This window comes from Neofelis nebulosa, chromosome 11, assembly GCF_028018385.1.
Source record: "Neofelis nebulosa isolate mNeoNeb1 chromosome 11, mNeoNeb1.pri, whole genome shotgun sequence".
NCBI lineage: Eukaryota > Metazoa > Chordata > Mammalia > Carnivora > Felidae > Neofelis > Neofelis nebulosa.
The window spans coordinates 59669792-59878403 of NC_080792.1; the positions used below are offsets into that span (position 1 = coordinate 59669792).

The 208612-nt window shown below is 41.4% G+C and overlaps 3 protein-coding genes, 2 long non-coding RNA genes and 1 pseudogene across 15 annotated transcripts; 4 read left to right on the plus strand and 2 right to left on the minus strand.

Annotated features, from left to right (window-relative positions):
* The first annotated feature begins 6466 nt into the window (after positions 1-6466).
* On the plus strand, positions 6467-55659 carry RALBP1 (ralA binding protein 1). Of its 2 annotated transcripts, XM_058692707.1 has the most exons (10): positions 6472-6640; positions 33850-34148; positions 36095-36553; positions 40508-40857; positions 42372-42533; positions 43535-43666; positions 48201-48308; positions 53078-53199; positions 53444-53567; positions 55314-55659. In XM_058692707.1, the coding sequence occupies exons 2-10, from the start codon at positions 33905-33907 to the stop codon at positions 55554-55556; spliced, it is 1944 nt and encodes a 647-aa protein (XP_058548690.1). In that variant the 5' UTR covers positions 6472-6640; positions 33850-33904; the 3' UTR covers positions 55557-55659. The 2 variants fall into 2 exon arrangements, with proteins under 2 accessions (XP_058548691.1, XP_058548690.1); XM_058692708.1 differs by lacking the exon at positions 42372-42533 and having other exon boundaries at positions 6467-6640.
* Positions 55660-69427: 13768 nt separating this feature from the next.
* Positions 69428-135726, minus strand: PPP4R1 (protein phosphatase 4 regulatory subunit 1). 5 transcript variants are annotated; one of them, XM_058692704.1, is made up of 20 exons: positions 135681-135726; positions 134873-134917; positions 115521-115605; positions 114622-114728; positions 109870-110012; positions 107275-107421; positions 104229-104336; positions 104026-104091; positions 103192-103350; positions 98954-99081; positions 90788-91311; positions 84345-84517; positions 82932-83027; positions 80214-80399; positions 78372-78533; positions 75277-75377; positions 72374-72494; positions 72142-72276; positions 71538-71679; positions 69428-70577 (listed from the first exon to the last, which is right to left on the minus strand). In XM_058692704.1, the coding sequence occupies exons 3-20, from the start codon at positions 115577-115579 to the stop codon at positions 70414-70416; spliced, it is 2721 nt and encodes a 906-aa protein (XP_058548687.1). In that variant the 5' UTR covers positions 115580-115605; positions 134873-134917; positions 135681-135726; the 3' UTR covers positions 69428-70413. The 5 variants fall into 5 exon arrangements, with proteins under 5 accessions (XP_058548687.1, XP_058548686.1, XP_058548685.1 ...); XM_058692703.1 differs by lacking the exon at positions 135681-135726 and adding an exon at positions 135120-135248; XM_058692702.1 differs by lacking the exon at positions 135681-135726 and adding an exon at positions 135120-135248 and having other exon boundaries at positions 115521-115656.
* On the plus strand, positions 107880-108979 carry LOC131490392 (transmembrane protein 69-like). The gene is given in 1 exon segment (XM_058692709.1): positions 107880-108979. A coding segment is annotated over 1 exon segment (750 nt). The 5' UTR covers positions 107880-108034; the 3' UTR covers positions 108785-108979.
* Positions 134674-157145, plus strand: LOC131490394 (uncharacterized). The gene is made up of 4 exons (XR_009251078.1): positions 134674-134946; positions 137020-138785; positions 151495-151543; positions 156713-157145. It is a non-coding gene; the product is annotated as an uncharacterized LOC131490394 (long non-coding RNA).
* LOC131490393 (uncharacterized) lies at positions 136348-161394 on the minus strand. 6 transcript variants are annotated; one of them, XR_009251073.1, is made up of 8 exons: positions 161054-161394; positions 146067-146161; positions 141083-141174; positions 139631-139767; positions 138747-138976; positions 138416-138516; positions 137749-137855; positions 136348-136588 (listed from the first exon to the last, which is right to left on the minus strand). It is a non-coding gene; the product is annotated as an uncharacterized LOC131490393 (long non-coding RNA). The 6 variants fall into 6 exon arrangements; XR_009251077.1 differs by lacking the exon at positions 146067-146161 and having other exon boundaries at positions 161054-161389; XR_009251072.1 differs by lacking the exons at positions 141083-141174; positions 146067-146161 and having other exon boundaries at positions 161054-161381.
* An 8312-nt stretch (positions 161395-169706) lies between these two features.
* LOC131489799 (ubiquitin-ribosomal protein eS31 fusion protein-like) lies at positions 169707-170233 on the plus strand (annotated as a pseudogene).
* Positions 170234-208612: the final 38379 nt, after the last annotated feature.

A 208612-nucleotide genomic window follows, 5' to 3' on the forward strand; every position in this document is an offset into this window, starting at 1 on the left:
ATTAGGGAGGACTGGTGGGAGGACACCGGAATGCAGTTTATACCTACATTTGACTTATGATTGTTTCAACCAAAAGGTGTCAGTTCACACTAATTTACAGACTTTGGAGGTTATAAAATCATTCCTTCAGGAGCCAAGGAGATTCAAGAGTTTCTTGTCATAGACTGCAAATAAATGGCCACAAATTCTTTTCAGTGCTTATACAGTTCTGACACCTGTTGTTGTCATGAGTTCTAAATATTATATCTTTATATGACATGTAAAACTATAACATTTATTATATTATTAAATATATATATTATATAAGTATATATAACATTTATTGCATTATTAAATATTTGTTTACACATATATAATTATATATACATTATATTTAATAACATAAAAATAGGAAATTTCGGGGCGCCTGGGTGGCTTGGTCGGTTAAGCATCCGACTTTGGCTCAGGTCATGATCTCACGGTCCGTGAGTTTGAGCCCCGCGTCGGGCTCTGTGCTGACAGCTCAGAGCCTGGAGCCTGCTTCCGATTCTGTGTCTCCCTCTCTCTCTGACCCTCCCCCATTCATGCTCTGTCTCTCTCTGTCTCAAAAATAAATAAACGTTAAAAAAAAAAATTAAAAAAAAAAAATAGGAAATTTCAACCATATAACAGTGCTATGACCCAATGAACTGTTTAGGTGCCAGTCCTAAGGATACAGGCAACAGGAGTTGATTTTTCTTTTTTCTCTTTTTAAAAAATATTTATTTATTTTTGAGAGAAAGAGACAGAGTACACGCAGGGGAGGGGCAGAGAGAGAGGGAGACACAGAATCTGAAGCAGGCTCCAGGCTCTGATCTGTTAGCACAGAGCCTGATGCAGGGCTTGAACCCACGAACCGTGAGATCATGACCTGAGCTGAAGTCGGACACTTAATCAACTGAGCCACCCAGGCACCCCGGCATTGGATTTTTCTACTTTGCTCATCCAAGGGTGGGGTTGCCTTTAGAATATTTAATTCAATTCTCATATCTTAAAAAAATAACAGCATTATTGAGATATAATTCATGTACCATAAAACTAACCCTTTTATTTTTTTTTAAGTTTATTTATTTTTTTAGTAATCTCTACACACAATGTAGGGCTTAAAGTCAACCCCAAGATCAAGAGTCACATGCTTTTATAACTGAGCCAGCCAGATGCCCCTTGACCCTTTAAAAAAAATTTTTTTTGTAACGTTTATTTATTTTTGAGACAGAGAGAGACAGAGCATGAATGGGGGAGGGGCAGAGAGAGGGAGACACAGAATCTGATACAGGCTCCAGGCTCTGAGCCATCAGCCCACACAGGGCTCGAACTCACGGGACCGTGAGATCGTGACCTGAGCTGAAGTCGGACGCTCAACCGACTGAGCCACCCAGGTGCCCCGCCTTGACCCTTTTAAAGTGTATAATTTATGAAGGATATTCTACTTTTTTGTGTTGCTGTTCGGTTTTGGTACCAGGGTGATACTGGCCTCATAAAATGAATTGAGGAGTGTTCCTTACTCATCTATTTTCTAAAATGGTATTAATAGATTTGGTAGTATTTATTCCCTTAAAATATTTGATATATTTCACCAGTGAAGACATTTGGCATGGGCTTTTCCTTGTGGGAAGAATTGTATTTACCGATTCAAGATTTTTACCCTGATATATGTCTATTCATATTTTTTTACTTCATTTTATTTTATTTTATTTTATTTTATTTTATTTTATTTAGTTTTGGTAATTTGTTCCCTCTAGGAATGCCTCTGTTTTCAACTATTTTTAAAATTATTGGAATTATGATGTTCGTAAGTATTCCCTTATAGTACTTTTCATTTTTGTAAGGTCTATAGTTTTGTCCCTCTTTTCATTTCTCATTTTGGTAATTTATACCCTTCTTTTCTTCTTAGTCTAGCTAAAGATTTATCAATTTAATTTTTTCAAAGAATGTGCTTTTGGGTCTTTTTCTCTATTTCCTTTTGGTTTTGATTCATCGATTTCTATTTTTATCCTATTTCCTTATTTCTACTTAATTCAGGCTTTTTCACTCCTCTTTTTCTACCTTCTTGAGACGGAAGCTTAAATTATGGTCTTCCTTCTAATGTAAGCACTTAATGCTATTAATTTCCCTCTAAGCACAGCTTTGGTTGCTTCCCTTAAACTTGATATGTTGTATTTTTGTTTCCATACAGTTCCAGATATTTTCTAATTTTCCTTATGATTTCGCCTTTGGCCCATGGGTTATTTATTTATTTATTTATTAAAAAAAATTAATATTGATTTTTGAGAGAGAGACAGAGCACAAGGAGAGGAAAGGCAGCAAGAGAAGGAGAGACACAGAATCTGAAGCAGGCTCCAGGCTCTGAGCTGTCAGCACAGAGCCTGACGTGGGGCTTCAACTCAAAAACCATGAGACCATGACCTGAGCCAAAGTCAGACACTTCACTGACTGAACTGCCCGGGCACCCCTAGAAATGTGTTAATTTCCAGATATTTGGGGGGTTCTTATATTTGTTTTTGCTAATTTAATTCCATTGTAGAAAGAGAACATATCTTGGACATTTTAGTGCTTTCAAATTTATAGAGGCTTGTTTTGTGACTTGCTATGTATAATCTATTCTGGATGGTGTTTCATTTGTTTGAAAAGAATGTGTATTCTGCTGTTGGAGTTTTCTACATGTCAAATATTTCAAGTTGGTTGATATTGTAATGCAGGTCTTCTATGTCCGTGTTGACTTTCTGTCTTCATTGCTGAGAGAAGAGTTTGAGATCTATAACCACAAGTGAATTGTAAATTTATCCTTTCAGTTCTCATGATTTTTGTTTTACCTGTATTAGAATTTCCTTCCTTTTGAAAGCTAGTTAATGTTCCTTTGTGTGTGTTTGTGTGTGCATATATGTGTGTGTGTGTGTGTGTGTGTGTGTATATATATATATATATATATATATATATGTAGATATATATGCCACATTTTGTTTACCCATTCATCCATCAATAAACACTTGGGTTGCTTCCACTACCACAAACATGGATGTTCAAATAGCTCTTTGAGTCCTTGATTTTGATTCTTTTGGGTATTTAAGAAGTGGAATTGCTGGATCAAATGGTAATTGTATGTTTAATATTTTGAGAAGCCACCATACTGTCTTCCACAGCAGGTGCACCATTTTATATTTCCTCCAGCTGGCAAGCCATGGGTTTTTTACCTCCCAGCAGGAATGAAGTCCATCCCCTCTGGCAGAAAAGTAGCTAGTTTTCTTAGCTAGCCCAGTCCACACTAGTAAAAACTAGAGTTCTGTGGCAACAGGTGGGGCAGGACAGAAGCAGCCTCAGGCATGTCTTGCCTGAGTAGATGTCACAGACATCTACTATCTCTATTAGAATTTCTAGCAGTTTTTCAAGAATTGATAGTTCTCAAATTGTTGTCTGTGTTTGGTTTCAAGAGCCTTGAAATGGCTGTTTTTGACAATTTTGTCCAGTTATGTACTTGTTTTGTGTGCAGAGGAATTGTTGACCACGTCACATAGCTGCTGCTGAAAGATTCTTCCACAGTTTCTTTTTTCTTTAAATTTTTTTTTAATGTTTATTTATTTTTAAGAGAGAAAGACAGACAGAGTAAGAGCTGGGGAGGAGCAGAGAGAGAGGGAGACATGGAATCTGAAGCAGGCTCCAGGCTCTGAGTTATCAGCACAGAGCCCAATGTGGGCTTGAACTCATGAACCTTGAGATCATGACCTGGGCCAAAGTTGGTCACTTAACTGACTGAGCCACCCAGGTGCCCCGTTCCACAGTTTCTTTTTATTTTTTTTTTATTATTATTATTTTTTAATTTTACGTGTTTTTTTTTTTAACGTTTATTTATTTTTGAGACAGAGAGAGACAGAGCATGAACAGGGGAGGGGCAGAGAGAGAGGGAGACACAGAATCTGAAACAGGCTCCAGGCTCTGAGCTGTCAGCACAGAGCCCGACGCGGGGCTCGAACTCAAGACCGCGAGATTGTGACCTGAGCCGAAGTCAGCTGCTTAACCGACTGAGCCACCCAGGCACCCCAACACAGCTTCTTTTTAAGTGGGGACCTGTATTAGTCATGTAAAAGAAATCCAACTAAATTAGTTAGGACTTTAAGAATTTTGAGTCACAGAACTTCCCCTTCTCCCAAACTGGCTGAAACAATATAGAAAATTGATGGCTCACAATTTTTTAAACAATTATTTTTTAATTTATTTTTATTTTTGAGAGAAAGAGAAGGCTCAAGAGGGGCGGAGAGAGAAGGGGAGAGAGAGAATCCCACACACCCGAGATGGGGCTCAAGCTCACCAGCGGATTATGACCTGAGCCAGATGCTTAACCGACCGAGCCACCCAGGCATCCCTATGGCTCACAATTCTAAACAGTCTATAGGATAGTTTATAAGTTAAGTCAGACAGGTGAGGTTTGATAGTGCAGCTCTAACGATGCCACTACACGCCTAGTTCTCCTTTCCAGCACTCATTTGACGGTACTGACTTCATCTTCAGGCTTTATTGGTGCCTTTTCCCTAGATGCTATCCCTTCAGGCTTTCCCCTTGAAGGAACAAAACACTTGCCCCACTTTCAGACCTCATATACTCAACACCATACCAGAAGAGCAAGGAGGCTGCAGTTTATTAGAAGATCCATCTTAGGTCTCTGTGGAACTCACTGGTTCTGACTGGTTTCCATGACCATCTCAGAAGCTGCCAGAAGGAATGGTTATGCTGGACGGCTTAAATGGGAGGAATGAATGCTCAGGAGGCAACCAACAAATGTTATACAACCACACAAATTAGCCCTAAATAAGAATAAATAAACAACTGTATCGGCTCCCCCAGCGAGGCTCATATGCTCAAAGCACTTAAAGAAGAATTGGCCTTTGAAACTAAAACCAGAGTCTTCATGCTGTCAGCAATTGATTTCTCGTTCCAACCCACCCTCCCCTCCTGTTTTGGCCTCATTCATGGCTACTGCAGAAAAGGCTCACCTTATGAAGGATATGGCCATCAGCAGTTACCCCAATAAGCGGCTTTTCCCCCCTCCCTTTTCTTTGTCCATGTAGCAATTTCAAGCAAGGGCTCAATAATGCCCAACTCAGGTCAGTGCCTATCCCTTGGCCCAAATAGTGCTGCCAGAAGCAAAGAGTATTGTAACTGACGTTGTAACATGCCCATCTCAGTGGTCAGAGGACACTCTTCTGTTGCCAGAAGGGCAAGCAGTCGGGAAACAACAGGTACCAAAGACCCTGCTGGGATCTAATTGTGGGAGGCTCTTGAAAGTCAGGCTGAGGGGGCTGAACTTTACTGAGTAGAAAACACGTGTACAAGGGAGAGACCTATTGTCAACTTGTCGGTTTATCTGGGAGGTACAGGGCAGGGCAGATCCCACGGATTCATCTACATAATACAATGAAGTTCTGAAGACAGTATTGCACGTAGGTATGTAAATGATCAGGAAGGCCATTTATCCCAAAGCATATCTTTCCCCTGATTAGCCACCCAACTTTTATAAAACAAGAACACTTCAAAAGACCCGGTTTCCAGCCACGCATTAGCAGAATAATTCTTCAAGCCTAGGAGTCTTGGGGGGAAATTTAGTTATTGTCAGCCTTCCCCAGGATTGTTATTTCTCCTTGCAACCTAAGCGTGCGGCCGGGCAGTGCTAATTCAGGTCTTCCTTTGCCAATGTTGAACCAAGGAGGGCGGTGGAAGACGGCAGTCCCACAGCACGGCACGCACCAAGGGCTGGCCCTTGTCAACACCTATTGTAGGAATTCTTAGAGGGGTCCCGACACAGAGCTTTAGGCCAAGTTTCGCCTCAGAGGCCCACGGAGCTTCCTTTAAAGAAAGCCCACAGCAAGAGTCCCCACCCAAGCAAAAGATTCCCCACCCAGTCCAAGGCCGGGAAGATGCCCCACCCAGCGGCAGGCTGGGCCGGCCTCCTAGGCTGGTTTAACTGGTTGGGACGACCGAAGCCTGCTGGAACAAAAGGTCTGCACTTCGGGAGCTGAGGAGCAGCCAGCCAGAGGGTGGAGAGGAAAGCTCTTTCCTTTCTCAAGACCACCGCAGCCGCTGCCCCAAAACCTCCTTCACTGATACTCGCTGGAGGTAGGTGTTACATCCCACCCAGTCCCCCAAGACCCGGGACTGCGCAGGCGCTCGCTGAGCACCCGCGCGGCGCGTTCTCTCGCGCGCTCCCTCAGCTTCCTTAGCGAGCCCCTGGGCCGAAGGAGGCGCGGTGCTTCCAGGGTGTTGTAGTGTGCTTCCTCGACGAAGGGCCCTCACGTAAACTGGGCGCTGGGCGACGGAGAACTACGCCTCCCAGCGTGCCCCGCGCGAGGGCACAAGGCGTTTGCCCTTGACGGCTTTAGCCGTCAGCGCAGGGAGGAGGACCCGGGAAGCCGGCAGCGGCAGTAGGAGGGAATGCGCGTGCGCGCTGGGCCGGCTAGTCCCGTTCTGTCCCAATCATTGTAAACAGGCGGAGGCTGGGGCGGGGTGGGAATGGGGCGCCCGAGGCCGGCCAGGGGCGCAGCGCAGGAGGCGCCTACGGTGGCTGCGGCGGCACGGTGAGCGCGAGGAGGCGGCGGCTGCGGCGGGGCGGGCGGTCGCGCGGCGTTAGGCACAGGTCAGTGGCGGCCAGCGGTGGCGTGCGAGGGTCGTGGCGGTGCCCCTCGCCTGCCCGCGGGGCGCTCTCCGCACCCACCTCGCAGCGACGTCTGTCAGGCAGCGTGCGGGGCTGGGAGCTCGCCGCGCGCGGGGTTGGAGTTGGGGGTGGGGGGCGTGGCTGCCCCGAGTGCGGGTTCATCCCGGGCAGGCTTCTCCCCAGTTCTCGCCCCCTTGCCGGCCGTTCCTCCCATTTGCCGGCCGGGCCTCCCTCGTGGCACCCGCGTTTGTGATTTGGTGCTCTCGGGGTCCGGAGGAGGAGGGTCGGGAACCGGGCCCCTCCCCCCTTGAGTCTCCAGGCCTCAGGGCAGCTCTTGGGCACCGGAACGGAGGAGAGGGGACTCTGTCTTTTATATAATCACTGTTTTTTCATCGCACCCGGAGTATTGACCCGTCTCCGGGACTTGCCCAGTGGGCTAGGAAAAGGCTCTTGATGTTTCCCACCGCTGGCATGGAAGCAGTGGAGCTCCTTTGAGTGCTTCGGTCTTTCGTTCAGGTTTCAGTGCGAATGGGGACAGATCTGGAGTTGAGAATCCTTCTTACAACTCATTCTCAAGTATGCTTGTGCCAAAAGGCTCTTCTTGAGGTCGCACCCCCCTCCCCCTTTTAAAATTTATCCTTAGCAGAGTGGAACAGGTTTTACACAATATTCCACACCTCAGTCTTAACCTGAAATAATTAGGCTGTTTCGAGTTTTGCGATTCATTACTTCCGAGCCTCCCTCTTACCTAAGCAGCTTGTTACTTCTAAGGCCTAGTAGAGTTCTTGACAGTAATTAAAATGTGAAGTCGAGATACTTTGAATGTGCATGGTAAGAGAAGTGCAGTCGTTTGGACATGGAGTTCACACACCATCTAGCCTGATTAGAAAAGCTTTCGCTGAATTTTTTTAGTGGAGTGGGCATGTTCGAAGGCTGCTGCAACTTTAGGTAGCATTCCATCATACTTGGGAGTTATTCATAAAATATTTAAGTGGTGATAAGGAGCAAGCTCGCTTTTGGTTTGGTGATTATGGAGGCAGCACTTCCAAATGAAAAAATGGGACTGCGAATAAGAAAGGTAACCTCACTTGACACGTTTCCAGTTATCTTGGTGATTTGATAGTTCCTTTCTGAGTGTCTTCCCGAAAATGAGTAATTGCTGTAAACTGTATTGGCAGTAGGAGAGGTAGGAAGGAAGTTAGTTAGTAGAGTGGTTCCCACTTTTCAAAGTGACCCATAGATTTAAGTGGAGTAGGCTAGTTTAACAGTAACCATAGGGCGGTAATTCTTTGAACAAAGAATCTTGAGGCCATGTACCATAACTTAATTTGCTCTCTCTTCAAAATAATCTCTCATTTTAGGTCTTTCTAATTTAGAAAACCAGAAGTGTCAGAAAATGAATATTTAATTTGTATCGTTGTGTTTGCACAGCTGTTTGCTTGGCAAGGAGAGATTGGGCCTGAATGTAACCCCCAAATATGTCCTTTTTGAAAGAAAATTCCTGATCGAAACCTAAGTTAGTATATGTGGGAGGAATAAGGAAGAATGCAGGTCATTTAGTATGGGAGAATTACTAGTAATAATTCCATAGCAGCAGGTACTGTCCCAGGTGAAGAAGACTTCCAGATGGATAAGGCACTGCCCCTGCTTTCAGAATGGTCAGATTCTATCTCTGACTTGAACCGTTACCAAGTACAGTACGTTTTTGAGATTATTTTGACTGGACAAAGCGTGGGCGTATACAGGGTGTACAAAGGAGTTAGTGGCCAGTTTCCTAAGGGAAGAGAAGAAGAGATTGAGAAAGGTGGCAGCGGTAAGGAAAACGTTACGTATAGGAGGGGATGAAAAGAGTAAGGATGGGCATTTAGGTAGAAGGAGTGTGAGCAAAAGCACAGGGGTCTAAGCTGCCATAGTGAGTTGGCAGAGGCGAAATTATGGATAGTCTTATACACAGTTGAAGTAATGCCAGCTTTTATCTTGTGAGCAAATAGGAGTCACTGAGACAGGATAAAGAAAAGAGAAGCCTAGGCCAGCTCAACCCATTAGCTCCCTGCTGTGTGTTAGGTGTTGTGTTAGGTACTTCATGCTTTAAATTCTTAAACTTGAAGGTTTAGGCATGACTGAGGCAGAAAATGAGAGAAAGGAACTTAAGGCAGAAGGAAAGCTGGACATGATTAGAGAGAGCATAGAACACTTTTAAAAATTAGAAGTCGTTCTCTACAACTATAGCATTGGGTTTATGGTGGGAAGTAGAAGATGAGGCTGCCTAGATAGATCCTTGAGCATTGCATGCCATTCTAGGGATTCTAGAGGTTTTTTTTCCTATAGATAATAATAGAGTTCATGGATTTTAATCAGGAAAGATTCTTGAAAGGTTTTCATTTTAGAAAGATCATTCTGGTATTACAGAATGCAGATTTCAGTAGGGAGGGAGGGGAGGTAAGGCAGGGTGCACAGAGACTGGTTAGGAGTTTTTGTCATAATTGAGGTGACAAGTAAGACCCTACGTTTAAGGTAGCAGCAGTGGAGATACACAGGAGTAAGTTCCTAGCACAAACATTTAGAAAGTAGAATTCATAGGATTCAGTTACAGTTGGATTTTAACTTGGGTGATTGAATAGACAATGGTAAAGTACATTTGACCCTTGAACAATGCAGGGGGTAGGGGTGCTGACCCCCTTGCAGTCTAAAATTCATGTATAACTTTTGACCCCCTCAGAACTTAACCACTAATAGCCTGCTGTTGACTGGAAGCCCTACTGATAACAAAAAGTCAATTAACACATATTTTATATGTCATGTGTGTTATATACTGTATTCTTACGGTAAAGTTAGAGAAAAAAAAGTGTTATTAAGAAAATTATAAGGAAGAGAAATACGTTTACAGTACAGTACTGTATTTATGGAAAAAGACCACATATGAGTGGACCTGCACAGCTCAAACTCATGTTGTTCAAGGGTCAACTCTGTACTGAGACAGGGACTTCAGGAAGAGGAGCAAACTTGGGGAGGAACAGTATTTTAGCTTTTGGATATACTGAATAGGGAGTTAATCTATGAAACATTCAACTGGAAACATTGGCTGCAGAGTCGGGTGTGTGGATTTGGAGTCTCCGAGAAGTCTTACTGTGCAAGTCAGCAGGCTGTATTCTAGGTGGTAGCTGAAACCTTTGATTTAGGTAATACCATGTAGGAAGAATTTACCAATGGAGAATAGTCCTGGAAATAGACAATGGAGAATAACATTTAAAGCCAGATAGAGGAATAAGACCTGGAAAGGGAAATTCCTGTGTTTAGAGATGCAGAGAAATCATGAGAAAATGTCATAGAAGCCAAAATGGAATCATTTCAAAAGGAAGTTATACTTCAAAACCAACTCTCCAGGAAAAAAAAAAAAAATTAAAAAAACCTATGCTCTAACTGCTTTGAGAACTTGAGTTAAACAAGGATTGTTAGGAGTCTATTGAATTTAATAACTAAGATCAGTTGTAACATTCTACTTAATGCTTAACTTAAATTCTACTTAATACAATTAACTTTTGGGGAAGGAACTAGGTTTTATTGAATTGAGGAGTTAATAGAAGGTCAGAGAGTAAAGAAAATAAATGGAGATTATTTCAAGAATAAATAAGTCTTAGCTGTGAAGAATGGAAAGAGGTGTTAGCAGAAGGCAGAAAGGGTTAAGGGAGTGATTTTTAACATGGCAAAGATTTAAGCCTGCTTTTTTCAAGTGTACAATTTAGTGGTTTTTAGTATATTCATACAGTTGTGCAGCCATCTCCACAGTCAACTAGAACATTTTTATTATCCCGAGGAAGAAACCTTTTATGCATTGTCAGTCACTCACCATTCCCCCTACTCCCACCCATTAGCAACCACTAACCTACTTGCTCTCTCTGGATTTGCCTACTCTGGACATTTTGTATAAATGGAATCATATATATTATCATTTGTGACTGACTTCCTTTACTCAGTATAATGTTTTCGATGTTTATCATATTGTAGCATATATCAGGACTTAATTCCTTTTTATTGCCAAATAATCTTCCATTGCCTGGTTGCACCATGTTTTGTTTATCCAGTGATCAGTTGGTGACTGAGTTTTTTCTACTTTATGGCTATTGTGAATAATGTTGGTGTGAATATTCATGTGCAAGTTTTGGTGTGGATGTATGTTCCTCCTGGGTATATACCTAGGAATAGAATTGCTGGATTGTATAGCGACTCTTACGTTTAACATTTTGAGGAAGTGCCAAACTGTTTCCCAAAGCAGCTGTACCATTTCATCATGCAGTGTAGGGATTCTGGTATCTCCATATCCTCACCAACACTTGTTATGTTCTGGGTTTTAAAATTTTAGTTATCATTGTGGGTGTGAATTGGTATCTCATTGTGGTTTTGATTTGATGATATTGACCATCTTTTCAATGGCTTTTGTAGGTCATCTTTGGAAAAATACCTACTCAAGTCCTTTGCCCACTTTAAATTGGGTTGTCTCTATGTTTTTGCCTTGTAAGAGTTCTTTTTGTTTATTCTGGATGCTAGACCCTTATCAAATAGATGATGTGCAAATATTTTCTTCCGTTCTTTAGGTTGTCCTTTTACTTTCTTGATAACATCTTCTGATAGTAAAAGTTTTTAATTTTGATGAAGTACAGTCTGTCCATTTTTTCCTTTTTGTTACTCATGATTTTGTTGTCATATTTAAGAATCCATTGTCAAATCCAAGGATGTAAAAATTTAGGCTAGTAGTCTTTTAAGAGTTTTATGGTTTTAGCTTTTATGTTTCGGTGTTGATTCATTTTGAGTGAATTTTTATGTGTGGTCTGAGATATGGGTCCGTTTTTTTGCATGTGGAAATCCAGTTGTTTCATACCCATCTGTTGAAGAGACCATTCTTTTCCCATTGAATAGTCTTGGCACCCTTGTTGGTAACCAGTTGACCATAGATGTTTGGGTTTATTTCTGGACTCAAATCAATTCTGTAGGTCTGTATGTTTATACTAATGCCAGTACTACATTGTTTTGGCTATTCTATAGTTTTGTAGTACCTTTTGAAATCGGGAAGTGTAAGTCTTCCACCTTCTTCTGTTTCATTATTTTTTGTGGCTTGATTCAGGGCCCATTGTAATTCCATGTTAAACGAAGATCAGCTTTTCCATTTCTGCAAAAGAGATTGTTGAAATTTTTTTTTTTTTTTTTTTTTTTTTTTTTTTATTTATTTTTTTGGGACAGAGAGAGACAGAGCATGAACGGGGGAGGGGCAGAGAGAGAGGGAGACACAGAATCGGAAACAGGCTCCAGGCTCCGAGCCATCAGCCCAAGCCCGACGCGGGGCTCGAACTCACGGACCGCGAGATCGTGACCTGGCTGAAGTCGGACGCTTAACCGACTGCGCCACCCAGGCGCCCCGAGATTGTTGAAATTTTGATAGAGTTTGCATTGAATCTATATATCCCTTTGAGTTAGGGCATTATTATTTTGTCTTAACATTGTTGAGTCCTCCGGTCAGAAAAGTCTACATTCCCTATGTTGTACCTTTTACCTCCACAAATGGAATTTTTTTAAAATTTCATTTTTGGACTGTATCATCATACACAGTTAATTTTCTATCTTCATCTTGTATCCTATAACGTTGTTAAACTCATTTATTGGCTCTAATAATTTTCTAGTATATTCTTTAGGGTTTTCTATGTAAGATTCTGTCATCTGTGAATGGAGACAGTTTTACTTCTTCCTTTGCAATGTGAATGCCTTTTTTTTTTTTTTTTTTTTTTTTTTTTTTTTTTTTTTTTTTTTTGCCTGGTTGTCCTGGCTAGAACTTCCAGTTCAATGTTGAATAGAAGTGGCAAGGACAAATCTCCTTGTCCTCTTCCTGGTCTTAGGAGGAAAGCTTCCAGTCTTTCACCATTAATTGTAATGTTAACTATGGGTTTTTCACTGATGCCCTTGATCAGTTTGACAAAGTTCCCTTCTATTCTTAGTCTGTCAGATGTTCTGTTAAATGTTGGTTAAGGTTCCTACATATTTTTTAATTTAAAAATTATTTTTCAAATTATTGATTTTCATTGTTATTTCATTGTGGTCAGAGAATATACTTTACGTGCTTTCAGTCTTATAAAATTTATTCAGGTTTGTTCATGGCCTAACATATGATCTTTCTTTAAGAATGTTCCAGGTGCACTTGGGATGAATCTGTATTCTGCTATTGTTGAGTGGAGTGTTCTGTGGATTTCTGTTAGGTTTAGTTTAAAGTATTGTTCAAGTCTTCTCTTTTTCTTATTGATGTTTTGTCTAGTTAGTCTATACGTTTTGAAGTCTTCAACTATTGTTGAACTGTTTTTCCTTTCTTTTTTTAAAAAAAAATTTTTTTTTTTAACGTTTATTTATTTTTGAGATAGCATGAACGGGGGAGGACCAGAGAGAGAGGGAGACACGCAGAATCTGAAACAGGCTCCAGGCTCTGAGCTGTCAGCACAGAGCCCGACGCGGGGCTTGAACTCACAGACCGCGAGATCATGACCTGAGCCGAAGTCGGATGCTTAACCGACTGAGCCACCCAGGCGCCCCTGTTTTTCCTTTCAATTTAGTTAGTTTTTTTGTTCCATGTCTTTTAGGGTTCTGTTATTAGGTGCATATATGTTTGTAATTGTTATCTTACCGTTTTATCATTAAATATTTTTCTTTGTCTCTTAGAATATATTTTTGTTTTAAAATTTATTTTGTTACTAGTATAGCCAGTCCTCCCAGCACTCTTTTGGTTACTGGTTGTATGAAATATCTTTTTATTTTCAACTTGTGTCTTAGAACCTAAAGTGAGTGTCTTATGGGCAATAGATAGTTGTATCTTTAAAAAAAAAAAAAAAATCTGTTTTGCTAGTGTCTGCCTTTTAATTTTGGGAATTCAACCAATTTATATTTGAAGTAATTATTCATTAATAAGAACTCCTGCCCTATTACTGTTTGTTTTCTATATATTTAAAAAAAAAATTTTGTTTTCAACGTTTATTTATTTTTGGGACAGAGAGAGACAGAGCATGAACGGGGGAGGGGCAGAGAGAGAGGGAGACACAGAATCGGAAACAGGCTCCAGGCTCTGAGCCATCAGCCCAGAGCCTGACGCGGGGCTCGAACTCACGGACCACGAGATCGTGACCTGGCTGAAGTCGGACACTTAACCGACTGCGCCACCCAGGCGCCCCTGTTTTCTATATATTTAAAATTTTTTTTTATTCATTTCTTCCATTATTGCCTTTTCTGTTTCTTTGCAGTGTACTATTTTAATTCCTATATTTTGTTTACTACATAGTTTTGAGTTAGCTCTTAGTGGTTAACCTGGGGTTATGATTAACATTTTAATTTGTATTAGTCTAGTTCAGATTAATAACAGGTTAATTTCAACAGTGTACTCCTATAGCTCCACTCCCCTTTATAGTGCTGTTGTCACAAGTTGTATCTTTATACCTTGTATGTCCATCTGATTTAAAACTGTTGCTTTATGCAGAGAAAATAGATACAAATGAAAAATACATTTATGCTATCTTTTACATTTACCTATGTAGTTACTTTTACTGCCGTTCTTTATTTCTTCATGTGGATTCAAATTACTGTCTAGTGTCCTTTCATTTCAGCATGAAGGACTCCCTTTAGCATTTCTTGTAGGATAAGCCAATTAGCAATGAATTTTTTCAGATTTTTTTCTTCTGAGAATGTATTATTTTTTTCTTTCAATTCTGAAGGATAATTATACAAGATGAAGATTCTCGGTTGACAGTTTTTTCCTTCCAGTACTTTGATTATGTCATCCCACTGCCTTCTGGCCTGTATGGTTTCTGATGAGAAGTCAGCTGTTAATGAATGAAGATGCCTTGTATGTGATGAGTCACTTCCGTGGGCTTCTTTCAAGATTCTCTCTTTGTTTTTATAACTATTTGATGAAGATGTGCCTCAGTGTGAATTTCATTGAATTTCTCCTGCTTGGAGTTTAGTGAGCTTCTTTGATATATAGATTAATATTTCATTAAATTCGAGAAGTTTTTAGCCACAGTTTCTTCAGATATTATTTCTTCACTTTTCTCTCTCTTCTTTTGGGACTGCCACTGCCAGATGGTGTACCACAGATCTCTTAGGTTTTGTTATATTTTCTTCATTAATTTTTCTTTCTGATCCCCAGACTGATTATATCAATTGACCTGTCTTTTTTTTTTTTTTTTTTTTTTTTTTTTTTTTATTTTTGGGACAGAGAGAGACAGAGCATGAACGGGGGAGGGACAGAGAGAGAGGGAGACACAGAATTGGAAACAGGCTCCAGGCTCCGAGCCATCAGCCCAGAGCCCGACGCGGGGCTCAAACTCACGGACCGCGAGATTGTGACCTGGCTGAAGTCGGACGCTTAACCGACTGCGCCACCCAGGCGCCCCTCAATTGACCTGTCTTTAAGATCACTGGTCTTTGTCCTGCCTTCTCAAATCTGATGTTGAGTCTGTATAGTGAATTTTTCATATCAGTTGTTATACTTTTTAATTCCAGAATTTCTATTTGATTCTTTAAAAAATAATTTTTTAATTTTTATTTATTTATTTTTAGTGTTTATTGACTTTGAGAGAGAGAGAGTGCACACGTAAGCAGGGGAGGGGTGGAGGGAAAGGGAGAGAGAGGATCCCAAGCAGACTCTGTGCCATTAGCACAGAGTTCGATGCAGAGCTTGAACCCGTGAACGATGAGATCATGACCTGAGCCAAAATCAAGAGTTGGATGCTTAAATGACTGAGCCACCCAGGTGCCCCTAAAAGTAATTTCTATCTTTTTATTAATGTTCTCTACCTGGTGAGACAGAATTCTTACGCTTTCTTTTAGTTTTTTAGGCATCATTTCCTTCAGCTTTTGAACATACTTAAATCAGATCTTAAAGTCTTTGTCTAGTAAGTCTGATATCTCGGATTCCTTAGGGAGTTTCCGGTGATTGCTTTTTTTTTTCCTGTGTGTGTGGGCCATTCCTTCTTGTTTCTTTACATGTGCGTAATTTTTTGTTGAAATTGGACATTTTGAGTATTATAAAATGGCAGTTCTGGAAATTAGGTTCTCCTCTTTCCCCAGGGTTGTTGCTACTTGTAACTGTTGTTAGTTGTTTAGAAACTTTTCTGAACTAATTTTCTAAAGTATATATATTCTTTATTATGTGTGCCCATTGAAGTCTGTGTTCTGTTAGCTTATTGGTCAGCTAATGATTGGACAGGTATTTCCTTAAAACATTTCATACCAAAAATATCTCCCAGTATGTTCAGAGGGGTGTTGTGCTACTGTTGAAGTATTCCTTGAGCACTCGGCCACTTTACAGCTCTGGTTAGTCTTAATTTCCTGTTTGTATAAAGGTCAGGGTCATCCAGAGTGAGCCTTCTTGGTACAGTAAACTCAGTGAGATTCACACTGAGACTCTTAATCAAACAGTTGAAAAACAAAGAGAGAATCTTGAAAGAAGCAAGACAGAAGTGACTCCCCACATACAAGAATCCTCAATATCACTTAACAGCCAACTGCTCTGACTTCTTAGCAGAAACCATAGAGGCCAGGAAGTGGTGGGATGACATAGTCCAAGTACTGGAAGAAAAAAAAAAGTCAAGAGCTGGCAAAATTCCTGAGCATGTGCACAGCCCTGGGCATACACATTGCGTCCTAGATTTCCCAGGAATCTGTTCAAGGTCTTTATTTCCCAAAACATCTCATCGCCCAGCCTTACCACTCAAGGTTTTTTGGTCAGTTTGTTTGCCCCAGCTTTTACTCATTGCATCAGGCAGCAGCGCTGAAAACATCTGCCTGTAAATGTTTTTGGCAAATACCCTTTGTGTCCTGTAGTGGCTTTAGCTTTGGGGAAAGTCTGAGGTAGCAATATTAGGTGAGATAAAGCTCGACTTTTCAGAAAGTCTTCCAGGGAGCCCTTAGGTAGGTCAAAACAAATAGTTTCAGTTTGTTTGTGAATGAGGTTTGTTCTGCCGGCCAGTGCTGGGAACGTGTGCTGCTGTTTTCATGGCTGCCACTGATCTGCGGAGCTCAGGGTAGGACGAGAGTAAGTTAAATGCCACAAAGCTCTGTGTTTTTACCAAGATTTAGCGGAGTCTTGAATAAGTAATCCTGGGATTGCTGCAAGCTTTGGGTTAGTTTCTGCTGTTCTGGAAAAGTTGATTCTCACAGTTTTTAGTTGCTTTTATGGAGGGGTGGACTTTTGCTGTTTCTTATGCCAGCATTTTGCCAACATTCCATCTATTACACTACACTTAACTTTTAGGCTACCTGGTATTCGTATAGTTCAAGTGAATTTCATGTAGCATACAGTAAGCCAGCATATTCTTCTTCTCAGTGCTTTATTTTTAAAGGATTTTAGATGTGTATAGAGATGCAATGTAAATAAAGGTTTCTTGGCTGTTATAAATGTGATGTTAAGTATCCTTTTACTTATATTCTTGCTTACTTTTGTGTGTTTGAGGATAAGGTTTTAATAGTGGAATTGCTAGGTGAGAATATTAATTTTTGATAGGTTTTGTTAAATTGCCCTTTTAAATGTATCAGTTTACGCTTTTACTACTAATGTATTAGGGTGTCTCTTTCTACACACCCTTCCATTATTGGGTATCAGACCTGTTCATCTTCAGAAGATTTGCAGTTAAAAAAGAACATGTCTTTAATTTCCTATTCCTTAATTTTTAAAATCTCTTTTTTGTGTGTTTTGTGTTTATACCCTCTACCATTTTTTTCTTTTTTAAAAAATTTTTAATGTTTTTTTAGATTTTATTTTGTGATATAATTTATTGTCAAATTGGCTAACATACAGTATGTAAAGTATGCATGTTTATTTTTTCTGAGAGAGAAAATCCCAAGCAGGCTCCATGCTTTCAGTGCAGAGCCTGATGTGCGGCTCTTTCCCACAAACCCTGAGATCATGACCTTAGCCAAAATCAAGAGTCAGATGCTTAACCAACTGAGCCACCCAGGTACCCCTTGTTTTTCTTTTTTTTACTTTTTTTTTTTTTTTAATGTTTATTTTTGAAGGAGGGAGAGACAGAGTGTGAGTGGGGGCGGGGGCAGAGAGAGGGAGACACAGAATTCGAAGCAGGCTCCAGGCTCTGAGCTGTCAGCACAGAGCCCGATGTGGGGCTCGAACCCACAAACTGTGAGATCATGACCTGAGCCAAAGTCAGACACTCAACCGACTGAGCCACCCAGGCGCCCCTTTTTTTTCTTTTTAAAACATTTTATAAAATATTTGCCACATGCAGTGTCAGTATTTTTTTCCACGTTTCTTCTTGGCTTATTATTTTTTTAAAGTTTAAGTTTTTTTAAAGTTCATTTAATTATTTTTGAGAGCATGCAGACGCTCAGGGGGCAGGGGCAGAGAGAAAGGGAAAGAGGGAGAATTCCAAACAGGCTGCACACTGTCAGCGCTAAGCCTGACACGGGGCTTGAACTCAAGAACCGTGAGATCATGCCCTGAGCTGAAACCAAGAGCTGGATGCTTAACTGACTGAAACACCCAGGTCCCCCTCTTCTTGGCTTTTTAAATGTGTTTACGATGTTTTTAAAATTTTTTGAGGGGTTTTCAAAGGGACAATCACAAAGAAAAGGCAGGAAAAACCTCATTTTTCAGAGTGTTAGATGGGGGAGAAATATAGTTTAGAAAATTTCAAGTTTTGTCCAGACATTTTTTTTTTTTTTTTTTAAAGTTAGTGAAAGCTCGAGCGCCAGCATGAGCAGGGGAGGGGCAGAGAGAGAGGGAAAGAGAAAATCCTAAGTAGGCATCGGGCCTGTACAGAGCCTAATGCAGGGCTTGATCTCAGAGGGTGAGACCACGACCTGAGCTGAAATTAAGAGTCAGACGTTTAATCGACTAAGCCACCCAGGTGCTCTGTCCAGACATCTTTATACTCTTGCTTTTTTTTATAGTTAATAGCACAAGTAAATATTGGCTAATCTTCTTATTGCTTACTGAGTGCCTACTATATATGAGGGATTCCATTCTACTTAATCTTGCCAATGCCTTGCCAGATGTCAGTATTCTTTTGTACAGATAAGGAAATTTGGTCTCTGAAAGGTGATGGTACTTAGTCAAAACCCATAGTTGTGTTCCAGACAGAGTTAAGATTCGAGCCCAGATCATCAAACTCCAGAGCCCAATATACTTCCTATTTACCAAATTAGCTCTCTGTCGGGATATTTCCCAGTTTCCTTACAGAGGGAAGGGAGTCTGCATGAGACAAGTTTGATTGTGTTTTTCTCAGCCATTAAAGATGCTGCCAAAGGAAGAACAACTTAATTTCTTGTATGTTCTTGCAGAGATATTTTATACACATACAAAGATACATGTATATCTTTAAACATGTATATCTTCCATTCTAAACAGTTGTAGTACATGGAGTGAGGGAATCAATATTTGTTGAGCGCTTGCTGCGTACCAGGCACTAGGCCTATTTCTTTTTTTTTTTTTTTTTTTAATTTTTTTAATGTTTATTCATCTTTGAGAGACAGAGAGAGAGAGCATGAGTGGAGAAGGGGTAGAGAGAGGGAGACACAGAATCCGAAGCAGGCTCCAGGCTCCAACGAGCTGTTAGCACAGAGCCCGACGCGGGGCTGGAACTCACAAACCGTGAGATCATGACCCGAGCCGAAGTGGGCCGCTTAACTGACCGAGCCACCCAGGCGCCCCAACTAGGCCTATTTCTTTGAGTGAAGTCCTTAAAACTGATTGCCTTAGAAAGTTGTACAAATATTTAGATACGAAGCTTCTGCATAAAAAATTGTTAAAAACAAAAGTACTAGTAAAACATTTGGAATTGCTTTCAGAGCCACCCAGGTGCCCCCAGTTTGGATACAGAAATACTGAAGAGAAAAAAGAGAGGGAAGATGAGGAAGAAAGCTCCCCTCTCCTATACTAGAAAGAAGACTTTGTAAGGAAAATTTGTAAATTGTAGCAATTTTAAGATGTTGGCAATTTTAAGTAGTTTCTTCGGAAGTTAAAATAATAAATCAAGACCTTTGACGTTCCACTTAGGAAAATCATGGGAAACAAAAGTGTGGATGTAAAACTGGAGACGAGGCTCGTTGAAGTCTATATTGTTAACCCCCTAGTGTGGTAACACAATTGGAAAGCAGCAGATACCATCCAAGTTTTTCAACTTAAGTTTAGTGTTTTAAGAAAATGAGCATATTATGACATTAAATTTAGCTTCCTTAGGTTTTCCTTAGGTTACTTTTTCTTTTTTTAAATTCACAGACTTTTTTAAAGCAGTTTTAGGTTCACAGGAAAATTGAGCAGAAGATAGAGATTTCCCATATGCCCCCTGCCCCCACATATGCATAGCCTACCCCATTATCAGCACCCCCTTCACCCCTTGCCGGAGTGGTACGTTTGTTATGCTTGATGACCCTACAGTGACACTTCATAATCACCCAGAGTCCACAGTCCACATTAAAGTTCACTTTGGTGTTGTACATTCTGTGGGTTTGGACAAATACGCGACATGTACCTACCATTGTGTTATCACACAGTGTTTTCACTGCACTAAAAATCCTTTGTGCTCTGTCTGTTCTTTCTTCCCTGCCTCCTTCCACAGCCACAGCAACCATTGATCTTTTAGCAGTCTCCAGAGTTTTGCCTTTTCCAGAATGTCATATAATGGGAGTCAGTATAGTATGTAGCCTTTAAATTTTTTTTTGTTTTTATTTATTATTATGTTAAAATATTTATATATTTATTTATTTTGAGAGAGAGAAAGAGAGAGATGGAATCCCAAGCAAGCTCTGTGCTGTGAGCACAGAGCCCATCTCAGGGCTTGAACTCTGCTTAACTGACTCAGCCACCCATGCGCCCCAGTATGTACCTTTTTAGATTGGCTTCTTTCACTTAGTAACAGGCACTTAAAATTCTTCCTCCATTTAAGATTCCACTCATTTATTTTTATCACTGAATAATATTCTGGTGTCTGAATATATCACAGCTTATTTATCCGTTCCCTTATGAAAGGGCATCTTGGTTGCTTTTAAGTTTTGGCAATTATGAATAAATGTAATTCTCTAAGCCGCCATGAACATCTTATGTGCAGGTTTTTGTGTGTACATAAGTTCTCTCAACTCATTTGGGTAAATACCAAAACACCAAGGAGTGTGATTGCTGCATTGTATGTTGTATGAGGATGTTTAGTTTTATAAGAAACTGCTAACCTGTTTTCCAAAGTGACTTTGCCATTTTGCATTTCCACCAGCACTGAATAATAGTTCCACATCTTCATCAGCATTTGGTTTTGTCAGCATTTTGGATTTTGGCTATTCTAATAGGTATACAGTATTTTCTTGTTTTGTTTTTTTTAACTGAGGCATAACTGACATTTATTTTAGGTGTACAATGTTATGATTCCATATTTGTATATATTGCAAAATGATCACAAGAAGTCTAGTTAACATCCTTTGCCATACGTAGTTACAAAAACATTTTTTTTAATGTTTATTTTTGAGAGAGACAGAGTGTGAGTGGGGGGAGGGCCAGAGAGAGAGAGTTCCCTCTCTCCCAGAATCTGAAGCAGGCTCCAAGCTCTGAGCTGTTAGCACAGAGCCAGATGCGGGGTTCAAACTCATGAACCGTGAAATCATGACCTGAGCCGAAGTCAGACGTTTAACTGACTGAGCCACCCAGGTGCCCCAACAATTTTAAAAATAGATATATCATTTTTTTTTAATCTAGATTTTTTTAATCAGGTTCATTGTTTTAATTAGAAATGTTCCCTAATGATATGGAGCATTTTTCATATGTTTACTTGCCATTTGTATATTTTCTTTGGTGTCTGTTCTGCTCTTTTACCCATTTTTAAATGGATTTGTTTTCTTATTGTTAAGTTTCGAGAGTTCTTAGTACATTTTGGATAACAGTCCTTTGTTACTTTATAGTCTTTTATGAATATTTTCATCCAGGGTGGCTTGTCTTCTCATTCTTGGTCTTAAGTCTCTTAATTTTTATGTTTACCCTGCCCACTCTCTTTTTCTTACAAAATATTAACTAAAGAAACTAAATTCCATACCCTATAGATTTTGAAGCTTAATCAGATTAAGATTTTATTTGCTTATTTTTGCAAGGCTGATGTGTGTGTCCATCAGAGAGCACATTAAGGTGTTTCTTTTTTGTGTAAGATATTAGCAGCCATTGATAATCATTACCAGTACCCATTTTTAACTCGCTTATTAAGTGGTGATAGTCTTTCATTTCTTTGTTTATTAGGTGGAAGATTTTGATCAAAATAAATTTGCTGCATCAACACTTTGTAATGGAAGTTCAGGATAAATGCCTTTTTCCCCCTTTATTTGCCAGCTATTGCAAATAATGAGATGGTTCTCTAGCATTCTGCAAAGTGACCAGTGAATTTTATTTTTGAGTCTATTATGAACTCATGGATTTAAATATACTTGATACATTTTAGTTCATTGCAATTATTTTATTAATTTGTGACCAGTGGGATCATCTTCTAGTTGCCTTCTGAGTCATTTGGACTTGATTTCAAGCATCTTTTGTAACTTTATTTTTTTTTAATGACATGATATTTCAGCCTTGTCTTGTACATATCCTGCTCTGAGATCTGGTGTCAGCCTAATGGAAATGTCTAATAGTTGCATGTTATGTTGTTACGTTCACACAACTTAATGTATATTTATGTCATGACAATTTAGTTCATATTTGAAAAAAAATACACATAATTGAAAGAGAAGATAATATTTTTAATTCACTCTTAAATAACTAAATGGTTTGCCTGTGCCTGCTGGATACTGTACATATTAATAACTTTGTAATCAGATTGGACATTACCACTGTCATTTCTTATCCCATGTTGATTTTCACATGGTACTTAAAAAAAAATTATAGCTACTATCCCCAAAATCTCACTTCACAAAAATATGCCATTGACAGGAATGTAGCTCAACCTAATGTTGAAATTGAACTTCTTTTAGCTGGTAGTTTGTACAGTGTCTGACAGATGTTGAGCACGGCTCTTTGTCTCAAATTGAAGATGCCCCATGGCTCTTTTATGACTTGGCTTATGATGCTCTGGGTGCCTCAGTGCACTGTTTGGGAACCATCGACTAGGTATTTCTGCCCAGTTTCTGTTGCAGCCAGTGGTGTGCATTTTCAGTTTGTTTGTTTGTTTGTTTGTTTGTTTATTTGTTAGTAATCTCTACACCCAACATAGGGCTTGAACTCATAACCCCAAGATCAAGAGTGGCATGCTCTTCCTATTGAGCCAACCAGGTACCTCCTTTGGTGTGTGTCTTAAAAGTTATTGTTAAATAAAGTTTGTTTGTCCTTATACTCTCCAGTTAAATTCTCATGTAAGATTTCCTTGAGAATAGATTATCTGATTATGAAATGTGGCAGGAAGGAGGCCTGTCTTCTCACCCCTCAAAAGGGTATACCATACCTCTAAAAATGTTCTGTTTCACTGATAAGTACCAAATGATATGTATTATGATTTTTTTTAATTAATAAGAAAACTTTTTTTGTCCTGTGTATAGAATGACTGCTAGTGATACCACTTTGATTTTGTTTAAAGGCAAGAGTCCACTGTGGGTTTTCCCCTGATACTTAATATACATCTCTACTTTTTGATTTGGGCAGCTGCACATAGGACTGAACTGTGTCCTTTCCAGCCTACCTTGTAGACAGAAGGTGGAATTATTTTCTGTATGTTTTGGCTGCTCATTTTCCAACACTTGACATTCGAATCCTTAGAGTCTGAACTTTCACTTTAAATAAAAGACATAAGCTATGCTCTTTTATATTATTTTTTTTTTTTTTAATTTTTTTTTTTCAACGTTTTTTATTTATTTTTGGGACAGAGAGAGACAGAGCATGAACGGGGGAGGGGCAGAGAGAGAGGGAGACACAGAATCGGAAACAGGCTCCAGGCTCCGAGCCATCAGCCCAGAGCCTGACGCGGGGCTCGAACTCACGGACCGCGAGATCGTGACCTGGCTGAAGTCGGACGCTTAACCGACTGCGCCACCCAGGCGCCCCTCTTTTATATTATTTTTTACCTTGAAGCATAGTTGACACACATTGTTATGTTACTTTCAGGTGTACAAGGTAATGATTCCACAAGTCTATACATTATGCATTGTTCATCACAAGCCTAGCTACCATCTGTCACTACACAACCCTATTACAATGCCATTGACTATATTCCCCATGCTGTATCTTTCATCCCTGTGATTTATTCACTCCATAACTGCAAGCCTGCACCTCCCACTACCCTTTACCCATTTTGCTTAACTGCCCTCCCCTCTCCCTTCTGGCAACCATTAGTTTTGCTTTCTGTATTTATGAGTCTATTTCTTTTTTTAAATTTTTTTTTTTTTTCAACGTTTTTTTTTAATTTATTTTTGGGACAGAGAGAGACAGAGCATGAACGGGGAAGGGGCAGAGAGAGAGGGAGACACAGAATCAGAAACAGGCTCCAGGCTCCGAGCCATCAGCCCAGAGCCTGACGCGGGGCTCGAACTCACGGACCGCGAGATCGTGACCTGGCTGAAGTTGGACGCTTAACCGACTGCGCCACCCACGCGCCCCTATGAGTCTATTTCTTATGCTCTTCAGATTTCATTCTCATCTGGAGGTTGATTTTACAGATTGCATTATGTTAATTTCCTGAACTAACTTGTTAGTTTTTCTGTTTTCTTGTCATTAATTGTATAGTAGTTGTCAGCATTGAAAATGCATTCATTTTCATTATAATGAACTTCAGAATTTAAAATTTTTAAATTTTCTTTTACATGAATATCTTGGGCATATTGTTTCTTTCTTCTTTTTTTTTTTTTTAGTTTATTTATTTTGAGAGAGAGGGAGAGGGACAGAGAGAGAAGGGGAGAGAGATTTACAAGCAGGCTCTGAACTGTCAGCATGGAGCCCTGTGTGGGGCTCAGACTCACATGAGATCATGACCTGAGCTGAAATCAAGAGTCAGGCAACACTTAACCCACTGAGCCACCCAGGCACCCGTAGGCATATTATTTTAATCAGTGACACTGATAATGTTAGAAAGCTGAGTAGAAAACATGAAATCACTGTGTCATTCAGTGAATTTCTGTGAGTGGCATGTGGGACTCTAATTAAATGTTTGTTTGTTTGGATAGACACCTGGGGGTAGGGGAGAAACTAAAGGTGAAGTCTTAGAATATATAAGAAGGGTATAGAAAAGAAACAATAACTTCACATAAAGAGTAAAATCTCTATTAAGGTACAGCCCTAAATAGTTGTTAGTAGATTTGAAAGGACTAATTATGTAACAAGGGCAATTGATCTGTGGGGATGTGCATGAGAAATTGTCGTCAAGCTTGTAAATGTGAATACTCGTGTGCATTTACTGGGCATAGGTCATAAACCTCAAGCATACTATCATGGGGATAATCTCACTGCTGATGTTTTGAACCCCTCTAAACCCTATCTGCTTCATCTGAAGGATTATATAGGTCCCATTTTGTTTATAAACTTAAAACATTTTTTTTCTTGGACGGTAACATTCATATTTTAAGAGAAATCCCTTTTTCTCTTTTATTTGGTTTTAAAATGAGATTGCCAGCATCCTTCTTTGTGTGTGTGAGACATGATTTTTTTAAGTTTTAAAATTGTATCAGAATAATTCTGAAGATAGTTTAAGGTATCCAGTAGTGCTCGTGTAGAGTGACTACCGCTGGCTGAGACTGCTGTCCATCGAAAGGCCTGCCTGCAAAGTCAGTCCCGGCTGACACAGGAAAACTTGATGTTATGTTTTGCACAGTACATTCAGCTTTTCCTAGATGAGAAGAGTGGCTTACTGTGTCTCAACTGTTGGTAAAAACAGTGCGGTTTCTGCTGAATAACCTGCTTTCTTTTTGGGAGTCTGGAGTCCTGTACGTGCTAGGCTCCACAAAGACCTTGTACTCAGTCTAAGGAGCTGCCTGGCAGACAGCACTTCACACGTTACTGTTGAAAGAATTCAGCCTGTCTCTGTGAGCCCACTGCAGGAGGGCTCTTGGAAGCTTGAGCCTGGTTTCCTCTGGACTTCTCTCCATGTGCCTTTTCTTCTGCTTTTTTTGCCAACCTTTCATAGTAATAAATCTCAGCCTTGGGTATGACTATATGCGGAGTTATGTGGGTCATGGGATGATCTTGGGGACCCCCCCAACATAGTACTGAACGACTTACAATGGAAAACGCTATTCCCTGCCGCATTCTTGCACCCCCCTCAGTCTTATTTCTTTTGTTATTTCCTTATTTCTAAATAATATATTTACACTGCTGTTTTTTTAAGATACCAGTTGTAGGTGTTGTCAAATAACTGGGTGTTGTGGTAGATGAGGATTTAGGTCTCATACCTTTTCCAGAATTCCCTCCCTTAAGCCCTCTGATGCAATCCTGCCTGTCACAGAGCTTGATTGAGTCCGTGTTCATTGTTTTCATTATGATGACTGGACAAATGTGTAATGCTGAGCTAGGCGATAGACTACAATTTCATTTTCTCATCTGCCTTTTTCTTTTCTTTATAGTTAATGGTTGGTTACCTTCTGTTTTTATTTGTTTTTCTATTCTGTTCTTAGACCAATTTATTCCAAAAGCCCCAGCAGCTCTTCACCAGATTTCACTGTTCTTTTCCACATGGTCAGAGGTCTGTACATCCCACTGTCCTTGGGAACTCTTCCTCCTGTGTCACTGTGGACTGCGTCAGTAGTTGGTCACAGGCCTGCTTTTCCTGGGGCTTCCTTTGCTGCTTTCCGGGGTTGCACTCAGGTCTTTGGAACTCAAGAGAAAGTGTATGGGAAGTACATTCCTTGATGCTGTGTGTCTAAAAATGTCTATGTTCTACCTGTACACTTGAATGGTTGTTGGAACTAATTTTCTTTTAGAGTTTTGAAGATATTTCTTCATTGTCTTTAAATTTCCAGTGTTCCTGTTGACATATTGGTCCTGATCTTTGTAAGCATTTTTCCTGGAGGAATCTCTTAGTAATCTCATTCTGTCCCCTTACACTCTGAAACTTCGTAATGTGCTTCAGTGCGGGTCTCTTCAGTTACTATGTGGGGTGCTTAGTGGTCTCTTGTGATCTGAACTTCAATTCTGAGAAGGTTTCTTTCCACATCATTTGAAGAACAAGAATGTGTTGTGTGTCCAGATACTATTTGCAAAATTTGGCATTCCCAAATAGTAGGTTAATGCTAGTTAGAGGTTCAGTAGGTAATGTATTAATGAGCCCGTATTTGGATTCTCTTGTGGAGATTTAGATTGGAGACTCTTAGTTTACAGCTTATTTTTTAAAACTATAAAAACAAGGAAGACCTGCTTCTACTGAGTTTTAGCCTGGTATTTATTAATAAAGAACGTTTATAAAATGCTGAATTTGTTTGACTTATAAACTAGTTAAGCAAGTTATTGGTTTTCTGGCATAGGTCTTTTTCTGTGTAGATATTATCAAGTATAATAAAACATTAGAGTTCTCAGAAGCTCATTTTGGGAGACTTTAATTTAGTAATCTTTCTTTCTTCCCTACTTATATTACTTTGTCCTTCTGCATGGATGATTCTTATTACATGAGCTGATTAATACAGGTACCAGAGCAGAAAAGACTGTTTTAAGAATAATGTATATCGGGGCACCTAGGTGGTTCAGTCGGTTAAGTATCTGACTTGGCTTAGGTCATGATATCATGGCTTGTGAGTTCGAGCTTCGTATCAGGCTGTATGCTGACAGCTCAGGGCCTGGAGCCTGCTTCTGGATTCTGTGTCTCCCTCTCTCTCTGCCCCTCCCCCACTCATACTCTGTCTCTCTCACCTTCAAAAATAAATGAATGTTAAAAAAAAGAATAATTTTATTCTCTTAGTTCTTTGGAGAAAAGGTATATGTTTTTATTTTTATTTATTATTATTTTTTAAATTTTGGAGAGAGCAGGGTAGAGGAATGGGGTGGGGAGAGAGAGAAAGAGAGAGAGGGAGGGAGGGAGAGAAAATCCCAAGCAGGCTCCATGCTGAGCGCAGAGCCCTATGAGGCTTGATCCCATGACCTGGGATCGTGACTTGAGCTAAAATCAAGAGTTAGACACTCAACCAACTGAGTCACCCAGGTGCCCCTTTTATTTTTATTTTATTTCATTTTATTATTTTATTTTATTTTATTTTTCTATTCTATTCTACTTTATTTTATTTTTTATTTTATTTTTTAGGAAAAGTGAATGTTTTTAAACCATTGAGTCTAGTTTTATGAAACTTTTTCTTTGCTTTACCTCAGCGGTAACTGTCATAAAAGTGCTTTATACTTTTAGTACTTTTTGTCAGATACTGCAGAGGTAACACTTTTTACCTTTAGTATAGTGCAACTCCTGGTTCTGTACTGTATTTTATATGCAACATATAATCTTTAGTATTTTAATGTTTGTGCATTAATATTTTCAATTTGTTTAATGATTTTGCTGCTAAGATTTTGCCATCCCATTCCCATTTTTTCCTTTACAATTTTATCTTATTTTAAAGTTTATTTATTTATTTTGAGAGAGAGAAAAAGCATGAGTGGGGAAGGGGCAGAGAGAGAAGGAGATTGAGTCCCAAGCAGACTCCACAGGGTCGGTGCAGATCCCAATCGGGTTGAACTCGCAGACGATGAGATCATGACCTGAGAGAAAGATGCTTAACTGACTGAGCCACCCAGGCTCCCCTCCTTTACAGTTTTAATTTTTTTTTAATGTTTTATTTTTATTTTTGAGAGAGAGTGCGACTAAGGGAGGGGCAGAGAGAGAGGGAGACACAGAATCTGAAGCAGGCTTCAGGTTTTGAGCTGTCAGCACAGAGCCCAGTGTGGGGCTTGAACTCACGAACCGTGAGGTCATGACCTGAGCCAAAAAACCTGCTGAGCCACCCAGGCGCCCCGTGTGTAATAATTATTTTTAAAGTGGACCTGTTGTAAAAAGCATACAGTTGGATCTGCTTTTTGTGCAGTCTGATTATCTCTGTCTTTTTAAAAAATGTTTATTTATTTATTTTGAGAGAGAGAGAGAGGTGTGCGTGGATGGGGGAGGGGCAGAGAGAGGGGGAGAGAGAATCCCAAGCTCGATGTGGGGCTCAAACTCATGAACTGTGAGATGACCTGAGCCAAAATCAAGAGTCAAGCACTTAACCTACTGAGGCACCCAGGCGCCCCATCCCTGCCTTTTTATTGGAATGCTTAGTCCATTGCATGTGATGTAATTACTGGTTTTAATTCTACGTGTTGTGATTTGCTTTCTGTACAATTAACCTTTTCTTTGGAGAATTAATTTTTTTCTCTTTTGCTTTTATTTTCCCATGTGGTCTCCATTGACACTCAGGTGGGGTGGCATCACTACCACTGGGTGAGGTGAAAAATTCTGACTCTTCTCTAGGTGTCCTGTGAGACTACCCAGCAGCAATGGAGCAGGGAGCTTAGTTACTTAGAGTTTGGGGGTGTGGGGTGGAGGTCCAGATTCTTCACCTGGTCTCCATAGACACTCCTGTAGGAGCAGAGCACTCTTAACCAGCTGGCAGGTGTGAAAGGCCCCAGCTCCCTACTTGTCCTTTTTTGACAACCCCCAGCAGGGGTGCTGGGCCACCACCTGAGGGCACAAATCTAATCTCCCTCTTACTGGTGCAGATAGGGGCAGAACTTCAGGTTTTTTGGTGTTTGCCTAGGGTAGACCATTATTATCTGGAAGTTTTCGTCTTGCAAGGCAGCCCCTTTCCTGGTCCTTTGGCTAGAGAGAGCAGGTTTTTGTTGTTTTATCTGTGCCCGTCTGGGATTCTGGGTTTCGGGCTTCTTGAGAAGCACATCTGAGATGTAGAGGCAAAAAGAAAATGCAGGGAACTCACAGCTCTGTTGTTGTTAGAATCCTGAAGTCCCTAACCCACCAGCCTTCTTCTCTGCCTTTTGTCTTTTGTCTGTTTTTTGTTTATTTTTAACTCTATTATCCAGGATTTCTAGTTGTGCTTACCAGGAGGAATAGTGATAGGTGTTCTTTCTTCAAATGTTTACAAATTTAGAAGTAGGAATTTCTAATTTTTGTTTTCTTATCTTTGGCTATTTATACTTAAACAAATTGGACCATTTGAGGCCTGTTCTGCCCTTTGATTTGGTGAAGTTTAGGCTTGCTGCGGCTCCCCAGTTCTCAAAACAGTGTGCCCTAATGGAAACACCAGTTGTTGTTGCCTTTAAATCATCCTGTTTTCAGGCCTTCACCCCTTCATATGCTGCTACTTGCTGCCCTTCCTTTCACTCATTCCCAACTATAGGGAAGCAAGTCAACAAATATTTCTCTAAAGTAGTTTTTGCAAGATAATCTATTAAGCACTTTATGAACAAACGTGTCTTCTTCATCAGTCTAGTATGGAAACTAAGTAATGATAGTAAGGAGCTGGGAAAATGTGTGTGAGTGTGCGCATAGACGTAAGTTACAAAACGCCGCAGGAACACGGGAGAGAATGACCACATGCCTGTGTGGCATTTGATTGTGCACGTTCCTGCTCTGACTCCTTTCAGTGTCAGTTTTGTCACTACTGGCTTTGGAATTGGTGATGAGTCAGCTCCCACATCAAGGCTGAAGTTCTCAGCTTGGCATTTGGTTGGTTTTCAGTTCAGAGTCCATCTTGTCCTTCCGAACCTTCCCTATCCTCCTTCCCAGGAACTGCTCCCGTCAGACCAGGCTTGCAGCCATCCTGCAAATAAGCCCCGTGTTTCCTGCTTGTGCCTTTAACTGTGCTGTTCTGGCATGGATGTCCTCTCTTCTGGGTGTTACATGCAAAGGGCAGCGTAGTGGAAAGAAGATCCCAGTTTTACTTCTTCCTTGCTGTGTGACTAATGTAAGTTACTGCGGCCCTCTGAGCCTTGGTTCCCCTGTTTGTGAACACGAAAAAGTACTTCTTTTCTAACACTATGTACTAAGGTTAGTTAATGTATATGAACATGGCTGAAACCACAGGAGCTCAAATAAAATTCAGGCTCCATTGCTTTGTTTCCTTAACTAAAATGTACGGCTAAAGGTCAGGTTCATTCCTTCTAGTCTTCGTCTCATCAGCAGACATAATATGTTGAGAACATGGAAAAAACTAAGTAGTTCATTAAGTAAATGTTTGAGTACTTCCCATAATGCTCTGTGTTGTGTTAAATGCTGGAGCTCACACATTTGCTGGACAGGACAAGTGGGTGTGCAGGCAGTGAAAACACAGGACGGTGCATGCAGTGCTGGAGGTGTTGGAGGTGTGTTCCAGAGATTTGGGGGGCACAGAAAAGGAGTGATGAGGAAGGATTCCTGGAGAAAGAGTTGCTGGTAATTGACCTTTTTTTTTTTTTAAACAGCTTTATTTAGGTGTGATTTACATATACATCAGATCCATCTACTCTAAGTGTATAATTCAGTGATTTTTTAGCAAATTAACCAGTGTGTGTAACCATCACCACAATCCAAATCTAGGCTGTTTCTGTCACTTCAAAAAGATTCCTCATGCCCATTTTCAGGCGCCATGTCGAAGGAGGGGTAGCAGTTGGCCATGCAAAAGTGCTGGAAGGAGGGCTGGACTCCCGGGAGTGAAGACAGCCTTGGCAAAGCCAGGGGAGCACGAGACCGAGTGGTGGAGTGTGGGTGGGATGGATGCCTGTAAGGGGTTTTATTTCTGTGCTGTACGGCTGTGTTCTCGGGGGCTGTCTTCTGGCTCCTCCGTCTTTGGAGCTCAGTTTGCTCACCTGTAATGTGTAACTGTTATGCTGTTGGGCCCCAGCTCCACCTAAATCCTGTGAGTGTCAAAACTTATGATGCCTTCGATTGAAGAGAGAATAGAATGTACTTTTAAAAAACAATAGCCAAAAGAAAAACAGAAGAATTAGAGTGATGCTTACAGATCCTCTAATGGAACTCTCTCCTCTTTTTATGCAATAATGCATAATGGGTACAAAATTTATGAAATGTAGAAGGGTAGGAAGAAAACTTACGTCACTTATGATCTTTCAACTCAGAGAAAATTGTTAACATTCTCGTTCTTATGATTTGTTTTGCATAAATGTTTATGTACTTAAATATTGATATTGTGCTGTAAATAAAGTTGTTTTTCCCCACATTATTAAATAGTACTAAAAGCTTGATTTTAAATGCTGCATGATTTTTATGAAATTAAAAACATGCTTTGTTCATTTTTTCAATTTTTTACAATAATAGTAATAAAAGCACATGGTAAGTTTCAAACTACATAGAAGGAATAAAAATCTTTCTCCCATTTTACCACTTCCAAGAGTTAATAATTGTTAACTTTTTCTTTTCTTAATGTTTATTTATTTTGAGAGAGAGGGAGAGAGAGAGACAGAGTGTGAGCAGGGGAGGGGCAGAGAGAGACAGAGACACAGAATCTGAAGCACACTCTAGGCTCTGAGCTGTCAGCACAGAGCCCAACACGGGGCTCAAACCCACGAACCGTGAGATGACCTGAACCAAAGTTGGATGCTTAACCGACTGAGTCACGCAGGCGCCCCAATAGTTAACTATTTCTTACATGCTTTCAGAAACTGTGTGTTAATTTATATTCCATTATGTGGATAAATCATAATTGAATTGATCTATTGATAGCCTACGTAGATGATCGTGTTTTTGCTTTTACAGTGCTAAAATGAATATTTTCATGTGCACATCTTTGATTTCTTACAAAAATGTATGTGAAGGATAAATTCCTGAAAGAGGAATGCCTGGATCAGAGAGTACATTTTATATTTTGATATTGCCAAATTGCTTTTCAGAAAAGATTGTGCTAATTTATACTTCTGTCATTAGTAGAGAGTCTCACGAGTCCTTCTTTGCTTATATCTTTATCAACATTGGGTATTATACACTTTTTTGTTCTTTGCCAGTCTGATATTAGAAAAGTAACTTATAGTTTTAGTTTATACTTTAAAAATTAGAACTGTATCTGAACATTATTTTTGCATGGATATTAGTCATTTTTCTGTGAATTATATCATGTCCTTTGTGTAGGTGTCTTGATTTGTTCATATTTTTACTGATTTGTAAGAGCTCTTAGCTCTTTAAAGAACTTAGCTATTGCAAAATTTTTTTTTTATTTTTATTTTTTTTACAGTTTATTTATTTTGAGAGAGAGCTTGCAGGGGAGGGACAGAAAAAGAGGGAGAGAGAGAATCACACGCTGTCAGCACTGAGTCCAATGAAGGCCTTGAACCCACAAACCGTGAGATCATGACCTGAACTGAAACCAAGAGTCGGATGCTTAACCAACTGAGTCACCCAGGCGCCCTGCAGAATTTTTTTTTTTTTTTACATTTTCTTTTGAGTGTGTTCATGGTCAGATTTATTAGTCTTGTCATTTAGGGCTCTTGGATTTATTAAATTGCAAAATAACCTTAAAAGTGAATGCAAAGAGAAACAAGTGATTCTAATAGTTTTCCAAAGGAGTATCATAAAGATATTAAAGTGGAATAAGAACTAATAATCCAAGTAACTTTTGAATAATGTACATAGACTGTGTTACCTCTGTCTAAAGAGGAAGAAAAAGTGACCAAATCTTGAACTCTTATTGCATTTGTCCTGTATAGTGTCCATTCTAGTGAATCTATTTAGTGTCTTTTCGGATTGAACAAATAAGGGTTCCCTTGTTTCTTTTAACATAACTGCAATACAAAATAAGTTGTTATCAACACATGAACTACCTAATATCATGCACTGTAGAACTATAATGAACTATAATTGTGTGAATCATCAAATACATCGCTATAAATATTGTAAATTTTAATTCTGATTCTGAACTATTCATGTGTAGTTGTATTAAGCTGTCTGTGTAATTTATTATTCATGGTTGTTTTTTCATGACTTAAAGAAAAATAGATTGCATGTTGGATAAAACAGTCAAAATGAAACCCCTTCTTTTTAAGAGGAACTCTGTATTCGACTTTGAGAACTCCCATTTTCATTTGGTTCATTTTTCTAATACTTAAAGGTGCCAGTGCTTTCTGCCTCTTTGAGAACTGAAATGTGTGATGAATGGAATGTAACTTGAGATGTTAAAATGAATGAGTATTTTCAAAAGGGTTGTAAAGAAAAATATTTTTGATTTGTAAATGCAAGGTTAATCGCCGTGTTTTGTGCGGTGCTTTTGTGTTCTGGTTGGTGTTGATGATCTTTTCTCCCTCTGTGCAGGTGTAATGGATAGGTAACAGAGAAACCCTCCTCACTGTCTCATCAGGGAGGCAGAATGACTGAGTGCTTCCTGCCCCCCACCAGCAGCCCTAGTGAGCACCGCAGGGTGGAGCATGGCAGTGGTCTTACCCGAACCCCCAGCTCTGAGGAGATCAGCCCTACCAAGTTTCCCGGATTGTACCGCACTGGCGAGCCCTCGCCTCCCCATGACAGCCTTCATGAGCCTCCTGACATAGTGTCTGATGATGAGAAAGACCATGGGAAGAAAAAAGGAAAGTTTAAGAAAAAAGAAAAAAGGAGTAAGTGCCATTTTTCTCTACGCTTTTGGTATATTTTGGGTAAACTTTTACTCTAATCACTGTGCCTGCTGTCTGCAAAGGTTCTTGTTTGGCATTTTCTGTTCTTTACTTTTCTGGGTCTCAATTTTTGTATACTAGAGTTGTATCTTAGGGTCTTAGTCTTGCGAACAAAATTACTGAATTTCCAGAAGTGGTAAAGGTTTCGTAAATGGGTCATTTTAAATAATGTATAAAAAGTAGATATTGAAATTTTACCCTTACAGAATATTACTTTCTTGGCTGGGTTGTGTAGGCCAGTTGGGGTACAACTTTACTGGAACTGTGAAAAAGGTAGTTATTTGTTTGTCTTAAGCAGATGCCACAATGCATTCTCTCTATAGGTCCTATTCTGTAGGAAAGCCAAATTGTTTAAGCATAGCTCTTTCGTATGCTAAAAGCAAATGAGGTGATTTATTTTGAGTTTCATGTTATACTTAAGTCAATTTGTTTTTGAAGCATAGCATTGAGATAGAATGCACAAATTGTGTGCCACTTGAATGAGCTGTCACAAAATGGACATGCGTCCTTGTAATTACAAGCATCTGGAAATAGAGCATTATCAGCACGCTTAGAAATTCCCTCCCATTACCCCTGCAGAGGGAATCCCCCACACTTCCCAAAGGTAAGCTTCTTTCAGTATAGCTTGAAACTGCCTGATTTTGAATTTATGTAAATGAAAGCATATTTCCTTTCGTGTCTAGTTTCTTTTGCCCAAAGTTGTATTTGTTAGATTCATCCGTGTTATTCCACGTGGCAGTAATTTGTCGTTTTTATTACTGGATTTTGTTTCATTGCATTAATATGCTAGAATGTATCTATTCTGTTATTGGTCATTTGGGTTGTTTTCAGTTTTTGACTTGTGAATAGTGCTTCTGTGAATGTCGTTGTACGTGGTTATACATTTCTGTTGTGGGATTGCTCTCTTAAAAGGCCATGCTTATTTTAGCATTAGTAGATCCTGCAAAACGATTTTTCAGAGTGGTCGTACCAGATTGCACTCACACCAGCAGCGTCTGAGAGCTGCAGCTGCTCTGTATCGTGGTATTCTCGCCCTTAAGATTTCTGCTCTTCTGGTTGCTGTGGTGTTTGTGGTATTTTAAGTAGAGGGTAATTTGTGAAATTTTTAAATTTAATCTTCGTTATGAAATGGCTTATTAAGGTAGCTGGCTAAAGAAAAGAACAGGAAAATCATATTTTAAAATAACAACCAAACCAAAGTAGGATAACTGATAGGATATAAAACAAGTGTCAGTGTGTGAAAACCAGGGCTCAAGATGCAGAGAAGTGGGCTGATGCATTCGGCCACCATCCAGAGATTAGGGAACTTTCCTGGTTCTGCCCTCTACCCAGTTGAGACTTCAGCCTCTGCTGGTCTCCAGAAAGAACTTCACAGCTAGTGACAGGAGGGCAAAGTGTGACAGGGGAACGGCCGGAGCATCTGAACGGCAGGGCCATTTGTGTCGTGGTGTCACATTGCTTCAACAACAGGGACCAGATATATGAAAAAAAAATCTAAATAAGAGGCCATTATTCAGATGATGATTTTTCATCATATATTATAGAAGGACTCCTTGCATTAGCCCTCTCTGCAGATCCTTTGTTGTGTGTTTACAATATTTGGTTTGGTTTGCCAAAATTCCACGGGCACACACATGAACCCGGTTACAAAGGTGCCTGGCACGCCGCATTCGCCCTCTTGTGGTCAGGAGATGTCAGTGCAGCATCTCATGTTAGCTGAGAAGAAACCCCTTTCATGACTGGCAGCACCCAGGAGGGATTGGCCATGAAGTGAAAAGCAAGGTAGCCAGTCCCAGGTGGCACTGTTTTTGGTCCTGTTTTCCAAAAGTTCATGGACGGTTTGACATGAAACAGGTGTATGACTTATATTCCCTGCATTTCTTTGGCAGCTGAAGGCTATGCTGCCTTTCAGGAAGATAGCTCTGGAGATGAGGCTGAAAGTCCTTCCAAAATGAAGAGGTCCAAGGGAATCCATGTTTTCAAGAAGCCCAGCTTTTCTAAAAAGAAAGAGAAGGATTTTAAAATAAAAGAGAAACCCAAAGAGGAAAAACATAAAGAAGAAAAGCACAAAGAAGAGAAACATAAAGAGAAGAAGTCAAAAGACTTGACAGCAGCTGATGTTGTTAAACAGTGGAAGGAAAAGAAGAAAAAGAAGAAGCCAATTCAGGAACCAGAGGTGCCTCAGGTTGACGTTCCGAATCTCAAACCCATTTTTGGAGTTCCTTTGGCCGATGCAGTAGAGAGGACCATGATGTACGACGGCATCCGGCTGCCGGCGGTTTTCCGTGAATGTGTAGATTATGTAGAGAAGTATGGCATGAAGTGTGAAGGCATCTACAGAGTTTCAGGTATTGGGCACACGCGCTTCTCTTAGGGGTTTTTAAAAATTCACTTCCATTTTTCAAAGGAAGGGAAAAGAAGAACTTGTGAGGAAAATTGTGGCATGGTTCCTAATAAGTCTTACTCATTTCCTCAGTCCTTCCAGTTGCACAGAAATCCCCCACACTGTGTGTGTGTGTGTGTGTGTGTGTGTGTGTGTGTGTGTTTTAGCAGTTTGCTTTTTTTGTGATATTCTCTTCTATCAGGAGCCTTGATACACGAGTTGTTCACAGTTTTCAGGAGCCCGGATGAGTCTAAACAAAGTATATGAGTCATGTCCCTTCACTTGGGTGCCCTCAGACTATGCTTTATTCTTCTCACCTCCTTCCCTCTGAGCAGGGCTCAGTGTTGTGAGGGAGATCAGTAGGACAAGGAAAGCTATCTTGGTTAAGGGACACTTCTTGGCCAGGAGACACTTTTATTGACCTAATCATAGAATGTATTTCCTGAGTTCGGCTGAAAGAACGTGAAATGTTACTTGCTAAGTGTTTAGGCCCCAAATGTCAATGTTTTTGTCAGCCATGTGCAGCTATTACATATATTAGTGAAATTGATTTTCTGTTTGTTTTCCATACATGTGAAAGTTCAGATTTCTTATTTGGCAAGAATGTAATTCATATTGGATGTCTAAAATCCAGCTAAATGTATGCTACTTAAAGAAAAAAGATTTTATTTCTTTCTTTTGTACTGTACAGGATGGAAGTCCTGACCTGTGGCAACATCGGTGTTCTAAATCATTACTTTCCCATGATTTAGTTCTTGATACTGGAAATCTATTTATTTATTATTATTTTTTTAATTATTATTATTTTTCTAATGTTTTATTTATTCTTGAGACAGAGAGAGACAGAGCATGAGCAGGGGAGGGGCAGAGAGAGAGCGAGACACAGAATCTGAAGCAGGCTCCAGGCTCTGAGCTGTCAGCACAGAGCCTGACGCGGGGCTCAAACCCACGAACTGCGAGGTCGTGACCTGAGCCAAAGTTGGACGCTTAACTGACTGAGCCCCTATTATTATTATTTTTTTAACACATTTATTTCGAGAGAGAAAGACAGTGTGCATGTAAGTGGGGGAAGGGCACAGAGAGTTAGAGAGGGAATCCCAAGCAGGCTTTGCACTGTCAATGCAGAGCCCGATGTGGGGGTTCCATCTCACGACCGTGGGATCATGACCAGAGCCGAGATCAAGAGTTGGACACATAACTGATTGAGCCACCCAGCTGCCTCTGGAGATCTATTTTATAAAACTTGTTGTTGGTCACACATTTTCATGGTGAGTCAGATCATACACATTTAGAATATAGAGACATTACACTTAGTTTTTCCATTGATTTGGTTCACACAATCAATTTTTAGAGGGCAGATTTGATATATTTGGCTTTTGGGGAAAGGACAGGCATCTCTGATAATTTAGGAACCCTTAACATAGTACCCCTTAGCGTATCATCGTTAAGAATATTTTGGCTAACATGCTACCATTTTATAGAAAATATAATCCACAGATAGGGCATTGCATTTGAATTTATAATTCTTTAGTAACATGAAAATAAACACATTTAAATGAACTTGAAAGGGGCGCCTGGGTGGCGCAGTCGGTTAAGCGTCCGACTTCAGCCAGGTCACGATCTCGCGGTCCGTGAGTTCGAGCCCCGCGTCAGGCTCTGGGCTGATGGCTCGGAGCCTGGAGCCTGTTTCCGATTCTGTGTCTCCCTCTCTCTCTGCCCCTCCCCCGTTCATGCTCTGTCTCTCTCTGTCCCAAAAATAAATAAAAAACGTTGAAAAAAAAATTAAAAAAAAAAAAAATGAACTTGAAAATTTGACTTTTAAAATTAATGATGAATCGATTTTTAAAGATTTAAATAATACCAACATAGCTGCTTCTCTCACTTGAGTCTGATAGGAAGGAATTTTGTTTTAGGTGAAAGTTTCTCTGAAGAGTTTCTACAGCTTTGTTCAAAGGATTCTTTTGTCTTTGACCTATTTTTGATGTTTGCATTCTTTTGGAGTTGGAGTTGCAGAACTCTGTTTGTGTGTCAGAGCACTCAAAGGGAGCTGTTCCCCTGATCATTGATTCCTGGAGGCTGAGCTCCTGCTTTGATCAATTTTTTATCATTTTTTAAGCTCTGACAGTGTGCTATATTCAGGATACCGTGGATTAGAGTTAATGGCTGTGACTTTTTTTTCTTTCTTTGAATGCTCATAAGACTGTTTTCTGCTGGAGAGTTTTTGGTTCTTATTCCTATTATAAGTGCTAGTTTTATTTTTTATTTTGTTTTTTTAAGTTTATCTATTTTGAGAGAGAGTGTGCATGTGCATGTGCACGCACATGTGTGTGAGTGGGGAAGGGGCAGAGAGAGAGAATCCCAAGCAGGCTCTAATTGTCACTGCGGAGCCTGATGCAGGGCTCGAACTGTCGAGCCATGAGGTTATGACCTGAGCATAAAACAAAAGTTGGACACTTAACCGACTGAGCCACCCATGTGCCCCTATAAGTTCCAGTTTTAAAACATACATATCATTTTGTGTACGCTCTCTCTCTACCTGAGATGTTTTTTTAAGCATCCAGTCTTTAAAAAGAAAACAATTTTGATAACTTCAGAGTAACAACAAACCAAAGACATTCTAATTGTTTACTTGTGCAGTTTTCTGGGTAGGCACTATTGGAGAGAAAAATTAGATGCATATAAATACATGTGAGAGAGAGAAGAGGTCTTTGCTAAGAGATTCAATTAAAGTTATCACTCACCATGTTTTAGTCATGTCATAAAAGTAAGAAAATGGGGATTATTTTCTAACTTTTATGTCAAAATGAAGATTATACAGAAATAAGCTTTATTTTGTTACTTTCATATTTAGAGTTATTGATTTTATTTTGTCAGCACTGGATAAGTGACACATTTTTTGTAATGCCTTTGGAAGGTTTTCACATAAGATAAGAAGCCCAGATGTAATAAGCACTATTGATTATAAAATGCTCTTCAGGTTAGATGACACTTAAGCATTTGCACCTGGACCATTACAGTCTCTCAGCCTTAATCTTGTTTCAGGTAATTGGCCTAGAATTTCAAGTGTTAAACACAACAGAAAGCTTCCTTGTGCTTTTATGAGCATTTGCTGGCACTGAATCCATATCACTTAAATTCAGATTGGACCGAGGGCTTCAAAACTTATAAAATGTTTGAAAAACAGCCATTTTGTGTGTCAGTGTTTCTGTGCAGTAAGAAAAACAAAACAACTGGATTTGAGAAACCCAAGTTTCGCTTTTTTTTGTGGTGGTTCCAGCTGTGTTCCAGATTAAGAAAATATACAAAAATTCAAATTTAAAAATAGAAATTAGATGGGGATCATTTAATGGACACTGTTTTTTTTACAGAGTGTGTTTAGATAGCAAAGCCACCTTTTGTATTTATGATACAACGTTTGCTTATCAAAAGTAATGACCTACAACTTGTTGGAACATGCTTATAAATACCGAGTTGTGCTGTATGTTGTCAGTCTTGTGACTTGTTAGAAAAGGCCATTGGCCCTTTTTTGGGGAGCAAGACTTATGCTTGGATTGTAGTTGAATTTTTGCCTGAATTTTTACCTACCTAGCTTTATATAAAATAAAAAAAAATGTCCCTTGAATCACTTGGCATGTTTTAAAACTTAAAACATTCCCTGATTGCTCTGACTTTTGTTCTGAATATTGAGTTTTCCTGGTATCATTTAGCTTTTGGTTGAATTCACCCTCACAGTGTAGTCTTTTATGTTATCGTCCTTACGGAGGAATTGTACGAACCTCGAGCAGGTCATTGCTTCATAACTAGAGGTTTGGCTCTCCTCAGATCTCTTCCCACAGCAGTGGGTGTCATGGTGAAAAAAGTTGTGTGTTTGATTATTTTCTTGATACCCTCTTTCCCTTCGGAATTTGGATGTTTTTAGGAATTAAATCAAAGGTGGACGAGCTGAAAGCAGCCTATGACAGAGAGGAGTCTCCAAATTTGGAAGAATACGAGCCTAACACCGTGGCCAGTTTGTTGAAGCAGTATTTGCGAGACCTTCCCGAGAATCTGCTTACCAAAGAGCTGATGCCTCGCTTTGAAGAGGCTTGTGGGCGGAGCACAGAGAGCGAGAAGGTGCAGGAATTCCAGCGCTTGCTCAAAGAGCTGCCAGAATGTAACCATCTTCTGATTTCTTGGCTGGTCGTGCACATGGACCATGTTATCGCGAAGGAACTGGAAACAAAAATGAATATACAGAACATTTCTATAGTGCTCAGCCCAACTGTTCAGGTACATGGCCTTCCCTGCACACGTGCCCTCTGATGCTGACCCTGGGGAGTCATTTTCTATTGCTAAATCGCACACCAAGCAGTTAACCAGCAAAAGTAGATACTAGAGTATTGGTCTTGTTCTCTCGGAACACGGACGGTGTCATGACTAGTATGTAGCTGTGCAATTTGAGTGTTGTACGGTCTTTGGTGTGGTTCTCCAAACCAGTTCCTGATGACAGTGATCCCTCATGAGTAGAGGAGGAGCCCGTGGTACCCACAGTTACAAAGTTCATCTGTAGACTTTGGGAGATTTCATTTATTTCTTCAAATAGCTTCATTAAGCTTCATTGCTTAATTATATTACACCCTATATCAGACTCCAGCACAGAGGGACCTGACCTCATTTGTTTGGTCAGGGATTTATCCTGATGATTTCATTCATAAAGATAGATCCTAGAGAAGGATTTTATAGAATTTTAATCTGAGGAGGCATTTCAGGGAATTGGTAGTATGTTAATTGGTGTCTCTTTACAGCATAAATACTTGGCCTTTGTTTATTGCTGTTGACTGGGTGATGGCACAGAGCGTTTATTGTCATTTAATTAGAGTTATACGGTATGCTCCATATTTTATTCAGGCCAGACACAAAAGGCAAAAAAAATGAAGTGATGATGTTTGTATTATTTTAAGCTCTCTTTTTGACCAGTATACTAGGTTATTATCAGCCATTGTTACAATGCACTGTTGTTGTAAGGGTGTATTTTCTTGTATTCAAGATTCTTTCATCGCTCATTGACTGTATTTTGGAAGCAAAATGTTTCTCAAATTTCAGTTTCATCGTTCAGACTAGTCAGAATTTCAGAATTTGGTAAATATTATATTGTTACTTAATATTACTATAGTAGGGATGATAGTTTCATAGAAGGTTCAAGTGTGTTGTTAAGTTTTAGGTAGAAAGTAATTGATGTCCTGATCTCCTAGCATATGAACGTGATATTTAAACACTGGTTGTGCATATGTGCCTGCAAAGCATTGATTTCCAGAGTAATGGCTCTCATGTCAAGCCCAGCTTGACAACTCCCGGTACTCTTCCTTGCCCTGTCCCTCGCTACATACACTGGTATGTGTTGAAGGTCTCAGAATAACTCGAGAGTAAAGAACATAAGATTTTTAAGATCAGTATTGCTAAAAAAAAAAAAAAAAAAGAGAAAATTGATGATCATTGAGTTCTGCATCCTTTTTCCTGTCCTTTTGTTTATTTATTTTTTCAAATTCCTTATGGTGCTTGAATACATGCTTAAATATATGCTGTCTTTCCATTCTCTTAAGTTGGTCAGTAATTTAGCAGAGCATGTCCAGTCACTGCCTTGGAAAAAAGTCACTCCCATGTCTACGATTAAAGGATGTACTATGCAGCAGACACAAATTAAATGAAATAAAATGATAATTTGAATAGGTTTTTGGGGTTTTTTTGGTTGGTTTTTTTTTTTTTTTTTTTTTTTTTTGCAAATCTTTTTATTTATTTTTTCTTAGATTAGCAATCGTGTCCTATATGTGTTTTTCACACATGTGCAAGAGCTCTTTGGAAATGTGATACTAAAGCAAGTGACCAAACCTCTTCGATGGTCTAACATGGCCACTATGCCTACACTGCCAGAGACCCAGGAGAACATCAAGGAGGAGATCAGAAGACAGGTGTGTGTGTGCTCAGCCCCACCTTCAACCCTAAAGAGCCTACCTTTGCTCTGACCCTTTTGGATGATTATGATGATCAACAGGGATGGTTCGGAGGAGGAGCTCTTGTTCACTGAGCACTTTCTGTGGGTCTGGAAATTGTTGGGCATGTTGTTCGTGGCACTCTGAGGGCAGAAATCTCTGCCTGGCCCTATTTCATGCCGGTGAAGTCAGAATATTGTGGTAGAAAGAATACAGATTTTGAAACCCAAAAGACCTGGCTTTAAATTCTTGCTGTGGTTAAAGTTAACTGATTTTTAGGCATACTGCTTAACCTCTGTTAACCTTGATGATCCCGTTTTAAAATGGGTCATCTTGTGGTTTGGCATGAAGATTACTACCATAAATGAGATAATGGTGCCAGACATGTTGTAAGGAGTCCAAAAGTGTTAACTTATCTGGACAGGGTTGCTGTTATCAGCCATGTTTTCCAGATAGAAATAAACTTGTGGAAATTAACTCACTGTGTCACGTGGCTTTAGTAAACTGTAGAACCAGAATTTGACCCCAAATCCAGTGCTTTTCCACCATTCTGTTTTGACAGAAAATACCGTTCATTTGATGTGTGTGTGTTTAGCAAAACTGATTACGAAATTCAGGGCCAAGAAATCTACCTATATTTGATTATTGTTATACTTTTTATTTGCATACATATTATCAAATTTTTGCTTGGTTTTCTTTCCTTTTATCTGCTCTGAGCTCCCATCATTAGTTGTTGATGTGTTGTGGGAAAGGGATGTGAATGAACTGTTACTGAACCAATGTAAATTAATGATGAGAACCTAATGCCCAGGCAAAAAAGGATTTTCAGTGATAGCCTCGAAAAAAATAGTTCACGCCATTATATCATTCCCTTACTAATAATTGAAAAATGGTTGTACATCTTTAGAAATTTCATATGGTTTTATTTTACAATGATGAGACATGGGATACCACTCAGTGTGTGGTATATTGTTTTCTAGGAGTTTCTTTTAAATTGTTTACATCGAGATTTGCAGGCTGGGATAAAGGATTTATCTAAAGAAGAAAGATTATGGGAAGTACAAAGAATTTTGACAGCCCTCAAAAGGAAACTGAGAGAAGCTAAGAGACAAGTGAGTAAATTTGGCATTTTGGTACGTCATGTCGATAATAGAATATAAACAGAATGCGCTGGAATTTTTAAAGTTAAGTTTCTCTTAAAACACAATATGTACATGTCTCCTGAAGTAAAGTTCCCTGAGTGTTCCCAGTTCTGGATTATTGATCCTTCATTTTGGTATCAGGGAAATGATTATTTAGGAAGTTGGTTTTTTGGTTTTTGTTTTTTTTAAGTCAAACAGATGATTTTACTAAAAGCTGTTTTGTCATTTCCTGCTTGGTTGTACTTGTAAACAGAAGCAATTGGATAGTGATACATTTCAGAGACTGCTGGGGAATTTGAAGCCTTTGAGTCAGCTCTTGGGAAACATGAGGAGGCAGTTTTATTCACCTCATAAAAGGAAGAGTAGCCTGTGACTCCTGCTAAGTTTGGGGCACACGAATCAGACTTTTCATCTCCTCTCATGTATGTTTCTTGGTTCTGGGGCCGTGGGTTGCCTCTCGTGTATGTTGCTTGGTTCTGGGGCCGTGGGTTGCCTAGCCAAAAGGCTGAGATCTCAGATCTCTGGACCCTCTTACAGCCTGTGTTCAGATTCAATGGCGGGCCCCACAGTACTTCCAGGGAACGTTAGTCAGCATCCATCAGACTGCTAGAGCATGATCAGTGGTGGGTCACCATTGTGGTTGTGCTAACAGACAAAGACAGCTCATGTATTTATGTTGCTCTGAGATTAGAGATTTGCATTTATGTGGAACTTAGCTTTGTCAGAGAGGAAACATGAGATGTTTGCACATGCCTTCTAGGACTGGCAGACTGGCAAAAGCCCTTTGTGTGTTTTTCTTCCTTCTTTTCTCCTGCTTACCAGATTATCTGTCTTTTTTTTTTTTTCCCTATGCCTGTTGTCGTTGTTCTCTTCATGCTTCAGTCTGGAACCAGTGACTGACCGATTAGCCCTCATGGTTGTAATTGTTACCCACGTGGCATTGCCTCTCAGACTTGAAGTGAAGGGTCTCTGACCTGTGACAGGGATAACGTATGTTTGGTTTTCATTACTCTTGCTTCTCCTTTCTCTTGGTTAAAAGAATTGTGACAGAGCAAACCAGAGGCACTTTAGAAAGGATGGATTACTTTTACTCTACCAATTTTCTTTATGCTAACTCTTTATAGCTGCTCGTTCATTTATAAAATTCTCAAAAGGTTTTGTCAAGTTGATTTCAACCTTGAGAAATAAATTATTTATTTTTTAAAGTTTATTTGACAGAGAACAAGCAGGGGCAGAGAGAGAGAAGATAGGATCCAAAGCAGCCTCTGTGATAGCCAAGAGCCCGATGTGGGGCTTGAACTCACAAACCGTGAGATCATGACCTGAGCTGAAGTCCGACGTTTAACCAGCTGAGCCACCCAGGCGCCCCAAAAATCCTTCATATGTAGACAACATGACTGTCTACATACAAAATCTATAAAAAAACTGATAAGTGAATTTAGCACAATTGTGGGATACAAGACTAGATACACAGAAGTCTGCTGTATTTCTGTATATTAGCAATGAGCAATCAGATATTGGACCTAAAAAGAAGAACAAAGACCGAAATAGGTGGAGTGATATATCTTAATATTGTTAAAATGTTAGGTTTTCTCAAATTTATCTGTGGATTTAATCCCAATCAAAATCTAAACAGGTGGGCTTGTAGAAATTAATAAGCTCTTCTAAAATTTATGTGAAAATACAAATGATGTAAACAATTGTAGAAAAAGAACAACATTGGAGGACTTGTACTACCTGATATTAAGACTTGCTCTGAAATTACAGTAACCAAGATAGTAGATGTTGGATAAAGACAAGCATATAGAGGAGAAAGTCCAGAAATAGACCCACCAATATATGGGCAGTTAATTTTCCACAAAGATGATAAGACAATTCAATGGGGAAGGATTTTCTTTTCAACAAATGGTGTTGGAACAATTGAATATCTGTATGCAAAAAAAGAATGACCAAAACAAAATCCTTGACTCTTTCTACACAGCATATGCAAAAACTAAGTCAAAGTGAATCTAAGACCTGAAAAGAACTTCCAGAAGAAAGGATAGAAGATCTTACTGACTCTGACTCAGGTCAGGCAGTAATTTCTTAAATAGGACACAATACCCATGAACTGTTAAAAAAAAAAAAAAAAAAAAATTGTTAGATTACATCTCATCAGCATTCTAAAACCTGCTCTTCAGGGGCACCTGGGTGGCTCAGTCAGTTGAGCACCTGACTCTTGGTTTCAGCCCAGGTCATGATTTCACAGTTCGTGAGATCGAGCCCTGCGTCGGGCTCTACGCTGATGGCACAGAACCTGCTTGGAATTCTCTCTCTCCCTCTCTCTCTGCCCCTCCCCTGTTCACACATGCACATGCTCTCTGTTCTCTCTCAAAATAAATAAACATTAAAAATAAATAAAAATAAATCGCTTCTCGGCCTTTTGGCTAAGATCAAGTGTAAAAATAAATAAAAATAAAACATGCTCTTCAAAAGACACTGAAGAAAATGAGTATACAAGGCAGAGGCTGTGACAAAATATTTGCGAAAACACATACCTGATAAAGGACTCAAATATATAAAAAACTTAAGACAACAAAATTTTCTTTTTAGAGTTTATTTTTTTTAAGCAGATTTAGGTTCATAGCAAAATTGAGAGGAAGATACAGAGATTTCCCATATACCCTCTGCTCTCCCACCAGAGTATGGTACATTTGTTATAATAAGAATTCAGTTTTTAAAAGGGCAAAAAAGCTGGGGTGACTGGGTGGCTCAGTTAAGCGTCTGACTCTTGATTTTGGCTCAGGTCGTGATCTCATGGTTCATGGAATTGAGCCCTCCCGTTGGGCTCTGCGCTCACAGTGAGGAGCCTGCTTAGGATTCTCTGTCTTCCCCTCTCTGCCCCCCTTCCCCCTTGTGTGTGTGCACACGCTCTTAAACATTTTTTTTTTTAAAAGGCAAAAAAGTCGGGGCGCCTGGGTGGCGCAGTCGGTTAAGCGTCCGACTTCGGCCAGGTCACGATCTCGCGGTCCGTGAGTTCGAGCCCCGCGTCAGGCTCTGGGCTGACGGCTCGGAGCCTGGAGCCTGTTTCCGATTCTGTGTCTCCCTCTCTCTCTGCCCCTCCCCCGTTCATGCTCTCTCTCTGTCCCAAAAATAAATTAAAAACGTTAAAAAATAAATAAATAAATAAAAGGCAAAAAAGTTGAACAGGCACTTTACCAAAGATCATGTACAGATGACAAATAAGCACATGCAAATAAACAGTGCTCAACATCGTTTATCATAAAGGAAATACATATTGAAACCACAGTGAGATACCACTACACGCCAACAAGAATGATTAAAAATAAAAATACCAGGTGTTGCCAAGAATGTGGGGCAACGGGAATGCTCATTGTTGCTCTTGGTAATGCAAAATGGTACAGTAATTTTGGAAAACAGTTTGGCAGTTTCTTATAAAGTTAAACATATGGTTACCATATGACCAAGCAATACCACTTTTAAGTATTTAAAAGAAGGAAGCATATGTACCCACTCGAAGCATATATGTACGAAATGTACATAAACAGCTCTGGTTATAATAGTTCAAAACCAGGAAGGATCCAAATGTCCATCAGCTGGTGAATGGATAAACAACTTGATGTACATTTATGTTGTGGCATATTACTCAGCAAACTACCAATACAAACAACAAAATAGATGAATAGTAAAAGCTTTATGCTGAGGGCACCTGGGTGGCTCAGCCAGTTAAGCATCTGACTCTTGCTTTTTTGGCTCAAGTCATGATCTCATGGTTTGTGGGTTGGAGCCCACTGTTGGGCTCTGTATTGCCAGGGTGAAGCCTGCTTGGGATATTCATTATCTCTCTCTCTCTCTCACTCTCACTCTCACTTTCACTCTCTCACTCTGTCTCCCTCCTTCCCTCCCTCCCCTTCTTTCCCCCTCCCTCTCTCTCAAAATAAACTTAAAAAAAAAAAAAGCATAATGCTAAGTGAAAGAAGCTACATAAAAAAAGATATTCTTACTGACTGATTCAATTTATATGACACTCAAGAAAAGGCAAAACTATAGCAATGGAAAACAGGTCAGTGGTTGCCAGAGGCCAGCAGATGGTGGAAGAACCCAAGGGTACTTTGTGTGGTGATGGAAATGTTCTGTAATGTGATTATTGTGCTGGTTACTTAACTGTATTCATTTGCCAAACTAATTGAATTGTATACTTAAAATTGACAACATCCAAACAAACAAAAAGATCACAGACGGTCATTTATATGGATGGGTTCCAGAAATGGTGAGCACGTTAACCAGAATTAAACATTTTTCATAGTGCGACCACAGACTAAGATGCACACCTTACTTTGGAAGCACAGTTAACAAATGCTCATCTATCCAGTGGGTCACCTGACTGTTACTGCTACTTTTACAATTCTGGGAAGTGAGAAGGAAGTTTGGTGATGGTGTGGAATTGTTGAATACGTGTTACATAGGGGCTGAGCAGTTCTTTTTCATTTGTCTTACCCAATAGGAGTGTGAAACCAAGATTGCACAAGAGATTGCCAGTCTTTCAAAAGAGGATGTTTCCAAAGAAGAAATGAATGAAAATGAAGAAGTTATAAATATTCTCCTTGCTCAGGTAAGCTAAACTTTGGCTTCAGGTAAGCTCTCTACTTTGCAAGATCCTTTCTTAAAAATAAAAATTGTACATAATTAAGGTATACAGCGTAATGGTTGATACACCTATACACAGTGAAGCGATTACTATGGTGAAGCTAATTAACATTGTTTCCTCATACAGTTACCTTTTTCTTTTGTGATGGGAACACCTGAAATCTATTCTTTTAGTACATTTCCACTAATTAATACAATGTTATTAACTATAGTCCTCATGCCTGTATACTAGATCTCTAGACTTACTTATCCTTTTGTAATTGCAACTTTGTATCTTTTGACCAACATCTCGCCATTTTCCCCATCCCTTAGCCTCTGGTAACCACTGTTCTACTCTCTACTTCTAGGAGTTCTACTTTTTTTTTTTTTTTTTTTTTTTTAACATTCCACATAGAAGTGAGATCATACAGTATTTGTCTTTTGTATGGCTTGTTTCACTTAGCATAGTGTCCTCCAGGTTCATTGTCATAAATGGCAAGATTTCCTTCTTTCTCATGGCTGAATAAGATTCCTGTGTCTGTGTGTGTTCATACACACCCCGCATCTATCCATTCATGCATTGACCATGAAGCTGTTTTCATATTTTGACTCTTGTGAATAATGCTGCAGTAAACGTGGCAGGGCAGGTATCTCTTCAGTCTTCTTTTCATTTCCTTTGGGTATATGCCCAGAGGTGGAATTGCTGGATCGTATGGTAGTTCTTCTGTTCTGTTTTTTCATAACGGCTGGGCTCGGTTTACATTCCTACCAACAGTGTGCTCTGTGAATGTGGTATATCACATTTATTGACTTGCATATGTTGGACCATCCTTACGCCCCAGAGATCAATCCTTCTTTCAACGTTTTTTATTTATTTTTGGGACAGAGAGAGACAGAGCATGAACGGGGGAGGGGCAGACAGAGAGGGAGACACAGAATCGGAAACAGGCTCCAGGCTCCGAGCCGTCAGCCCAGAGCCTGACGCGGGGCTCGAACTCACGGACCGTGAGATCGTGACCTGGCTGAAGTCGGACGCTTAACCGACTGCGCCACCCAGGCGCCCCGAGATCAATCCTTCTTGATCATGGTGTATGATCTCTTTGCTTCTGTGTTCATCAAGGATATTGACCTGTAATTTTCTTTTCTTGTAGTGTCTTTGTCTGGCTCTGGTAATCATAGTGCTGGCCTTATAAAAGGAAGTTTGAGAGCATTCCTTTTTCCGTTTTCTTGGAAGAGTTTGAAAAGGATTGGCATTACTTCTTTAAATGTTTGGTAGAATTTATCTGTGAAGCCATCTGGTTGTGGTTTTTGCTTGGTTGGGTGATTTTTGAGAACTGATTCAGTGTTTGTACTACTCTGTTCAGATTTGCTGTGCCATCATGGGTCAGTCTTGGTAGGTACTGTGTTTCTAAGAGCATACCCATTTCTTCTAGGTTATCCAGTTTGTTGGTGTATAAATGTTGATAGTAGCCTCTCATGATGCTTTGTATTCCTGTGGTATCAGTTGTAGTTTTTCCTCTTTCATGTATAGTTTTGAGTCCTTTTATTGTAGCTAAAGGTTTGTCAATTTTGTCTTTTCAAAAGACGAACTCTTGGAGTGCCTGGGTGGCTCAGTCGTTTGAGTGTCTGACTCTTGATTTTGGTTCAGGTCTTGATCTTTGTGGGTTCAAGTCCCACATTGGGCTTTGCACTGAAAGCTCAGAGCCTGCTTGGGATTCTCTCTCCCTCTCTCTCTCTGCCCCTCTGTGCATGCTACTGTGCACGTGTGTGCTCTCTCAAAAATAAACATTTACAAAAATAAAAAAACCCAACTCTTAGTTTCATTAATCTTTTGTATTGTTTTTCTAGTCTCTATTTCATTTATTTCTGCTCTGATCTGTATTATTTCCTCCCTTTTGCTAATTTTAAGTTTAGTTTGTTCTTTTTCTAGTTCCTTCAGCTGTAAAGATACGTTGTTTGAGATCTTTCTTTTTTCTTAATGAAGGCATTTATCACCATAAACTTCCCTCTTCGAGTTGCTCTTACTTCATCCTGTAGTTTTGACACGTTGTGTTTCTACTTTCATTCATCTCTAGATATTTGATTTCTTCTTTGACCCGTTGGTCCTTCAAGAGTGTGTTGCAAGACTCTAAATGGTCCTCATATATTATAGGTGTGAGTCTTTTAAAGAAACTCGAAAGATGATTAAGTGGCTTTAATGGGATCATGCCTGTTGTATTTGTTGGTTTTAACTTTTATGTGGTGTTTGCTGAAGTGTTCAGGAGAAACTATCCTCTACTGACTGCCACTTCCTGGACACTGTTCTAGATGCTTGATCTCATTTTATCCACACACAGGTCTGAGTTATAATGTTTTCCATAACTTACAGGGGAGTTGTAATTAATTTGTTTCATGTTAATGAGATGGCACTTTAATTTTTTTTCTTTTTTCAACGTTTTTTATTTATTTTTGGGACAGAGAGAGACAGAGCATGAACGGGGGAGGGGCAGAGAGAGAGGGAGACACAGAATCGGAAACAGGCTCCAGGCTCCGAGCCATCAGCCCAGAGCCTGACGCGGGGCTCGAACTCACGGACCGCAAGATCGTGACCTGGCCAAAGTCGGACGCTTAACCGACTGCGCCACCCAGGCGCCCCGAGATGGCACTTTAAAAAAAATGAAAGTTTATTCTTTCATTTTGAGAGAGAAAGAGTGTGTGAGTGAGCGGGGGAGGGGGAGAGAGAGAATCCCAAGCAGGCTCTGCCCTGCCAGCACAGAGCCCAACGCGGGGCTTGAGCCCATGAACCATGTGATCATGGGCTGAAACCAAGAGTCAGACACTTAACCGATTGAGCCACGGAAGCGCCCAGACTTTTAATATTTTAAAATGTGTTTTTCCTGACCACAAAGTTTGGGATCCTTGAAATGTAACAGTATAGATTTTATCTGATTGTTGTTGCTGATAACACCTGTTTAGATATTTTCATTTTATTCTTTGTGGGTGAACTCATTTGTTGGAGATGAATTGCTTTATTATTCATTCATTGATTTGATAAATAGCTCTTGAGTACCTACTGTATTCCAGGCATAGAGTTGGAAATGAGCTCCTTTCTTTCTCTCTGCATTTCTCAAGTCAGCCTCACTCTGTTCTGGAAATTCCTAGAGGTTAACCAGAAATGAAGTCCTAGGTTCTGATGGCAGTCCGTGTATTTCCAGAAATTCACATGTGTGGGGTACCTAAAGCTTTACAAGTTCCATTCCTTTTCTGTCACTTTTTTTTTTTAATGTTTATTCATTTCTGGGAGAGAAAGTGAGAGTGCTAGTGGGGGGAGGGGCAGAGAGAGAGGAAGACACGGAATCTGAAGCAGGCTCTGAGCTGTCAACACAGAGCCCGATGTGGGGCTCGAACCCATGAACTGCAGGATCATGACCTGAGCTGAAGTTGGGCGTTTAACTGAGCCACCCAGGCGTCCCCCTTTTCTTTCACTTCTGAGAAGGACATTGTTTTACCTAGCAGGAATACAGCTCTTCCCCTGAAGACAGGATAAAGTCCCAGATTATGTCTTTAGTTCAGAGTTTTTCAGTCTGACATTTTTCAGAACATGAGCTTTTTTTTTTTTTTTTTTTTAATTTTTTTTCAACGTTTTTTATTTATTTTTGGGACAGAGAGAGACTGAGCATGAACGGGGGAGGGGCAGAGAGAGAGGGAGACACAGAATCGGAAACAGGCTCCAGGCTCCGAGCCATCAGCCCAGAGCCTGACGCGGGGCTCGAACTCACAGACCGCGAGATCGTGACCTGGCTGAAGTCGGACGCTTAACCGACTGCGCCACCCAGGCGCCCCCAGAACATGAGCTTTAATGGGTCCCCTGGGTAAAGGGAAAGCATCTGTGTTTAGAAACACATGGGGAGGGAACGCTGCATATTACATCTCTGAGAGCTTGCTTGTGCCTGCTGGAGGCTTTGAGTACTTCCCTCTAGAATTTGACCCCAGTGGCATTCAGGTTCAAACACAGGTGCTTATCCTTTCAATACCTAGAAGTTGAGAAGGAAATGCTGTAGACCCTTGCCTCCGACTCCTTGTTTTCCATAGCCTGACATTTCTGCCTCTGAAATTTTGTCTGCTTTGGTTCTTTTCTAGACTCATTTCTAGACTCATAGGTTGGAGGGGTTAGCTTCCCTTTGGTGATCCAGTTTTAGAAATGTATATCTGTGAAAGCAGAATATTGACTGTTTATCATCTCTGGGGACGTGGGTTGAGGAGGACGGTGGATTTTGGTGAGGAGGAAAGATTTCATCTGGAATGTTTTCCCTTTACCAGGATTTGCTTTAGGGTGATACACCAGCTGCGCATCTCCTGGGTCCTTCTTTTCCTAGTTCTATCTTGACCCCGAAATAGATAAGAGAGGTCCTTACTGAGAAGTAGAAAGGCATTCAGGAGGGACTGGGAATCAAAAACAGACAGTCACTTGACCTTTGTGCCCAGGGTACTGGTTCATCGGGAGCCTTTGCAAATTGAGGACAGGGGATTCTGAGGTGGCATTTTTTGTCTTGGGAAAAATCTAGATATTCCTCCCAAATAACTTAGTCTACTTTTTCTCAGCCTTTCCGTGACATTAGTTAGGGAAACAGGATTATAAGCTTTGTAGTACAAGCTTTCCCATAACTTGTGTTACGTATGGGGCTAAAGAATTTAAGGCAACATAGGAGACCCCAAAAAGGTGACATTCCCTAGACTCATACTCTCGAAGGTGCTCACCAGTGGTCATTATTTCAGGAGAACGAGATCCTGACTGAACAGGAGGAGCTTCTAGCCATGGAGCAGTTTCTGCGCCGACAGATCGCCTCCGAAAAAGAAGAGATCGAACGCCTCAGAGCTGAGATTGCTGAAATTCAGAGGTAGAGGAAAGCAGAGGGTCTTAGTTTTAAGTTCGCAGGAATGTTTACTGGAAAACGCACGTAGTTGTTTCAGCTCTCAGACTTCCACGCAAAAGAACTGGGCATCCGAACCAGTCAGCTTTACCGTTTCTTCCTAAGTGGCTCCACTGAGTGGACCCGTGGAGCGCTGGTGAAGGGGAAGGAAGGGCGGGAGGGCAGCAGCGCGCTCCTCTGCTCACCGGCTCTCTCGGCCTCCCGCCCGCAGCCGCCAGCAGCACGGCCGCAGCGAGACCGAGGAGTACTCCTCCGACAGCGAGAGCGAGAGCGAGGACGAGGAGGAGCTGCAGATCATCCTGGAGGACCTCCAGAGGCAGAACGAGGAGCTAGAAGTGAGCACCGGCTTCCAGAAAGTTTCCCTTAGCAGCGGTCTTCCTTTCTGTGGGAACGAGCGGGAGGCTGAGGAGAGAGTTGAGGGGACGTCTCACCGGAGCCGGCCGGGCGCGCCGCACAGTGTGGCCTCAGCGGGCGTCCTTGGGCTGTGGCGGCTGCCCCGACTGCCCTCGAACCGCTGCGAAAGATCTGGGCTCAGTTCCCAGAGATGAGCAGAAAGAGCAATGCTGGTGGAAGAGGTCGAAAAGCCTCCTGACTCTCCTGTGGGTAAAATGGGGACAGAGCTTTCTCTTGTCCCTTAACCCTCGGAGCAGCCAGTGTGTCGGCCCCAGGGATCGGGGAGGCAACCGCGTGGTGAAAAGCAAGAGATTTCTGTGGTCGCGATCGGAGTTCCCCTGCTTACCCCAGATTAATCATTGTCTCCAGATGTACCTCAGGGGTTGAGAGAGGAGAGCCCTTCTCGTCTTGCTCTAAGAACAGGGCGACGGCTTGCTTTCCCTCGTCCCGGTGCACTCAGCCTCCCACTGCATAGAAAATAGAATCCCGCACAAAACTGCCGCCCACAGAAGTCCCGTGGACAGAGTTCCGAGGGGCTGCCCACCAAGGTCCACGTCCCAGGACACTGGCTACGGCCACGGGTGTGTCGTGGGAGAAGCAGAGCAGCGGTTGAGGCCTGGGCCACCAGGTGGCTTCCCTTCTTTACAAGGGCCTCCCGTTGGCACTTTAGTTTGCTTTCCTAACATTTGGCAGACCACATGAAAATCCTAAGTAGGAAGATCTATTCCAGAATTGTAGTACTTGGGATCTAGGTGTAGCCGCTGTAAGAGAGGATACTCTCGCGGTTTGAACAAGACGGTTCTGTCCCTCCCCTGGCAGACATGCACGTCTGCCACCCTCCACACGGGAAGCCCTCCCCCCACGTGGAAAACATTTGGGGTCCAGAGTGGCCTTAGGTCTTGCCCACTCTCAGCAGGAAGGGGGAAGGAATCCAAGGATGCCTGGTGGTTAAGGGCCTCCGCTCATACCTTGTTAGCAGAGGCACAGTCACGTGGCTGTAGGTAGCCGCAAGGGAGCCTGGGAAACGCAGGCTGCGTAGAAATGCCACAGCACAGAGAGGAGAGGGTGCGCCGTGCAGCCAGTAAGTAGCCTGCTACCGAGGGAGGTTTCTAGGGTTCTGGGATTAGCTACTGTCTGGCTACCTCGACTTTGCTGAATGCACACGGATCATTTAGAACTGATAGTTTTCTGTAGTTTTTGCTTCAGTAGCACAGCTCAGCTGTAAAGTAATGCCATTCACAAAAGACAAAGGACGTTCACTTTGGAGATAAATCTGGGATTTGATCCTGTCTCTGACGTCCCCCTCTAGTGGCTGGTCGAGTCCCTCTCATCTTCTGCTTACTTAAGGGCTAGTCAGGAGCCAGTTCAAAACATACACCTACTTGAAACACTGAAATATTTATTATTATTAAGCGAACTGTTTTCTCTTGGTACATTTATGTTTTCCAGATGTGTTCACTCTTCTGTAATTAGCAGCAGTTTTGTTCTTGAATTTTGTGCATTCGGGGTCGAGGTGTTGATGTGTCTCATTTGCACATCCGTGTTCCTGTCTCCAGTCTCACAACTGAGTTGACTAAAACAGAATAGATTGCTGTGTAGCACACCCTTGCTAACTGTTCTCTATTCCTGAATCTGTTCCTTTGGACCTTCTTGCTTAAGTGACGACTGTTCTTTTGTCGTTCCTCAAGATAAAGAACAATCATTTGAATCAAGCAATTCACGAAGAGCGAGAGGCCATCGTCGAGCTGCGGGTGCAGCTCCGCCTGCTTCAGCTGCAGCGAGCCAAGCCCGAGCCGCCAGGGCAGGACGACGAGGAGCCCGAGAGGCGCGGGGCCGGCCAGCCGCCCAGAGACGGCGCCCCGGAGACGAAAGCGGCTAAGGAGCAGGCCAAGCCGTCGCCGAGCAGAGACAGGAAGGAGACGCCCATCTGAGCAGCCCAGACCCAACGAGACCCGTGCATCTTACTGTAATCCCGAGAGTCAGAGTGCACAACTCTGTGCTGTACATTCTGTAAAGATGTCTTTTCTCCTCAGACTCTTTCTTCTCTCACACGTATGACTTCTCCGCGTCAGGCTCAGGTTACACGGGAGGACAAAGCAGTGCACGCATTGTGGGCTTGTAGGGGACAGATGAGTTTTCCAGATAGTGTCAGCTTATTTGAAGATTAATTTTCCTTGTTAACTTAAAACTATTTTAACCCTTGAGTGGCTTCTTTTTAAACCAAAAATCGTCTTTCTTTGCTTTTTTATTACAGCAGAATCAGGATCTCTTTCTCTCGGTGGTGGGGGGGGGGGGGGGGGGGGTGGAGCCAAACAAGGTAAATCCTGTTCCTGCCTTGTGGATTGCCCCGTAGTGTCACCCTCCGGGATCTCTGCTTACTAGTCACTCTTGCTTGTGCCTTTTACACCTTCTCGGTGCAGATTCTATAATGGGGAGCTGCCTCAGATTTCCTGACTGGCCAGAATGGCTGTTACTGAGGTTACCTTTGCCCACCCTTGTCACCCTCTCCTTTGACGGCCCTAAACCAGTCCATGAACCTGAGTCACCGGATGGCCTGACCTGTCACAGAGCTGCCAGTGGAGCCCGCCCGCTGGCCCCGGGGCAGCGTGGCCCCCGTGTAGGAGCAGCCGCTAGGCTCCTGCGGGCTCCTCGCTGCCGGTGATCACATGCTTTTCAGTGGGTTGGTCGGAGGTAGCCGCCTGACCTGAGGCCTCCACACAGAGGACCGGTTCCTTAACCCGGAGATCTTCTCATGTGACTGATCTTCCATTAAACACAGGATGACTTAGATTGCTTGCTTGGGCTGGAATGTAAAAGTCTCTTTGCCTGAATAAGCCATATATGCTCTTAAACAAAAGTGTTCAATTACCCGTATCCTATGATCTCAGTGAACCTGCTGACGGACTCCCAATTGACAAGATTGAGCAATAGAAAAAAACTTTTCCTTTAAATGATAGCTGTGATTCCCCGACCCCGTTTTCTTGCTTCTGTAACTTCTCCGGTGACTGAGGCATCTGGGAGGTCAGCTCTCGGGCACCTTTGTTCAGTGACGCTCTGTCTGAATAAATGGCACCCGTGAGGTAGGTCAGCTCTCATGGCTGTGAAGATAAACCCCACGCACTCAAGGTGATGGAAACAAACCCCCCACGAGGGCTCTGTCCTCTCCTAGTTACTATTTATTTTCAGCACCTGTTCGATGCGGTTTTTTATTCTCTACCTATTGCACTGTTGTGACTTGTTGGCCATTGTTTGATTTTTGTACGAAAAAAAGCTTTGTTATAGAAATCAGCATACTATTTTTTTAAATCTGGAGAGAAGATATTATGGTGACTGAAAATATGGTCAGGTGTCAAATATAAACGTATAAAAGCCTTCTTGCTGTCCTGTCGGTCATATTACACTTATTTTATATTTGCTGGCAATATCGAAGGTTTCTTTTTTGTTTGTGTAAACTCTAATTTCTATCAAGGTGTCATGGATTTTTAAAATTAGTATTTCATTACAACTGTCTCCGCATTCGTTAACTAATTTTTGCCAGGACCATTATTGATCAAGCAAATAAATTCAACAGCCATTTGAGGAAAAACAAACCAACAAACAAAAGCATCTTGTTTTTTTGTGCACCTTCTTTCTTTGAAGTAGCGTCCTGTGGCTGACAAGGAGTTGGTCTGATACTGCTTCCAAGAGTGAACTAACCTTCTGTTCGGACTCTCCGTGTGTTCCTCGCCCCGGTGGACTTGGTGCCCCTTGCTGGTTTCTAGGGTTTACTGTGCTCCTTCCCAATAGGTGCTTACCTGCTGAGGGAGCACGTCTGCACAGCCAGCTGACCGGGATCGGGTCTGCGGCTTCTTCTGTGAGCGACGTCCTGTGGACAGTGGAACGTGCCCTTCGAAAATGTCGCGCAGGTCAGTCGGCCCAACGTGGCAGGAGGGCACGTCGGTTATTGCGAAGTCCCTTTCCTTTAGGGGCTGACATTCCTGGTTAAGATTCCATCGCCGGGAGAGCTGAACCTGTAATTCGGTGGTGGTTTGCTGACATGGGACTTAGCATAAGCGACTGTTTTGGGCCTCTTGTCTGGTTTCTGATAATTCCCCCCACTCGAGACTCTCAGCCGTGAGAGATGTGATTAAAATATAAGGCATTAGTGCTTCTCTCTATCACTCTGAGGGTCTTGCAGTTTTTGCCAAATCTCTGTAGCATTTTGCAGATCATGGTGTTGGGTTCACAGTCTTTAAGTTGGTCATTCTCTGTCCCTTTTCTCATGTTCTATCTTAAGGAGTTTGCATGGTGCTTAGTGGCTGCAGACACGCAGTTAAAGCTTTTGAGAGATTCCGCGCACCGTGGAGCTACTGTGATCGTAAGCAGGATAATGCTGAGCGCACTTATCCGGAGTGCACTTCGGCGCCCTTGTTCCCAAGACCCAAGTCAGTCAACAAAGATTTCCCTGTCGAAGGAGTCACGTAAGGGCTGCCTGGGTGGCTCATTCGGTCAAACGGCCGACTCTTGATCTCCGCTCGGGTCATGATCTCATGGTTTGTGGGTTCGAGCCCCGCATTGGGCTCTGCACTGACAGCGTGGAGCCTGCTTGGGATTCTCTCTCTCTACCCTCCCCCCAGAAAAAAATAAAAATTTTAAAAAATTTTGTTTTGAAGGAGTCACTTAAGCCAGTTGGCTTGTACACAGACCTCATGTAGCTGGAGTGTCAACCTTCACATGAGTGTCGATCCAAGTGCAGGGAGCACAGACACCGCCTTGCTCAGCTGCCGGATAACTGAGGGCTTTCCTATCATGGAGCTCATCTTTGGCGAGAGAGCTGAGGGTTTTTTGTTGTCATTGGGCAGCTAATTGCTTTAGCGGCAGATTCTTCAGTATCTTCAGAGTTCAGGAGAGGTTCCTGATCATAGCTTCATTTGCACTTAGCACAGTGAGTAGGGGAATCTGTTGAAGGACGTAAATTTGGAATCGATTACGCCTCCTGGAAATTCTGGTTTGAGTCTGTGGCTCGGGACTGGACAGCTGACAGCCATGAAGGCCAGTCTAATTTCTGGATCTGTAGGCTGCTCAGGTGGTTTTATTCTAGTCAACATCTTGTGTCTGTTTCTTTGTCTAGAGCATGGAGGCAAGGTCCCCCGGGTTTGGGGTTAACTGGAGACAGGGAGATGGAGCCTGAGGGTTAGGGAGCCTGACAGGATTGAGGGGGCTGAGCTTGTTCCAGAGAAACTGAGGCATCGGGAATCAGAGAGACATTTGTGATGGACAGAACTATAGGCTCACCAGCATCGTGGCAAATCCCACAGTTGTTTGGATGCGATTACCCGCTTGAGAGAACTTTCTGGGCCAGAGGCAAGGCAAAAAAGGCCGAAGAAAAGAATCCTAAAGACCTTCATGATGTAAGAATTGGGAAAAGGATGGCCAGAGAGGGAAGGGGGAGTAGAAGGAAACACTCTTGGCCCTGTGTCTTGGGATGATGTTGGCTCGATGACGGCTACTTGCCTTCCTGGTCAGTTTTATCTTGAGGTCTCCAGCATTTGCACAGGACTGGATGTCAGGTGGGGCCATCTTGTGAAATAAACACCCAGGGTTCAACGCCTTGTAGTTTGGCAGCACAGAGTATCTGGCGGGGCCTGTCCACGAATCTCACTGTTACAGAAGCATCGGAGTAGAGCAACTGTTTGTAAATGACAGAAGACTTCAACGGGCCCGTGCTTAAGGAGCCGACGGGTTCACCGGAGAAGGAAGTGGAGTTAATTCTGTGGCATACGATCATTTAGGGTAATAACTGGACATTGAGAGCTTTGACAGATCTCTAGAAACTTCGGTTTCCTGGTACATCCACGCACATATAACCTGAGGTTTACTATACACACAAACCCAAAGCATTTGACAGCGCTTCCTACATATTTGAACATGTTAAATTAATGAGAGACAGCCTTTGAAATCTTCCAGGAGCCCTCTGGGATAAATCTCAAGCTAGTTTAAAGTTAAAAAGACTATTGAGAATTTTAAGAAAATGTTAAAAGATTTGAACAGTTGATTAAACAGGGTAACAGATAATTATGAAATAATTGTATAACAAAAGTGGCAATAAAAGACATTAAGGTAGGGGCGCCTGGCCTGGGTGGCTCAGTCAGTGGAGCATCCAACTTTGGCTGAGGTCATGATCTCATGTTCGTGGGTTCGAGACCCACGTCGGATCCTGTGCTGACAGCTCAGCCTGGAGCTGTCTTTGGATTCTGTGTCTCCCTCTCTCTGCTCCTCCCCTGCTTATGCTCTCTGTCTCTCAAAAAATAAAACTTTATAATTAAAAAAAAAATGTTACGGTAAATATAGAAAAGGTAAATACAGGTGAACAAAAGTTAGCTTTCTCAGTATGACAAAGACTGGATTTTCTTAAGTAATCAAAGACCTGATATAAGACTGTAGAAAGCACAGTAATGTATTTGGGAAAGAAAACAATCTTTGCTATCCAAAGGTTAAAAAAAGAACCACAAAACAACCTTTGCAGCAGTTGCTGAGGTTATTAGTAGCAGACCAATAATCTAAGAAAACTTTGTCCTTTTAACGGAGAGAAAACCAAATTCTAATTTTGTACCAGTGTACTTTTGATATTAAAATTCATTTTTTAAAAAACGTTAACAAGTCTATTCCAATCTTAGCCAGCTTGACCACATGTAAAATCCTGCCAAGATTCTCTTTCCACAAACCTTCTACAACTTTTTTCTATCCATTCAGATTTTGTCCTAGGTTTTCTCTTTTAATTCTGGAAAATTCAACCAATCATTTTACTTTCCTTACCTATTTTCCATACACAGATGTTTCCTTCTGCCCTTACAATTTCTAAGTAGCTTTAATTACACACATTGAGAAGAACTTGGAAGCCTTAGATCTTTCATTCCTAGTGAAAACTAAGTAGTAAGCAAATGTGGACCGTAAAGCCTGCATTCTGTGGACTGGCAAATTTATAAATACATTTTCAAAGTTGCTAAAAGCATATTCTTTCTCTTGGTAAAATTTCCAATGCAGCACAAAAACGGGTTTACTGATAGATCCGAATGTCTTCACCAACTCTGTAAAAGGAAGCCAAAGTGGTTAAAACCTTTGTTGAGTCAATGTTTTGGTATTTTTATCTTATTTGGAAAGTGATCTAGATACTCCATGAATATCCATTATCCTCAGTATAACTTTAAGGCTTCAAGTTACCAAAAAGATTTTGAAAACTACTTTTAAGTAGACATACCAAAAAGCACAATTGTTGAAAAGTTCATTTATAAAGTTTTATCTTGCATCTATTTTAATTCATTTGCCCTTAACAATTTAGACCAGTCATTGAAATTTTCCTGATATTAAGCAGCTAACCACCATCTTTTCTTTCTTGCTGACAAAATCGGTAACAGAGATAATGTGAGCTTATTTGATGTTTAAGTAAACTAAGGTAGAATAAAAGTTACACGTACACATTATATTTAATGTTAGTAACTCTAAAGACATGCCTTTTGAGTTAAACCAGCAAACTTAAACTAGCTTTTATTTACTGAAGATTATCCTAGATCACATGAACTAGAAAATCATTTGGGTTAGTTCCTGTATTTCTGAGAGGATACTTGATTTACATAATATTTGTCTGTCTTTAAGCCAATTAAATAGGGCTCTTTACAAATTAATTTTGGCAACACCTTTTGGAGCTAAAAAAGAAATCACGTTTATAACATACATTGACATACATAAACCTACAGATGCAAACAGATCTTGTAGCTTTCATTTTAAGATTTAAGCCCAGATAGCTAAATAATACAAAACTCACTAGTTTACAAAAGAACCAGATTTTGTTTCTGGCAGAATGGAGTAAGTTAAGGTTACCTGCTCAGATGGCTTAAGCTTTTCACTAATATCTGTGCAGAAGATGTTAAAATAGTTTTCTTTCCTGACAAGCATTACATCGGGGAGACCAGGTAGAGAACTCTTCCATCTCAAAGGCACAGAGAATGAATGCAAGTTCCGCTGAGAAGGACTTTTGTTCCCTAAGTCCGCATCTTTCACAATACCTGCAGGACTTCTGAGGTGAAGGGGGGCGGTTTTAGGGTTCATGAAAATGACAGGTGAGCTTTAGACTGCTTCAGAGCCACGTTTCTAGTCTTGTGAAGGCTCAATCTGTAAGGCAAACATGTTTTTATTTATTTTTTAAAGTTTGGTTTTAGCAATCTCTACACCCAGTGTGGGGCTTGAACCCATGACGCTGAGATTGAGCCGCTCACTTTTCTGAGCCAGCCAGGCACCAGAAGTACGGTTGTTTTGAATTCCTTAAAGAATTGGGTTGCAATCAGAATGATACCAAGAGGCTGCCCCACCCATCCAACTACATTATCTTTTTAAAAAAAATTGTTTTTAGAGTGTGAGTGGCGGGTGGGATGGGGTGGGGGCAGAGAGAGAGGATTCCAAGCAGGCTCCATGATCAGCTGGAGAGCCTGATTCAGGGCTTGCTCCCACGACCCTGGGATGTGACCTGAGCTGAAATCAAGTGTTGGATGTTCGACTGAGCCACCCAGGTGCCCCCAACTATATTATCTTCAATTTGCCTTTTTTTTTTTTTTCCCTTAGAGACAGAGACTACAAGTGGGGAGAGGGGCAGAGGGAGACAGAATCTTAAGCAGTCTCCATGCTCAGCATGTGGGGCTTGATCCCACAACCCTGACATCATGACCTGAGCCAAAATCTAAAGCCAGACACTCAAACGACTGAGCCACCCGGGTGCCTACAATTTTCTCCTTTTACATCAGGGAGAAGATCTTCAATTAAGATGGAAATCAAGATTCCTACTTTCTAGTTTTAGAGCTCTGTGTCTTTGGAATGTTTTAGTAAACACTTCCACAGACTTCAGAATATTTTTCTTTCCTTCAGGACCTATAGTTTCAGGTTAACTTTGGGGAGAAGGCCTAAACAAGTTCCTATCAGGCTCTGAATATCAGCTTCCAGTTTGGCCAACTTCTGGCCATTTAGCTAATTAAAAGAATTCTTTCAGATAGCTTGTCGGGTTTTAGCTGAGACAATAAATATTCCTGTCAGTATTGAACAACCCCATGGACACAAGAGGTATCCCCAAAGAAGGTGCAAAAGATATTACCGTCTGATTATCCTAAAGACAGCCAGAAGAGACAATTCCCCTGAGAGTTGGCAACAGAGGTTGAGGTTTGGACCCTAGCCCCAAAGGGAGAGTGTAACCCACATTTTTGTCCAGCCATACTTTTGGGGTCCCCATCCTGAAAGTCGACAAGCTAAGTTCTGTGGATACAAAATGAGACAATGAGGCAACTTAACTGTCCATGGGAGAGAAAGGATCGATAACCAATGGGTAGTGGAAAGCAAATTCCAAGTTACAGTTCAAAGACCTATTTTTTAATGTTTATTTTGAGAGAGAAAACACAAGCAGGGGAGGGGTGGAGAGAAGGGGTGGGGGGAAAGGACAGAACCCCAAACAGACTCTATGCTGTCAGCACTGAGCCTGACGTGGGGCTCGATCTCATGAACTGTGAGATGGTGACCTGAGCGGAAATCGAGAGTCAGATGCTTAACCATCTGAGCCACCCAGGCGCCCCAGAAGGTCTAATTCTTACAAATGCTTCTTGCCTGCCGGTCTGAATTTGGGAAGAAAGGGAGGGAGGGACACAGTAACATTTTACCTTCCTCTCTGGACCAGGCACCACAGAGACACGGGAGCGCTGACTGGTAAGAATTCTCACAGCTCGCTGGCTTCTGCCAGTTTCCCCAGGATCCTGGCTGCAGTAAGTGCGTTGTTCCACCAGGTCTCTTCCTGCTCACCAGAAACCGTAGACGAGGAAAAATAATTTTCCTCTACTTTTAATGGTGAGCGCTTGGCTGAGACCCATTTTTCTCTAGGCATGCCATAAATGGGTAAGCTTAGCTAGGTTAAAAGTCCACTGTGGCCACTATGTAACTCGAGATTATCCTTGGTAAGGTAAACCTGTTTGTTCGGCCTCACAGCAGATTTTATTCCTCTGAGGCCTCACACGACCCAGTCCCGCTAAATTAGACTTAGTCCGACCCCAGACCCAGTCCGGTTTCCAACTTGGACCTAGTCTGACCTTGGATACAATCCAGTTTTCAGCCTGGACCTAGTTAAATCTGGATCCATTCTGGTTAAGTCAAACCCAATCTGGGTGGGGGGGATGGGGGGGGGAGAGGCTCAAAGTCTGAAAGCTCACGAAGCAAAAACTGCAAGGGCCGGAGCTAAGAAAGACTTACCCACCATCTCCAAGGCAACCAGAAAGCAGCAAGCTCAAGGGGCTCGATGGGTACCTATGCCTGGTTCCTCACTGGTCCTGGGGGCTGATGGGTGTCTCCTTCAGATCCCACATCTGACACCAGAACGGTTACAAACTGAGGCTTGTTAAAAATTTTGGGGGGCAAAAACTGATTTGAATCAGGCAATACCCCGTCTAGTAGACAGAAGGGAGTTTAAGGAACTGTACGAAGTGAGATTTTATAGGCTGCAGCGAACAGGGACAAAGAAGTTGTAACGGGCCAAAAAAGCAGGTCAGTTACTGCAAAGTTGTCTTCCCAGGATGGCCTGGGTCCACTACCTTACAATTCCATTTCTGGGAGAAGCTGAAACTTTAAGCCGAGTCTCGGTTTGGTGATGTGGGGGTTAACGTAAGTGACTCCACAGCGTGCGTGTGCCGTCACCACACACCCGTGAGAGGGAATGAAGTAGCCTCTGTGAAGGCATCCTGGGCCCAGTTCCGATGGCCTCAAAATAGACCCGGGGGGAGGGAGAGACGGGCTCAATTCTCTGGAGTGCCCAGCTCCCACAGGCCGGAAACTGCTGAGGATTCCAATTAGAGCAAGCAAGAGCTGCCTCTTCAGGAGCATGTCTGTAGCCTCGGGATAAAGGCCGCACCGAAAATTCTACCATTTGCTGCTGTTAAGATGGTCTCGGTGACATCTGCTGTCTGCTTCCTTAGCAGGGAGCAGCAGCACGGAAGGAGTGGCGAGTTCTCTGGAATGAAACGTGAACTGGCAGGTGGGGCCACCCAGGCACGTCTGTCCGAGGGCAGCTCCTCGGGCGGAAGAGCCCCGTGAGGAGTGATGCCGTCTCGCTCCCGGGCCTCCGGTCTTTTGACTTAGGCTGACCTTCTGGTGAGGTTGCCGTTGAAGTGCAGACGTCCTGGTTCCGTTTTACTTTCATATCAACAGTGACAGATATTTGAATAAGGGTGTCCTGGCTTTTCTCTCCTCTCCTGTATTTTTATTTTTTGTCTGGTCAGCCCACCTCAGTGCGCTAACTAGCGACGGGGCTGCTCACGCCTCTGCGGAAGGTAACAGAGACCCTGAGTGCTGCACAGGCCAGGGCCGTTCTGGCTTGAGGGGAACAGAGGGGCCTCGGTGTACTGAAGAAACGTGGAGAAAATGCGGAAGTGCTGACGCTACCAAGTAGGTGGAACTGGGGAGGGAAGGACGGTTTCAGGACTGACCACGTTTGGCTCTTTGCCTTCAATGTAAGATAGCGGGCAGCCCCGCCGAGCAAGCTCACGGTCTGACCACCAGGGGGCGGACTTATGTACAGAAGGAGGCAGCAGACGGGAAGACGGTGGGTGAGGCGAGCGGAACAGTCTGGGGCCACTGGAGGACACAGCCTCCCCGTCCCGCCATCCTGCCCCTGGCTGACCCTCGCCGATCCCGGTCACCTGCAGGAGGGCTGGCTCTTCCTGGGCTTCAGGCTTGCCTACCAGCTGTGTCTGGTGCTGCCGTTGCAGCCACTGTGGCCGTGATGCCTGCCTGATGGCCAGGCACCCCGTGGGCACCGCCACACACATGAATGCGCTGGTTGGCAACTGAGGAAACGGACTAAGTATCAAATACTCAACCCTTTTCTTTTTAATGTTTGAAGGCGGAAGGCGGGGGGGGGGGTGCAGAGAGGGAGACAGAGATTCCCAAGCAGGCTCCATGCTCCGTGCAGAGCCCGACGTGGGGCTCGATCCCACAAACCGTGAGATCACGACCTGAGCCAGAGTCGGACTTGAACCAACCGGGCCACCCAGGCGCCCCTACCAGCCATATTTAGAAGCCAGAACCAAACAAAACCGCCAGAAAAATCTCAGAATAAATGGCTGTCCAAAACAAGCCAGCTGGCGGCCTTACGATACACACACACGGACCACACCGCACTGAGAATTTTCCCGCCAGGGGGAGGGTGGGTGTCCCGCCGAGGGGGCAAATCCCTGCTGTGGCGGCACCAGAGGTTAAATGGCAGCGGGCATGGCCTCCCTGGAACGGAGAAGAAAGAGCCAAGTGAGACTGTGCCCCGGGAGAAGCTGGCCCGCTTTCCTCCTGTCCGTCACTGAGTAGGTAACGTTCCTGTCCTCCGATACTTTCCTTCCCAAACTCGTACCTCCCCAGGGCACTGGGCTACTGGTGAGCTCCAGGCTCCGCCATCTCTCAGGGACAAGAGCGGTGACAGTTTCCTCGGCCACCCGACAAGAACCGCTCACGGCTTCCTCACGGAACACCGACAGGCATGACCCAATACGTGCATTGTGTCCAGTCAGTAACTGCTGGCATCGTGACACGAAGTACAGCTGGTCAGGCTGAGAGATTCAGAGGCTAAACTCTCTGACTAGAAACTCCAAGTATCCGATCTTGCCACGTTTATATCGGGAAAATTTGACTTGAATAAGCCTTGGAAATAAACCTGTGACAGCGGTGTAAAACGCTGCGTGGAATAAAATCTGATCCCTGAACGGGACGCTCGCCGTCCGACTTTCCAAGAAAAGGATGCTTAAGGAAAACAGTTTCTGTAAGATTAAAACTAGTTTCTTCTCTATAGAAAACAGATGAAAGAATTCATGTGGCCTTGATGCAGTTCACTGCAGAAATTCCTTCACCAAAACGTATCACTGTTCGAATTTTTGTGTTCACGAACGGGCAGATGTTCTCAAGGCCAACACCTACCCTGGGTCAAAACATCCATTCGCAAAGGATCACACGGCCTCAGATTTGGGGTTTCTGGTGGGAGAATCGGAGAACTGGGCTTCTTTCCCCTACCCTACCCTCACCTAAACCACCACCTGGTTTCCTAGGGAGCAGCAGGCACGCAAACTCTGCCGGCTCGGACTCATCCAGGTCACTTAACTGTCAGGAACACCAAGAGGGAAGGGCCTGGCCTCCATCCACGCAGGGTCCCCACCCTGCTGGCCGCAGGTCCCAGTGCCGGGTGCAGCCGGGCCCCCTTCCTTCCCGGCCATCCTCCTCCAGCGACCGACCCCTCCAGGTGGCCCTGCTCTTGACCTTCTCCATCTGGTATGAGGACTTTAGAAAGGCTCAAGAGGGAATTCACAAATACAATAGAACCACAGAGTCCTGCTTACTCACATGATTTCCAGACTCACCTTCTTTTCCTCTGGTTTGAGTCAGAAGATTATTAATCGTAAAGAGGCCGCTTGCATGGTTTCAAGTTGCTGGGAATTTCTTTTCCTCCCATCACTCATTCCTTCTGTCTCCTGGAATCTTGCACGGAAACATTACCATACAAGGAAACAATCGCGAGCGTCCCAGAGCCTGAGCTGCGCTTTTTCCTATAGATGGTCACTTTCAAACCCCGCTGCCCCCTCTCGAAACCCCCTCCTTGGAGCTGTCTCTGTGAAGTATTGCTCCTTGAGGCTTCCCAAATATGCCACGCCTGCCGTTTCAGACACCCGTGTTCCCCTGACGCCGGAGAGGGCAGATTCTCGACTTGCTTCCTTGGGTGTATTCAGCTGCCAGTCTGCCAGGAAACAGATTCACCCAGTGTGAAGTGGGGCACGGACCCAACAGGTGTGGGAAGGATCAGTAACACACCGTGCACCCGACTGCCTGCCCGGCAAACTAAGAATCGCCTGGACGGACGTTCCGTGACAGGGTGCCGGCAGCGTGGGCAGCTCACAGGACATGTGCATGGTAAACGATCTCAGGAACTCAGCACTTGCCAACTCAGCTAGAGGGTTCTAGAAAAATGAGCGGTCTGGCATCACAGAAATACCTCCAAGACCTAAGGACAAAGATCACAGCCAAAATTCCACTATGCAAATAAGTCTGGTGACCTGGGGGCCGGGTAAAGGGATGCTCTGAAAACTCACAGAAGCTCGCCCACTGATTTCTCCCAGACGAGGGGCGGGGCAGCCAAGGTCAGGTGCGGCACCATGACGCTGAGCACCAGGCAGAGGCTGAAGAAGGGGATGCTGCACGCTCCCAGCCTGCCTGGTGGGGGAGGCGAGGGCCGAGGACGGGAGACGCGCCTGGCAATGACCAACTGTACTGGCTGAGTAACGAGCTCTAGTTTTTGAAAAACACAATTTTCCTCTTCACCTTGTCGACCTACCTCAAAAGTCCTAGGATCACAGAATATCTTCTAAGATTGGCCACCCCACGTTAAATACCTAGGAGGACGTGATTATTACTATTTTATTCATTTTTCTCTTACGAAATTAGTTGGAGTATTAACTGGTTTGTAGTTTTTGCCTCCTCAAGGATTTCAAAGAACTGCTGAGTCGTCAACTTTACTCATTTGCTTGGTTTTGTGCTGCCTTTGGAAGCCCACTCTTCTCCCTTAGGAGATCCTGTCAGCCGAGAGGGCGCCCTTGCTGTCCTGGGGACCCGGCCACCACTCTCCATCATGCCCCAAAGCAGGACCAGCCACGCCTCGGCCAGCCCGCTGCAGGGGCTAAATACGGTTGAGAGCCGAAGAGGTGACACCTGCAGCCTTTTCCTTATCTTGAATGATTATCCACACCGGGTTGCTTTCATTGTCATCACTGCTCAACAGTGCAGGTGGCTTCTGTACGCACTGCCATGGACGTGAGTGGAATCCCAGCGTGGCCCCGGGGCACCTGGAGACCCCCAGGGCACCTGCTGCTGTTCCTCAGCGCGGCACCGGGCAGCAGCAGGAAGGCTCACGAGGAAGAACTGGCTGCTGCATTTGTCAGCTTACCCTGGGTTCAAGTTCTTTACCCCAAAACATGCTGTTACTGCCACTGCTTAAAAGAAAACGCTGCTGTTTGTGTAGAACTGCAGTTGTACACTTGCAGCAGTTGTACAATTTCAGGTGTAGTTTGTGCACCGGAAAGTTTAGGGGGCCAAGTGTATGACCAGAACTTAGCATCAGGGAACACGCACCCCAGAGATTCGGCTGCATCAAACGAGGCCACACCCTCCTCCGATCTCTGCTCCGATCGCCCTCCAGGCCCCACGGACCCCTCATCACCTTCCTGTTCTCCACAGCCCTGCCCTCGGCACCCGCTTCACATGCCACCCGCGTACTTCCTGCCTCCTCTGTCCCAGTGGAACTCGCTCACATTTACGTTCCTGGGCTGTTAACGCGAGAGTGAAGGAACACAAGGCTTCTTTGTAATGATCTGTACAGAAAGCGGCCCACACATTCCCAGATCCACGCACAAGGTTCAAGGGAGCCTGTCCTGCTTCCGCAACCCTGAGGAGTCCCTGGCAGCTGAGTCACCAAAACCAAAGCTCACCCACGCAGGCACTGCAGGGACTCGGGCCGAGGGTCTTTCAACCTGGGCCCATCAGAGCGACAGACATGTCTACAAGGCACTTCCATGCTCTCATCGGAGCGCAAGACCACTCTGCCCCGGGACGAGCGGGTTTCACTATCCTGTTCCGCGGAAACACAGAGGCTCCGAATGTTCTCCCGGAAACAGAGCTTCAGCACTAAGTGCCCGGTGCACGACGCTGTCTGCCGAGAGCAGAGCCCGGCCCTGGGTGGCAGGTGTGGATGGCAAAGAAATTACTAAACTACTTAAAAGACAAATATTTTAATCTAGTTTCCCCACTTTATACTAAATCATTGCTACAGGTCACAGATTGGATTTGCAGACACCTAGAAAACAATCGGAAGTGTATACATCTTTCTCTATAGATCTCATTAATAAATTTTATTTGGACAAGAGAACTTGTGCCACAACAGGTTAAACAGCATGATTAAAGACGGCAGCACTCCCCAGAGTGGTTACAGGCGTGTGCAGCGCGTGAAGGAAAGCCGCACCTCACAGCCGGTCGTGATCAAGGTAAAAACACCTGACACACAGCACACGTGCCAATAAACTCCTTCAGGTCATGACCAGCATGAAGAGAATCAGGACACAGATACTTGGCCAACGTTCTGTAAATGTGCACAGCAATATGCTGCATTTAAGAGTTAAAATCGGATTCTACTTTAGTGTTAGCATCAAGCCCTTAGGAGAAACCCCCGAAAATCTCCTTTCCCATTTACACACGTCAAAAACTATTCACACTTAGGGCGGACTGGGCAGAGGGCCACAGAACCGACAGGTCCTTGCCTGCGTGGACACAGGGCTAATACTGAAGGTCTCTTTCGCATCCCGGCTCACAGCCGCCTTCTGGCTGCCACTCCACCTATTTAAATAAAACCAGGAGAAAGCAATGCAGGTCTCTGGGAATCTCCTCCCTTCCATAAGGAAAATGCTCTGCCAATTCAAGTTTCATTCAGTCAGGAAGACGGAAGGATTTAAGGCTTCGGTGACAATTATAATCCTCTGAGAAATTATTTTCCCTTAAAGTCAAGATAAGATAATAGTGTTTACTGTACTTTCTCTTGACTCTTAAAATCCCTGGCATCAGTGTAGGCAACTTGCACCTGCAATTAAGTCTGCAAGAGAGGAAGGTCTCTCCTCCTCCCAGAGGCTGTCCCAGATCACACACGTGTGGAGTGCCTGTCAGCCTGTGGCTCCCTAGGAAGCAGGAGGACACCGAGGTTCAAGCTTTCTAGTAGGTTGAGGAAGCGGTGCTCATGGCATCTTCAGAGATTTTGGTGCTGGCGGGATGGATGCTTGCGAAATACTTGACGTCACTGTCATGATCCATCTGAAGAGCCATGATGGTTTGTTCTACGGCCTCCTGATGACAGCTGGCAGAGGTTAAGAAATATTCTGGAAATGCAAAGGGCAGATTACAAATGAAATCGGTTTTATGGACATGTCAGTTTTATCAAGTACAAGTACACTGTAAGTTCTTCGTCAAAACCCTAACTTCTCCGAGTATAAACACAAGCCATGCTGAATTATACGCAGTAATCCAAACCGATTCGCGTGATATGAAAAGACTCCCCAAACGTTAGAGAGTCAGAAGGTTCATCTTGATTGTTTTTAGAATGGACTAACAGGCTGAGCGGTGCTAAGCTAATATGTTAAAACTTACACTTGTGACAGCTATTCACCCGCTCAGGAAAAACACCCCAAATACCAATCATACATGCAGACTGAAAGCCAGTCTTCTCTAGCCATTTCCCTATAATTGCTCCTAAAACAATTGAACTGGATTCTAAAGGACAAAAAAGAAACAGTATTCATTTACCCGTATTCTTATAAACCTATTACAAACCTCTTTCTGTGCTTCATTCATGAGTTCATGCGTTTAAATGATATTTATTAGGTATTTTAGGAGGATTACAATAAAACAAGTGAAATCCTGAGCAGCTTATTAGGATTTGCAGCAAAGCAACTCCTAGGGGGCATCTGTCTTTTGTCTAATGAAGAGGAGGGGGAAACACAAACATGCCTCCTAGCCCCAAACACAGTAACAGATGTCAATTGGGGCCGACTAAAGACGGTAATTTTTCATAATGTCTTAAGTGACTATCCAATTTTTCAAACAGTAAGTTTGCAATTATAAAATAAATGCAACTAGAGCAGAAAGGCCAAAAGTCCCTGTCCTCTAATCTAGGTCCTTTCTAGGGGGAACCTCCATTAACAACTTACAAATATATTCTTTTATTAGACTCTGCCTATGAACATACACTATTCCTGCTTAGCGACTTATCTACCCATGTTGTCTACGAACCTCCTCCCTGCCACGTACGGTTTTCCTAACACAGTCACCTACCCACCCACCTTTCTCTAGTAGGGTCTGTCTTAATGTCTTTGCAAGTAGCACTCGAACGTTTGGAACCCTATCATTTGCCAAGGTTAGCAAATGTGGCATCAGATGCACAGCGAACTGGTCCATGGGAAGGCAATCATCCTCAATGACAGTCTAGGGAAGAGAAACAGCTGCTTTAGATTTGCCAAGTTAGTCTATCAAACCATAATACCAGCTAGCGTTATCTTTTAGTGACAACTTAAGTGCTACAGATTTTAGTTACTTCCTTTCAAACCAATAGTCCAGGTACCTGGGAACTCAAAACAAAAATGACAAAATTTTAAGTCCCTGCAGACACACAGCTTTTAAGTGGCTCCACGCAGACCTGGAGTGTGCAGTCACATTCATCTGCACACATGCGCCATGGGCCGTGGACCCCGAGCGCCCTCTAGTGGATGGCTGTGGGATGGGCATGGCAGACACCCAACTCCGAGGAACAGGTGATCCTGTGAAAAGCCACCTGGCAAAACTCTGTTCCGCAGGGATAAGAAACAAGGTGTTGAGAGGCCAAGAGTGAAAGAAGAAACATAGCTTTAGATAGAGAAAGGGGTCACAAATGGGTAAGTCTTCACTTACCTGGCAGACAAAGACAAAGGCTTGCCGACCAGACCACTTGGGACATCTACCAAAGTTTTCTACAAGCTCATTGATGAGGTCCACTCCAAATGTGGGTGGCGTGGCCACGTGCAGCTTCTTCACCATCTCGCTGACCTAAGAGGGTGAACACACACAAGTGAGGAATGTCTTCTGTTCTAAGATCTTATTAAATAGTTAGCTGTTCTAAAATTATAAAAATTTTAACACATACCAACTTGTAGGAAATCCAACGAACAGAAGAAACTTTATCTGCACATAGATTCAGAGCAATGGGACGTAAATAGTCATAAACATCTCTGGGACTATATAATTCTAGAAGTAAAATCAGCTGTCTATAAAAATGAATTATAAAAATAAAAATATAATTACAATTTTAAAATAAATAAATGAAAACAGGTTAATCATGTAAATCATCTGTCCCACTGGACACTTGTCTGTAAGACAAGTGCATGCAAAGACTCATGATTAGTGTGGTCTCTCGTGCATAGAGTTATTTCCAGTCTCCGTGTATCTGGAAATGCATCTAAACGCTTTGCGAGTTCAAGAAGTAGCTCTTGCCTTCTGAACGTAAGGGAGACAAATGTGGCATTCTGTGTCCGCAGGGACTGACACAGAGCAAAGCATTTCCTAGTAGGTTCAACTGGGACACGGAACATGTTTTTTTCCACAGGTATTGTCCAGATACTGAGATACTTCCACCTACAAATCAGTTTTCTAAATAAGAAGTTCTGGCAGCATCAGGTAGCCTGGTGTGGAACTGCCAAGGCTCTGAGCAGCTTTGAAGGGAATGGCAGGCTTACGAGGGATAAGAGAAGTGAAGAGGTCCTCTACCTCTAGCGAGTGTTCCTATTATGTCTCGCGAGACCTGAAGACTGACAGTGTCCATGACGCTACTCTGAGTGGACGCAACAATGCCCTTCAAGAAATACCTCAGATACGAATGAGACTTTTGCCTTTCAGGTTTTATGGTTAAGATTATTGACATTTGTAGTCGGCAGGGAATAAGCTAGAGGCATGAATATACATAACGCAGCGATGACCAATGTACCTGTGTATACACACAAACATAAATCCTTAGAGACAGGGGCACACTTATCAACTCTTATTTTGTGACACTGCAAACTTTCTTGTTGGCCTCCCTTCCCTGGGCGCACACCACATGAGCCAGTCTGGCATCAGGTAAGCAAAGTGGAGAGGCCCCTTAGCAGGCAGGAAATGACTGACACATGTTGGGGGACAGGCATCAAACCCCGCGCACTCCCCTCCTGGGTCCTTCTCTTTACCCAGCTCGAGCCTTAAGGCGCTGACGGAGGGGCGGCAGAGCCTGTCCACGCCTGGGTGCAGGCAGACACTGCAGCTGGGGGCAGAGGAGAAGAGCAAACTCTATTCCAGGGAAAGGGGTAGAGAACCTTCTGAGCTGAGACCCTGCACTGATAACAGGCACAAGTCTCCTTCTGCTGAGGAGGGGCAGGAGCCTCTGCCCAACACTGACCACAGACACAAGGCAGAAACTGGATGTTACAGGGAGAGGGCAGAATTCTGAGAAAGCCCAGGCACACAGGGCCTCCCCAAATAACCAAGATTCTCCCCTTTTCCAGCACGAGCCAACCACGTCCTCACAGCAGCCTACAGCCAGGGGAAGGGAAGAGACCCACCCGTTTTGCAGGGGTGCACGAGAGCTGAGGGAGGAATGCTAACACGTGAAAAGGCCCCCTGGCACCCCAGTCCCCACCCTCAGCAGAAGGCACTGGCAGGCCCCGGCGAGAAGAATCAAAGCATATCCTGCACCGAAGGCAATCACAGCAACAACAAGCCCAAACCCAGCTTGCTCCTGAGTAGATGGACCCAACCCTCCACACTAGGGGCAGAAGAGGTGTGCCTATTTACAGTCCAAACCTGGCAAGCCAGAACTCAGTGGACTGACACCTTTAAGGTATGAAGAAAACAACAAACAACAACCCAACCTGGCAGTCCCGATTCTATATCCGGCAAAGATATCTTTTAAAAATGCAAGTGAAGTCTGGAATCCGGAACATATACAGAACTCCTACAACTTAACCCAACTTCAGATAAACCCAATTAAAAACCGGGCAATGGATCTGAATAGACATTTCTTTAGATTATATACGAATGGTCAACAAGCATATGAAAAGGTGTTAAACACCACCGGTCATTAAGGAAATACAAATGAAGATGACCATAAACACTGCTTCACACCCACTATAATAATGTCTATAATCTTTTTAAAAAAGGCAAATACCAAGTGTTGGGGAGGATGTGGTAAAACTAAAGCCTTGTACATTACTCATAGGAATGTAAAATGGTACAGCTGTTGTGGCAAACAGTTTGGTGGCTCCTCAGCAAATGAAACGGAATTATCAAATAACCCAGCAAATCCACCACAAAATAACTGAAGATAGGTGTTCACAGAAAAACTTGTATTTGAATATTACGAGCAGTACCAGTCACTTCAGCCAAAAAAGTAGAAACAACCCAAACGTGTATCAATTGAATGGATTTTAAAAAGTGGTACACAATGCAGTATTATTCAGTCACAAAAAGTAATAACGTTCTGACACCTGCTACAACACGAATGAATCTTGAAAATATTATGCTAAGTGGAGAAATCAGACACAAAAGGCCACATGTGATAAAACTCCACTTATATGAAATGTCCAGAACAGGCAAATCCATACACAATAGGTTAACAGCTGCTAGAAGTCGAGGGCAGAGAGGGATGCGGAATGACTGGGAAAGGGTATGGTGTTCCTTTTGGGAAGATGGAATGTTCCAGAACCAGAGAGTGCTAATGGTTGCATAACACTGAACCTACTACATTTCACCAAGGGCAAATTTGGTTATGTGTATGTTATCACAATAATAATAATAATAATAATAATAATAATAATAATAAAAAATGGTGAAACAGGCTTAAAAAAAAAAGCTGAGAAAATTCACTGCTGTCAACACTTGCATTTCAAGACATATTAAAAGGAATAGAACATCAGACAGACATTTGTATCTGCTCAAAGTAATGAACAAATCTAGAAAAAGTAAATAGGAAGTAAGTAAACATCCCTCCAAACTATAGTCCAATAAATTGTTAGAACTTACTCAGCCAGTTCAGCTCGAAAGCGCCAATTTCTACTATTATCTGTCACCAAAAACTCCTGAAGTTGATAAAGATACTCTCTTCTTTTGTCAATATGAAGAAGCTGAAGTGACAAAATGAAAATATGCACTAAAACAGTATATGGGCATTACTACTTTTATCACACTGCTTGCAAACGACTGCAATAAACAATATAGTTAATTCTTCTGAAGGAGAACAGATGTGGTAGGTACATCTAATTGTTCTAAAAACTGTTAAGTTCATTTCCCCCTGATAATCCCATTTACCACCAAGAGTCTTACCCTCTTGAAATACTTGTTCCCTGGGCCATGTGTGACCTCCTCTGAACCCTACAGCACCTTGGGCACAGCTTTATGGTAGCACTGACCTGCTTTGTTCACTGGACACCCTCGTTACTGCGAACTCTTTGGAGACAATAATGTGCTCCTCCTCAGATCTGTGAGCCTAGTGGATGGCACCGTGATGGCACATGGTAGGTAATCGATATATATTTGTTGAGTGAAAAGAGTGAATTTATCCCAGTAACTGTGCTACAGGTATGGGCAAGTAGGTTTATAGTCAGCAAGGGGGAAAACCATAGATGTGATACCAACAGAAGCAAACTTAACTGTACATCAAACAGGTAAGAATCACACAGAAAAAAGTACTCTGACTATACATGTTTGTGGGATATGTTCTAAGGACAAAGTGCTGAAGGAAATCTTGAATGTTACTGAATTGAGTTGATGTCAGAATTATTATTGGTGCAGTAATTCTGAAACTACTTCATGTATGTTGTAGAACTGAACAAACGAATTAATATATTCGTGTTAAGAACAGAGTTTTTTACCATGAGAGGAAAGAAAAAACATGAAGTGGAAAAAGGAGAGGAAATCGTATGGGACTAGAAGCTGAATGATCGAGATGAACTCAATAATTTAAACACAACAAACCAAAAAAAGCCCCCCACCTCCCCTGCCACTCCCCCAGCTCCTGTCTGTCCCCTGAAAAGTAAAGGAAATGACACTATGGGAGCAGTGTGCATATCCAGTGCCTGGGTCTTGGCTTCTAAATACCACTCTCCACTCTCTAAATACCAGGCTCCTTGGAGAAAGAGCTGACTCGGGACTAGGGGAGAGGAAGTCCTCAGAGGTGGGCCTGGAAATAAGGATGTGCTTAAATGTGAGGGCACAGATCAAAAGGGGCACAGAAGTCAGCTTTCAGGGGTTCCTGGCAGCCAAGCTGATGTTCACAACCAAGGACAAAAATGGATTACACTAAATAGGAAAAGAATTCTGAGAAAAGAGAGAGAGAGAGAGAGAGAGAGAGAGAGAGAGAGAGAGAGAGAGAAGACAAGGAATGTAAAGAAAAAAATACCTAAAAAAAATAAAGTTAAAAAAAAATCTGGAGTTCACACACTAAAAAACCTTCCAAAAACAGGGAGGGAGAGAAGGGAAAGATGAGCTTTACATGAGAATGCCAACTGATAATGGAGAAATTATAAAAATCGAAAATCAGATTTTTACAACCAACACAGTAACCACTGATTTAGGCAAGGACCATGTATAGATGCACAGATGCGAAAGCCCTGTGTGAGAGACATGGGGGAAAAAGACTCACCCCACCAAGTAATTATTATTTTTAAAATTATTTTCATTTATTTTATTATCTTTTTGAGAGAACAAACAAGCAAGTGAATGAGGGACAGAGAGAGGGGGAGAGAGAAGCAAGGCTTACCTAAAGCAGGGCTTGTGTTTTACCCGACACAGGGCTCAAACTCACCCAGCGTGGGGCTCGAATTCACAAACCGTGAGATCGTGACCTGAGCCGAAGTCAGGTGCTTAACTGACTGAGCCATGGAGGTGCCCCCCACCAAGTAATTATTAATTACAAAGGTGAAAGGTTGTTACAACAGAGGAAACGTGCTGACATAATCAAGTGACCAGAGTCAGCATCACCAGTGATGATGTTCCTCCCGATAGGATACACAGGCAATGTGCCTGCAAAGAAAATCTGTGTGACCTGAGTCTCACGGTGTATCAATACTCAGACAAATTCAAATTGAGAGCATTCTGGAAAACAACAGGTGGGCCTCTTCAAAAATGCCAATGACAATAAAGACAAAAGTCAGGGAAACCGTCCTAGATTGAAGAGGGCTAAAGAGATACAATATTTAAATTCAATATGCAGGGGCACCTGGGTGGCTCAGTCAGGTACATGTCCAACTCTTGATTTTGACTCAGGCCATGACCTAATGGTTTGTGAGACTGAGCCCTGCATCTGGCTCTGCGCTGACAGTGCAAAGCCTGCTTGAGATTCTCTCTTCCCCCCTCTCTCTGCCCCCACCCCCTGCTCTTGCTCACCTGTTCTCTCAAAATAAACAAATATTTAAAAAAAAAAGTAAATTCAACATGCAATTCCTGATTGGACTCTGATATTTAGCGGGGGAAGCTGTAAAGGACATTACTGGGACAAGAAATTTCAGTGTGATCTGTATAAAATGTAACACCACGGTATCAAAATTTTTTTAAAAGCAGGATTACAGTACTTCTGTACCTCAAAACCTCAAACTACAAGAGCCCATTTCAAGGTTAAAGTCTAAAAAACAACAATATTCCAGGACTAACAATTTTTAAGACGATAGCTGTTCATCTGCAAGGCCAGAGATCCACACCAAAGGACTGAAGACTACTGGGAAATTTCTAGACTCCTAAAATATCATAAAGCCTCCAAACTTAATGTTCATGGAATTTCTGTATGTATTTTCAATAACTGTATGTATGTATTGTATTACTGAATTGTATGTAATTCAATAATTTTGGGGGGGGGGAGTACAAGTGTTTGTAGTCATGACATAACACCGTTTAGAAATGAGATTTGGTGTAAATATTCTAAATTAAAAATTAAAAGAACACCAGCAAAAGTGATGAGAACAGGACTATTTTCTTTTTTTAAGTCATTACATCTGTCAACTCATGGCTACATTTTGTGACGCATGAACGTACAGAGACTTCATCTTGGTGGGAATAGAAAATCAAAACTTTCAATCCACAGTGGAACTTTAGTGTGTTTTTATGCAGAATAATTTAAAAGTTACCTTCAGAAAATCATGCAAATGTTTAAGGACACCTATCCTGACTTCGTCGAGGTCTTTCAAAAATCCATTGAAGATCGGAACCAGATCTGCAGCCGTCAGCTGATCTCCGAGAATAACTGCCAGCTCATGGATGGAGAAGGCTAATGTCCTACGAACCTTCCACTGCAGAGACAGAGAGGACCACGTTCACAAGCGAAGCACACCGTACTGAGTGCTTTCACTCTCAGTACATGAAGGCTAACTTAACATCGGAACGTTACCATCTCTAACAACTAAAGCAGAACTGAAGTAATGGAAGTAATAGATCCTCAGTTTTAAATGTATGCTATGTACCAAAAACTGGCTGAGAAAATTTCAAAGCCCTGCACAGTACGTATTCTCTCCTTCCACTTACGAAGGGAAAAATGATTGGAAATCACTAATGGCATAACCTCTGTAGTTCTCTGAACCCCCGATGCCCGATTTAAGGATGTGTCCCACATCCATCATCCTCGCTCGACTGTTCCCCTTCTGATTCCTGTACAGCCTATCTTGGATTAAAAAATAGTAATGAAACTGGTTGTTAAGGAAGTGACAACTAAGGAAATGTAAGAATAGGTAAACGTAGGGAAATTTACATTAAAAACATGTTTTTCTTCAGATTGTTTTAATTGTAAAATGTTTACTTTGTTACTTACCTTAAAACACTCTGCTTGAGGAGAAGCTATTTACAGCAAGCACTCTAGACCCCGTTCTTGAAATAAAATTTTGTACCCACATTCAACACATCAAGCAGATGAAGGCAGAGGTGTTCGGATGGAGTGGAGGGGACAGAGAAGGCATGAAGCCCTAGCCGTCTAGGGCCTTCCTCGTCACCAGGAACCCTGAAAGGTCTGTGGACTGATGATGGAAAACCACCAGCACTCTGGAAATTGGGCCTTTGTGGCCCCTGCCCAGTTCTACTAGTGAAGAAGCGTGTGAACACAGGATAAATTCACTTCACCCGGACCCTGGCTTCCTAAACTCATAGGTCAGTGGAGGAAATGAAACTATGTTCTCTCAAGATTACTTTCAACTCCTACCTTGCTTAATCAACAGCATGATTCCTTGAAAAATGCATTAATTACTAACACATTTAAGAGAAACTCATTCATATCACAGCATAAATCAGTCTAACCAGACTGCTTTCTTAATAACCGAGAGATTAAATTTCACTGAAGGAACAGATTTTGTGCAAGAGGGGCAAAATTTTGGTGTACAATACAGAAACCAGACCTAATGGCAGGGGAAGTTAAGTCAACAAAATCTGGGAAAAGAGCCACAAAAAATACACAGACATCCAGACAAGATGACCCGGGTCAACACTTCACATTTTGTTTTCTTTCAGAGAGGGCGGTGGTGGCAGCGTGTGGGTCTGGACAAAGAGTGCACAAGTGCACACACAAGCACGCAGCACACACGGAACTTCCCCCACCTTTATTACTGCAACGCTCCCTGACCCAGGGCCAGAGCTCAGAAGTGCCAACGCTACGCATACAGCTCTATTAAGGTCTTTAAAAAAAAAAAATCAAAGCAGCCATTTACAACACTATGTCTGGAATGAATCTATACATCAACTTCAGACAGCAACACGTTTGTAAGTTAGGAACTTCGGCACGTAACTGTGATGATAATTTCCAAACGGTGGAACGTGGACCGTACAAAAAGAAACCTCTTTGGTATTACTTCTGAGCTCAGGCCCATTATCCCATAACATTGAGTATTTGCTGGAACATGGACAGAAATTCTAGTAGGTCTTGACGGGAAAACCACCACGCCTTCCATCCACGCACATTGTGCTTATTCCTCAGCTGCCCTGCTCACCTGCATGTCTGACGCCAGTGTCTCATAGGTCTCTCTCAGGCAGTGCCAGTTCTGCCTGCCGAGCGTCAGGGCCACGCCGGGAAGGCTGTATGCACAGTGCTTAGCAATCTCCGTGTCGACCGTCTGGGCACGAGAGGGGTCCGTCATAGATAAATACTGATCTAACAGAGCCTGAGGCACAACATCCTAATGAGGAGAGAGACACCACAGTGATTCATTTTAGCAGTGTAGACATAAATCAGGCAAACATATTTTTAAATCTATTAAATTTTTTGTTTTATTTGAGAGAGACAGAGAGAGAGCAAGCGTGAGTACCGGGAGAGAGGCAGAGGGAAAGAGAGAGAAAGAGAGACAGAGAGACATCTTAAGATGAGAGAGAGAGAGAGAGAATCTTTTTTTTTTTTTTTAATTTTTTTTTTTTTTTTTTTTTTAACGTTTATTTATTTTTGAGACCGAGAGAGACAGAGCATGAACGGGGGAGGGTCAGAGAGAGGGAGACACAGAATCTGAAATAGGCACCAGGCTCTGAGCTGTCAGCACAGAGCCCGATGCGGGGCTCGAACTCACAGACCGTGAGATCATGACCTGAGCCGAAGTTGGCCGCTTAACCGACTGAGCCACCCAGGCGCCCCGAGAGAGAGAGAATCTTAAGCAGGCTCCACACTCGGTGCAGAGGTCGATGTAGGACTCTATCCCACGACCCTGAGATCATGACCTGAGCCAAAATCAAGAGTCAGGTGCTCAACCAACTGAGCCACCCAGGTGCCCTAAATGTATGAATTTAACATAGCATCTCAACTAACAGAAAAACCCAGTCTCAAAGTTTTAGGTATCTACTAACTGAAAAAAGGTAAGAAAAACATGCTAAGGGAAATACATAAATAAACAAAAGCAAACCTAGAAGAAAAATGGTTAAGATCTTAAAACTGGTAACAGCCCAAAGGATGATTAGAACTGATCACTAAATTTAAAAGAAACATTAAAAGACCAGCACATCCCAAGGATTGTAATGTTTGCAAAGACTGTAAAGTTTGATGTAACCTAGTACATGTGAGAAAACAGGCATTCATGTGCACTATTACCAACATGTATTTTTATAAAAACACCACCAAAATTTCCAATTTTAGATGGGAATTGAGCAACTATCTATAAATATTTATTTTAAATTTTTTTAATGTTTCTTTTTGAGAGAGAGAGAGAGAGAGAGAGAGAGAGCAAGCAAGGGAGGGACGGACAGAGAGGGAGACACAGAATCTAAAGCAAGCTCCAGGCTCTCAGCTATCAGCACAGAGCCTGACACGGGGCTCGAACCCACAAACAGTGAGATCATGACCAGAGCCGAAGTGGGACACTTAACCGACTGAGCCACCCAAGCACCCCATCTATAAAAATTTAAAGTGTGTAAACATCTAACCATCTGCATAAATGTGAGGAAAAGAAGGACGTATACACAATCTTGCTCACGTATATGTAATGCAGCTCTGGAAGAATATACAAAAGAAATGCAAAACTGGTTGCTTTGGGGGCAGCCAAATGGATAGAAGAGAAAAGCTGAGAAGGAACTATCACTGACTGCCTTTGTACCTTTTGAATTTTGAACTACGTAAACTTATAAATCTTTTAAAAGTAAAATGGGGCGTCTGGGTGGCTCAGTCGGTTAAGCGTGTGGTCTCGCAGTTTGTTGGTTCCAGCCCTGCATCGGGCTCTGTGCTGAAAGCTCGGAGCCTGGAACCTGCTTTGGATTCTGTGTCTCCCTCTCTCTGCCCCTCCCAAGCTCACACACTGTACTGTCTCTGTCTCTCTCTCTCAAAATTAAATAAACATAAAAAAAAAAAAATTTAAGTAAATTAAAACGGAAATAAATTCATTAAAAGAATGAGACAGTCTGTTTTAACTTGAAAATATCTCTACAGGAGTGGTTAAAAGATTGTTTCACAACGCCGTGAACACCAATTTTATTTTCAATAAACAGAAAAAGAACGTACACCATCTGACCTAGGAAATCTACAGTCCCAGAAGCAAATGCCACACATAATCACAACGAGTGCGGCACTGCTTGTAAAATCACAGGACTAAACCCGGAGGCGAGTAAGGAACCACAAAAGGCGTAAAGTCTTTGCAAAACAGAGGCCACGATGCATGGCCACTGCGCTCCCGTGGCGGGTGGGGGTGGGGGTGATGGCATGCACATGGAAAGATCAACGCACGCACGCACGCAAGGTACAAACTACCATATTCCAAATATTCCATCAACACATTTTCCCACGTTTAAAATTTCTGAAACTGGAGTATAACTTGTCACTGATGGCACTTCATGTGGCTTTGGGACATTTTTTCATTACTATCATCCCTGAAATCGAGCTGTATCTTGTAATTCTTGGCAAATTAGGCAATCATGACATACCTAGGTACAACGGCATGATTCTGTCTCTGACAGACAAAAAGGGGTATGCATGCATGTTTCTGTGCCCATGAAACGTTTATGAAGAAATATACGAGGAGCTGTGATCCGTGGTTACTCCAAAGGATGTTATCACAGGTATGAGAAGAGGAAGATTTCTGCTGGCGTTTTACTCCATTTGAATTTTCTTATCGAAAGTATGATATACTAGGTCTTATTTTTAAAAAAACTTACCGTAAGAAGGACCAAAGTCAGTGGGAAATGGGTTTAGAACAGGAATGGACAAGACCCACACCACATAAAGGCTTGTCACTCACCTGTACTTTAGATCTCCTCTCCTCATCAGGGCTAAAACTACTGTTGGTGCTCAAGTCCGAGTCGTTATGAATATAGCGAAGGGCAGAGTCCATATTCTGTTAGGGAAAAACATTTACGTAAACAACCGTCCCTTCTTAAACCTTCAGTTCACTTAAACCATCTTACTAAGTTACTTACCTTTCAAGACTGCCAGATGATATACATACATAAATTCTTCATGCTTTTAAAAGCTTGTAAACATACCTAAGACCTCTTAAGAACTTCCCCTAAGTCAAACTCGAATAGGTTGCTAAATGTATGAAAATGAATTCCAGAATAAGCTCATTAAAATGTAAATTTAGAAATAGTTTTGAAATGGTTCAAATATCTAAAATTAGCTTATTCATTAGATAGTATTTAGAGGGGGCTTTCAGTCAACGTTTTAAAGGCCATGGGAGGTCATACGTAGCTTTTCTTCTACTGTTTCTCTTCCTGGCTATCTCTTATTTCACAAATACACTTTTTTAACAGCTCCAATAAAACCTCCAAAACACACAAAACACCTTCTAAAATGCAGAGGTATCACAGTATTCAAATCTCCAATGCTGACAGGTGGCCAGGGTTTCATTCTGAAGCACTGGTATTCTAAAAGATTTCTAACTCTACCAGATGTCACCTAACAAAAAACAAAACAGAAATCCTCTGACACTCCAAGAACCCTCTCCATCCCCGGTGTGTATGTAGGCACCCTTTTCCGGAGCTTATCACTCAAGCTGCTCTGATCTGTGACGGTTGGAGTCTGGCAACCAGTGGCATATTGCTTATCCTTTATTTATATAAACAAGGGTTAAGAAATACTGATACCAAATGATGCTGGCTGGGGGGGAATGCAGGAGGAGATCAGGGAAGGATCACACAGAACAGCTCCAAGTACACAGCGAAGATGATGCTAGTAACAGTACCCACCCTCACACTCCAGAGTCCAGAAAATGCCACTGGCCCCTCCGCAACATGGCCTCAAGTCCCGATCTTCCGCTCAGAATACTGTGTTGCTTGCTGCAGTGAAATGGTCCGAGCAGAAACAAAGCACCTCTCCAAAAAGAAAAGGGAAGAGTTAATTATTCTTGATAAAGGGCTTTGTTTCCAGTAAGACTATTTCACTGCAGTGAGCTACGTTAACACATTGAGGCTACTCAAATGGTCGTGTAGACAGGATCGGGATTTACGCCTCCAAGCACTGAACATGACACTAACGCCACAAAGACAGGATGCGGTGACGACTACTTTTACTTTACGCCAGAGGGAGAGCTGAGGCCATCAGCCACAAACGGAACGTACTAACGCGAAAGTGATCGGCTGCAACTATTCCCCAACAGAAGACTTTTCGCACTGGAACTATTCTCACTGGATAAACGCTCGACTGAGTGCGTTACCTCAACGGCATCGCTGATTAAAGGCACGGAGGCGTCGTGAGTTGTTTTACAGTTTGGCAGCTCATTCGCACCCAGCGCGTCCTGCCCGTCACTCCTCTTCTCGGCGTCGCTGGCCTCCTCACGGGCGTCCAGGCTGGAAGCACGCAGCGCGGCGGACAGCACGTCCACTTGCGCTGTGGGCGGAACAGGGAGAGGGCGTGTGAGCGGCAGAGCCAACGGTGCGCTTGCCAGTTTTTTCTCCATTTGCATTACAGGTTATCAATGAAATGCACACTTTTGTGACACTGCCATCAGAAAGCTGAAAAAAAACTACTGTGGTAAATCATTAGTCCTTCAGGAGAAAAAGGAGAAAACTAATATGCTTTCATGAGATTAAAAATGTTTATCCACTACTGTACATTATTCTGCGTTAGTATGAAAGAGAGAAGCTATCTAGTTTTGGAGGTACCTCCAGTTTATTAAAAGGAGTCAATTTCAATGGAAGTTAACTATGTTTTTTTGGTAGTGCAGGAATCGAACTGACAAGGCTTACTTACTAAGCTAGTTTAGCAGAAGAGCAGTCACACAAGCCCTGCCAACATAAAACAATGGTAATTACAAAGATTTTTGTTGCAATTACATTTCAACATCTCATATCTTATCCCAGTTTATTTTATTTTCCCCTAATTCCTGTTGAACATGCAATGAGTGACTTAGACATCCCAAATTGAGCGCTGTCTTGCTTGCAGCAAACCAAGATGACAAATTATAGCACTGTCTACATTTCGAGTTACATTTTCTTTTATAAAAGCGATTCAAAACTGAAATAAGGCATTCTTCCTTCCCCGAAAACAAATGAGACACTTAGCAAAAAAAAACCCAAAAAACAAAAAAACAAAAACACTGCTTAGAGTTCACTTTAAGTAACAATCCACCTGGAAGCTCAAAATATAGTAATTCATCAATTTTAACTTTGAAGTTAATTAGTACGAAGGTCAGAAAGTATGTCCCCTCTCTACTTAAAGATTATAAAAAAAGCAATCAGAGCTCTCTCACTAAGACAATCCGTTACTGTGCTACAGCCATCTCTGACACTTAAGCCCAAGCACACTGGGAACCCGGAAACGGAGATACAAGAGACATACAGGATGAAGTTCTAGTCTATTAGGTCATTAGTTGCTAAATTAAGTAAGTAAACTGAAGGTGTTTAATCATAAAAAGTCACTCATGAAAAGTATGCTCATTCTTGTGAGAATTCCAGCTGTAATCTTTACTAATCCTTATCATTGGTTTAGGTCCCCCTTCTGGAATCTACTAAGTTCCCAAACCAAAATCACAACAGTACTAAAAGAGACTGCACAACACCTAAAAATTAAAATGTTTTGTCCCACATAAAATGCATGCGGTGTGTGTGAGAGAGAGCCCTAATGCATTTTAATTCTGCTTCCCTGGAAGTAACTGATTAATGAAAGCCTTTCAAGGAAAATGCCTTACGTGAGTCATTTATCTCTACATGGACCACATACTTCTCTTTCTCTATTTGCTAAAGACAGAGAGTGTGAATGGAGGAGGGACAGAGAGAGAGACACACACACAGAATCTGAAGCAGGCTCCAGGCTCTGAGCCATCAGCACAGAGCCTGACGAGGGGCTCGAACTCAGGAACTGCAAGATCATGACCTGAGCTGAGGTCGGACGTTTAACCGACTGAGCCACCCAGGCGCCCCTCTCTTTGTCTATTTTGATGTTTGTGCGTTCATAAAAGTTTAAATGAGTTACACTGTGACATTACCTTCCTCAAAAAATTGATACATAAAGATCAGAAAGACAGAGCCTAGTGCTGATTCCTGAAGAACCCTGATCGGCTTCAATTCTCCAGCCAGAGAATGAGGCAGATTCTAATGCCTGGCTAATGCTGACCTCTTACAAGGATCCACCACCATGACAAATTTAAGAAAACGGAACACACACGTCCTTCATCAAGATCTGCATTTTACTTATAATACAGATGGAAACCCCAGGAACCGGGGCTGGTTTCATCGTGGACTGGTGAAAGAAACACAGACCCTAGTGACTCATGCTCAGAAACAGAGACAACCTAGAAACTTCGAATTTTACTCCCTGAAGAAGCTGGCAGAGTTAGGCCAAACCTTTATAATCTCTAACTCTTCCACATATTATACTGGTGGGCAGTCACAAATTCCTAACCATTCATTGATTTCAATCAAGAAACATTATTCTGACCACAGCTACCAGAATGGCTCAATTCTCCCACTGGGACTAAATTGGGTAGAAATCTGTATTTTGTGAGCCTAGGCATTTTTTCCTTTTGTAGTCCATGAATCTAGCTAGAGTAAACCAAGCTGGCATCAATAAGGCTACTCAGAGTTCAATCCTGAATCAGCTCAGCAACAGAGATTTTGTAGCTGCCCTGAACAGAGACAGAAAAACCTCAAATTCCCTTGGTAAGTATTTTAGAAAAGGGGATCTCTTACACCTTCTTCACATTTGACTATTTCCCTCTTTGGCCTTCCATGTAGGCTACGTTTCTGTTCTAGAACACAGAAAGGGTTCTTTTTCTGACTAGAAGATCTCATTCTAATCCCTGGAAACACTTGAATTTTTTGACCAAAAAACCCACAAAGAAAAAAAAAATCCCTGCTTTGAAGAAGGTTAAGAGTTAAAGTAGCAAGACTGTTACGCAAAGGTTGCCTTAAAAAAAGAAACCCTAGCCTTGTTACTGCTTCCCATGACACTGCCCGCTGGACAGCTAGCAACACAGGAAAGGAACGACTGACACAGAGGCTTGGGAACTTGGAAACCCGACTTTTGAGCATATGCCCTAAAACACTGTCTCTGGGCAGTGTGCTTGCTTCCTTACCATTTTATAGCCCAGCTGACAAAAATCTACACATGCAAAAATTACACATGAACTACTTATGTAGCCCAGCTACTGTAGCCCAGCTATGGGCAGCAGTTAGTGTCCCAATTTTGGACTAAAGTTCTCTGCCTTTCAAAAACGTGGACGTTTTCTGATAGTTTTGAAGGAAATGGCTACCCCAATGGCAGAATCAGAAACGAGAAAGCATCCAAAATTAAGGTATATCCCTTCAAAACACCCTCTGGCTATGGAAAACTAAGGCACAGTTACTGAAATTAACAGAAGTTAAACATGTCCTCAGATTTCAATAAAACTACAAATTCAAGCATTCTGTAGCCTAAGCAGAAATGCCCAACACGGCCCACTGATACTTTCCTGTAGAACATCTGACACAGGCAGTTTGTGCATCAAGTGTCTCATCCTTCTGCGCTCTCGGAGGCTGGGATTTCTGTCTGGTTTGTGGCTGCTAGATATTTAGTGCTTAGGAAAGTATCTGGCACAACAGTAGCTGCTCAGTAAGTAATGTTGAGGGAACGAGTCCATGCACAGGTTATGCAAGTGTCATTATTACAGGCAGAAAGGATACCATAACAAATTTAAATTGCAGCAGGCTTAAGAGATAATTTAGAAAGAACACTGACTAAATCACAATATAGCATTTGTGCTGAAATCTCTCAACTGCAGCCTGTAAATTTATGGTACTATTTTAAGTCAAATAGTATTAGCCATCTTTGGAAACACAAGGTCATATCCTAAAACTCGCATGTACATGCAGGTCTTTTTAAAAAGCACGCTATGCATAGCACTTTTAGCTATTTATTAAAACATTTTAATGTTTCAGTTGACATTTGTTAGTGCTACGATGGCAGAGAACTAGCAGGTACTATAATGCAGTGAGAGCCCCCAGAACAGGCCAAAAAAGCTGGGCTAGCAATCTTTTTTTCATAAAAATGGAGCATAAGATTCATTCAAAATAGCAGTTACTAAAGCCTGATCAACTGAATAAATGAATAGTAAAATTTGCAAAGCTAAAAACTATAAATGTTTACCAAAAATTGAGTACCCTCAGCTATGAACATCTTTAGTTTGAGGTGTAATTCTCTGTGTCTCACTGCTCCTCATCTGGGGTGGACAAGTGTGGAAGGGCTGGAGACAAACTACTAAGGGAAGATTCTGACGAAGCTTCTGACAAAACAAAAGCCTCAGTAGTTGCTACATCACCAAGCTGTCATATACTGTGGAATCCTGGGTCATGGGTAAAGATCAGTGACAGAAGCCACACTGAGAAATGAGCAAAGAAAGTGGTAAGATTGTTTTTCATAAAAAATAATCTACCACGAGATAAAAAATAGGATATTCTATTAGAAATATTCCATCCTCTGTTCTTGCCCTTGTTTCATTATATAGTAAAAAGGAATGATCAAAATAAATAAATAAAAAGGAATGAACTAGTGATACATGGAATAACCAGGATAAATCTCAAAAACATGATGCTAAGCGACAGAAGTCAGACTCAAAAAAGGCTTATATTACTTGATTACATTTATGTGGCATTCCGCAAGAGGCAAAATGACAGGAACAGAAAACAGGTCAGTGGTTGCTAGTGGCTGGGCAGGAAAGGACTGGCTACAGGTGCACAAAGGAATGTTCTAGGGTGATGGTAACAGTTCTGCATCTTGACAGTGGTGAGGGTCACACACAACTTTGTGTGTGTCTACTCTTCCACAAATGTCTCTTCAGAAGGCTGGATTCTACAGATCTGAATTATATTCCAATAAACCTAACACAAAAGGTTAAAAATGAAACTGACCATCTGCCAGTTAAATTAAAATAACTTTCAGGGGCATCTGGGTGGTTCAGTCGGTTAAGCATCAGACTTTGGCTTAGGTCATGATCTCACAGGCCGTGCGTTCAAGCCCCACGTCTGGCTCTGTGCTGACGGCTCAGAGCCTGGAGCCTGCTTCAGATTCTGTGTCTCCCTCTCTCTCTGTCCCTCTCCTGCTCTCTCTCTGTCTCTCTCTCAAAAATTAACAAACACTTGGGGAGCCAGGGTGGCTCAGTCAGTTGAGTGACCAATTTCAGCTCAGGTCATGATCTCACGGTTTGTGAGTTCGAGCCTCGCATTGGGCTCTGTGCTGACAGCTCAGAGCCTAGAGCCTGCTTCGGATTCTATGTCTCCCTCTCCCTCCGCCCTTCCCCCACTTGTGCTCTGTCTGTGTCTCAGAAATAAATAAACATTAAAAAAAATAATAAACATTCAAAAAAATTAAAAAAAATAACTTTCAAATGTCAAGGATATGAATTTGTCTTTAGTCAGATCATTTTTCTCCAAGGGTAAAATTATAGAAAATCTCTGAAAATGATAAATTAAAGCCAAATGAAGATAACTATGATTTTGACCACCCCTGATATAATGTTCAAAGTTTAAAGAAGCAGGTTTTGTATGTTTTAGAAGAATACTAAAGGTATCCCTTTATCTGCTTTAAAAATGGGTATTTCCTGGGGTGCCTGGGTGGCTCAGTTCAGCGTCCGAATTTGGCTCAGGTCATGATCTCACGGCTCTCGTGAGTTCAAGCCTTGCATCAGGCTCTCTGCTGTCAGCACAGAGACCGTTTGGATCCTCTGTCCCGTTCTCTCTCTGCCCCTCCCCTGCTCACATGAGCTCTCTATCAAAAATAAAAATAAACAGTAAAAGAAAATGGTATTTCCCAACACTGAGCAAACCGACAGCTTAGAAATTTTAGCTTCTGAAACTAACAAGAAAAAGAAAGAAAAGAAAACCCACAAAGTGATAGATCTGAAGATGAGTAGTTACAGGACTTTTCCAAAATTGTTTTTTGTTTGGAATACTATTTCACTGAATGGTTACAGAAAGTCATGAGGAGGGCTTTAGTCTTCAAAGGGAAAGACAACACTTGCATCGGGTCCCAGCCCCAGTGGGCAGAACAATGGGGACTGTTCCAGCGTGCCTCATCTCCCACAGACTGCCTTAGAACATATTGCCCCTTAGAAAGAGGCCCCTCTTTATTCTAACATCAAACAACCTTTAGGGCTATTGTTCACAATGAAAGAATCTGGGTGATACACAAATAACCCAATGGGAAAAAAGTCAAAACTGAGAAAAAGAAATCCAGTTGACTCTTATACATGTTTACAGCTCTTAAAACACCACGTTCTACAGTAAACATATCTCTGTTACTAGACCACAGTCCCTTCTTAAAAAGGAACACTGCATCTGCTGCTATTTTATAAAAAAGTTAATGAAACCCAGAGCAAAATAGTTAAGGCACGGCTCCAGATTTGAAATGGTACATGCAAAGCACGGTTTGAATGATTGTGAACATTTCAGGGCAAGTGATTTGTAAATCAACAAATCTGTATATGTACGCTACCATCAGAAACACAGGGATGAGCTTATCTAAATGAAATTTACGAAATAATCAGATTAAGCGTATTTACCAAGACAAGAACACATGACGATGGTGAAAACAAATTCTTAAAAGGCAATTTTTCTAGGAAAAAGGATCACCAAATGATAGTTTATATCAGCTTTAGGGTAAAGAAGTTGATGGACTCTTCCATACCTTTAACGTCTGGATCATCAATATGCGGCTCTAGATTTTCTATCATTTCTTCAAGTTCCTTTCTGGTGGCCATAGTGATATTTGAAGAACCTGGTATGGTGACTTCAGGTGTTTCTTCTGGTCTCTCTGGGCTGAGTATATTCCCAGAGCCCTGCTCAAGCTCTATATCTAGATCTATTTCAGGAAGAGGAGTCCTCCAGAAATGGAAGGAGTTGTACAATTCCTGATCTAAGAGAGCTGAATCTGGTGAGCTGGTGCCACCCTCTGGCCGTAATGCAGATTTGTAGTTAGCGGGCTTTTTATCATTCTCATTACTAGCTGCTTCCTGATGAGATTCTGAGGACAAAGTACAAAGTAAAGAGCTGTCCATTGGAACACTTATTTCACCTGGAGATTTCCTAGATGTTTCAGCATGTTCTTCCACCATGTTTTCCAGTTTGACACTGGAATTACTAATACTGGGATCTGAAGAAACATCCTCTGGCCTGATTTGTACATCCTCTGGGACTTCTTGATCTCTGATCCTTTTATTGTTTCAGTTGGGGAAAAAAGAAATGAAAGTATAAAAATAATTACTGGAAAAAACTCAATGAAAGATACTACATAAAGTATTTAAACAAGTTAAATATTAAAAATTAAAAAGATTATCCACACAAACTGTATAGTTTATGTACTGGTAATGCTTCTTTTTCCATCAGTTGTTCTGTGTTCAGAGATGTAAATATCTGTTAAGCATAAGTCTAGATATTAAAGTATTACAAGAGTTGGAAAAGATAACACTGTAGAATCCCAGGATTCTTAAATGCCATGCTAATTTCAATAAACTAAAGAAAAACTGTAGGAAGATAAATTCCTACAATGCATTTAAAAAATGATCTGATTCTGAGGATTATGGTATTGCCACTGCTCCAATGACATTGAAAAGCTGAGAAATAAAACTTACTTGTTTACATAAAAAAGGAAAAAACCTCTATAATAGTGTTAGAAAAGATCCTATCTGACAAAATGTTAAAATTCACTTAAGTGTAAATAAAGGTTTTTAAATTTCTTCCACTCTTTCCAGCTCTACTCCCAAAGATTTTTTTTCAAAATAGAGTCACGACTTAATTGATAAGGACAGATGGTACAAGCTCCTAAATTCGAGTCCACTGATTATTACCATCCATTGTCTAAACTAAAGCGCTATAGTAAGTTCAAATGTTTATCCCTTATATTTTATCTGATTCAATTAAATTTAACAAACACATATTGAGCACCTACTAGGAGCCAGGAAATGAAGCCAGCGCTGAGGATCCACATGGGAATGAGATGCAGGCCTTGTCAGGGTGATTACAATTGGAGGCAGACAGGAGAAACAAACATGCAAGCCAAGTACCTGCCACACAGAGTGGTGAGCACTGTGAATGGAGCTGAAATTCAAAGGCTTAGAGGAAATGACAGGAGTGGTGTTTGGAAGAACCAGTAAATGTTTATGAGGCTAAGGGGAAGAAAACGCACTCAAGAAAGAAAAAGCATATGCAAAAGCAGGAGTGACAGAGTAAGTATTATATACTCAGAAAGCCACCCGGAGTTTCTTACAGCTAAGAGAAGGGAATGACAGGTGACCAGGGTGAAAAACTTCACCAGCACCACCATGTGCCCTGCCAAACACCTATGGAATGGATCCTATGGGCTACAGGGAATAATGTAGGAATTAGAAAACTGCATTTTACATGCGTTATTTTTGAGAGAACATTCTGGAAGTGGTGTAGGAAATGGGGTGGAGGTGAGATAGAAGGCAGAGACAATGGGAAGGGCGGTGAGAGGCAATGATGACTTTGTGAATGAAGGCAAGGCTGGGGCTAGAGAAGAAGTAAACACATTCAAATGATGACAAGACCAATAGGGTATGTTTACTTGTTCCATGCTGGGGACAGAAAACAAAAGGGAGGAATCTGGAAACTGCCAAATTTCTGGCTAGTGTGACAGAACAGATCCTGGTAGCACCAAATGAAAGTGGAAAATGCCAGAACAGTTTAATGAGAAAGCTAATGGGGTTCTGGTTTGGACAGGCTATGTGAGCTATCTAGGGTGCGTTCCAGGTGGGGATGCCCACGGGAAACTGGTCAGACACCGGGGACAGATCTGGAGGTCACCAACTCAGAAGGATGTGTGCGGGGCTTTGATGCGTGCAAGGCGAGAAAGGTCAATGAAAACACGATGGGCACAGAGTAACAGAGCGGGGGCGCTTTTCTAGTGATGCCTGAGAGAGGTGAGCAGAGATGTAGCAAGTGCAGACACGGGAGACTGGCAAAACCGATGAGAAAGCATCATCTTTGGAGAAGAAAGAACATGCGCTCAAGAACACAGGTGCACAAATTAAATGGGGAAAGAGCCACCTCTTTCTAAGGAATATGAAAGGGAAGTAAGGATGAGTGGTGCAGGTCAATTTAAAGGTGAACGTGAGGAAAAAAAATTAAAGGTGCTCCCTTGAAACAGCATGTGCCTTTAAACAGACACAGTAAAAGATACTAAACAGGGGGCTCACCAGGACCGAGCAAACCGAAGGGGCCGTTAACAGCTGTGTAATATCCCAGGTAAGTAGCCACCGAGAAATTACCAACTCCCCCCAGTTGGGCTTTATCTCATAGTAATGTTCACATTGTTTTCCAAAATACGTATTTTTAAAAACACGTGATTATTTTAAAGAAACTTCAAAAACATAGAAAAAAATATGTAAGAAGTCATCTGAAAACATACCACACAACGACAGCATTTAAATTCTGGCGTTTCCCTTCTCTTCTTAGGACTACAGTCAGTCAGGGTACATAGGAGAGTTGTTACGCCTGTGGGAGCGCTGGGCCCCGAGGTCTTGGCCCTTGTCCCCAGTGCCCGCACTGCACCCCCATAAACCTGGGTTCGGATTCCAGTTACTCCTTATTCATGCAGAAGGGATCGGCTTAGACAACCTGTAAGATTCCTTCCCTCTCCGAAACTGTTCCTGAAGCTAGTGCTGCCATGCCGAATAAATTTCTTCCACATGAGTATTTTCCAATCATGTGCTCCTTACTGGAAGACATCGTTTTACTTTTGTTTAAAGAATTTTAATGGGATAATTGGTGAAATTTGAATGGAGTCTCTAGATTACTGCATGATGTTAACTTCTTAATTTTGGTAACTGGACTGTGGTTTTTTTTTTTTTTTTTTAATTTTTTTTTCAACATTTTTAATTTATTTTTGGGACAGAGAGAGACAGAGCATGAACGGGGGAGGGGCAGAGAGAGAGGGAGACACAGAATCGGAAACAGGCTCCAGGCTCCGAGCCATCGGCCCAGAGCCTGACGCGGGGCTCGAACTCACGGACCGCGAGATCGTGACCTGGCTGAAGTCGGACGCTTAACCGACTGCGCCACCCAGGCGCCCCTGGACTGTGGTTTTGTAGTCACGTCTGCATTTTGAGTAAACACATGCTGAAATATTTAAGAGAGGTAAAAAGAGTATCATGTCTAAAACATTTTCAAAGAACTCAAGAAAAACAGTGAAGCAAATATAGTAAAATATTCCCACTTGGAGGATCTGAAGGTATATGGGATTCTCTATGCTATTTTTGCTATTTTTTGATATGAAAATTAAATTTTTTTTTTTTTTTTTTTTTTTTTTAATGTTTTTTATTTATTTTTGGGACAGACAGAGACAGAGCATGAACGGGGGAGGGGCAGAGAGAGAGGGAGACACAGAATCGGAAACAGGCTCCAGGCTCCGAGCCATCAGCCCAGAGCCTGACGCGGGGCTCGAACTCACGGACCGCGAGATCGTGACCTGGCTGAAGTCGGACGCTTAACCGACTGCGCCACCCAGGCGCCCCGAAAATTAAATTTTTAATAATTACAGTAACAAGACATTGCTTGGTGAGAGTGTGGACTAAAGGGGTTAAAACTTGTAAGACTTCATCTGTTATCTGATAAATTAAAAACACCTGCATTTAAAATACACAAAAAGAATACAATTAAAAGCCCATTCAGGGGCACCTGGCTGTCTCAGTTGGTGCAGCATATAACTCTTGATCTTGGGGTTGTGAATTTGAGCCCCACGTTGGGCATAGAGCCTACTTAAAAATGAATAAATAAACTCATTTAAAAAAAAAAAAAGTCATTCAGTATGTAAAACTATTCCATGGGCCTGAAGTTCCTTGATTACTACTCTTACCGTGGCATTAAGATTAAATTTTAGGGGGGCCTGGGTGGCTCAGTCAGTTGAGCTTCCGACTTCAGCTCAGGTCATGATCTCACAGTCCATGAGTTCAAGCCCCATGTCGGGCTCTGTGCTGACAGCTCAGAGCCTGGAGCCTGCTTTGGATTCTGCGTCTCCCTCTCTCTCTGCCCCTAGCCCCCACTCACATTCTCTCTCTCTTAAAAATAAAATAAAAACATAAAAAAGATTAAATTTTAATATTCTTAGCCAAATGAAGAAGAAGAATGGCCAAGTCATTCTATTTGCCTGATGTTACCATACTAGTCTGTATTTAAAACTCCTAGTAAGGGGGTACCGAGGTTGCTCAGTCGGTTGAGCACCTGACTTCGGCTCAGGTCACGATCTCGCGGTCCGTGAGTTTGAGCCCCACATCGGGCTCGCTGCTGTCAGCCTGTCAGCACAGAGCCCATTCTGGATCCTCTGTCCCCCCCTCTCTGCCCCTCATCTGCTTGTGCTCTCCCAAAAACAAATAAACATTAAAAAAACAAAACAAACAAAAAACTCCTAGGATGGTTTTAAAGAGACAAAAAAATTCTTCCTACGATTAAATTCTGGGAAGAATGACATGTATGGATAACAGTTGCTTCAAACTGTCAAAAATATAAATTATCTAAACACTGAATTTTCCTGGAGCTAGGTTAACAGTCAATGCAAGATCAAGCTGCTAAATACCAAAATTCTGATGTTCTTAGTTGTCAGATTTCCAAATACTATCATACAAGCACACATTGTTTTGAAACCTGGGGAGACCTCTGATTCTGCAAAATGAGATAATTATCCTATCTCCTAAGAGATGTAGGTAATAAGAGCACAAGAGGGTAAGCCAGAAATTTCTGTAACAGAATCTTAATTTTCCTTTAGCGTCTACCTAAGTTTCCTATTAGAGACTCCAGGTCTACAAAAATAAGTACATTGTATTTCAAGGAGAAAATGACCTGTGGGACATCTGGTTAAAGAAGTTCTATATCCTGACATGAAAGAAAAGAACATAAACCTCTTTCTAGTACTGTGAAATAAATAAATGGAGTTTTCGCATTAGTGAAATAAATTTGTACCAACAGCAATCTCACTTTCACACAGCTGGCATTAGGCTAAAGTGACAAAAACTGGCGTAAGTGGCATAGCTATGTAAAGCTTCTGAGATTAAATTATTTCCAGAGCGCCTGGGTGGCTCAGTTGGTTAAGCGTCTGACTTCAGCTCAGGTCATATCTCACGGCTTGCGGGGCTCTCTGCTGTCAGCACAGAGCCCACTTTGGATCCTCTGTCCCTCTCTCTGCCCCTCCCCGACTCATGCTATCTCTCGTTCAAAAACCAATAAGCATTAAAATACATTTTTTAAATAAATTATTTCCTTACAATTCATTCAGGCTTTATTATGTGCCAACCATGTGCTAGGCTCAGTGAAAGTGTTCTTTTACATGAAAATAAAAAACTAGATTGCCAGAGCAGATGGACTTGTAGTCTACTAGGTGATATCTGCAAATGCACAACTGAAAAGCTATGGATCAGAAATTAGAACTCTCATTCCACTGCTAGTGTCAGCCAAGATGCAAAAGCTCTGAATTTCCCAAAAGCTCAGGAAAAGATTTGTGGAGGTAGTGAGTCCAGAGACAGCAAGCATGCTGACATTCACTTTGTTACATGAGATATGGGTGGAACAGAACAGCTCTCGAACAGAAAGCAGGGAGAATCAAAAGGACATAGTGTATTCAGAGAATAATATAACACTTGATTTGACTAAGAAGAGAATGCTTATTTTACATAATTTAAAAATGCAAATTTAAACGTTTAACTCTGCTTCTGGAAGCAGCCTTTATTAATACCTTCAAAGCATTAATAGCCTGATCTAGGATGAGTGAAAGATAAATCTGGTATATAAAGTCAGAGGTTTAAAATCCACTAATGCTTCAAAGTATTAAGTGATATTGAATGTTTCCAGAATCAGATTAAACTATATAATAAATAAATAGTAGTGGAAACAGGCTGTCAAAAACTTGCTTACTTTGTAAGACCTGAATTCCAGGAAAATTGAGAGGACCTTGAGAACAGGAACCAAGTTCCTGATTTCTATCTACAGGAGCTGGTTCATAGTAGGTGCTCAATTAATTTCTGCGTAATCAACCAATCAATCCTAAATAACAAAACAAGTTTTACGACAGCTTAAAACCAAAGCCAGTATAGAATTAAGAGAGGGTAAACAAACTAATGGTTCTGACATGAGTAATACAGGGGACTACTTTTTTTGAAGTCAGGAAGTAAAACTACACAAAAGCTTTTATAGTACAACTCCCTCCTTAGCCGCAAATTCTCTTCCCTCCCCTATACCGTTAACACGATTCAATCAAGTCTGACAATATAGTGAAAACCCAATGCTACAAATAGTACTGACTTGACATTAAGACATGCTTCATTACAATGGAAGAGGAATTAATTAAGGTTTGCAGGTAAAAGATAGCTACCTTCACACAGCTCTTCCAATAATGTTCTACACCAACAGTCAGTACAACTACTGGCCATGACAGCCACACTATTTTGGTCAGTAAAGTTTTATTGGAACACAGCCACGCCCATCTATTTATGCACTGTCTATGGCTGCTTTCATGCTGCAAGGGCAGAGGTGAGTGGTTGTGGCAGACATTGAAAATATTTATTTAGCCTTGGGAAAAAGGTTGCTGACCCCTGACCTATACAATTCTCTGTAAATTCATATTTTCACTTACTAAACTCTCTCCAGATTTAAAAATAAATAAAACTTATGTAATAGTCTTTGTACAATTAGGTAGTGAACAAGGCAGTGAACACTGACTTTAAAAATGAAAAACAGATAACATTTCCCCCCCCGCCCCCATCATCATTTTTGTCAAACTCCTTGCAGCAGCTGTTTTTCAAAAGAACTGACAGAATTTGCTCGCTAGGAAGACAGGTTTAGAGTGATTTTCTTCCTTTACAAAAAACAGTACCTCAGGTTTGTTTGGCTATTCAGCAGGACAGTAGGAGAACGGGCAAAAAGGTAAAACAAGGCAGCAGAGAAGAAAGGAAGAACTGCCAAATCAAAACACCAAGAAAGCAAATATCACAGTATCAAGACCTACAGAAGAAAATGTCCATTAGCATCATGACAAGGGAGGGACAAGACACTATGGCAACTTAAGCATTATAGTAGGGACCGTTTCAAAACCAGGTTCTAAATTATTTCAAGTGCACACCTGTGAAGTGCATATTTCCCATGCACCAAGTTAGGCTTGAATTTTTTCCCCTAAGTATATAATAAATTTTAAAAACTAAAACTCAGAATGTCTTAATGTAAAAAAGGTTTAAAAATAAAAAATCAGAGTTGTCCTTTGTATTTTAAAACTTAGCTGCCCTATTAATTTACAGTTGATATTCTAGTTAATAAGCACATTAATTTGGTGCTAATCATTACAATGCTTTCCCCCTCCATGAGAGATAATCATCATTCTGCAGAGTTCAAGATCCACAATTAAATTAACTGACTGAAAGGAAAAATAATAGTAAGAAATGGACTATATGCTAAAACATATTCCCAAATTAGGTTCTATTCCTTAAAAAACTACTCTTTAGGTTGTACAATCATTACTCCGTCTATTCTAAATGTCAGCAGATGGCTTACTCGGTAAGTAACCTGTTAAATAAACTTACTGATTAAAAAGCTATCCTAGCTTTCATTTACACGTGTCTCCACGGCCAGGGTCAAACTCACCGCTACATGCATCTTCATCTTCTCATTTAAGACACAAATCACCAGAGGCATTTAACAAATGCATTTACAATACAGCTCTTCAAAAATATTTACCCATTTTTACAATCGAGACAAGTAGCAAAGGCTCCAAAAAGAACATTTATTATGAAACAGAGGAAATGGAAATCTGTTCACAGGCAATAAAGCTGGAAAGTAAAGTTTGAAGAAACCATACCTATTTTTGTCTTCTACTGATGTATCTTCTGAGCTTTTGCTTTCTTCTTTAAAATACTGGCCTGAGCTAGACGGATTAGCAAAAGTAGATATGAAAGGTCCCAAAGACTGAAAAGCTGCTTGGCGAACCTAGGAAGAAAAAGAGGAGGTAAAAATAAGGGATTATTAACAATCTACTGGCCATATACTGAAGTATGGTTAAGACAGGAGTAAGGTATTCTAAACAACTCTCCCAGATTCAGAACTATAAATCGTTCTTCAGCTAGGATTTAAGATTCTTTATAAACTATTCTGTTTTTTTACTTTCAACTTTAAAATCTGGCTTGAATATTCCAATCGTTAGAATATGAATATGAGAGCCCATAGAGCATTTGCATGGGACTAAAGGAAGTACTGCAGTGTTCTCAAGGAAACCAAGATTGCCAAACAGAAAATACAGGGCAATAAAGTAAAAAAATGTGATAATCCATTTCATGTTTTCTGGTAGGAAAGACTGTAATTTGCTCACTAAAAGGAAACAAGACAGATGTGCCAAAACTACAGACTTAATCAGAAATAGAATACTATTTCACAAAAAACTGGGTACACATACTACTGTTATCCATGAATGTCCCAAGTAGGAAAACTGAAAAAAGGTTATAGAATTTTATTTATCTTATATTGTATTTCTGTATTATTTTTGCAATCAAGATCACAAAAAAAAATTGGGGGAAGAGAGGATTCATGAGAGGAAGCAGAAGGATGGACACAGTCTGACAGAGGTCACTCTGAGGGGAGAAAAACCACAAACCAATTTCTCTAAGATCCTGCCCCTGAGGCATATCAATACCAATACTTTTTCCATGGTTTAAAATGAGGATTATGTGGGGCACCTGGGTGGCTCAGTCAGTTAAACACCAGACTTCAGCTCAGGTCATGATCTCACGGTTTGTGAGTTTGAGCCCCGCATCGGGCTCTGTGCTGACAGCTCAGAGCCTAGAGCTTGCTTCGGACACTGTGTCTCCCTCTCTCTCTCTGCCCTCCCCAGCCTGCAATCTGTCTCCCTCTCAAAAAATAAATAAAACATTAAAAAAAAAGAAAAAAGAAAAAAAAAGACAGCAAAAAGCAGTGTATGTGTGAACTTACAGATTTTTTCCCCTTTGTATGGTAAATGTTACTTCCATAAAAACATAAAAGGTAACTTTTAAGACTATTTTTGCATGAGTGTAGTTTATTCTGGATACTGTTAAAACTCTGAGCTTGTCCCAAATAGGCCTAGGATTTACATATACCTCAAATGACAGATTTAAGGAATCCTTCATTTTAATATAAACACATTCCCAAATTACCAGGAAATACTGCATGTGCAAACAATGATAAAATAAAGTTTCAAAATAAAAACTTCAAATAAGCTATATAATCTTTTCTATCAAGCTCATGTAAGACATTTTTTAAAAAACATTAAAATAGTACTAAGGCTTAACAGTCTTTCCCTTTATGTAGAGTCTATTTGAATACGGAAAGGTCCTGAGATCTATTTCAGGTGTGACAACATAGGAGAGCCACTGACCAGTGAAATGGTTGAAATCGGGGGGGAAAAAAGACCTCCAAAAACCCACAATTTAACACCCCAGGACATAGTCCTAGGGGCAGGCAAACAACAAAAGAAGGAATAGCTACTCAAAAATATCTGTAAATATTCAGTAAAAAAAAAAACAAAAACAAAAACAAAAAAAAAACTGAGAGTCTGTGGTATTTGAACCAGGGAGGTAAACCACTACTCCAAACTGTGGCAGCCAGCAACACTGGGCCCCCTCTCTTCTAGCTTCTAGCCAGAGGGATTTTGAGGTTTCTCCTCCTGCCCCAGCTACCTGATGCTGAGGCCAGGTCCTGGACAAGTACAGTGGGTGCAGGGGCTCCCTTCTTCTGAACAACGCCTATGGGTAGAATGGAAGCTCTACCTTGGATCTGGCTCAGAACACTGGGCCATGAGAATACTCAGAATACGGCCCCTGCCCCAATTTATGAGTCCCCTCCTCCAGAATAGAGGAGCCAAGAGTACCTCTGGCTGCCCACCCCGAGGCAGCCACCACTCCCACTCCCACCAAAATGCGGTCATCCCAGGGTGGCTGTGGGCATGCCCAGGGCTGCGCCTCCTGGGGGGGGGGGGGGGGGGGGGAGGGAATAAGAGTCCACTAAAGCATTCCTGCCGGTCACTAAGCAGATAAGTAGCCCCAGAGAGGGGTACCAGTCCCCAAATTTGCTGTGTTACCTAAAATGACCAGTTTCAAAAATAAATAAATAAAAGGCATGAAAAGGAACAAAAAAGTATGATCCATACACTGGGGGAAAAGTTAGGGAACAGAAATTATGTGTGGGAATAGAAATTATGTGTGGGAACTGTAAGATGTTGGACTTAGAAAAAAACTTCTAAGTGACCATTATAAATTATTGACAGAACAGAATGAAAGCAGGATTAAGGAAGTAAAGCAAGGTATGAGGACAGTGTCCTATCAAATGCAGGTTCATGAAGAGAATCAGATGGAAATTCTAGAGTTGAAAAGTACAACAACTGAAATAAAAACACCACATAAACTTAAATAGATCTTAACTGGTAGAAAAAAAGAACTAGTGAACACAAGGTGCATCATTATAGATTAGGCAAGATGAAGAACAGAAAGAAGAAAATGAGGAAAAATGAACAGAATCTCAGAAAATGTGGGACATAAAGTGTACCAACATATGTACAATAGGAATACCAGAAGAGTCGGAAAAGACAGTATTTGGAGAAATGATGGCTTAAAACATCCCAAATTTATTAAAAATCAGTAACATACACATCAAAGAAGCTCAACAAAGTAGGATGAACCAATGGAGATCTATAAATACATTGCAGTAAAAATGCCAGGAGTCAAAAGCAAGAAGAAAATCTTGAAAGCAGCAAAAGGAAAGTGACATATCATTTACAAGGGAACCCCAATAAACACTAATTTCCTGGCAAAAACAGGAGAGACAGACCAGAAGGCAGTGGGGACAACACATTCAACGTGCTCAGAGAAAAACCCCGTTAGCCAAGAATCCTATACCCAACAAAGCTATCTTTCAAAAACGAAGGCAAAATAAAGATATTCCCGAATGAACAGAAATTGAGAATTTACTGCTACCATATTTACATTACGTTAAATATGAAAGGAAGCTCTTCAGGTTGAAAGCCAGTTACCCTGGATGGTAATTCAAAGAAAAAAGAATGATCTCAAATTGATAACTTAATCTTCTACCTCAAGACACTGGAAAAAGAAGAGCAAAAGCAAGCAGAAGAGAGGGCATAATAAAGATTAGAGTGGAAGTTAATGAAATAGAGGACAGAAATTTAGAGAAAATCAGTGAAGCCAAAGTTGTAAAAGGCTGAAGAAAACAGAAAAACCTTTAGCAGAAACAAAGAGACAGGACTCAAATTACTAGAGTCAAAAAGAAGGGATATTACTACTAATGTTAGAGAAATACAAAGATTATGAAGTAAGTACTATGGATCATATACCAGCAAATTAGAGCACTTACGTGAAACAGACGAATTCCTAGACAAACTATCAACTCTGACCCAAGAAGAAATCATCTGAGTAACTCTTTAACAAGTGAAAATAAACTTAATAGCCCTGTAACAAGCGAGTAGTAAAAAAAAAAAAAAAAACCCAAAATCAAAGCAAAACAAAAAAACCGCACACAAGTTAAAACTGAGATCGCATCACTTATTTCTACTCAACATTTAAAAGAGAACACCAATTCTTCGAAAATTCTCCCAAAACATAGAAGAGGAGGGAGTACTTCCTAAACTTGTTTTATGAGGCATTACTGTGTTAACAAAACAAACAAAAGAAAACAAACAAAAAGCCATCACAAGGAAGCTACAGACCATTATCTTTTACAAAACTATGAAAACCCCTAACAAAATAGTGGCAAACTGAATCCAGCAACACAGCAAGAATTATTACACTATGACCAGGTAAGACTTACTAAAAGTCGGTTAACATCTGAAAATCAATATACCACAACATATCAATAGAATGAACATGATTTACATCTGTACCGAAGTTCTGCCCAGTTTAATAAACAAAAGTAATACGGTAGTTTACTTATTGCCTATTCCTAAAAGTATTAACAATAACATACTCTGAATAAATTGTTTCTTAAATTATGAAATCAAAACCATGTTTTATGTAAAATGTATTATTTTCCAAAAATGATAATTAGACAAAGCCCTACCCAACGTGAAGGATCACTGATCAAATTAATAAACAGTGCTGACAATTTAGTCCGCCGGATCTCTTGACATGTTGCGCAGGAAACCGCCATGAAGCATTCAGCACAAGCCTTCCGGACTCCCCACACGTTGTCAGAACAAAGCTGGAAAAACCTGGGCAGCTATGCAAGGATAGGGTTTTGTTAGGCAGACAAACCAGGTTTCAGTGGTTACTTTTATTTCATTTTCTGTTTTTAAAATATTAGATTTTCCTATAACAATTTAGAAAAACCATGTAGCATTAACACTCAGTAATTTTAAATAAATCACACCTAATTCACAACAATGTTGACTATGCAAGGGCAAACCCAACAAATAAAGGTTAAATGTTATTCAAAAGCTTGTACCTAAACTGTTTTGCCTAACAGATGGCTTCAGAAGCTCTTCAAGTATGTTAACTTCTACTTTAAGCATGTATATCCCATGTACTCACCATTTAAAAATAACAAGCTGTAGGTTTAATTTGTCACTGAAATACTTGAGAGTTGCAGTCAAATTACGGACTTGTTTGAATAAAGAAAGAACTGATTTGTTTAATAGAAAATGGGAGAGGTAAAAACAAATCAATGGTTCTTACGCATCACGTACATTCGGTTTTAACAAACCATCATCTAAACGCAATTCAAGGGCCCAGATTACAGAAATTTAAACTCTCAAGGTCATATTATCTTTCTGGTTTACGTTCACGGAATTGTGTTCATAAAATGTGGGGTGAATGTATGCACTGCAAATTCACGTGTGACTCTGTACTGTATTGCTTGCTCCTTTATTTACCCCTTTATTTCTGCAATACTTACCAACATCTCCTCAGTAGCTTGCTGGCCAACCACGCTGCAAATATCTCCAAAATTGGCAGCACAGACCTGCCAACAAAAGCATCACTGACATTTCAAAATATTACAAATACACTGCTTTAAAAATAATCTTTTACGTTTCACATATCAATACAGTAACCACTAAAACCACATGTTCTTAAACAAACAAAATGCCTAAAAAATACCTTTCGAACATGAAACATTCTGCAATCACAGCACATCTCACAAAACCTAGGGAGGATAAGACGCTCTGTAATGTCCTTCCCAACCATGGGAGCCATTTTGCACATTATCTAAAATGAATAAGAACAAAAGCACACTGAAAATATCTTCAAGTTAAGACTTTTCCAGTTAAGTTTGCTAACTTGTTAAAAGTATATACTTCAGGAAATATAAAATAGGATATGGCATCACACCGCAAACATCACAAAAAACATTCATCTCATTTATCCAAGTTGAAGACAGAAAAATAGATACTACTACCAATAAAATCAATCAATAATTACTAAATGCACAGTAAACCCAGAGAGAATCTGAAAAATTTCATTTTCATCTATAGTTTCAATCTTATTAATCATTTTGCCTGATAATTTAAAAGCAGAATCCTCTACATTTTCCCAGTAAGAAAATGAGTGGTAACTGTTCAACGGGAAAGATTATCCATAAGAAGAATGTGGATTTAGTATATTTGTGCTGCTAAGACTTATTTGGAGGCAGTCATTACCTTGCAAAGTACCGTTTTAACAGAAACTTGTGCACAAGAGAACTGCCTTGGTTCCACGGAAGACAAGGACACGGTTCCAACGCACAGTTTCAGTTAACGCAGTACCAGGCAAAGTGAGAATGAACTATGTTTGAAAACCTGCCCAATGTTATTTAAATAAATCCCCCTTCCCCACTCTCCCAGTTAGTACAGAAAGAAATCTGATGGCCTATTATTATTTATCTATTACATCTACTCCTAGCCATACAAATAGGATTAGAAGTAAATGGAATAGAGATTGCAAAGAAAGAAAACTCCATTCACACACGGCAGGACTATCTAGCTAGAAAACCCCAAGGAATCTACAAAGAGGCCACCAGACAAATAAGTGTACTTAGGAAGTTTACAGCACTTATGTCAGAACATAAAAATCAAATGTATTTCTATAAATTAGCAACGAACTGAAAACATTTAACAGCAATATCACTGACAACAATGTTAAGAAACACAGTTCAACAAAATACATACGTTCTGTTTACCCAAAACTACAGAACACTAATGAGATACATAAAAGACCTAAATAAATGGAGAGACCTACATGCTCACGGATTTTTAGGTGGGCAACTATCCCTACATTGATCTACAGATTCAACACTATCCCCATCAAAATCCCAGCATCCTCAGAACTGGAGATAACATCTGAAATCTCCCAAACCCCAAAACCAGTTTTGTTTTTGACTCCCTACTATTTCTAAGCATTTTCAAATTCTAAAGATCCAAAGTTATACTGTATCACTGATGTAGCATAATTAAATTCATCAGAAAGAATTATTCCCAAGACAGAGAACAATTATTAGGACCAGGGAATGCAAAACATGCCTAAATAAACCGACCGGTAAAAGAATTCTGGGTTTCATACTACTGCTAAATACAGTCTTTTTACTACAGTTACCATGTTTCATTATTGTTAAATCCAATAAAAATAAAAGAGCAAGTTAAACTCTGCTGAGTTCCCCAAAAACTGATTTCCTTTACTGAGGAACTTGTGAAATTACGCAAAACAAAACAAAATAAAACCTATGTTTGGGATTTGACAGAGGTGCCGGTTGTACAACACTGTGGATGTACTAAATGCTAACTTAACTGTGTGCTTTAAAAAGCGGTTTTTGGGGGCACCTGGGTGGCTCAGTCAGTTAGTTAAGTGTTTGACTTCGGCTCAGGTCATGATCTCACGGTTCATGAGTTTGAGCCCCATGTCGGGCTCTGCACTGACAGCTGGGAGCCTGCGGCCTGCTTCGGATTCCATGTCTCCCCCCCCCGCCCCGCCCCCCCTCTGCCCCTCCCCCGCTTGCACTCTGTCTCTCTCTCTCTCTCAAAAATACATTAAAAAAATAAAAAATAATGGGGCGCCTGGGTGGCTCAGTCAGTTGGGCGTCCGACTTCGGCTCAGGTCACGATCTCACGGTCCGTGAGTTCGAGCCCCGCGTCAGGCTCTGGGCTGATGGCCCGGAGCCTGGAGCCTGCTTCCGGTTCTGTGTCTCCCTCTCTCTCTGCCCCTCCCCGGTTCATACTCTGTCTCTCTCTGTCTCAAAATAAAAATAAAAACGTTAAAAAAAAAAAAATTAAAAGAAAAAATAAAAATAAAAAATAAAAAAATAAAAAATAAAAGGCAGTTTTTTATTATGCGAATTTCATTTCAATTAAAATGGTATTACTGAAAAGTGCCTAAATTTATTATTCACTTATACAGTGTGTCTAAAATAATGGAATCAAGAAATTTCCAAAGGAAACGGGACTAGAGAGATGACCTAATTCATTCTTCTAATGATCCAGAAACACAATACAATTTTGGTATAATTTTTTTTATATCAACAAAAGTGCAATTATATTATTTTAGGTTTAAATAGTAAACTCTCACTACCCAAAGAGATTTGAATTTTTAGATGGACTTATTATACCTGACTTTGTTATGCACATAATGATTTAATCTGTGCATTTTTCTTATAATCACAATTTGTATCACATAGATCATAAAACTACTCACCTGACTATTCTTTTCTGAAAGACCAGACTGTCAAGGGCAGGAGGTAAGATTTTTTTTTCTTCTGTGTTTACACAGTGCTCAGAAAGTGTTCAATGGCAGCAACTAGAGTTTCACAAATGTTTCTTCACCCAACACAGGGCTGTGTTTTTGTTTTAACTACACTGATTATTTCTCCCATCTTATTTTTCCATAATAATGAATTTATAGTTACTTCTTACTCTCTTGCTGCATATCTGCTTCCTCAGAGCTCAGTGATAGAGCCCTCTAATTCACAGGTACAAAGCATAATATGGAGCCCGAAGAACATGGACCTTTTTTGTATGCCTATGTCCCTTTCTAGCCCTTTTTAATGATCTGTGGTTACTTTGATACTTAATATGTATAAACTCCATAGCACAGAATGCAGTGTAATATTTGAGCCATCATTATTTGTCAATATAGTGACTTATTTTTACCTAAACAGAAAAAAATGCCTTCTACTTACAGCCACAGCTTCTGTTTTCACATCATCGTTGCTATCTGGGGCAGTGAGCTCTATGAGGACAGGGCACACTTTGGTCTCCACATCAAATCGCTCAATTAACTCCTGCTCCAGCAGAGCCAGCAAAGCTGCCTGACTTGTTTTTCTTACCTATGAAAAAAATCAGCAGTGTTAACAAAGTACAGACACAACAAAACTCTATCACTTGATTTTCACAAAACGGAAAACTTTTCATTTCAAAGGGATCCGTAAGTGGCAAAACGTTGCAAATAAAAACTGACGGCTATGTTCTCCAACTGTTGCAAACACAGAACCCCTGCAGACTGTGATATGACAAATGGTGACTCACAAATCAGCAAACTTTCTGAGGGACACCCATGAGGGTACCGCGGGAGAATGCAGCAAATGACACTGTCTCTAATGCATTAAGGAGACTCCCTAGATTTGCAACACTCTCAATGTATTCTTGTCTAAGACAAACGGTCATCTCAAAAAATGGAATGATGAGTGGAGGAGAAAAAAAAATTCAAATGAGACCCCCTAGGGTAGGCCATTCTACATACGTCATACTACACAAATTTCCATTAAGAACACATAAATGGCCTGAATACCTGGCTATTCTGGCGGCTCAGCTTTATTTACATCTCCCGATTCCAAGGTGGCAACAGCATACTTCTGATTCAGCCCCTCCACTTAGCTATAAAAATGAATTAATCAGAATTGCCTGGCATTTTCCTGAGCAAGACTTTCAATTGGACCCAGCATGCTTCATTTCATCCAGAAGTTTTCTCAGGCATCTTCAAAGATGCTGAAGTACCCTTTCACATTCCGACTAGGAACCAGCAGAATAGAAACACTTTCTCTCAAGACATGTCTCCAGCAAAACTTTTCCCCTTTGTTGCCAGGGCCTTGGTTTTTCTCATTTCCAGTGTATATGAACAAGACACAATACTATCATACTTCCCCATGCAGCTTTAAGAAGCAGCAGAAGCAAGAAGTCCTTCCAACCAAGCCACCAGGCACCATAACTTTCCTGCTTGAAAGCCCAAAGCCAGTATTATACATAATTCTGGCAGGAGTAATCCCCTTTGTTGCTCCACCACTGGTCATGGTGATGGCAAAGACTTATATCCCCTTATTAGCTTTTGCTCAGATGGCTTATGGAGCCAGTTTCCTATCTTTCTTGGGAGGGATCAAATGGGGTTTTGCTCTGCCAGAAGATAATACAGCCAAACCAGACTTCCTCAGTTTAGCTAGTAGTACGCCTCCTCTTCTGTTTTCATGATTTGCCTTCCTTATTTCTGAAAGACTCAGTGAAGCTATAGTCACAGTAATAATAGGTTTGGGGATAGCATTACACATTGAACTTTTTCTCCTGCCACATTATCCCAACTGGTTCAAAGTCCTTAAGATAGTAGTCACTTTAGTGGCTTTGCTTTCATTTGTAATCACTTTACTAGTTAAAGATATTTATCCAGAGAAAGGACTCAAGAAGCCTGGTCAAGTAGAATAAATATAAAAACTACTTTGTAGATAACATTAGCATGTTGGCTACAAGCCTCGTAAAGTTGTGTTTTGGCATCACCTTTTTCTTCTTCTCTTGTTTAGCTTTTGTTCCCCATCAGTGGTTATTTATTCACAGATTTTTTTTTTTTCATTTCTAGAAATCTTTATTTCCTAGGAATTACTTGATAAGAGTTTGAAAATCCCTAACAATTCAGTGAAAATCATTTTCACTTTAGGTTACAGCTTTCAGTGTGTATGAATTATACATAACATTTTAATGTTTTGCTTGTTTTGAAAAACGTAAAATGAAAAAATATACATATAAAATGATAAAAATGAAAATCCTTTTTGCTAGAGCCTTATGATCATTGAAAAAAGACATGCATATTCTCCCATAAGAGGAAAACTCTGTATCCATGAGTGTCTGAAAATAATAGGTGGTTCCGTTGTGGGGTTGTCATTGCAATTGGCCCTGAGAATTGCATTTCCAAGCTCATTTTATCTGGTGTAATCTAGTTATATGAGCTGAAAGGATCTGTGGCTCTAAAAGTCAGTAGGGAGCAGTATCATAAGGGGAAAGCCATATTCAAAGAAAAGCTGGACACATTTTCCAGTTTGTATCCAATTTTTATAGACACAACCCCATCTTCAAATATCATCAGCTGGTCAAAAAAATTTTTAAATAAAGTCACAAGTATGTATAAATTAGGAAAAGTAAAGCTGGGTTACACAACTCAGAAGCTTTTTTAAAAACAGAAGCAACACCTTAGGTTCTAACTTGAAAACAGTCTCTTGAGATTGTCTTCTAAAAAAAGGAAAAACAATTTAATTGGCAGAAGACTATAAATCAGTAGGAGCACATGGGTGACTCCGTTGGTTAGGTGTCTGACTGAATCTCAGCTCAGGTCATGATCTCATGGTTTGTGAGTTCGAGCCCCACATCAGGCTCTGCTGGCAGTGCAGAGCCTGCAAGTGATTCTCCCTCTTTCTCTGCCTCTCCCCTGCTTGCTCACTCTCTCAAAATAAATCAATAAACTTAAAGAATATAAACCTGGAAAAAAAAAAAAAAGAACACATAAATGGCACTCTTACCTGATTATTCTGATCTGCGAGATATCTAACCACAATAGGTAGTAAGTATTTGGAAAAAGCATATGGGATTGAAGGCCGGTTTTCTTGACAAAACAATGCAATGTGAGGCACCTGTTCCATCAGCTCTGCTCTCACAGTTGGCTCTATTGAAATAATAGAAATATGAGCAAACACATTCTCCCACAGTAACAAAATCTATGCATGGGCTTAAGACTAGGAAAGCTCTGGACTTCCATCCTCAGCATTCAAAGGGCTTACAAAATGTTCCCTGACTCTGGGATCCTTTTCACAATCCTAGGCAGGTCAACGCACGAGTGAAAGAAGACCCGACTCCCATCCCACACTTCTATTTTCATACAACACACGGAGTATGCAATCATTTCCTATCATGACTGAATTCATCCATCACCTACGTTGTGCCACATATGCTAGGGGTTAAATATCCAATATTCACATCAACAAAATATAGATTATCTATAAACTCAACTATTTAAGAGCCTCTTAGGACAAGCCATAAGGACTGGTTCCTAATAAATTTAATCACTGCCTGGAGAATTTATAGTTAAAATTATGACTAAAATGGTAAGTGACCATTAAAGAAGACCAATACAGTTAGAGGAAAAAAAAAAAACAAAAAACAAAAAAACAAAAAACCTGAAGAGACCCAAGTAAATAGAGCACATTTAAGTGTGGTTTCAAAAGGGAAGTGTCTAAGAGTAATGGCAGAGAATCAGCTAGTTATGTGAGGAAAAAAGGGTGATTCCTATACTACACAGCTTAAACTCTAAGTGAATTAAAGTTCCAAACTTTATTATTATTTTTTTTTAAAGATCAAAAGCACTAAAAGACAACATTTTAAAAAATGTTTCACCTTGAGGCAGGAAGCCCTTCAAAGGCAAAGAAAACCCCCAAACCAACCAAGAGACCAACTAATTCCATTTTATAAAGCCTTCAATACAGACAACAGGTCCCATACTCAGTTAAAAGGCAAACCAGCCTGGGAGAAAATACACACATAACAAAGTATTAATAACTATAAACCAAGAATCCACTGTTCAAATGAATACAAGAAAGAAAATAAGGATACAGACAATTAATTCATAGAAGAAATGCAAATGACTAAGACATACATAGACATGATGGATTATCAATACAATTCACCATATTAGACCCTGTTAGAACTTTGGCACCTATTAATGATTATATTATTAAAGTTACTTTAAGGTAAATATGCATGCATGGGGCCAGAGGAAATTTCTGACTTCAACAAATAGAAATTAATGAAAGTATCAGTGGAAAATGTACTAGCATTTTACAAAGCTAAGAATCTTCTCAACAAACCAATATGTGGAATTTCTATTACATGGCTGTGCCACTTGAAGTTAGACCATAATTGAACAAAAATAGGGCTTCTGCTTTGAAAAATAAAAAATTAGTTAAAAAAAAAAAAAAAAAAAGACCTAGGCCTCTCCTTTTCCTCATTAACCCTGAATTTGCTAACTGACCTAATAATAGTTACATGTATTTTTGAAGTACATGAAGGACACAAGTTACAGTTTTAGTTGAGAATGAAATCAGTACGTTTTCTTTCAAAGCCTTCTTAGGCAACGGACCAAAACGGAGCTGCGAAATGAACCCGCTGTGAGCTGTCTGGGAGAAACCGAAGGGCTGGGGAGGGATTTCAGAGCTACTGCGATGGTTGAAGGGAGTAAAGGAGAAGGGAGTTGAGCCTAAAGTCTCTAACTTGGGGGGCTGGGCTGATCATGACATCCAAGTTAAGGACTACTGAAAAATATACAGTTGTAAAATTAATGCATATATTCCATTCTCCTAAGCAAACAAGGGGCTTAGACAGAAGACCTTTAAATCTTCTGTCTGCCTTATCCTTATCAACTTTGATCTTGACTTTTTTTTCCCTCTAAAGTATAGATTTTTATGATTTTATATAGCAAATGCTTGGTTAGACTTACTACTAACTTACTAATTTTTTTTTACCCTCATCGGTATATCTTTCATCCAACTCTTTTCTGGTTCAATTTAAAAAATCCATAAATACAGTTACACCCCAACAACATGACAAGCTTCAGAAATATGAAGAAGCTAGACACAAAAGAACATATTTAGTATGATTCCATATAAAGTTCAGAGAGGCAAACCAACCTATATACTTAGTGGTCAAGATATTGATTTCCTTGGGGAACAAGAACAGGACAGAAATGAGGGGGTGCCCTGAAATGGTTTCTGGGACGCTAGTTCTATTTCTTGAGCTGAGTACCAATTACATGGCTTCATTTTGCTTTACTTCATGGGCTGAAAATTTATAGTCCGTGACTTTTTGTAGTAAGTTTCATTCAATATTAAAGTAACAGAGTCCCTCCCAGCAAGTGTTCCTGTTGCCCATGTTTTTCACCAAGTCAGTCCACACTGGTACATTATCGTTCTAAATCACAAAAACACAAACTCTCTAGTACAGCATACAGTATAAATCCTTACAATCCAGACCCCAACTACCTTACTGAACAGCCTCATTACTTTAAACTGTAGACTCAGTAACCTACCTGTTGGGCAAATGGGCCACTATCTTGAACTCCTTAAACCTCTAAACCGGTCTTGTCTTCTCTTCTCCTGAGTATGCTCCTTCCCTTCTTTGTACTTCATCATTCTACTAAATCCAACTCAATGTCACTAACATTCTGAAGCCAGTGCTAATCCTCTCCATTATAATTTATTGTTTAGGAGTTAGCTGCATTCATCAAACTGTTAATTTGATGACAGAAATTCTTATTCACCTTAGTAACTGCTCTAGCATTTATCCTAGATTCTGGCATAGCACTGCACACTGTATTATGTTTACTGAATAAAATATATAAATGTCAATAGAGATATTTACCATGAACTTAACAACTTGAGAATATATATATTGTTTAAGTTTATTTATTGATTTTGAGAGTGAGCAAGTTGGGAAGGGGCAGAGAGACAGGGAGAGAAAGAATCCCAAGCAGGCTCCATGCTGTCAGCTCAGAGCCCGATGTGGGGCTCAAACTCACAAACTGTGAGATCATAACCTGACCTGAAACCAAGAGTCAGACACTTAACCGACTGAGCTACCCAGGCGCCCCAAGAATATATTTTTAAAATCTAGCACCTGGGTGGCTTAGTCAGTTAAGCATCTGACTTCAGCTCAGGTCATGATCTCATAGTTTGTGAGTTTTGAACCCCGCGTCGGGCTCCGTGCTGACAGCTCATAGCCTGGAGCCTGCTTCGGATTCTGTATGCGTCTCTCTGCCCCTCCCCTGCTTGCACTCCGTCCCTAAACATTAAAAAAAAAAAAAAAAATTTTTTTTTTTACATAAAGTTTACCCTTGAACAATTAGGGGGCTGAGGGACTGACGTCCTTTGTGCAGAAGATCCACATGCATCTTTTGACTCCCCAAAAACCTGACTACTAATCGCCTATTGACTGGAAGCCTTACCAATAACAAACAGTTGATTAACACATAATTTCTATATTATATATATTGAATACTGTATTCTTACAATAAAGTTAGCTAGAGAAAAGAAAATATTATTAAGAAAATCATAAGGAAAATAAACTTATAGTACTGTACTCACTGAAAAAAATCTGTAAAACTGGACCTGTACACAGTTCAAACCCATGCTGTTGAAGGGTCAACTGTATATACATATATATTAATAAAAACCAGCACTATAGGTGGCAAACAGGTAAAAGAAAATAAACAAAAATTCCTCCATAAGGAATATCTATTTCTACTAAGAAGGAAAAAACCACAATGGGATGAGCCAAAAATTTAAGTCAAATCGTTATATTTCCGACCAGTTAAAATTATAAGGAAAAATTATAATTGATGAGACTCTCCTAAAACCATTCTGGCACAAGCATACACATAAGCAAGTGCATACAAAGAACATCGTAATGAAAAAGATTAACTTACAAATATTTTTTCTACCCTATAGGAAAATAAAAATCACTTAATGCTTATGCAAATAGTAAAACATATTCCCATAAAACAAATTGCTCACCAAAAGACAGGCTCATCAAAAAATTAAAAAATGAGACTGCTGACATGACAAAGTTTGTTAGAAAGTGAAAAATAACACATTTTAATAAAGAGATAATAGGCTAAAGAAAAAAAAGTATTTACTTTTGAATCTTTCTAAAATGAAAACACGCTTATGACTTAAGATTATGTTAAAATGGTAAATTGCATGTTATACATATTTCACAAGAAAAAATATTTTAAAGAAACTTAATATAACCATATTCCAAGCCTCAAATCAGGTTTACCTCTTTCTTAAGCAGACCGTTCTAGCTTTGCTTTGGAGACAAAAACCTTTAGCTTTACCATGTGTGACTGACATTTTTTTTTGCAAGTGAGAAAGCATACAAAAAGGAAGCATTTTATATTTGCCTCAAAAAGTTTACAGCCCACTCTGTCCCTTTTTAAAACTTATTCAAAATTATTTTTACGTTTTTAGTAATCCTACGATTAACATACATGATGCAAAACAGTATTTTTAGATTTTTCTGATGAGAAATTTCCAAAATTAAACTAAACAGAGACCAACTATAAAATGTATGAATCTTAGGAACAGGATTTTCTTGTTACTGACACATTTGGGAATTTACTTAGGAAATCTTTTAAAGAAGTCTCATATCACACTAAGTTTTTTCAATAGTTTTTAAAAACTCAAATTTGGTAAAAGAAACCTTTCGCTGCATTAAAAATATACCTGAATCGTCAGCTAATCTGCTAATTCTTTCCAAAACAGCAATGCAATCTCTTTCATCATCACAGACTTCCCTCAACGTGTCCAGCAAACTCCGGGCCACCATTTGTCTAACAGAAAAAGAAAATAATATAGCATTTAGTGGAATTTTAGAATTTCAAAGTGTAGAATCTATATAGTTATAAAGAAAATTTTTTATATATTTTATAACATAAATGAAGTCACTGATTTCCTAAGTGACAAATGCCACTATGGATTTTATTTTACCAAGATGAGAGAGAATAGTTACCAAAATATTTTTCATCTTTAACTGATGTAACAAATTTCTAAGGTCACTGAAAATTCTATAAAATTTCAAGCGTGATCTTCAGTTATCAAATAATGGGAAAATACACACACTCTTCATTATACAGATGACCTTCACAAATTTTTACTAAATGAGTTTTACACATCTATGCTCAAAAATTTAAGCAAAGACTTATCAGAAAAGTCTGATACAGGTGATCTGGGGACCACCATTGGAGAAACAATGCATTAGGAAGTGTGTCCCAATCCCCTTGAACATCACCTGGCACACAGTAGGTATACAACATCACCTGCTCAAAGAATATACTCCCCTCAGTAATCGCTTTACACAATCATCAAAATTATGCCTAATAGCAAAAAAGTAATGGTATTTTTTTGTTTTGGCCAAAAAGCAAAGAAAGAGTGCCACATGGTCACTAGGATTAAAGAGTAAACAATTATAAAAAAGGCCATGGCTGTGATTATTAATAAAACGTGGTGACTGAGACTGCACGTTAACAATACTTTAAACTAAAAAACTGTATGTATTTTCCTTACTGAAATTAATGTAGTAAAACCCTCCTTCCACTTCCATAATGAAAAGAATATGCATGTACCTGTTAAATACGTTCTCACTTGCAGCATACTTGTCCAGTCTCCCCAGCGGCGTCAACATTTCATCTTGTGAGACAAAGTCCAGGGCTGAAGGTATAATAATCACATCAGACTCTGAGCTGTAGTCATCCACACCAACTATCAGAGACATCAGAAATACTCCTTATAACACTTTGAAACTAAAAAGTATCCCTTGCCTGTCTGAAGCAGCTGAAATAAAACTGCCTTTAATGTTTCTGGAGTGGTATAAAGGGTCACAAGTGACTCTTACATCAACTCAGAAGCCATGAATAACTGAAGGATGCTTCCTCTCCTTTTCCTACAGATAGGTCTAGTTGTCTCCAGAAACATGGCGGTCAGAGGCTTCAGAAACGGCATGGGGTGATAACTGAGAACTCACATGTTCAATCAGAACACTAACAACTTGTAAATAAATAAAATGTCAAACACGGATACTCTTAATTCTGTAATGCAGTCAGAGAAAAATTCCCCTTATAAACAAAGATAAGAATTACAGCAGACTTCTTATCACAATAAAAGCCAGGAGACAGTAATCTTTAAAGTGCTAAAAGAGGAAGAAGAAAAAAAAGTCTAACTAAAACTCTATACCCAGTAAATAAGCATCTTTAAAATATCTTTGAAATTCGTATCTTTCAAATACAAAGGTAAAATAGACCTTTTCATACACACAAAAGCTGACAGACATCATCACCGGCAAACCTGCACTATAAGAAATATTAAAGTAAGTCCTTCAAGCAAAAGAAAATTGTACCAATTGGAAATCCAGACCTACACAAAGGACTAAAGAGCGCCAGAAATGGTAAATAGGTGGGTAAATACAAAAAGACTTTTCATATTTAAAAATCTCTTTGAAAGATAACTGTTTAAAGTAAAAATATGTGTTGCAAAATAAAAAGATAAAAAACGTACTGTGGGGACTCTTAACTATAGAGAACAAACAATAGTTACCAGAGGGTAGGGGGTGGGGGGATGGGTGGGATGGGTGAAATGAGTGATGGGGATTAAGAAGTGTACTTGTGGTGAGCACTGAGTAATGTACAGAATTGCTGAATCATTATATTGTACACCTGAAACTAATTTGACACTGTATGCTAACCAGAATTTAAATAAAAGCTTTTAAAAAGTACTGTGGGATTTCTAACACATATAGAAGTAAAACGTATGACTATAATAGCACAAAGGCAGGAAAGAGGCAAAGTCCACCTTCCTAACATTCTTACACTGTATATGAAGAGAGATGTATTATTTGAAGCCAGACAGTAGTAAATTAAAGATGTATACTAATTATAAACTCTACAGCAACCATTAAACATCAAAAACAACCCCACCAAAAGTTATATAGCTAGTAAGCCAATAAACGCCATAAAATGGAATCATAAAAAACACTCAATCCAAAAGGCAGAAAAAGAGGATAAAAGAAGAGATAGGACAAACAGATGACAAATAGCAAGATGAGAGATTTAAATCCAACCATGTCAATTATCACGCTGAACACAAATAGTCTCAATAACCCAACTGAAAGGCAGAGAGTTTCCAAACGGATTAAAAATAACACCTAACATGGAAATAATTGCTTACATAGTGCAGGAAAGTTTTATACAGGTTGTGCTGATCTACAACTCACAGCAAAGGACCTTATTTATTTTGAATCAGAAAGTTGTAAAAACTGCTCAGACGTTCTCACTTGGCCTCTGTTTTCTCCTTTCTCACACACGTCTGTTGAGCTGGCATGGCCTCAAAAACGCCTTTATGCAGGCTCTAGAATTCTATGACTATGACCAAACTGTTTCATCAGCCTCACGCTTGTCAATCTTAAAGATAAACATTAATAACACTGACTCTAGTCCTTACCAAGCCCAGAGGGGCAACCATCGAACACTGCTGTGTTTAAGACAAGCCTGGAGCACTTACCTCTGAATGCACACTCCCAGGTCACACATTCAAATACTGATTATGTAGGCTCGGAGTGCGGCCCAGGAGCACCCATTTTAATAAATATTCCTACCAACTCAAATACAGATTATTGAACTACCGTATTGGAGAAATATATTCTCAGAGGGCAACAAAATCGTATTTTCCTTCAACTTCTGTCACCACTCTATCATGGCTGACAACTGTCTACAAAAGGAGGTGTTCCACTCTGGCATAGGCAATGGTGACAAAGCTTCATTTCTATTTCCCATTACTGCTGCCTCCTGCCAATATCTGTGGAATCATTCTGGCCTGAATCGTCCTTTCTGAATTCAAGATTTCTTCATCAATTCTTGACTGGACCAATAAAGCTCTGGAAAGCATCATTATGGAGGCCACAAGGATTGGTTACCATAGTTACAGACTGCACGCTTAGATCTTACCCAGTCATCCTGCAAACACCTACCACAGGTTATACAAAAGAAAAACACAAAAATAATCAATAAAAAAAACTATTACCACGAATGAAAAAAATCCTACAGCCTATACCCTGAGTGATGGTACAGTAAATAATATCCTCTGATAAAACAGACAACATAGAGTCAATGTAGCTGTACTGCTACAAGGATTCTATAGTTTATGCAAAGTACAACACTAACTTTAAACAGAGTATGATAAATTAAAGACAAATTATAGTCCTTAGGAGTAATCTCAAAAACATGTAAGAAAGCAGCATAGCTAGAAAGCCAATAGGGGAATTAAAATGCAATACAAAAAAAATATTATTAACCCCAAAGAAAGTCAGGGAAAAAGCAACAAGAAAAAAAAAAAAAGAGACAAATAGAAAAAAGCAGACCCAAGGGTACCTGGGTGGTTCAGTCAGTTAAGTGTGGACTCTTGATTTGGGTTCAGGTCATGATCTCAGGGTCATGAGATCAAGCCCCGCATCAGGCTCCACACTGATCACACAGCCTGCTTAAGATTTTCTCTTCCCCCCTCTCTCTCTGCCCCTACTGCACACACGTGTGCACATGGGCACGCACATGCTATCCCTAGTAGAAAAAAATAAATTGAAAAAAAAGAAAAAGAAAAAAGCAGACCTAAACACAACCAGGCCAATAATTACGTTACATATAAGTGGCCTAAACATTTAAAAGCAGAGATTCCCAATTAAAAAAAAGTAACACCCAACTATGGATGTCCACCATAGACACAGCTTTAATGGCAAAATTTCAACTAAGAGATTGAAAAGAAAAGGAATTTTTATTTTTTTGTTATTTATTTTGATACAGAGTACACCTGGGGGAGAGACAGAGAATCCCAAGCAGGCTCTGCACTGTCAGCACAGAGCCCAACGCAGGGCTTGAACCCACGAAATTGTGAGAACATGACCTGACCCAAAACCGAGAGCTGGACGCTTAACCAACTGAACCACCCGGGTGCCCCAAGGATTTGTGTTTTTTAAAGACAAAACATGAAATAGTAAGATAAGAAAGCTAGAGTGGTGATATTATTCTTAGACAAAATAGACAAAGACAAGGAATATTACTGTGGATGAAGAGAGACATTTCATGCCTCCATACCCCACCTGAGGGCTTTCTTTCTAGATAACTAAAGTTTATGGAAATTCACTATGGCAGCAACAGCCCTTTAGGGTTTCATAGCTTTAAAAACTTAGTCTCCTCCACTGATGAAGTAAAAAAACCCATGTCATCTTTCCATGTTATTTGAAATTTCAAATTTACCAAAAAGCATATAAAAACAATGATCACTCTGAAATGCTGCTTCAAATTATCTGACCTCCCCAAACTTCCATACTTTCTCAGCTCCCTACACCAGAGAAAGCAATGTTCCATTTTCAGCTGTTTTAAATTTAAGGAAAAGAATGTCTAAAACATAAAAGTTGGACCCATTTTTTAAGATGATTAATTTAACCCCTACACAGTTACAGCAAAGTGGTATGAAAAGGACAAAGGCTCTTTAAAGTAAGACATATCTGGGTTCAAATGTCATGTTTTGCCACTTATGAACTCTCTATGTGGACTTACACAAATACCTAACTAATTTGGGTCTGCTTCCTCATCTATAAAATAACGTGACTTAAATAAAGGTCAAGACTTTTTAAGACACACATTCAAAGATAATGTCTACAAAGTATGATATGGTGTCAGGCAAATAAGGTAAACGTTCTGTCCCCCCTGCATGTAGGTTTCTTTCTAGATACAGTGAGTCTCGATGTGGTTTCCATGTGTTTTTAAATGTTGTCATCCATGTCAACCAGTAAGAGGGCAGCACATATACTGTAAGTGCCAGGCACTCAACAAGAAACACAGATACAAACATTAGACAAAAAGTGTATGCATGCAGTATGCATGTATAAGTATGTGCAGGTATCTATATGTGTCTACATATATACACTAAGAAAAGACACATGGCGTAAGCATACAAAATATGCTGTTAACTATTATATGTTGTTCATTATTATATGTCTAATCTGCCCTGGTGAGTGAATGTAAGAAGGCTTCAAAAAGTCAAGCAATTCTTGGAAGGTATACTGGACTTTGCCAAGCAGGACAGAGGGCAGGAAGAGGGCATTCTAAGCAAAGAAATCTAAAGACAATGAGGAAGTAAAGGAAAACTATTAGTACAGGTGGGACACAAGGTTTATACAGAAGTGAGGCAGGAACAGCAGAGAAATGTGGCCAATCAAAATCAACTTAGCCATCTAATTTTTAAAAAGTAACATTACTACATTTTGCAAAATCCTCTTACCTGGCTAAATAAACCACATTACCACCCTATAATTAGGAATGGCATTTAAAATTTGCCAAGCAACAACTTAGTTAAATTCAACATCAATTACACCTCTTTTGAGCAACTGCAGACAATTCCAGGCAGCCTATATACTTACTCAATTGTGCTCTACTAAGACCTTATTAAAATTATTATTAATCAAAACCATCATTTTCTTTAAACGTGCATTTATTTATTTTGAGAGAGAGAGTGAGCAGGGGAGGGGCAGAGAGAGAGGATAACAGAGAATCCCAAGCAGGCTCTGCACTGTTAGTGCAGAGCCAGATGCGGGGCCTGAACTCACAAACTGTGAGATCATGCCCTGAGCCACAATCAAGAGTTGGAAGCTTGATTGTGAGTCGGTGAGTTGGAAGCTCACCGACTGAGCCACCCAAGTGCCCCCAAATCATCATTTTTTAAAGTTAAGAGGCAAAGATCATGCTGTCTTTTCCAAATCAAAAGACCCTTTGCCTTCACACACCTGAAAGCCCAGGTGTCACATTACTCCTCTTCCGATTACCGGACACTCTCAGCTTTTGGAGCAGAGGAGAGAAGGAATACAGAGAAGCCCTAGTCCCCTTCAAGAGTACATTCTAATTCAGTGGAGACAATCCTGGTTGTACCTGCATGAATACCACATGCAAACCTCCTTTCTATTCCTTGCTAACAATGCTCAGACATACTATAACTTCATGCTAATTTCAGGCTCACTCAGTAAGAATTTTGAATGTGCTATTCTTAAATCTCAAATTCTCTCAGAAGATGTTCCCAGAACTACCCTCAAAAAATCAACTTCCTTTCCTCCTTTACGATCATACATGTATTTGATGAACTCTATAGCACCGTGTCAGAGGAAGCAGTGCCAGCAGCCAGGAGAACAAAAGCAAGGGAGAAGTTTGAATAGTGCACCTGACAACCATTCTACTCTACAACCACATATATGCTTAAGGGCAGGAGAAGACAGGGCGCCTGGGTGGCTCAGTCAGTTAAGGGTCCCACCTCAGCTCAGGTCATGATCTCACAGCTGGTGAAATCTGAGCCCTGCGCTGGGCTCTGTGCTGACAGCTCAGAGCCTAGAGCCTAGAGCCTGCTTCGGATTCTGTGTTTGTGTCTCTGTCCCTCCCTCGGCTCGTGCGCTCTCAAAAATAAACATTAAAAATTTTTCTAAATTAAAAAAAAAAAGAGCATGAGAAGATATAAAAGTCCTTCAGCTGTCCTTGCATGCTTCTCAAAATGTAGCATCTCACTACTGCTGTCTGGATATATTTTTCCAACAACACTGCCTTTTAACACCAACCACCTCATTTAGGACTCACTACAAGAAACAGTAACATTACAGTGGTGGAGGGAGAGTGAGGCCATGTATACCATACTTTATGTGCAATATAAAGGTAATTAAGCACAATTCTGACTAGGTGGGTTTTTTCCTGACACACTGATTCTAGAATTTAAGCCTGCTATTCTCTAAAATGACTCTGTCCAACTTCTTCAAGAGGTAGTTCCCTTTACAGCCTTCACCCCAAGAAAAATAATCCGTCCTATTTCTCTTTCACTCTCGTGACCCCTGTCTTAAAGATCAGCAATAACTTGACGAAATTAGAGGGCCCTTCTTAGATTTATTGTCTTACTTCTCTATAGCACTTGACAAGGCTGACTCCATATCCCAACACCCTCCTCTTAAATTCTCTTTTCTTGGGTTCTCAGGAAGTACACAATGCTGAGTATTTTTTCTACCTTTCTAGACTGTTCTTGCTTGCTTCTTTCTGATTTCTTTACAGAGGGAGTTTCCTTCTAATTTTGTCCTCATATTTTACACACACACACACACACACACACACACCCCTCCTCCCCTTGAAAATCTCCTTCATTACTTACAACGCAGATTACCTCCAGAGTTCTCCTGCCATGACCCCCAGATCCATATTTGCAAGTACTTCATAGAATCTCCACCTCAATGTCACATTTGTTCTGAAAATTTAACTGTCCAAATCTTATAAAAACCAGCTCTTCCTCATGACTTTCTCCCCAGTAACCTTGAGTTCTCAAACATGAAGTCTTCAGTTACCTTTTTAACAATAACTTTCTGGCTCCCATTATCTAATCAGTTTCTAAGAACTATAAATTCTACTTTTACAAAGTATCCTGTATTCCCACCTCCCAGTTCCCAACACCCTAATTCAGAGGCTCTGATGCTTTTTGCTGGGAGCAAACCAGGGCATTTGAACCTCACGAGGGACACAAAGATCTTCCTGGGAATAAATCAGACGGATGACTTTAAGGGATATTCCAGACCCCAACTTCTACGAGTACTTGTTGCAAAAATATGCCTAGTGGTTTAGATCCTAAGGCTTTCCCTTTTACAATCTCCCATACTCCCACTGGACAAGGAAAGAGGTATCTCTCAACTCCAAGGCCACTGTGTTACACTGCCCCAAGGCTGGAAAAAACCTCCACTGTCAAACAAAGGGACCCACTGAGATAATGCTGAAAGTGTTAAGAGATCAACTCTCTAAAGACTGTAACAAATACTTTTACAAGTCAGGTATTTTTCAATCCTTTGCTTTCAAAAAACTTGAAAGGCTGATAGATCATTAAAAATATAATTTAAAAAATTTTTACCATATGAGTTGGACAAAATTCAAGGAAATCAGCGACACTGTTAAAATCCTTTCCATCAACTTATTTATGTCAACAAAACTTCTCAGTGCACATAGGTCTTAAAATAAAAAATAGAAATCAATGCTAAATATTGTCTCATTGTCTCATTCTAGCAACAAATTACATTCATTCATGAATACGTAACTTTTCAAAAGCTCCATCCATTTCATTTGCCCATTCAATAAAATTTTGTTTACCAAGTGTTTACCATAATGTGTGATTTATTTTGGCTGACCACATGAGTATTAATGATAATAATGGAATAATAATAGCTGAAACAAAAAAAAATTTTAGTTTTCTGGCCGCAGATTAAAATTTTCCATTTCTCTTTGTATACATATTTTTGATGCAAGAAATGTGATTATCAGTGAAACTTTCAAGTGTAAAAAATATATCAGGGTAAAATTTTGTGTAAGATGGAAAGAGATCAAGAAAAAAACCCCAAAATTCCCAATTTAAGTTTACTCTTGAAAGTGGATGGACAGTGGGTATCAAAGTGCTGTGCTATGTACATTCCATTTTTAAAAGTTTTAGAATCATTACATGTACATATTCATAACTGTTTTATTTCAAAAAGTACTCAAAAATGTATGAGATGGAGTTTTTGAAATTATTTTAGGAGGTATACCGTAATTAAGTTTGAAGACCACTGCCCTCAATCGTGGACTTCGCATCCCTCACCCGAACCCGGCTTCCACAGCACAGCCACTTCCACCTTCCTCGTGCTCTACTCTACTCCATTCCCTGCACTCCCTGCTCTTCCCTTCCCCCCCAACCGCCCCAACTCGCCAGCAGGCAGCGCGGCCAGGATAAACCTACAGCTCTGGGGGCTCCAGGATCTGGCCAGCCTATTTTCCTCTCCGGCACACAGCCCACGCAGGGGGCCGTTTCCGGTCGCAGGCCCCGCAGCTCTCTCGCCTCGTGTGCTTATGTTTGCCCCATTTCTGCCATTCATCCTCATCTGAGTTTAAATTCACCTACTCACGAACACCATCCCGAAAGCACTTCCCAGTCTTTCTAATTAACATCTCTTCTTCCTTTGAATTCCCCAGTCTTGGGTGTCCTTGCTTTTATTCTGCCAGCAAGAGTAGTGTTGGAGGGGGGCACCTGGGTGGCTCGTCGGTTAAGCGTCCGACTTCGGCTCAGGTCATGATCTCACGGTCCGTGAGTTCGAGCCCCGCATCAGGCTCTGTGCTGACAGCTCAGAGCCTGGAGCCTGTTTCAGATTCTGTGTCTCCCTCTCTCTCTGCTCCTCTCCTGTTCATGCTCTGTCTCTCTCTGTCTCAAAAATAAATAAACGTTAAAAAAAAAATTAAAAAAAAAAAAAAAAAAGAGTAGTGTTGGAGGGGTTCTTTCTTCTTTGCCTTTTCCTCTGCCTGCCCCCCGCCCCAAATGTAGATAGATTCCCTGAAGGCAGAGACTGTCTTGTTAATCTTTTTATTCTCTAAAAAGCAGTCTAAGGCTTCTCCTGAATAATGTATATTCATTAATATTTGTTAGTGAAAGATAGCCCATCGGGATGCTTGACGGGACTAGGGCACTTCATCCCGGGCGAAGGTTATGACAAGTTCATTAGCATATTAATGCCTCTGAGAAGTACCATGCCAGAGAACTGGTTAATTTGTGTGACTGGACTTTCACCAAACTTCATCATAACATCCTTCTGTTCACCATACAGCCTCTAATAATAGCCTTTAGAACAGAAAAAAACAGGGGCGCCTGGGTGACGGTTAAGTATCCTACTTCTTGATCTCAGCTCAGGTCATGCTCCCTCTGGCTCATGAGATTGAGCTCTGCACTGTCAGCGCTTGGGATTCTCTCTCCCTCTCTCTTTCAAAAATAAATAAAAATAAAACTTTAAGGAAAAAAAAAGAGAGGAAAGCAGATAGTGTGTCCTCCCTTCTCCCCTTCAATTTTTCCGTTGATACTGCTTAGACCACAAAACTTACCAAATTTTGTTTTTCAATTCTTTACATCTTAGAAAATGAAAACGAGACACTCCCTAGAGACTTAATCATCTTTATAAGACTTGCTTTAAGGCGTGGGCTTTAAAATTGATATTTTAATAAATAACCAAATAAATAGGGAGTCTGCTGTAAAGCAGACTGCCAGCCAGTAAATGTAAATTGATCCAAGTAAGAATCCTGGCCACATTCTTAACACTAACGGGTAAAAGTCTGTTTGGGAATAGCATATTTCCTCAGTGTCAAAGTATTCCTCTTACTAATTACAAAAGAACAGAATCTTTAAGTGAGAAATTTTGCAGACATCACCTTAATCGGAGTGGTTAAAGAATTACCACCACCAATAACAGACAGCTGACATCAGGTGCCTCTTGAGATAAAGCACTGAGAAAAAAAAAATCACAGTATTTCTTACACAGTATTCCTATCTTCCCCACAACCCCCCCACACCCAAAAAGCATAGCCTACATCAAATCATGAGGAAACAGATAAAACCAAATTGACTCTTCAAAAACCCAGTATCATGAAAAATAAAGGCCTTTAAAGAGACATGACAAGGAAATGCAATGCTGGAGCCTGGACTGGCAAGACAGTTGCTATAAAGAACATTAAACAAGAGGTGAAATCGGAAAATGGACTACTTATTACATATTTGTATTGTACTGATGTTACATTTTCTGAATTTGATGGCTGATTATGAGAGAACGGCCTTGCTCTTCAGAGATCCAATAAAGGTGCTGATTTCTACAATTTATTTTCAAAAGGTGCAAAGAAGATTAAGAACAATGTACACATTACATTGTGTGTGTGTGTGTATATATATACACATGTATATACACACACATATACATATGTATAAACACACACACACACACACACACACACAAATGTATAGAGAAAAATAGAGCAAGCTGGCAAAATGTTAACAATGGGTGAATGCAGGTGAAGGGTTTGAGGAATTAACTGTAACAGCTGTGTAACTTATGCATAGGTCTGACATTTTTCAAAGTAACACATTTAATTTGAAAATAAATTTCATTATTTGACTGCAAGTAAGGTTTTATGGTCATATTTAGTTTGGCCAGAAGAACCAAGGCTCACCTCAGCAAGTGTATGCTAAAGGTCTGCTGTGTGATGGCACTCTGCTATAGGTAAAGAATAAAAATGTTAGAGACTCTGGACTTACCAGGACAATGCAGGGGCAGCAAAATGGCCAGTAGGTTAAACCAGCCTACAGTCTGTTTTTGTAAATAAAGTTTATTGGCACACAGCTATTGCCCATTCATTTACATACTGTCTATGGTTGCTTTCACCTTATAAGAGCAGATCTGAGTAACTGCAAGAGACCATGTGGCCCACAAAATTTAAAATATTTACAGTTTGGTCCTTTACTGAAACTTTCCAACCCCTTGTAATGTAACACACATGCACATAAGTCATTGCTTGGAGGAAAAAAATGAATTAAGACAACAAATTTGAAGGACCATATAACTTAGTCCTCGTAAATACAGCCTCAAGCAACAGGTATGCCGTTTCAAATTTGTACTTTGTGACAACATAATGTTTATCAGGTATCTTTCCTTTAAAAACAAAAAGCTTACTAAATCTTTAGCAACGATCTTTATTAGCAAGTCATTTTACACTGAACTTAAGAATAATTTCCTGAAGTTCATTCTATGACATTCCAAAATGCATTTTCCTAAAGTACACATATAAATAAAACAGCAGTGTGTTTATCGACTGTCAAATTAGTTACAAAGATCATGCTTCCTAAACAGTATTTGTCAGAGAAGCAATGTGGCCTGTCGAAGCCCTTCCAAGTGCGGATCTCCCATACATTATAGATGCGGTGTTTGTTCCCTTCAGTGAGTAAACATTTTCCTTACGGTCTTATTAACCCAATTAACTTTGGTTAGTAATCCTTTTTTCCATAGGTAATCCAAATATAAAACTTGAGCTAATCTAGGTCCAAATTACCACCAGTCTCTAATAGAGTCTTGAATTTGAAGTCTTGAAGTTATTTCTACCAAAAACTAACTTGATTTAAAATTTAAATGTAAATAGGGGCGCCTGGGTGCCTCAGTCAGTTAGGCACCTGACTTCAGCTCAGGTCATGATGGCACGGCTCGTGAGTTGGAGCCCCGCATCGGGCTCTGTGCTGACAGCTTGGAGCCTGGAGCCTGGAGCCTGCTTCGGATTCTGTGTCTCCCTTTCTCTCTGCCCCACCCCTGCTTGCTCTCTCTCAAAACTGAATAAACATTAAAAAAAATTTTTTTTAATGTACATGTAAATATGACCTATCAAATCTGACTTGGACTATAAATTCAAAGCACTATAGTAAATTTAAATATAAATTCAGATTTTAAAATGGCCTCTTCAGGTGATTAGCTAGAGACAAGATGAGACACATTAGATCTCATTAGATAAGAATGAGACACATTCTTACCAACTTTTACTCCAATGACTGAGTCTCCCATACATGGGTGCTTAAAACACACACACAAAAATGTGTATTTTGTAAATTATACCATGTTCATGGCAGACAGGAGCAACTTAGGACAAAAATTATTTTACCTACCAGACACCTGGAGCATATTACTACCTTCACATCCTCTAGAACCTTTAGGAGGTTAAATGACCTACATAAGTGATAAATTAAGGAAAGTCAAACTGGAAGGCAGTAAGAACACAGTAGTAAAATAAAGTAAGAAAGATTGTGTCACACAGGTTTATTAACCTAACACTTTCAAGTTAGGTGACTGAGCAAATTATTTAACCATCAGATAAGCCTCACTGGATACCACTTTTGTAACTTTGTGGTTACTACATACCTCACAGGGGAATACTATAAGCAAGGTTATAGCACAGTGACCAACATCAGTATGAAAATGGAGAGTTAAAAAAAAATAAACAAGATCCAGAAATTTCTCCCACCTCCTGTTTGCAGTTAAAGAGCTATGTTAGACGATGTCTAGGAAAAGAATATCCAAACCTACCAGATCTGAACTGTATTCTAACCTCTGCCACCTTTATCTAGGAGACCCCAGGCCTAAACTTTCTATTGCTTAAGGGACAAATAATTACTCTGCCTTCTAGCTCTTGATTTCAGTAGTTCTGGGAACACTGGCTCACTAGAGGTACAGCACAGCTCAAATTTTAAGAGTTTATATGACCCTCTAAATGATAGAGCAAACCAAAATAGAAAATTCAACTTTTGTTCACCAGTATTCTTTTGCTACCGTAAAGAGTGACCCAAAAGGGTGAAATGTGCTTAGCAGGATAAAAATAAACAAGATGTTGCTTCTGTTAATTTGGTGATCAATATGAAAGTGAATTGAGTAGTCATTCAAACGTGCTTTATTGCAGTAGAACCAGCAAGGCAAATGTCTAAAAAATTTAATCATTTAAACTTTCATTATTTAGCACACCTTACCATAACCTTAGAGTCCTTCTGTTCATAGATTAAAACATCAAACTTCAAGTATATGCCTTGTGAAATATTTATAGTTAAAATAAAATGACACCCGGGATATCTTTAAAGCACTCTGGCTGCCTCCTCTCTGCCTCCCCCCCAACAAAAGCCCAGATGTTAAAAGGGGATAAATGAAGGTTCAAGCTAAATGGTGGGTATATGATGGCTCATCGGCCATAGGTTTGAAATTTCTCATTTAAAAAAATGGCATTCACTTAAAATAAAAATCAATGTAACTCATATTAAAAAAACTAAAAAAGAATATCATAGATGCAGAAAAAGAATGTGACAAAATCCAGCATCCATTCTTAATTTCAAAAAAAGTTTCTCAACCTGATAAAGGGCATTTGTGAAAAACTAAACGGAACATCGAAATTCAAAACTTCTCCTCAAAATATACTGTTGAGACTGAGAAGACAAGACACCGACCAGAATATTTGCAAATCACATACTCGAGAAAGGACTTGTGCCTAGAATATATAATTCTTAAGAAAATAATCCAATAAAGGAATGGGCAAAAAATTTGAACAGATACTTCATCAAAGATATCTGATGGTAAATGAGCACATGAAAATAAAAGCATTATTAGTCATTAAGCAAATGCAAATTCAAACTACAAAAAAAAAAAAAAAAACCTCTGTATACACGTAATAGGATCGCTAAAATGAAGACTGGGGGCACCTGCATGGCTCAGTGGGTTGAGCGTCCAACTCCTGATTTTGGCTCAGGTCATGATCTCATAGTGGTGGGATCAAGCCCTGCGCAGGGGCTCCATGCTGAGTGCGGAGCCTGCCTGGGATTCTCTCTCCCTCTCTCTCTGCCCCTCCCTCACTGACACGTGCTTGCTGTCTCTCAAAATAAATAGACATTAAAAATAAATAAATAAACCAAAACGAAGACTGCCCACACCAAATGCAGGCAAGGGTGTGGAGCACCTGGAATTCTTCCACACTGCTGGTGGGAGTGTAAAATGGTTACCACCACTTTGGAAAAAGTTCCTGAAAAAGGCAGCCAGCCGTTCCACTTGCAGGTATATACCCAAGAGAAAGAATGTATATGTCCACCCAGAGACTCGTCACAGCTTTATCTGTAACAGCCAAAAACTGGAATCAATCCAAAAGTCCATCAACCTTTTACAGATCGAGAACAGCTGAGAAAAGTGAAGGCACTTACTCAAGATGATAAGTGAATCCAAAGCAAGGGCCAGAATCTGAACACAGCAGACCTAACATTTACAAAACCAAGAGCTCTCTCCTGGGCAGAGAAGCACATACTGAGATGTATTCCAGGATTACAGCATGATAAATGCTCAACCACCACCGAAGCTGACATCAATTAGGCCAGAGACCAAGCCTGCCGTGGAGCCTGGGGGTGGGGGGTAAGGAGCTAAGAAAGCTTGACTGAACAGTTAGGAGGATCAGAGGATGGATCTGGAGAAGGGGGACCTTAGGTGACCTGCCAGATGAAAGATCTGCGTAGAAGCACCCTCTTCAGAACTTACAGGGGATACAGGCCCTACAACCTCCGCAGCCCAGATTCCACAGGTGTGCCACCTCCTATTCCTTCCAAAACATCCAGTCAGATTCATGTTCAGATACGAAGTAAACGGAAAATACCACTTTAATTCCAGTCGAGGGACTGCCCACCCTACCATGTAGCTGCTGGCAAAAATTTTTTGCCCTCAAGAGAGAAAAATCCCAAATTCCAAAATAGAAGGCAAACGGAGGAGTGAAGAGTTTAAAATATAAATTCTTTGTTTTGATGAGGAGGAACTGAGGCAAAAGGGCCAGAAATAATAAATCAGTGATCAAACAAATGTGGTAGACTAATGAACTTTACCTAGCTAGGGCTATTTGTGTTTCATAGGCAGAAAGAGCAAACATTTTTTTTTTTTTTTTTTTTATTGCAGCTGCAAGCCCAGGCAGCTGACATGCATATTTACAAAAGGTTTTCCTCCTTTTTCCTTCTTAAAGAAAAAAAAATTCTATACAGAATTCTTACCCAACACATCATTAACTGATTCTATACACATGAGCGTATCACTAAAACCATTTTTAAGCATGCTTTTCTAGGATATTAATTATATTACCTCCAAATAAAGATTTCTCCTGTCCAGTCTTGTTGGTAACAATCAAAATATGTTACCAAGTCTCATGACTCACTCTTCCAAATCCCCATTTAACAACACTTCTAAATATCATGACTTTCAAGGGCACCTTCCTAGAGTTTGTTTAACTGATTCCCTGGCCACTACTAGATACAGCCCCAGTTTTTTGCTCCTTAATCCCTTAGGTGGCAAGGACTTTAAGAATCTTATCAAAACTAGTTTTGTTGTTGTTGTTGTTTTTTTTAACTTTTACTTATTATTGAGAGACAGAGAAAGACAGAGCATGAGCAGGGGAGGGGCAGAGAGAGGAGGAGACACAGAATCCCAAGCAGGCTCCAGGCTCCGAGCTGTTAGCACAGAGCCCAATACAGGGCTGGAACTCAAGATCCACGAGATCATGACCTGAGCTGACGTCGGACACTTAACCGACTGAGCCCCCCAGGTGCCCCCAAAAACTAGTTTCAAAAAGTAGTCGGAGGGCCCAGAGACTCTTTGAAAGAAGTACAGCCCAGGCAGTTATACCCAATTGGTTCTGGATCCATCCTTAATTCACTCTAACCCAACAGTGCCCTCAAATCTGAAAAATACATGTAGTGTGAAAGATTTCCAAAACTTCCTCAAACATGAACAACAGCTCCAAAAGCTCTTCAACATCATGCTAGTTACAGCTGAAAAAAAATTAACATAAAGACTAAACAAGCTAGATTACACCCAAACTTCACTTGAATGATCTCTCTTGGTTAAATTAAACCATATGCAGATGCTAGATTAATTAACTTTCAAGGGTATCTGAAGCAAAGTTCAAACAAATTGCCTATACGACAGGCTTGGGCTGCTCAGTGTTGTAAATGGGCAAATTAAGAAAAGACTACTTCATATACAATATTTAGAAGCAGGAGGCCTACCTTAAAATTCTGGCCAGTAGTTAAGGAGTTTCATTTCTTCAGAAATAATTTAGCCTCTTTGTGCATCAGGTGACTTACTAATATCAGAATACCACAGCCTACACCTCCCAGGAGTGCTGTGAAGAATAATCCGTGCAATAAAGCTAACTCATCCAATCTGACTTAAGTCCTATCTCACCTATTTTAGAAACCTAGTAAGTTACATTTGGAAATGTAAACCAAAACTGTATCTTTAGAAAAGTGACAAAAGAAACTTAAAATCTCTCTCTCTGAAAGTCTATGTGTGATTTTTGCATTGCCTGCCATTATTCAAGGAACAGAAAGGGTTTTCCCAGCCTGAAGTCACTCTGCTGAGATACCTATTCAAACGTTGAGTCACTGGCTTGCTTTCACTTTGAAATTCAAAGTATGTTTCATCACGCAGTATGGAAAGAATTACTTTTAACCTAAAACAAACTTAATTTTAATAGCACGGAATGATTTTCTTACCTTCATGACCTTCTGCTATGTACATACAATGCACCATCTTTCACATATTAGGATTTTGTTTCTTTTTCTCTAAGGACATCAGCCAAGTCAGTCTTTGACCAACCCTTTTCTCATTCTACCCACTTTTCTATGAGCTCTGTACAGACTTTGGGGCTTAAAACAAATCAGAAGACCTGACTGTTATCAAGGCTTGGCAATGCCCACCTTTCAAGATCTAGACCTTACCCAGGTTCCCTCCAAGTCTCCAAAGCTGCAGATCACCTGTACAGTAGTATTTGCTCTCTTCTTAGTCTAGGTTCTGCATTCAGGAAAGGCAACCAAGATTCTAGAGTTTGGCCAGAAAATAATTTCTTCCCCATCACAAAAACAGACCTAGACCTAAGCTTGGCTGAAGCGGCAGGATCTGGTTCATAACTCCAGAGGCAGGCCTCCAGACCAGTGTTACTTAAGACAGAAAAATCAGGCTCCTAGGATCTGTTCTAGTCGTAAGGGCAGCCCCAAGCTCCATTCTAACATCTCTGGTCCTCCACCTTCTCCAGGATGTGACAAGCTTTCTCAGCTTCTCCATACTTCTCTTACCTTTGACCTAGGCATCACAGCCAGATTTCCCCTCATTCTTTCCCCCTTCATAATAGACAGCAAGTGGTCCTTCAAACTGGCCACATGTTCAAAGACTGTTCCTAAATATTCTGGATAGAGGTATCAACTGTAAAGACCTTAGCAACTGAAAAAAAAATTATTCTAAAAAAATCTTTAATCAATTTATAAATATGCAAGTAAACTATTTATGCCTTCAGTAAACTATGTCTAATATTTTATCCTAAATTAAAACGCACTGGGAACGAAAAGAACCTTTAAAAAGTTAATTGCAAGCATTAGCAGCATCTATAAATATATTTATTCTGTACTGTAACGTTCAGCATCAGTATTTCCTTCTCTGCTTTCTTTTAAGCTTCCCTACTCTTCACTCGTAACCACCCCCACATAATAGTCACTATCTACCAGGTACTGTTCTAACTGCTTTTTCTGCATGAATATACGTAAGGTTCTAAACAACTCTTAAGTAGGCAATACTTACTATGCCTATTTACAAATGACAAAACTTAAGCATACAGAGGTTAAGTGAGTTGTAGTAGTCTGTCCAAAGTGGCAATCCCCAAACTAGAACAGAACAGTCTGGCTCTAGAGTGTTGTCTATTAACCACCGTGTTAAATACTGCCTTTGAAATCTTCATTATCACATTTATATTAAAATTGCTTGTAAACCACTAGAGGGCATAGATTGTGACCATCCTTTGCAGAGCCACATCCTCAGTACCCTGAAGAAGTCCTGAGAGGCTCATGAATAAATCATTGTTGAGTTCTTCACAGGTGTGCTTTCCCCTCTAGGCTACGCTCCTTTATGGTCAATGAGGAAACTGACACCATGGCTCATCCTTAAAGAGTGCATGACACCTAAGTGAAAATAAAGGAATGTGCAGAAGTTGTTGCGCCACACATTCCTACCAAACACCTGCTGAGAGACAGATCTTCTCCTTAAAGTCTTGAACCTAATTAGGTGAATGAGAAGCCCCTGTTTGAGATAACAATCAGAGCCACCTCTCCAATCCTAACTTTGCAAGCAATCGATAGGTGCCTTAAATAACCTTATAAACTTACTAGCAGGCAGGTAGGTGGCCTAATGTAAAACATTAAGTGAAACGTAAAAGCTGTCCTTCACTACATTAGTACTGCTCCCTTTAAGAGCACTTCTTACTTAAAAAACAAAAAACCAGAGTAGAAGTTTGCATTTGAGTGATTTGCGTTGAAAATAATTACGCTTTTTAGAGAACCCCTGTGAATAAATTCCTCTTACTTCACTCAAAACACCTAGGAATTTAAAAATTAAGTTTAATTTGGCCAAGGGAAACCACATTAGACGATGCTATGGATTAACTACACAGTGTTTTAAAAGAACAATTGCAGACTGCAACCATCTCTGAGTTACTTACCTAGGTATTAGCCACAGTAAATCTCAGCATCAGGCAGGCTTTCCCCTAAATACACCACAAATTCTACCGGGGTTATCATTTCAACCCAGAACAATTTCCAAATTATCTTCTGATGCTTAGAAAAGCACACACGAAATAAACAAATTCCTTTCTAAATATCAGTTCCTTCCTGGCACTATTCTGGAAACAGTGTCAAAGTTTTTCTTTCTTTCTTTTTTTTTTTTTTTTTTTTGCTTTTTTAAACAAAAACTCGACTCTTCTGAAACTCCCCTTCCTCAAAGAAAAGCTGAAATTGTAATATTTAGGGAGGGCTGGGTGATTCGCGAACATTTGCATTAAAGAAATACGCTCTGTTAACCTCTTATCTCCAGCTAAGGCCACACCTTCGAGCCTTCCCGTAATCCACAAATCACAGGGGGGTGTCGAGGCAATCTAAAAACTGTTAGGAGTTGAAGGGAAATTACAGGTATGTAGTCTCCACACTGGCAGAGCCGGGGCAACCAAACCGGGGCGGCAGAACGCGGACCAGGCTCCCATACGGCTGGCAGCTGAGTGATACTTGAGAGCAACTCTAAGTAAACACACCTTTCTTCTCCGAGCCTCTTCCTTCCTGCGGGGAGGCTGGGGTGGGGGTCCGCGGAGGGCCCCCACCGGGAACAAGCACACCCCAAATGCCCATCTCAAATCTGGGCCCCGCCACTTTCTCCTCCCGGAACAGACGCCGAGCGGCCCCCCGAGCCCACGGGCGCCCGGGTTGGGGTGGGGGGGGGGAGATGATGCGAGGGTGGGCGGCGGGACAGAGCCCAAGCTCGGGCGTTAGACAGGGCATCCCTCGCCGCCCGCGGACCCGGCGCGCCGTTCCCTCCTCGAAGGGCAATGCTCCCTCAAGCTCGCGGCCCCGGCCAGCCCAGGGCCACGCCTCACCGAGCCCCGTCCCCGCCGGCCGGGCCCAGGCCGCCGCCGCCGCCGCCGCCGCCCGCCCTTCCTTCCCGGCCGCTCCCCGCCGGCCGCCGCCGCCGCGACAGCGAGGCGGGAGCACTCACATCCGTCCGCGTCCTCCTGCAGGTCCTCCTGGAGCAGCGAGAGGTCTGAGCCGAAAGGAGAGAAGAAAGGCCCGGTCAGCGCCCCCGGGACCCGGCGCGCCGCCCCGCCGCCCGCCCTCCCGACCCCGCGGCGCCTCCCCGCGCCGGGACCCCGCGCCGGCCGTGACTACGGGCGGCGGTGGCGGCGGGCGGGCGCGGGGAGGAGGAGGCGCCGCCGCCGCCGCCCGGAGGACAGGGGGCCACGTACCCGCCATCTTGTGGTCGCCCCCTCCTCCTCGGTCTCCCGGGGATCCGGGGCTACATGGAGCGGCGCGAGCCGGGGAGCCGGGGAGCGCGCGCGGGAGTGGCGGCGAGGAGGAGGGACGGGCCGGCGGGGGCGCGCGCGCGCGCGCGCGCGGGGCGGGCCGAGGGCCCGGGCCTGGGCCGCGGGCCGAGCGGCTCCCGGACGCCGGGGGCGGGCGGGCGCCGCGGGCCCCGGGCCTCGCCCCGCCTTGCCCGGCCGCTCCGCGCGGCTCCGGGGCGGCCGGCGCTCCCTCCCCCCGCCTCCCTCGCTCCCGGCCCGGCCCGGCGGCGCGCTCACACCCACGGCCAGAGGCGCCCTCACGCCGAGCGCTGCGACGGGGGCGCGCAAGCTGCCGCTGGCCCGGGACCCTGCGGCGTGTGCCCGGAACCGGGCCCGGGCGGGGCCTCCCGCGGCCCGGCCCGCTTTATTGGGTCACCGGCCTCGCCCACCGCCTCGTCGGCCTCTGCCCTTCTTCGCGGGAGCGCCGTTCGCCGCCCCGCGCCCCCTCCCCAGGGCTGCACGTACGTCGTCGGCGATCCGAGGCCCGGCTGAGGCCGAGGGTCCCACCCTCCGGGTGGAGGAAGCGCCGCCTCCCCGCGCGCAGGGGGCCCTCGCGAAGTGGCTGCTAACAAAGCCCGGGGCCCGGCTGCACGGTGGTTGAGTGACAAAGTCATCGTGGTGCAGCCCGCTTTCCCACCCAGGCGTGGTTAAGGCTGAAGCACAGGTTGTTGCCCCCGTGTCCTGCCCATCCTTCGCTGACAAAGCGGGAAATGCTCCAGCAGGAGCGCAGGCAGGCCTGGGTTCAGATCTCCATTCTGCCGTTTAACTTAGGTGTGTAACCCGTCTGTACATGAAGGATGATGCCTGCCCCAGGAATTTTGGGATTAGTAAAAAATGTAAGGAACCCAGAGAGTACTTCCTATCTAGGAGATGCTCGATGAAGGGGGCCTATGATTAGCTTTTCTTTCTTTAGCTTAAATAATCTTGCTAGCACTTGAGTTGTATGCCTGAAATCACTATTACAAGTTTTATTATTCCCGATTTTTTTTAAACGTGTGTTAATTGATTAGCTCAAGTGCAAAGTGGAGGCTGAATCCAGGTTTTCTGACTCCGTTTCACACTGCCCTATCTTCAAGACTCTAAATCTATCTCCTACCCCACCTAAGACCTCCAAACTGGTAATCTCCAGAAGTGGAGAGCAAAACACCCGATTGTTTAATTGATATCATATTGGCAGGTCTGGTTTCTTGGAGAGGAGAGGAAATTTCTCTTGTCAGCGTGTGCCTTTCCACAACGTCGTCTTTAACCAAGGACACTATGAAGTTGACACTTAAACTCCACAGATTTGAGCCGTATGTAGAATTTTTAAAAAAATTATATTGGAAAAATTTTTGGAGATTTGCAACGATTTGAGAAAACTCAAACAGCATAGCCTAGAAATACCAGAAAAAGAAAAAGATATTATTGTAAGCATGCAGTATATAATACATATTATATACGAGTAAACTATGTTATGGGTAAGGCTTCCAATCAACAGTAAGCTATAAATAAGTTTGGAGGAGTCAAAAGTCTTATGGAGACTTTTCAATGCAGGCCCGTGGGCATCCTATCCCATTGTATTGGTATGTAATGCCACTGAGAATCAGACTAAGGATCAGATCGATTCTCTGAAATCCATAATTCTGTGTAATAAACGGTTCTACAGAGCTATTCCAAAAACTTGCCTCTCAGGTATTACAAGATGGAACACATCGTGTGTTACATTTCTAAAAGCAACAAAAATCAGACAATCTAATTTTCTCATGTGTAGAATCATTAAAACTGAAGGCCAAACTCATAACCTATTTCTTTCTTTCCCTTGCAGAATGCCCTTATGTGAGTTCAGCTGACACTAATTCTCCAAATGACAGTAATTCCCAAACTATCAACAGAAACCAGTCCCAATTGACTCAGTCCATGACAGTCCTGCCCTGCTTATGGATATTACTCTTGTTGACACTTACCATTTTAGCAATTTCTGGATAGAAAGGAGGAGGAGAGGATTTTACTCTTTGCACTAACTGGTGATCTTGTAACACCACAAAATCTACAGAGTGCCAGCTATACTTAAGCCACTGGGTATACAAAGATGAAGAAAGCTATCTGGACAATCTACCCAGAAGTTAGATTTATAATTCTCAGGGATGGTGATAAGATCGGGATTGTGTACCAATTGCTAGCCTGGGATATGAAAAGACAAACTCTGCCTTTGGTAGCTAGGCCTCCGTAAGCTTTATCTCACTATCCTCTGGGAAGGCAGCAAAGGAGGAGGGTCTGTGTAATGTTGGTGTTCTTCAAGAACTATGCATTTATAATCCTACCTGCTTTACGTGTTACTACAGGTCCTTTCAGGCACTATCGTCTTTGGACATTTCAGTGAAGATTTTCTTATTCACAGTTCAGCACAAGTACATGTTTTTTACATTTGATTTTTCTCTCCTTTCTTAAAGTTCAATGGTTTTTAAACCAGCATTTATAAAATTCACTCTGTTCCCTCCTTATAAAAAATGATATTTAAACAAAGAATAGCACTCATTTTTCTCTATACCCTTACCCCGATGTCAGCTATAATGCAGTCTGTGGTTTCTGGAAGCTGTATGTTGTTTAGTGGTCAGAGCACAACACAGGGTATAAATTCTGAATCTGTTTTGCCACTGAAATCTGTAAAATAGAGGGAATTGTCACAAGTCAATTTTATTTATTTATTTTATGTAATCTCTATACCCAACATGGGTCTAGAACTCACAACCCCGAGGTCAAGAGCCATGTGTTCCCCTGACTGAGCCAGCCAGGCACCCCACAAGTCAATTTGTTAAAAAGTATTATCCAACTATGTGGCTACGAAGGCCTGAATTTTTCAGAGTAAGTCTTCTTTCAAATGCTAGTGAAAACTTCCATGAGTTGCCAAGAAGCCTTGGAAAGTGATGTATTTGACTCTTCAAAACCAAACAATAAATTTCATGGGGAAAAGATTGCCAATAAAAAAACCCTATCTGGGGCACCCGAGTGGCTGTCTGTTAAGCGTCCGACTTTGGCTCAGGTCATTATCTAGCAGTTGGTGAATTCGAGCCCCGCATCAGGCTCTGTGCTGACACTCAGAGCCTGGAGCCTGCTTTGGATTCTGCGTCTCCCTCTCTCTCTGTCCCTCTCCCACTCATACTCTGTCTCTCTCTCTCTCTCAAAAATAAATAAACATCTAAAAAACATTAAAAAAAACCTACCTGGCATTGCTTAATGCTATTCCATTTATTAATTTTTGTATTGGTAATCAAACTGTTTACTTTTTTCTTTGGAATTATCACTTCTGTGGTCATTCTTGAAGCTGAAAATAGAGAAAAGGCAGATCTATCAGTTATTGTTTTGAATAATAAAAAAATCTGAAAGTGGAAAAATACGAGAATGTGCTTTTTAAACAGATTTTTAACATTCATTTTTATTCATCTCTGTGTTTTTTGGAGCCAGGTTGGTGAGATGTCCCTCTACAGACTGCCATTCCCAAGTAAAAAGCACAAACATTTTCCACTTTCAAAAAAATAATTGCCAGTCTCCTACCAAAAGCCTTCTTTCCGTATTTTGGTAAGTTGTATGAAGGTGAGTATTTGTGTAAAATTTTTCTTTTTTTTCCTTGCCTCTCCTGGCCCCCTTTAAAGCTCCGTGTCAAGGTGACATTCCAAAAGGTGAAATCTTAGCCTTTCCTAGATCTTTCATAGTTTGGTTTTGTCTTTCAAAGACATTGGCTGTCTTTTTACTCACATCAGCTAAAGATGTTTTCTCAGACCATCCTAAAAAAGAAAGAAAGAATAGAGGGGAAAATAGCTACAGAACTGAGCCCCATCCAAGTCACCCCTGTTCAGGCCATTCTTTGTCTGTTTATAAGAGTTGAAGGCTGCCTGTAGAATGCGGCAGAACGTAAGCTCTGTCCCACAGTCAGCCTCTTCTGCAAGTTTCTTACCATCGGCTTGTTCTGAGCAGAATAGAGCATCCTGTTAGAACCACCACTGTAAACCAAGTATAAAGGAAAACAAACCCCCTGTTTCTTATCCACCACCTGAGGTGCTCTGCTGTTTTCCACATTAGCAGATCCAAAAGGATTCTCCACTGACAGTGTTGTAGTTATTCCAGCTGCGGTATGGTACGGCACCCTCTACGGTTTGTTTCACAAAGTTTAACTTTATTGTCAAAACTAAGAGGTGAAAGTGACAAGCAATAAATCCATTAAAACAGCAGTGTTAATTTTCTCTGTGCCTTTCTCTTAAAACGCAGAAAACGTTAGTTGCAATTCAAAGCAAGGGGGAAGAGCCTACCCCCATACAGTATGGGGTGCTGACGAAATGTTTATTATTTTAAATCTGGATGGATGAGTCAAGTGGAACCGGGAAGAGAACATAGGTAAACCACATATTGAAACCCAGATGAACTCAGCGATTAAACCATACCCTGATTCTAAGGTCACTTCATGGTAATGCTGCCCCGTGGTTCTAGGGTTCAGAAGAAATTGCTTCCATTCTCATTTCACTTCTGTGTAATTCTTTGTAACCAAATTGCTTGTGTTCCTGGTCTTTGATTCCTTCATCTGATAAAAAATAAATTAAAAAATTAGCACAATGCCACAATACAATTTATGCACATGATAGCTAATACATTTTTTAACTTTTGATTTTGAAATAATTACAGATTTACAGGAAGTGGCAAAGAACGTACAGGGAGGTACTATGTACCTTCCAGTGGTAATATAGTACATTTGGAAACATTTTTGAGATATTCGTGTCAGGCATTACACTGAGTGCTTCTTTTTTTTTTTTCTTGAAGTTTATTTATTTATTTTGTAAGTGAGAGGCAGAGAGAGAGGGAGAATCCCAAGCAGGCTTGGTGCCAGCATAAAGCCCAACTCAGGGCTCTATCTCAGGAACCATGAGATCATGACCTGAGCTGAGATCAAGAGTCAGTCGCTTAACCGACTGAGCCACCCCGGCGCCCTGATGCTGAGTGTTTTTATGTACTTCCTGATTTAATCCTTAAAACAATCTAATGAAGTAGGTATTGATATTACCATTTTTAAAATAATAGAAACCAAAGCTCAAAGAGGTTAGGTAATTTGTCAAAAGTCAGATCACAAATGGAGCTAGAATTCAAACATTGGAATCCCCATTCTAACAGCATTTTCTATATATCATCATGCTCATGACTTTTCCATCAAAACTGTTCCTCAGCCAATTTCTCTGGCATCAGGGAAGCCTCCGTCCTTTTCCGTGTACAGTCTTGCCAACTAGGCCATCACTATTCCCTGCTGGTTTAAGCACTGAAACTAAGATCACCTTTTCACTCTTTTCTCACATACCATCCTGACCAAAGTATTAACCGCTTCACAACCATAGTAGCAACTTTCTAACTAGGCTTTTTCAATTTACTCTGACCAAGGATGCAAAAATTTTCTTTCTAATATTTCGCAGTGTCTTCCCAGTAACTAGACTTGTTGTGGCAATCAGTTTGCAATGTGTACAAATGTCTGATCACTGTGTTGTACACCTGAAACTGATATAATATTGTATATCAATTACCTCAATTAAAAAAACTATATAGGGGCGCCTGGGTGGCTCGGTCGGTTAAGCGGCCGACTTCGGCTCAGGTCATGATCTCGCCACCCGTGAGTTCAAGCCCCGCGTCGGGCTCTGTGCTGACAGCTCAGAGCCTGGAGCCTGTTTCGGATTCTGTGTCTCCCTCTCTCTGACCCTCCCCTGTTCATGCTCTGTCTCTCCCTGTCTCAAAAATAAATAAAACGTTAAAAAAAAATTTAAAAAAATATATATATAGTCTTTATACCAAATGCCCTTTGCTTCATTAGCTACCATTTACCACCATTTAACTCTACTGTTTTAAGCCAAGTTAACCTGGGTTAAGACAGTCTTGAACTCAGGTGCCAAGTCATTTCTCCTTCGAACTATGTTCTTGTTTGTTTCTTTTTTGTTTGTTTTTGTTGTTGCTGTTGGGAAGAGAGGGGGAGGGAGAGATTAAATCTCTTTGTGACATTTCTTCTTTTTGATTTTTCCGCTTATAAAAATACATGTATAAAAATCCAAAACAATAGAAAGAAAAAATGAGAATTGCCGAAAATCTCCCAATTCAGATATTACACTACAGAACATTAGTATATGTTTACTACTTTTTAAAAAAATTTTGTTAATGTTTATTTATTTTTGAGAGAGAGAGAGAGAGAGAGAGAGAGAGAGCATGAGTGGGGAGGGGCAGAGAGAAAGGGAGACACAGAATCTGAAGCAGGCTCCAGGTTCTGAGCTGTCAGCACAGAGCCCGACGCGGGGCCCGAACCCACGGACTGTGAGATCATGACCTGAGCCGAAGTTGGACACTCAACCAACTGAGCCACCCAGGTATCCCCTTTTACCTCCTTTTTTAAGCTTTCAAGATCCTACATAAAAAATTTTAAACACCTTTATCAAAGTATAAATTACATACTATAAAATTGGCCCATGAAAGCGTACAGTTCAATTGTTTTGAGAATATTCATAGAGTTGTACTACCATCACCACATCTAGTTTGAGAACTTGTCACCCTCAAAAGAAACATACCCATTAATAGTCACTCTCTATTACTCCCCCCACCTACCCCGCCCTAGGAAAGCACTAATCTATTTCCGTCTGGATGGATTTACCTGTTCTGGATGTTCTATATAAATGGATTCATAAGATATGTGGTCTTTTGTGACTGGCTTCTTTCACTGAGCATAATGTTTTCAAGTTTCATCTATGTTGTAGCATATATCAGTATTCCATCCTTTTTTATGAATGAATAATACCTTATTATAGAGATATACAATTTTATTTGTCCACTCATTAGTTGATGGACATTGGGTTATTTCTACCTTTTAGCTATTATGAGTAATGCTGCTATAAACATTTATGTACAAGTTTTTGTGTAGATTTATGATTTCAGTTCATTTGGATATATACCTAGGACTGGAATTGCTGGATCACATGATAACTCTCTCTTTAGTATCTTGAATTGCCAGCTGCTGTCCAAAGCAGCCACACCATTTTATATTCTCATCAGTAATGTATGAGAGTTCCAATTTCTCCACGTTCTTCTACATAAAATGTGCCTCTTCCAAAGTAAAACTGTCATTATTGATAAATGATGTGATCATATATGTGGAAAATATAAGAATCCACAAATAAACTATTAAGAAGTAAATTTAGCAAAGTCACTGGACACAAGGTCTATTCTACATGTGTCAGTGCCCAATAATTATATATAGAATTTAAAATTTTAGTACCATTTACAACAGCATTTAAAAAGTCAAATCTTAGGGACACCTGGGTGGCTCAGTCAGTTAAGTGTCCATCACTTGATTTCGGTTCAGGTCATGATCTAAAGGTTGTGAGATCAGGCTCCATACCCAGCGCGGAACCTGCTTGGGATTCCCTCCTTCTCCCTCTGTCCCTCCCCAGCTCACGCAGGCTTGCTCTCTCTCTGTCAAAAAAAAAAAAAAAAAAGTCAGATCTTAGAAATGAATCTAATGAAAGAGATGCAGGACTATTACATACAAAACTAGAAAAACATTATTAAGGGAAATCTATTAAGTTATTAAGTAAAATGTAAGGCTACATTAAGGCCATGGATTAGAAAACTCAATTTTGTAAAGATGTCAATTACATTAGATTCAATTCATTCCCAATCAAAATCTGAGTAGTGTGTGTGTGTGCACATGTGTATCAACAGTCTGATTTATAATGTCTATGTGGAAATGCAAAGGGCCAAGATGAGAATAGCCAATAATTTTGAAGGATAACAATGAAAGGAGAGAAACCTCCTTCACTGTATATCCAGACGTATATTAAAGCTACAAAAATGAAGCATGTGTAGTGTTGGGTGGACATAACAAATAGACCAATAAAATAAAGAGTCCAAACACAGCTCCACACATGTCTGGATGCCTGATTTATGACAGCAGCAGCAATGGCGAGTAGTAAGAGAAGGACAAAAGTAACACTGTGGGGTTGTAATGGAAAGCTGATGCAGAGTCAATGGGGGGGTCATGTGGGGGCAAAAAAAATGCAGCTTGACCCCTACCTCACTATATACACAAAAACCAATTCCAGAGGGACTGAGATACAAATATGAAAGGTAAAACAATAAAGCTTGAAAAGATCTCAAAAAACTATCTTTTTGGCCTTGGGATAGGGGATGATTACTTAAACAGGCCCAATCACATTGACCATGAGAGCAAAAGATAAATTGGATTCTCTTAGAAGTTCTATTATCCATTTAAAATAAAGGAGGGGGTGGGGGTGCCTGGGTGGCTCAGTTGGTTAAGCTTCCAACTCTTGATTTCTGCCCAGGTCATGATCTCACGGTTCATGAGTACCTTGTATTGGTCTCTTCGCTGATGGTGCAGAGCCTGCCTTGTGACTCTCTCTCTCTCTCTCTCTCTCTCTCTGTCCCCACCCCTGCCCCTTCAGCACTCTCTCCCTCAAAATAAATAAACTTAAAAAAAAAAAAAAGAAGTTCTCTTATCCAAAGACACTATTAGGAGAGGGAAAACACATGCTATAAAGTAGAAGATAGTATAAATACAAAGATATACAAAGAAAGTAAGAGAAACAAAGAAAGATTTACAAGGAACTACACAAATCAATAAGGAAAGGACAATCAATGGGAAAATGGGCAATAGATATGGACATCATAAAAGAGTATATCCACATGGCTAAGAAACATATGAAAAAGCGCTTAATATAATTTTTTGGTCAGGGAAATATAAATTAAAATCACCCACCAGAATAGTGAAGAGCTTGAAAGATAATACCAAATATTGTTGAGGATGTGGAGTCTGTTAATTTTCTATTGATGCTTTAACAAACTACCGTAAATGCAGTGACTTAAAGCAATTCAAATTTATTATCTTACAGTTCTGTGGGTCTGAGGTCTGACACAAGTCTCACTGAGCTATATCAAGGTTTCATTTAACAGGGCTGCATTCCTTTCTAGAGGCTCTAGAGGCAAATTTGTTTCCTTGCCTTTTTTAGCTTCTGGAAACTTCCGTGTTTCTTGGCTCTTGTCTCTTTACCTTCACCTTCACAGCCAGCAACATTACTGTGCTTTGACCATCCCTCCATGGTCACATCCCCTCTGACTCTCTTCTTCCTCTCTCTCCCACATTTAAGGACTCATGGGATGACATTGGGCCCACCTGTATAATCCAGGATAATCCCTCTCTGTCAAGATTTTTAATTTAACCACAACTGCAAAGTCCCTTTTGCCACATAAGGTAACATATTCACAGGTTCTGGGAAGTAGGATGTGGACCTCTTTGCAGGCGGAACATTATTCTGTCTACCACATAGAGCAACACAACTTTCATACAATGCCCTTGGGAATGTAAATGAGTTCAACCACTTTAGAAAATATTTGGCAATATTTACTAAAGCCAAACGCAGGCAGAACCTATGATCCAGCAATTCCACTCCAAAAGGTAGGTACACATTATGCACACCATTATTTGTAAAAACTTCCAAACTGGAAAAAAAAAAATCCAAGTGTCCTTTAACATTCAGGATGGATACTTAAAAGTGTGGTCTATTCATATCGTGGAATATTATATAGCAGCAAAAATAAATGAGCAACTGTCACATATTGCAAAATGAATGACTCTCACGGGTGTAGCATTAACTGATAGAAGCCAGATGCTGAAGAATACATTCTGTATGATTCCATCTGTTTGAAATTGAAAAACAGGCAAAACTAATCTTTGGTGTCAGAAGTCAGTTTAGAGGTTAATGGGGGGGGTGTTGCGGGGGAGGAGATGGGTGGATATGATAGAAAGAGGACTTGAGCAGGGCTTCTGGGAGTTAGAAGCCTTCCATCTCTTAACTTGAGTGAAGGTTGCGCATGTGTGAACTCTGCGATAATTTTTCATGCTGTATCTTATGATCTGAGCATTTTTTTTCTGATTGCATGTTTTACTTTTATTTTATAAAGTTTTATTAAGCATGCAAAGTGAATATACTTAACTAAATATATACTCAATATACTTAATATGTGTGAATATACTTAACTAATATATTACTAAGTTGTACATTTCAAAATGGTTAAGATGATAAATTTAGGGGCTGCTGGTTGACTCAGAAGAGCATACGACCCTTGATCTTGGGGTTGTAAGTTCGAGCCCCATGCTGGGTGTAGAGATTGCTTAAAAAAATAAAATCTTAAAAAAATAATTACTAAGGAAATAAATGGTCATCTTCCAGAAAATCTGTGTGACAAAATCTAATCCAGCACTCAAAGAATTTCAAACACTGAATTTTTCTTTATCATCTTTAGGGAGAAATGAAGGGGAGGAGAAGGGGGTTGGGGAGGGGAATGGCAGGGAGAGGAGGAGGAGGAAGAGGGGTCAGAGGAGGAGGAGGAGGAGGAAATGTTTACCTAAGTCAATTTGATTATGTGGTAATTATTTTGCTTTATCAAGCAAAGCGTCCTTCTGTGAGCAAGGTAAGCTTTGCCTCTCCCCAGGCAAATTAAAGAAGCCAGTATATACCCTTTGCTTTAGTCCCACCTATCTTTTCTCTCTCATCCTTCCATTTCTTCTCTCCCCTGTTAAGTCTTCGACCCTGTTTTCCTAGGCTGCAGTTTGTGATTCTCAGTCTCCTTCCTGCACCTCTGAGCCCCTGGTGCCTAAAGCACTGGTGAAAGTCCCCAGGCCTGAACTTGAGAGAACAGGACGTCTGAAGCCAATCACGGGACGGTCCCTCCATCTCCACAGTGACTCACACACACCCAGGCAGCATGGTGGTCAGTAGGGCCCAGGCTCCAGGATCCTGGCTCTGCCACTCCACGTCTGTGGATTTGCGACAACTGCCTCACCTCCTCCTGATTTGGGTTCCGTGTCTGTGAAATGGCCATGATAAAACAAAAGTGCCGTTCTCATGGGCCGTTGTGAGGACTGGAGGAGTTAGTGCCTGTAAAATGCAGAGACAGTGGCTGGCAGATGGTAAGCACTCAGTAAGTAAACCTAACAGAGAACTTATTAAAGAATCATCCATTCTGAGCATCCAAAATTACTGACTAAGGAGTAACGTTAGTAGATCTAGCTGAATTCCAATAAACTTGGCCTCTGATTGCTTTCTATTTTCAGCTGTCACTGCTTCAGAGCCTGGAAACGACAGCCCCCCAAAGTAATGGTACTTAGGATGGACTAAGATCCCCATGCTCACAGAGCTCTCATTTCTATCTTTCAGCTATTTTAGAAATAAATAATGCATATATTAGGGATGTAATGGCCCTTGGCTTGAGCCTTGGTGCTCGGCCCAACTCTGCTATTTAACTTCAGCTTTGCTTTCAGCCTTTGGAAGGCCAAACAACCCAGTGATTCCTGAGCGACATTTCTAGAATCCCTGAGAGGCTGCTGCTCAATGATCAAGTACACGCACAGCTTCCCAAAGCATCTAATCAGTGTGACAGTGTCGATAATCGGAATAACTGTGGTATGGATGTGTTGTTATTATCTGAAGATACTCTTTCATATATAATTAAGCATTCTAAATATAACTTGAAGGAAAATCTCCTTACGGACTTCCCACGTTCGAATTCTGCCAATCAAAAGTGCTACATAAACTTATAATTGCCAGAGTAAATGCTGCAATATTAATTAATATTGTGAAATCTTTTCTCTAAAAGAAAGTGTTTTAGGGGCGCCTGGGTGGCGCAGTCGGTTAAGCGTCCGACTTCAGCCAGGTCACGATCTCGCGGTCCGTGAGTTCGAGCCCCGCGTCGGGCTCTGGGCTGATGGCTCAGAGCCTGGAGCCTGTTTCCGATTCTGTGTCTCCCTCTCTCTCTGCCCCTCCCCCGTTCATGCTCTGTCTCTCTCTGTCCCCAAAATAAATAAAAAACGTTGAAAAAAAAATTTTTTTTTAAAATAAAAAAAAAAAGAAAGTGTTTTAAAAATAAATAAAGACAGTGTTTTAGAGAGTTTATTTTTAAAAAATTAAAAAAAAAATTTTTTTTTAACGTTTATTTATTTTTGAGACAGAGAGAGACAGAGCATGAACAGGGGAGGGGCAGAGAGAGAGACACACAAAGAATCCGAAACAGGCTCCAGGCTCTGAGCGGTCAGCACAGAGCCCGATGCGGGGCTCGAACTCACAGACCGCGAGATCATGACCTGAGCTGAAGTCGGACGCTTAACCGACTGAGCCACCCAGACGCCCCTAAAAAAATTTTTAATGTTTATTTTATTTTTGAGGAGAGAGAGAGAGAGAGAGAGAGAGAGACAGAGTGCGAGCGGGGGAGGGGCAGAGAGAGAGGGAGACACACAATCCGAAGTAAGCTCCAGGCTTCTGAGCTATGAGCACAGAGCCGAACGCAGAGCTGGAACCCACAAACCGTGACATCATGACCTGAGCCAAAGTTGGACGCTTAACCAACTGAGCCACCCAGGAGCCCCTAGAGAGTTAATTTTAGAAAGAACGTTATATATTTTGGAGCCAAAATTTTTTATAAAAATTTAATTACTAACATAAGGTAATAGAAGAATGATTATATCATGATTCCAATATTTTCAGAATTGTTTGTCTCGATTCTATCACTAATCAAAATAATCTGTAACAACTGCATTTGATTTAGGTTTTAAAAACTTCTCCTTGGGGCGCCTGGGTGGCGCAGTCGGTTAAGCGTCCGACTTCAGCCAGGTCACGATCTCGCGGTCCGTGAGTTCGAGCCCCGCGTCGGGCTCTGGGCTGATGGCTCAGAGCCTGGAGCCTGTTTCTGATTCTGTGTCTCCCTCTCTCTCTGCCCCTCCCCCGTTCATGCTATGTCTCTCTCTGTCCCAAAAATTTAAAAAAAAAAAAAAAAAAAAAAACGTTGAAAAAAACTTCTCCTTAAGCCCAGAGTCTTTTTTTTTTTAATTTTTTTTTAACATTTATTTATTTTTGAGACAGAGAGAGACAGAACATGAACGGGGGAGGGTCAGAGAGAGAAGGAGACACAGAATCCGAAACAGGCTCCAGGCTCTGAGCGGTCAGCACAGAGCCCGACGCGGGGCTCGAACTCATGGACCGCGAGATCATGTCCTGAGCTGAAGTCGGACGCTTAACCGACTGAGCCACCCAGGCGCCCCAAGGCCAGAGTCTTTAAAAAAAAAAAGTTCTGTGTGAAAATCCCTTGTATCTTCTGAGAGTGATATAAAAATCATAATGTCAACTTTGCCACCTCATTTCCACAAGGAAAAAAAAAATTCCAAAACAACATACAATAACTTCGTGATAAACTATCCTTGATCCAAATAGATACACTAAAATGTGTCAACAGTAGAAAAGAAGAATTAGAGAAAAACTAGGTATCCCAAATACATTTTGTTCCTTCTAATAAACTTAAAAATAGATGCTGTAAGAACATTTAGAAGAAAACAATTCTTTATAGATTTGAGCCCGTAGAAACTAAACATTAAAATATAAAGCTTGCCAAACGTTTGCTGCGGTGTGACAACCATTTTTTGGTAATTGAAGATATAATGTATTTATGACATTTTCCTGGGTACACAGCTCCTTTGAGAAAAGTCAGGACTGAAAACTGAATTCTGTTCTGCCATGCATAAAAGATTGACGCCATGTGTTCAATGCGCTGGTGACAGTCTAGTCTCAGGAATATGCAATGAAATGACTACAAAGTTGTCACAGATGACAACATTGACTAATTTTGTTCCTACGCTAAAGTGTCAAACTTTAAAATATTGGTTACTAAAATATTGAAGGGTAAAATTATAATCTTAATTAAATTTTTGATAACATGTCACTGATTTTTATACTTCAGAAGTTTAATCTGTGATGGTGATATTCAGCTTCTGTTTCAGCTTTGAGTGAGTTTGGAGCTCTCCCCGCTTTGGCTGAATATGGTTTTTAAGATTGGGTTATTTGGTGTTTTGCCATGATATGTATTCAGCGTGGTGGCCAAATGTAGGCAAAGAAGAAATATGCATATTTCCATGCATGTAATTTGACTTGCCTACAGTTTCTTTTGATTTTTCCTCACTATGTCCCAAATCAATATGGGTTGATAAGGGACACTAGCCTGTAACAAGATGAAAATATTTTCTATATATATTTAAGAACTCTAAGAAATGAGTTCCCCCGAATTACAGTAAACATTATTTTATCTATTTAATGGGCAAAGGACTTGAATAGAACTTTCCCCCCAAAAGATACAAATGGCCAACAAGCACATGAAGAGATGCTCATTATCACTAAGTATTAGGGAAGTACAAGCCAAAACCTCATGATATATCACTTCATACCCATTAGAATGGTTATTATTTGAAAAAAAGAAAAAGAAAAAAGGACAAGCATTGGCAAGGATGTGGAGAAACTAGAACCCTCGGGCGTTGTTGGCGCAGCTGCTGTGGAAAAAAGTATGGTAGTTCAACAAATTCAACATAGAATTACCATAGAATCTGGCAGTACCCAAAGGCATTGAAAGCAGAGACTCAAACAGATATTTGCACACCTATATTCATAGTAGCATTATTCACAATAGCCAAAAAGTAGAAGCATCCCCAGTGTCCCCTGATGGAGGAATAGACAAACAAAATGTGGTACACACACACACACCCACACCCTCATATCCTGGCCCCACACACAATCTGGGTGGCTCAGTCAGTTAAGCGTCCGACTTCGGTTCAGGTCATGATCTCATGGCTCATGGGTTCGAGCCCCGCGTCGGGCTCTGTGCTGACAGCTCGGAGCCTGGAGCCTGCTTCTGGATTCTGTGTCTCCCTCTCTCTCTACCTCTCCCCTTCTTGTGCTCTCTCTCTGTCTTTCAAAAACAAACAAAAATGTTTTAAAAAAATTAAAAAAAAAAAAAAAAAAGGAAGGACATTCTGACACAGGCTACAACATGATGAAACTTGAGGCCACTGTTCGAGGTGAAATAAACCAATCACAGAAGAACAAACGCTGTACGATTCCACTTATATGAGGGACCTAGAAGCAGAGTCAGAAAATAGAATGGTGGTGCCAGGGCCTGGGGGCGGGGGGGAGAGGGAAATGGGGAGTTAGTATTTCATGGTAGAGACTTTCAGTTCGGGAAGATGAGAAAGTTCTGGAGATGGATAGTAGTGATGGTTGCACAACAATGTGAATCTGCTTAATGCCAGTGAGTTGCATACTTTAAAATGGTGTATTTCATGTGACGTATATTGCACTGAAGTAAAAAGTATTTTGTATTTAAAAATGTACATGTTATACATGCTTATTTGACTACAATGGGCAGGGCGAGGACAAGTTTCTCCAGAAGAAGTAAAGGGGGAAAAGAATATTGATCAAGGTGCTTTGACTTTGCAGATAAAGCATTTTCCTAGTGCACCAGTAGGAAGTGGAAAGAGGCATTTCTTTGAAAGATCTAATGTCCTCCCCCCTCCGCCCCAGCCAGTGGGCCAGGGCCCAGGATTGGGAGCCAAGCTGGGACAAATACACCACTTTACGTGGTCCAGGATCAGGAGGTCTTGGGAGGATACACTCTAGAGCTTTCAAGTCCCGGGGTGAAAAACTGGGCACATGCCAAGCTCCCATGGGCCTCGATTGGGTCAAGGGGAGAGCGAATTAAACCCGGAACTGGATGGGAAATGGCAAAACTAGAGGTAACAAGCCCGACCACATCTGTGCTATAGGTCGACGTATTACTTGACTTTTGCATCATCCTAGAAATGCGGAAGATACCACCGTCAATCCTTGGAATGCAGCTGGGGTGCTGAGTAAAAAGGACCTCATCAAGCATTCAAATGGTTAGGCATGTCAGACAGGTTGTTTCTTATTACCTATAGTCCTATATTCGGATGCCATTCGTCTTAGTGATGGATAGAGTCGCTGATCATTGATCCAACTGGAAAAGCATATGGAGCACCTAACAGCAGCTACTGCGTGACTGTTACATGTACTTAGCGCGTTTAGGGAGCAGGGCTGCCCTGGAGGCTGTATGGATCCCACCGCATGAAAGAGGAGCCTGGGAAAGGCCCAGTCTCCCCTGTTCCCGGTCTTCATCCCCTCGGCTCGTCACTGGAGTCTTCCTTCCCGACTTCCCTCTGGACGGATGACCCGCTGGTTAGTGTCCATGGCTTTGTAAGTCACCTCTCCAGGATGCTGCATCTTGGCTCTATGCAGGGCTCCGGACCCAGGCTCTGAAACACCATATGCTAATCCCGACCAGCATGCCCGGGACCCCACTTACCCTTCCAGGACAGGATTTAGCATCATTTTTCTGGTCGAATAGCACAAGAGCTCACCTTATCTCAATTTATTCTCAGGAAGTCCTGGCTTCAGATGGAGGCAGATGTCCAAGCACTCGGCTACTACGTAAGTGTCATTCACTCATTCAGAAAAATACTCAGTGCCTTCCGTATGCCTCGGTGATAGGGTCCTGTAGGAAAAACGTGTTCAAGGAGCTCACAGTATAGGGACGATGAAGAGTAAAACAATTGTAATGAAGCACATTAAGCGCTTTGATGGAAGGTGGCAGAAGGTGGGCTGGGAACAGCTGGGGTGAATTCGAAGAGCCTGGGCCAACAAACTGCTTGCTCAGAGGTCACAAGTGAAGCAGGCCCCTGCAGCGGTGCTCTGGCTTATACATTAAAGAGCAGTCAATGAGGCAATGTGGTTGCCCCCATTTTACAGAGGAGGAAAGTGAAGCTGGGAGACCCTTCGTAAGTAGCCCAAGGTCCTGTTGGCTGTACTATCCAGGCCCTCGAGTACAACTGGCATTGGTCACTCCTCCAGGAGAGCATTGCCTGGTTCATAAGGGCAGTATCACGTCTTCCTGCCTCTCCCGACAAACAAGACGTGGAAAATAACCCACCTTTCGGATTCCCCCAAGATTACAAGCTCGGAGGTCAACAGAGAGCTGTAGCTATACCAAAGTTACACAGTTTCTCAGAGTCACATATTTTAAAATTATTTTTAATGTTTTATTTAATTTTGAGAGAGAGAGACAGAGCAGAGGAGGGGCAGAGAGAGAGGGAGACACAGAATCCGAAGCAGGCTCCAGGCTCCGAGCTGTCAGCACAGAGCCCAACGCGGGGCTCGATCTCATGAACCGTGAGATCATGACCTGAGCCGAAGTCGGACACTTTAACGGACTGAGCCACCCGGGCGCCCCTAAAGGACATTTAATAACTATGCCTGCCTGAGTGCAGAACCGCCAAGTGCCCAATAAAAGAAGCCTTTTTCCTTGCATTTTGCGGCTTACAAAACCCCTTTATAAGCTATCTCACTTGTTGATCGAAACAGTGCTGTGAGATCAAAGGCCAGGTGATCTGCCAAATTATGGAGGACGGGCCTGAAGCTAATTAATTAATTTAAAAGAGGTGCTTTATTTTATTTTTTTAGTATAATTTATTGTCAAATGAGGTACTTTATTTTAGAGTAGGCTTAAACATTATAAAGTAGGTACACAGGCCACGCTGAAGAAACAAGGAACCTCGTAATGTTGAATTTTTAATAATTGTCATTCTTTTTATTAAAACTTTTTAAAATTTTTTTAGAGAGCGAGAGAGAGAGCACAAGCTAGAGAGAGGGGCCGAGGGAGAGAGAAATTTATATAGTCTCCATGTTCAGCATGAAGCCTGACACGGGGCTCAATCTCCACAACCCTGGGATTATGATCTGAGCCAAAGTCAAAAGTCCAACGTTCAGCTGAGCCACTGAGGCACCTCAAAGAATTGTCATTTCCAATTTTCTTTTTTTTTTTTTTAATTTTTTTTTTTCAACGTTTTTTTTTATTTTTGGACAGAGAGAGACACAGCATGAACGGGGGAGGGGCAGAGAGAGAGGGAGACACAGAATCGGAAACAGGCTCCAGGCTCCGAGCCATCAGCCCAGAGCCTGACACGGGGCTCGAACTCACGGACCGCGAGATCGTGACCTGGCTGAAGTCGGACGCTTAACCGACTGCGCCACCCAGGCGCCCCTCATTTCCAATTTTCAATCTCTATTTAAATAGTGCACATGGCCCCATTTACTCATATACTATTTTAGCGTGATTTTTTTCGCTTTTATTTTACACAAACATTTCCATGCAAGCTAATTTAAAGAGACTTAATGGAATTCGCTGAGGGCCGGAGTTCTTCGCCTATCTGTAGATGTTCCTCCCAGGAAACCTCGTGTATAGCAGGATGCACAGATTCTGGATAAACACATTTCAGTTAATCCATGACCACTGACTCCCAGTCCCAGCCTGTAATGAAGAGTCTACTGAAACAACGCACCTGGACCTCGTCTGCAGGTCTGGCCATGCAACCAAGAAGCAATCATTGCCGCTCGTGGACTTGTTGTGTTCTGTGTCCAGCCCTGCGTCTGCCAGCCACTCAGCCACCAACGTGCTATCACATCTGCCTTAGTCCAGAGGACTCGCACAAGAATGCGTGAACAACTTTTGGAGCATATTCACTTAAATTGTATTTGTTGACTAAAGAGATGTTTATTTCAGAACATAACGGATTCCAACAAGCATGAGATTGAGAAAATTATGTAACTGACATGCTTTAGTTGACCATGAATTCAAAATTTTTAGTGTTCATTTTTGAGAGAGAGAGAGAGAGAGAGAGAGACAGAGCACAAGCAGGAGAGGGGCAACGAGGGAGGGAGACACAGAATCTGAAGCAGGCTCCAGGCTCCAAGCTGTCAGCACAGAGCCCAACACAGGGCTCGAACTCACGAGCTGCGAGATCATGACCTGAGCCGAAGCCAGACGCCCAACCCAATGATCCATCCAGGTGCCCTAGATGACCATGAATTCAGTCGACCCCCTTGGGTTAGGTAGTTTAGCTGTCTGCTGAGCAAGTTGCATCATCCTTATAACAGTGGTTCTCAAGCTGTAATTTGCTTGGGAATACATGAGAAGGCCTTTCAAAGCAGATTCCTGTACCCTACCTCAATTTAGCAGGTCTAGGGTCAGCTTGAGAATTCCCATTTCTGACGTAGCATCCTGATCAATGCTGCTCTCCTAGACGCCTCACTTTGAAGGCCACTGACACACCTAAAGCTTGTGGGGAAGGCATGTGCTAATCTCACAAATTTGCATTAAATAACAAGTGGTTCTTTCAGATTTTCAAATTTCCTCTTCTCAAATAGAATATGTATCACACAGCCATGAAAAAGTTTTAAAAGATCCAAGGGCTGCACCTTGAGAGAGATTTTCAAAATTTCATGTATAAGAATGTATGATTGTTTCCATAGAAGACACCTTTGTATTGAAAGGAAAGGGGGCGACAAACCAAGGGCTGTGTTCTCAATCCCTGAAGACCCTGCTGAGAAGCCCGAGGACTGGCTGCAAGAGCAAGTCAGGGTCATGTGACCAGCTCCTTCTCCTTCCCTAACTGGCAGCCATGTTTACAGCAATCCACGAAGAACGCAAAGTAGATTAAAAAGACAGCAATGAAAAGACACTGAATCACACTTCTCAAAAGCATCTGTATCTTTGGGAACACTGGGGTGACATCGAAGATATGGTTTTGTAAAACTCTCCATTTTTACAAAATTCAAGAACAATGATATTGCTCTTTTTGGTAAAGGTTCAAGTGCAAGACTCGCTGTACCTGAATTGAATCAATCATTTGTGGCGTATGTTCTTGAGTCAAGGGAGGAGAAAACTCCCTGGAAGGTCCCCAAGGTTGCTTGTCTTGCCTCTAATTAAAGGTTTTTGTTTTGTTTTGTTTTTTTCCCTGGGAGTCCTATAAATCAGGGAATGGGGCTGGGCTATCTGCTGTTGAAACCAAATGAGCAACCTACCCTTCTGCCCGTATGTAATAAATGCAGAAAATATGAAATGTAGGGTTTCCCAGAATAGCTGGGACCTAACTTCATCTGCTATCTATCAGCTGTGTGATCTTTTACTCACTTATTTAGAATACATATCATTACCAAAAGCTCCTTATCTGCCAGGTACATAGCTTATACAAAGGACTTTGTTTCTTTTGTAAAATAGGGATCATGTTAACCCACCTCCCTGTTGTGGGGGGGGGGGGAGAACCACACCCCCAGAACCCCTGGGGACTCTGGATCTATGAGGTGTCTTCTCTCTGTCTCCTCATGACGAGCCACCCCACCAGAGCCACTCCTGGCTAATGCGTTGTCCGGTGAGTGTGGCCTCCCTCGGTGTGACTTTCCAAACTTCTGTTTTGAGGGCCAGATGAAACGCGAAGAGAAGTGCCTGGCAGCCGCTTTCTCAGCTCTAAGACACCACACACGTGAGGCCACTGTAAAGAACCTCACGCACCTAGAGCACGCCACAGGCAGTGGTAGGCACGATACATACATCCGCTTGGTCCATCTTCACACGTGCTTCGTGCAATGAAGCAGCTTGGCATTATTTTTTGCAGTCCCCACAAAGCCCCTAACAAAGTGCCTTATGCTTAGCGGGAGCTCAGCTGTTTACTGAAGTCAACTCAGCACCCTCAAATCGAATGCTTTTAAGCAGTTATTGTCAAAAGGAATTTGCAACTGTTCTTAAGAAGTACCCAATCGGGGCGCCTGGGTGGCTCAGTCGGTTGAGCGTCTGACTTTGGCTCAGATCATGATCCCGCGGTCCGTGAGATCGAGCCCTGCGTGGGGCTCTGTGCTGACAGCTCAGAGCCTGGAGCCTGCTTGGGATTCTGTGCCTCCCTCTCTCTCTGCCCATCCCCTACTTATGCTCTGTCTCTCTTTGTCAAACATAAATAAACATTAAAAAAATTAAAAAAAAAAAAAGTACCCATTTTCTTTCCCTGCCCCCACCCCCCATATCTGAAAACAACAACAAAAATCTCTTGAGTTAAGCCTGGAACGGACATCTTTCATCTCACGCTGCCTCCATCTTTAGAGGTTCAATTACAATTTACCTCCACAGAAAAGAGAACATTGGTAGAGGCACAACTGAAAAGAAAGATGTGGAAGGCTAATCCTTAAATTCCAGAAATCGTATCTTTTCAGTAAATTCTTTTGTGATCGTGGTCAACTCAGCTGATTGGAGGGTAGCTGTAACATGCCAGATTGCAAGTTTAATCCCTATACAGGCTCCACACTACGCAGTAGCCATAGGTGCTTCTTTACCCCAAGCAGCTGTTGGCCACTGAAGGGGCTGGGCCAAACTTGAGCCCGCAACTGAGTAGACCGCTGTGAATGTTTGGGAAAAGGACCCACGTTCCTTTTCCTGGTGGATCCACAGCACTCTTTATTCTCCTTTATTTAATAAGCTGATGAGGACGTGAGTATCTTCCACTAGCCAATAGGTTGACCAGCCTTGGAGATAGTGCAGCAAAGAGGTAGAAAGCCCCTTCTGATGTGAACCTATATGAGCACTGAAACCGGCTCGAGCGTGCCCAAAGTCCCCATTAACAAGGTATTTCCTGCTTCCTTAACTTCCCCAAACAAAAAAGTCCTAAGTGGATAATTATTATGGGCAACATTTCTGTACAGAGAAATCAGGGTGATAGAGTGGAGCGAGGACATATTTAACCTGGATATAACCATGTTTTAACATCTAATTTCCAGGTTACTGGAAATACAAGAGAGAAGAGCCGGTGAAACAGCATCTTGAGAAAACAGAATTCTAGAAAGTGGGCGACTAAATAGGACAGCAGGTCACTTCAACAAGTCAATGTCAAGATTCAGAGCAGCAGGGGCGCCTGGGTGGCTCAATCGGTCAAGCATCCGACTCTTGACTTCAGCCCAGGTCATGATCTCATCACAGTTTGTGAGTTCGAGCCCCACATTGGGCTCTGTGCTGGCAGAGCAGAACCGGCTTGGGATTCTGTCTCTCTCTCTCTCTCTCTGCCCCTCCCCTGCTTGTTTTCTCTCTCCCTCTCTCTCCCTCTCTCTCTCACTCAAAATAAATAAAAATTACTTTAAAAGAAAAACGATTAAAAGTAGCAGAGGAGTACTGTTCCAGATTAAAAGACAAGGTTAATTTCTTTTTAAGCAACCAAATGGAAAGCATAATCTCAAATAGAATTTGGTTTGAATAAGTCAGCTGTCAAAGACAATTTTGATGCGGTTGGGAAAATTTGAATATTGGCTGCGTATTTGTTGATGAGAGGGGAATTAGGTTTGGAGATAATACTGCTACAGTTATGTAGGAAAAATATCCTTATTTTTCAGAGGAACATCCTAAGTGTTCAAAGATGAAATGACATGTCTATAATAGAAAACTTTTCAGGAAAAGATGAAGCAAATATGTTGGATATTTACTGTTAAATCTAGTTATTGGGTAGATGATACTACATTCTTCTCTGTACTTTTTTTATTTTGAAATTTTGAAATTTCCTTATTTGTAAACTGGCGATAACAATGAGGTTGCACGAAATTGAATATGCATGTGGACGTACTTCCTAAATGGGCAAGGTGCCTGCATTTTGTTCCTTCTTGTTTATACTCCGGGGTTTTTAGAGACTTGAACCCCGGATTGCATGGCGGTTCATCATCTCTCAAAGTGATGTAGGTGCTTGTATTAATCCGGGTTCTCCAGAACTAGTAGGATGTATTGAGAGACAGAGACAGACATTGACAGAAAGAGGAAGATTTAAGGAATTGGTGATTGTGGAGGCTGGCAAGTCCAAAATCTGTAAGGCTAGCAGCCTGGAGACCCAGTGAAGGGATAATGCTGCAGTCTGAGTTTGAAGGGAGTCTGCTGGGAGAATGCCCTCCTCTCCATGGAACCTGGGTCTTTGTTCTATTAAGACCTTCATCTGATTGAATGAGGCCCACCCACGTTTTGGAAGGCAATCTGCTTTACTCAGTCTAATGATTTAAACATTAAATCTCACCTTTAAAAAAATTCCTTCACAGCAACATCTAGAATGTTTGACCAAATATCGGGGGACTCTGGCCTAACGAGGTTGACACATAAAATTAATCATCACAGTGTTTAAAAAAATTTTTTTCTAATTTCTTTTTGAGAGACAGAGTGAGACAGAGTGCGAGCAGGGGAGGGGCAGAGAGAGAGGGAAACACAGAATCTGATGCAGGCTCCAGGTTCTGAGCTGTCAGCACAGAGCTGGATGCAGGGATCACGACCTGAGCCAAAGTCTGACACTTAACTGACTGAGCCACCCAAGTGCCCCAACCATTGCAGTGTTTAATAAAGAAGTGATTAATGAGAGAGATATCTAGTGTTTTGCTCTGTAGAATTCTGTGCAATTACAGAAAAGCAATGTGTTGTTGGTGCCGTTCTGAGTCATTCGAAGTCACAGCTTTCCAACTAGCAAGAAATATTTAGGGTTTTTAAAAAAAAATGCATCCAAATATAATTGGTGTCTTTCCTATAACTTCCCATGTAAAATTTACCCTCAACCAAAGTATAGTAAAGCCGTCATTTTCCACAAAAGGAATATAAGACCCATGGGAATCTAGGCCTTTCTGTCCCTTTACTGCTGTAGCTTTGGTGAGTAGGGCAGTGCCTGGCCGAGGTAGGGCATTCAGGAAATATTCATGAATGAATCTGTGACGATGGAACTGAACAGATATCGAAAGTACAATTAGCAAAGCGTGATTGGGATATCGCATGCGTATAGTCTATGATAAAATTTAGCATCAGTCCACATATGGAGAAGAAACTCCGATTCAGTTTAGTTTGACACATTTTACTCCTGGCCTGGACATTTGGAGATCAGGTTTATTGAAGTAGCAATTGTAATAAAATATGAAGACCATGTGCAAATGTAGTTTCTATGGAATCTTTCGTATAGATGGAATTACATACTGAACAGCGAAATGATTTAACTTTTTCTAGTGAGAATCCTCAGTGGAGCCAGCCTTCGGGCTTACGCGTGGGCAGCTGTATGGGGTGCAGGATGGCCTTTCCCCGAATATCTCCCTGTTATCTCAGGGCACAAAGTACCTGAAGTGCCTCAAACTGGGGTGTATTCCTTTGAATCTTGAGGGACTTTTAACTTCCAGTATTCTCCACCCACCCAAATACCTCACAAAGGATCTGTTAAAGCTGTTATTTTAGTGCTTTACCGAAGATCGACTAAATCTATCAGTCAACTCCTCAATTGGGAGATGTCCCATGTTTCTTTTCCTTGGTGAGGGCTTTTTCCAATTTTGACAATTCAGAAATATCCATAACCAATTCTGCCCTGATAATTGTAGAGGAATCAAATCCCATGAAAGCCATAGAGTTTTTACTTAGGGTTTTCCGCTACCCTCCCCCATACATGGAGTTAGATTTGCATTAGAAATAATCTTATTGTTTCCACATTCATGAAAGGGAAGACTAACAACTGTGGAATGCTGTCGGATCTTCCTGCTGACGTGGTCTTTGTGGTTGCTAGGGTACTCACCCATATGTTTATACACTTATATAAAAATGACCTAAGAAATGAGGAAGGAGCACAAATACTTCAGGGATTTGGTGATCATTTTCACAAGCCTACTAGATTCTTCTTTCATCCGTTCTTCCCAAGTCAAAACCACATATTTAACAGAAAATATGACCGCGAAAGGTCTACAGCAATTCACAGTCGTAATGTTGGATTCTGATAGAAGATTTGCTCAAATGATACAATTATATGAGAAAATGTAATTAAAAAAAAAAAAGACCCAGACCTGTTGGAAGAGTTTAAGGCTCCCCAATTGTCTGTTACTGTCTGTTATGAATGTATCTACTTCCAAATACCTGTCATTGAAGTTATGATACACAAGAACTTGCATTTTGACTAGAAAAACTGTTTAGTTCTCTTTCTCAGTTACAATTTTACAATAGTATATTAGTTTTAAGGTCACTCAAGATACAAATGGATTATCAGTGATAAAGTCGTATTCTCTGAGAAAAAAATTTCCATGACTTAATTCTATTTCTTTTGGTAACAGAGACATTGGAAATGAATGGATTGCAGTGAGTGCCTTATCTTTGATACAACCAGAAGCAGAATAATAAAGCGGTCTCTGGGGCAGTTCTTAACCACACATCTCCCAGGGCTGCAGTGGAAATTAAATGCAACAAAGTATCAAAGTTCCCAACAAAATGCCTGGCATATTTTAGACACTCTCTGAGTATTAGTTTCCCTTGCTTATCCTGAGGGATTTTTACATTTGTATATGAAAGATTGGAAAAGGAAAATGATGAGATAGATGGGAATTTTTATGAATCAGGCACAATTCTATCACAGGTCAGGCAGTTTTCCTGTGTTTCTATTTTGAATCAGATCAAATCTGTTAAAATGTTTTGTGTGATAAGACTGAAAACCTTTCCCTCCCTCTTCTTTTTTTCTTTTAATGTTTATTTTTGAGAGAGAGAGAGAGAGAGAGAGAGACACACACACACACACACACACACACACACACACACACACACAGAATGTGAGTGGGGGAGGGGCAGAGAGAGAGGGAGACACATCTCAGAAGCAGGCTCCAAGCTCCAAGCTGTCAGCACAGAGCCTGACATGGGCCTTGAACTCCGGGGCTTCGAGATCATGACCTGTGAGCCAAAGCTGGACACTCGACCAGCTGAACCACTCAGGCGCCCCTTTTCCCTCCCTCTTCTAAGAAGGCCAACCTCTTCTAAGAAAGTACAAGTTCCTTGTAGTGTTAAGATTGTGTATGTATTGCTGCCCTTTTGTTAAGATAAAGAACAGATTACATGCTACATGTTCAAGGGCACATCTAGAAAGCAAATGTGCCTATACTCAGCATGACCAACGTTATTTACTAGGCAAAAATACAACTGTTTCCTCCTCTTAACTGGTATTCAGCTGTTTTGAGAAATGATCTATTTGAGAAGTCTAATAAATCACAGGTTTATGTAGCCATCGTAAGTCAACCAGATTTTCTTTAAAAATGTAAGACAATTTTAGAGCAAAGTACCAGAGTTCCTTGTTATGTATTCATACTTACACAAAGCCACAGGTATTTGAGGAAATGTCTTGCGGTTCTCTTCCCACACCGTGGCTCTGGTTCTGATGGACGTGTAAGCTCTTAAAAACCCCCTCTGTGTTCCCTAACACTTCATTTCACTAAATAAAGGGTTGAAACCTTATTGGTGAACATGGTTTTGCCTCCCGTTATAGAGACACCAAGCTCTCAAGTGTCCTCTCCTTCACAAATGACCATTGTTCCTCGCTGACCAGCCCCCAGCCTCTGCATCCAGAATTCAGGCCCAACGATGTCAGAATTGTGCTTGCGGGTAGTTACCTAGGTAATTTCAAGATACCCATCTTTCAGAATGTTGCAAAATCCAAGTTGCTAATGTGAGATTCTCTCAAATAACAGATAAAAAAGATTAGGCGAGATGCCACTGTCTCAGTTTCTGTAAAATAAAACCTAGGCACTGTCGCAGATGAGAGACGGGCACCAACATGCTGTCATTTGGGACGGCAGAAACAAGCCATTTGTGTCATGCATAAAAGAATAGTGACTCTTGTCCCTTGAAAATGTGTGATACTGTTTGGCATTCTCAACTATCTTTGCTGCTTTGCCGTCTGTATTAAATTTTGTCTTTGACCTATTGCCCTCGCTTACGCATCCTTGTCTCTTTTAAACCCGGTTGATAACGGTTGTTTGCACAATTGTATCAGTTTTTTTCTGCTCCAATTACATTAATAACTGAAGGCTGCAGAAGTCCGCCAGGCTTGGGCACCAAGGACAATTAAGTTGTTGGCTGTCTCTTGTGCCTCATTTGCTCCCTTCCAGTGAGAACGTAAATGCTTGGCACTAAGTGTGCTCCAGGAAATTCCAGGCTTCTGTCGAAGGCCATTAGGCTGCGCCATGGGTTCCTGTGAAGTCTCAAAGTCTAGGGCAAATAATACGAATAAGCAACATTACTGCCTCCCCATCTCTTATCAGAAAGTCAAACAAGGCAGCTCAGCATTGACAATGAGCCGTAAGTGGGCTGGAGGAACTGAAGGGGCTGCTGGAGATGAAGGGGGAAGTCACCGCAGCTTGTTTCCAGTCTCCTCCTGGCTCCTGGCAGATGGCAAGTTGAACACATGCAAAGGGAGAAGGGCTTCTGGGGCTGGGCCACCACTTCTTGACAGCCTAGATCCATAGCTCTTTCCAGGCTAGGGACTCTGTAAGAAATATACAAAGCTGGATGCTCTCAGATGTGCCAGCCCCGTCTGGAGTATGGGCACGGAGGGACAGGAGGGTCGATTGCGAAGTGTCTGGGGTAGCTCGGACTCCACGCCCGTTGCAGTGAGTGTATACCATGATACTGCGAGGAAGCGCCCTCTCCAATGATTGGACAGTGACGAGGGAGTTGAACCTAAGGTTCAAGTAGCAAGTGCAAGTAGCTTGCCCGAGGTTGCAGACTTGGCGAAAGTTGCAAGTAAGATTCTTAACAGAAAGTGCTTGATTATGAACCTTTAACACCTTTAATCGCGAGGGGCAAGACTAGGGGAGTGGAAAGAGCCGAAGACCTCAGATGGACAGAGCGCAGACGGCGCTCCAATTCCCTCCGCCATCATCTTGCCTTCGCCCCCCCCCCCCCCCCCCCCCCCGTTTCCTTCATTCCTCTCTGGCAAGAACAGATCTTGAGCTACCCACTCGAGCCTTCTGGGCCTGTCATCACCAAAGCCTTGCTCTGATGTGGCCAAGCCACGTGCGTGCACTTTCTCTGTGGCCCCAATTCGGTGTTGCTTGTTCTGATTCGACTTCGTAGAGACTGTCCCGTGGGTGACTCAGGGTAATCCCCGGATTACTGTATAATACAACAGTGAGCTGGGCAGTTGTTTATCTAGCTCTGATCTTGTTCTTAAAAATGTAAGGAATTTCTCTTCTTTAACAAGTGCCATTTCATCTCAGACCACTTTAAAACAAAACAAAGGTTCTGGTGACAGCTTAGAGACCAAGTGACTCCACCCTGTGGGCAGGAACCCTGTGGGGCCCTTATCTTCACCTTATAACTACCCTTGAACCACACCTGTCCCTTGTTCAAACCGAAGTAGGAGACGCCTCGGGCAAGGAACAGAACTCCCTGTGCCCGGTTCAGATGGTTACCGAGGCAAGAAAAGGAAATGAACTCTGCCAACTCCCCACCTTGCCTGTGGGGATAAAAACTCAGGGTACCCATTTCCCACAAGGAAAGTACCGATTCTCTGCGTGAAAAGTTTCCAAACTCAGATAAGTGTATTAGGGAAAATAAGGGCTTTTTTTTTTTTATTTTAGTTTTTCGATATCGGATTTTATTTCCTTTTTTCCCCTTTCAATTTCATTTTGAAAGTTAAGGAAGTTACTCTCTTATTCGCCGCAGTTCAAGGAGTCGCAGGGCAACTTTGTTCCAGAGCTGGTAGCAGAGGAGGCGTTGAAATAGAACAGATACTGTCGGTTTTGCTGATTGATTCAGGTCCTTGGTAGCTCGTGTCTCTGGAGAGTGAATGAATGCTTGCTACATCAGGACCTATTTATGTTTCATTGGTGTCATTCTACATGCTCTAAAGTACCTCTGTCTGAAGGTTTATCATTCAGCTGAGCAATATTTACTAAGCTCCTACTCCGTGTAAGCCCCAGGGCTCACTACTGAGGAGCAGACAAAAAATAAAGGTCATGATCCCTTTTTTTGTTTGTTTGCTTTTAAATGTATTTATTTAGTTTGAGAGAGAACATGCGTGCACACAGAAGGGGCAGAGAGAGAACCCCAAGCAGGCTCCACACTGTCAGCGCAGAGCCCGATGCTGGGCTCGGCCCCATGAACCATGAGATCATGACCTGGGCCAAAATTAAGAGTCAGATACTTAACCAACCGAGCCACCCAGGTGCTCCTGTCATGATTCCTTCTCTTTTTTAATTAAAAAAAAATTTTTTTTAAACATTCATTTATTTTTGAGACAGAGTGCGAACAGGGCAGGGGCAGAGAGAGAAAGACACAGAATCTGAAGCAGGCTCCAGGCTCTGAGCTGTCAGCACAGGGCCCGACGTGGGGCTCGGTGTCACCAACCACGAGATCATGACCTGAGCCGAAATCAAGAGTCAGATGCTTAACTGACAGCCACCTAGGTGCCCCCAGTCTGGAATTTTTAATTGACTGTTTCTTTTGCTTTAAATTGATCGATTTTCAGCTATCTTAATGAAATCATTATAGTAAATTTCTGAATTATTGTAATACATACCATCTACCAGTTTCCTCTTGCTGCTGGTTCAAATGTCCACATAATTAGTGACTTAAGACAATACTTATTCTCTTAAACTTCTGGAGGTCAGAAGTCTGAAATGGGTCTGAGTTAAAACCAAGGTGTTTGTCCGCAGGCTCTAGGGGAGAACCTGTTTCCTTGCATTTTCTAGCTTCTGGCGACTGCCTGCATTTATTGGTTCTCATCTTCCTTCTCCATCTTCGAAGCCAACAGTGTGGCATCCTCAAGTATCCCTCCTTGACTCTGACCCCTCCTGCCTTCCTCTTCTACTTTAAAACACTTGTTGGGGCGCCTGGGTGGCTCAGTCGGTTAAGCGTCCGACTTCGGCTCAGGTCACGATCTCACCGTCCACGGGTTCGAGCCCCGCGTCGGGCTCTGGGCTGATGGCTCAGAGCCTGGAGCCTGCTTCAGAGTCTGTGTTTCCCTCTCTCTCTGCCCCTCCCCCGTTCATGCTGTGTCTCTCTCTGTCTGAAAAATAAATAAACGTTAAAATAAATAAATAAATAAATAAAAAATAAAACACTTGTGATTAGGGGTGCCTGGGTGGCTCAGTCGGTTAAACATGAGACTCTTTATTTTGACTCAGGTCACGGTCTCGCAGTTCGGTTTGTGGGATTGAGACCCACATTGGGCTCAGCACCGACAGCGCGAATCCTACTTGGGATTCTCTCCTCCCTCTCTCTCTGCTCCTCTCTCACTCTCTTTCTATCAAAATTAATAAATAAACTTAAAAAAATTTGTGATTATAGCGGGTCCACCTGGATGATCCAGAAGAGTCTCTTTAAAACCCGCTAACTAGCCATCTTAATTCCATCTGTAATCTTAATTCCCCCTTGCCATGGAACCTAAACACATACAAAGGTTCCAGGCTTTAACATTTTTTTTTTTAACGTGTATTTATTTTTGAGACAGAGAGAGACACAGCATGAATGGGAGAGGGGCAGAGAGAGAGGGAGACACAGAATTGGAAGCAGGCTCCAGGCTCTGAGCCATCAGCCCAGAGCCCGACGTGGGGCTCGAACTCACGGACCGCGAGATAGTGACCTGAGCCGAAGTCGGACACTTAACCGACTGAGCCACCCAGGCGCCCCTAAAGGTTCCAGGCTTTAGAGTGTGGACATCTATGGGGGGAGCATTATTCTGCCTACCCCCATGCCATATTAGAGATTGAAGGTCACTTTAAGGAAATCCAGGGCAAAAGTTATCCCAAGAATGAAGTGGTTAGTTTATTTTTTTTTATTTTTTTTATTTTTTTTTTATTAAAAAAAATTTTTTTTTCAACGTTTTAAATTTATTTTTGGGACAGAGAGAGACAGAGCATGAACGGGGGAGGGGCAGAGAGAGAGAGGGAGACACAGAATCGGAAACAGGCTCCAGGCTCCGAGCCATCAGCCCAGAGCCTGACGCGGGGCTCGAACTCACGGACCGCAAGATCGTGACCTGGCTGAAGTCAGACGCTTAACCGACTGCGCCACCCAGGCGCCCCTGAAGTGGTTAGTTTAACAAAAACCACGCCAGATGACCAAGATACTGTTAAGTTTATCTAAACAAACTGCTAATTGCTCCCAAACTGCTAACTCATGCTCCCAACACCATTGGTTTCTAATTCAGCTTTCCCATAGGCTCCAGAGTTCCAAAAAGGGCACTTGGTGATTTTGAGTGCACTTCTGATCCTATGACGCTGACTTTAGGATAACAGAATGAATGGCATTCGTGTGTCATTTACTGTTCTTGGCCCGGGACAACCCTGGACTTGTTCTTTGCTCAGCCCCAGGGCATCAGCCGTGCTGCATGAGATGAGGGTGTGTGTCCCAGGGACATGACCTCAGTGTCCAACATGCCTGGCCCTGTCACAGGTACAGGAGATCCACAGGCAGAGTAGAGAATCCTGACCTAGAAGGGAACCTAGAGATTGTCTTGTTTTTTTTTTTTTTCCCTTCCAGATTATCTTATGGATGGAGAAAACGAGGCCCCAGGACTCTAAGTGACTTTAAAAAGACATTTGCTAGTGTCAGAGACCAGAGCTGGAAGCAGACCTTTGAGGGGCCAAACAGAACCTCCTATTTTCAGCCTGCAAATCACCACAGGTGACATCTATAATTCTTTTAGAAGAAAACTTGGTTTTGGGGCACCTGGGTGGCTCAGTCGGTTAAGCATCTGACTTCGGGTCAGGTCATGATCTCACGGTTCATGAGTTCAAGCCCCATGTCAGGCTCTGTGCTGACAGCTCAGAGCCTGGAGCCTGCTTCGAATTCTGTGTCTCCCTATCTCTGTCTGCTCCTTCCCTGCTTGCATTCTCTCTCTCTCTCTCAAAAATAAACATTAAAAAAATTAGAACATGGAAGAAAGCTTGCTTTTAACGAGAAGCTCGATGTCACGTAATGTTCCAAGACTAGAGTCTCATGATAACAGAACGAAACGCCTTTGTTCCAAAAGTATAAAGGACATAAGACGCGGTGAAATGAAGTGAAGGAAAAGTAACACAGTGAAGATAACGGTGAAGCCTGCATTCAGAAGAAGCTGCGAAGTGGGGCCAGAGAGGGACGCGTGTCACTGCCCCGATCCCACCGCAAGGCGGGGGATTCATGAGACCAGCTGCACCCCTGCACCGAGTGAGCTCAGCCTGCTGGCCCAAGGCAACAGTGCCACACAGACTATGGACTTCTCCCCAGCCCTTGCTCAGGCCTTCTGTAGTCAATCATGCATCCACCCATTCATTCATTCTCAGGCCACAAGTCTGTAATAAGCACCTGCGCTGAGAGTCCGAGCAGGGGCAACCGGAGACAATGAGGTCATGAACACGCCTGCGGGCGTTGACTTCACGGAGCCTCCTGTCCCGTTGAGTTGTGGCGGTATGAAACTTTCATCCAACTGAGGTGAGCACACTCTGAGAAGTACCGCAGCTAGAAATGTTCGAGTGTGCAGAAGGACCTCCACAGGGTGAGTCCAGAAAAAAGGCACTCAGGCGGGTGCCCTGAGAGGGGCTGCATCCTATAGACCAGCTCAGAGGCGGCTCTCTTTTCTGAAGAGTAAAGTCTGTGTGTCTGCTGCTTGGCACTCTTTCCCCCTCCCCCGGAAAGCATTGTCATAACTCAATGGATCTCTCGTAATCTGTCCATTTCAGCCCTTCCAGTGAGTAGATTCTATCCTCAGGCCAGCATTCAGTAAATATATGTTAATTGCTCACTGGGGCCCTGAGGTCAGGGGGTGCAGAGTGCTTCCTTATTTGACACTTCCATTTAAAAAAATTTTTTTTTAACGTTTATTTATTTTTGAGACAGAGAGAGACAGAGCATGAACGGGGGAGGGGCAGAGAGAGAGGGAGACACAGAATCAGAAACAGGCTCCAGGCTCTGAGCTGTCAGCCCAGAGTCCGATGCGAGGCTCGAACTCACGGACCGACCGCGAGATCGTGACCTGAGCTGAAGTCGGACCCTTAACCAGACTGAGCCACCCAGGCGCCCCGACACTTCCACTGTTTAAATGAACCCAGACCTGAACAAAGACGGAAAACACGGTACTCTCAGTGACAGTTTTGAAGGGACGATTTGTGTTATATGGTAGATTTAATTGTGCGGTGTTCTCCCTATCAGGGACTGGCAGTTTGATTCAAGAGTAGTTTGTCAGGGGGCTCTCCCATGCCCAGACATCTGTGTAAGCTGTGTTTTAGAAAGAGAAATGTATTTCCTGCATGAAATCTATTGAGATGATTTATACGTTTTTAATGCAGAAAAATGACATCTAGTTGAACAATGAATCCTTTTAGGTATTAAATAATACACAATGATTTCTGACAAATAGGCGTCAGATTAAAAAAATACGTGGGCTACTTAATTCAGTTTCACATCATTTGACCTTGATATTCTGATTCATTGTCACGTGAAATGAGCTTTCATGAGAGAGACCAATTTATTGCTATTACTTTTCTTTCTATTTCCTTCTTTATAGTACTCCTGAAATAGGGCTAGAGTTATTTTTAAAAGCACAGCTCTTTATGTGCATCTGATCAACAGCAAATAAATCTAGAATTTTAAATAAAGTAAATTGGAGGATCCTTATAAGCCTCACCATGGAGACCAGAGTGTGAACTGTTACCATGGAAACAGTTTTAAGTCCACTCTGCCTGGAGTTATGAATACCACACATTCAGGTATTCGCGTGGATCGGATATGATGCGAAAGCATTTTAAGTTTCTCACTGGAAGCATGACCTTCGGATCAAATGAACTTCAATGCCCTAGAAGTGCCCTCATCTCTGGTACAGGAAGGGGAAACCCATGGCTCCTGGACTCCCCCCCCCCCCCCCCCCCCCCGAGTTCCTGATTGAGTTTGGAGTAGAGGCTAAGCAATTCATGTTTTACACAAGCTTCTCAGGCGCTGCTAAGAGCCAGGCCAATGTGAGAATCTTGCAAACAAGGGTCTGGGTAGGTAGTCATCAGAAATGGTGTCTCAGTTTGTTTTTGGTTCAATAAGAGTTTTTCCTGCTCTTTTATTTTTATTATTTCATTAATTTTTATTAATTTTCTATTTGAGAGAGAGAGAGAGGGTGTGAGCCAGGGAGAGGGGCACAGAGAGAGAGAGAGAGAGAGAGAGAGAGAGAGAATCTCAAGCAGGCTCCATATAGCACGGAGTCCAACACGGGGCTCTACCCTACAACCCTGGGATCATGACCTGGGCTGAAATCGAGAATCTGATGCTCAACCGACTGAGCCACCCAGGCGACCCTAGAGATGTATCTTCATGTTGAAAATGAATCACAATTGATTACAATTTGTAAAAAGGTAGTTCTTTCCTAAGTATTTATACTCAATTCACTTATCTTACTCTATTTAGTAATTGGACACATTTTAGCCATCGCTTTAAAAAAAATGGTCATTTATTTATTTATTTTGAGAGAGAGAGAGTGAGTATGGGCAGGGGAGGGGCAGAGAGAGTGAGAGAGAGAGAGGCAGAGAGAATCCCAAGTAGGTTGTGCACTGTCAGCACAGAGCCCAATGTCCGGCCTGATCTCCCAAACCGTGAGATCATGAACTGAGCCAAAATCAAGAATCAGATGCTTGACCAACTGAGCCACCCAGGTGCCCCTAGCCATCACTTTCAGAGGGATTTTTACAATTTAAATTCCCTTAGATATTTCCAACTATTTGTTTAATTATAAGCTACTTGATTTTTTTAAGGACCTCAAACTTTCAAACTTTCTCAAATTCTTAAATTTAACTTGAAATTTGAACTTCGATTGTCTTCAGTATTCTAACAGTACAAAAGCACCGTGAGATTTCACCAAGATCGTCGCAGATCAAATAGTTACACATTTTAAATTTGAATCACTGTGCTAACTTCTCTGACTCTGACAACCCGATCATTAAACACTTGGCAAGTAGACTTCCTTTCTGATCCACCGTCTGCGGTGGACCTGCCACCGAGATGTAGATTTTCATGGAAACTCTTAGGGTGAAGACCATCACTCTTGAGGTGGAACCCTCGGATGCAATAGGAAATGTTAAAGGCCAAGATTCAGGATAAGGAAGAAATTCCTCCTGTTCAGCAGAGACTGATCCTTGCTGGCAGGCAATTGAAGATGGACATCCTTTGACTGACTACAACATTCAAAAGGAGTCCATTCTTCATCTCGTGTTGAGACTTCGTGGTGGTGCTAAGAAAAGCAAGAAGTCTTATACCGCTCCCGAGAAGAATAAGCCTGAGAGAAAGAAGGCTAAGCTGGCTGTCCTGAAATACTATAAGGTTGGATAAGTATGGCCAAATTGGTCGTCGTTGTTGGGAGCGCCCTTCAGATGAACGTGGTATTGGGAGTTTTTATGGCTGGCCACTTTGACAGACGTTATTGTGGCAAACGTTGTCTGACCAATGCTTCAACAAACCGGAAGACACGTAATTGTATGTGGGGTAACGAAAAACATGAACTAAATGCCAATAAACAAAGCAAACAAGAACACTTTGCAAGCATATAAAATTCGAATTCACAAATTCCACAACACAAAAATGCCTCTATTAGACTTGATTTTCTTCAACATTTCTAGACAATTCTAACTCCTCTCGGGGAGAAAATGTCCTCCTTGCTTGTCAGTCCCAGATTGGGGAAGCAACAGCAGCGGACGGGATCTGCTGAAGATGCATTTTAGTCACTATATATATATTAGGGTTTAGAGTTTTTTTTTTTTTTCTAGAGATCCTGGGCGACAGCCCTCGTGGGGCCAGTGGTCACCACTGCGGCGGTGGTAACATGGAGACTTGGAGCCCATGGCCTCCACCAATGGGGCTGTGTGTCCCAGCCACCGGATGTAGGCACCACAGGGTAGTGAGTATGTGGGGTTATACTTTTTCAAAATTATATATATATTTCTCTTTTCTTTTTTTTTTTTTAAATAGTTTAAGACATATGGAAGTGATACTGTCATTTTAAGTCAGAGCTCTTCCATCTGAAGGCCTGGGGATTGAGATGGGAGGAGGGGCCGGATGCTAGGACTCTCACCTGGTAAATGTGCCTTCTAGGAGAGGGTAATCATAACGGATATCCCCTTAAGGACAATAGGCAGCGGATTCCCAAATAACCAGGGTCTGAGAAGTAGTTCTCCATCCGGATTTGGTGAAAGAGGGTCATAAGTTGGTGCATTCAACGAAGAGTGGTCTGTATCAGTGAGGGTAAAGGCTAAGCTGCTATGACAAAGAGCCCCCAAATAGGGTGGCTCATCAAAAATAGGGCTTTATTTGACTTTCACTTAAGAGCCCTATGGAAAATGGGCCAGATTGACCCAAGAGCCTCTGTCCCACATGACCACTGTGTGACCCAGGTACCCAAATGCTGTTGCTCTACCACCCCTCAAGACTACTTACACTGGGGTTCTTGGACCTCCAGAGAGTCCATGGATAGAGTTCAGAAGCTCCGTAAGTTGGAATAAGAAAAAAATTACATCTCTGCTTTATATGTAGCATTTTCTTCAATTCCAAGTATAGGCAACGAACCATAGTACTATTAGCAGTACTATTCTGCTAATAGTACTATGATTATGAATTTATAATGACTTCATGATTATGAATTTATCACCAACACAAATAGTAGATATTTCATATCGGTTTCAATCATCTTGAAGTATCACTTGTATTCATGATCGTTTTGAAATTATGGTAATTATTAGACCTGTTGCTACTTAGTTGATACGTCACTAAAGAAACGTATGGTATTTAAAAAAATTTTTTTTATTGCGTATTTAATTTTCACAGAGAAAGAGAGACAGAGCACGAGTGGGGGAGGGGCAGAGAGAGAGGGAGACACAGAATCCAAAGCAGGCTCCAGGTTCTGAACCGTCAGCACAGAGTCTGACGTGGGACTTGAACCCACGAACTGCGAGATCATAACCTTGAGCCAAAGTCAGCCACTTAACCAACTGAGCCACCCAGGCGCCCCAAGAAACAGTTTTTTAAAACATTTATGATATTTTAATAGTGCATTCCAATATAATTTCTTTATAATTTTCAAGAATTTTTTTGGGGTAAACTCTATCCCCAACATGGGACTTGAACTCACAACCCCAAGATTAACAGTTGCATGCTTCACCAACTGAGCCAGCCAGGTGCCCCAAGAATGATATATTCTATTTATTTATTTTATATTCTACCTTTCACTGCGTTATATATATATACTAAGGTGAATAAAATAAACACAGATCTTAAGTATATAAGTAAGTGAAATTATATGTTTTAATGGTATCAAAATATAGACATTTTTCATTATTTCAGGTATGTCCTGTGCCCTTTTGTGGCGCCCCTCTTGCAAATTATTCGGACCCCTGTATCATTAATTAGTGTTATCTGTTCTTTACATTCATATAAGTGAAACCATGTGGTATGTATACTTTTTTAAAAGACTTAATCGTTTTTTGGTTTTTTTTTTGGAACAGTTTTAGGTTTACAACAAAATTAAGACAGAGGTACAGAGATTTCCCGTAGCTACCCTGTTCCCACACATGCATCGTCTCTCCCATTAACGGCTCTCCAGAATGGTACATTTTTTGCCAAGAAGGAACCTATGTTGACACATCATAATCACTCAAAGTCCATAGTTTACTTCAGAGTTCACTTTTGGTGTTGTGCAGTCTATAGATTTGGACAAATGCTTAATGATGTAGATCTATCATTATAATATCATGCAAAATATTTTCACTGCTCTCAAAATCTATGCTATGCCTCTTCGTCTTCCCCTGTGACCCCAGAGCACTTTCGTATTGCGATATAATTGGCATATAACATTACATTGATTTCAGGGTATACAACATCGTGATTTCATACTTGTATATATTGCAAAATGATAACCACAAAGTCTAGCAAATGTATGTACACTTTTGTGTTGGCTTCTTTCATTCAACCTAATGTCTTGAGATTCATCCCAGTTTTTGTGCATATTGTTAATCCATTCTCTTTATTTTGTGTGGTATTTCATTTTATGAATAGAAACAATCGATTTACATATTCTTCTGTTGATGGACATGAGTCACTTCCTGTTTTTGAAATAAATGAGGCCACCATGAACATCTATGTCTTTAGTATATATGTGTGCTCATTTCTCTTGGATATACACGTACGGGTGGGGGTGCTGGGTCATGGATAAACCTATGTTTAGCTTTAGTGGATACTGCCAAACTATTTTTCAAAGTGGTTGAATGAAATTATACTCCTCCTAGCAAGCAATGTATAAGAGTTCCAGTTGCCCCACATTCTCACAGATATAAGGGGTTTTCTGTCTTTTAAACTTCAGCCACTCCCGTGGGTGTTTTGTGGTGTATTTTATTTTATGCATTTAATTTTCTGAGGAAGCATCCCTAGGTGTCACCAGACTCTAAGGTGTGCATTGCACAAAAGGTCCTAAGAACCCTGTATTAAGTCACAGTCATGGTCCAACTATGACCTGGTCAAATGCCTGGTCCAAACTGGGCACTTTGGTTTTCCAACTCTAGGGAAGGACAGAAAGCAGAAGTTCAGGATGAGCAATTTCCTTTCAAGCAACGAGGAAGTTGCTCGTTGCTTAGTCACTTACTAACTTAGTCACTTGGCCACACCTAGCCTCCCGGCGCATCTGGGAAATGTAGTCTCTAGCCGGGCAGCCCTGTGTTCAGGCTACACTCTATTAATACAGAGGACAGGGTGATGGATTACTAGCAGTCTCCACCGCAAGGTGCTATTGACTATCCCGGTGATTTTTTGGTGGGGCAGATTTTCACAGCGGCATAAATGAACCTCCACCTAGGGCGAGAAACTGTTGAATCACCTACTTACCCTGTCCTGACTTTCGGCAACACATTCCCAGGGCCTGGGGCAGTGTCTCCCAGGGAAGTCGGGCACCGGTTTCAGGCTCTCATGCTGAATTTGCCCCTCAGGCAAATGTGTAGATTGACTAAATCCACGGGGTTCTCTCTACATAAGACAAGACATTTGAGATGTGTCAGTAAGTACCTGCATGACCCCAGGGTGAGTAGGACAGTTTTATTCAGGTCTTGGGGAAGAATTGCTGACAGGGTTGGTACACGATGGCCTAAGTCATGCCTTTGTGAAATACCGTGCGTGACCCTTCGCTCTTCAACAGCATTTCAAAAATGTGTTGAAACCTTTCCAGGAAGTTGTCACAGTGTCCTGACCAAACCCTCTTGGGTCATCCATGAATGTGGTTACCTGCTTCTCAGATTGGGTACAGTGGCTACCCAAAGACATCTGTGGGCCTCAGAGTCAGCTGTCCCGATTCCCTGCGCCATGCACTTAAATGGCAGTTATGGAGGAGGGCAAATGGTGAGGTGGGAAGAAGTGAGAACACGTCTGTGAGTGGAAATGCACAGATGGCAGCAAAACTACGCAGTTGCCTTGCTCAGGACTTCGGGAAGTGTATGTTGGCCTGGATTCTACCAATGCCAAGTTGATGGAAGAGGCTTTGCCATGTAATTGAAGGCCAGCATTGAACCCAATACTCTTTTTTCATAGTAAACTCACACATGCCAGCAGGGGTTGGGATGGAGCTTTGAGTCCACAAGAAAACCCAAAGAGGGCAATGATAAAGAGATTAAATCTTGCGGTGTGAGCCATATGTAATTTAAAACATATCTACTTGGAAACAACCAAAGAAAAGCAAAAAGCCAAACTACATCTGGGAAGTGGAGACTCACCCCAAACCCCCTCCTCCACTGGGTGCAGTCTTGGGCTCCTGTGTTTGTACCTCCCCTCTATTTATTTATTTATTTATTTATTTTATTATTATTTTTAACGTTTATTTATTATTTTTTTTTTTAATTTTTTTTTCAACGGTTTTTTATTTATTTTTGGGACAGAGAGAGACAGAGCATGAACGGGGGAGGGGCAGAGAGAGAGGGAGACACAGAATCGGAAACAGGCTCCAGGCTCCGAGCCATCAGCCCAGAGCCTGACGCGGGGCTCGAACTCACGGACCGCGAGATCGTGACCTGGCTGAAGTCGGACGCTTAACCGACTGCGCCACCCAGGCGCCCCAACGTTTATTTATTTTTGAGACAGAGAGAGACACAACATGAACGGGGGAGGGGCAGAGAGAGAGGGAGACACAGAATCGGAAGCAGGCTCCAGGCTCCGAGCCGTCAGCCCAGAGCCCGACGCGGGGCTCGAACTCGCGGACCGCGAGATCGTGACCTGAGCTGAAGTGGGACGCTTTAACCGACTGAGCCACCCAGGCGCCCCAACCTCCCCTCTATTTAGCAGACACAGGCAGAGATGAGACTAGTTTTGATTTACAACTCAAGGAAGGGGCTGGGAAAATCTCTACAATGCTACAGAAGGTTTGGGATCTACTGACATCTGGGGGCAAAGGAGGAGGAATATGGTGCCACCAAGAAGGGGGGGGATAGGGATTTGGGGGGAAGAAAAGAAACTAAAAAGGCAAACAGCATTGGGAAGAAAGTGTGTTTACCCAAAGAATTTCTTCTATGAAGGGAAGTTTGGGCAGTGAGTCGGCGCTCTCTAGTATGACACAAAGGGATGTGTTAGTAAGAATAGAAAGTCTGAATTGCTGTCTTTATCATCCTCTCCCTAAAGCCCCCAAACTCTGTACCATGTGGGTATTAATGCTGGAGACCCTGAGTTTGCTTGAGTCCTGTGTGATGTATACGAATGCCCCAGACATCCACCTTCTTCCCCCCCACCCCCCCACTCCCCACAGCCCAGGAGCACTCAGGACACGTCTGTGGGTTGCACAGGTGTGCACAGTTCATCAAGGGGGCTTTGTGGAAAATCCAGCTCTCCGAACATCACGGCCCCTCATTTGGTTACAGGGGTTGTTTAGACCGTACCTAAGTTTGGAACGTGTGAATTCCATTCAGGTTTATTCCAAAGTTCTAGTTTGGGAAACATTATAAGTAGGTTTCTCATGAACACTTATGAGGAAAAAAACACACAAGTGAAAACACCCCATTGGCTGGGGCTCTGCCGACAGCTCTGAATAAAAACTTCTTGGTTGGCACAAGAGACACTAGGATCTTTTGAAAGAAGCCTCATGCCAAACGTGAATGTGCTGACTGTATGAAAAGAGCATATTATCCTCACTTGGCAATACACACAAAAAGTGTGTTTATGGGACAATAAAATTCTGACCGTAATCTTTTTTCCCCTCATTTGCAGTATTTGGTTTAATTAAGAAGCGAAATTGTGAATATTTTCGTGGCAATTTGGTAGTAAACATTTGTATCGAACGTAAAATTCCATTTGGTGTTTGGGGGCAAAGTTACCAGTTCCCTCATGTGTGGGTAAGTTTCTTGGAAAGTAAAAGAGGGTCAGTGTTGGGATACAAACTTTTACTTGTTTTTTTTGTTGTTGTTGCTTTTTTCCTTTAAAAAAAAAAATTTAGAGAGAGCGCAGGGCCCGGAGAGGGGCAGAGAGAGAGAGAGAAAGAGAGAGAATCCTAAGCAGGCTCTACATCCAGCGTGGAGCCCAACGCTCGACATGGGGCTCGACATGGGGCTCTACCCTATGACCCTGGGATTAGATCTGAGGTGAAATCAAGAGTCAGATGCTCAGTTGAGGCACCCAGGTACCCCGGGATCCAACCATTTTCTTAAACATGGTAACGTGCTTGACCGTGCTGAAGCGAGGCAGAGAGGGGGAATTGGCCAGGACGCTTCATCAACAGGACAAGAACCCTTGAAAAATCCATGTACAGGGAGGAAATTGTGGATAGCATCGCCAATCATTTCCAAACAGCATTTTATTAGCATTATTCTCACAGCCGAAAAACATGGCAAGAACACAGCCTCCATCTAAGATATAACAGGGGCATCACAAATGAAGGGAGAGAGGCATAGTCAACAAATGGCATTCACTTGTTTGCTTCAAATCCTTTACTAACATTAATTTCATTAGAAGAAGCAGCTAATAATAAAATGCAACCGTAGGAAAACTGGAAGAAAATATAACTGAATACTAATCAAATCTCAGGTGTGTGGATATGAGGAAGTCCTTTAAGTTTAGAAGAAATCACACAGCAAAAAAGATAGATATGTGTGCATATTTTGAAATTCAATATCTGCAAATAATAAAAAAGGTGAAAAAAGAAAAGATTGGAAAATATCACAGGTCAATGAGAAACAAGTGATTAATTGTTGCCTTAGATCAGGTTTCCTGGCAACTGGCTCAGATAAAGCTTTGGTCTACAAGTATTCTTGGCTCTACATGTCTGTCAATGGATGAATAGATCAAGAAAATGTGATAGATTTATACAGCAGAATGTTTATTACTCAGCCTTAAAAATGAAGAAAGTCCTGTCATTTGTGACAACGTGGATGAACCCGGAGGGCATTATGCAAAGTAAAATAAACCAGACAGAGAAACACAGATATTGCATTGTATCACTTACATGTGAATCTTTAAAAAATGTCAAACTCATAGAAACAGACAGCAGAATGGTGACAGCCAGGGGCTGGGGGTGGGAGAAATAGGGAGAGGCTGGTAAAAGGTTATAAACTTTCAGATATAAGCAGAATGAGATCTGAAAATCTACTATATGACTTGGTGACTATAGCTGATAACACTGTACCATATGATTGAAATTTGCTGACAGAGTAGAACTTAAATGTTCTTACCAAAAAAAAAAAAAAAAAAAAAGGGAGAATCTTTTCACAATGTATACATATATCAGATCATCACATTCATACTTTAAATATCTTACAATTTTATTTGTCAATTATACTTCAGTAAAGCTGAAAGAACAAAAGGTTTATTGGAGAGGGTTCCAGAAAGAATGCCCTTGAGGGAGGGAGGGCAGCAGGGCTGGGCGGAGGGAGGGAGAAGCTGAGCAGTGATGTAGCAGCAGCTAAGGCTTCAGATGACCCTGCAGAATTGTCTCAGATTGAGTCAAGGGGGCCGGTCTCCACTGGACTCCCCTATGGGTGACCCCAGAGAAGGGGGCTTAACTTTCAGCAAAGGCGTTCCCTTCCCCGAAGACAATTACCAGGGAGGGAAGCAGTTTTGAAATGTCCACAGCTAGACTGCCTGGCAATGGGGCAATGGGAGCCCCCACCTTCTAAGGGTTTCTAAGCGGCAACTGGGAAAGTTAAATAAAAGGAAATCTCATTTAAAATGGAATCTGGAGGCCAGAAGGGGGAGCTCTCATGCCCTACCACTCCTTGTCAATTGCAGACCCAAACCGGAAGTGATGTACTTTGCAGGTCAATACTGCTTTACTACCCCAGCTGCCGGGAGAAGGGTTTTTCCCTCCTCCTCACAACAGCCCAGCCAATGAGAGACGGTCACAGCTCAGCCTTGGAAAATCTACTACACTTTGAATTCCTAGTTTAGTCCAATGGACTTTTGCTTTTAACAACCGCTCCCATTGCCTCTCTTTCCTCTATAAAAGAGCATTCCTTTCCTTTGTTCTCTGGACTTGCCTGTGGTCTCACTGTGCCTTACGAGTTCTGAGCTGCAGTTCTCTGCTATTCTTGCATAAACCCATTTTTGGCTGGCAAAATGACTGGCAGTTTCATTTTTAAGGTTAACACACCCATCACATTCACAATAAAGAGCCAAACACTGTAAAAACTCACAGCGATAATAGGAGAAACAATGATTCCAATACATAAATTAACAAAGGACATGACTAGACAATCCACAATTCATGAAGGGGAAAATGTCCAACATCACTAGTAATCAAAGAAACACAAGTCAAAAATAATAAAATGTAATTTTTGCCAATTAAAATATACAAAATACAATAGCCAGTTCCAGAGGAACTGCAGTGTTATCCGCTTACATTACTGATGTGGAGGATAAATTGTTACACCCCTTTTGGAAAGCAGTTTGACATTCTATATCAATACCTAAAAATGCCCCTACTTCTTTGACTCAACAATTTCCACCTCAAAAAAAATTACCCCAGAGAGAAAAGTTTTTTCATTATTTGAAAAGACTATACACATGAAGATATTTGTTACAGCATTACCTATAAATGTGGAAAAATATATATAACTTAAACGTTCAATGACAGAGAAAAAATTTTAAGTAAATATCATTATGAAGCTATGTAGCTATAGAGAAAAGGCTTTAAACACATTATTTTAACAGATAGTGGAATTCTCTATAGCCATGGTTACAACTATAACGGACTTTTTTTGTTTTTTTTTTCCCCGAGAGACAGAAAGTGCGTGCGTGTGTGCATGAGCAGGGGAGGGGTAGAGGGAGAGGGAGAGAGAGAGAAACTCAGGCAGGCTTTTCAGGATTGTGAGATCATGACCCGATTCGAAATCAAGAGTCAGATGCTTAATCGACTGAGCCACCCAGGCGCCCCGCAACTATAACAGATTCTAAAAAAAGAAACTAGGAGGAAGTAGGAAAGTAACCAAAGAATGTTAAAATTCAAGGGAAGAATAAATAGATGTAAATAGCAATGGCAATTTTGAAAAATTGGCAGCACTACTCTAAAACATTTATGAAGTGTTCTAGTGATTTATTGCTATATAACAAACCACCCCAGACTCAGTAGCTTGAAGAACAATAATCATTTTATTATCATCTCTCACGAACCTGGGCCTTGACTGGGCTCAGCTAGGTGGTTCTTACTTGGGAATCCACATGGCGTTACAGTCAGATGGTGGCGGGGATGCAATGTCTAAAGAATTGCTCACAGCCAGACCTGGTAGGTACTTGGGCTGGGAAAACTCAAACTACCGAGGCTGGAACGATGGGGCTCCTGGTCATCTCTCTCTTCCACGTGCCCTTTTCAGCATGGTGGGTTTGCAGTGGCAACACTTCTTGGATATGGCTAAGGACTCCCAAAGCCAGTGTCACCCAGGGCCATTTTCATCGCATAATATTCCTTGAGGCAGTTACAAGGGTCCACCCAGTTTCAAGAAGAGGTCACAGAGCTTACACCTCCGAATGGAGGAACGCGAAGGTGCTAGAAGACCATGTGAGATGGGAAGTATTATTTCAGCCATTTTTTTGCAAAATGCAATCTGCCACACAAAACTGCAATAGTTCAATAGGTTTATAGCAATGTAAAATAAAACATTCTCATCGATGGCACAAAACAGAAAGTCACACAACTGGATTTGTTCTATTTAAATTTTTTTTTATTAAAATTTTTTTTTTAACATTTATTTATTTTTGGGACAGAGAGAGACAGAGCATGAACGGGGAGGGGCAGAGAGAGAGGGAGACACAGAATCAGAAGCAGGCTCCAAGCTCCGAGCCATCAGCCCAGAGCCCGACGCGGGGCTCGAACCCACGAACCGCGAGATCGTGACCTGAGCTGAAGTCGGACACTTAACCGACTGAGACACCCAGGCGCCCCTGTTCTATTTAAATTTTAATATATGATTAAATAATCATCTAAACTCAGTGGGAATGAAAAATTATTCAATTACTTATGTTGCAATAATCAATGACTTTTTAAAAAAATGTTTATTTATTTTTGAGAGAGAGAGAGAGAGAGTGCGAGCAGGGGAGGGGCAGAGACAGAGGGAGACAGAGAATCTGAAGCAGGCTTCAGCCTCTGAGCTGTCAGCACAGAGCCCATCGCGGGGCTCGAACCCATGAACCGTGAGATCATGACATGAGCCGAAGTCGGATGCTCAACCAACTGAGCCACCCAGGCGTCCCACAATAACTAATGAATTAAAGAATTAAATGTAAAAAAAGAAAAAGCTGAAAAAATATCCAAGCACTGAGAGGGGTGGGGCACTTCAGAAGCTTAAAGTTGTAAGAGAAATCCCAAAGGAAGAGATTTTTAAATGACTAAATAATTACAATAGACTTCTAAGTTAAGAAAAAATCCCATTTTGGGGTGCCTGGGTGGTTCAGTCAGTTAAGCGATCAGGTCAGATCCTGATCTCATGGCTTGAGGGTTCAAGCCTTGTGTTGGGCTCTGTGCTGACAGCTCAGAGCCTGGAGACGGCTTCAGATTCTGTCTCAGCTTCTCTGCCCCTCCACTGCTCATGCTCTCTCTCTCCCTCTCTCTCTTTCTCTCAAATATAAAATAAAAACATAAAAAAAAATTTTAAATCCCATTTTCCAAATAGAAAAAGAAATAAATGACAAATTTTGAGATAGACTTTAAGTGAATACAAAAGAAACAAGGTTAATATCTTCTAATGTATAAAGAGTTCATGCAAATAAATGAACTAATGATAAAAGACAAGAGATAATTCATAATAGAATACAAGAAGAAACTAATTTTATAAATTGTCATAGAACATATAATACATAAGCTATATAATATAAAGTTTACCATTTTAACCATTTCTTTTTTTATATTTAAACATTTTTAAACATTTATTCATTTTTGAGAGACAGAGTGTGAGTGGGGGAGGGGCAGAGAGAGAGGGAGACACAGAATCAGAAACAGGCTCCAGGCTCTGAGCTGTCAGCACTGAGCCTTATGCAGGGCTCAAATTCACAAACTGCAAGATCATGACCTGAGCTGAAGTCGGACACTTAACCGACTGAGCTACCCAGGTGTCCCCATTTTTTCAAAAATGCTTATTTATTTTAAGAGAGAGAGAGAGAGAGAGAGAGAGAGAGAGAGACTGCAAGCAGGAAAGGGGCAGAGACAGAGGGAGACAGAGAATCCCAAGCAGGCTCCACCGGTTAGCACAAAACCTGACATAGGGCTTGATCCCACGAATCTTGAGCTCATGACCTGAACCAAAATCCAGAGTTAGATGCTTAACCAACTGAGCCACGGACATGTCCCCATTTCAACCATATCTAAGTATACAGTTCAATGACATCAAGTACATCCACATTGCTGTGCAACCATGACCACCGTCCATCTCCAGAACCCTTTTCATCTTGTAAAACGGAAACTCTGCATCTATTAAGCGATAACTGACTCCCTCCAGCCCCTGGAAGCCACGATTCTCCTTTCTGTCTCTATGAATTTGACTGCTTTTTTTCCCTCATGTAAGTGGAGTCATATGGCATTTCTTTTGACTGGCTTATTTCGCTCATCCTCAAGGTTCATCCATGTTGTGGCATGTGTCAGAATATCCCTTCTTTTTAAAGCTGAAAAATATTCCACTGTATGTGTAGACCACATCTGGTTCATTCATTCATTCATTCATTCATCCACCAATGGAGAAACCATTTTGTAATATTGTAAAACTAATACATGTTTATGTTTAGAAATGCAAACAGTTGAGAAAAGCATAAAATAAAAAAGCCAAAGTCTTCTGCTCCTCTTTATTGTTGGCATTCATCACAGTACTTCCTGTTTAGCACTCAGTCATGCATCTCTCCAGAAAGTTTGTGTGTTTGTAGAAGCCTGCTCAGATGCTCACCTCATCTTTCTTTCTTTGGTCCCTAGACTGTTCTCTGAAGACAAGACTCCTGAAGGTGTTAGATGTAAAACTGGCTGGCATAGCCTAATTGTAGTATAATATTAGGCTTTGACCCTATGTTTAAAATATATTTAAAACAAATGTATGTGAGATTTTTGTCCTGATCAATCCAGGCTTCTGAACTCTTGCCCCCTCCTGAGAAGAGTCATAGCTAGACTCAACCAATCTGTAAAGAGGAGGCCCCCACAATGGCCCTCTCTTTAGGAAAGCCTGAGGTGACAGCAAATGACTCACCTGGGGCTGCTTTTATTACACCTGCTCAGAGCCAGTCACGGACATATGGCACGGACTTGGGGACCTTCAGCTATTGGAATGAACCCGCCTAAAGGGAGAGATACTGTGGCTCTAAACTCCACTCATGGGCTTTCTTTCCCCTTTTTCCCCCTCTGGGTCTCAAGAGACCAGGAACATCAAAGACAGGTTATTCTGAACATATGCTCTGAAATCTGAAGTCCAGGCTGTGAGTGAGGTTCCAACTTTCAAAGAAAACTGCTCTGGAATTCGGTGAGTTCTGAAGTTAGGCAGTAAGTTCTTAATTGTAATGCATCCAAAGAGTCAAAGTGGAATTTGCAGCAAGGCACGATGATGGGTCCTTTGAATTAGAAGATGAAATGGCCACAGGGCTTTTTCAGACTCTTTCTGCCCAAGGTTATCATGGTTTGGGCTGAAGAGCTAGATCCTAAGTAAGATTTGGGCCTTCTCGCCCAGAAAGCAACCCAGTCGGGAAGGGTGGGTCACAACTGTGGGATAGACAGATAGTCAATCTACATGGGATAGACAGAGGGAAGTCATAAATACCAACTGGGTTAGTTCACTAGGGTTACTATAACTGCATGGCTTAGAACAGCGGAAATTTATTGTCTTGCAGTTCTGGAGGCCAGAGTCTGAAATCAAGATGTGCCCCAAGTCATGCTTTCTCTGTGGGTGCTGGGGAAGGATCTGTCCCAGGTCTATTTCCTTGGCTTGTAAGATGACTGTCTTTTTTCTGTGTCCCTTCACATTATCTTCCCTCTGTAAGGGGCTATCTCTGTGCCCAAATTTCCCATTTTTAGTAGGACACCAGCCCTATTAGATTAGAGCCCACCCTAATGACCCCATTTTAACTTGATTACCTTTGTAAAGACCCTATTTCCAAATCCAGTCACATTTTGAGGTACCAGGGCCTAGGACTTCAATATATCTTTTTGAGGGGACACAATTCAACTCATGAGACCAGCCCAATCTCATAACCAGCTTCAGAAAAATAAAGTGCTTCCATCTGTATTTTATTGCTTATTGCCAGTGAACTAATTACTACCCTTTTCCCTTTTTTTTTTTTTTTTTTTTTTTTATAAGAAGTGTACCCACCTCATGGGGTTGTATTACATGGCTTCGTATTTGGGAAGCATTTTTTAAAAAAAAAATTTTTTTTTTAACGTTTATTTATTTTTGAGACAGAGAGAGACAGAGCATGAACGGGGGAGGGTCAGAGAGAGAGGGAGACACAGGATCGGAAGCAGGCTCCAGGCTCTGAGCAGTCAGCACAGAGCCCGACGCGGGGCTCGAACTCACGGACCGTGAGATCGTGACCTGAGCCGAAGTCGGACGCTTAACCGACGGAGCCACCCAGGCGCACCCCTTTTCCCTTTTTAAAAGAAGTTATTATAACTTGTTTTTTTCCCCTCTGTCTTCTACGTCATGGTGAATGTGATATTGTTGCTTGAATGAGCCAATGACTTTAAGGTACAGAACACTGAAACAGAATCTCAGCAGAACTAGAGAAGCATGGGCCTGGCCTGCGATCCTGGCCTTGGGGAATGTGGCTCCATGAAATGACTTTTGCAGGCAGCTGCTGAATTTAACTTGGGTTATGTCCTCTTGGGGAGAGAGGGGTGCATAGGAGATTAGCTCAGTTGTATTAGACAGGGCCATCTCTAACCGGACAAAGGAAGCAGTGTATACAGAAAATAGAGAAGGCTGCCTCTCAAGGTCTTTTTCCAGTGGCCATGTCTGAACTAGGTGATTTTGCATAAACTAGACTAATAGGTTTTTGTTTCTTGTGTAATTTTTTTTTTTTTTTTTTTTTTTTTTAATTTTTTTTTTTTCCAACGTTTTTTATTTATTTTTGGGACAGAGAGAGACAGAGCATGAACGGGGAAGGGGCAGAGAGAGAGGGAGACACAGAATCGGAAACAGGCTCCAGGCTCTGAGCCATCAGCCCAGAGCCTGACGCGGGGCTCGAACTCACGGACCGCGAGATCGTGACCTGGCTGAAGTCGGACGCTTAACCGACTGCGCCACCCAGGCGCCCCTCTTGTGTAATTTTAAATTTGCAATGGAGAGACCCAATGTGCGGTGAAGAATTAACCTAACCCCAAAGGAAGTCTGGCCTTTGCCCTCAGCTACTGGGAGGTGATCTCCTGGCCCTGGAATGTTCTGCCTGATGGGAGTGTCTTTGTTTGCCTAAGAGATTGGGCCACTGTACAGTCTTACAATGTGATTTATGATGAGGACTTTGGGCTACGTGGTATCAGCCCTGCCCCTGGAAGGAACTGGCAATGAAGGGTATCAAACAGACTTACAGGGGCTGGAGACTAGAGGCCAGGCATGTAGGCAGTAGGTGATGGAGCCCCAATAAAAACCTTGGACACCAAAGGCTCTGGTCAGTTTTCCTGGTTGGCAGTAGTCCAGGTATATTGTCATATCATGGCTGGGAGGAGTTAACACGATCCGTAGCAAATCTGGAGAAGATGTCCATACAGAAACTCTGTGTCTGGACCCTCCTGGACTCTGCCCCATGTGTCCCGGCCTCTGGCTGATTTTAATGTTTTTCTTTTTAAATTTTTAAAAAATGTTTGTTTATTTTTGAGAGAGAGAGAAAGAGAGACAGAGACAGAGACAGAGACAGCATGAATGGGGGAGGGGCAGAGAAAGAGAGAGAGAGAGAGGGAGACACAGAATCTGAAGCAGACTGCAGGCTCGGAGCTGTCAGCACAGAGCATGACACAGGTCTAGAGCACACGAACCGCGAGATCATGACCTGAGCCGAAGTCGGGTGCTTAAGTGACTGAGCCACCCGGCACCCCAATCTGGTTTTTTTTCCCCTGTAATTTACTAGGACTATCAGTATTATAAAAACTGAAGGTGGTTTTGGGAATGTCTCCAGCTTATAATTGATGTCAGAAGGAAAGACATTCTCTTGTGAGAACTGTTCTCTCTAACTGGGTTGCAGAGTAAATTCCTGCCCACAGGTTCTGGGAGTCCATGTTGCTGAATTATGTAAGTGGTGACTCTCTGAGGACAAGGTCCACAAATGCCTGCTGCTGAGATGCTCAGAGCTGACCCTTTTTCCTTCTGGGCTCATTCTTTCTATGGTTCTGCAATAGCTAGTATCTTTCCAATAAATTACATGTTTTTTCTTAAGCTTTTCCAAATTGGGCTCTGTTATTTGTAACCAAAAGAATTCTTAAATGCTCTAGAAGAGGTAGGGAGTGTTACAAAAGCATATGGTGGGGGATTTGACCCCAGACGTCCCCAAGGAATGCCTCTAAAGGATAGATAAAAGCTGACTTAGGTGAAGACGGGACAGGACAGAAGAACAAAAAGTGAGACAGACCTAAGTTGGATATGACACTGATCCGCTATTTCAAAAATTTGGGATATTGAGGGAAAAGGTCAAGCATTTATCCTGCCTCCCTGATGGGTTGTTTCACAGTAGACAATAGATGATGGGACAAGTTCTTCTTTGTAGAAGGATCAACATTAATGATTGCAGGGAGAGAGAGTGGGAAAATCACTGCATGTCTCCTCTAATGAAATATAGATGTAGGCACTGAAGAATGGTCTCTAAAGCCAGTTGGTGAACAGTTGATGGGGAATGTTCTACTGGATGGTCAGACTGAGCACACCTGAATCATTGACCAGTCTTGGTGTGACTAAAAGTCAGATAACCAGAACTGAGGGCGCTTCCTCATGAGATGTGGTAGGAAACATACAGCCCCACCTTTGACGTATTTTTGCCTTGACCAAATTGAATCTGAATGTCAACAAATTTTTGGATCTAACCATCAGCTTACAGGAAATGTGGGGCACATTAAATGTTAAATGGCCAACAAGGATTCGATCAACCAAAATCAGATTGTGAGAAATTCTACGGGAAAAGTGTCCCAACGTCTTTAACAAATACGTGGTAGGAATAAAATGGAGAGGAGAGGTTAAATTATTAAAGTCTCAAGGAGCTTTGAGACCTATCAAATGCATTGTCTGGACCTAGTTTGAACACTGTTTTGAACACCCTGACTGTGGAAAGACATTTGTAAGACAGTTGGGAAACTTTTAACATGGACTCTGTGTTTGATAATATTAAAGCAATTTTTTGAGAAGATAATAAATATGTTGTGGTTATGTTTGAAAAAAAAAAAAAAAGAATGTTCATCTCTTAGAGTACATCCCAAAGTATTTCAGAGGGACTGTTATGTTTTTTTACACAACATTAAAATGTTTTGAAAAGCGACAATGGTTAAAATTACGTGATACTAGCACCCGAATAGAAAGATCAGTGGACTGAAATATTACAAAGTCCAGACTTCGTGGCTATAAAATAGCTGAGTCAGAGGAGATAGGTGAGAGGGGTGTAGCTAAAACAGAAATTGTCAAACAGTTATGATTGTTAAAGCTGGATGACAGGAAGTCGTTCTGTTCTGCACGTGGAGACAGCTTTTGCATGTTTTGTATTTTGACATTAAAAATTATTTTGGGGAAACTGGGCAACATACCTCACATCCTACCTGGGAATAAATAAATCTTAACTGTAAGAACTGAAACCGAAAAGCACTGGAAGAAACCATGGGAGGATTCTTTTGTAACATCAAAAACATGGCAGGATTTTCTAAGAAGGATAGATTTCTACTAGCCTTTTGATGTGACTGCATTGCATTTGTTAATGTTTTATTAATGCTTTGCTTCTATCATAAAGGATGTTTGATGATAGTTGACTTTTCTGTGCTGCCTTGTCAGGTTTTCATATTAGGTTTACGATACGTTAAAATGAACTGTGACGTTTCCCCTCTTTTCCAACTTGGGATGAAAGTACCTATTTTGGAGATAGTTCTCCAGAAACTCGTTTATTTTTTCCCAGGGGTATCCAACGAGTTGTTGAGTGTGTGCTTGTGTGTTTTTCTTTTTTCTGTCAGTATGGTGATGAGCTAATGAATTTGTATATATCCAATGTGTTTCGATCTTCCCTTCAAGTTGGTTCCTGTGTCTTTGACGTTAACCTCGCAGTCTCTCGCAGTTTCCTTGTTTTCTGATATAAGACGTTTGAGGCTCATCTCATACTTCTCCTGCCCCGGGCCTGTTAACAGCTGTTTCTTCAAGAAACCCTGGTTCCTTTCAGTGAGAAATGGTCTTTGGAGACCAGAGAACGGATGCCGGGTAACTCATTGCTACTGTTGTCATTGCTTCAAGGCCTTTTCACTTTAGAGCTAGGAAATGCATGTTAATTGTTTTCAAAAAGAGAAATGTGTCATGAGCTCATACTTATCTTTCAACTCAAATTAAATACCTCATGGGCTTCACTTCTTGATTTTTATGTTTGTATCCTTATATTAAATAGCTTGGTTCTGAACTAATATAATTACTTTATATATACTTAGGTATATATATAAATACATACTATGCAGGCATACATATGTGTGTGTGTGTGGTATGTGTGTATGTGTGTGTGTGTGTGTGTGTGTGTAGTGTTGGCTTAATAATATGCCAACTTCGCTAAACAGAACTTCATTTTCCAGAATTCCCTTTCCAGTAGATCTCTGCTCAGAGTTGGACACAGGAGAAATTTGCAAGACATTTTGAAGTTGCCATGCTTAGTCTCAGACAGTCCGTGTAGACTAGGCCCTGTTGGAGCTCAAGCACATTTATGTGAATCTGCCAGCTCACCTGTCATGGGCAGGGTCCTCCAGCACCTAGGGGATCCGTCTGGGTGTCAGGTGTGAGGGGAAGAGGGTCGGAGGTAAGTCCTTGTTCTCCCCCATTTTGCGTGTGTCTTTCTTGCCTGACCACAGCCCCGTGACATCAGGCTTAATACCAGGTTCAGAATAAAAAGCTGAATTGAGATTGGTTAACCAGATCCCACACTTGTGTAAGGCCCAATTCTTATACATGAATTCTTTATGCTACATCATTTCTAATGGTTCTGCTTTTGTGATTGATTCCTGATGGCGCATACATACACACATTGTACATATATAGCTATACATATATGTATATGTACATGCACATGTGTATATACACGTATAAACATGCATGTGTATATATCCTACCATGTGTGTGAAATAATCTAAAAACAATGCTAACATTATTGCTATTGATATCCATTTTTTTTTTTTTTTCAACGTTTTTTATTTATTTTTGGGACAGACAGAGAGACAGAGCATGAACGGGGGAGGGGCAGAGAGAGAGGGAGACACAGAATCGGAAACAGGCTCCAGGCTCCGAGCCATCAGCCCAGAGCCTGACGCGGGGCTCGAACTCACGGACTGCGAGATCGTGACCTGGCTGAAGTCGGACGCTTAACCGACTGCGCCACCCAGGCGCCCCGCTATTGATATCCATTTTAAGATTTCTTTATGATTCTTTTTGTCTCCAACATTATGTATTCAATAGAACATCTTTCCTCCATGATTTAAAGTGTTGCTAGTTTCCTATACAAAAGTTTCATATTTGTTTGAATCTAGTCTGGACCTCATGATGCTCCAGTCCGTTGATCTCTCTATTCAAGTGTCAGTATCACACAATTTTGATCGCTGTTGCTTTTTAATATATTGTGATATCTAATAGGAACACCCTCCTGTCAATATTTTCTTTTTTAATTTTTCAGGGTTTTCCTGGGCATTATCATTTGTTTGCCTTTCCTGTGAAATTTAGAAAAGAATAGTTTACTTTTAAGCAATCCTATTACTATTTTTATTGCTTATATAAATTTTGATGATTTATATATTTTTAGAAAATTATTCCATACACATAATTTCTTTTCACAGAAGTCTCACATATTGGGGCCTCTAGGTAGCTCAGTCAGTTAAGTGTCTGACTGTTGATTTTTGGCTCAGGTCATGATCTCATGGTTCATGGGATCGAGTCCCGTGTCTGTGCAAATAGCGTGGAGACTGCTTGGGATTCTCTCTCTTCTCTCTCTGCCTTTCCTCCGCATGAGTGCTCTGTCTCTCAGATAAATAAATAAACTTAAAAAAAAAAAAGAAATCTCACATATTAACTCTGGTTATATTCCCTTACTCTGTCTTGAAATGGTGTCACCTGTTTTCTTGTTTACATCTGTCCACAAATTGTTTTTTTCAGAGTTCTTATATTTGTCTATCAAATGTATAGCTTTATGTTTTCCAGTTTATTCATCTTTGCTTTTGACTGCATAATTCCCTTCCTTTGTTCTCCTTAGAGACAAAGGAATAGAAGAAAAAGTGCTTGTGTATGAGAAATATATGTTTGCAATTTAAAGAAGTGTTTTTTTTCCACTCATTCACTGAATCATATTTAACGTCTTGAATTAGATGGTAGACAAGAGGGAAATTAAAATATCCTTTTTTTATAATGACATAGAAATAGTCCAGCATAGAAATACTATCAGATTCACAAGAATGCTTTTCTGGAAATTCTACACCTGAATTGGCAGGCCCTGCCTTCTCTCTGGCTCTGTTCATAATCACCTGGATGGCTTCCCTAGTTATGACCTCCCTGTCTTTAATGGAATAACAGAGTTCTTAGAGCTGGAGTTAATAATTCACAGGGATTGTTCTGAGATGCCTTAGTCATGGCTCTCTCACTCTGGTGTCTCCAGACCTGCATCACCTCTGAACCATACCCTTGTGAGGAGAGAGGGTAATCATAAGTCACATGGTTCTCTGGCTACCAATGAAAGGTAGTTAGATACCAACAAATACAAACATCTCATCCAAATGGTACTCACTTGCCTCTGTGTAAGTGCCATGCTGTCTTCATACATATTTCCTCAAGCAATTTAATAATTTCTCATATGTGTAGTAAATGGATGTCAACCAGAAATAAACTGTCCTACTGGAGCCGTTCATAAGGCAGTAAAAGATATTCCTTTCATCTCGGAGTTTCTGTGACACAGATGTTTCCTTCTTATTGCTTAATAGGAGAATAGTGAACCTGCATGGGTCTGTTAGCTTAGAGTCACTGCCATCTAATGTTAGAGGTTAGAAACCACACAGAGGTGGGTCTAACCCCCCTGAACTGCCCAGGGACTTGGGGAGTTTGAGGAAGAGGGTGGTTCCAGTTCTGAATCTCCCAGGCTCTGCTCTTCTCAGAGCCTTCTCAGAAGGTGTCATATCCTCCTCTGTAAAAGCAGGGCAATCATAGCATTGGGTGATACTATTATTGTAATAAACAGGGTGACACATATAAAGTACTGAGTGCAGTGACAGGGGTATCACATTCAATAAGTGCAGGCTTAAATTTTTTACAACTTTCACAGACACCTGAATACCTGGGATCTGCGATGCTTCAACGGTCCTGGTGTCCCCGGGTTCCTAGAATTAGATGGTAAGGAAAATAGAACAGTCTTGGATTGCAGAACTTTAGGTACTTTTTTTTTTTTTAATTTTTGTTTTAACGTTTATTTATTTTTCAGACAGAGAGAGACAGAGCATGAGCAGGGGAGGGTCAGAGAGAGAGGGAGACACAGAATCTGAAACGGGCTCCAGGCTCCGAGCCGTCAGCCCAGAGCCCGACGCGAGGCTCGAACTCACGGACCCTGAGATCGTGACCTGAGCCGAAGTCGGCCGCTTAACCAACTGAGCCACCCAGGCGCCCCAGAACTTTAGGTACTTTTAACTTATCTCATGACACTAACGGGCTGGCATTGCCACGGGAGAAATGTTTAGCAGTTAGCAATCCGGGTGAAATTAGAGCAGTATTTCATTGTAACCCCCCCACTTTTTACTTACATATCATATCTACTTGCACATCGTTCACGATGGCAAAGATTTTACTCACTTCAAATAACATGGAAACAAAGGTCGATTTTCCATCCAAGAAATATCATTTTGTGGGTTGTCTGCAGGGAGATGCTAGGAAGATTCTAGGGGACTTAATGCCCTCCCTGTGCAACCGTTTGCTTCCACCACTGAACATCATCTTCGGGATTTCTCTGGAAACAGTTCAAAGCAGCACACTTATTTTTAACCGAAGTCCTGGTCCATTATTTTTATTTCCTATGTTCCTCCGCATGCTCCAGCATTAGGTCACCAAGAGAATTTCAATACCTAGGTGACAGGGTTTTTACCTTGGGGCATCTACTGCTGACCGTTTGGTATTCACTGGACAGACAGCATTTGAAAGCCCTGACTGGGGGCGCCTGGGTGGCTCAGTCGGTTAAGCGTCCGACTTCAGCTCAGGTCACGATCTCGCTGTCCGCGGGTTCGAGCCCCGCATCGGGCTCTGGGCTGATGGCTCGGAGCCTGGAGCCTGCTTCCGATTCTGTGTCTCCCTCTCTCTCTGCCCCTCCACTGTTCATGCTGTGTCTCTCTCTGTCTCAAAAATAAATAAACGTTAAAAAAAAGAAAGCCCTGACTGGATCAAGGGTCAGTGGAATTTTTTGGCCCCCAGGAGTACTCCTCTTCAAAAATAATAGATAAGGCCAAGGTCTATTGAAAATATGTGGGGAAAAATAAATTCCAGCTGAAAAAGGGAATTTTAGATACCGGAAAGGGATACAAGTCCTATCGGGAAATGATAAGAAGTGGGAGACTGGCCCAGGGGGACTTGAAATTGCCTTCAACTACCCACTTCTCCTCAAAACTTGTTACCCAGCATGCTTACCCGATACTGTTTGAGTATCTTCTTCCACAGGGATGAAACTCCAAAAGAGTCTGCAACTCATTTATGGCCCAACTGGACACTTGCCTGTGCCTCCTGTTTACATCGGATGGAGAATCTATCTTGATTGCTTGTATCCTTGGCAGGAGGAAGGGGCAGTGGCAGTGGATTTGGCTACCGTACCACCGACCGGGAAGAGCTCTGTGTGTCCTTGACATTCTCGTCTCAGAATGCTTCTGCGCTCTCGGTACTTCTTCATTTTGGACACTTCCGGTCATGAAATGCGTGGGGGGGGGGGGTTTCCTCACACCAGGGAATTCTCTAACACCACCTGGGTGTCCTACAACTTCACTCAATCCTGACACCATCTTTCTGGAGGTAATATCAGATCCCACAGAAGACGGGCTCAGTCCTACAAGACTTCAGATGCCACTTCAGATGCCAATCCTAAGTCCAGGTTTTTACCTGTGCTTCTGACCTGCAGCTGTACTTCAGAGGTTCCTATGACCACCTCCTTGGGTTCGATCATGTGCTAGAAAGGCTCACAAAACTCCCGGAAACATTTTACTATCGCCGATTTATTACGAAGAATAACTCAAAGGATACACATGAACATCGAGATGGAACAAATGTGGAGGGCACTGTATGGGGGAAGAGGCCCAGAGCTTTCATGCCCTTTTCAGGCACATGACTTCAGCCCAGAAACTCTGAGGAACCCTGGCCTTTGGGGGTTTTATGGAGGTTTCATTACAGAGACAAGCTTGATTAAATCATTGATCGTTAGTGACTAAGACAACCTCTAGCTCCTGAAAGTTCCACCCTCACTAATCCCATGGTTGGTTACCTTGACAACTAGCCCCATCCTGTGGTTGGTGATCTAAGGGCTTTCCAAAATTCGCCTCACTAATGTAAGCCCAAATGTGGTTGAAAGGGTCAACCGGAAAGGTCCAACAGAAGACTTAACCTTCACAGCTTTTTTTTTTTTTTTTTTTTAAAGTTTAGTTATTTATTTTGAGAGAAACAGAGAGAGTGAGAGTCAGGGGAGAGGCAGAGAGAGAAGGGGAGAGAGAATCCCAAGAAGGCTCTTCATGGTCAGCGCAGAGCCTGATGCAGGGTTTGAACTCATGAAAGAAACTGGGAGATCAGGACCTGAGCCAAAATCAAGAGTTGGAGGCTTAACTGACTGAGCCACCCAGTTGCCCCTACAGCTCTTATTATTTAGGAAATTTGAAGAGTTTTAAAAGCTCTGTGCCAGGAATGGGGACAAAGATCAAGTATATATTTCTTGTTATATATCACACATCACAACAAAACTTTTGTTTATCCATTCACCTGTTGATGGACTTTGGGCTAGTTCCAGTTTGGGGCAATTATAAATAAAGTGCTATAAACATATGTTTTCATTCCTTTTGGTGTTTAGGAGTAAAATTTCTGTTTCACATGATAGATAAATAGTTAAGTTTTTAAGAAATGGCAGAACTGTTTTCCAAAAGAGCTGTAACATTTTGCATTCTCACCAGTAGCGTATGAGGGTTCCAATTATTCCACCTCTACACCACCCCTTGAAATAATCTTGTTTTAATTTTGGTCATTTTAATAGGTGAGTTTTAATTTGTGTTTCCCTGATGCGTGATGATGTCGAATATCTTTTAATGTGCTTTTTAAATTTGCTATTCAAATCTTCGGTGAATGTTTATTCAGATCGTTTGCCCATTCTAAAATTGTTTTTGTTTTCTTCTCTTTTTGTTGTTGTTAAAGTTTATTTATTTGTTTTGAGAGAGAGAGGGGGGGGAGGGAGAAGAGAGCACAAGCAGGGAAGGGACAAAGGAAAAGTGAAGGAGAGAGAGAACCGCAAGCAGGCTCCACGATCAGCACAGAGCCCCACGTGGGCTCGATCCCACAAACCGTGAGATCGTGGCCTGAGCCGAAATCCAGAGTTGGACACTTAACCACCTGAGCCACCCAGGTGTCCCTAAAATTGTTTGCTTTCTTATTATTGGGTTTTCAGAGTTCTTTATGTATGCTACATACAAGTTGTTTATCAGATACACAATTTGCATATTTTCTCCTATTCTGTAGCTTGTCTTTATTGATTAGCTTAATAGTGTCTTTTGAAGAGCAGAAGCTTTTAATTTTGAAAAAAATATAATTTATCAGTTTTTCTTTAGTAGGTGATGCTTCTGGTGTGGGATCAAAAACCTTTAAATAACCCAAAGTCACAAAAGTTTTCTTCTGTTTGTTCCCAGATGTTCAATGATTTTAGCTTTTACATTTAGGTCTATGACCTATTTTCAGTAAAGTTTTATATGTAGTGTGAAGTATGAAACAAAGTTCTTTCTTTTCTACACGTGAATGTCCAACAGTTTCAATACCATTTGTTGAAAAGATTTTTTTCTTCTATGAATTGCCTTGGTATCTTTGTCAAACACCATGTGTTCATATATGTGTGGGTCTTTCCGGACTTTCTATTTTGTTCTACTGAGCTATTTGTCTATATGCCAATACTATGCTGTTTTGATTGCTGTAGTTATAAAAGAAGTCTTCAAGTCAAGTAGTATTAGGCGTCCAGCTTTCTTTTTCTTTTTCAAAGTTGTTTTGTCTATATGGGTTCTCTGTATTTCCATATGAATTTTAGAATCCTTTCCTCAGTTTCTACAAAAAGGTCTACTGAGATTTTGATTGGGATTATGTTAAATCTATAAAGCAATTTGCGGAGGATTGACATCTTGACAATATCAAGTCTTTCAGTTAATGAACAAAGTATACCTCTCCATTTATTTAGGTCTTATTTAATTTCTCTCAGCAATGTTTTATAGTTTTGTGTATAGGTCTTGCACATTTTTTTGTCAGATTTATCCCTTTTTTAAATGTGTATTTATTTTGAGAGAGAGAGAGAGAGAGAGGGTGGGAAAAGAGAGAGAGAGAGAATCCCAAGCAGGCTCCACGCTGTCAGCACATAGCCCAACATGGGACTCAAACTCACAAAATGTGAGATCATGACTTGAGCCGAAATTAAGGGTCAGACACTCAACCTACTGAGCTACCCAGGCACCCCCTTGTTAGATTTATCCTTAAGAATTTCATAATTTTTTATCTTATTGTGAATGGCATTTAAAAATTTCACTTTCTTATTGTTGTTATTACAGAGAAATGCAATTGATTTCCTAATATTGATCTTGTACCTTGCAACCTGCTAAACTTATTTATTAGTTCTAGAAGATTTCTTTTAATTTCTACACAGATGATCAATAAAGAAAGGGTTGTACTTGTTCCTTTCCAATCTATTTTATTTATTTATTTATGTATGTATGTATGTATGTATGTATTTATTTATTTATTAGATTTTTTAAAAAGTTTTTTTATTTTGAGAGAGAGATAGTGTACAAGCAGGGGAGGGACAGAGAGAGAGGGAGAAAGAGAATCTCAAGCAGTCTCTGCATTAACACTGCAGAGCCCGATGTGGGGCTCAAACTCATGAACCATGAGATCATGTCCTGAGCCAAAAATCAAGATTCAGACACTTAACTGAGTCACCCAGGCACCGCTGCTTATTTTTATTTTATATTTTGCTTTTATCACATTGTCTTGAAGGTCAATACACTTGTTGAATAAAAGTTGTAAAAGCATAAATCCTTGTTTTGTCCCTAATCTTAGGGAAGAAAAACTTCAGTCTTCCACCATCAAGTATGATGTTAGCTGTAGGTTTTTGTAGCTGTAGATGTTTTGTAGGTTGAAAACATTTCCTTCTATTAGTAGTTAACCAAGAATTTTTATTAGGAAGAAATATGATATATTATTACTTGAATGTGAACTGTGATGAGATAAATATGTCGAGTTAGTAGACTGTGTTTTGCAGGTTTTCCGTATCCTTACTGATTTACTGTTTAATTGTTCTACCAATTATTGAAGGTTGTTGGAATCTCTGACCATAATTGTAGATTTGTCTATTTCTCCTTGCAATTCTTTCAGTTTTTATTTCATGTATCTTTCAGCTCAGTTATTATGAGCCTAAACATTTATGATTATTCTGTCTTTTTTTTTAAATTTTTTTTTTAACGTTTATTTATTTTTGAGACAGAGAGAGACAGAGCATGAATGGGGGAGGGTCAGAGAGAGGGAGACACAGAATCTGAAACAGGCTCCAGGCTCTGAGCTGTCAGCACAGAGCCCGACGTGGGGCTTGAACTCACGGACCGCGAGATCATGACCTGAGCTGAAGTCGGCCGCTTAACCGACTGAGCCACCCAGGCGCCCCATTATTCTGTCTTTTTTATGAATTGGTCCGTTACCATGAAATGACCTTCTTTTTCCCCAGTAATATTCATTGCTCTAAAATCTACTTTGATATTGATACAGCTACTCCATTTTTCCTTGGACTAGCATGGCATATCTTTTTCCATTATTTTACTTTTAACCCCTTGTTTTTATATTTAAAGTGTATTTGTTATAGTCATGATACAGTTGAATCTTGTTTTTTTTAATCAAGCCTGAAAATCTCTGCCTTTGAATTAGAGTGTTTAAACCATTCACATTTAATGTGATTTTTGAAATGATTTGGTTAGATATGTTGCCTTGCTATTTGTTTTCTATTTGACTCATTTTTCTTTGTTGCTTTTCCACTTTCTCTTCTGTTTTCTTTTGGATTAACTGAGTATATTTTATGATTCCATTTTATACCCTTGTTGACTTATTATCTATAACTCTTGTATTATTGAGGTAATTGCCTTAGGGTTTATAGGATACATCTTTACCTTATCACAATCTACCTTCAAGTGATATTATATCACTGCATGTATAGTATTACAGTCGTGTACTTCTATTTCTCCCCTCTCAACCTTTTTGCTATTGTCATACATTTTGCTTTTATATATGTTATATTCTCTGTACTACATCAGTCTCATTTTTGTGTAGCCAATTATCTTTAAAATATATTTAAATAGTAAGAATATGCTACATATTTACTCATATAAGAAACCATATCTGGTGTTCTTCATTCCCTTGTGTAGATCCAAATTTCTAGCTGGCACCAGTTTTTTTTTTTACCTTAAAATTTTTTATTATGGGGGCACCTGGGTGGCTCAGTCAATTGAGTGTCCACCTCTTGGTTTTGCCAACTCTTGATTTCGGCTCAGGTCATGATCCCAGGGCCATGGGGTCAAGCCCTGCATCAGGGCTTGAGAATCTCTCTCTTTCTCTCTCTCTCTCTCCCTCTGCCCTTCTCCCTCACTCATGCTTTCTTTCTCTAAAATTAAAAAAAATTGTTATGAAAAATTCAAGAGTATACAAAAATAGAGAGAACAGTATAGTGAACCTCCATGTATCTACTACCCAGTTTCAATGACTACTAACATTTTGCTATCATTTATGTTTTCTAGCATGTGTATGTTATACATTAAAACATAACATACATGTGTATGTTATACATTAAAACATAAACAAAATTATGAAAATAAAACACACATGTTCAAGTTATACTACGGAACTATAGAGACAAAATCTTTGGATTGGAGCCCAGGAAACTGCATTTTAGAAACTTCTTGCCTAGCTGGTATCATTTGTTGCCTAAATCCAGGGTCTTGAAACTTTTTTGGATCTAGTTTTTTTGAGGGGGTGGGGATGGGGAAGAGGTTATTACAGGCAGGAACATAAATCAGGTTCCTGTTATTCCATTTTGGCAAGAAACAGAAGTCTAGAACCCCTTTTAAAATTTCTATATTTCTTTCTGAATATAGTAAATGAAGCAATGTTAGATCCACATTCCAATAAGAAAATAAGAAAGCATACATAGTGAGGTTCCTTTATGTATAAGTGGGAAAAGCATGTGGTCACACATGTTACTTAAAGACATTAAAAATCAAGTGCAAAGAGCTGCTCCAGATAAATTCTAACCTCTTCTAGTAGGTTGCACTCCAGGGAAAGACCTGCACAGCCAAAGGAAGAAAGGGATATAGCGATCAGCTAGAACATTCAAGAAGAACTCACATAACTGTCACAAATTATCTTTTCACTTGTGTTCTCTGTCTCTCTCCTCCTCTCTATCCTTTCATCCCCCTTTCCCTCCCACCAAAATTGTAATATCTGGAACTGGCTTTAGAGCAAAAAGGGGAACTAGTTAAAGTGTTTATGTTAGTAGCTGAAAATTTGGCTTTACATAAAGAGTACTCCTTTAAGTAAAACAATAATACGAAAGAATAACATATTCAGTATTTCAAAATGTTCCTGTTTCAAAACCCAAACAAAAGTCTCTGAACATTCAACTTTCATAGTTCTGTTTTCACCAGACACTGGAAAACATTGAAACCACACCAATCCCTCAGAAATGTGTTCCTAACCACAACTCCATGTAGGCAGACAAACAGAATTTAGGTCAGTTCCTGGAAAAGAAGGGCTTAGGAGTCACATTTAACTACTTCATGTCTTTGTTCATTTGTTCTCAGTCTGTTTCTCTTCTTCTTCAGAGGTCATGAAGGTCACAATGTCAGTTCTCTTCCCACCTCTGCTCTGATTGTACGTCTAGGTTCTCATTGGTCTGCCTGACTTTCTGGAGGCCTTCCTCTGGCTCCTAATCCCTTCCCAACTATGTCCAGAAAAAAATTGGGTCTCCTAGGTTCTTTCCATGATGACCCAATTCAAGCTGAGACAGAGGCTATTAAGTGGACAAACTGTTCCCTCTGTGTTGTATTTTGGGACTCTTCTCCCATTGTTCCCAGTTCTGGGTGCTCTCTGCTGTAAGTGCCCCAGTCTAGAGGCTGATGCCTTGTTCCAGCACAGCCAGCCTGCGGTGCCAGGGAGGTTGAGGTCCAGCCTCTTGGTTTGTGTGTGGCTATCATTTTCGTGGGTGGAGCTCAGGTCAGGACCTGCCACGTGGATGGGACAGGCAGAGACGCCCAGCAGGCTGTAGACTGTAAGAAGAAGAAATCAGAATGCTGACAGAAGCAAAAAGGAAGGTCCAGATGACTTCGTTCTTCCAAGCTCAGGGCCTTACTGCGTCTTACGTGTGTTTTCCATGAGCTATCCTTGAAGCTGTTCAATCAGTATCTCCCTCTAATTACTAGTCTTTTCAAGCCTAAGTGAGCTCCCAAACTGGTTCCTATTACATGACACAAAATTGCTCCCAGAAATGTTTCACTTCAATGGATTATTAAAAAATAAATTATGTTAATTCCTGGGGGGATGTGAATGATGCAGTAATTTTTATTTTTAAATTTTTGTTTATTTTTGTTTTTTTATGTATTAATTTTTATATTTTGAAAGTTATGTGCTAGAGAAGTGTTGTCCAATAGCTATATAATGTGAACCATATATGTAATTTTAAGTTATCTAGTAGCTAAATTTCAAAAAGTAAAAAGAAACTGGGTTAAATTAATATTATAGTATATTTTATTTAACCCACAATATCCAAGATATTATCATTTCAATATGCAATCAATAAAAAAAGTTAATGAGATATTTCGAATTCCTTTTTTCATACAAACTCTTCAAAATTTTGGGTATTTCTACTTGGCAATGAGAAAGAATGAAATATGGCCTTTTGTAGCAACGTGGATGGAACTGGAGAGTGTTATGCTAAGTGGAATAAATCATACAGAGAAAGACAGATACCATATGTTTTCACTGTTATGTGGATCCTGAGAAACTTAACAGAAGACCATGGGGGAGGGGAAGGAAAAAAAAGTTAGAGAGGGAGAGAGCCAGATCATAAGAGACTCTTAAAAACTGAGAATAAACTGAGGGTTGATGGGGAGTGGGGGGGAGGGGAGGGTGGGTGATGGGCATTGAGGAGGGCACCTGTTGGGATGAGCACTGGGTGTTGTATGGTAACCAATTTGATGATAAATTTGATATTTAAAAAGGTTTTTTTTGGGTATTTCACTCATACAGCACATCTCAGTTTGGACCAGCTGTATTTCACATGCACAACAGCCACACATGGCTATTGGATGGTTCTGGTGGCTTTCCCAAACAGGAATGACTTTAACAGTGAGAATCTAAAATGCCATAGTGAACTGATAGACACTGTTTCAAGGGAAGTGGGGCCCAAGGGTGATCTTCTTATGATACCATAGTGCAAAGGAAGATACCTCTACTCCTTCATAAGGTGGGCTCTCTAATGAGAGGAGCCTTCCAAAACTTCTGGATAGACAGAAGAGTACTCATTATCGGCTGTAAAATTATCAATTGCATTTCTATTATCTACGACTATGCTAAGACCTGAAGTTATAAAGCCGGCAACATTTTCCAGGTTGATGGACATTACTGTCTCTTGAGGGAGAGAAGCACTTGTCAGAATCATGCAGACATAAATGTTATGGAGGAAAGGAAGTCAGAGTGATGACAGCAGATCCCTTGACTTGATCTAGGCTGGAGTTGGGGAAACCTTCCTTGGGGCAAAGACGTTTGGGCTGAGATCTGAAAGGCATATAGGTGCTTATAGACCACAAGAAGAGGGAACCATCCCAGGAGAAGAGAGTACAGGTGCAAAGGCTGCAGGAGCCTGGCACATTCTGGGGACTGAGAGAACACCTCCAGGCCTGAAGTGTGGGGTGGTGAGGGTGGTGCAGTGTGGGGCAGAGGGGTGGGCAAGGGCCAGATCATACATGTTGTGTTAGACCAGGTTACATTTTTTTGCCTTTATCCTAAGAGCAATGAGAACTCATTGCTGGATTTTAAGCAAGGGACATGATGTAATCAGATTCCGGTTTTGAGAAGTCATTCCGATTATAGTGTGGAAAGTGCCCTGAAGATGGCAAAAAGGTGTCTTTGGGGAGACCACACAGGATGCTGGTGCGGGAATCCCAACAGGAGACCACGGGGTCACACATCCCAGGAGTGGCAATCGAAATGCAGAGATATGTCAGGTAGGTAAGAGACAGATCTTTGTAGAGGGGATTAGGGGAAGCTTCCAAACGTTGCACCAAGATGAGCATAAAGGAGACCAGCCTCTGAGAGAGGATCATGTAGAGTTTAGGGGTCCAAGAGACAGGCAAGGTGAAAATGTCAGGTAGCTGGTTAGATATAAGAGTCTAGAGCTCAGAAGAAAGGTTAACACCGAAGATGATTTTGAAATCATCTGTGCATACTCCATTCTTTGGTCTACATGGTTTCTGTCACTAGAATGTAAAAACAAGACTGAGTCTTTTCTTTCTTTCTTTTTTATTAGACATTATTTGTTACTTAGAGCAGCTTTAGGTTCATGAAAAAAATTGAACAGAAAGGACAGAGACTTCCTGTACATACCTTACCCCCTCAACACACACAGCCTTCCCACTATCAACTTCCTGAATTTGAGTGGTACCTTTGTTATAACCACTGAATCAACAGATACATCATTATCGCCCAAGTATATACTTTGTATTAGGATTCACTCTTGGCATTGTATATTTTGGGGGCTTTGACAAATGTCTAATGACATGTATCTACCATCACAGTATCATACAGAGTAGTTTCACTGCCCTAAAAACCCTGTGTGCTCTACCTGACTTATTCATCCTTCCCTCTACCCAACTCCTGGCAACCACTGGTATTTTTTATGTCTTCACAGTTTTAGCGTTAGCAGAATGTCATATAGTTGGAAGCATATAGTGTGTGTAGCCTCTTCAGATTGGCTTCTTTCACTTTTAGCAACATGCATTTAAGATTCCTCCATGTCTCTTTATGGCTTGAGAGATCATTTCTTTTTAGTGCTGAATAATATTCCATCGTCTGGATGTACCAAAGTTTATTTACCTATTCACCTACTGGAGGACATCTTGGTTGCTTCCAAATTTTGGCAATTATGAATAAGGCTGCTATAATACCCATGTGCAGATTTTTGTGTGGGCGTGTTTTCAACTCCTTTGGGCAAATACTAAGGAGCACAATTGTTGGATCATATGGTAAGAGTATGCTTCGTTTTATAAGAAACCACCGAACTGTCTTCCAAAGTGGCTGTACCATTTTGAATTTTCACCAGCAATGAATGAGAGTTCCTCTTGCTCCACATGCTTGCCCACATTTGGTGTTGACAGTATTTCAAATTTTAGCTGGTATTTTTAGTGGTATCTAATTGTTGATTTAATTTGCAATTCCTGATAATGTACGATGTTGAGAATCCTTTCATATGCCTCTTTGCCCTCTGTATATCTTCTTTGGTAAGGATTCTGTTCAGGTCTTTTACCCATTTATAAATTAGGTTGTTCATTTTCTGTTGAGTGTTATGCGTTCTTTTTTGTTCTATTTTGCTCACCATTGTATACCCAGTGCCTAGGATTATACTTAGTAAGAGTTGAGTAAACATACATTAACTGAATGAAGAAGTAGAAGCCAAATGACAGGTAATTCAAGTTGTGAATAGAGATTAGTTATTGAAATAGACAGTATAAGAATGAAATGAGAAGAGACTATCTAGGACCAAGATTTTGAGGATTTCACTAATTTAATGTCTGGATAGAAGAGACTAATCAAATGACCATAGATCATAAGGAAAGGGGCTCAACATCATTAGTTATTGGAGAAATGCAGATTAAAACCACCATGAAATACTACCACATATTCATCATCATGGTTAAAAATCTTGAAAGGGCTAGAAATATCAAGTATTGGTAGGGACGTAGAGCAACTGGAATGCTTCTAGGGCAACTGTAAATTCAAACAACCAACTTGGACAACAAGAATGCTCTTACTCCACTTGGGGGAATGTGAATTCATACAATCAACTTGGGAAACTGGTGACACCAACCAAAGTTGAATGTATTCATATTTTATGACCTAGCATTTCGAAACATTGTTTGGTGTGCATCCAACAGGCTGATACGTTGGACTTTATGATTCTGTTTATATAAAATTCAAAAACAGGCAAAACAAACCTATTGCATTAAAAGCCAGTAAGTCATTACCTTTGGAGAGAGGTAGTTATTTGGAGGGGGATCAAAGTGGAGATGATTCTAAGGTTCTGGTATTTCCTGAACAGGGTGTTGGTTATATGAATGTGCTCAACGTGTGGTGATTCATAAATGTGTTCACTTCATAGATTGTGAGCTTTTTCTGTATGCATGTTTTTGCCCTAATAAATTAAAAAATGTATTTAGAAAGAAAAAGATAAATCTGTTTGGAGTCTTCCAAAAGGAAGTAGTAAAGCTCTTTTTCCATCTCTTCAGTGCCCCAAAGAGTGTGAGTCTCTGAGGCATTATAAGAGCAAAGGAAACTACTAATAAAAAACTTGTCAGACATTTAAAATGTTGATGTTTTAACTTGGAACATAATACTGTTGTGAGGACAAAACTTAATTGATGGTCATGGAATGATAAAAATATTTCAGAAATGGTCTAGGATATTTAACGGGTCATGAGTGAAAACACTTGGGCCTCCAAACTGTGTCCTACTGTTGGTTCTCATCAACGTAAATTTTGTCAGCCAGAACAATAACGCATAAATGAAATAATTTATTTTCCTGGACACTTAACTCTGGTTTTTATAAATTTCTTGTTGTTGATGCATATTGAAGTCATGAGTTGCTCTCAGCTGAGCTCGTGGTAATTGCTCAGAAATGCTGTGATGGTTTCTACCACTGAAACAGAGTTGAACATGGAAAGTTGTCCATAGAGTTTGTTCGTTTCTCATAAGCCCTCACTTACGCCCTGGATAGAGGTCACTCAGTGATTGTCAGCACCTGGAATTGTGGAATTGGGGTAAAACAATCAAACCCTACACCAGGAAGAAGGAGTTTGGTAGCATTAAGAGAACACCAGAATGCTGTTCAGAAGACATTGTACCTTAGTCTTGCTACTTACTGAATGACTATGGATAATTACTAATTATACTTTCTACAGCTCAGTGTTCTCAACTATCCACGGGGTCGATTCATTGGCTTGCTAGGAGGGATAATTACCTCATATTCGAAAGCATTTAGCATGTGATGGATGCTCAACTCAATGGCACCCTTGTTTCTTTCATGATAACTGAGAAGTGAGGAAAAAACGCATGTTATAGTCGTATTTTTTTCAGAAAACAAACTTTGTGTTAACAGAGTTGTTGAATATATAATGTATTCCATTATGTAATCTGATGAAAAGTGCTTCAGCCTCACAGGATCTTGGTTCAAATCTTGCCTGCCATTTGCTAAATATCACCTTAAATATCACCTTCAGTAAGTTACTTACACTATCTGAAACTTAGTTTTTTCATCACAAAACAGCAAATTGTTACTAGTTTTCTCACCAGCTACTGTGAGGGTTAATGTTGATGTATGTACTAATCAGGGGTCTTTGTTTGCAAGTGAAACTCAACCACACCTCACCCAAACCAGAGAGGATTTATTGGCTCTTGGTGCCGAGGTCAGTCAAAGCAGAGGTGATCTGGTCTTGGAGATGACTGCAACCTTGGACTTAGGCACTTTAAGTCCCTCTGTCTCTTGGATCAATATTGGCACTTCTAATACTTCTAAAACAGATACCAAGAAAGGGACCCAATCCTGGCTTAAAATCTTAATTATAAATGCTGTCTCCTTTGAGAATTTTTGTGGCCCCCTGACCATGCTTTGCAAAAGTAAAATTTGTGACCTTGTGCCACCTCTCTTTTCTTCCACTGCAGGTGTTGGCATGGCCATCACAGCTCTTTCCCAGCTCTCTGAAATGAGAGAAATTGAAACAACCTTGAGCTTTCTTGGACTGACCTGGATTTAGCAATTCTTTTTCACCTAACAGTGAGTTCTTTTTCAAAAGATGCATTGCTGAGAGACTAGGATAAGGGGTACACTTGGTATTGGAGATTGGCCATCAATCCCAAGGCTTTTAGTCATGTTCTCACCCTTCTGCAGATAAATACAAGTCAACCTGTTCATTTTTCTTTATGCATATGGGAAAAAATATATATACATGTGTATATATTTACCTATTATTTATAAATGCATATTGAATACTTTTTCCATGGGCTCATCAAAATCCCTGAAACTCTTGTTTATCTTTATTAACCCCTATTTTTCCTTGTAGTGTATCATGATATTCAAAAGCAAGCTTTGAGTCTAGGGAAAATGTGACTTCAGTCCTGGTTTCATCACTGACCAGCTGATATTTCAGGTTAACGTCTCATTTAGGTTTGGTTTCCCTAAAGAATTATCTCATACACTGTCTGATTCGCTCCAACAGTGCTATGGGGTATTATTATGCATAACTTACATAGAGGCATCTGATGAGTATATGCTTGCTAATTATTTTTGTTTTTTATTTATATGTTCATTCTGGCCACAACCTTACTCTTCCAAAGAAGCAGATGTCCCAAACTCCCATAAGAAACCGACAATATGTAAAAGAACAAAGCACAGGCTGCCACCACAAAATATCACAGACTAGGTCCTGGTTCAAACAACAGAAATTTATTTTTTTCACAGTCCTGGAGGCTGGAAATGATACCAGCGTTTGGCCAATTCAATTTCTGGTGAGGGCTCTCATCCTGGCTTGCAGACAACCCCCTGCCTGCTGCATCCTCCCATATCCTTCCTTCAGAGCATTCTGGCAGAGAGACAGAGAGAGACAGACAGAGAGAGAGAGTGCGAGCATGCTCTCTGATGTCTCTTCTTGGAAAGACAATCATCCTATCAGATCAGGGCCCTACCTTTATGACTTTATTTAACCATCATTATCCTTTCTATCAGCGCTGTCTCTGAATACAGTCTCACTGGGGGTAGGGCTTCAACACACAAATTTGGAGGTGGGGGGTTGGACAAAATTCAGTCCATAGCACAAAATAAAATTAACCCCAAACTGAATATAAACAGAAACAACCAAACCTAACTGTACATCAAATTACACACCCACACAGAGAAAGCAATGGATGCCATTAACTTCAACTATGGGCTCTGTATAATGTTAGTGGATTTGAGGACAAAAAGATCTGCAGAGAAAACATGAATAGGCTTAGTAGGCTGTTGTAGGAAGTGGTATTGGTTTAGCGATGCTGGAACTATTTTCTCTACATTGTAGGATAGACATGTTTTGTATTATTGGGAGCCAGGGTTCTCACTGAAGGGAAGAGGAAACACTAAGTCATGGGGGAGGGGTGAGAAAGAAGGGCTGTAGTTGTATTAGTATGAACTCAGGTTTGTTTGTTCGTTTAACCTAATTCATTGAAAGGGCCTATATGCTCTTTTCAATATCACTTAAACATTTAGCACCAAAATCTTGGTGTTTAAAAGATCGGGGATCATTAGAGAAATAGCCGACTGCGGGGCTGGGGCAGGAAAAGCAAAAGGTGAATCTGAAACCCTCAGGGTGTCAGATTACTTATTAAATACAGAGGGAAAAGCTACATTTACAATGGAGAAAGCGGTGGATACCATCTTAACTGAATTAAGATCCTTAGTAATGGGACACATTTACAACTGAGCCCCCTGCTCTGAGGCAATGGGAAGAATGCAGCATCTTCTGTGTAGTATTCTCACCAAAATGTTTAACCCGCATCTAATTAAGGGAAAACAATCAGATAAGTCCACAACGTAGAAGACATTTTACAAGACAACTCGCTTTTCTTTTAAAAAATTTTTTTTTTCAACATTTTTTATTTATTTTTGGGACAGAGAGAGACAGAGCATGAACGGGGGAGGGGCAGAGAGAGAGGGAGACACAGAATCGGAAACAGGCTCCAGGCTCCGAGCCATCAGCCCAGAGCCTGACGCGGGGCTCGAACTCACGGACCGCGAGATCGTGACCTGGCTGAAGTCGGACGCTTAACCGACTGCGCCACCCAGGCGCCCCAACAACTCGCTTTTCAAAAATGTCAAAAATCTCGAAAGGTAGAACAAGGCATGAAACTGTGGTTTGTATATTCAATATTAGTTAATTACAGCGACAAATTATTATAACAATCTATTAGTGTAACAGTATTATTTTTATTAAATTTTTTTATGTTTACTTATTTTTGAGAGAGAGACAGAGTGTGAGTGGGAGAGGGGCAGAGAGAGAGAGAGAGAGAGAGAGAGAGAGAGGAGACAGAATCTGAAGCAGGCTCCGCGCTGTCAGCACAGAGCCCAATGCGGGGCTCGAACTCACCAACTGTGAGATCATGACCTGAGCTGAAGTCAGACGCTTAATCGACTGAGCCACCCAGGCGCCCAACAATATATTAATAAATCGCTTATCGAAGTTAAATATCTTGAGAATGATAATGTTATTGTAGTTTTATATGAGAATGTTTTTGTTCTTGGGAGATACATGCTAAAGTGCTTAGAGGTGAAATGTCATGATTACCCTAATTTACTTACGAATAGTCAGCCAGAAAAAAAAAGTTTTTTAAAATAATACAGTAAAAGAGAGAGAGAGAGAGAGCAAGTAAATGTGGCAAATGTTATCAGTTTGTGAAACTAAGTGAAGGGTATCGGAATAATTTGTTCAACTCTTTTAACATTTTGGTAGGTCTGAAAATTTTCAAAATGGAAAGTTTGAGGCAAAACTCCAATGCCTCTTTCAGTGTAACACTATAAATTTCTCCATTTGGCAGCAGCTGCTTGGCTAGAACACTCAGGCAAGGCAAGAGAGGTTCTAGAGGGAGACCCTGATGCTATCCTCTGCTTGCCTACATTAGGTGTTAAGACAGATTGCAAGGTTAATTGGAAATAAAGTGTAACCCTAGAGTCTAGAATCCGTGGTTGGAAGGGGGCTTAAGGTCATACAGTTCATATATGAATAAGTCATGGCAGAGGTGAGAAAGAAGACAGAGTAGTTCCAGGCTCTTGGATTCCATGAAGAAATATAAACACACACACACACACACACACACACAGAAGAACAAAACAAAAAAATGGGGGAACTGATGTAATGTCGCTAGCTCCGTATTTTGTCTATAAAGAGTGACATAAAAAATGAAAAACTCATCCATTATTCCATCTGTTATCACACTTGTGTCATTACACATGCCATTTTAGTGAAATAATGACCTCAAGGAAAAAGGCGGTCTATTAGTTCAGGATGAAAATTTTTTAAAAACTGGCTGCATTCGGCCGTGTGAGCACACACAGCGTTCTTGTTCACAGTGGACAAAGATGCTTGTTGTAAGTTGCTAGGTAGTCACTGGGGACCATCATGGAGTCCCACCACCCTCCCAGGAGGGAGTCACACCTGCCAGCTGGCTTTGCTTGGAGCCTCTGAGAGAGACGAGAAGACTGTCAAATCCTTGCTCAGAACATACTCAGACACCTCTCTGAGAGTTGTCTCTCCTATGGACCAACTGAAATGGGTCACTCTGTGGTTTCTACTCTTTGACTGCTACTTTGCCATCTGGAGGATGTCAGGATTTAGCCAGCTCAGTTTTTGCCCTCAAATGCGGTAAGGTATAAATCCCAAAAGAAATAAACTGGGCACCCATCTGTCCCCCTCTTTTTGAATATGCTTGTGATATTTGGAGGTGGCTGTCTTGTCTTAATTCATCTCTAGTTGTAACACACCAGTCTTTCAGATATCCTTCTTAAGCAATAGGTTGGTTACTTGATATTTCACTATTTCTTGAGCTTCCACTGGTTGGTAGGACTGGTGTCGTGCCCGTGTGTCTGGGGTCCTGCGAGTCTCCTTCCTAGACTAGTAATGGGCGCCTCGGTTGCCCTCCTGGGACACCAGAGTCTTGACTGGGATTGTCATTCAGCGTTGGGTTTGCCTGGAAGGATCTGTCTTAACTGAA

Bases quoted from the DNA above. Each gene is read 5' to 3' on its own strand.
- RALBP1 (XM_058692707.1), top strand. From the start codon at position 33,905: ATGACTGAGTGCTTCCTGCCCCCCACCAGCAGCCCTAGTGAGCACCGC. The intron at 48,309-53,077 runs GTAAGCTAAACT...TCATTATTTCAG, and splicing joins TAAATATTCTCCTTGCTCAG to GAGAACGAGATCCTGACTGA. The intron at 53,568-55,313 runs GTGAGCACCGGC...TCGTTCCTCAAG, and splicing joins GGCAGAACGAGGAGCTAGAA to ATAAAGAACAATCATTTGAA.
- PPP4R1 (XM_058692706.1), bottom strand. From the start codon at position 122,182: ATGAAGTACTTGCAAATATGGATCTGGGGGTCATGGCAGGAGAACTCT. The intron at 91,312-98,953 runs GTATGGTTTCTT...AAACAATAAAAG, and splicing joins TCAGTAGAAGACAAAAATAG to GATCAGAGATCAAGAAGTCC. The intron at 72,495-75,276 runs GTAAGTTCTAAC...TCATTTTTATAG, and splicing joins TTTCGAGCTGAACTGGCTGA to ACAGCTGATTTTACTTCTAG.